The 288358-nt window shown below is 42.9% G+C and overlaps 4 protein-coding genes across 17 annotated transcripts; 2 read left to right on the forward strand and 2 right to left on the reverse strand.

The window, feature by feature from the left end:
- The first annotated feature begins 5129 nt into the window (after window positions 1-5129).
- LOC128346758 (2'-5'-oligoadenylate synthase 1-like) lies at window positions 5130-22260 on the forward strand. 3 transcript variants are annotated; one of them, XM_053300390.1, is made up of 9 exons: window positions 5130-5189; window positions 8541-8706; window positions 11891-12077; window positions 14852-15042; window positions 17674-17834; window positions 17981-18105; window positions 18311-18500; window positions 19830-20039; window positions 20748-22260. In XM_053300390.1, exons 2-9 carry the CDS (start codon window positions 8542-8544, stop codon window positions 20902-20904), a joined length of 1386 nt encoding a protein of 461 aa, XP_053156365.1. In that variant the 5' UTR covers window positions 5130-5189; window position 8541; the 3' UTR covers window positions 20905-22260. The 3 variants fall into 3 exon arrangements, with proteins under 3 accessions (XP_053156365.1, XP_053156364.1, XP_053156366.1); XM_053300389.1 differs by lacking the exon at window positions 5130-5189 and adding an exon at window positions 8207-8245; XM_053300391.1 differs by lacking the exons at window positions 5130-5189; window positions 8541-8706 and adding an exon at window positions 10839-10949.
- A 1403-nt stretch (window positions 22261-23663) lies between these two features.
- LIX1 (limb and CNS expressed 1) lies at window positions 23664-92993 on the reverse strand. Of its 3 annotated transcripts, XM_053293853.1 has the most exons (7): window positions 86354-92993; window positions 61407-61570; window positions 43034-43174; window positions 30987-31082; window positions 27605-27682; window positions 26063-26383; window positions 23664-23934 (listed from the first exon to the last, which is right to left on the reverse strand). In XM_053293853.1, exons 1-6 carry the CDS (start codon window positions 86460-86462, stop codon window positions 26099-26101), a joined length of 873 nt encoding a protein of 290 aa, XP_053149828.1. In that variant the 5' UTR covers window positions 86463-92993; the 3' UTR covers window positions 23664-23934; window positions 26063-26098. The 3 variants fall into 3 exon arrangements, with proteins under 3 accessions (XP_053149828.1, XP_053149827.1, XP_053149829.1); XM_053293852.1 differs by having other exon boundaries at window positions 23664-26383; XM_053293854.1 differs by lacking the exon at window positions 86354-92993 and adding an exon at window positions 70229-70287 and having other exon boundaries at window positions 23664-26383.
- Window positions 92994-97624: 4631 nt separating this feature from the next.
- Window positions 97625-121685, reverse strand: RIOK2 (RIO kinase 2). 2 transcript variants are annotated; one of them, XM_053293850.1, is made up of 10 exons: window positions 121485-121685; window positions 120254-120392; window positions 119674-119790; window positions 118715-118890; window positions 115511-115599; window positions 107171-107362; window positions 106642-106734; window positions 102539-103069; window positions 101237-101333; window positions 97625-98712 (listed from the first exon to the last, which is right to left on the reverse strand). In XM_053293850.1, the coding sequence occupies exons 1-10, from the start codon at window positions 121548-121550 to the stop codon at window positions 98551-98553; spliced, it is 1662 nt and encodes a 553-aa protein (XP_053149825.1). In that variant the 5' UTR covers window positions 121551-121685; the 3' UTR covers window positions 97625-98550. The 2 variants fall into 2 exon arrangements, with proteins under 2 accessions (XP_053149825.1, XP_053149826.1); XM_053293851.1 differs by lacking the exon at window positions 121485-121685 and adding an exon at window positions 121306-121478.
- A 37-nt stretch (window positions 121686-121722) lies between these two features.
- On the forward strand, window positions 121723-233491 carry LOC128344194 (uncharacterized). Of its 9 annotated transcripts, XM_053293847.1 has the most exons (13): window positions 145555-145763; window positions 149928-150065; window positions 150419-150481; window positions 150639-150688; window positions 151241-151340; window positions 157085-157173; window positions 159311-159413; window positions 171882-172001; window positions 181730-181960; window positions 211365-211523; window positions 219379-219526; window positions 219717-219860; window positions 231861-233491. In XM_053293847.1, exons 3-13 carry the CDS (start codon window positions 150473-150475, stop codon window positions 232322-232324), a joined length of 1617 nt encoding a protein of 538 aa, XP_053149822.1. In that variant the 5' UTR covers window positions 145555-145763; window positions 149928-150065; window positions 150419-150472; the 3' UTR covers window positions 232325-233491. The 9 variants fall into 9 exon arrangements, with proteins under 9 accessions (XP_053149816.1, XP_053149821.1, XP_053149820.1 ...); XM_053293841.1 differs by lacking the exons at window positions 145555-145763; window positions 150419-150481 and adding an exon at window positions 121723-122076; XM_053293846.1 differs by lacking the exons at window positions 145555-145763; window positions 150419-150481 and adding an exon at window positions 134507-134620.
- Window positions 233492-288358: the final 54867 nt, after the last annotated feature.

Below are 288358 nucleotides of genomic sequence, written 5' to 3' on the forward strand. Positions count from 1 at the left end.
CTTCCTTTTGTATCTCTGCTGTAGTGTGAATACAAGAAAATAGCAGTGGAGAACAATTGCAGTTCTGTGTGGCCCTCATGTGAACCACACAGGAAGAAAATACAGGTTTTATTGCCTGTCCACCTACCAAGATCTGATGGCTGGCTGCTTTAATTATCTGTATAAAATTCAAACCAAATCAGTGTTGGAGTGTGTGGGGGGTGTGGGTGTGGGGTTGAGTTTAACTAAAAGCCCCCTCCCCCCCAAAAAACCCCACTTTTTCTGCTCCCAAATGTTCCCACCTGGGTTGGGGGGAGGATAATGTTAGCTAACTTTCCTTCCATTTAGTGTATCAGCCTTCCAGAAACAGTTTATTGCTTTTGCATCTTAGCATCAGGAATAGATAATAATGTGTTCAAAACTGGATGACTGATTGGAAAACTTAAAACATGAAATGCTAACTCTGCAGCTATCCTAGTAAATCAGAGATGTAAACAGATCTGTTTTCTGGAGAGAGAACCTCCTTCAGCTGTCTTAAATCTCTAGACTTCTTATTCTCTTTCCTGTGAGTTTGTGGTTTTCAAATACTACTCAAATGTCTGATTAGTGTGCACTACAGTTAAGCTACTTGGCTTTCTCAAACCTGCACCATGATTTTCCCCCCAGAGCGTTTAAAGTTTGCACAAAACCATACATATATTAGCATAGCATAATGCAAGGGAGAAGCAATGGCAGAAAAAAAGGATTTTTTGTTAATCCACAGTGTTATTGAATGTGACTAGGAGATCAGCGACAAATTGTTAACATCTGAATTTCAGCGCACTAAGCTTAAAACAAAAATGCTCAGTAGCAACATCAAAGTCTAACATCTTTCTTCTCTCAGAGCCAGTTCTGCACTCAACCAACATGACTTGACAGAGTCTGGTGACACAATTTACTTCAGTTTTGAATCTAACACTCTCCCATTACACAAGAGAACTGGCATTGCCATCTCATTCAGTGTGTCCCTTAATTCTGCCACTTGCAAGAAAAGTATTAGAGGTTGTTTTACATGTTGTGGTAACCATTTAAGGACCACTGAATGCCTTTGATATGGTAGCTGTTGTCATTTTTAGTGTAGTTTGCTCATCAGGCAGACCGAGGGATTTTCCTTCTGTGCCATTGTCCATCTCTTAACCGCTGCTGAGTAAAGGAGAACCTTTTAAAGGGGCGATTCTCAAGCAAGGGAAGAACAGTCTCTCCAACTGCAGGACAGCATTTTTCCAGTAGCTGTTGCTGGTGTCTACCTTATTTTTGTTTTGTTTTTTGTTTTTAAGATTGTGAGCCTTTTGAGGAAAGGGAACCATTGTTATTTTTCTGTGTAAACCACTTTTGAGAACCTTTGTTGAAAAGCAGTATATAAATATATTTGTAGTAGGGCTAGTGTAGGTTTTTAATGTGCTCTCTTAGACACAAAGATAATTTTCCATACTGACCGGTCACACACAAATGACCGGCAAAGTAATGACAGTTTCAAAGCTGAGATGCAGTTCCGTATTTAAAGCAATTAGCTTCCTGCATGAGACATGTATCTTTTTTTAATTTCACAAGTAAAATAACATCTCCAGGATGTTCAAAGCAACATACACGAGGTTGTCCTATTTTTATCCTTATAACACTGTGAAGCAGGTTAGGTTAAATATATAATTTATTTATATATTTATTAAATATTTACTACTTTTCAACAAAAATAATTTCCTATAGCAGCATATAGCAAATAGTGAAAATAGTTCTCTCTGTTCCAAACAGACTCAAAATCTAAAAAAACTGGAACATAGGAAGCTGCCTTACACTGACTCAGACCATTGGTCCATCTAACTCAGTATTGTCTATCAGAGGCTTCTCCAGGGTTGTAGGCAGGAGTCTCTCTCAGCCCTATCTTCAAGATACCAGGGAGAAGACTTGAAACCTTCGGCAGCTCTCTTCTCTTATTGACTTAAGAGTACCCTACAAGGATTATGTAAGAGTGAAGAATTAAACTTGAGTGTCCCTACCCCATCTTTGACACTATTGAGAGCACCACTCATCTGTTAATGTGTTAAAGGTACAGATCTTTGACTTCTGACTAGGGCAAAACACCGAACAAGAGACTGAAAGCCAGGTCCATCACTCTGCTAAATATAAACTGGCAAGTAGATGGCTTTGTAAGAAATTAAGTTTTAAGATTTTAAAAGATTATTAATTCTCTCCTGGGTGTAGCCACAAGAAGAGCAGAGTATCCACAAACCATAGACAAGGTCCTCCAAAGCCATCTGTTCTACTTAAGCTACAGGAAAAATGGTCAGACACAATCTATTCAGTTAACAATATGAAAACAGTTTATTGTGCTTACCACAATCTCAGATACCAGAGATGGAGCAATTGCTTATTGTATTGTATTCTAGAACCAGTGTTGTGTAACGGTTAGAGCAGTGGACAAAGACTGGGGGGATTGGAGTTCAAACCCCAGTTCAGCCATGAACTCATTGGGTGACTTCGGGCCAGTCACTTATCTCTCAGCCTAACTCATCTCACAGAGTTCTTATGAGGATAAACATAATCATAATCATATACACACCGCTTTGGGCATCTTGGAGGAAGAGGGATATAGATGTAAAAATATATCCCCAACAATGCCATACTTCATCTGAAAGGCGTAACAGACCCATTTGGTCTACCTTCCAAAAAAGACCCAAAAGCCTAACTTATTTCAAAAACTACAGAGAAGAAAAATATACCAGCAGTTGTAATGTGGCATTTTCTGTGTTAATTTGAGTACGTACTGTCCAAATGAATCCTAGACTTATATTCTAGTAAATACAATAAATGTAATGCAGCTTTGACAGATTATGATCAACTGTGGAAGTGATGTTGCTCTGAACAACTTTTGTAGAGCTGGCAAGTACAAATTCAGCATGACTCTAGAGAAGATTGAATTGTGTATGCTTTTCTAAAATGCTGCACGAAATGTAATGGTAGCCAAAATAGTTTTCATGTATACGTCCTGCAGGAAGTTAGAAGGCTGACGTCCTACTTACATGATTTATACATCTTTCTGCTTGAGCCCATAAAATGGATTTCCCCCCTCTCTCTTTAGTCAGATTGGGGTTTTTATTGCTTTGCTGATATTATCTTTCATTGCACTCTGAAATACAAAACAATGCTGCTTCATCTAACCATATACTCTTGTATGCATTTATGTATCCGGATGTATATGTTAACTCTTGGAGTTCTATATCATGTTTCACGTAGTTATTTAATTCCACCACATGGTAAATGTTACTGTTTCACGTTTGGCAAGGTTGTGTATCTTTTAAAAAACCAAACCAAAACTGGACCAACTTTAAGCACACTAGCATCATTCTCAAGTTATTTAAATGCTGCTAAATTTGTAAAAGATTTGTTTTTTAAAAACTTAGCTAATGTTTTGTTGTTATCCTAACTAGATTACATTCTAGATGGATTATCATCTTTTACAATATTAATGACACTTCTGACTGTAGTTGAAATGCAATTATTGCATTTTTAAAATAAAAATACCTTTAGAACAATCTACACATGTTAATAATACCAAAAGGTTTGATTTAGAGCTAATACTTACAAACTCAGAGGTCAGGGAATTCTTTTTCTCCTTTTCCCTGCACTTGAAAAAGTGCAGTCCCCACCCCATATGTACTTAAAGAGCTGTTAGCATATGAAGGCTGTTTTTGTATATATTTTAAAAATTGTTTAATAGTAATTGTGTTATTTTTGCTACTGCTGAGCACCTTGGACATTTCTCAATCAACAGAAAGGTGGAGTTCTTTTTTAAACCAACATAGCTTTCAATGTGTTGCAAAGATCAAACAGAAGGAAAGAATATTTTGTCCAGAAATACTAGTAAGGCATTGTTGTGGGGTTTTTTTGGAAGCTTAAACTTGAACTTGACCAAGTAGTTCAAACTGCTGAATCAACTTTCCAGTGTTGAGCACCTGTCCTTTGTTCCAAATAGCTATGATGAGGTTGAATGCCTCCTAAAAGACCAAGGCTTGTATCCACAGCAACTGTGGAGAAGCAACTGCTTAAAATTTTTTCCCTCCATCACTTTATGAAGCCTCTAACACAGCGTACAATATACAATCAAACATTCCAATAATAAGATAGAAAAGGATTAATATGCAAACTGGAACCAATGAACCCAATCAAAGCATCCCAAGGTGCTTGGCATCCAAGGGGACCAAGAGGATGAGGTATACAAAACACTGATGATGTTGTAAAAGGAAAATCTAATGGGAAGCTCTTCCCTGCGTGGGTTGCAGGCTGGGAACAGGAGGTCAAGCAGAGAAACAGCAGTGTGCACAGCACTCTGCCTTAGCTAGCCCCGCACACCCACTGAACAGCTGATCGTCGGGTGGGTGAGGAGAAGCAGCAGCCTGGCTTTCCCCAAGCGCGGCAAAGTGGAGAGTAATGGCTCCTCTTGCTGGCATGCCAGGCGCAGGCAAGAGATTCCTGGCACTGGTTGGTGGGCTGTAGGAGTGCTGATGGGCCCCCTGTGAGGGCAGGGCCCATGGGCTTGGTTCCCAAAGTCTGGTGCCAGTGACACCTCTATATAAGCCAGTAGTTGTAGATTAACAGAAAGCTAGTCTTACAGAATAACTTATTTGTGCACTGCCTTTCAGCCCAAGGCCTCTCAAAGTGGCTTGTTTTGTGTGTGTGTGTGTGTGTGTGTGAGTGAGTGTGAGATAGAGAGAGAGAGAGAGAGTGCATTAGTTTTCTGGCTGGGACTTTTCTTTGTTGTATTGATAGTTTGCGGGTGAGGGTTGTGCTTCAAGTGAGATTTGCCCTCATTAAGGGATCAAGCAGGAGTATATAACAATTTCTTAGAGAAGTCAGCTTCAGCATCTGAGTACCTCCTTCTCCTACTCTCCATGCTGTAATAGCAAGCACTTCCTAGTAGATGTCCCCTCTTATCTGTATCTTCCCTCTGTGTTGTTGTTCCTGACTGTGCTCCACCTCTCTTAGTTCCCCAGACATTGATGCAGGTAGGGCAGGAGCTATATAGCCCTGCTTGGTTTCACATATCTTCACATCACAATTGGACCATTGTGATATTGAAAGAGATGGCAAGGATACAACTACCATCAACACTGGAGCCCCTTCAGATGGGGTGGTGGTGAAAAAGGATGGTGAGGAGAGCTTGTGGCATGGCCAGGGTAAGTTTGTATTCAATTAAATGAGGCCATTCACACACAATACGAGTTGCCTGGGTTACCTCAGGCAGCCTGTATTGTCTGGAGCATCAGGGGCACTCTGATCCTGGCTGCTCCAGACCATCGGAGTCCAACTTTGCTACTCAGCCTTTTAGGAGATTGTGTGAGTAATCACCCTGGGTAGCAGGGCTCCAAACTGGCCTGCCACCATTTTAGGCAGCAACCCGGGCAGAAGGAACAAGCTTGCTATACTAAGAGCAACCACTCCACTGTGTGGCATGCGTGGTGCCTTTTAGGTCATGGAGACGCGGTGCGCCTTTTTGCACTGCCTCCGGCACTCTGCCACTCACCGCCCAGCAGGTATGTGGGCATGTGAGCGGTGGAGGTTTCAGAAACCTCTGATCATGTGTGGGGTGTGTGGGGTCAGCCCTCCTTCCCCACTGCCCAGGTAAGAGGTTGTGAGAACAACCTTATTGATTACAAATTGTAGGACGTGGGTCATGGATTACTCAAAGAATGGTTTGCTTCAAGTTACAGGGAATAAATAAGACGGTGACAGAGAGAAAATTCCAACCCTAAAATGTGTCAAACAATTGTACTGCAAGCATGAAAACAAATCCGTTGATTATTTATTTATTTATTTATTTATTTGATTTATATATTTATTTGATTAGCTCTCCTTCTGAGAAATTTCTCTAACATTGTCCAGTTCTGTCTTTTCTTATTCCATCAGCAGTTTTGGCACTCTCTGGGGATACATCAGAGAGAAAATAAAATAATCTAGAAAACAGTACTGTTAAAGTATGTCAAAGTTATTGTTTCCTGTTAGAGGCAAGAGTTGGCGAGAATCACACTCTTCCCTCTTTCTTAATGTCTTAACTTCTCCTCCTCCTCCTCCAGGTGCTCTTACTAGAAAGAGAATTTTGTCCACAGGCTGGCCCAGGGAAGACAAATCTCCCCACCCCCCCTCAACATGTAATGTTTCAAAAAGCTACACTACACATTCTGAGAGGCATATGCCCAGTTTTGCTCATAGTATTTGTATTGGAGGGGATATAACTCTTGGATTGTGCTGGGCCGCATCCAGCCTAAGTCCTTAAATTAGTGGGACTCATTTGAGTCCTGACTAACTTGTCTAATATCTATGGTACAGAGTCATGGCTAACTAATCTGGATGCTGCTTGCTGTTCTCTTTCCTTCACAAACTGTTTATCTTTGCAGTTTGCTCCAGTTGATTGCAGCTGGAAAGCAACAGGCCTCTCCTCTCTTCTACCTTCTTCTTTCCTGATTTCCAGTGACAGCAAAATTCAGAAACCTCAACAAAACCCCAAATAAACCCAGAAAATGGGCTTATGTTCTATGGGTTAGTAACATTTAGATCAGTTTACTACATTTTTTGGATTGGTCAAATCTTTTTCTTGGATCAGTCACGGAGAAAAAAAGTATAACGGGGCTGTCTTTCAATTCAGGTTGAGTTTGAATCTCTGCCCACTTTGTAAAAGAGAAATAGCAGCATCCTGAAAATATGCTGATAGGATAGGATAGGCACCCAAATGGATATATTAACATCCCAGATTTTACCTTTGCTCTGGAAATAGGTTCTGGGTCCACAGGATACTTTGAAACAGGGCACAATAGGGCAGATAATGTACCTGTTGTCATTCCAATCTGATAGCATGTCATGAAGTAGTAACAAGTTGTTCTAGTAAGAACTAACCAGCCTACTTTCCTTTCACTGTCTCTACAACTGGACTACATTTGATTCAAATCGTAGTCCATAAGTTAGATCTCTTGCACCTCAAATGTTCATGCATCTGCCATCTTGGATTGGGGTGGATAACATCATTACATACTACACAATTGAGGTGTCCCTGTGTGTCACTCACTACAACTGTACCAAATTTGGTTCAAATCGGTTAGACAGTCCTCAAAAGTTCACATGTCCACCATCTTGGATTGGGGTGGATGACATCATCACAAACAACGCCATTAAGGTGTCTTTACAGCTGTAGCAAATTTGGTTCAAATCAGTTAAGCCGTTCACAAATTGGCCCATTTGAGCCTCAAAAGTGAACATGTCTGCCATCTTGAATCAGGGTGGGTTACATCATTGGGGTGTCCCTCACTACAATTGTTCCTAATTTGGTTCAGATCAGTTAGGAGGTTCACAAGTTAGCCCACTTGTTCCTCAAAAATTTATACGTCTGCCATCTTGGATTAAGGTGGATGACATCATCACAAACTATGCTGTTGAGTTGTCCCTACAATTGTACCCAATTTGGTTCATATTGGTTCAGGCATTTTGAAGTTGATGGGGGGCAGGGAGATACATGGACAGACGAACACACACAAAGAATGTTGGGTGATCTCATAAGCCTACTAGAAAGTAGGCTAATAAAACTGATTTTTAGTATGTGCAAGTGCTCTCCAGCCAGATGAGATTAGCAGAAAGAGCTATCAGAGGAAAGGCCATGACTTCCTTGGGGTTGGTCCCTTGTGAGCCTTGATTAACTTGGAAGAACAGCTCCTGTGCTTCAGCCCTTCATTCCTTCCCATTTATTGTGTATCTCTGCACACTAAGCATCCTAAAAAGAACAGAAATTTACATGTGCCTGTGCCAAGCAGCCAATTTCATCTGCATTTACGTTATGAAGCATTAAAAAATGGGGTTCTTTTTCTTTCAAATATTTGTAGATCAAGTGTTGTCCATGTGAAGGCAATCAACACTGATTACATGTCTTGTAAAGTGGCAGGGAACTGAACGACAAGAAATATGGTTTAATGTTCGATATGAAGCTCTTGTTTGATCAATGCAGAGAGAGCTTGCAAGAGCATCAAAAGATGCCTTCATTTCGGGTGTTCCTGGCTTGGAATCCAGGAGCCAAGATAATTTTCAGGTTTCAAAGAGAGCAAGTAGGTGTCCTATAGAGAGGTGGCATAAACTACAGTTCCCACAATTCTAAGCATCTGGGGATGGTGCTGTCCAAAGAGTGTAACTGGGAAACGAAGACATAAACATACTACTTGCCATGAAATACAAACACGATGGCTTTGCTAAGGTAAGATTCCTTTCTGGCAGAAAATTCCTTCCTTTAATTACTATTTTAAATTGTGTGTGTGAAAAACAAATGGAAAGGAGTTAGAGTTCCAGGAATAATTTAGTCAGTTGATTTAGGAGTGATCATCTTACTTGTTACCAGCTAAACAGGCTCTGATCAACAGATTTCAAAACAATGAAACGGTAACCTATATAACCAACGAGTGCATTGCATCTGGTACCTAATATATTATGAAGAGTTTGTTTGTATATTTGTGCAAATATATATATTTTAATCTTGTTCTGCACTTTTAAAGGATGTGGGGTCTAAAACCCAAATCTTACAACTGTGAAAAATGTGGGAATGACTTTGTCAGCCGTACAGCTCTGAGGTACCATTTTAGAGCTAAACATCTTGGGAAAGTTCACTGCCAAACTTGTGGCACAGAAGTTTTGAGAGCAAGTCCTCAGCACCATGAGAAGGTAAGATGGAGCGAATGTTTACTCCTCTTTTTCGTTCAAGCCTGAGCTCACCAGGGTGGTGGTGTTTGTTTTTTAATTTAGTGTTTATTTTGTGGAATGAAATACATAGCAAGCCACCTCACAATGAACATGGGAGCATAGGAAGCTGCCATATACTGAGTCAGACCATTGGTCTATCTAGCTCAGTATTGTCTTCACAGACTGGCAGCAGCTTCTCCAAGGTTGCAGGCAGGAATCTCTCTCAGCCCTATCTTGGAGAAGCCAGGGAGGGAACTTGGAACCTTCTGCTCTTCCCAGTGCGGCTCCATCCCCTGAGGGGAATATCTTGCAGTGCACACACTTCTAGTCTCCCATTCAAATGCAACCAGGGCAGACCCTGCTTAGCTAAGGGGACAAGTCATGCTTGCTACCACAAGACCAGCTCTCCTCCCTGTTAAAGTAGCCTGTTAAGTCTCTGAAAGTGTAAATAAGCAGCTAAACCCACGTCAAGCTCTTAATATATTAGAGCCACTTACATGGCTTTTGTCACCTTAAGAGGCACAGCGGGGAAATGCTTGACTAACAAGCAGAAGGTTGCCAGTTAGAATCTCCGCTGGTACTATATCGGACAGCAGCAATATAGGAAAATGCTGAAAGGCATACTGAGCAGGAGGAGGCAATGGTAAACCCCTCCTGTATTCTACCAAAGAAAACCACAGGGCTCTGTGGGCGCCAGGAGTCGAAATCAACCTGATGGCACACTTTACCTTTACCTTACACGGCTTTTAGCAGATATGCGTAGTGCAATGTACTAAAACAGTAGTACGTGAGAGAGAAATGGCATGGCCTTCTTTAAAAAGAAAAGATTCCCAGGGCTTCTCAAACTTGTGTCTCCAGATGATGTTGACTACAACCCCCATCATCCCCAGCCACAATGGCCTTGTGGCAGGCGATGGTGGGAGTTGTAGTCCAACAAGTTTGAGAATCCATTGTTGCAAAAAGTGTGCACTAGGGGCTGGTGACTGATCATGCCTCACTGCTGTGTGTATATCGTGTGTGTGTGTGTGTGTGTGTGTGTGTGTGTGTGTGTGTGTGTGTGTGTACACAGACACACATGTGCTGAAAAACCTGGCCAAAATGTTCCTTAAATGCTAGTGCAATCAGAACACTTTTATTACACTCCAGTAGGTGCTTGTTAGGGCTGATTGCAGGTGAACTTTCTTCCTCTTCTGTTTACCATGGCAGTAGTTAGCTGCAACTTTCGTTCATTCGTGGTGGACCAATAGCAGCGTTCCACTAGATGGTAGGCACCTGCCATGTCCCTCCCCTGTCCCCCCCCCCCCACATAGTCCCCACTTAGTATCATTGTGATGCTACATAGAGCACTGAGCGGGGGGCGGCAACGGGCATGACAAGAATGGAAGAAGAGGATAGCCAAGATGGCTCCCTGGTAACAGCTTGGGCAGAAAGCTCCGTGACTGTTTGATTTTTATTATCCTCCCATTTTTCTTTATTGTGTTTGCAACTGTTGGTATGAAAGAAAGCCAAGAAGGAAGGAAAGCTACACTCGTTACCATTGCAAGGGGAAGGGAGCCCTCCCATTTGGCGGCTTCTGGTTGCTAGCTGGGCTCAATCCTCCCCAAGGTCCAGGGCGTCATCAGCGGTGGGCCTCCTCAGGGCAGTGGGCCCTCACCAAGGCTCCCTTGTGCTTACACCAGCGCTCAGGGCAGCTCTTTAGTGAGTCTCCAGGTGTTTTTAAAAAAGGTTCCATAGGGGGAAGCCACTGCAAATTCCTCCCTCTGTATTTACTTGCACAAATACTCCACATTGTTTGATTGAATTGTTATGAGGGCGCTCTCAGCGATATTTGGTTTGCATTTATTCTTCAACTCACAGGGTTGTGCTGAAATTTTAAAATGCATCATATGAGGGTATTTTTATAAGTGACTCCAAAAAGACCTTTCCATCTGTTAGGTGTCACTTGTGAATGCTAATGCAGGAGAGAAGACAGACAGTTTTTAAATTTACACACACACATACTTAATATATATGTTCCCAACCTTGGGTCTCCAGGTGTTGTTGGGCTGCAACTTCCATCATCCCCAGCAGTGTTCTCTCTCATCTTTTTTCCATCTGTGTGCGGGGTGAGTTTTGTTCTGGGCAGCAATATCGAGGCAGTGTGCGCGCACTTGCATTCAGAGTGGGGCCTTCCTGATTCAACCGGTGTGGGATCTAAAACGAACTGAGTGGACATCAACAAATGTGTGAGTGTGCGCAAACATGCACGTCTTAGAGGGAACACTAATCCCCAGCCACAAAGGCCTTCAGGGGATGTTTAGAGTTGTATTCCTACCATTATGTTCGGCTGCTCTCTTGCTGCACTCTCCCTCGCTCTGAATGTTGGCCATTATTCAGAATGTTTCGATTTGTTTTCTGAGATCCTTTTAGGCTAACAGAGTTGTCAATAGCAGGGACTTTTGATCGGATTGACATATTTCCAGGTGGCACAGAGAGTTTCATGGGGAAGGGGAAAGCATCAAAAATGACCCCTTTCCCATTGTACTGGCCCACTAGTTGTGAAGTTCAGTTAGGCTGCTCTCTCACTCTGCTGGTGCACCTTTTTCTGTATGTGTCACCCAGTACACTCAACAAGTAGTGAGCCACCAAGCTCAACGCAGCACCACCTACAGGTAGGTGCCCTGGGCAACCACCTGGCTTGCCCACCCCTAAAGCTAGCCCTAGATATATCTTTTAAAAAAATAATTGGAAACTGTCTCTCCAGGGTGCTTTCCAGATTAGCCACTCAACAGTGGCAAAATGCTTCTGTTCAGGCAAATTGTATTCAAAATGTAAATCGCAAAGCGCCCAGCAGGGGGAGCAGTCTTGTGACAACTAACAACCCGAAAAAACCAGCAACTTTTTTACACCGGATATATGACGTTATAGCACTGTATTGCAGCGATTAAATTCAAAACAAGGCATTGGGAATACGAACAGCACCCTGCTGTCAGTGTAGGGACTGCTGTGTCGAAATACAGGAAGTGTGGAAGCACACTTTAGAGATACACTATGACCCCATTGCAGGGTCTAATCTGGAAGGTGCCCAGAACCCCTTCCTCCCACCTTTTTAGTCTATTTTGCCCTCCCCCAAAGGACAATATATCCAGTTCTTCTCCTCTCATCACTTGCTCTTCACTCATAACAGACTGACCATGAACAGACACAGACTAGCAATCAGGAAAGGTGCTGGAATATGACATTTCAAAGGGAAATAAAATTTGTGGCTATGGAAACATCTACATCCTGTAGAATGTGCTCCAAGCAATTTGGAACAGTCCATGGCAGGGAACACCATGAGAAACAAGAGCATCACTTCACTGCGAGCAAAAGAGGTATCATGTCTCTTTTGAACTTAATTCTGAAGTGTTCATATTATCCAGGATCTCCTGGATTGAAAGCTTGCTTCTTAGAGCTGCTGGTCATCTCTCATCATTCTGTCCCATCTGATGCCCAGGTCTCCCCATTTCCTCCCAATGGAACGTTGACTAATAGCTGCAGGAAACCACTGAGGGGAACCTCCTTAAAATCTCCTCAAAGAAAAAGGAATGGTCTGATACTCAGTATCTCTCCCCACCACCACCAACCCCATATAGACCCAACAAAGCAGTTGCATATGGGGAAATCACAATAAAAAACAAACAATGGCCGGTATTGGTCCCTCAGTGTTGTATTATGAAACTATCCATCACCACTGCTAACCTTTAGCTTTTACTCTTCAGAAAAATGCCTAACTCCCCCTACAGAATTCCAGACACCTCATGTGACCGTATATGTTTTGGGGAACTGATGATAATTGGCCAATGTAACTTTATTGGGCCTCTCCCTGCTCTAGAAACTGGGTGTCCAACATGTGAAGCTGCCTTATACAGGGTCAGGCCACTGGTCCATCTTGCCAGTATTGTCTGCTCTGATTAGCAGCAGTTCTCGAGTGTTTTGGGCAGAAGGTCATTCCTATTGCTGCCACATGAACCTTTTAACTGGAGATGCTAGTGACTGCGACTGGAATCTCCTGTATGCAAAGCATTTGCCCTGCCATTGAGCTGTGGTTCAGAATTCAGTGAATTCCCTTAGAGAGCTGGTTTTGTGGTAGCAGTCATGACTTGTCCCTTTTGCTAAGCAGGGTCTGCCCTGGTTGCATATGAATGGGAGACTTGATGTGTGAGCACTGTAACATATTCCCCTCAGGGGATGGAGCCGCTCTGGGAAGAGCAGAAGATTTCAAGTTCCCTCCCTGGCCTCTCCAAGATAGGGCTGAGAGAGACTCCTGCCTGCAACTTTGGAGAAGCTGCTGCCAGTTTGTGTAGACAATACTGAGCTAGATGGACCAATGGTCTGACTCAGTATATGGCAGCTTCCTATGTTTCTAGAATATATACTCCAACTCTTAAAAGTGTCTAGTTCTCTCCCACTTGGCTGCTCCTCTCAGCTAACCTGCCTCCCAACTCTTGGCCACCATCACAGTTATCCACACCTGGTTTGTGTGCTTCTGATTCTGTTATATTTTGCATTAAAGAAAATATCAGCTGAATGTAATTACAGCCTTTAATGTGTGGTTGCAACTTTAAACAGTGATAGCTTCTCTCACTTATGTTTGAGTCTTGCTTGTATCCTAATTGTATCATCAGCCTAAGATGAATGCTGGCAACCCAAAATTAATAGCATTGCAACTGAATGGCAACATTACAACTAGAAGGGTCTTAATTTCTATTTCCTCCACGCCTGTCCAACATGACTGACATAGCTTTATCTCAACATCTAAATCATAAGCCACACCAAGAACTAGAGGTGTTTTGAAGACGGGCAATAGGGAACCCTAAGCCCTTTGTACAAAATGGCCCAGTGGCTGTTGTGCAGTAACAGTTGTGCCAGTCTGGGTTTTAAGTGAAAGGGACCCAGCACAGGCGAATGAAGGTGAATCACTGCATTCAGGTTCTTTACTCTGCTACAAGTCGATGAGATGATAACAGCACTAACCGAGTGGCTGGTGGTGGTAGCCCTGGCCTGGGGGATGAATGATGGGGGTGGGGGGTACCTGTGCAAGCTCCTGGCCAATGGAAGGAGGATGGGCGGAGCTGGGTGAGCAGCTGATGGAGGTGGCTGGTGGTGGCAGAGGTGGGAGCCCCAGCCTGGGGGAGGAATGAGTGGGGGCAGGGGCGTAAATATAATAGGGCAAGGGGAGATAGTTGTCTGGGGTCCCCCTGCCTTGGGGGAGCCCCCAGAGGCAAGTCACATGACTGACTCCCCCAGCCACGCACCTGTCCGGGCTTCCTTCCGTTGTATTCATCCTCCAAAATTGATGTGTGTGTTAAGACCTGGAACTACCAGAATAGCATGTCTTCCTCTAGGACGATTAAATGACTTGCATCGTCCACAATTTACAAAACCTTTAAAAAAATAATTTAGGATGCTGTTCAATTGTGGCACATAGTGTGTGTGTGTGTGTGTGTGTGTGTGTGTGTGTGTGTGTGTGTGTGTGTGTGTGTAAAAAATAAATTTTACTGTGCTTTTGGTTACCACTATTCAGCCTCATTTAAGATTTCTTTACTTCATGAGCTGAGCTTCAGTGAGAGGGGTGCATTTTAAAATCTTGTATCTGGGCCCACTCCAACCTTGCTCTGCCCCTGAGTGGGGGGTGTACCCATGTGTGAGTGCGCATGTCACCATGGGGTGGCACCACCATAAGAGAGGCGGCTGCCCATGTTCACTATGTGAACATAGGCTCACTGTCCACTCTCTATGCGCCTGGCACTAACATTCTTACATTGGTTCTTTCATTGTGAACTCCTGAGTCTAGTGACTAGCAGGATGTGAACTTTGAACTCAGGCTGTTTATTATTCCTGAAATTGAGACTTGTACATGGATGGGTTGCTATATATATATATATATTGCAACTGCGTATGTTTGGGAGGAGTTTTTTCTTTGAATTCTTTTCTGAGAAGATGTCTTGAGTTCGAGATCTGCCAGACCGAATGATCTGCAGTGCATGCCTGTATAGGTTTGGAGATGACTTTGACACAATACGGAATAGCCATAAAACCTGAGAATTCTTTCCATGCTATCTTTTCAGGAAAACGTGTAATGTTGCCTTGATTTCTCTTTGCACAGCTCAAATGTCCACTGGATTCAAACCTGAAAACGTCTTGGAGTATAGAACACCAATAGAACTAGAGAGATTTTTGGAAGCAAAACTCCGACCCATCTCAGGCCCTACAAGGCTAGCCTGTGCATCAGAAATAGACAGAATGATTGCCTTGATCAAAGACAGCTTTCCCTTGTCAATAGCTTTTGTTATCAAGGTACTGATGATGTCACATCCCACTCAAGATTGATCATAATAGTATGTTCTTACTTGCTAACAGCAGAAGTTTGCATTGACTGTATCTGGTGTTCTGTGTCTTAACAACTCTTCTACGCAATGATTTGTTTGTACAATAAACATACACTAGTTTCCTATTTGTTACATACAGTTCGCATAACTCTCCTCAAGAGTAGTGCTTTGGTTGTGGGGCATCTCAGTTTCTATGCATTTGAAGTGCAATAGCTTGTACTCTGGAAAAATGGAAATCCTTCCTCAACCTAACAGAGATGGCCCAAGACATTTTGATGCCTAAGGCAGATGATCTAAATGGTGGCCTTTCACAGCAGTGGAGGTCCAAGAAAAGCAGTGGTGGTCCAAGACGTTAGTGCCCAAAGAAGGGATGCCAAATGCTTCCCCCTTTTTGTGCTTGCACACCCTGTTTCCTCTTCCTTCTCTCCACTACCACTACCACTAGACTGGTGGGCAGGCAGGCATATGGGCAGGTGCACGCACACATATATGCCTGCCTTCTCCTGCTTCACGTTGACACTAGCCACCACTACCACTTTACTTGTTAAGCTTGTTCCATTGCTAACTGAGCAAAGAGGCAGCTTTTTAAAAGTGGTGATTCTCTTTATTGTGTAGGGGGAGAGCAACTGGCCCTATCTAACTCCAGTTCAGCATCCCTCCAGTGGCTGCTGCTGGTGTCTGTCTTATGTTTCTCTTTTAGATTGTGAGCCATTTAGGGTGTCTTTCTTGTCTGTCTGTCTATCTATCTATCTATCTATCTATCTATCTATCTATCTATCTATCTATCTATCTATCTATCTATCTATCTATCTATCTATTTCTATGTAAACCGCTTTGAGAACTGTGGCTGAAGAGCAGTATATAAATATTTCTAGTAGTAAGCATGGCCTCCTCCATCTTCCTTGACTTCCTCATGTGCTGCTGGGCTGATAATGAAAAGGGGAAGGAGTAAAAAAGGAAATGTTGAAAGGGAAGTACTGGAGATGTCCCAGAGAGCATCTTTTGTATTCTTTCCCCCTTGTGGCATTTCTTCTTCCTCTTCCTTTTCCTAACCACCCAGTGGCATGCAAGAGATGTAGGGGATGTGGAGGACAGTGCCAATAATCTTTAGCTGATTGCTCTAGATAATCATGTCACAGAGAGACCTCCCCTGATTCATGGTGGAAAAAATTAGCAGTTTACAATTTGCCCTTGCATTGGTCCTCCAGTGCCTGCTGGCTGCTGTGGCATGCTGCCTCACATTGCCTAATAGACCCAGTCCTTTCTAGATCGTGCATTCCTTGTTGCTGCAGTTGATGTGAGGAAAGTAGCTGCACACCAATTGGATATGATTAGTCATGACATATTTAGTAATGAGCAAAATGACACCTGTCTCCTCTTCGGCATCACTTTTTGCAACTTTTGGGTTTTTGATGGATGTGCATGTGAGAGAGTGTATGGAGAGTCTGGCACCAGGCCTTTCTGCATGGAAATACTGATCTATCTTCCCATGCAAAAATTTCTTTATTTACAAAAATAGACAGAAAGAAGGCTGCACTCCATAGGAATATAGGAAGCTGCCATATTCTGAGTCAGACTATAGGTCCATCTAGCTCAGTATTGTCTTCACAGACTGGCAGCGGCTTCTCCAAGGTTGCAGGCAGGAATCTCTCTCAGCCCTGCCTTGGAGATGCCAGGCAGGGAACTTGAAACCTTCTACTCTTCCCAGAGCGGCTCCATCCCCTGTGAGGGAATATCTAAGGGGTGTTCATGAATGACCAGTAAGGTCAACAAGCCTCAACGTTGGTATAAAGCTCAGCAATAGTTTCCCTGGAACACACAGAGCAAAGATCTCCCCTAGCAATATGCAAACGCCTCCGCTGTGTGCCACAGGGGTCAGAATGATGAAGGGATTATTCCTCTAATGAAACCTGGGCTTTGCCCTCTTTTTAGGGTAAAGAGATCTAGATGTAGATCTCTAGATTTAGCAGTCTCTGGTGTCCTGAGTCAGGATATTAGATGGCTCAGGACTGCTTTACATGATGTTCTCAGTCATCCTAGAGTTAATATCTGTGTAAGGAGACACATGAGGTTTGCCTGAGTATTTGCTTTGCTTTGCTGGGAAAGTGAGAGATGCACCTTTGGCTTCACAGCACACACACTTAAGGCAAAATAAACACTGGCATTGTGCAAGATGGTGCAACTTTTTGTTGTACATGTAGGTATCTCTGGGTAGGGGAAAATGTAATTAGTGAAGCAGTTGATATTCTTGTGTCCCAGTATAATGTCCTTTAGGGACACTTGATGGATGAGTGTAGCTCATGCCCTGACTGAACACTATAGTTCAAGATATTAAAAGGAATCATTCTCCAAGCCTCCTTGGATAATGACCAATAAGCATGTAGCATGGCTCATTGGGCTTATGTCATCTAGAATCATTTGCTCTATAAACACCTCATTGTGATGCAAATACTCTCAGCTTGTGGCCTATAATGATGTGGAGTGTGTGGGTTAATCTGTTAGTGGCTGGCATACAGAAGCTCCTGTCTTGCAAGGGGGAGTTGGGACTACTTGGATTGAAGTCAAGTCCTAACTGTCTTCCTGACGATATCAATAACAGGGTGGTTCATATATAAAAGGAACTGATACACAAGATTGGTCTGATCTGGACATAGTTATTTTTAGCAACGCCTTTGAAGATTTAGAAGACTGCAAAAGGAGAATTCCAGAAGTCCTAGAAGAGCTGAGAGAGAGACTGATAAAATCTTCATTGGCAAACAGGTCTGAACTGAGATGTCTTTTATATATCTATTTTTTTTAGTACTAATGGCTTCTGCCTTCATTCCTTTGTTGTAAAGCTCTTGTAAAAAGAAGGATGGAAAATAAGGGGAAATGCCAGTGATTATGCCCTCCACTTTTTCTTTTAGGCTAGTCTTGCAGAAAAGGACACCATTTTCCTTGAGGTTCTATTTTAAATGTTATAAAGATCACCATGGCCATTCATTTGATGTCCTACCTTGTTATGATACGTTTGGGCCTGCATTATCAAGAGGTAAGAGGCAGCTTGTGTTTGGGGGGTCATTCTTCCCACCCCCCACCCCCAACAACACTTCTGGAGTTCAGTAATTGCTTGCAAATCAGAGAGCAACAGCTTTTTCAATCGCTCACAATCTGTTGGATTTGGTTTTAGTTAAGATACGAAGATAACCTAGGCCAAAGCAGTGTCATTAGTCTTATCTCTTACTTGGTGTTAACAGGTTTAAAAGAGAGCTTTTACCACAAGCTCTACCTCTGCAATGACAGTGATCTAATCCAGCTGTACACGATGGCCCTGTTGAAGTACCAAGTTGAATTTGTCAAGGCATCAACCGAGAGAGTGAAGGACCTCATGCGTTTAGTCAAGCACTGGTTCAAAACCTCATTTGCAAAACCAACCAAGGAAAATAAGTAGGTTGCTATTCCCAAATACAATCTTGCTCTTTTATTTTTCTAGCTTTGAATCCATCATGTTTTCCCCAAGTACAGTAGTAAATGACAAGGGCTCAATCTTTTTCATGGCTCTATAGCCTCATGTGCAGGGGTGTCGCTATAAATGATGGGGAGACAAATGTCCCTGGGACCCTAAGAGAGGGGCCTGTATGACAGCTCACTCTTTGCTCTTCACTGTTGATACTGTATGACTATATGAGATGATTGTCGTAGGTCTACATGTGAAACAAATTGTTTCTGAGCCAGGGCAATGCATGCACACAAATGTGTGTGGAAATGTGTGCATGTTGTTTTATTTGCATAGGACTGAGAGAAAGAGTGTGCTGAGAATGTTTTGTTTTTCACCATGTTCATCTAGTTCTTCTGCAGCAAAGACATGGAGGGGGTGAGGGAGAGGAGGAGGAGGAGGAGGAAGGGGGTCTCAAGGTCCATCTTCACTTCCTAACCCAGGTAGAGTTGCCATGCCCCCCTCAAATTCTAGGTTTCACCTGGATTTTAAGCATCTCACCCAGATTGCTTAGCCCACCCAGATTCATCTGGATTTCAGCTTTCTTTCTTTCTTTCTTTCTTTCTTTCTTTCTTTCTTTCTTTCTTTCTTTCTTTCTTTCTTTCTTTTTTAAAAGCTAAGTTCTAGCCCTTGTAGAAGCGGAGTTATGGAGCAAAACATGCAGTCACTATTCTGCTCAAGAATTATCTGCAAGCCAATTTACACAATATGTAAATTAGGCAGCCAGATTTGGAAAGCCAGAATATGGCAATCCTAGTCCCAGGATCCACTCCAAACCTGCTACTTTCCTGCACATATTTATTTATTTATTTATTTATTTATTTATTTATTTATTTTTACATTTTATATCCCGCTCTTCCTCCAAGGAGCCCAGAGCGGTGTACTACATACTTAAGTTTCTCCTCACAACACCCCTGTGAAGTAGGTTAGGCCTGAGAGAGAAGTGACTGGCCCAGAGTCACCCAGCTAGTCTCATGGCTGAATGGGGATTTGAACTCAGGTCTCCTCGGTCCTAGTCCAGCACTCTAACCACTACACCACGCTGGCTCTGCACATGTGATACATACATTTGTGAAAAGCTGGAAGCAGAAATAGCCTGGGGAAAATGAATATGTTGGTGTAGATACATTCCTATCTATTACTGAAAACACTTCCATATGAAGCATGGATAACCAATAGAAGGCGAAAATTAAGTTTTGCTACTGGTCTCCATTGTTTGATGGCTTTCGTATTTCCTATAGCATTTCATTCTCTGAAGCTAAGTCTGCTCTATGTTTTAGGTTTCGCAGGCTTCCCTCTTCCTATGCTATGGAACTTATCACTATCCATGTCTGGGAGCTGGCTGGGAAACCAATCTTTTTCAGCTTTGTCCAGGGGATGAGAGCTGTCCTAAAGCTTTTAGTTAGATATCAAGACATCTGCATCATATGGCACAAACATTACAGATCAAATTCTACAGTTTTCCAAAAGGTGATTTTGAAGCAAACCAGGTAAATAACCCAATTATGTGTTCAACTCCCATTCTCTTTAAACAGAGTAAATGCGTATGGCAGTTGCAGTGGGACCTATGAGCTTCTATTACTAGGAAAAGATACAGGACTTGAGAAACCAAGTTAGTTCCCAGTATGGTATGCCCAAAATTCTTCAGAGCTGCACCAGGCTTCCATAATATATCTAGAGAATATTTGCTTTGCTATATTTATATTTTTAATGGATTTATATACAGCCTCAACTTGTGTCTCTGAGTGGTTGATGAAGACTTGTGTGGAATCCTAACCACAATTATTTAAAGAGACACATCTTCTCTGGGTAAAAAAAATACTGGATAGATATGAAAAGCTTTCTTTCTGCTTGTCCCAGGGGCTCTATGATTAACTTTGTCATTCCAAAATAGTGTATTTTTCCAGTGGTGGAGATGGTGATCTTCCTTGATTTTGCTTCATTTTAGTTTTTTTAAGATTGTGGGCCATTTTGGATAGGGAAATTCCCCCCACCTGCATTTCTCGGCTTTGTAAACTACTTAACTTTTTGTTGAAAAACAGTACCAAGATAGGGTGGGTGAGAATAGGAGGGTGTGTACATTGTGTGGCAAGGGGAGGCCAAGACAAAGTCGTGTTATTTTTTAATGCACAGTGAGCAGAAGTCGACATCTCAGTATTTGTTTGTGTTCATATGAATAACTTTTCTTTTTCTCGTAGGCCACTTGTTTTGGATCCTGCTAATCCAAACTTGAACATATGTGAGAACAGCAATGCCTGGGATGAAGTAGCTCATGTGGCACAACAAAGCCTCCTGAAGCCACTCTTCAATGGGGTGCAAGCAAAAGAGCCCTGGCTATTTACAAATAACTGGTGAAACCAAGCAAGCCTTTGTCTATAGAAATTGGCTTCCAGCTTTGAAGCACTGCAATAGGGAAACCCCAGCGTGAAAACACAAATGGAAACTGAGAGGCAAATTACACACTGAAGCTATTCTCGCGTGCAGTGGCAACTGGGCTAAGGGAGCCCAGCCTGGTTCCCACTGTGTGTGAGAACTGCCGGGAGCTGCTCGGCTCCCAGCGGCACACAGCAGTAAACCCTCTGGGGTAGCCCACTGTTTAACCCGAGTTTCAGGTGCAGGAGCACCTGGAAAGCAAGTTCCTGGATTGTGTGTCACAGCAGCGCAGCTCCACGCCACAATGACTCACAAGTAGCTTTCCAACCGGGAGGCTACAACAAGCCTCCCGGCGTCGGGAGGTTCCCCAAAAGACACCACGCACTTGCGCAGTGCCTTATGGGACTCCCAGGGGCCAGGACCCCGCTACCCCAATTGGCTCCATGACAGAGCCAGTAATCGTCAGCCGCCCAGGGAGGGCTCCCTGATCGCCTGCAGGGAGAACCACTGGGGTCCAACCCTTCCGGCTCTACACACAGATCGTGTGTAGTGCCTTATTATGTGTCTGCTATGTGTAATGAAACCCCAGTGGCTTCTCATTTGTAAAGCATCTGTGGGAGGATAGGATTGGCCTGGAGTCTCCAGAAACTAGCATCCATCTCTGTTGGATTATTGAAAGCAGTCCTGGAGAATTTAATGGCTCAATATTGTGAAAAATATTGGAAAACAATATTGAGGGGGGGGGATCTCCAGGAATAGGTTCATTCAGAGCTAGCAACCTTAGGGAGGGAATAGTTTGAAGCAGAGAAGCAGCTGAGGTGAAGGGAGGGGTTGATCATTTTGCCAGTCTTATTTTCAGTGGAACCCTCCCCTATAATCTTTATAAGTCTGAGGGGTTCTAGCCCTACACTTGCAAGGCAAACATTGGCTTGGACCATTGGCAGAGAGAAAAGCAGTTTTGGAAGGTGGAGGAGAGTTTCAGAGGAAAGGGGAAAGCAGATAAAAGATTAAACACCCTTGAGCCTTCTCTGATGCAAATCTCTCCATCTCTTGAGGGCACTTTGGAAGAAAGAAGGGGCCACTGGGGCCTGATGATATGGGGGCTGCAGTGTGCAAGGTGACATTTTCTCCTGACATAGGACTTGCTTGTCTGTATTCATTATTTGTTGAATAACAACCCATTCAGCATCCTTTTTCAATAAAATGAACAAAGATCAGCACTGATCAGCTACTGAAAATTTCTGTAAGTGTGTTTTCTGCTCTGAAAGGAGAAACCAAAAGACAAGGCTTGCATTTAAGTTTTTGTGTTTTTAAAAAGTTGGAGCAAAGGTTGGAACATCTCAAGGAGTTTTTAGCTTCCAAAATGACATTCCCTTTGTTCTTTGCTTCTTCATTGTTTGACATTTTTTTTAACTGAAATGTTGAAACTGGACTCCAAATATCCTGAGAGAGAGAGAGAGAGAGTAAAGCCATTTGGAAACCCCACTGTTACCGAAGTTTTGTTGAAAAATGTATTGAAATTTCTGAATTCCATGTTTGTTATAGTAATATTGGCTGACATCCAGACTAATGTTGTACATGTTGAAAAACATTTTTTGTTTGCAATGGAAGGGGGTGATTTTCAGTGGTCTCTCCTACCCTTTGTGGCTCACTATGCCTCCTGAAAATATGTCCCTGAGGATTACAAGACTTTGAGGGACATATTTTCAGGAAGCACAATGAGTTGCAGAGGGAGGAGGGAATCACTGAAACTGTCCCTCTCCTATTGTGCCAAAATGTTTTTCAGCATATGCAACATTAATCTGTACATTAGCCATTGTAACCTGCTTTGGATGAAATGCACTACAGGTTGAAAACAAAGGTGTAGTTTGCAAAAATGTTTGTGTTTTAGAGCAGACTATGTGGCTTTCCTCAAAAGTTATATCATGAGTGCTTCAGTAAGAAAATCAGTAATTTCTGTTCCTGAAAGATACTTTGCCCATCATCAAATTGTCCCATGATGGGCACTTTCAGGGGAATACAGAGTGATCTCTAGGGCTCAGTCTCTGTTCATGCAGCAACAGAGTGAGGTCACACAAGCCTGCCGACATACTGCATAAACTAAGTGTGTACTCTTCAGTATTCCCCTTCCCCAGCACAGCATCTTTCCAGTGGCTGTTGCTGGTGTCAGTCTTATGTTTCTTTTTTTAGATTGCAAGCCCTTTGGAGACACTGAACCATTTTATTTATTGGGAACTTTTGTTGGAAAGCAGTATAAAAATATTTGTAGTAGTAAAATCCTCAGCAACATGCAAAGGTTGCATAGTTTACAAGCAGGGGTTCCTTGGCAAACAGCCTGATAAGGACAAGACTCCTTGGAACTAGAAAACTGGAGCTAGAAACCACAAGCAGCCTCCAGACCTTTAATGGAATGGTGCTCCATTAATGGAATGGTGCTCCATTCCAGTGGAAGGAAAGTTAAATTCGCACAAGAGTCCTTGTGTCAGTGGAGTTCTCCTTCGATTCACAGAAGGAGCTTTTGTTGACAGAATAGTACTGCTCTCCTAAAGATCTAGATGCTACCCCTGTGTCATAGGATGTTCAGACAAAGCCTTACTGTTATAAGTGCTGGCTGCGTCTCATATACAGTATACAGAATTTACCAAGAGATATGACTAATTTGACTTTACTGGGGTGGGGAGTTCATTTTTCTTTCTATAGATGTCCATCCCATTTATGAAAGCAAAGCAAGTTTCTAGGGAAAGTTACTTTATTACATTCATATTTCACTTCTTCCAGAGAGTTCAGTGATCTGTAGTTCCCAAGCATCAACACAGTTTCCAGACTCAACCTGCTCCACTTCAGCAGAGGAATTGCATTTTTTGTTATCAGAGGGTTCTGATAACGGAATGTTGGAAATAAAGCAACCCATTAAGTTTACCCAGCATAATTGTGGTGTTCACACCAATTCCAGTTGACGTGATGAATTGTCCTTTGATGGCATTTTGCTGTTCAAACATTAGGATATGGGAACTGGGAAAACAGGGTTATTAGGCTGTTAATACACACAATTAAGAGCACTCAGTACCCATTATGATTTACTTCACCATGCTAAAAAATGGAACACCATCGTTATAGTTACTTTGGAGATAAAGGTGATCCTCATTATCCACAGCCCTGGCACCTGCAGTTTCACATGAAACTGCGGTCGGGCCATGTACACCCGTCCTCGTTATCTAAAAAAGCTGAAAATCACCTATCCATGGTTCCTAGGTGGTTGGAAATGACCTCCAAGGTCATTTCTGGTCACCATTTTGCTGAACTGAGCCATTTTGTGGCTCTCTTTAAAAAAAAATTCCTTATGATTTTTCACAGAAAATCAGTGGAATTGGGGGTTTGTGGGGCGGGGGCATTGCTGGGCAGCTGGACACATGAAAAACATGGTATGTTGCTTTGTTGCTCTTATTTCTGCCTTTTAAAAATCCCTTTTCTGACCTCTAGGAACCTAAACCCCCTCCAGTTCCCATTCATTCATGGTCTCGTTATCTGCTATTTTGTTATGAGTGTTTGAAAGCTAGAATGGAAGCCCTGCAGATAATGAGAGCCACCTGTAGTTCAACAAGAAGTTCTTTCATGTACACCACACTGAAATATTGCTGCACAGCTTCCATTCATTTCAGAAGGTTTGGCTCCCACAGAAAAGCATCCTGGTGGATCATGGCCCTTTGCTTGCATTGAATACTTTGAGTAGCCCATATCAAGCTATCAGTTAGTGCTTTCCCACAAAAATGGGAGGGAAGTTTGCCTTGATGTGAAAGAGACTGTTTTGTTCAATCTTGCCCTAAAAATTCTAATAGAACAATACCAGGCAGGTTTCTTTCTTAGGTTTTCATGGCATTATTGGCACAATTCAAGTCAGCAACTTGAAAGTTAGCCTAGCACTTTACTAGGTTGAGATTAATACATGAACCAAATGAATTTCAGCTGTCACTTAAGGGCTTCTTGGTGTTCCTCAGAAATCCTAGATTTTCCTCAGAAATAAATTCAGAAACAATGTGAGAATTAACATCCTGATCCTAGTAATCCATACATTGTGTATTTGTTTGTGATACTTGAGTAGTAGTCCGACTCTACCAGGATGAGTTTGGGCATTGTGCTGGTAAATTTGTTGACATGTTTAATTTCAAACACTGATTTGCTTTTAGCATGTGCTTTTGTATTGGGTTATTGTGATTATTGGCACAGTCAGTTCTAGATGCTGATCGAAGTTTTTAGTTTCTTGATCTCATTTGATGTGGAAACAAACAAACAAAAGAACAAGATGAGCAAACCAAATGCGTGAACCTTGGAGCATAATTAAAATGGCAATTTGTTTCGCTTTGAAGAAGGGAAAGAAAAAACCCAGCCTTGGTATATAGCTTCCTATGCTAGGTAATTAGGTGGAGGTTTACCTAGCTTTACCTAACTCAGTAAATAATTTCTAGCTAATTTTCTTTTAAAGAAGAAAAAATATCTCTATATAGTTCTTGCTACAGATAGGTTTATGTTCTATTTGTCTGAAGTCAAGTGACTTTTTCTTCCAGAAGAAAGTGTCCATCTTAACTGTTTTTCAAGAATAACTAATCGCTATCTGGTTTCATATCACTGCTTTTACTGCACTTATGATTGAAAGAAAATTGGTTCCTCTTTGATCTATAGTTGGAATAATGATGAAAAATATCAACTGGCAGTTTTTGCTTATTGCAGAGATGCCTCCTTATTCACATACAACTTCCATACGAATGAATTCAGTTCAGTACACAATTCTGTTGACCTTAGTTAGGTTATATAAAGACGTTGTCTTAGCTATTAAATGAACATTGCTGTTATTAAAGGAGTTATAAACCTATGCTATAACTATTTTAAAAATATTTTAAATCCTCTCTTATTGGGATTGCATTTCACATTGTATAATGATAGATTTAGGCATTTTCCAAGCAGTGAAAAAGAAAGCATCATGTGCTTTCTGTGAACATGTGTATGAGATCCGTGGACTCCACATGTACCTGTGATTCGTGCTTCTCAACTTGAGAAAATTTGAGATTTCCTGCTTTGTACATTACACTGTTACTTCATTTTGAACTCAATTATCAAGACTTTGCATCCGGCAGCTCAGTCTCACCTGCCCATGTAATGGCCATAGAGGCTCTAGGTTGCCCTAGCGATAATCCCTTAGGGCTAGGCTTAGATGATCGTCATTTGAAGAGATGGTGGCATGATCGCAGTACAGCTGACTCAGCGCTAAACCCAGGATTTCTTTTTTTTCTTTGTAAAACCGCAGCTCTTGTCCAGCTTTCCTAGTTTCTTCCAGCTCTCTAAGTGCCACTTGTAGCTCTTGTGAAATAATACCTGGAGTTTCTTGCTCCTTCATAAGCCAGTCCAGTGCCATGTGACTTCTCATCCTTTCATCTAAACTGTATTGGGAATAGTAGGAAATCACTTCCTATTGCCCAAAGAAATTAAGCGTTAGTAACAAAGAACCAATAAGAATAACAAATAGTAAGACATAACAATATTTCAATATATTGAGATACTGTATATTATAACACTATTTCAAAACATTTGGTTTTTGAATGTTTGCCAGTTCACCTGGACAACTGAGTACCAATGTAAGCCACATATTCAACAATAAAGGATGCAAAGGAAACCTATCATAAACTGGAACTGACTGTAATTTAATGTAGCTGAATCATTTTGAGTTGCTCAAGAGCCCTGTGCAGCTTGCCCGTTCCCTCTCAGAAATGAGCTTAAACCACTCTCTTGGATCATGAAATGAGGAGACCTAGATCTTGAAAACCATAATAGATTGGGCTTCCTTATCTTGCAGTTCCTCCTATTACCATCACATGTGCTAATCTTTGAAACCATCCAGTCTAGATCATCATAATCTTCCTCTTCCTCAACTGAGCTCAGCTGGGCTCTTGTGAAGTGTGCCATGAGATGGTCTTGTGAGCTACACAATACCAATCACTGGGCAGAATCCAGACTATGTCCTCTGTTAAAACATAACTCCTTCTGTGAGCGGAAGAAGTGTTCTGCTTGTGCAAGGACCTTTTCTGAGAGCATAATGCTGCTCCTGTTCACAGGAGTTACACTGGTGGAGTGCTTAATCTGGATGCTGCCCACGGTGTCAGAGGAAATTGGCAACTAGTCATTATTCAGACAGAGTTAATAGAAAAGTGCTAACATCTTTCATGTTATACATTCTACATAATGTGTAATACATTATGTATAATACATTCTACATATACATCTTTCATGTTATACATTCTACATAATCTGCAACCTTAATTTGTGCACATGCTTTACTATGGGGATGTCGTAGACACACTGGGATTCCTAGAGTGTCTAAAATTAAGATATTTCTTAGTTTAACATCAGATACCACAATGTATGTATGTATTTGTTTATTTCAGCCCAAGGCCAGCATAGATACCACAATGAGATTTGTAAACCCCATTTATTTCAGAGGGAGAGAGTTAAGCTCACGTTTAACTAACGCTGATCATTGGGAATTTAAAATGCTTAACTTTTGTAAAAATGTGCCTATAGAAAGTGCAGCACATACTGTGCATTTAATGATCTGGTGAGTATCGCTTGTGTATTTTATGTGTGACTATTAGGCGCTGATGCTGTTTGTGTTGGGTTTTATGAGAATACGTACTTGCCGAGAGCACTTTGTTTCACGTAGGGCTTTGAGGCTTCCATTCCAGTGGAGCAGCTGAAAGACTATCATCAGTTCCTACAAAACAAAAACCAAACCATCAGTTTCATCTGAGTAAACGACCCTAAAGCAGAATCTATTTTTCACGATTAGGAAAATAGTGGGGATTTTGTAGGTAAGCAATGGGTTGGATATTTCCAAAGGTAAGTCGTGGGCTGGAATCCAGTGGGCTGGATTCATGCAGAAGGTATCATGGAAGGGCCATTTTACACCTCGGGCTAGAACTCTGAGTGAGAAAGTTGAATTAAATCCATAGATTATGTTCTACATGCACAAGACCTTGTACAACCACTTGTACAACAGTCTTTTACAGCTACGCTTCAAACATATGAAAACTTCCTGTTCTATGTCTGGAAAACCACTTACCTTTAGGGTTCATGCTGTTAATTTTTAAAACGGAGCACATCCCAAAGCACATAGGAAGAGGAAATTATTTTCAAATCTCTTTCTATCATCTGCAAGGGTGTTTTATGGACTACGATATTTGTACCAGTTAGAGGTTTGCAAAGTGCAACAGAATGAGGCAGCAGTTTGAAACTGCGAGCGCAGTGGTTCTCGGGCGGTTTTCTGTGTATCGTGACAGGGTTTGGGCCTTCCATATTGACCATCACGCTAGTGGATTTTCCAGGCAGGGGATGTCCATATTCCATTTGCATTGCATTCACTGGCCCCTCCTCCTCCTCCTCCATTTTTGGCCAATGGGGTCACAGATGCGACAAACTGTTTTTGTTTGTTTTTAATGATTTATTGATGTTCTTGTGCAAATCCACCAGCAGACTAGCCCGGCTAGTCGAGAGTGGCTGCCTGATTGGAGACAATATGAGGGAGCACAGAGGGAGGGAGGAGCCCAGGCTTCAGCAGCCTCCCCTTGCGCATGCGCAGACAAACAAGTCGTTTCACCCCGGCGCCAGAACCAGCAGATTATCTCAGTCCGGCACTCAGGGAGGCAGCCAAGCCTTGCCCTGACAGCCACACACACACACCCCTTTCCCACCCACCCACCAACTCAGGCAGGTGGGCAAGTGGGCAAGCATTCAAGTAAGCAGTGCGATGAGGCAGAGGGGCACACAGTGGGGTGACGCAGCCACCCCCCCTGGCTGGCCAGTAGAGCCTCCTCTGTGCCTCGCTGGCGACACGCTTTTGGTGGGGAAAGGGGGGAAGGGAGCCTCTCACCCTCCCCACCATAAGCAACACCATAAGCAATTAAGCCTTGTAGAACTCCTGCATCCTCTGGAGGATGACAGAGCTCTTTCTGATGCATTCAGTGGCTTGAGCTTCCATTTAGCTCTTTTCTGCTTAACTTTGGTGATTAGGTTCATGAATGATGCCTCCATGCCGCCTCCCCCACCCCCAGTCAAATAAAAATTATTTCATGAATGAAAATAACCATCCACAACACTCCATGCTGCAACGCATAAAATATGGGGCAAGCCTCCCTGCAATGGAAAAATACAGCTACTTCCCTGCAGCGCAATGTTGTAGGGGGGAAAGCATTAATAAAATTTGAAGCAAGGCATGGGAAATATGAGTGGCACCCTGCTGACAACGCAGCGACACCAATGCGGAAACACGGGCAATATGGAAGGGCACTTAGCGGAAGCGTTGCGGTCACGTCACACCACGTAATCTGGAAAACGCCAAGGTGCTTGCTTGGTTAAGGCTGCAATCCTATGGACACTTACCTAGGTTAGGGTGTTCTTGTGCAAATTGCATTGCACTGAATGCAATGGGATTTGCTTCTGAGAAAACATGCATAGATTTCATTGCAAGACTTAGGGCTAAACTGCATGTGATGTTAAACCCATTATTAAAGTTGGGTATAATCCTGAAATTTATCAGAAGGAGTCCTTTTATTTTAAAAATTGGCCACAGACTCCCCAGTCTAACTCAGGAGTATGATGTGTGGCACGGAGAGGGTTAATACTTTCATATTGTGAATGTTCATTCAGAAAATCTTCTCCCTGACAAAGTGGCAAATCTCCTTTCCTGGCAAAGTGGCAATTTGTCACTGAAGTGGAAATTTTCAGCAAATTGTCACTTTTGGAAAAAATTCAGGGGAGCAATTGGGTTGGGGGTATAAATGGTGCAAAAGGAAAGTGCTAATCCCCTTCTCCTCATGTGTCACCCTCCCAAGTCCATTCAGGGGCCCCGTGGCTAATTTCTAAAGATAAAAGGACAATTTCTGGTCAATTTCCACATTAAGCTCATCTTGCAAAGAAGGGTTTAATGGCATATGTAGTTTGGCCCTTACATAGGCCATTCCAATTAGATTATCACTGACTGTTTCCTATCATTGACTGAAATATTATCCATTTTAAAATATATACTTTACTGATCACAAAATTATATAGGTCCTGACATAAAAATAAAAATAAAAATCTTCTTTATAGTTTCCTATAGGTAGTGAAGCAATTTGTCATCTTGAGGTAGTAAAGCAAAAGAATGAAGCAATTTGGAAAAGCTCATCCCAACACAAAAAATTAGATAGCTCTTGCTTTCATAGCAATTGGGAAACGATGATGCTTGTATGACAGTCACGGTTTGTCTGAAATGGGTCTCAGATAAATTGGAATGGATTGTGTTCCACTTTGTGAGCATTCTGAGTTGCAAACATTCTGCCATTTATTCCAGAAATAAATGGGTATGCTCAGCTTGGATATTCCACTCTTATACCAATAGGCAAACCTTCTTGGTCTGCCTTTCATCAGACAGAAGAAAAACAACAATCAAAAGCAAAGTTGGTATAGTTATACTTCTAAAGGGCAGGTTTTAAAATACGACTTGGATAGTTTTTTTGGAACATCAAGACACGTCAGCTTGGACTGTTTAGTTAGTTTTCCAGTACACATTAAAATAGCTAGAGGGATGAATAAAAGGCAACTTCTCGCCAACTGGAATGTAATCTGGAAAATGCTGTAAAAGGGGGGAAATGATTAAATAATCTTTAACAAACTAAAGAAAAGGAATGTGTGCATACACAATCAGAACTGTTATTCTTGAAAGTTTGTTTTTCAATACTGAATAATGGAATAATTTAAGATGCTGCTTTCTGTCTTTATAAATGTATTTGTATAAAACAAATGTTCATGTGTGCCTGATGCCTGAATTTTCTTTGGCCAACTTGCTGGTTATGTTTGAGTTTGAAATGAATCACAAAGCTACTCTAACATTCAGTTTTAATGTGGTAAAATGGTCCTAGTCTGGGGCATCTGTCCAATTCAAAAAACATAAATGAGACCATACCTTTTTAGTTAAACAATTAATTCGTTAAAATATTTGCCAGTCTTTATGTAGGGACACTGAATAAACTACAGGCTGGTACCTGAAACTCCAGCATTGTTTTCCCCATGTTTGATTCCAGCATATAATGATAGGCTCCAATACTTGTGCTTGGGTCGTCCGCATCATTTAATGTACCCTTTGATGCAAAGAGAGAGAGGAAGATTTTTAAATTATAGGAACATGTTTCTAGGTAGAACATTAAAATCATATTCACATCCTCATACACAATGTTGTGCTACAGGATCAGTGGCTGGATCCAGGCTAATGAATTATTATTATTAATTATTATTATTATTATTATTTTGCATTTATATCCCGTTCTTCCTCCAAGGAGCCCAGAGCGGTGTACTACATACTTAAGTTTCTCCTCACAACAACCCTGTGAAGTAGGTTAGGGCTGAGAGAGAAGTGACTGGCCCAGAGTCACCCAGCTAGTATTATGGCTGAATGGGGATTTGGACTCGGGTCTCCCCCGGTCCTAGTCCAGCACTCTAACCACTACACCACGCTGGCTCCTAGAATTACTGGTGCTATAGGAAATGCACTGGTTCTTCTGATGAGTTTGCTTCCTCAGCTCTATTGCCCATGCAGAGCAGGGGCAAATTTTGACAACTTCCCCTTTCCCCTGAAAACAGTTTGTGCCACCAAAAAAATGTGTCTCTGAAGGGTACACAACACTCGGTGGCTTACAAACCATGCAGCACCTTGCTGATAGAAAAGCAGGATGTCTGTGCTGGCTGCATGTGAGTTCAATCAGAACCCCCCTCCCCCATGCCTCCTAAGAATTGTATTGCTACTGTAGCATAGGAACATAGGAAGCTGCCATATACTGAGTCAGATCATTGGTCCATCTAGCTCAGTGTCATCTGCACAGACTGGCAGCGGCTCCTCCAAGGTTTTAGACAGGAATCTCCCTCAGCCTTATCTGGAGATGCCAGGGAGGGAACTTGGAACTTGCTGCATGTAGATGCTCTTCCCAGCGGGGCTCCATCCCATAAGGGAACATCTTACAGTGGTCACAGGTAGTCTCCCATTCAAATGCAAATCAGGGTGGACCCTGACAATTCATGCTTGCTGCCACAAGACCAGCTCTCACTTATCCCATTGGGAATAGTGGTGGTGGCAGCGCGGCAGAGCAATTACACACACCATAGTGTGCCCGCAATGGCCCCCGCCACATCTCATAGCAAGGATGGCCTCTCAGCTGGGGCAGAAGCCCTGTGTATGTGTCCTTCCATGGGCAGTATGCTGAGCTGTATGTTAGCAAGGGGCACATTTTTAGGTAGTACAGGGTGCTTCTGGGTGGAGTCATTGAAATTTGCTCTCCCCACACACACAAGCACCAGTGCAGCATTGGTTTGGAACTCTTCAGATACACTGGTGCTTCTCCCATTGCACCAATGCTTCATTAGTCTGGGTGTCAGTCAGCCAGTGGTAAAATCCTAATCATTATCATTTGGAACTCCCAATTTTCATCATTTGTCTCAGAATTTGTACACAATTTTCCATGAAAACCATTTTGCTTTGGTTTTTGGCTAGGGAGCAGGGTATACAACTTAAAAATAAATACAGTAACAGTAAATTTAACTTCTAGCTGCATCTTCCTAACTAGGGATGTGCAGAACGTTTTGCCAGAAAAATGTTTCCATTTGAAATGGGCCGTGTTTTGAGCTCGAAACAAAACACTGGACCTGTTTCGAGCTCGGAGCAGAACAATCCCATATCAGTTGAAACATTTTGCCTATCCGAGTGCCATTTTGGATGCCTGTTTCCCCCTTGCTGATTGGTTTTCTGGCACTGGCTTCTGATTGGCTTGCTTCTTGGTTGGCATGTTATCATACAAATCGAGTGTTGTTATGGGCAACTGTGTCCCCATTGGCTGGGGGGGAGGGGGGAGCCCCAAAGGAGGGAGCTTCAAAATGTATTTAAGGAGCCTGGGAGGCAGGGAGAGCCCTTTAGTGTGTCTCTCTTGAAGAGGATACATCAGAGGAAGGATCAGAAAAAGACTGCAGCAGAGGAGAATGCAAACTGATGGTGGTGGCCTGGCCTGCCTGGCCCAGTAGAAAAAGAGACTCCTATCTCCACTAACTTATCCGTTTGCCCGCCCCCCCCAAGTCCCCCCCATTTTTTGCAGTGCTAACTAGAGATGAGCAAACCGGTTCAAATTCAAAACGGTTTGAATTCGAACTGGTTCCGTTCAATGGTTCGAATTTGAACCGAACCAGCCATCAGGTTCGAGCTGCAGGTTCGAATTTGAAACAAACTGGGGGTGGTTCATTTTGAACTGGTTTGAACCAGTTTGAACCTCTAAAAGTGGGTGGGGTGGTAGCTGGCAACCATGGGTACCTACCACCCAAACCCTTAAGCAATCGGTCACTCGTAAAATATTTTATGAATTTTTGAAATTTATTTTTATTTTTTCCTCATAGGGTATAATGGGACTTGAACTAGTCAATTATTCCCTATTGTGTAGCACCCATGGGTGCCAACAACCATTCAAACCCTGAAGCAATCAAACACTCCTATGATTTTTTTATGAATATTTGAAATAGTTTTAATTATTTTTCTCAAAGGGTATAATGGGATCCGAACCAGCCTATTATCCCCTATTGTGGAGCACCTGGAGGCACAAAACTAGGGTGGGTGGTAGGCATCCCAATAAAACCCCAAGGCAATCATACACTCCGATTACTGGAGAACTTTAAAGTATTTTTGAATTCCTCATAGGGAATAATGAGGATTGCAGCAAATGTATAGCTACACATCGGGGGTGGGGGAGGGTGGCCTAGAGCAGAGTGTGGTGGGTGGTAGTTCCCAAGGGGGGCAAGGAAACTATCAGAATTATTTGAAAGGAATTGGGCAAAGGGCTGATTTTTAAGTGATTTTTGAAGTTCAAAAACAATAGGGGATAATGGGCTGGTTCAGGTCCCATTATACTCTATGAGAAAAATAATTAAAAATAATTAAATAATTATTAAAATAAAAATAATTAAAAATTATTAAAATAAAAATAATTAAAAATATTTCAAATATTCATAAAAATCGTAGGAGTGTTCGATTGCTTCAGGGTTTGGATGGATGTTGGCACCCATGGGTGCTACACAATAGGGAATAATTGGCTGGTTCGAGTCCCATTATACCCTATGAGGGAAAAAAATCAAAATATTCATAAAAAATCATATGAGTGTCCGATTGCTTTGGGGTTTGGGTGGTAGGTACCCATGGGTACCAGTTACCACCCCACCCACTTTGGGAGATTTGAACCAGTTTGAAATGGTTCAAATTCGAACTGAACCAGGGGATTGAGCAAAACCAAAACCGAACCTCCCCCTCCTGGTTCGAACCCTTTTCGAATTCGAACCGAACCAGGCAAACTGGTTTTGTGCACATCCCTAGTGCTAACCAATTGCTCCCCCCGTTTTAAATTGTACTAGCAGCCCCTGTGGGTTGAACTGGGTGCTCTTGTGGGTTTCTTCTTTTTCTGTGGATTTCTTCTTTTTGTTGTAGCCAACCCCCAGTGGCTTTAATAATGGGTGCTGTGCTGACTGTTGTTGTTGTTATCATTTGCAGTCCCAAGCTGTACCTTTGCTTCTGCTGTGCCTGGACTGGATTTCATTTTTTAGTTGTGTAGGCTGGTGTGTTTTGTGAATTCTCTCTAGTGCCCAGCCTGTCCAGCTCTTTCTCTGTTTCCTAGGTGTTGTTTTATTTGTGTTCTCCCTGCCCCCAGCTGTTTCTTTTTTTTAATTTTTGGGGTGGATGAGTGCCTGCCTGGCACCCACCTGCCCAACCCCCAGCTGTTGAGTCCCAGTATCTGCTCGGCCCGAGTGCCTCAGAGAGCAGCACCTGGCCAAACTCCAGAAGAAGATGCTGGAACTTAAGGTAAGCCCCGCCCCCTAGCCCTGGTCAGGTTAGAGTTCTTTAAATAGGGCCTAGATTGGGGGAGGTATTAGGTACTAGGAAGAACAGGAATGGTGGGTGAGGAGAAGCCACAGTAATCCCTTTTCCCTCCCCTCCCTTTAGAATTCCCCCATTGTTGCTCACTCCCCTCCAACCCTCCCTTCCACAAAGCCTGCTTCTGTATTTGGAGGGATTTGATTTTTCTAGCTTCTGTGTCTGAACTACAGTGCTATAGATAGCACTGTGTGTGGCACACAAATCATAATTATACCACCTCTGACCCCACACTCCCTTTTTAAATACCCACCTTAAAGGTGCTTCTCCCACTCATCAGTGAGGGCTTGAATTTTTGTTTAACCTCAGGACACCCAGGAGGGTACAAGGCAGAGGCAAGAGCAGAGTGGCAGGCAGAGGAAGGGGTGATGCTGGTCAAGGAGCTTGCTCCGCGAGTCATCAGCACTGCTTTGCCTGTGCACAGGCTCACCTATGGGGAGGAGGATGGTCCTGGAGCACAGGATTGGGGTGGGAGGTCTTTCCCTGTCAGGAAAGAAGCTGTTTCTGTGGCAGCAGAGAATATTGGGGCTGTTAGCCCGGCCAGATCAGTCTCACCATCCTCTCCAATCCTCTTTGTCAGTGTGACCCCCAGGTCTGAGACTGAGGAGCAGGAGGAACTCATTCTACTTCCTGGACCTTCTCAACCCTGGACTGAGGGCAGTGGTGGTGCCCACAGAAGAAATCAGCAGCTGCAGTAACACCACCACTGAAATGGGGCCAGATTGGCTCGGATGGCAGCATAGTGTGGGACCACTATGAGCTCTGCTCTGGTGACTCAACCCATGCTGTCTGCACCCACTGCCAGGCACAGGCCAGCAGAGAGGAGGACCCTAAGCATTTTGGGATGTCAGGATGCTGAAGCTCCTGCAACAACATCACTCTGGGACTCCTGCTCCTGCTGGCGGCAATAGGCCTGGTGTGCCATCAATTAGCAGTGAGGCAACTGTTCCTGCTCCTAAGCAGGGGAATTTGCCTGTGCAGTGGGGGCAGTCAGTGGGAAAGTGATCTCATTATCCAAAGCCTCGTCTCATCACCCGGGCCATTGTCAAGATGATCAGCTTGGATGACCAGCCATTCCAGGTGGTGGAGAATGCTGGCTTCTGCGGGCTGCTTATACTGTTTGCCCCCCAACTATAAGATTCCCTTATGGACCAGCTTCAACAGGTGTGTGGTGCTCTCCATGCAGGGAGGTTATGTTGGGGCTGCTGGACACAGCACTGCACTGCTGATCTGTGGACCAGCGGCAGTGGGCTGCATGGTTCTTTCTTGTCTCTCATGACACGCTGGTGGGGGCAGGAGAGTGAGAGGACGTCTGCTACTGGTGGTGTGGCCAGCCCCTCCCATGCAGCAAAGCACAGGTGGGCTCTTCTGCATGTGGAGGTGCTGGGGAGCTGTTGGTGGCCATGGATCACCAGTTGGAGGGATGGCTGACCTTGCAGCCAAACCTTCACTGAGGGTTCATGATAACCGACAATGGTATTAACATAGTGAAGTCAACCAAGCAGTTTCATTTTATGGCTATCCATTGTGTGGCACACACTTTGAACCTGGTTGTGTGGTTTGCGCTTGGTCTTTCTGGTGTTGCAGCTAGGTGAGGCATCCCCGTTGAAAGCGCTGAGCACCAGTCTGCTGCCGCCATGGCTGTTCTTATGGACAGGTGCCACAGGATCACAGCCTCCACCGGAGTGAAAAAGGTAGGCAGATGAGCTGGGCCTTCCTGAACACCTGATTCCTTAGGCTGTTCCAACCCTGAACAGATACCCATTGGGAACAATGGGGTGTTCGTGTTTCCCTGTTGTTCCATATGGCCGAAAGACTCAGCCGTTTCTAGTTTGTGCCATCAAAACAACCAATCAGACCAGTTGTTTTGACAGAACGTTTCAGTCATTTGCATTTCATTTCAAGCTTGAAACAGAACACAAAATCAATTTGTGCACATCCCTATTGCTAATATAAAATGTGATTTTTTTGAAATGTTCACATCTTCCTTTGGTAATGCTGAAAGAAGATTTTCAGTAACTGTGTTATAAATAAGTAACCAGTGTGGTCTTGGCTGGTACATACCAGCTGTGGTAGGTCTGGTTTAATTTGTACTGGAGAGGAGCAGCTTGCAACAAAAGTTCCATCACATGAAGCACTCTGCCTGGAGTCCCAATTTTCCTAGGCCAATTCAGGGCCAAACCACACATTATGTTAAAGGCATTCTGCTTGTTGTTGTTCCCATCTTGGGTGAGGACTGGGGCATTGTTAGGTACTTAGAAGATCCAGGGCCCGGGCTCACAGCCCCCCTTTTGATAATTAAACTCAATCATGCCCCCACTTAAATAATTACATCTGACATCTCCCCAAAGAGAAACTGTAGGAGACAAGTGATGCATTGGGGGCTAGAGTGTTTGTTTTGTTCCCAGCACAGTATGTTTTAGGGAGGAGACAGAGACAAGAAGCAATTGCTGCTGCTGCAATGACCACCTGTCCCCCAATCGAGAATGAGGGGGCTGATGAGTGTCATGCCCTTGTCCTCGAATAGCGAGGACAAACAGGAGGCTGGCAGCCTTCCAGCAGCTGCAGAAGTACCTGGAGAAGAGAGCTTGGCTGTCAGGCCACAAGAATTGTCTGAGACAGGTCTGGACAAAGCTGCACAGGAGAAGAGGGGTGAAGAGCCAAACCCGGAGCCGGAAAGTGTACAAACAATAACCCCCCAACAGTGGAGATGGGAGCATCACCAGCAGCAGCTGGAAACACTCAGACAGCATAAATGGTTGCTTAATAGGGAAGATAAATGCTGAACTGTTGGCAGCTGATGGGAGGAGGAACCCAATTAGTCTAGCACCATAAATCAAAGCCAGCAGGCTGTGAACAGATTGCTGGAAACAACATGTCATTCCTGGAGTGTGCTTCAGCCCAAGCCTTTGACTCTGAGGGATTCCAGTTTCGTGTTGGCTTAGGAATTTCTGGCTGTTCCTGCTCAACCCTTGTTCCCTGCTCATGACCAGACTGCTGTGCCCAGTTCACTATCCTTCCATGGAGGAGGCCTTGCACCTTGTTGGGCTCTGGACCCGTGGAAATCTGGTGAGTGGCCCAGGTTGTGTGGGAGGCAGTTTGAACCTGATACTTCTAGTAAAGTGTTCTCTTGTGTTTTCTTTGCAGACTGGGGAGGACTCTGAAGAGCTGCCTGCGACCCTGCCCGAGACCTCAATGAAGACATCGGACAGACGGACTGGAGAGGGCTCCGGGGAACTTCCAGCAGCCCTGACAGGGACCTTGACTTGGACGCTGGATGGACAGGCTCCTGACTATGAGATTCAGGGCTCTGAGCCATACACTGGGGATCTGATACCTTTCGGGGAGTGGCATCAAAGACTGCCAGGCAAGGAGGAGGCTTTAATAGTCATGATTCAAATTGTTTACACACACACACACACACACACACACACACACACACACACGGCCCAATACTCACAAATTGGGATTTGAATTGGGATCCCTGTGGCTGCTATTTGCCTCTAGCTGTCATTGGTTCCAGTCAGGGACCTCCCTCAGGTCTGTTAAATCCCCTCCTCACACAGTAGTCCCGATTACTTTCCTCCGCTGCTATTTAAGTTATAAACAAAAAAACAAGGCCAAACTATGTGTTTGATATAATGGCCGCATTCGCACAAAATTGGAAATGAGCTAAATGGAGCAGAGGTTGGATTTTGTGTATGTCTGAATGCATGCCACCTTGGCTCTGTTCAAAAAGCGACCTGAGGTTTCCCTCCCCAAACTCTGATTTGAACCCCTCAGTCTATAGTGAGTTTCACTGTTCTTACCTGTAGTTTGCAGCCGGCTGTGGTACATCCAAATTCTGAATTGCAGGCTGCAGTCACTGCAGCCAGAGTTGAGGGAGGAAGGTCCTCCCTCTCTCCGGCTGTGATTGGCTGCTGGGGATGTCCTTCATGTCAGAAGGAAGCCTGCATAGCCAGTCCCCCCTGCTCTCTGTAGTCTTGCAGACTGCTGTTCAGATCCAGCCCATTATATCCAAAGGTGGACAGGTAAGCGGTAGGGGTGTGCACGGAACCGCCAACTACGGTCTGGCACTGGGGTGGGGGGTAGCTTTAAGAGCAGCGGGAGGGTTTACTTACCCCTCCTGCCACTTTCCTGCTCTGGCGCTATAATTGCAAGAGTAATTGGGGTGGCAGGATACCTCCCTGCCGCCCCTTCCCCGCTGTTACTCTAAAAAAACTCCCAGTAGTCCTTTGCGCGTGCACACATTGTGCACGCGCTTCACATCTCTGTGACATGCGCGCACGCAAAGGACTACTGGGAGGTTTTTTTACAGTAACAGGTATCCTGCTGCCCCAATTACTCTTGCAATTACAGTGCCAGAGCGGGAAAGTGGCGGGAGGGGGAAGTAAACCCTCCCGCTGCTCTTAAAGCTACCCCCCTCCACCCGAACCGAACCGCCCAGGTCCGGACCGGTCTGGATGATCCGGAGGCCTTTACAATGGCCTCCGGACCGGTCCAGGCCCATCCCTAGTAAGCGGGGGGTTGGTGGGGAACCATGAGTCCGATGGTTCCATGTTATGTGTGAATGCAGCCAGTGTGATGTTTGGTCTTCGCACAGCAATCTTTTGAGACTGAGATTCAACACAAAGTTACTTTTCCACTCAATTTTCATGAAGTAAACTGATCCTGGTTTGGGACATAGCATCTATCCAACTCAGTGCTCATACTGGGCTGGGGTCAAGAGTCAAAGAGAAACCTGCACCCTCTCAACTGCCTGCTCATCTTGTGACCCAACTTGTTGAAGGGAAGCCTTAGAGTATGCACTTAGAACTTAGAGTATGTACCTTAAGATATTGGGATACAATACTGCATCTTCTCCTTGTGTGGATCAATGTAACAGCCACTTACAGGTGGAAGTCTTGGTTTCTTGCCTCCGGCTTTTACATACAGGGTTCATTTTGGGAGAGAACCTTCAGGGAAATTCTTTGGCAAGTCCTTTTATTTTAGGGAAGCTATACAGAACTGAACCCCACTCTGTACTCAAGACAGTTTCTGTCAGCAGATTTATAGCTTTTCAAATGCAGTAACATTAACACTACTGCTGAAATATTTATGCTGGCTTTTAAATATCCCTGAGGACATCTGCCCAGAACTCTGCAATTCTAAGCTTTTACCTTAGAAAATTTCCATAAAAAATGATGAATTGCATTAAATGAACCTTCTTTTCAAAATCACATCTAAATAAATCATGGTCCATTTTCCTGAACTTATGTATATTAGCATTGTTACTCAAAAGGGAATGAGACTCGTAAAGCTTGAAAAGAAAAGCCTCCTTTCATCCACAGACCAGATATAGACCAGGCCTTTCTCTGCTGCCCTGCAAAAACACCTAAATCATGACTACTACTCCCCCACCTGCTTCCCCTTCAATCTCATAACTGACCTTCAGCTGAAGAGGAACAATTTCAGCTTATGCATCTAACGGCTGCTCTTAGCCCTCTTCCCAAGCCATGTCAAAAAAAAAACCCCTTTTCCTCCTTATCAGCCGTTCCTTCTGCAGAGATGGGAGGATTTCGTTAAGCCTTCTGGAGTCTGGGACATAAGTCTCTTGAATGAGCCAGCATTTTTCTTCTTCTAAGAGTGTTCCGATATTCTTTGGTGGATTAGTCATATGTTTCTACTGATCTAGAATTTTTTGCACTACCAATGACCACAAAACATTTAATCGGAGCAATTTGTAGCAGCTATATCATGCTTGCAATAAGATTACTTATTTTTTGACCATCCCTAATACACTTGGACACATTTTTACCATGGTGATGGGAATGGTGGGGGAAATCACTCCAAGCACTCACATGGGTGATATTTGCACCCACATGGGAGATATTTCTTATTTGTAATTCGGGTGTGTGGGGGGGGGAGGCTTGCTTTTAGCTAAGCGAATGATATAACCTAGGCCCACAAGCTATATGTCATTATGCATGAGGATTAACTGTACATAAGGGTTGTGCCTGGGAATTAATTGTACACAGAAAAGTACAATTTTGGTATCTCCCAAATCTTGGTTGTGTTTACACAATAATGGCCACCCTGGTTAAAGTGATAACTGGGATCACTGAGCCCTGCAGAGCTGATTGTGAGATGTCAGAATTTTCAGGCAATCCTGGTCAAACCACTCTGGATTAATAACCCGGATCTGATCCAATCTCAAAGCTGTGAATGTTTTAGCTTTTAATAAATCAATAATATGAGTAAGATTCTGAAGATCTTTTCCAGCATAATTGCTTAAATTTCCAAGGTACTTTTTTGTTATCTTACAAATAACAAAACCTATATACAGCCTGTTCAAGTCATATCTAGGAATCTATGCATTTGTAAATGCAGCCATTTGCATGATGGAGCACAGTAGCTGATGACAATGTACAATAGTACTATGCCAACATACAAAATCTGCAGTTAACCTCAAATGCAGATGTTAGCAGTCTGATTCGGTTTCGGTATATTTAGTGACAAAAATTCTCCACCAACTCATTTCCTTGCCAGAGGCAGTAACATAGTAAAGAATAAAGCACTGAAACGGAGATATAGGGAAGTGAATTGAAGGGCTAGGATACTTTACAGCATGTTTAGCCTTAGGGCCATTACTGGCTTTCCTTCCATGTTCTAATTCACTTCAAGAATGTATGTGTTCCTTGGGGGAAATGGCAGGATGTTACAAGACTTTTCTGATCATTCATCTTAATAACATTACTCTTAATTGATACACTGAGATATGTGTGAGAGAAGGTGCAGTGTGCATATTTTCCCCCCTTATACTGTACCAGTGTCCTGTTGATGGATGAAACAACTTTTCAAGTTTCAGGCTGGAAAAGACAAACTATATCCAAGTGATAGACAATGAGCTATTTCCTGTGATATACTGAGAACAGAATAGCTAAAGCTCAGGGATACACCAGATGTGCCCCCCTCCCCCGGCCTGCTGTCTGAGTTCCAATTCTGGTAAGCTCTCTACAGATCATGACTGGAGCACCAGGCCAGGGAAATGCATTGTGTACAACATGTTTCCCCATCCCAGGGCTGCACAACATTGGCCCTCCAGCTGCCACCATCTTCCAACTTCCACCATCTCCAGCCACAATGGTCAGTCATGAGGGATGATGGGAGTTGTAGCTCAGCTCCCATCATCCCTCATGACTGACCATTGTGGCTGGAGATGGTGGAAGTTGTAGTCCAGTAACAACTGGAAGGCCAAAGTTGTGCAGCCAAGCCATATTCTGTTTTTGTACCTTGGAGCTGCCACTACCATACTTCTTATCTTGAGCTTAGATAAGGGGTGGCATAGGTCACAGCTGGGCATGCTGTGCTACATGACTACTGAAATCTGCTTTATGGGTGGGCCATTGGTGCCTGCGACACATAAAATGGTTAAAATATTTCACATGTCATTATGGTACATACAGCCCTCTAATAAAGGTTTGGAAGGGTTAGAGAGCTTGGAGAGGAGATTTCTTTATCTACCCCAGCTGCAGCAGAAGTGCACAGGAGAGCACTGCAAATTAATATTGTCTGGAGACATGGAGTTAAAATTCTTTAAAGAGGAAATCCCTCAGGGAGCTCGAGAAGGCCTACATGCCCTGCTGCTCTCTACATACAGGAAGAGGGGAGGGAGAAGAAGGAAGTTTCTCCAGGTGAGAGAATGAAACCCAAGACTAACAAAAGGGGAAGTTGAATAGTGAAAGAGTAGACAGAGTGGGGATTCCCTTGCTCACTATCTCTGCCCTTGACCCATAGTGGTCAATAGGGTTTCTGGTGCTAAGAGTCTATGCCATCAGGAGCTGCATCCCTAACAGGAAGAAGGGTTGATGCCCTTGATGCTGGAATTGATACACGCCTCTTAATGTGGAGGGCAGTTCAGGTTAACCACTTCCCAGACTATGTCTCAAAGTTGAGTCTTGACCCCACCATTAGCACAGCAGACTTCACATGTTAAAGGGTTGAGGGTCAGAAGAGACACATTAATCATGATGGCAGAAGCCCGTCAATGGAGATACTGTTATACAGAATCTTACACTAATCATTCCCATACTGTTCTGTAGTACTTTACCATAAATGCAGCTGATGACAGCACACAAAGATATGTATGGTACTTACGCTGGTTGAAGAAACCGCTTCCTGGACACTCTCCATAATGAATTCCTTTGTGATCCTGCGACAAGGCAATTCATTGAAGAGAGAATTGATCAGTGCCACTTTGGCTGCATCTCGCCTCGCTTCTGCCCTGCTCAAGCAGCACTGAAGAAGAAATAAGGGATTGTAAAAAGAAATAAGGGATTGGAAAACAAGTTTCCCTCTTCACAGGATGAGCATCTCCCATTTGGTATAACATAGGTGTTCAAACACAAGAGAAGTTCTTATTTATCAGAATCAATTGCACTGGTTGTCTCTTAAATTAAATACAGCCTCTCAGAAATCTTGTTCATTACTGGTTATTGGCAGACTAGTCTTAGAGTAATTTATTTTTCCCTAGCAGTTTCCGAACAATTCCCTTCTGCCAGCAAAAATATAATTATAGAGAGGGTAATGGACACAGCTCAGACTCTTTTTTTTTTCTGCCATTGTCTCTGGATAGGGGATGCTTCCAAGGTGGTAAAGTGATTGATATCCCGATTAACCCAGCATGGCTGTGCCAGGAAGATATTTCTGTGCTGTCGAAAGGTTCCCCATTGTGTGTGCAGTGGCGGGGAGTGAATTTTGACAATCTACTCTGCCTCCGAGCCACCTGAATATATGTCCTTAAGGGCTGTGCAACCTTCAAGGACATATGTTTGGGTGGAGCAAGGCACTCTTGAAGATTTTCCAAATTTGCTTCCCCTGCTGCATACCCTGTGGTGTGCAAATAGGAAAGCTCTCTGCAATGTAGATACGCCTTCCTGTTGTGTTAGTTAGGATGTTTGCCAGTGATTGATCTAGTTCTGACAAAGCTCTCCCTAAGTAATCAGGGAGTTGAGTAATTAAGCTGAGTAATTATAGCAAGTTTCAAATTTGGCTTAAAAAAAAAAAAACCACTGGTGAGTGAGGCAAATCTAGGAATTTTTGGATGAAATTGATTGTTTTGGACCCATATCAGTTGGTTTTAGGATGGGATTTTGAAGAGAGACTGCATTAGTTACCTTGTCTGACATATAAAGCATTCCCCCCTGTAATAAGCCCTTTCCTCTTCTTTTCTGTAGATTTTACATGTAGGCCTAGCCATATCTCACTTTTCTCCATCAGGTTTCTGATATACCCACCACACTCATTTAGTTCTTATTTAGTCCTAAACATTTTCAGCTTCTCTGTCTCGTCTTGGAGGTTTCAATTTGCATATAAACACCTATACATTGTGTCATTCTTCCAAAGCCCTATTCACACATTATGTTCAACACAGGGATGTGTGTACTGTGTATGCATGTACAGAACGGTATGTACATACTGTTATTTCCATGTTATGTTCAGCGCACATACAGAAGCACAGTGGCACACTTCCTATCTATACCCTGCATTTGAGGAGGCCTGTGCCCAAGAGCTGGTTCAAATGAACAGCAGTCCCAATAGGCATGTTGGGGCTGCTGCGAGAATGCACCTGCTCTGATATCATTAAAGGATGTGCGGATGCATTCTCGGCATGTCTTTTACTCACATGTAAGGGGTGGTCATCCAAATTGGATGGTCATCCCAATCCTAAATAAGTAGAGTTTTGCAGCACAGGTAAAAGGGTGATTCAGATTATCACTCGTTACATGTAAATGAAGGACGTGCCGAGAATGTGCCAGCATGTGCTCTTATGACATCAGAGTGGGTGTGTTCTCGCAGCAGCCCCGACATCATTGTGTGTTGGGACTGCTGTTCATGAATCAGCTCCAAGTTAACTTTGGAAGTAAATACATGTAGAGTACTTCACGCAAAAGCATGTACGTGTATACAGACATCTGTATGCATGTACAACTTAATGTCTGAATGGGGATCACATGTCCCATGCATGTGCCTCCCTCCCCCCCCCCCCCGGTCCCTTTGTCTCTCTAAATGGCTGTATGTCTGCCTTTATATTCATTGCCATGTTTTACCTCACTTTCTTTTAGATCTTTTGGAATATTTACAGCATTATCCCTTAGGGATGCATTGTGTCATGTTGTTGTTGTTGTTGTTGTTGTTGTTGTCCTCCTCTAACTACTACTACTACTCGCTTTTCAACTAAAGTTTGCAAAGCGATTTACATTGAGAAATAAATAAATAATAAACAAGATGATTCCCTGTCCCAAAAGGCACACAATCTAAAAAGAAACATAAGGTAGACACCAACAATAGTCACTGAGGGATGCTCTGAAACTCCTGCTGGCTTTTGCCCGAGAAGCCAGTTTAAAAGCTGCTCTGCAATCATATTATGTGCCAGCAATCTGGTTCTACTGTGATTCAACAGAGTCTGGTTCCACTGTGGTTCAGTTATAATCTCCACTTGTTTCTAAATATTCTTGTCATCCCATCTCAAAAAGAAAAATGGGCCAATTCAAACACTACAATCTGACTGGTCCTCCCACCACTTGATTAGAAGTGGGGGCATGCATACCCCACTCACCAAGCAAGATGCTCTGCCCCACATTATCACGTGGCAGAGAATGTCTGAACTGCTTTTAATGGCATGGTTCCATTTCTATTGGAGGTATGCTTTGGGGGGCAGTTCTGATGTTCTGCCCCAGAGGCGTAACTATAGGGGGGGCAGGGGGGGCACGTGCCCCGGGCGCCATCTTTTCTGGTCACATGGGGGGCGCCGCCATGACCAAATTTTTAAATTTTTTGTTAATTTTTTGTTAATACAAATGTTTCCTGCTCAGTGCAGCAGTGCTGTAGCAGTCAAGGGAGCGCGTCGGTGCCCCCTTCCCCACGAGCGGTCCCTTCCGTGCTGCCTGCGCCCCCCCCATTGCTTTGCTGGCGCCTGGCGGCCAGTCAGTGGCCTGGCTTGGTGGCGGCGGTGGGTGCTTGTGAGGAAAAACCTAAGGGGGGGGCACCATTTCAGTGCTTGCCCCGGGCGCCGTTTTCCCTAGTTACGCCTCTGTTCTGCCCTCCCATGTGACTATACAGGGCAAAATGTTGTGCCAGGTAAGGGTGAGACATGTGCACTCTTGTTTCTAATGGTGTAATAGGTAGCCTCATTGTAACACTTCTAATGGTGTGGTGGGTAGCCTCATTGTAACGCTAGAAATGGTGCAGAAAATGCTATTCAAAATGATCAAAACCTTAGAGAACTTTCCCTACAAGGAATTTTTTTTAGCGTTTTAGGATGCTGGGGGCTTTTTAGTTTAGGAGGAAAGAAACAATAAGGGAGGACATGAGAAGACATGTTAAAAATTATCCATGGTTAGACAAATGAATAGAGACATGTCTCCGCCCCCCGCCCCCTAACATCTGAACTCATGGTCATTCAATGAAACTGGCACTGAATTAAAGATGTACAAAAGAAAGGACTCCTTCACATAACATATAACATTCCCTGGTAGTGGCTAGGGATGTGCATGGAATCGGGTGGGGGGAGTTTGAAGGTGGGAGGGGGTCACACTTTAAGGGAGGGGGAAGGTGCACTTACCCCCCCTCCAATCCCCCCCATACTCCGTTATCAAAGGCTCCTTTGGGGCGGCAGTATACTTCCCTGCTGCCCCGTCTCCTCTTTGACTGGAAATAGCCCGAAGTACCTGGCGTGTGTGTGCATGCACACACGCCAGGTACTTCCTGCTACTTCCGGGCAAAGAGGGGATGGGGTGGCAGGGAAGTATGCTGCCACCCCAAAGGAGCCTTTGATAACGGAGCACCAGCGGGGGGAAAGAGGAGGGCGGGGTAAATGCATCCTCCCCTGCCCTTAAAGTGCAACCCCCCACCTTCAAACTGGCTGAATAGCTGGTTGTTCGAACCAGTTCAGAGGGGCCTCCAAACAGGTTTGTGCACATAGTAGTAGCTTTCAGCTTAGATAGTTTTAACAGGGGATTAAACAAACCCATGCAGGTAGGACTACATCAATTGCCATTAACAATATGCCACTGAATACCAGTTGCTGGGAAGAAACATGAAGGAAGGGCTGTTGTCTTTATGATCTGCTTGTTAGCTTCCCAGAGAGGCATCTGATTGGCCCCTGTCAGAAACAGGAGGCTAGACTCAATACACCAGCAGATGCTGATGCAGCAAGGCTCTACTTATTTTCCAAGTCCTGTTAGGGGAATGAGTGGGACTTATTTCTGTGTAAAAACTTGCAGGCATCAGGATTTACAACTTTAAAAAAAATCTTACCACATTTGCTCGAAGAAAACATCTTAAAAGAATAAGAAAAACATTTATTTGGGGGGGAAATTGCGTTAAATGTATTTTGAAAAATCCTCTGTAACTAACTGTTCCATTATGTATGTCTGAAACACCTGAACGGGCTATGAGCAATTCCATATTCCTTTTATAATCTTTCTGAGCTGCCTATATCAACAAATCTGATCATGGTCTTTTATTAGTTTCAACCTCCTCTTGTAGGTTACATGAATGTTTACTTTCTTAAATTCTGAGGCAAAATTCAAACTTGTATGCTTTTAATAATAAACAAGATAATAGAAACCAATCCAAATAATTTGGATTTAAACCATCTTTGTGAAGACTAAGCCTGGTAAAAGTAAGAGATAAATGAAACTATTTATTTTAAGACCAGCAAAGCAACAGATCAAAGAGGCTGTATAAATTTAAAAGCAAATGGCAAATCTTTGCAGACTAAGAGCTTTACAAATCAAGAAATTTTAAAAAACCAAACAATTCTTACCACTTCCTGAAAGTATTTGGAGACACAAAGGCTTAACTCAATTGAGGATTATAATTTAAGTCCTTGACACATGATTTTTGCTTGCAACCTTTTAAAATTGTTTTTCCCTATATAAATAGTTTTCTTTAGTCCTGTGAGAAAAATATTGAGTAAAACTCATGTGAATTGGGTACCAAAATGTGTCAGGTTTTTGTTGTCGTTGAAAACTCACCTCTTTAATTTTTCTGAGGGCAAAGGTGTCAGCAGGACTGCTCAACACAAGTGTTAGAAAAAGTACCCCTCAGTGGAAATAACAAAGGAGTATTGAATGGGAACACAAAGGGATACCTCCCCTTTAATTAATGGTCATACTGGGTTATTAGGTTCCCTTGCAAGAGACAATAAACCAGAGCAAGGGAGAAAAGGTGGGAGGTCTGTATGATGTAATGCTTCATTGTGTGGTGAAGGCAGGCAGCACATTTTGTTGTGCTGCTCCAAACTGAAATTGTGTGAGTTAAACCTTTCAGCTCTTGGATCCACCGGTGTTCCCATGAGTACATGGAACTCACCCAGCTTCCTCATTCATTTTAATGGAGGGACAGCCTGAGCAAATCACAGTGAATGTAGGACTCTGAATCAAGGCAATGGGGCCACAACTGAACAGTTGGATATTTCAGCTGCTGACAAGGATTTCTCACTGACAGTAGGGATGTGAGAGCGGGGAGGGGATTGCTTTAAGGGACAGAGAAGGTTCCTCCTACCTTTCCCTCCCTGCCTCACTGCTTTCCCCCCTCCGGTGCTTAAACCACATGGGCATGGGACTGCAGCGTTCCCGCCTGCAGGAGCATTCAGTGTCTCCCAGTGTCCCACTCCCCACACACATCAGCCATGAGCATGGAGACACTGGGCAATGCTGAATGTGGTTGCAAGCGGAGTCACTGCAGTCTCGCGTCCACGTGGTTAAAGTGAGCGCTGGAGGGGGGAAAGCAGTGGGGCAGGGAGGGACAGGTAGGAGGAACCTTCCCCATCCCTTAAAGTGGCCCCCACATTCCAAACTGGCTCAAGCGCCGGCTGATCGTACCGGTTCAGCACTCCAGAAAAGGGGTGCCAAATTGGTTCTGTGCACATCCCTAACTGCCAGTTATGCAACAGCTTGCACTGCCAGGTCCTTGTTCTTCCATAGATGCCAACTAGACCCAGTGGTGTACTAAAGTGGCATCAGGCTGCTGGCTATTAACAGATGCTCATGGGAAATAATTTTGCATGGATAAGGTTTGTTTCTATGAACCAACATGATTTTCTAAAACTTCTCTCTGCAGAAATGAATGGAGAAGCTTTCACACCAGTGTTTCCAGATAAAGATCCAATCATTATGATTTCTGTGGTGATTAGTGTCTGTACCCTTCCTCTATCATTTATAATCTCAGTTTGTGAAAGGAGTATGCATTATTCAAGACAAACCAATAAAACAACAGTGGTCGCAGAAGCTATGATAATCAGCTGTTTGGCAATTTCACTGGCAGCAATTTGGCCAACGTTAAGTAATTTCCCATTGATTACAATAGGAGAGCTCAAATTAACGTTCTTCCTCCCTCTAAAAAAAATGTGGCAGAAGTAACTTTGACTGCCTCTTGACAGAAAGGTCATTCACACAAGCGAAAACTGTGTTCTACCCAGCTTTGATACACACAACTCTAGGTTTGGGAGCTGTGTGTGCTCTCAATTTTTCGTTGTGTGGGTGCAAGCAAAGAAGTAGGAGGTGGGAGAAATGTTTGTGTGGAAGCAAGGTAGGAGGAAAAACTGAGTAGCTTTTCCTCCTACCTTCCTTCCACACAATCATTTCTCCCTCCTCCTACCTAGTTGTTTCCACCCACATGACTGAAAATTGGGAGCACACACAGCTCCCAAACCGGGTTAGAACACAGTTTTGGTTTGTGTGAAAATGCCCTCAGAGGGTTAGTAAACAAAATTTTGCCATTGCTGTGTAGCATTTAGCACGAACCTTTACCACATAGATCAATGCAATAATTTTGTCAAACCATTTTCCAAATGATCCTGTTTGTTTGGAAATAAGTTCCGTTGGAGCTCAGTGGGACATGCTTCCAAGTATACTGTATGTGCATAGCATTACAACTAAGTTTTCTAAGTTCCTTAGACAGGGCAAAGACAATGCAAATTTGTATAACAATACCCCAACTTTTAAAATGAAAAACAGCCTTTGAAGTATCTGATTCTGGGGTGGTGGTGGTACGTGTCTTTCCTCACTTGCTATTTTTCCACTTATAATTGCCACCTCAAGTTACCTCTTATTGCTAAGGTTGGAGATAACTATGGTTGGTCCCTTGGTTCCATGGCGCTTTCCAGATTAGACCTTGCAATGGGGTCACAACGTATCTCCAAAATGTGCTTCCACACTTCCTGTGTTGTGAGGCCACAGTCCCTACACTGACAGCAGGGTGCCGTTCACATTTCCAATGGCTTGTTTTGGATTCAATTGCTGCAATGTATTGCTATAATGTTGTATGTCTGGTGTAAAAGGTTTGCTGTATTTCCCAGTTGTTTGTTTTCATGAGACTGCTCCCCCTGCTGGGCACTTTACTATTTATGCTTTGAATGTGATTTGGCCAAACTGAAGCATTTTGCCACTGTTGAGCGGGTAATCTGGAAAGCGCCCATGTGATGCACTTGATTACATTTTTTCTGATCCCCATGTCTCTTGCACTTTACTCCTCTCTCATCAAGAGTCAATTAGAACATCATTTCTACTTTTGGACAATTGAGGCTACATTTGCATTTCCCCCAATTTTGAATACTGTATTCTCTCTGGAATGGGACACACTCAAAGTATTATGTGATCGTGCTGAAATAAACTAACATGTCTCAAAATACTTATGTATACTATGATGCCCTTATCCAAATTTGCCATACTGCCTCTTCATAAGTAGAGCTTCCCTGCTTATCTGTTTTGGCACGACTCTGGCGAAAACAATCAAAGTAGATATGGGATCACTTCACAGCACTTTGTGCCATTAGGAAGAAATAGAGGGGAAAACCGAGGCTTATTATTTCTGCAGGAAGCAATGAAGTACAAAGACCACAGAAGTGAATATGTTAGTGCAGATGTAAGTGTGGGAACAGATGGCAGTATATATTTCTATATTATATACACTCCCATTGAGTAAACAAGCACTGTGAACATCAACTTTATGGTTTAGAATACCCATTTCTCCTCCTCTGAGAAAAAGCTTTTACTTCAAAATACATCCAAGTGGAAGAAAAGAGAATGATTGGGGTGGAAGAGGGAAGGGGACAAACAAAACAAAAATACAGAATCATTTATTTCTCTGTGGAGCCTGCCTATTTTTCTCTCCCACAAAGGTATCTATTGACTTTCCTGTGAGTTTTCAGCACAAGTTTCCTGTGAGTTTTATGTAAAAACCTCAAACTGCATTTTAAATTCTGAGGAGTTAAGAAACAATTCTTGGCATGTGATGAGAAGAACTATTGACTGATTGAAGTTTCATAGATCAGTCTTCACTAAATCCATAGAACACCCTTAGACTGGTGCTGCTGGGCAAAACAAAACATTGCTTACACAAAGGTAAAAGTGCCCACAACTCAAATCATACATTCAATTGATGTCTTCAGAGGCTGTTTAGGAAATGTAGTTCCTAGTCATTACTCTTTGTTTTTTAAAAAAACCCAACTATCTGGATACTTCTCTGTGGAATCTGCAGCATTTTGACTCCACAGAGTCACTTACACTATCTCCACTTGATCTGAGAATAGCGCTGACCTGAAAGTCCACTTTGGAAAACTTTATGTTTGAAATTGCGGAGTGCATCAAATTGGGATTCCACTGCAGTCCAATTTCTGCAATAGCTTCTGGGGCAACTTCTCGCTGGTTGGCTGTAGCTTTTTTGCCCTTTCCTTTCCCCCACTTCTTTGGTAGCGACAGTGGAAGCAACAGTAAATCTCTTCTTGGTGGCTAGTTCCCTGCCAGATTAATTAATTATTATTTTTATTTAGTGCATTTATATTCTGTCCTATACAAATTGCCCCTGGGCGGTTCAGTTGCCATTCTTTTCCTTAGAAGCTCCCTCAGAATGATGCTGCATTGCATCATGACATATGGCATAATTCCCAGGGCATTTGGGGGTGGGGGGGGATCATGGCAGCCAGTGGGAATGAGCTTCCAAGAACTGCTCTGCTGCTATCACTGCCTCGGCCACTGCTGCCAAATGGGCAGGGGACGACAACAGCAACAATTAAAGAGGAAAAGAATAGCTGCTGTCTTCTGATGGTAAGCTGCTCCAAACCTGTTGCAAAAATTCTCATGTCCATAAAAATTACTGAAATATTTCCCCATTCTTACCTGTGAGTGGGGAGAGGTCCTCTTTTGATCTCTGCTACCAGACCACACTGAGATAAATGGTATTATAAAAGGCCACTGGGATATTCCTCTGGATTTGTTTTAAATGCCCATGTTGATAAACACTAAACATGTTCTCAAAAGGTACACAATGTAGCAAGACACACTAATCAAGGTTTGAGATCCTCATTATAAGTAGATCAGTTTTTATGCAGTTTTACAGAAAGAAAAACTAGTTGCTCCCCAAGCAATTTCTCATTTTCTCTGATAATGCTCCCAGTCTCTGGACTTAAGCTGAATAAAGACTGCTGGCGAATGCCCTATGTTTCAAAGTGCTAGCATTCCTGGTATACAGGAGACGATTAAAGGAGATGCAGTTCTCTGTACCGAGTTATATTTAAGGGCAACACATATGTTAGTGTTGCCCTTAAATATTAGGGCAACATTGGTGTCAATTCAGGTAGTTCATTGTGGGTGTACTGGAGATGCTACCACACAGAGAGTCGTATTCACTTGCAGTTTTAAACTAGATTTACAGGGAAAGTCAACTTTTGCTAAATTTTTTAGAAAGGCCCAAAGTGCATCCTGGGAAATGGCTCTTAGACTCTGGCTGATGAGTCTCACTTTCACGGGCATTAGTATGCACTCTACCACTGTCATCTATTTCATTCTGTCCCAAATCTGCTGTATTCTTCAGCTCTGCTACTCACACCACTCACACCACACTAATATTCTTTGCGTACAACTTTTTGTATTGTTCTTGCACACAACTTGGGGAAGGTAGCCTAGCTCAGTTGTCTGGTGACAATCTTTAAATTGCAGGAAACAGAACTGGTATACGGGTAACATCCACATAATACCCTACCATGGTGTCATCTTTGCTTATTTCCCTGTGTACAGTCTTAGCAAATAGTTGATCTAAACCTAATGTTTGTAGACAATCTGAGCCTCTCAAAAAGGCATAAACATATGCAGTTGACTAACTGAGTACCAACCCTTCCCATTATTTCTTCTCTGAACAATGCTTCTTCAGGAAGACTAATAGAGAGAGTTATGCTACCTCTTTGTCCAGTGTTACTGTCTAAGGTCCAAGATTGCATCCAAGTACTATAGTCTGCTAAAGAGACCTGCTCTCTCTATACATATAGCTGCAGCTTTCTGGAAGTTATTTCCTTAATATTTTGCAGAAACTGCAGTCATATGAATCATTTTACAAAGCTGTGGCTATATCGGTAGACACCATACAACCCACATCATGGCCTCCACATGAATAGGACTCCAGTGGCAATCAAAGCACAACTCAAATAAAATACTTTGATGCTGAATTTACCCCTTTTGTAATTGGATTAATTGAAAGGAGGTTCCAAACTAAGGATGGGACACCCTGTGCAAATAATGTAGTCAAGCAATTTACGTGAATGAAATAAAATGGTATTTGAGTACTGTAATTCATAAAATACCTTCTTTATTTTAATCCTTGCAGTAGTTTAATTATGGAATTTAAAGATTAAAGAAGGGGCATGCAAAATATCTCTGGATGGAAACAGAAGGCAGAGAGACTTGGGGGACAACCGCAAGCTTTCAAATAGCCAAGGATGTGGTTTCAGGAAGTTACCCAAGGCTACAATGAAGGAGATGAAAACCATATGCTCATATACTTTAGGTGATGATTCTCCATGACCAGTGAATTAAAGATCTCTGTAAATCACAACAAACTTGGTTAATGAAATTAGGCTCTTGCCAATGTAGAAATAAAAAAGGGAGGGCTACATTAGAAGTCCTAATATATTTCAGAGATTTTTAGAACTACATTTTAAAGGAGTAAAGGGCTCTTCATTTATGTTTCTCCATAACTTCCACAATTGTGGATGACATCTTCAGAAGGCTGAAAGGTTTAGGTATCCCACACAATAGTTTTGAAATGTAGGGGGATGTATTGGGGGAGGGGAGGGCGCAAAATGACTTTTAACTCAGATAATGTTAATATTTATTACTTGTTAAGTATCCATAACACTTGCTAATTATACTATGTCTATAATACTCCCTGTTTAATTGTAAAAATGAAATATGGGTCCTGCTCCCCAGTCTTAAATCATTCTGGGAGATACACATGTAAACAAAAGGAAAAACCATTATGAGATCAGGGCTGTCCTTAGGGCATGGCAAGCAGGGCGACCGCCCCAGGCCCCATTAGAATTAACTGGAAGGGGGCCCCACACTGTATTTTTTTGCCCCGGGCCCTGTCCCCCACCAGGGCTCTCTAAGGACGACCCTGTATGAGATACTTAGGTCATGGAGGCAAGTTTCTGCCATTGCATACCTACCATATGCATTATAGGAATAGTGTAAGGTGCTTGGGACACCTCAGTTAATATTCTTACCTTTTTGTGTTTTTTAAAACATATAGTTCTTTTCCATGTGCAACAGGATTTGTGAGAGCTGTGTGTTTCCAGGACATATGTATTGGTTTCTGCCATAGTAATTGCACTGTTCTCTTAATTTCTGTGGTCAGCTAACACAATCCTATACATGTTTACTTGGAAGAAAGGCCTATCATGTTTAATGGAGCGTACTCCCTAACAAGCTTGTTTAGGATTCCAGCCCAAGTATGTTTCTTTTAAAACCGTGTGTGTGTGTGTGTATACATATATATACACAGAGAGAGAGAGAGAGAGAGAGAGAGAGAGAGAGATCCCATTTCTATTAACATGTGAATCTGCTAAGCTTACCACTTATGGGATCTCAAATATAGCACAGATTTCTGGATTGAATTTTCTAAAGGATAGAGTAGCCAATAATGCCAATTCTGATTTCGAAGCAAGACATTTATATCTTGATTCTTCAAAGGATAGTGTGTTTTCTTTATTTATAAAATCCTCTAGAACAGGCCTGCTTAATTTAGGCCCCGTTATCTGTTTTTGGACTACAACTTCCATAATCTCTAGCTACAGTGGCCAATTGTAGGTCAACATCTGCACTAGGGCTGAAGTTGAGCAGCCCTGCTTTAGAACACCAATTCTAGCACTGACTCTGTCCTTCAAAATACATTATTATCCCAGGCTGAGTTACTTCCACACAGGAGAAGCTAAATGTTCGCATGGATTAAAATTGAGAATCTCAGCACACACTTGCCATAAACCTTGAGAACTACTTCAGACAACCATGAAAGCAATGACTCCAATTAAGAGCTTAAATAGGAAAATTCACATTGTATTTACAGTGATGTATGAATTCCTACTGACATGGACCAAAGGTACAGAGCAATCCTGTTTTTATCCTCTGCGGGGTTTACTTCCTAATAAATTTAGGACTGCGGTCTTCACTAAAATGATATAACTGAATACATTTTCTGAACTATTTTTGTTAGGGATTTCTGTGACTGACAAAATAATTGGGGAAAAAAGTTTCTTGAATAGTAGTGGATGACACTTGAGCTTTTGGCTGAGCTTGCCTCCTAATGATAAGGTGAGATAAAAGGAAAGATCTGAGTCATAGTTCCTAGATGAATATTGAGACCTCAATGCAGTCTCCTTTGGGTCTTTTGTTCCATAACAGAGTGATGATTTTTGCTGGTATTACATTACATATACATATGTAGTAATGCATCTTGCTACATATTTTGTTGGTGGCATCTAAACTGCAGAACAGCTGCAGACAAACGAATGCCTGGCCTTTTCACTACTTACTTTTTGGCAAGCTGTTTATTTCAGCGGAAATTTTTATTGTTGTTGTTCTAGCTTTTAGGTCGGAATCCTATACACACTTACTTGGGAATAAGCCCCTATGAACAAGTCCTTCAATGACTCTTACTTCTAGATAAACATACCTAGGATTTTACTGGGTTACATCCAAAGGTTTATTTCACCGAGAACATGGAATCTTCCACTATGGCACATTTTTAATTTACTGCTTTTAAATAATTATTGTTGTAAAATAATGCTTGTGATTTGTTCTTATTTGGTTTTAAACATTCGAGAGCTGCCCTGGGTATATTGCAATAAAGAAAGGTAGTATATAAATCATATAAACAATAATTAATAATAATTAATTAGTTCTAGCTGGCCACTGTTCAAATAAATCCGATATACTAGGAAATGCTCCTCCACAAGCCTCACAACACAAGAATACAATGTCTGGATTGCACCAAAAATATACATGTCTTTGACATTGAATACAGGACATACAGCCTGCAAGCTCTGACAAAATATTGGAAGCTTAATATTTACAATAGTATTGGTTAAAGACATGCCTTTTCCTGCTTAATCCCCTAAATGTTAAAAACAATAATTCTTAAAAGTTATGTACATTCGTTTGTATTTAATTAAAGATGTATTAAACCTCCATCATTATATTTAAATAAATACTTGGTCAGTGACATTCCCATTGGTAAGGAAAGCAAAAACATCTGCTAGAATTATGAGGGGGTTGACATCAGAGTTCAACAAAAGGGGAGCCAGAAATTTATCAGATAGGCCTCAAGTTGCCCTCCTTTTCAGTAAGTGGAAAATAATGTACTGTTTTCATGGATGGCTGTAGTTGCTAAGTCCTTATATAAATGGTATTGACAAATACTTGAAGTATATGGATGTATAGATACACCAATCTGTACCTCACAGACATTTAATATTTAATTCACGCGAAAGGCTTCCAGCATTCCCAGAAGAAAACTCCAACTCCTGCTCATCTGCATATGGGGAATATTTTCATGTGTCTTACCTTTAATATTGAGACTGAGCACGAAAAAAGCTACTACTATGTATGTATGTAGGCATGTGTCGCATTTACATACCATATCACCCTATATAAAAAACTCCAAGCAGTTTACAATCTAACCAAACAGCAACTAAAACCTAAACAAGCATATAAAACATTAAAATTAGCATAAATAAAACTTTAAATTGATGGCCAAAACTACAGGTGATGTTAAGATTGTCATGAAGCGATGGGCTTTATACAGGAAGTGGTCTGAAGGAGCAGCTTCTTTGTCAAAAGCAGCTGCAGGGAATGATCTGATTTGGGATTGTGGCATACATGGAGATTGAAACATTTTCCTACCTATATAATTTTTCCATTTAAAATCACTCTCCACAAGTGGCTATTGCTGCAAATAGCCATTTCAAGGCAGTTTTTGATGGGAAATGGATGCATTAACAGCCTTCCCCTGCCACCCTATGCTGTGGTCCTAATTCAGGTTGAGGACTGCTTTTTGGACCTCCCCCCCCAACAAACAAACAAAAAACCAGATAATTCCACTTCCTGTTCTAAGATCATGTGTTGATGGGCTTAATGTCATAGGTAGTTTTGCTCAAGCTAAGTGACAAACTATATTTTATGTTTGTTTGTTTATTACATTTCTATATCACCCCAAACATCAGTCTGTAAGGAGTTTATAGCAATTAAAGCAGAAATTAAAGTAAAATTAGAACACTTAAAAATGCAACAATTTATTACAACCATCACATGCCTGAATAAAAAAAAGTCCCTTTTAAAAAGCTGACAAAGCCTCACATCTTGGCAGGGAGTGCATTCCAGAACTCAGAGGGAGCTACTGAAAAGGCCCAGCCTGGAATCACTGCTGACCAAAATGGCAGTTGCTATAAGTGGACCCCACCCAGCCACTGACTTTATTAATCAGTGGAGTTTATACAGAAGAAGTTGCTTTTTAAATAGTGTAGTTGCTAACATAATCTAACATACATTGCTAACATGATCTCACCCATCTTAAAACCAGATAAGGGTCCACTTGAATGTGTTAGTACTAGTAGCTAGTGCTAGTTAGGCTATTTAACTATCTTACAGGAACACTAAAAAGTAACAACAGTGACAAACCCATTTGAAGGTATTTTACTTCCTGTTTTATGTAACGGTCAGGTAGGGTTCATAATTGGTGGGCAGGGAGCAACCCAAATCTGGTTGCTGATCGGCATCATAATGGCAAATGGCTACTCTTTCACTTGAACTTCAGAATTATTTTGATAAAATTAATTGATCCTAACAAATTGGTGTCCACAGTGGACTCTACGTGGTTTTCAGAATAGTCAGGATGATAAAAGGACACACTCCAGTTCTTACTAATGGCCAGGCACCCAACTTAGCTTCAAAGAGGTATCAGTTAAGGATGGCTGTGCCATATAAAAGAAATGATGAGACATTTTGAAGTGGTACAAGAGCATGTATTCCTGAAATGTTATCCTGTTTTAGTTTCACTTCTGCTCTTTCCCTCCACATTAAATATTTTCCCTTTCCTTTCCCCCTTCCTTTCTCCATAATTATTTCTTTTCTTTCTTTTCTTTCTTTTTGCCTCACTTGCGTTATTGGTGTCCTCACCTCACTTGCATTGTTGGCTGGAGAGATCTGGTTATGGTTGCTGCCTGCTCATTTGGTGGCAACTTGGAACTGGGCCTTCTCTGTGGCTGCCCCAGAGCTTTGGAACATGCTCCCTGTTGAAATAAGAGAATCTTCTTCTCTCTTTGCTTTTAGGAAGACAAGACACACCTGTTTTTTCAGGCTTTTAACTGAAATTAATTTCAAATGATTTAATTTGTCTTTTATCTTATGAGATTGTTTTCAGTTATCTTGTGAAATTTTAACTGTTTAACTCTGTTTTACATTTGTTGTGTTTTAATTCTGTACACCACCTAGAGATGCACATATAAGGCAGTATTAAAATATGATAGATAGATAGATGGATAGTCCCCCTAGCATACATCATAAAAACTATGTAATGATGAAGGGTAGAATCCACTGGTAAGTTTTCCTGTACAGCTTCCACAACAACTGATTTTAATAGAACTTGTGCAGAAGAACCTTCGAGTGAATGTTCTCTGAATTCATGACATTTACCAGAATTTTGTAGCAGTGCGGCATGCCTGTCTGTCAGTTAATGCACTGGCAACCCATTCCCCTGGTATCCCTATTAAACCTTTCTAGTGCTATTTCCCCACACTTCACAAATTGCTCTTTGCAATTAGACCCATCTGCTCCCTCTTAATGTTCTTCCTGAAGGGATCAATCTACAGAAGCCTTCGAGGGGCCCTTCTAAAGAGGAGATAGGGTTTAGCCTTTGTAACTTGTCCAATATCCTCTCATACACCTACCACAACTAGAGCTAAGTTGGTGTTGAAGCACAAGTATTGATAACTGAGGGTACACATAATGGATGTTTCATGTACACTGACGGCATTCAAAGTGCATCATCAACTTCTTTTTAATGCACCAGGGAGACATTAGATTATGTGACGAGACTAATAGGAATGAGTATTGATGCATTTGCAAGTGTTGGCAAAATAGAGTGAAATATTATACAGTGATGATGGCCTATAAAGTAGTTCTAGAATTTTATAGAAAGCATACAGAAAATTTATCAGAGAGCATTTCTGCAATTCCTTTCTCAGGTCATATTTTAAGACATGAAGTACTAAGTTTGGCAACCCAGAGTCACTAAAACAATTTTGAACAAAATTCTACATAGTTTGAATCAACATGGTTAAAAACACTTCTTGAAGTTTTTAAATACCATATACAAAAGAACTAGAACTAACAGCTGAGAAAGAAACTCTAAAAACTTTAAAAAGAGAACTATTTTGCTGAAAGTGGCTGACATACAGAGCAAGGAGACTCCAGTGCAGCAAGAGAGCAGCCTAACAGAACTTCCCAACTAACTGCACTGGTGAAGTGGGGAAGCAGCAATTTTTTATGTCCTCCCCCGGTGCCACCCAAAAATATGTCCCTGGAAGCTGTGCAGCCCTCGGGGACATACGTTTGGGTGGCACAGAGGGTTCCTGGGCAAGGGGGGCATTAAAAATAGCTGCTTCCCCACTGCAGTTAGGAAGTTTGTTAGGCTGGCTTTTTGCTGCACCGGTGACTTTCTCTCTCTCAAGCACAGTACTGCTATTATAGCATGAAATTTATTATCATTTTAAGTTCAGTAGTAGACAGCATGATAATTTGTAATTATTGGGCAGAAAGTGATATCACAGGTTCTAGGAAAACAAATTATAGTGTGGCTGCGGTCCTTTTTGAAAGCGATCAACCAAGAGAGGCACAGACTATTTAAAATACCACTTAAATAACACTCTGATGGTAGTCAGCAGGGGTGCAGCAAGGTTTCTGGTGGCCCAGGGACAAGCCACCAAAGCTTCCAAGTATGCTTCTGTGTGCTGGCCATGCCCACCGCTGTGTCATGATGCTGATGTATGATAGCAAATGAGATTTACAATGAGACACCATGAATCCACTCTAATTTGCTATCATAGAATCCACACTCAGAATACCTCAGAAACAACAGAACCCTGGGTTAGAAACCCATGGAGGTGGTTGGCACCCTATGTGCACTACACCACCACTCGCTCTGGGCCACCCCATCACCCCCCAAGTGCACTTATGGGGCTGCTGAAAGCTCCATTATATTATAACTTATGAGGAAAAACCTTAAAGACGCATAAACTTCAACAATTAACCAAAAATCAGCCCTCTGCCCAAATCCTTTTGAAAAAATTCAGGTAGCTTCCTTGCCCCTACCCGGCACTACCACCAACCCCACACAACTCTAGGCCTCCCCTTTCCCCCCGACGTAAAGCGATACACCCTCCATTATACCTAATGGGGGAAAACCTTAAAGATGCGTAAACTTCAACAATTCACCAAAAATCAGCCCTCTGCCCAATCACTCTGCAATTGGGGTGGTAGCCTCCACCCATTAGGCACTACCACCCCACCTCACTCTTTTGGCCCAGATCCCACGTTATGCCCCCTATCTGCCCCAAAGACACTAAAACTTCAGAAATTCACCAAAAATCAGCCCTTTGCCCAATCCCTCTGCAATTGAGGTGGTAACCTCCACCCATGAGGCACTACCACCCCACCCCACTAATTTGCCCCTGGGACCCAAAATTCGAGCAGACGTCACATCAGACCTTTTTGCATTGAAGTCAATGGGAAGCAAAAGGCGGGAAATTCAAATAGATGTCATTGCTCAAAATGGAGGGGGATCTATTGGCCACAAAATGGAGGTCCAAAACATCCGAATATTTCGGATCCGAAACAGGGGTGATTCGTTTCAGATCCGAAATCATTCGGGGCTCTTCGTGGGTGATTCGGTTTGGATCTAAATCACACAAAATTCACTGTTTCGGGTACAGATCATTCTGTACCCGAAACGTTTCACACATCCCTAATAACAAAGCCTTCTAAACAGCAATCACAGCATAGTAAGGTAACAACTTCTGTAAGATAATTATGCATTGAATGAAAACAAGCTTCCTTTTGTCTGGTGAATAGTCAATGACAGCAATGCAGAGCTTATTGCAATAGACATCATTTTCATTAAATACTTCCGAGTATATTCTTACCTGAAAGTTACCAAAGCAGCTTCCTCCAGGTAGGGTGACATAACTCACAAAGGGAGGTCCAGGTGAGTTTAGTGACTCATACACAACTGTTCCTTCACTTGAAAATACACCTTTCTGTTTCTGTTTGCTCTCCCAGAATTCCTGAAGCATTGCCACAACATTCACTAAGAAAACATAGAGATGACAATATTAGACACAAACCATGGCAAACAAAAAATATATTTGTCATACTAATAGCAATATAAGTAAGCATGTGATTGAAAGAATATTAATCCTGCATGAAAACTCTCTCTCTCTCTCTCTCTCTCTCTCTCTCTCTCTCTCTCTCTCTCTCTCTCTCTCCAATCTGTATACCACCCCACTTACAAATCTCTGAGCGATTTACCGACTAAAAATCTTATAATGGCATTATAACTTTGTTTTGATGCTGATAGGTTCAAGATTTGAGTAAAGGTCTCTAAGGTGTGGTGAAATTATCTTGACTACTTAGGAAGATGATGCAAAGTGCCAAATTATGCTGGTTTGAAAAGGCTTGCCATGGGGTAGCTTAATCTTCTGTTTGAGCTTGGAATACCACTCACTAGCATGATGTTGGTAGGTGCCATACTTTTGATTCGCCGCCTTTCACATATTTATTTTCTCCATTCACAAAGAGAGCACTGTAGCCAGCTGGATTTCTATAGATATGGAGCAGTGCATTTTGAACCATTTTTTGTGATATGTTGTGGAGGAAAGATGTATGTACGTAACCCTTCATGGATTAACTTTATAGTAAAGATCAAATGATATTCAAGATTCACAGTATCAGATGCCTTGTTTTCCTATGGTTTATTGATCTCTCTTTTAAAGCAAAACCATGTTAACATTAGTTGGAATTTTCAAAGGATTGTATGGAGAAGTTCACACCATTTGTTTAAAATCCATTTAGTGATAGCAAATGGGAGAACTTGCCTATGGTAAACAACTGATGTGATGAGAGAGATGCTTTTGATAGTGGGTCCATAGGTTGATTAAAATGTATCATGTGAAACCACCGTTAGAGGAATAGCCTCCAAATCTTGGCTGAAAGTTATAAAAACCCAACTTCCTTAGTCTCTTTTTCAGAAGGCACACAATATGAGTATCTCTTGTCATCCATCCAAAACAGTGATTGGCACCCTAGAAATTCAGTTTTTAAAAGTTCAGCTATTCTGAAAAGCTGCTTTATATGAGAATCACAGCATGTTAATTTTGGACTTGACTCTCATTGTATGACTTGTATGGATGATCTAAGTGGAAAATATAAAGACACTGTAAAATAATATGAAAACTAAAACCCTGTTTGTCCTACCTTTCAGAAGGGCATGAAGCCCCCTTTCCCCAGTTAAACCAAAACTAAAATAGAAAACAGATGGTTATCTCAATGTGTGATGGTGGAATTAAGTTTTGACACAAACTGGACAAAGGTGAAAGTCTAAACCACAAAAAAAGAATTGTTTTTCTAAATTAAAGTTATATTCCTCTCTTGAGACCAGCAGAATTTATGAACTGCTTATTTAATGTGCTCTGCTACTTGCTGTTAATTGCCAAAAGTCATCAAAACAATCCAGCAGGATTATGTTTGGTGACCTGTTGCTTTTACATTCATCAAAAGTATACCCCTAATTTATGTTTTTTCAGCTTTGACATTTGTGGGTACTGGCTTCTCCCACTGTGTGACGAGCACCTTTTCTGGGGTCTCAGTTTGGGGAGATGATGATGATGATGATGATGACGATGATTATTTTACATTTATATCCCGCTCTTCCTCCAAGGAGCCCAGAACTGTGTACTACATACATGAGTTTCTCTTTCACAACAACTCTGTGAAGTAGGTTAGGCTGAGAGAGAAGTGACTGGCCCAGAGTCACCCAGCTAGTTTCATGGCTGAATGGGGATCTGAACTTGGGTCTCCCCGGTCCTAGTCCAGCACTCTAACCACTACACCACGCTGGCTCACTGTTGTAGGCAGAGCCAAGACATCTGTTGAGACAAGAATCTGGGGGGAACATGGACCTCAGACAGCTCCAAGGGAAGCATCACAGAAGAAGGGTCAATACCTTGGATAGCTCCAAACAAAAGAGCTGGGCGCAACAGCATAAGATAGATATTGTTCCAGTTGAGGTTTGGAGCGGACTGACACTTTTTAATAGCTGCAGAGAAACCTTTTTAAAATAGCCCCAGGGAAGTCTGCCCCTTCCCTGGGGAATGTTCTGTTGTTTAAAGGGGACTTGTCTGATTTTTGAAGTGCTGCATTTAGTAGTGCTAGGGGAACTCTACTTGGGCTGACAGCAGGGATTCCTCCAAGTCAGTAGGGACTCCTCCAAGTCAGAGGATGAAGGCAAAGCTATCCTTCTGATGTGAGGGGTCGTGGCAGCATGGGGTAGTGGTGTGCACGGAATGGAGGAGCTGCAGTTTGACACCAAGGGAGTGGTTCTTTAAGGGCAAGGGAGAATACACTCCCCCCCCCACCGCTGCTCTTCCCCCACAGGCGCTCCGTTTTTTGGAAAGCATATGGGGTGGCAGTGTACCTCCCTGCTGCCCCTTCCCCTGTTCTCGGCTGGAAGTGGCCAAAAGTAACATCTGTGCATGCACCCAGCCCCCACACATGCATGCGCAACATGCATGAGACGTGTGCGCGCCAGGCATGACGTGCAAGTGGGCGGGCCGGGTGCACATGCAGATGTTCCTTCCATCCACTTCTGGCTGAGAACGAGGTAAGGGGAGGCAGGGAGGTCCGCTGCCACTCCATATGTTTTCTAAAAAAATGAAGCACCGGTGGGGGGGAAGAGTGGCGGGTGGGAGTAGTGCCCTTAAAGAACCCCCCTCCCCTGCCCTTAAAGAACCCCCCTGGTGTCAAATCTTCAAATGGCGCTACATTCGAACCGGTTCGGAGGCCTCTACAATGGCCTCTGGACCAGTTCATGCACATCCCTAGCATGGGGTTGCCATGGATCTGGATTGTAGGGTATCGTATTCACCCAAATAGAAAATGACTCTGAATTTAAGATGGCCCCTTTAAAAAGTAGAGGTTAGATGCAGGTTATACCCATATTTACTCAAAAGGAACAGGATTCTGTATTTAAGACAACCTCCTAATGGCTAATATAAAAAGACTTGGGGAAAATCTAGTCTTGGATTCAGGTAAATACAGTATTCTCACCTTACCTCTTCCCCCAAACTGTCTACCTCATCTCCCAATTGGGGAGGGTCTCAGATTAGGGGCGGGGCAGGGAGGTGGTTAACTGGCAGCAGAGTCCTCCTCTGCCCCTTCAACTCTCCCTAGCCCTCCTCTCCCTGGAATCAAGCTGCCAATCACTTCTCCTCCTTAGCTTCTTCCCTCTCCCTGCCATACATAGTGCAGCAAGCTGTGCATCTATAAAAGCATTTCCCAAGCTCTGAGACTTCTCATGAGACTTGCCTTAGTTGCCTTAGCAATCAAGTCACTACTGGCTTGGCCTAGTCCCTCCCCTCACTTTTTCTCTCTCCTCTGTTGGTTCCAGCATGTTCAATGTTTTCCAGGGCATTTTCAGACAAAGTTATAATAATAAAACATGACTAAGACTGCAATCCCCTATTTGTGTAGACATGCCTCATGAATCAAAGAAACAAAATTGGGCTAGTTTCTGGTTTGGTAAACCATCACTCCACTGAAGATAGCAATATCTTTTTTGTTTTACATCCATTTCTCTAATATGGACACACTTGTCCACAAGTCTTACAACAATCTATTTAAAAGCTATTAAGGAAAGCTGGTCAAGTGGTGCAGTGGAGAAATGCTTGACTAACAAGCAGAAGGTTGCTGGTACTATATAGGGCAACAGTGATATAGGAAGATGCTGAAAGGCATCATCTCATACTGTGCGGGAGGAGGCAATGATAAAACCCTCCTGTATTCTACCAAAGAAAATCACAGGGCTCTGTGGTCACCAAGAGTCGAAATCGACTTGATGGCACACTTTACCATCAAGGAAAAGTTGATACTTAGTGGGGAAAAATTATTATACAGCACAGTGCCCCACCTATCCCAAGAGTGGGGCACACATACTCATTCCATGCCTCAACAAACCACATGCATGCTGCTAATGAGCTTAGTAACAATTGTGTCATCGCTGTAGTGATGAGCTTCTTATAATGGAAGGCTTGTCACTACAGCAATGATGCAATTGTTAGTAGTGATAGAGCCTCTGAAAGTTCATTAGCAGCGTGGACATAGTTTGGAGAGACACAAAACAAATGTGAGTGCCCTGCTTTGGAACAGTGGGGCACGGAGCTGTATGTTAACCAATAATCTGAAATCACAACTGTCTAACTTCTGAGTTCTGATGGAAATTGTGATGATGACAACAAGTCTTAACTGAAGAGGTTGTGCACTAGAAACTGAAGGAATAAATCCAAAGCAGAAAGAGGGAGAAAGATGGAAACTATGGGCAAAGGGGACACTGTTTTCTCTCTATGTTTCTAGATAACTGCAGTCTATAAGGCAGTAGGTGCAGTAGCAACTGAACAAAAAAGATGCAGAGAATAGTTGCTGAGGTGTAGTCTTTAAGCTGTATTGCACCCAGGCACGAACAAGTCAGGATCATTGCACAGAGCAGATGAGAAATAAAATATGACTTTCCAGCAACAGCAACCACTGAGGTCTTTTATTCTGTGCCAGTTTGGCAATCCTCCCTCCTCTGCCCTGACATCAGTGCATTAAAGGCTGACAATTGAGGCCTGAGTCATATCTTACTTAAGGAATGTGATCGCTGCCAAACATTTGCTTTCCCCGTGGAGGTGCAGCACTGGCATAGGGCCTGATCTGGGAAGTATGATTGGCTCTTGCAGATATTCCCACTGCAATGTGGAGTGGGGCACTGCTAGCACTGGGGGCAGGGGGAGAAGCCACCTGTCCTGCAATGATCTCTCCATGTCACAAATCATTTTGCTAACAAGCGTTGCATTGCCATGAACAGAATTTGCAATTCCTGATTCGTTGGAGATTTATGAATAAGGAATATGACCTGTCAGATTTCAGACTCCAAGTATTAAGACTATTAAAAGGCCTTGGGTTCCCAGTTTTCTAAATCAGTTTTTCAATTCCTACATGTTTGCCTGTCATTCATATCCTTTGTCAGTTTTACAGCAAGACTTTGAGCAGTCTGGGGTATATAATGTTTATTCCTTATCATTGAGCATGAATCATTTCAAAGCAAGGTCAACACTTTGAAAGCACAAAGAATCTTCTTGCTTGGCTAAATATTTCCACTGCAGCTTGAATTACAAACCGAAAATAAATAAATCATCACACAGATTATTGACTGCTGCCTTGGCCAAGATAAAAACCACAAATATGTAAGGGGAATTTATTCTTTTCCCATAATCTCCTTGAGGTGGAAAGGGAGCTCAAACCTCTTTAAAAAATTTGCAGCATCAATAATGTTTTGTGAATATAAAAGCCTAAGACACAGACCAGATTATTTGGAATACTTGGGTTGGATCCAGAGGTGCCTTGCACAAGTGAAAAGGTATTTTCACTCATGCGAAGTAGCCCCCAAATTCACCAGTTACCTGCTCCTGAGGAAGCCACCTCCATGCCCCATCCCATGCTATTCTGCGGTCCCTCAACCCACAAGAGTTAGTGAATCTTCTGTGGGCACAGAAGGGTGCAGCGAGGAGGATGGGGGAAAGCCCACATGCATGAATGAAACTCCACTCATATCTCTTTGGAGGGCGTCTTGTCTTGCCTTGCTTTTAAAGTGGTTTAAGCCCATGGCTTTAAAGCATTGGACTACATTCCACAAACTAGCTGAAGGGAACGCTGATTAAGGCTAAACCAATTTGGTGAAAACCAATATAAAAACAATTGATTTACAGAATCCAAATGCTCCAGCTTAACCGGTCTGTGGAATGTCCTCTCATAATCCCCTAACCCACAGACCCCAAAGGCACAGTCCTGTATCCCCTTATCCTGCCCTGTGTAGTCCACCAACTGCAGGGCTGTTATTTCAGTAAAGCTGCCATGGAGTCAGGCCCCTTCTCCTTGCCCAGAAACAAAGCAGTTAAGTGCAGGGCTAGCCAAAGATTGGCTGCTGCTTGAAGCAGAATATCAAATGGCATTCCCTCTCTCCCTCATCTTCCTCCCCGCCCCTTTCTTTTTCTTTTTAAAAAAACCACACCCTCTTTCAGAGCTCTCCCCTTTCCTTCATGTGCTATGAAACCATTCACCTTCCATTATTTTTGCTAAGAGGCACCAATGCAAATTAAGGATTTCCACTAGGATCCTCTCTCTGTACACACACAAAAATACGATGCCAATTCACATACAAGCTGGTAAGTAAGCACTTGTGGCAAATGCCTCCAAATCTTCAGTCTGAGGCAGTATGTTCCACTTCATGGCAGGGCTAGTGCTGATAAGGGCGACTTGGTCTACCCTCAACTTCTGTCTATATTTGCTAACCCTTGCTAACCTGGCAAAGAGGCACCTTTTAACATGGTGATTCTCTTTATTTAGCAGGGGGAGAGTAACTGGCCCTGTCCACCCCCAGCACAGTATCCCTCCAGTGACTGTTGCTGGTGTCTATCTCGTGTTTCTTTTAGATTGTGAGCCCTTTGGGGACAGGGTTCCATCTTATTTATTTATTACATCTCTGTGTAAACCGCCCGGAGCCATTTTTGGAAGGGCAGTATAGAAATCAAATAAATAATAAATAATAATAATAATATTTGCCATGCCTGGCTGCTGAGGCAGGGCAGGACCAGGAAGGGGGTGGGATGGCATCAGCACCATTGAGGTGGGCAGGGCATCCTGTTGCTGTTTACCTCAAGTGGGAAATAAATAAATAAATAAATAAATAAATAAATAAATGTTTAGAAACAACTGGTGTCAGCAAAAGCATTCAGATATTTATTTAAAAAGCTATGAGCATGTGGAGTACACAGTTAACAATCAATGGCGAGACACTTGGACAGGTTAGCATTAGAAGAGGCATTTTCCAAGGGGACTCACTATCCCCTCTGTTGTTTGTAATTGCCATGACTCCACTTTCACAAATACTAAACAAAACAGGCCTCGGATACCAAACATCTAAAACATCAAGTCAAATAAACCATCTGCTGTACATGGACGATCTGAAGTTGTATGGAAAGTCCCAGTCAGAAATCGAATCACTGCTAAACACTGTCCGTATATTCAGTAGCAATATAGCAATGGAGTTTGGACTAGACAAGTGTGCTGCATTAATTATGAACAGAGGAAAAATAAGAAAAACAGAAGGAATAGAACTGCCCAATGGAAGCAAGATCAAGAACCTGGAAGAGAAAGAACATTGCAAATACTTGGGCATTCTCCAGGCTGATAACATTGCACACACTGAAGTTAAAAGAAAAATGGGAAGTGAATACATCAGGAGAGTTAGAAAAATCCTGAAGTCCAAACTCAATGGCGGGAACACCATACAAGCCGTAAACACCTGGGCTATACCTGTTATCAGATACACTGCAGGAATAATAGACTGGACCCAGGCAGAGCTAGAGATGCTAGATCGTAAGACCAGGAAAATAATGACCATCAATCATGCTCTGCACCCCCGCAGTGATGTAGATAGGCTATACCTCCCTCGCAGCTCAAGTGGAAGAGGAATGCTGCAAGTCCATCAAACAGTAGAGGAGGAGAAAAGAAACCTTGAATATATTAAGGACAGTGAAGAAAATGAAGGTGCAAAAATATTATGGGACTTCCGACTACAAACAGACAAACATCTGCCACACAATACACCAGATATAACTGTAGTTGAGAAGAAAGAAAAACAAGTTAAAATAATTGACATAGCAATACCAGAGGATAGCAGAATAGAAGAAAAAGAAATAGAAAAATAACAAAATACAAAGATCTACAAATTGAAATTGAAAGGTTGTGGCAGAAAAAGACCAAAATAATCCCAGTGGTAATTAGTGCCCTGAGTGCAGTTCCAAAAGGCTTTGAAGAGCACCTCAACAGCATAGGGGCCACAGAAATCACCATCAGCCAATTACAAAAAGCAACTGTACTGGGAACAGCCTATATTCTGCGACGATATCTATAACAACAGCAACAACATTGACAATAAAATTCAGCCATCCCAGGTCGTTGGGAAGGACTCGATGTCTAGATAAAACAAACCAGTCAATAACACCTGTCTGACTGTGTAAATAAATAAATAAATAAATAAATAAACAATAATAAGGAATATTTATATACTGCTTTTCAACAGAGTTATCAAAGCGATTGATACAGAAAGAAAATATATGATGGTTCTCTCTACCCCAAGGGCTGCAAGCCAGTACTACAGCAGCATTCCTGAGCTCTTCTGCATTAATAATATATATACTGTGTATCATACTATTATATTACATTGAATTAGTGTCATTAAAACAGTTGGAAACATTGCAGGCCATATTAATTTCACCATTGACTTAGATTGATCTATGAATGCAATAAGCAGGACAACAGCATCAGCAGGCTGTGGAATGGCTGGCTACACTTAATGATTTCAAAACAAACTTGGCCACCCATCCTCTACAGAACGAGGCCATTGTTTAAGATTTACTGCCTTTTCCCACTAAGGTTTTGGGGCTTTGTGGTGGATTAAAGGCAAGTGCTGTCGCCCCCCCCCCTCGCTTGACTTCTATTATTCTCCTGAAGGCCATGTGAACACCTCACCGCCCTCGCAAAACAGATGTAAGTTTATGTAATTTTCATAAATATAACCTAATAGCTTAGTTTGATGGCTCTGAAGAAAGCTGAATAAACCTAATAAGCAGAAAGATAGAAACATTCATACCATGACATTTTGTTCCTTCCATGATACTTGGCATATCTGCAGCTGAAGAAAGAAAGAGGAAAAACCTTCTCTTTGCCTAATTCTTTAGTTTGTTGACATGAGAGATGCCGCCTACAGAGTACCCTAAATAGGAAATAATTTATTTTGTGGAATATTGTGGATGTGTTCTGTGGATTGTAGAAGAACATGGATTGAGTGGCTGCACCGGGGGGGGGGGAGAAAAACTGGAGGGGCCACAAAAGCAGCAAAGTACATTGGGTGGGTGGGTGAGCTTTATCTCACATGCTGATTTTTGAGAGATACAGTGGTATATTTTTCACATTAATGCTCCCATCTTAAGCATATTTTGTTTGAAATGAGTCCTATTGATTTTGATAAAATCAGCTTTCAAAAAGCATGATTATGATTGCAGTCTTCCACTTGATGATTCAGCCACAGGGGTGATAGGCTGCTTGTTCCCACCCCACCCAGCATCACCTAGATCCAGTTCAGATGAAATATGGAACTGCAGGTCCAGTGGACCCGTGGTTCTGCCCCACCCTTCTCCCAGCTTTCTTGTCCATATTCAGACCTACTGCAGTATTGCTGACCCGCAGTCAGCGATACTACAGCAAGGTGCGGGAGCTGGCTGTGCAGGCTTCCTTCTTTCCTGAAGGACAGCCCACATAGCCAATAGGAGCCAGTGCAAGGGAGGAGCTTCCTCCCTCAACTCCATTTTGAGGTGAAGGCTAATTGCACTCACTGGATCAGACATAACTTGGTTGCTGCCGAAACATAGTTTATGGCAGTGTAACTTAAGGCAAACCAACGGTAACAAATGGAATTAGGGGATGGAAACCATGGGTCCATTTTTTTCTTTTAACTCCAGTTCCCCAGGATTGGATGTTTGGCCAGAGAAACTGGGGGTGAATGCACCTCCAGTTTCATATTTTGTCTGAACCCGGACCTATTCATGGAACAGCATTGAGAGGGCTCGACTGAGCCAAAGTTCACCAGAACTTGACTGTCTCATCCCCTTTCCCCCCATTTAGCCCTGTCTCCACTCTAGGTTATGTGAAGCAATATCAAGAATGTGCTTCTGAGCATGTGCAATGTGCTTTTCCTTTACCACTGAGTAACCAAAGCTAGTTCTCATAAGGCTTCTATGAGAAGCAGTGATTCCAGGCTAGCTGGTGTGAGTTTCAGGCAGGCTTGTGACTCAATACCTCTTAAAAAACAAAAACAAAAAACAAACGCTGATTAACAGGTAAAGTGAAATTGACACCATAGTGAGTGTGGTGGTGCCTGAGTTTTTTGTGCTAATCTAAAATAGTCAGTGCCATTTGGTCTAAAGTTCATTTTAACATTTAGGATCTGAGAGGCTTCTGTTCAAAACCTATCATGGTTATAAGAGAAATAGTGTGGTGTGTTCTAAAGCAGTGTTTCCCAACCAGTATGCCAGGGCACACAAGTGCACCACAGGACACTGGCCAGTGTGCCACACTTACTTGCTCTGAGTTAGCTTCAAGAGTGGGGAATTTAAATTGCCCACATTTGGAGCTGAATTGCCCCATGATGCACTGGGAAGGATATGCTCCTCTCATAAGAACAACCCTGCTGCATCAGGCCCAAGGCCTATCTAGTCCAGCATCCTGCTTCACACAGTATCCCACCAGATGCCTCTGGGAAGCCCACAGGCAAGAGCTGAGGGCATAACCTCTCTCCTGCTGTTACTCCCCTGCAAATTGTGTTTAGGGGCATGCTGCCTCTGAAGCTGGAGGTGGCCTATAGCCCTCAGACTTGTAGCCATTGATAGACCTGTCCTCCATGTATCTCAACCCTTCTTAAAACCAGAACTCCAAAAAGTTAGTGAGGCAAAATTTACCTTTGCAGAAGCCATGCTGATTCTCCTTCAGCAGGTCTATTCTTCTATATGCTTAACAATTTTATCCTTGAGAATGCTTTCCATCAATTTGCTCAGAACATTAGTCTCTCTCTTGCCTTGAGAGAGACAGTGGGAGGAGCCCGCTAGGGCTGAGGTGAGTCACACCTTGAGGGAGGTGCTGCATTCCTTTTGAGCCTGTTTGCCTCAGTTTGAAGCCTACTCTGGGAAGAGGAGAAGCAGACCTGAGAAGGTAGCGAGCTTTTCTTAAAAAACCACAAAACATTTTTCTTCAAACAAACCTACAGGAGTGGGGGAGATTTTGAGGGGCTGGTATCTCATTAGGGGAGAAGTCCCCGTGTGTGTGTCTGTGTCTGGTTTTTGCCAGGGCTTGTTTTTGTGGCTTTCAGTTTTAGTTTCTGTCTTACCTGGAGAGAGACAGTGGGAGGAGCCAGCTAGGGCTGAGTAAGTCACACCTGGTAGGAGGGGCCACATTCCTGTTGAGCCTGTTTGCCTCAATGCACTACAACAGCTGATTCCTCCCCAGCACTGCCTAATAGCCTATCTAGATACAGCATGATGTCCGCAACCTTCGCACAAGGCAGGCAAGTCACTGTGCAGTCTACACTTGGGTCACAGGTCCATCACCCTATACCCCTAATGACTGAATCACCCACTACTAGGATGGCCCTACCCCCATAGGAGTATCCCCTGTGCAAGAGGATATGAGTTCATCATTCACGAAGGGGTCCCTTCTAAGGGAGAGCTTCCCTCTTCCTCAGAATCATGCCCTCCTTCCCCAAGTCCTTCATTCTTCCTGACAGCAGAGGAACCATCAGCCTTCGAGTGGGATGCCTCTATCACATCTGTAGAAGTCTCGTCCTTGTACCTCTCTGAGCTTCTCCAGATCAGCCATCTTGGCTTTGAGGGAACAAACATGTTCCCTAAGAACCAGGAACTCCTTGCACTGAGTACATACCCACAATTTCTGCCCATCAAGCAGATAGTCATACATGCAACACTGTGCAATACACTGGGGTGCACTCCTTTCCCTGCTGGCTTCCTATCTTCATTACTGATTTTATTGGCTGTTTAAAGTATTTGGAGATTGTTTATTTGAAAGTTGTCAGCTATTCAACAGTTCAAACTTCATTTCCCAAGAATATGAGCATCTCTTCCTGCTGGGCTCCTTGTGATCAAGGGGACTCCTTTCAAGCTCCCTCGCATACTTCCCTGCTAAAATCCATGCAAAGCTCCTGTATACTTGTTCACTAGTTCCTGTTCCTGTATTCCTGTTTGCTGATTCCTCTCGGTGCATAAGGGAGGTTGTTGGCTGCAAAAGCAAGGAGTTGAAACTCCCTGATTTTAGGGGCCTCTTGCTCTATTATGCAGTGGGAGAGATCCATCCTTCTCAGTGCATTATGGGGCAAACCAAGGGGTGGCAATGTTTGCACTTTGTCTCCAAGGCTAGAATAAATAAATAGTAATAGAAAAACGGTTGGTCGGTTGTGAGAGGGAGTGTGCCTCAATTTCTTTTAATATAAATCTGCCTCTGGATGAAGAATGTTGGAAACACTGTTCTAGAGTATTGGATTAGGACTGGGGAGACCCAGGTTCAAATCCCCACTCAGTCGTGAAGCTCGCTGGGTTGATTTTCGGCCTGTCACTCATTCTCTGCCTAACTTAACTCACATGGTTGTTTTGAGGATCAAGTGGTGGAAGGTGGGAAAGAACCACCCTGAGCTCCTTTGAAGAAGAGTGGGACAAATGTCATAAGTGAGACAAACTTAAAGCACTTCCAGTGACTGTTGCTGGTGCCTATCTTATGTTTCTTTTTAGACTGTGAGCTCTTTGGGGACAAGGATTCATCTTATTTATTTGTTATTTCTCTGTGTAATTTCCCTGAGCCATTTTTGGAAGGGCAGTATAGAAATCAAATGAATGAATGAATCTGCCCAAAGACGCCCTTGAATCCCTCAGCCTCAATTCTCAGTTTGAGAAGCTGAAGTTGAGTGAGTAAAAAAATTCATGGTGATAATAAATGTTGTTCAAGAAGAAACTCGCAAGAAAGACCAAAATCCAGACTGTAGCTTTTGATTTATACTGTTGCTAATGGCAACAGTAGCCCAGTCCACAGAGGCTAGCCTTGTTCAGGGGGAGAGCCGCCTACATTCAAACATATTTCTAGAGGGTTAGGTCTCGGGGGGGGGATTAAAAATGAGGTGGAGCTTTTCTAATATGAGGTATGTTAGAATAACATTGGTATGCTGCAAAGAAACTTACATAACGTAAGATCTTTATCTCCATAGCAAACCATGCACAACAGTAGCCTTGTTCAGACCTTATGTTATATGAGTGTATAGGGGTGTGCATGGAACCGCCACACTGCGGTCCGGCACTGGGGTGGGGGGTAGCTTTAAGAGCGGTGGGTTTACTTACCCCTCCCACCGCTTTCCCGCTCTGGCGCCGTAATCTTCAGAGTAATTGGGGCGGCAGGATACCTCCCTGCCGCCCCTTCCCCGCTGCTGCTCTGCAAACCTCCCCGGAGTGCTTTGCGCGTGCACGCGTGCATTACTCTGAAGATTATGGCGCCAGAGCGGGAAAGCGGCGGGAGGGGTAAGTAAACCCTCCCGCCGCTCTTAAGGCTACCCCCCACCCCCGAACCGAACCACCAAGGTCCGGACCGGTCCGGAGGCCTTTACAATGGCCTCCGGACCGGTCCGGTCCCATCCCTACACGTTTACAGATGTCTATACACTCACAGGGACATAGAAAGCTGCCTACTACTAAGTCAGACCACTGGTCCACCTAGCTCAGTATTGTCTGTTGGAGCTAGGACCCTGGCAGCATCAGCTCTCAGCTGCAATGTCTCATAGTGACCACTGGGAGGGTGGGGATAGGGTCATGGATAAAAGTGCTGGACTCCTCTCCTCTTTGTTCTTCCAGGGTTAGTCTCCATTTTGTCTCTTCAGAGATGGCTGTTTGTTTTGGTCTCTCTCTTCAGCCATGAGCTACAGCTGAAATTAAGCTGCAGGCTTATTCACATTTGTTTGTAACCTTTTCTTTAAAGAAATCCTTGTAGTTCTTCAGTACTAAAGAACTGTCTCAAGACCTCTTGCTTTGCTGCTTTCTCACCAAACTTGTTTCGCTCTGCTATTTGGTGGCTGAACTGCCATTCTTCCCCTACAGTGTTTACAAAGACTGACAGAATACATCATTTAAACTTATCCATATGTCCAGATTTGTTAAACTTGGCTTTTTGACATTGGATACCGTTACTCTAACCAACAAGAGCAGAAAGACAAGATCATCTCATGTTTAAACTGGCAATAGGTAGGACAGTGCACAGCACCCCATGAATTTGTGATGGCTGTTATGTGAAGAGTGAATTGTTAAGATTGATGGAGACTTTTCAAAGCAGAGGTTTTGCAATCTTACCAGCAGCATGGAATGCAGGGCGAGCCATAACCCTGAAAATATTTCATTGTCACAAAAGAGCCGTTTATAAAGAACACACACAGTAAGTATTTCCTGCTTAGTCAGTTTGAAACTTTTAAAAAGGGTTTGAAACTTTAAAGGGGTTTTTTAGAAGGGTTGTTTTAACTAACTTGTCAGAGTCTTATTAAAGAACCATTTGACAGTAGAGAAAAATATAGGACTTTGGAGTTTAATACAGTTCATATTTAATATACTTTTTAATCATGGAAGATTCTTTTGTGCAAGGCTACTAAAATTGTCTTCCACTTCCTCAGTCAATCTGTGGCACGTAATCAGTAGAGCCATATCATTTAAACAAATACCATAACTTATAAGTGCACCTTCTTGCAGCTGCCTCCCATTAGGGGCTATAATTTAACACACACCTCACACTAAAGTTGTAAAAGCTGGGCTCAGTTTAGTAAAACTAGATTGCTTAAATGTGTAGAAAGAGAAAAATGCCAGCATTGTGGACTGAAATTGCTACATTAACTATTATAGGATAAATAATTTTCTTTGTTTTTCTGAATGAAATTGCTCTTGATAAACCAATTACAAAAATATGGATGGGTCTACAATCCCATTTTGCCAATATGGATAATAAACTGGACTGTAGGCCATCTGGTGCATACAGGTTTCATATATTTGCCTCCATGTGCCTGATCTTCAGCTTTGAGTAACAACTGTGATGCTGAGGTTTCAGTCCTGCATATATTTCTTCAGGCCAAACATACAACACAATGTGTTGGCTTGTCAAATGGCATGAGCATATGGTTACACTGTCTTGGTTGCCTCATTTCCCTTAGTGCTGAAAAGTTCCAGAGGTTTTCAGCACACTTTGGTTTCTCTTAGATGGAGAATCACTGCAGACTGATGGTGTCTTTGCAATATTTGGTTTATTTACACATATACACAAGTTGAGGATTGGATGAAATTGGGAAGACTGCAGATCATTCCTAGAAGTCAGCAACAGATTGCATCTGTTTCCCATTTGACGGGCCCTTGCAACTTAAGAGGCTGCATCTCTTGCCTGGTCACTTCCATTCTAGCCTAAAAGTTCTCTTCACACTGGCTTCACACACACACACACACACACACACACACACACACGCACGCACGCACGCACGCACACACACACACACACACACACCGGGGAGGAAACAGAAAGCCCTTTCTCACGATCTTTTGAGAGCGGGTGGCGGGGAAGGCAGAAGCTCACCTTCCTACAGACGATCCTGGTCTGGGAGAGCCAGGGTGCATGGATTGTGTGCCTAGACAGTCCACTGCTGCCACAGGTAGTGCAAAGGTATGGGGGTCAGGATGTGTGATCCTGGCCCCCAGAAATCCCACAATGCACCATGCAAGTGTGCGGTACATTATGATGATCCCCCCCCCCGGTGATGGCCGGGAGCCCGCTCCTGTGCCAGCACTGCACATGAGCAGTTGGCCCCTTGACCTCAGCTAACCAGTTGGCTCTGTAGGCGGGTTTGCTGCTGCAGCGCCAGCATGAACCACATGGGCAGCCAAGCCTGGACTTAGCTGCCCTAGCCCGGTCTTGGCTGCTCGTGAGAACAGCCTCAAAGTGACCTGCAGCCCCTCCTTTCAGGTGTGTACTACATGCTTGTAGCCAGCACCCATCAACCATTGATTAACTCACAAAAAATGGCAGCCAGCTGATGCCCCACCATTTTGGAGAAATGGCTGGCACACAGCGCAGTGTTAAGTGGATGGTAGCATATCAGTTGTGCTGCCTCATGGGCCAAAATGATACTGACACATCACCTGAGACAAATGAACAAGTGCTGTTACTTATACAAAGCATCCATGTTCACCACAATCTAACATTTCACAACTATGTATCATTGCAAGAGTGGGACCTTCCACTTTGTGTGTGAACAGTTTCCAGTATTATTTTCCTCTTCCACTAACTGAAAGGGGAGTATTATAGAATCCCACACTTGATTCCTTTACTACTACTACTACTACTACTACTACTACTACTACTACAATATTTATATACTGCTTGTCAACCAAAGTTCTCAAAGCGGTTTACATAGAAAAATAAATAATACATCAAGAAGATGGTCCCTTGTCCCCAAAGGGCTCACAATCTAAAAAGAAACATAAGGCAGATACCAGCAATAGCCACTGGAGGGATGCTGTGCTGGGGTTGGATAGGGCCAGTTGCTCTCCCCCTGCTAAATATAAAGAGAATCACCATTTTGAAAGATGCCTCTTTGCTTAGTTAGCAGGGGTTACACCATTCTTTAGTTGCCCCATCCAAATCTGATGAAATACGAAGATACTAACTTTCTATACTTGGAAGGTGGAGTCCATTCATCATTGACAGGGACTAGAACTCTGTGGTTTATACTGGAAGCTGTACCTTGAGAACTGAGTTTTTGAAGCAATAATCACCAATAATTCCTATTGTGCTTTTCTAAGCATTCAGAGTGTTTCACCTATGTTATGTCAGCAATCCTACAACAGCCCTGCTAGGTAGATCATTATTATAGCATCTATAATGCAGATTAACAGAAGTATATTTTATTTTATTTATTTATTTAACATATTTTTATACAGCCCAAAACTTACGTCTCTGGGCAGTTTACAAGAAGTCGTTTCAGGTATGAGACAAGGGTTCTGTGAGATCAAAGCTCAGTGTAGAACACCTGGTTTGCCTGCAGAAGTCTTAGGTGCAATCACTGGCCTCTCCAGGTAGGGCTGGGAAAGATCCTGCTTAGAGAGCTGCTGCCAACTAGTGTAGACAATACTGAGTGGACAACTGGTCTGCCACAGTAGATGTTTATATATCTTTTTTAAAGCTTTCTTTGCTCTCAGAAGGAATTTTCTGTCTTAGAGTCACACTGGGAGAAAAATAATGGCTTACAGAAAACAGTTTAGACAGAACAGTGAAGGTGGGGGAAATAACTTGCACACACACACACACACACACACCCCAATTTGTTTTCTGTTCACACAACTGTCCCCTCTAAGGTGTGCACACATGCATGCACTCACAAGTTTTTTTTTAATGTCTGCTCAATTAATCTTAGATCCTGCTCAGGTTGGATCAGGAAGGCCCCACTCTGAATGCACATGCGCACACACTGCCTTGATACAGCCACCCAGAACAAAACTCATTCTGCACAGAGATGGAAAAAAATTACGAGGACCACTGGTTCACGCCACCTAATTTGTTCAGCAGCAGACCCACTTTATGACACACAAGTCTGATGCCCTGTCGTCGACTTTGGCCCTTCCAGACCACAGCTTCAATCACTGTAGCCTAAGAAAAAACTACAAATCCCAGGATCACCTGCACCAGTAAAGAAGTGTCCTCTTTAAAATCAAGCCATGGAATGTGGCTACTTGCTCCCTCTAGATGGGTTATGAAAATACATACTAGATATGATACAATGAATATTTGTAGACTGCTTTTCAACAAAAGTTCCCAAAGCAGTTTATATAGATATAAAAAAATAAAATGGCTTCCCGTCCCCAAAGGGCTCAGAATAGAAAAAGAGCCTTTTCTCCTTGCCCTGCCAGCCCTGGTAAGTAGTTTGAGGGGTGGGAGGCCAAAGCAAAGCTTTGAGGAGCTGGCAGGCTTGGTATGCTTTGCTTTGCTTCACTTCAACCCCACTTCTCTCCCCCAGATGGTGCTTCATTTTGGGCTGAAGTGGACAGAACCTGAATAGGCCTCAAAGTTTATCACAGTCCTGCTGACTATTTTATTTTTCAAGTTTGACATTCTTCTGCATGAAATGTGTCTAAACCAGTTCAAAGAGTCCAGGCTGGTTACTGAAGCACTTTTAAAATGTACTTTCTGAACGGGAGAGTTAAAGAATAATGATGAACCTGAATAAAACAGACGTCAAGGCTGAACACATTTCAAATACTGAAGTCAAATACTTAACACATTTGCACGTAATGTGGAACCGTGTGTTCTGCATGCCCCTCCCCCCACTCTCCCATCCGAACTCAGATGTACTGGAGAGCAGTGTTCTAATTTTCTCCATCTGAGTGTGGAATGAGTTTTGTTCTGGGTGGCAGTATCAAGGCAGTGTGTGGGCATGTAAATTCAGAGTGGGGCCTTCCTGATTCAACCTGAGTGAGATCTAAAATTAACTGAGCGGACATCAAAAAACTTGTGAGCGCGTGCATGTGTGCACGCCTTAGAGGGAACACTGATCCCATGTGTCCCAGCAATGGACACATCCCAGTGAGACTGCAGAGAGAAGGGGGAACTGGCTGCCGGGGCTTACTTCTTGAACTGGCAGCCCCAGCAGCCAATAGCAGCCAGCGCAAGGGAAGAGCTTCCTCCCTCAACTCTGGATGCAAAGTAAGCAACCAGATTGCAGTGTCGCATTCAGATGTAACACTAGCACCACAGAACTGGAGGTCCATGTGGCAAACCTCACTACAAGCCAGAGGTGCAAATCACTGTCCAGGGAGGGAAACCACGGGTCCATTTGCTGCCGTAAACGCAGTTGCCCGCATTCAGACATGCAGAAATTGAAAACGGAGGTCCTTTCACCTCTGGTTTCATGTTACATGCAAATGGGCCCCTGTGCAAGGGTACATCAGCCTAGTAATGCTGCATGCGTGCAGGTTGTGCAAGTGCAAATGATGATACATGAGAGCAAGCCCACTGGAAATAATGGACTTACTGTCATGTAATATCATTTATGCAACTTTTGCATTTGTGCAACTTGTAGAACCTGCACAACTGGTATGCATGTAATGTTACTGGCTGACGTACCCATGTGCAGTATGTTGGCCCAGATGTCTAATGCTCCCTGCTTAGGAGCACTGCAATGTCTTCCTGAACTTAAGAAAATTGTATGGTTGTATTAGAGAATGAGGATGGAGTATGGCTGAGAACAGCTTCAAGATCAACTGATATACAAACAACTAGCTACTGTACTAGTTTCTGATGAATCCAACTCTGCTACTGCTGTCCTTACTTCTCCTCTCTTGGCAAATTGTCATCAGATTCAAGCTTATCCTCACTCACAGGCTGCCTGCTGCCTTCCGAGATTGCAGTTACCAGTGATTTATTGCTGGTTAGTCCTTTGTGTAGTTGATGAGCATGAAATTTCCCTATTTCTTTGGGAGGTTTCCTGGTGGCTGTGTGGATCATGTTATTTCAAATGGGGATCTTGGCCCTTTGCCCCACTAGGCCTTTTGCCAAAGACAAATTCAAAAGCAGAGTTTGAACCCCTGGATGAGTGGTTTTATTTAAGAAAATTAAGCTTATGAGATCACTCGGCATTATCTGTGTGTGTGCCTGTGTCCCTCTATCAACTTTGCAATGCCTGGACCAACATGAACCCAATTTAGTACAGTTGTACAGACACATAGGGACACCTCAACGGTATAGTTTGAGGTGCAAGTCGGCTAACTTGTGAACTTCCTAACCAATTTTAACTAAATTTTCTACAGCTGTATGGGTACATAGGGACTCATCTCAATGGTGTAGTTTGTGATGATGTCATCCACCCCAATTCAAGATGGCAGACACATAAACATTCGAAGTGCAAGTGGGCTAATTTGTGGACCATCTAACCAATTTGAACCAAATTTGGTACAGTTGTAGTGAATGACACATAGGGACACCTCAATTGTGTAGTTTGTAATAATGTCATCCACCCCAATTCAAGATGTTGGATGTGGACTAAGTGATTTGAGCCAAATTTGGTACAGTTGTAGGGACACATAGGGACACCTCAACAGGATTGTTTGTGATGATGTTGTCCACCCCAATTCAAGATGGCAGCTGCATGAATGTTTGAGGCACAACTGGGAACAGATTTGGACCAAATTTGGTACAGTTGAAGGGATACCTCAAAGGCATAGTTTGTGATGATTTCATCCACCCCAACTCAAGATGCTGTATGCATGAACTTTTGTGGCACAGGTGTGTTAAACTGTGAACTGCCTAACCGATTTGGACCAAATGTAGTCCAGTTGTAGGGATAATAAAATTATCCCTACCGTAATGTAGTCCAGTTGTAGGCAGATTATTTCTTACCAGAACGCCTTGTATGTCCTGAAATTGGCCCAGGATGAGGCTTCCGTGCAGGTTTCAATCACTGATCTGAACTCAATGATTAATAAAAACAGTTAATATGAGGAATGTAGGTGAGTACATAGCTAGGCTTTGAGAGGGAAAAACCCACAGGGATTGTGGTCACCAGGCTGCCATCTGATCTGGCTGTTAAAATGTACTTGTGGCTTTAAGAAAAAATATTATGGAGTAGGTCTCCAAAGAAGACCAGAGTGTTTATTATCCTCTTTCGTAGTTCCTTTTTGGCCTGCTGAAAGCTAAACCACTGGAAAAATTGCAATAGCCATGGAATGGAGGTTTCAAAAACTTGTACTTTTCTAGCTTGGTTTTAATCCAGTTGCCTTTGACTGTTCTTGAAACAACCTGAATCAGTCATTACAAATACACATGAATAGGCTGACCTGCTGAAGGAGCACTCTTGTTTCTTTGCAGTCACCTCTGCTCCTATGACAAATGAATCTGGTCTTCTGTAGGTACAGGACTTTGAAAGGATCCTGTAAGTGGCTTTGGGGACTGACTGGTGATGCCAGAGGACTTTTTTCTTCCCCCCCTTTTTTCCTATGATACGAGTTGTTTCCCTATAGGCGCAAATTAGTGTTACACTGCCAAACACACACACACCCCACAGTTCTGGTTGCTATCTCACACAACACACACATACAGAGCCCAGTCCATGTTAGGTACTCCTTTTAAACAACCAGATAACTGCCCTGGGTCAATGTTATGATGCACTTCCCCTTAGGTCAGTTCAGAATATCAGGCTCTGGTCAACAAAAGTTTCCAAAGCAGTTTACATGGAGAAATAATAAATAAATAAGATGGATCCCTGTCCCCAAAGGGCTCACAATCTAAAAGAAATGTAAGATAGACACCAGCAACAGTCACTGGAGATATTGTGCTGGGGATGGATAGGGCCAGTTACTCTCCTCCTGCTAAATAAAGAGAATCACCACATTAAAAAGGTGACTCTTTGCCCAGTTAGCAGGGGAAATAAAAACTAACAACAACAAAGTGCTTTGGGACTTTGGAAAATCCATCCTTTAAGTTGTCTCTGGATGATCATTTTGTGCCTGAAAGAACCTTCAGAGGTGCTGTGAGAACACTGAAGTAATGAACTTGGTCTGAGGTGCTTGTTGCATGGTCACCTCATGTCATTGCTAGGTTTATTTTTCTTTCAAAGAGGCTATTCTCATGTGCGGCTAAAATCGGGCTAGGGAAGCACAGCCAGATTTTAGCCATGCGTGAGAACCAATGGGAGCTGCATGGTTCCCAGCAGCGGCTCAGAGGCAAACCCTCCTGTGTAGCCTGCCTCTTAACCCAGGTTTCAGGCGCAAGGTTGCCCAAAAAGTGGGTTGTTGCGGCACGGCTGTGTTGTTGCGGCACAACTGCAAGCCTCCAGGCATCGGGAGGCTCCCCAGAAGCACCTTGCATGATGCTTTCAGGGACGTTCAGGGCCAGGAGGCCTCCAAACCCTGCCACTTGCACCGGCACTGTGACAGAGCTGGTAATCATCTGGGCGGCTGATCTTGCTGCCCAGGGACGACTGAGCACATCTGTGGGGAGAGTGGGTCAAAACCGCTCTCCCAGCAACTCCCCTCTAGACTCTTCACACTGCTCATGTGAAGAGCCTAAAATAGGTACAGCAAGTCTTACCTCTTTTCAGTTAGCATAACAGCAGCCTACTTGTTTAAGACCATTGGTCCATATGGTCCAATAGCTCATCTCCAGAAGCAGTATTCAAAGGAGAGCACACATTCTGCCATTTTCCTCTGGGCTGTGGAGTTAGAGGATGTTATTGGCCAAGTGAAGTGGGGCTTCTAATTTGGTATTCTGTGTTTGTTTGCAAAATGCCATCTTCCTTGAAAACTGAGATATTAGAATGAAATTTGATACAGAAGTGTTTAGGGCACATTTATATTTTAATTTCAGTTATTAGCTCAATCCGTGCATATTTTGTAAACTGTCTTGAGACTGCCTTGAGATGTCTGTAATAGGCAGTATATAAATATATTAAATAAGTTAATATTTTCAAAGTGGGGAGGAAAAGTCAAAATACACTGCAATGGGGCTATCTGCCTTGAGGACCGAGATAGTTGAATGCAAGTTGATGTGCATGTTCAATTCTGCTCCTCAGGTTCAAATCCCTGCTTGACCCCCCCAGATCCATTTTCAAGGACAGTGAAAAGCCATAAACCCAGTGTAATGTAGTATATCTCCTTTAAGCATTGAGAAAGTGCAATGAAAATACACCTGGCATTTTTATTTATAGCATAAAATCACCACTGGAAGTTGAAATACCAACTTGGCCCCCATAATCATTTTCAGAACAGGGATGTTTCAGACTATATAGTAATGCAATATTTGAAATACTCAAACACTATGGATTAAAGGTAAAGTGTGCCGTCAAGACGGTGTCGACTCCTGGCAACCACAGAGCCCTGTGGTTGTCTTTGGTAGAATACAGGATGGGTTTACCATTGCCATCTCCCACGCAGTATAAGATGATGCTTTTCAACATCTTCCTATATCGCTGCTGTCCGATATAGGTGTTTCTCATAGTCTGGGAAAAATACCAGTGGGGATTCAAACTGGCAACCTCTGGCTTGCTAATCAAGTCATTTTCCTGCTGTGCCGTATGGTTTACTCGATTTTAATTCCCTTCTACATTAAGGGGCATGGATTGTACTCAACAGCTTATAAAAGGATGAAATCTAGAATGTATGATATATTCAATAGTGCTAATGCCTCTATTGGAAAAACTATTTTTAATGGTTAGTCACCTGCTAACTGAGCAAAAAGGTACCTTTTAAAAAGTAGTGATTCTCTTTGTTTAGCAGGTGGAGAGCAACTGTCCTAACCATCCCCAGCAAAGCATACCTCCAGTGGCTGTTTCTGGTGTCTATCTTATGTTTCTTTTTTAGATTGTGAGCCCTTTGGGGGCAGCGAGCCATTTTATTTATTTATTCTATCTATGTAAACCGCTTTGGGAACTTTTGTTGAAAAGCGGTATATAAATATTCATTGTATTTGTATGATTGGACCCAGACTGTCATAGGATTCCAGTGAAAATGATATTCTAACCCCATTGTATTTGCCATGTGCTTTTCTTCTATATAATAGCCATTCTTTCAGCCCACAGATCTGTGGGTGGTCACAATATCTTTGTCTGAGAGTCCAGTACATACACTTCCAATCAAAACTTTGTCAGATGATCTTGAGGAATCTGCCACAATGGAAGGAAAAAAATGCCTCCCTTTCCCACCTTTTCTAGATCAAATTCTTTCTGCTTATGAGACGCATCTGCTCTCACAGCTTCATAATAAAAAGTAGAGCTCAGTGTGGGTTTGCCATAAAAGCACAGGGTATTCCTTCTGGGTGGCCCAGGAAGCTCTATTTGTGTTTATCTGTCTAACTCTTGATTTCTGTCAAAAGCCTGTATGGAATAACAGTTCCATACACAGCTTTGCTCTCTCGCCAACTGCTTATTTAAAGTCATTCATTCCATACTCATTTTGAAAGAATGCAAAAGCCTGAAGTTTCTAACTCTTAACAAAGCTACTGACAAAAGAACTAAACAGACATTTCTTTAAAGTTTCAAGTTCCTCCCACATATTGCTGCAGAATGTAATATAGATTAAAATCAACTTGCTCTGTGTCATATTGCAAAAGTAACACAGTATGTATACAATATGTATACATCTTTGTGTAATATTTTGTACTGAACAATGTAGCCTGAAATTATAACAGTTTCTATAATGTACATATATATTTTTAAAAACCCAATGAGCTAAACCAAATAAGAACCTTAGAAGAAACAAAAAAGAACCTTAGAGAAGGCGAGACTACATTCTGAAGTGGTTACATTCATTGAGAGAAAATTTTGTGGAAAATTTTGTGTTCTGCTTCTGCATAATATTATTCAGGAATTTTGCTCTGCTGAGCTCAGATGCAAGTGATTATGGTCTAGATTCGGATGTCTTTCTCACATGAAGTAGCACTTTACTTTTTCAGAAGATACTACAGTGGGATCCATAAATGAAACTTCAGTTGCATTATCCACAGATATTGCAGGCTCAGTTTAATATTGAGCAAGCTAACTGTAACCATTTCAGACACCAACAGACAGCTCCTTGGAGCTAAATTTCAGCTACCTTTAGTAAAAAAATAAAAAAAGATTAGAGATGAACACATTGTTTTTAGATATAGCAGAGAGAGAGAGAGAGCATGAGTTTATGTCTGGTTATATTTATTTGTAGGATAATGCATGCTTTGATTACAGAATATATGTCAATCTAAGCAATATGGTAAATGCATTATGATAAACAGTCTAAAAAATTTGCATCAAGCTTTTAACTGTTCAAACTCTCCTAGAGGTAGAAGTGAGTATGGTAAATATGATTATATTCTGTGATTGCGATAAACTATATTAAACAATTCATCAGAAAATGAAACATATTTCTCTGGGTCTCAATTACCTTACAGGGAAAGAAGGCAGATTCATTTTTGTTTTTTAAAATAGTCACATTCTTGAAAAATATCACCCACCTCACAGAGACATACACACCAACCCGCAGGAGGTGGAAAGATGTACTGAAGTATGAAAAACAGTATCAGGTTATTTGATAGACTGTCCTCTGCAATGCCTCTGTTACAAATTTTAATGTGATGTGAATGCAAATATCACTTCAGAAGTTCAGAAACTTTGTTTGGTACTTACAGTCTTTAAATGCAAGTGCAGGGTCTCTGTGAGGCAGGACTTGGGAAATTATATGTTGTAGAGATTCCAAGGTTCTGTCCATCTTGGTCTGCTTTTCTCCAGACTGCATCCACAAAGTGTCCACATGCCTGAATACTTCCAGTCCTGTACTGAATGTATGCACTTCATTGATGAACTGGATTACCAAAGAATCTCTTTCAACATCTGCCAATCAGACATTGCCCAGATTCAAAAGACCCTTCAGGGGGTCCTCCTCCCTGGCTCGCTTATCTTTGTTGTAGGCTGAGCTAATTAGCCAGAGAGGCAGGCTGACAGGCTCCTTCCTCCTGCTTTCTTCTGTTCAACACACCCACCTACTGGCTAGCTAGCGAAGGTAATCATGTGAAAAGCATTCCATTTTTCGTCCTGACATTGACTGAAGCTGCTGAACCAGACAAAGTTTGGGTTTCTTCAGACGACTTAGGAATCCACCTCCACTATGTCTTTTTTTTTTTTAAAGCTAGGAAAAAATAAGATTAAGATAGGGTTCCATGGATCATACAAAAATCCTTTAAAAACACAGAAAGAAAAAGAAGTGTTTCAAAGGGATCTCAAACTTGTCATTTTAAAATAAACATTGCACACAAATAAAATAACTTTCTTGCTCTGTGACATCAATGGCTCTTTTGTGATGATAGGCATATTTGACCAAACAATTAAAGCATATTTAATAGGCTTTCTAGCATACTGTATGTGATTTTCCTGGGTTGGTGCTTTCCTATTCAAGCACTTTCCCCAATTTTAAACATTTACAGAATCAGTTCTAGTCTTCTAGTTCCAGTACAAAAGCATCATGTTGTTGTGGATAAAATGAAGAGTATAGTAAAAGGCTGATCCAATTTGCAAACTATGCTTGCAAACAAATGCTGAGAAATTCGCTTCCATGCATGACCATTTGGATTTGATTTCACTCAGAGGCACTCTTACCCCTAGACTTTGGGGCTGGAGTCCAGGGCCTCCATGCCCCCTGGGGCCCCACAAATCATCCGTAGTCTGTCCTGGGTGTTGTAGTTTGTGCCCTCAAGAACCTACATGTTAAAAAATGATGCTTAACTTGAAGGGGGGCGGGATCCAAAGGCCTTTAGGTCCAGGCTTCAAAATTACCTAGGGTGCACCTCTGGTTTAACCAACGTGTAGGGTTTTCCTAATCTAAGTTTGAAATCTTATGCACAGTTATGTGGGAGCCCTCTTGAACTCAGAGGCACTTGCTTCTCAGTAAGCATCTGCAGGCTCAGGCTGCACCTGGGTAATTCAAACACTACTTAATGACACCAACCCCCCACCTCAAGTCAGTTGACCTATGCTTATGATTTGGGTCTGTGGACATTACTTAGTGGATTCTTTAATTGCTTTCTAACCTTGATTTTTAAAAACATTATTATTTATATAGCAACCATCTACTTCTAGTATCTTCCATATAATTAATTCTCTTAGCCGGCATGCGTGTCCTGAATTTGGCGGCGGAACTCTTGCGACACATTGCAAGAGTTCCGGCCTTGGGCAAGAGTTGAGGGGAAAGAAAAAATGGCGGTGTCGGTGGGCTGCAAAACAGCCAGAGGAGGTGGCCTCAGCTGGCCGCTTGGAGGTGGAGGCAGTGGTGGCCTGACCTGGCGGGAGGCAGAGGTGGTGGCCCGACCTGGCGAGAGACAGCGGGATGGCCTGGACTGGTCAGGCCGTTCCAGGTATGGAAGAGGCCGTGGCAGCGGCCTGGCCAGGCCTGGCCACTGGGAGCAGGAGGCATGGCAGGATGGCCAGTCCCAGGCGAGGGGAGAGGAGGCACTGGCGAGAGGTAACGGGTGGCGGGGCACAGCCCCAGCACCCGTTGGAGGCTGGGGTGGGAGGGAAATGGGTGGCGGGACTTCCCAGTTCGCCGCCCAAGAGGAGGAATGGCTGCGGTGGGGCCCTTTTTGGCCTGCCACCGCCCCGGTAAGGAGGACCTGGCTGTGGCAGGAAGGAGGGGGAGGGGGGCAAGAGAGAGTGGGACAGGACGGAGTGTAGGGGGGCAAGAGAGTGGGGCAGGAGGGAGGGGGAGTGGGGCAAGAGAGTGGGGCAGAAGGGGAGGGGGAGGGGGTTAAGAGAGAGTGGGGCAGGAGGGGGGAACAGCAGGCCCCAAAGAGCGCGCAGATGCTCTGTGCAGGTCGGCTAGTTCTTAGAATTTCTTCATTCATGAAAGTTTATTTATTGATTTGATTTGATTTATATACCGCCCCTCCAAAATGGCTCAGTTCTGTTTGCACAAGATGTTTGCAGATCCCTTTGTAGTCCTTCTGTGCCCCCTAATCTACTTCTGAGGGTTGGGGGAACGTCAGGGGGACCTGATGGGGGGGGGTGCTAGGGGCTGCAGAGGGAAGGGGCAGCCTTCATTCTCCTCATAGGCAGACTCTCTTTCACAAAAGGAAATTTTTAGAATACAGCCCACTGTATATGAAGAATTCACAGCAAAGCAAGCAAAAGAGATAGATCCCTGTCCCAAGGAGCTTGCAATCTAAATTTCGACAGGGGGAAGGGAAGAAAGTGCCAGGGCTAATGGCAGAGAAGATAGAAGCAAAGGTAACAATAGGAGCAAATGCATGATTCTTGAAGGAAGAGAAGGAAGTAGCCCCATGCTGGCATCCAGTAATTCAAAGAACCAGCCTGGTATCATTTGACCTCTATGGACTTTCAATAGGCCCAATCAAATTGCTACGTAATGCATAAACTGTCAAGAAACCACCTCCCCTCTCCCTGCTCATCCATCCCTCATTGGATTTCATATGGGTCAGGGGCAGCGTTCCCTCTAAGATGTGCACATGTGTGGGTGCTCACAAGTTTTAAAATGTCCACTCAGTTAATTTTAGATCCTGCTCTGGTTGAATCAGGAAGGCCCTATTCTGAGTGCATGTGTGCAGACACTGCCTTGATACTGCCACCCAGAAGAAAACTCATTCTGCACAGAGATGAAAGAGTAGAGGGAACACTGGTCAGGTGTGTGCGTTCAGTTGCTACGTCCCTTGTGGATGGTCCCTTATCACTTCCAGCCACATGGTGTTTACTTCAAGTCTAGTTGACTTTCTGCTGGGGATGCAGGGGCAAGTGCTGAACACCACAGTAACCTCACACCCAGGCACATTTTTGGATTGAATGCTTTTTGGCACTGTACATTTATTGGGTGGGAGTGAATTTGCAGTGGCAGAAGGCTAGCTTAGATTATACTAAAGGTCCTTGTGAATTCCAGAATTCAAGAGGTTTAGTACCCTAATAATAATAAATAATAATATTTTTCTTTCCTTGTCTCCAGCTAGGCAGGGTGTGTGAGTTGCCCTTAACTTCTTCATGATTCCTCCTGGAACATGTACTTGAAGTAGTCTGTCTTTTAATATTGCTACAGTTAGCAGTTTGAAAGAGAGAAAGTGCATTCTGAATTGGATGAAGGCACTACAAAACCTCTATCTGAGCATCTGGTGTGGGGCAGCAGATAAGCTACCTTTCAGGAGCACCTCTTTGCTTCCACATATGCTCTGCTTGCATGTTTGTAAATAAAACGGTAATTATAAAAGGTACCTTAAGATTCTGCTGTAGTCTCATTCAAAAGGAAAACAAAACTTGGTAGCGCTGCCCTGGGCCTTTTCAATGCTTAGAAAAGTAGAAAGCATGCGATATAAATGGATTATATACATTTCCTACACTTCGTCATTGTAAGGATCAGGGGCCCTAAGACAGAACACAGTTGTTTGGCTTGACAAGTTTAATCTTGTCCAAGTTCAGAGCCAGACAATGCAATGGAAAAGTGAGGAAACGTGGCATACCGGGCCATAGCTCAGTGGCAGAGCACATGCTTTGCATGAAAAATTCAGTTCCCTGGCATCTTTAGGTTGGGCTGTGGAAGACACCTGACTAGAGAGGTCCTTCCAGTTAATGTAGACAATTCTGACCCAGGTGGACCAATAGTCTGACTCAGTATAAGCTAAGTAGCGCTGTACTGTACTAGGCTTCTGAGTAAAGAACCCAAACAGAAATACGATCTAAACAAACCCTAATGCAAAATTAATACTTCCTTCTCTCACACTAGTACAACTGATGGAAAGCAGGTCTCTACATGACTTCCTGATAGAGTGAGATCTTTGTATGCAACAGAGCAAGGAAAAAAAAACCTTTGTGTGTCCAGAAAGAGCTTCAGTCTCAGCTGTGTTCAGTTCTCTGTAGAGAAGCTTGGTAACTTATCTCTAGACAGCTTTGATGAAATACTAAAGACTAATAAGGTGGCTGGGCTCAGTTACTGATTTCCCTCTTAGTCTATAGTTACAAATAGTAATTATAATAAACAAACATAAGGATGTATCCTACCACAAGCTGAGATGCATACAAAAGATTCCATGGTAGATCCCCCTGCCTCCCAATTTTGAGACTCTTGATTGGTCACAAAGTTATAAAAACACTAATCATGCTCTAAAGTGCAGCTATTCTGAATGCATTTGAAGAACATTAATAAACAATCTTCTCATACCTGCTAAATACATTAATTTGTTAAGACTGCCAGGAACATTATTGACTTAACCTCCATGTTTCCTGAAGTTCCCAGTAAATAAAGTAAACTTTTGTTTGAATATCCACATATGAAACATAAATGGAGCACTGCAAAGTTCACCCCTTGTGTAAACTTCATGGTGACCTTTGATGACTTCAGATATTTCAGGAATTCTCCCGCTGCTCTCGATAAAAATATATCACACGACAAGGTTGAGGCTGAATTCCTCTCTCATCCATTTCCATCTCTAAAGAGAGATGTTGTAATCTAAATAAAACTGAAGGTTCAGAACAAATGGATACTTGCAATGATTAAAAAAATCTAAGTATGTGAAAACTGCATTTACTCACACAAATCTCTTGTCATTATCTATGCTGTTCCCCACTGGATGTCTATAAATTAAATTTAAGCTATGATCTTTCCTCCATCTGTGGATGCACGGTTCTGGAGACATAAAGGGGTATTCCTAATTTCTGCTGTGGCCTCTTCTGCCCCCCCTTTCTGGGTTCAATGTTAAGTGCTCAGCCCTGTGCGCTTGGCAAAATGCAATGCATGCCCCTCTCCAGCCCAACACACTGGCTACTACTTGCTGTATGCTATCTTGCAATCTTTTATGCTTTGTTAATTATAGGTTTATCCCTGTGGGGATCCTGTAGAGAGTGTGGGGGCTGGAGTCAGAAAGAAAAGGAGGGAATGGAGAAGAAAATAGAGTTCTGAATAAAATCCCAGTCGGGCATCAGTGATATAGGGCCCTATCACTGCTAACTGGGCCCCTGCTAACTGCCCAGTTGTATGAGCCCCTGCTAACTGGGCAAAGAGGCACCTTTCACTGTGGTGATTTTCTTTATTTAGCAGGGGGAGAGTAACTGGTCCTATCCACCCCCAGCACAGTACTTCCAGTGACTGTATCTGGGGTCTATCTTATGTTTCTTTTTAGAATGTGAGCCCTTTGGGGACAGGGATCCATCTTATTTATTTATTATTTCTCTGTGTAAACCACCCTGAGCCATTTTTGGAAGGGCAGTATAGAAATCGAATTATTAATAAATAATAAGAAGAAGATAGGAAGGTGCTGAAAGGCATCATCTCATACTGCGCGAGAGAAGGCAATGGTAAACCACTCCTGTATTCTACCAAGAAAACTGCTTGGCTCTGTGGTCGCCAGGAGTCGACACCGACTCAATGGCACAACCTTTCCATTTCGCTTTAAATCTACCTAAGATTACTTTGTTTTTATGATGGAAGCAATTATAAAATTACTTCTGCAAAGAAGTACAAATAGGTTGAGCACCAAGGGCATGGAAAGGGGTGGGCCACCGGATACAGAGCAAGGTCTACATTTTTTGGCACCCCAGCAAAGTTGGATTTGGCAACCCCCCCCCCCACACACATGCACAAGTGCAGATCCCCAGCTTTTACTTGAGTCACACATTCATGACATTGCTGAGAGGTGGCAGAGGGAGTGGAGGAAAGGCCTCAGTAGCCTAGAGGAATCCCCTTTGTTTGTGCAGAGCTTCATGTGCATGGGTTTTGCTTGTTTGGGAAGGTAAAAATTATGGTGTTAGCCTGAGGCTTCCTCATGGCAAGGCCATGGCTCTTGCTTAAATGATGGTGAAAACACAAAGAAGATGCTATATTATTATTAATAATGTTCTGAAAGGCAGAGAACAATCTGTCTTTATCTCTTGCCTTGGGGATCTGACCAGATTTTTAATTTTGGAGCAAACTAACATTAAATTTTGCACATGGTTACTAATCAGACTTCAGTGGAAAGTTTTCTTCATTTCACAACAAACAAAATGTCAGTTTTTCTTATATTTGCTACTAGTAAGAAAAATGTAAAAATATGGTTTATTTTATCTCCTAAACAGTGGTGTAGTGAGCTTACAGGCAGCCGGGGGACAAAGTGCAGCCAGGGCCCCGGCCATTTTTCCTTCATGTGCACATGCCCCAAGCCATGCCCACTGCACCTGATGTCAGATGCAAGGGGGTTTGGCAATTAGCTGCTATTGCAATATCCACCACCACTCCAGAGCTCCCCTCCTGGGCACTTCCTAGTTCCACTGCAACTCCCTTGCATTGCCCCTCCTTGCTACAGCCCACATGCCCTTTGAACTCACCAGATCTTCTGGAGATGCTGATGCAGGCAAAAGGGAAAAACCAAGTCTCCTTTCTGGTGGGGGGTAGGGGAATGGGACTCTATTAAACAGCCTTCAGGGCACTCTAGGACTCGCCTCTCACTCCCTTTAACCCTCTACTTGCCTTGTCCCTGCCAAAGCGACAGCTCAATGCAGACTTTGAAGCTTCTGCTGCAGGAGGAGGAGGAAGAGGAGGAGCCAGGCATGGGCAGAGCTCTCCCTATTTCTCTGCTGCACATGCTTTTCTTTTTGGGCACCCCTGCCCGCTGCCTTGGTTCCCAAGGGGCTGGCCTTTGGGGGGAGTTCAGCATCCCTAGCTAGGGAGAACCTTGTGGGGTCCCCTGACCCCCCGGGCCTGGGGACAGTTGTCCCCCTTGTCCAATGGATGCTATGCCCCTGCTCCTAAATTCATAACAATTTTAAAGTGTCACTAGCTTTATCATGTGTCTAATATGGAAGTTTGGTTTCACATGAAGTATCTGGCCACATTTTGTTATAAACAGAAGGGTACACCCCACAATGTTGAAACTCCAAACCTTCCCAACCGCAGTAGCAGATGAATAAATTTGGCTATATTATTGGAAATCTTGGTATACAAGTTAAAAACCCTACTAACTGTAAGTCCAACTCTTACAAACCCTCCACAAGCAGAATATACTACCCACATAATTCATATATATAATCCAACTGAAAAGAATTAAAACTTGACTTAATAGAACTACAACACAGATCGCAACCACCACAAAGCTTGCTCACAGAACATGGCAGGCTATTTTTGCCACTCCCAAAAAGCTTCTCCTGAAGGGCAGGGTTCTAGTGTGAACAGTGTTGGTTGGTTCAGGGTGTAGTGTTTTTGTTCGACACATTCATTGATCCAGGCCAGCTTTTGCAAAGTCCTTTAGTTACTTTTATTCCATTCCTGGAGTAGAGGAGGGGCTAACAAACAGCCAGCAGCAATTGCACTGAAGGCAGACTACACTTGCCTCTGTAAATAATATCTGCCTCATTAAACCATTAATATTCCTGATTCAACTCCACTGTCTTGTCCTTGCATACCATAACTCTTTCCTGTGGATTCTACACAGGGGGCTGCCACTAGAGGAGGAGTGGCAGTGGAACCTAAAGCCCTTCCCCACCCAAGAAGAAATGCATTTCATTCATACTAGAGTCTCTTAGAATTCTATGCACATTAATATCAAACAAGTTGTTCTAGTAAGAACTAATCTGTCTACTTTCCTTTCACTATTTCTACAACTGGATTAAGTTTGGTTCAAATTGAGGTCCACAAGTTAGATCTCTTGCGCTTCAAATGTTCATGTGTCCATCTTGGATTGGGGTGGATGCCATCATTACAAACTGCACCATTGAGGTATCCCTGTGTGTCACTCACTACAACTGTATCAAATTTAGTTCAAATCAAACAGTCCTCAACCCTCAAGTTAATGCACTTGTACCTCAAAAGTTCACACATATGCCATCTTGGATGGGGTGGAAGACATAATCAAACAACACTATTGGGGCATCCCTATGTGTCCATACAGCTGTAGCAAATTTGGTTCAAGTCAGTTAGGCGGTTCACAAGTTAACCCACTTGCGCCTCAAATGTTTACATCTTGAACTGGATGACATCATCACAAACTATGCCATTGAGGTGTCACTCACTACAACTGTACCTAATTTGGTTCAAATTGGTTAGACAGTGCACAAGTTAGCCTACTTGTGTCTCAAATGTTTATACGTCCACCATCTTGAATTGGGGTGAATGACATCACAAACTACACCATTGGGGCATCCTTATGTGCACCTACAGTTGTAGAAAATTTGGTTGAAATCAGGTAGTTCACAGATTAGTCCACTTGCACCTCAAGTGTGTGTCCACCATCTTGAATTGGGGTGGATGACATCATCACAAACTATGCCATTGAGGTATCCCTATGTGTTCCTACAATTGCACCCGATTTAGTTCATATTGGTCCAGGTGTTGCGAAGTTGATTAGGGGGACACACATGGAATGCCAGGTGATCTCATAAGCCTACTGGAAAGTAGGCTAAAAAGATTAAGTATACTGGTTGTTTGGACTGGAATTTGTGGAATCCAACCAACTCATCCCTTCTCCCTGCCCCCCAGACTACTAACTCTGACTATGCACCGTTGAAATCAATGAGGCAGGTTAATCACAGCTAATTTACATATGATTAATTTCAATGGGACTTTGGCATTCCTGTCTGGATGATGCTCACTGTATTCAAAAGTTATGTTGATATCACTTATTCCTTAGATATTGCCTTAGAGAAATACCATATTTACCTGAAGAAGATGACTCTAAATTTAAGACAATCCTGAAAGGAAGAGAACTCTTTAATTTAAGATGACCCCCATATTTCAAGCATCAAAGAACTTGGAAAACAAAACCTAGTCTTGGATTCTGACAGAGTAGGCACATACTGGATTGTGGCATCAGTAAAATAAGTTGAACGTCCCCCTGGTTTGTGGATCCTGGCCCCGTCTCAGGTGATATGAACTTCCTCTTCACAGTCACTTCTACACATGCAGTTCTCTACTTGTCTGCATAAGAGGGAATGACAACTTTTTATTGTTATATGGGAGATAATAAAGGGAAACACTCAGGGATACTATTGGAAGCGGAGGTTAAACCTGCTGGCACCATGACCTGTCCTTTTAATTTCAATGGGATTGCCTCAATTAAATTTAGTCAGTATGTCAGCCATTGACTGCAGCATTGAGACTCAAGTCTGCTAGTTGCATAGGTCCAGTCTGCATGAGCACGAAACCGTAGCTCTCTTCAGACATTGTGAACACTGCTGTATTCATGGTTACAGTTCCCAAACCAAGGAGGAAGTCCAGAGCTATCATTCACTCCCTCTAGTCAGTTAATCGCTCTTACAGCTCAGCCAATCCACATTGCTTCCTATGGAAGCACCGGCTATCACTGTTACAACACTTTCTCCTTCAGACAAATAACAAAATGTTGAAAACTAGCCTCTCATTCTCTACACAATCTAGAAGTGCTTGTGGACATTCTTCATCGTGCATTTCAATAATCTCGTCAAAACTGTTATTACTAAATTTTTGTTCTACCGTTCCTCCAAGAAGCTCAGAGTAGATGTCATGCCTGCCTGCCCGCCCTAAAAACAAAGCTGTGAATTAGGTTAGACTGAGATTTTAGTATAAAGGAACAAGTTCAACTCCCATATCAGGACTGCCTTGAATATAGTTTCTTTAACTACCCCCTGCACCCCAATATGGAAAGATTGCTATTGCGTGCACAGGATAAATGTTTTATCATCCAAAACTGTTGTATTGTACAAAATGCAAAACTTTGCCCTCTAGGTTTCCTTATGGTAGAAGGAAACCACAATGATTCCAGTTTGGTTATGTCCAGTATGTATCTATACAGTATGTTTGGTATTTTCCAGATGATAAATAAAACCATTAAAAGGTCCAGAAATATGAAGCTGGGAAGATAATTATCCTGTTATCAGCAACAACTAAACCGATTAGAACAATCCCAGAGGATGGAAGCCAGAGTGGTGCAGTGGTCAGAGCATCAGACTAAGATTTGGGAGATAAAGTGTGCTGTCAGTGTTGACTCCTGGCAGCCACAGAGCCCTGTGGTTTTTCTTTTGGTAGAATACAAGCGAGGTTTATCATTGCCATCTCCCGTACAGTATGAGATTATGACTTTCAGCATCTTCCTATATCGCTGCTGCCTGATATAGGTGTTTCCCATAGTCTGGGAAACATATGGGAGACCCAAGTTCAAATTCTCAGTCAGTCATGAAACTCAGTAGGAGACCCTGGTGGGTCAGTCACTCCCTCTGCGTCTAACCTACCTCACAGGACAGTTGTGAGAATAAAAGTGTAATAAATACAAGTACTATTAAATGTGGCTTTTGGCTATGAATACTTCTCTTCAGCAGCAACAAGAAAGAAACCATGCTACACTTGCTTTCTTCAAACAGGATGACACAACTTAGGCCCTCCTGCGGATGTTGAACTACAACTTCCATCATACCTGACTACTGGAAACTATGGCTAGGAATGATGGGAGCTGTAGTCTAAAAACCAGAGGGCCAAACTTCAGCTGCTAAAAAAGTGTAAAAAAAAGTGTCAGTGGGGGGAAAAAATCACTATAAACTGAAGCATGGTACTACTGTAAACTGAACAAAGGCATTTCCTGGTATATCCAAGGTGCGTGAGGGTATAATTTTAAACAAGAACAAGAATCACTGTAATCACTGGCTATATTGATTATCTTTGGATTCCTAATATGTAATTTTTCTTTTTACGGAAACAAGCAGCTTTGTTTTTTAAGGTTATGCCCCTATAGTATTCTTTGTAACTTATGCCCCTTAATTTTAGATATACTAAACTCAATTCAGCATAACAGCTGTGTGCCTCTATTCTTGTAAAAAAGAAATATGTTTTTGCACAAACCACAACACTTGAGCCAAGTGCTCCTAGCTAAAGAGTTTTCAAGATCCTCAGTAACAGGCTATCTGGTAAGTTGTTGAATGTAGGTGAGCAAAATTTATTAGCAGTTGCACAGACCTGCTCAGAGACGGAGCGCCTGCTAGGCCTGTGAAACATCATTTTTATTACTTGTCAGTTTGGGTAGGATTTATATATGGAACCAAGAGGGTGTGCAGAAAAATCAAATCAGAGCTTCTGGGTTCAAAGCTCTGCTAGTCATGCAAGATTTGCTAACCTTTGTTCCAGCTCAGAAATCAAAATATTGCTGAAGGTGTTACATTAACAGTTGCAAGGACTTTGATTTAAGGCAGTTTAGTCACAGTGCAGTGAAGATCTTCAGTTAGCATCAACTAGTAATTAATTTTAGTAAGCCTATAGATTTGCGCCAGTTAGATTGATCTCCTGAACACCTTTGCAGCCCAATCCTATACGGGATAATAATCACTTCATGCTTACTTTGAACTCAGTGGGATTTGTTTCTATGCAGTTTACTCCTTGGTAAGCATGTGCAAGATTGCAGCCTAGCAGTACAAGGCTATGACCACTGACCAGGAAGTAAGCTAGTGGGGCTTGCCTCTGAGTAAATATACAATGGATCAGACTGGAAAGCAAAGCTAAGTTCTCTGCCTCAAAGGTCCAAATACTGTAAGTTACTTGCCCAAGTTTCCTTTCTCTGGAAATTATTTCTATGAGCTTTAAGGCAGCTTTGGGCTTGTGTTTTTCAAAAACTGGCACAGCGAGTCACTGCTAAGACTCAGGGGAGTTTCAAATAGTTTGCCAACATGGCATGCGAGTCATTGCTCAAAGTAAAGAAATTTCACTGTGCATAGCCCAAGCAGGTCTGTGGAGACCAGTCTTTGTGCTCTCCCACTAATATATTTAAATTAATTTGTAATCACTGTGCCTAGCTTTGAACCATTCTCAGTTACAAGGTAAAGCACATGATTTGACATTTCAATTAAACAGAAAGTCATTGTATTCACTGATTTATGGAGCACAAAGAAAATATTTCTGTAGAACATCAGCCCCAGAAGCTGGCTGCATCCAAACTTGATTTGATATTGTCCATGTTTTCTCGGCGCTGTTTGGTATAAATATTAGCTTCTCCTTTCTGCAACCGTCTTCTGAGCGCAGCTTTTTGCTGTTTAGTCAGCTGACGTTTTATCTTCTGTTTTACCAGTTCCTGGAAGACATGTGCAAAATCCATACATTAGTCACCCTTGCGAGTCACATGGCACTTCCAGTGTGTTGTATATAGAGAGAGTCACCTCTCACAAAATGGATCTACAGCTTAGAAGGTTTTAGTCAACACCAGCATTCTCACAACTAATGAACAATTGTTCATTTCATCGGACATCTCAAAATAAACAAGCTGGAAAGAACCATTAAGCTCTCAACACGCCAGTGTACTTCCACAGCACACTGGAGACATGCAAAGCCAAGCAGATTGCCCCACAACATTTTAGCCATTTTAACAGAATGTGGAGATTGTCTAGATTGAAGAACACTGTTCCCCCCTTGTGGCGGAGATGAGTTAAGGATTCCTAAGAGAAATAGCCCAGAAGTTGTGCACTATGATTTTACATATACATACAAAAGAAAAATCACACAGCGAATACACTGTTACTTGGATATATCTGTAGGTTGTACAGTTGCCGGTTGTAGCCACCTAATGGCAAAGCGGGGAAATGCTTGACTAACAAGCAGAAGGTTGCCGGTTCAAATCCCTGCTGGTACTATATTGGGCAGCAGTGATATAAGAAGATACTGAAAGGCATCATCTCACACTGTGTGGGAGGAGGCAATGGTAAACCCCTCTTGTATTCTACCAAAGATAATCACAGGGCTCTGTGGTTGCCAGGAGTCAAAATCAACTTGATAGCACACTTTACTTTAGTTAACTATGCTTCAGGGTATAGAAGAGACAGTCTATCCCGGTGTATAAATCAGTTTCTATCACATATTGATGGAAAGGGTATATTGTGTGGTGGTGGGGGGATACAAGTGATCAAGTTGCAAGATGTACCCAGAAGAAAAGCTGGGCCCTTTGCTGGATGGGGCTGTCAACATCACTACAAACATTGTGATATACAGCTTGTCCTATATGCTGGGTTCACAGAGGAGGCAAGTACTCTCATAAGAACAGCTCTCTAGACACAATCCAGTTCACACACTTGAATCTCCACGTACTGAAGGAAAGCCAGAAGTGTGGGAGGGAAGAATTTGGCAGGGCACTAGATTATTACCCCATTTATTTGTTTGTTTGTTTGTTTGCCCCAAGGACAGAACTCTTTCAGTAGTAAAATGCTATTATTTTCAATGGGACTTGAGAATAGCACCTTTATGTATAAGTAGATTTATTTTTGATTAAAATTATTGTAACAATTTTTATTTTGCTTATTTTTCCTACACAATAGCAGCAATTGTTGATGCCACAATCTCAAGCTTCTTCAGAAAATGACCTATCCTCCTTCCCTCTTTTTGCTCACTCTAGGAGCAGTAGTTCAATAGGAATGCAAAGAATTTAGAAGACAAAACATTTATTGTTATCCGCCCATCCCTTTTGTCAGCAGATTCCCTGGGTTCCAGGAGTGGAATGTGTTTGCCTTTCAGACTGTATTCCTAAGGTCCTGTATACCAATCGAAGTTGGTAATAAAAGAAGAGAGCAGAGCTCCTTGTCAGATAAGAATGCTCTGAATTCAGCTCTCAGGGGAAGACCTTTATTGGGCATCCACCAAAATAAGGAAAGAGCGATTCCGCATCCTGCCCCTCACTACTAGCCAGCAAAGATGTTCTAATCTGATTGAGATGGAAGAATACTCTGTATCCTTCTGTTTGCGATGACAACTACACACATATAGAAAGCATTACATTGCACCTGCAGTTTTACACACACAAGTCATCCAACAAGCCTGCATTACACCCCCCCGCCCCGTTAAGAAAATGAATCCTGGAAAAACCTATGCTCTGCTTTCTAGCCTTTCTACATCCCCCACCCACAATGCTCTATAAGTTACATGGCCACTTGGAGGCACTCTAGTATAAATGAACCACACTTCAGAAAAGCCAGAGAAGGTGCATAAAAGAAACATGCAGAATTGCAACCCTTTGTAGCTTTGGGGAAAAGTATTTCCTAAAGCTACAAGTATATGAACTGTTGGGCAATAAGGAGACTTGGTCAAAAGCTGGGGCATTTCACAATGGTTAGAGCAGAAGCACATTGAAATTCTGTGATAAGTATTATTCTGGAGCAAAATAAAATAAATGACAATTTGAATATTATTTTATCTCTTGGTTTCAATTATTAATGACTTTCAGGAAGAAATATGATAGCTCATTCTCTCAAAAGCAAAGGTGCAGGCTTTCAGAAGAGATAACTGAACTGATTTCAATTAGAAGATAAATCAGATTTGCAAGCTTAAGAATATAATCATTAAGATTCAAAAATCAGTCCACATTATTTAGACTAAAGAATAAAAATATAGATTACTTTATGGCGTCCTCTCTGTGCTCCTATGATCTTACTTTTATTAATCATCTGGACTGACTCACAGCACAGCAGTTGAAAGAACTATTTCCAAGAGAGAACTAAAAAGCCTACCAAGACGTTTTCTTGTTTGTTCTAATGAAATGAACAGGAGCTGGGGAGGCTATGCAGGAAAGCATTTGTGGACTCTGTGCCCTAAGAGCCTTAGGTAAGACTTACTGGAGGAATTGTGGACTGACTTCCAGTGGTGCCAGCTGAAGTAACACTAGTAGTTCTTGTTCTGTGGTCATTGATGCGAAACCTGCTCTCTTCATCTCTGCAACATAGAAAGACTGCAATATTAAAGGCACTTTTAAACCGACATTTTACCAATCAACGCCAATACTGCTTGGCTTGTACATGGAATTCAGGCCACGAATAGCCTCCCAAAGGAGGTATGCCTCACCTCTTCCTATTCCATTTGTAGAGTGCTGTTTCAGTAGGCATTCTTCAGATAAAGTTTCTAACCACACCTTACCTTAGAAAAACTGATTTTTATTTTTATTTCTTTCTATTACTAAATTTGTAAGCTGCTTCGAAAACATGCTAAACAGATAAGGGGACTATACATTTCATAAATAGTGTAAGTTATGTATAAAAATGTATATACTTGTTTATGTTTGGAAACATCATAACAGATGTTGATGGGCAGTCTATGGAAATTCTCCTGTAGAAACTCTGCTGGAGTGAATGTGAATAGTTCAATAATCTTTCCACTCTCTCAAAGGCTATTTGGTCCAGGGGATATAGTTATCATTGAACCAAAAGGTGCTCTTGCAAACTAGCAGGAAGATGGACATATGCCGATTCCCTCACCGTGGAACAACATGGATGCCCAGTCTCTGCCTGAACCTGCTGGGCCTTGCCTAACTTCACCTCCCTGCAGGCAGCGTTAGGATTTGGCAATCCCCTTTTGCAATCCATTTCCTGTAGAGGAAGCAGAGAAATTGCTCGCTTCATTAAACAAAATGCTTACTGGATAGGGTGGCCACTAATCAGTTTAGATACTTTGTTAAGATAATGCTTTTGTTGGTGCACACTTGTTCCCCACACATAATACACAATTAAAAACTGATAAAGAACAAATAGTATTTGAAAGCAGCGATACAATGTGATCAACAAAACATGATGTATCTACCCGTGTTCCACAAGCAGCTCCACAAGCAGTTCTAATCAAGTCGCTACAAGTTACATTACAGCAACAGAATTCTATGCCAGAAAATTTTAATATTTCTCCATGAAGACAAAAGCATGCCAACTGTGGGTTAGTGTCACAATTAGCATAACACATGCTCATAGTGTTAGATCACAAGAAAAAGAAGCCTGTTACATGTGCTAACATTTGAAACCAATCTGTTGTTTTCAGTTAAGTAACGTTATCTGGGGGAAAAAAGTAAAATACTTCAAAGGGGTTCATCTTTTAGAATGGTGAGATAAAGAAGAAATATAGAAAGCCCCTCAACAATCAATATAAATCTATACCTGAAAGGCCTGAATTCTTTGTTCCACGTTGACAAGTCAACCAGATCAGGGCATTTATCTTCATATTCTTTGTCAGCAGGATCTTCTCCTTGACCTGCCTGATCCTCAATTTTGGTGGATTTTTCAATTTTCTTTTTATCCTCAGAAAAATCAATTACAGGGCTCTCTGCATTAGCCCTGTCTCCAGCAGCAATAATTTGCCCTTCAACTTCTTGTAAGGCACAGCTGAGCTCTTGCAAATCTAAACTTTGCTCACTTTCATCTCCACTGTCTTCTTCACTAGTTTGCACCAAATCTTCAGAGAATTTGTTTTGAGAGGCATCTGCTACTTCATCTGTAAAGTCTCTGTCAGTCTTTTGATCTGGGCCACTACATACAGCTACTTCACCTTCAGAATCTTGTACAGAGAGTGAAAACTTGGCTTTAAGACCCTCATAATCAGGGCCAGTGGGGTAAAGCAGTTCATCATCTTCCTGCATTTCTTTGGTGTAACCGCTAGCTTCAATTTCTACATCAAGGGAGCACTCTCTCCTGGCAATGTAGAAAAGAAAGTCAAGCATAAATTGTTTTTCCATCACATTTGTCATTTGCTGTTCTAGGACCAATCACTGTTTCGATTTGAGCCACTGTATCCGTATACCCAGGTACACCCCAATATGATAGATAATGCCAAAAATGTGTGTCTCAAAGAAATGAGTTGGAATTTTGATATGGGATCCTGATGCTTATCTATGGTGAATAGGTTCTAAGAAAAGGGGGGGGGGAGTGGGAGGGGGAATCCAATATTGAAAGAAAGGTGTTGGATAATGACTGAAAAGAGGAATAGTGGGAGATTTATAGATCAGTCAAGGGATGGTTTGTCATTCTTTAAGGTAAAATTTCCCATCATGAGAAATCTATCAAGCTGCTTTATACTGAGTTAGACCATTGACCTAGCTAGCTTAGTATTGTCTACACTGACAGTTAGTGACTCTCCAGTAGGGACGTGCACAGAACAGGATTGGGGTTCCATTTTGAGCTCAGAATGGAATGCAAATGCCTGGCACTTTCCAGCAGGACTGGTGATGCCGGTTGTTCAGATGGAACGAGATCAGAACATTTTGAGTGTTCCGAGCTGTGCTGAGTGCCATTTTAGAGGTGTTTCCCCACCTTGCTGACTGGTTTTGGCACTGGCTTCTGACCGGCTTGCTATCTTCTTGCTTGGCTTATCATACAGATCAGCTTGATTTGTATGATAACAAGCCAACCAGAAGCCAGTGCCAAAACCTGACAGCAAGGGAAAAAACACACCTCCAAAAGGGCATTTGGAACACTCAAAATGTTCTGACTCAGAACAGGGTTGTTCCGTTCTGAGCAAAACACACCCTTAATTTGAAGGGCATTCTATTTCAAGCGTGAAACGGCCCATTTTGAGTTGGAACATTTTGAGCTCGAAACGTTCTGCACATCCCTACTCTCCAGGGATTCAAACAGGGGTCCTAGCTGGAGATGACAGCGATTGAACCTGGGCTCTTCTGCATACAAAACATGTGCTCTACCATGAGTCCTGGATCCCTCTCCAGAAAACTTAGTGGTGGAGTAGAAAGCATAGGAACAAAGGGAGCTGCCATATACCAAGTCAGAACACTAGTCCATCTAGCTCAGTACACTAACTGGCAGTGGATCTCCTAGATTTCAGGCAGGCATCTCTCCAACCAACCTGGAGATGCCAGGAAATGAACCCAGGACTTTCTGCATATAAGTAGATGCTGTACCACTGAGCTACAGCTCCATCCCCAAGAGGAATATCTTACAGCAGACAGTGCTTACATGTAGTCACTCATCCAAATATAAACCAGGGCAGACCCTGCTGAGCAAAGGGGACAATTCATGCTTGCTACTGCAAGACTAGGTCTCCTCTCTACACATACAATATATACAGAGAGTGGATGAAAGAGGCAACACTTTTTCTCTTTCATAATTTTCAAGTGGCAGATCATACTAAAAATTGCTTCTCCTGATGCAATGCTTAGGTAAGAAGAAAGAATCCAACCCAACATAGTTACAGTCCTCATTATATATTTTTCATCAACAGATGGGTCAAAATGTGTCTTCAACTTAACACAAGTAAAGTTTAGAGTTAACTTTGATAGTATACCAAAATAATTAATTGGATATGAGGACTAAGGGCCTTTTCAGTTTAATAGAATAGCCTGCCCAGCAAGGTTCGCCTGGCTTCCTCACTTTGTTCTTTTAGACGCTAGGTAAAGACCTTTATGTTCACTCAGGCCTTTTAAATTTGGGTTTTCAGATTTGAACTGATTTTTAACTATTTTTAAAATGGGTTTTTAAGCTGCTTTGTATTGTATTTGTTTTCACCTGTTTTTGTCCATTATGATTTAACTAGTATTTTTAAGCCCGTTATAATAATGGGCTCTAGCCTTTTATTTTTGCTTTTAAGTGTTTCTTATTTATTGTTTGTTTTTGTTTGGTTGTTTTTTTTAACCTGTCTGTCTGTTTCTCTCTCTCTGTCTCTTTCTCTTTTGCTCTTTGTTTTTTTGTGTGCTTGTGCAACTGTGTATGTTCTGGCAGCCCACCCTCCCAGCTGGTTGAGTCCTCCTCTCCCCCCCCTCATGTTTAAGGGCCAAAACAGCCCATGAACATGCCCCCGCGGCTGTCGCCGCCGACCAACCGCCCGCCCTCCCAGCTGCCGAGACCTCTTCTGCCCAGGGCCACGTCCTTTAATCGATTGCATTAGCAACGTAGAGAAGGAGAAAGGAGCTCACATGCAGAGCTCCTCACTGCTTAAAGCCTCTTCCCGTACTGGCGCTTTGGCCGCAAAGGACGCCTATTGCATCCTTTGCGGCCAAAGCGCCAGTACGGGAAGAGGCTTTAAGGAGTGAGGAGCTCTGCATGCGAGCTCCTCTCTCCTTCTCTACGTTGCTAATGCAATCGATTAAAGGATGTGGCCTCGGGCAGAAGAGATCGGGTATGGGTAAGGAGGTCTCGGCAGCTGGGAGGGCGGGCAGGCGTTTGGTGGCGATAGCCGCGGAGGCATTTTCATGGGCCGTTTTGGCCCTTAAACGTGAGGATGGGGTTTTTTGGTGCAAATATCAGCTTGGAGGGTGGGCGGCCGGTCGGCAGTGGTGGCCGCGGGGCCATTTAAATGGGCCGTTTTGGTCTGTCCCTAAACACAACACGGTCTGTCCTTAAACTTTGGAAAAGATGGCCGCCCGTGTCCGCGCATGCTCAGAACTGCTGAAAAAGACACGGGTGCACGGGATCACACACAGGGCTTTTATTATATAGGATGTATTATGTGTTTTTAAAGTGTTTTAATCCTCTGTTATGAGCCGCCCAGAGAACAATTTGTTATGGGCCAATGCTGCATTGGTATGTGCATAAATTTCAACAATCTCCCTTTCCCCCAGAAGCCTTCTGCCACTCCCCCAGAAAGATGTCCCTAAGGGCTGCACAACCACCAGGAACATATTTTCAGGTGGTAGGGCACTTTGTGGGAAGAAGTGGTTGTTAAAATTTGCCCCCACTGCTGAGCCAATAGTGTAGCTGAGTTAGTTGACTTTTTCAGAAGCATTGGTGCTTTGCTTGTGAGGGTGTCAGCCACTGTTCCTAGGGATACACAGGCATGGTGAATGTAATGTGTGGATTCAGGTCCTTCACAGATATAGCCACATGTACCCAGAGCAATTAATGAATCGTGGCAGCTGAAAAAGATGCTGCAACAACTGTGGAAATCATGGCTAGGAAGTTGTGGCTGTATCAGTGGAACCCAGGTTTCCATAACTTATTTACTTTATTTAACGTATTTGTATACCACCCAAAACCTGTGTCTATGGCACATTTGTACAAGATGTCTCCCCTCAATCTTCAGGGATTCCCTCTTCCCCCTGAAACTCCATACTGCCCCTTCCTGAGCATCCCCCAGCTGTCAGGAGAGGCTTCTTGGGAGGCACAAGAGAAGAGGAAAGGGTGCAGAAGATTCTTTCCAAGAGCTTTGTTCTGCTTGCACAAGCTAGGAACCAACCCAACATACACAGATCTGAACGTGTGAAATAGCTCTTGGTTTCTAACCATGCCCTACAGCTTATCCAATATAACCTTACCTAATGTCCTTGAAAGTTGGATAGAGTTCACTTTCATAGCTGAAGCGCTTCATAAAAAAATCACGAACACATTTCACATCTCTGTCAAAATACCTAAACAAAAAAAGTAGTTTCATTGAACAACTGTTAATATATACAATCATGGAGGACAAGTCTATCAATATGTACTAGTCTTGATGGTGATAGGCTACCTCCAGGCTCAGAGACAGGATGCATTCAAATTCCAGTTGCAGGGGAATAAAAGCAAGAGAGAGAGGGCACACCATCTCCTGCTTGTGGGTTTCCCAGAGGCATCGAGTGAGCCACTGTGGAAAACAGGATGCTGGACTAGATGGGCCTTGGGCCTGCTCCTGCAAAACTGTTCTTATATATCAAATTATACTTAGCATCCCATTAGTACAGCTTCATGATCATGCACACATTAACCCTTTTATAAAGCATACTGGTGTTCTCTTCTACAAGCAACAATTTTAATTAAGAAATTAACAAATGGTCAAAGACTGATAAAACAAAGAAGCTATACACATACCATTCAGCATTTGGGTGTGAGGTTGACACCATCTGTGGGAAATCAATCATTGTGACCTGATCTTCATTATCTAACATGAGATTGAATTCATTGAAATCACCATGAATCAAACCATGGTTGGCTAGTTTTACAATTAATTCCATTAACTCGTTATATAGCGAGGCAGGGTCTTCAAGCTGATGCACTTGACACCTACCATAAGAAAATAGACAATTCAAGATATGATGATCAAACAGAATCTCCAATTAAACTGAACAATAATATTGCACCAGCACGATCCATTGGTAGCACCCTGAATTTGCATCTTGTGAAAGATCAGAGTTCAAAGACTTAGCTCAGTTGCAAGGCATACAGGTATACAGTATAGAGATATGGATAGTGGGGGCTATAAACCAAATGGGTTAGTTCTTGCACAAATGTTTACAGAACAGATTTTAGTCTAGTGGAGAGTATTTCTGGCTATGTGTTTAAAAAAGCAAAAGATAATCTTAAACATTATTTTATTTTTACATTTATATCTCGCTCTTCCTCCAAGGAGCCCAGAGTGGTGTACATGATTATATTTATCACCACAACAACCCTGTGAAGTAGGTTAGCCTGAGACATAGTGGCCTAGTCACCCAGCAAGTTTCATGGCTGAATGAAGATTTCAGCTTGAGTCTCCACAGTCTTAGTCCAATACTCTAACCACTAGATCATGCTGGCTCTCTTACATTACGAGTGTAACTAAGCTGATGATGCTCATCATTATTTCATCCCAGAATACATATGAACACATTTCATGCATACTTCAAGTCAGCCAAATAAAATTCTACATTCATTACATTTTACATCTAATTCAGTAGCTGACATGGTGCACAGTTCTGCCAGTGTTACCAATGTGCTGGGGCTGCTGTGCTAGCAGAAGATGGCTGCAATGGAATAGTGCTATGCCACTGCAGTAGCACTAATTTTAAAGAGTAACTGTGATGGAAGACTGTGCATCATGTCGGCCAGTATATCAAACCTAGTAACCAAAGAGCCAAGTCCTTGATTCTTTAAACATGCTTGCAGTTTGCTAACTGTAAAGCATCCTCATAGCTAGGAATTCTTGTCAAACTGCTTTAGTTTTCTAAACAAGCAAATTGGATAGATTAATTTGCTGAAGAGTAGTTAGGTTATTGAATGACTCAGAATATGAAACCCAAGTAAGTTTCTGAACTTGGGTCTTGCAGAAGGTAGCATAAAACAGAAAGTCTCCTCGCACCCCAATAAAGATTATTTTAAATTACCACTTTGAGTATAGTTCCTTATGTAAAGCAATAACATGAAACCAACATTTCAGTGTATTAATAATTCTGGACAATATGAAATTAAAAACAGAACACATTAAAAAACAACCAGATTTCAACTATGTAAGACTTATCTAGAAGATTAACTAGACAGATTCTCTTAATGATGCGATGTTATTGACTTAAGTCAATGATATACACACAACATGTATTTTACTATCAGCAGGACGATTAGCATGTACCACCAGTTCCCAGCAAATATTATGTGCTGCCTGAAGATGTTTCTGGAGTTCCCCGTGCCTACTTCTTTGCTGGAAATAGCTATGTCTGTACAACCTGGCTGCTGTGCAAGATTGCATACATCTGTGACTCCCTGACTCCTGTGAAAATAATACTGCCTTTCAATACTAACATCATTGCTGGCTTCTAAGAACAAAAATTAATAGTAATAATTTTTTCACCCAACAACACAGTTCCTTCAGATCAGGACTCAGGATGGTCATGGGTCATACTGTTGGCATCTATAGCCTGTTAAGTCATTCTTTTATCCATTTTGCAATATCTTTCATATGTGCTATATTTTAAGAGATTAGAAGTGCTGAATCCTTGAAAAGAGATTTTTATTTTTATCGCAGTTCAATTAATTCAAGTTTTGGAATTGATTCCTTTTTGATTAAGCAGCTCATTCCAGATGCCTACCTTATCACATTTCTAATGTGACCTTGTTTTTTCTCAGCTGCAACCGATTTGCTTCTTATCCAGGGATAACAGTGAAGGTCAGATTGTTGTGCTTTCAGCTGTGCAAACACATGCAGTCAGCACTTTGTGGGTGAACTTCAGTGGCTGACATCCAGACTAAATTGCATGAGTAGCCCCACGGAAATTAAGATTTCAATGGGACTACTCATGAGTAACTTAGTTTGGCTGTCAGCCAGGGACCATAGTTATTTTAAAAAGTTCCAAATGATAACAACCTCTCTCATAATAATAAAAATAATGTGTTTTTGAAAGAAAGCTTTGTGAAAAAGCAGTACAATTCTGAGATTTGCTGTGCCAATAAATAAGTATAGAAAAGGATCTTCCAAGAGCTACAGCCATGAAACATCACGAACACCAGTCATCCTGGTGTTATTGAAACTGTGCTGGCAAAGAGGCAAAAAAAATTCCACCAAGGGAAAGAAAATAAATGGATGTAATGAGAAGCAGAATTTGAGTGTATCTTTTGACATGGGGGAAGAGCTAACAGCTTATTTTTTAAAAAGAAGTCACTATCAACATGCGTTGCTTCATATAATGAGTGAGGAACACACCTTTCAAATATTAGTCCAGATGTGCATGCAACGTGATCAGGGTTTACTGATATAAGCAACTGCTCTCTTTAAGAAATTTCAATGATCACATACTTTAGTATGAAACATAATATACATGTGTAACTAACACTTACCACTAACCACTAGTTCTCAGTCTCAGTACTGCTGCAGTGATATTATATAGAAGCTTAATTATTCAAGTTACTTTATTGCATTTTACTGGTCACTGGTTCAATCAAACTATGGAGGAAAGTGACTATACAGCAGCATCTTGGAAACCTGTTCTCCTAGTTCTGATATATACAAAGAGCTGGCCTGTACAAAGTCAGGCCAATAGTCCATGTAGTCCTGTATTATCAACTCTGGCTATATATGATCTCTAGGCTCTCTCAGGCAGATGGTTTTCCTCAGCTCTGATATCTGAGAGCTTTTGAACTGGAAAGGATGCTTGTGAACTCACTGTGCTTTTTCATTGAACTCAGTGAATATCTCAGTGAAAAAAGCACATTCTGAGTTCATAAGGAGCCTTTCCAGTTTACAGAGTTCAAACTGGTCCAGTAAAACTCACTGGCTGGCATTCAGACTAGTGCTCTATCAGCAAAGTACCTTCCTTTCTCCGCCCATTTTCTTTGAGTCCCCACCTCCTTCTAAAGCTACCTGTGCCACATTTTATGTTGTTGTCGTGCTCAATTGATTCTCAGGAATGGCTTTTCTGGCAACTCTAGAGGCTGCAGCAATTAAGAGAGGGCAGGGGAAATGGATTCTGCTTCTGCAAAAGAACACTCCCGATGATAGCCACTGTTTGTGTAAAGGCTTGATCCTACTCACATTAGATAAAGGCAGCTCACACTTAACCAGAGGCCTATTCACATGTTATGATCCATGCACATAAATCTGTGTACTGTGAAGGCATATACAGATCTGCACGCGTGTACTGTTATTTACATGTTATGTTGAATGCAAGTACAGTAAAGCACTTTCTATCTGTATCCTCAGTTTCAGGGAGTCTGTACCCAGGTAATTTTTTAAATGAACGCATGCACAGTCATTCACACAAAAACACATGCATGTGTACAGGCACCAGAACATATGCACGTCTGGAATAGGGATGTGCACAGAACAGGATTTGCGTTTCGTTCCGAGCTTGGAACGTTTCAAGAGTTCCGAGCACCATTTTGGACTCCTGGCAATGGAAAGTGCTTTGTGGCATCTTGCGCTGAGGCTGCCCCACCTATGGTGCTCTTTGGACCTCTGTGCACGTGTGGCAACCATTTGCGTGGTGATGCTGACCACACAAATGGCTGCTGCATGCATGCAGAAGAGAAGCCTGCTGGTGGAAGGAAGAGGAAGACTCCATCTGGCCTTGGCAGACCCCAGAGTGAGAGGCTGGGGTCCCTGCCTGGCTGCCTCCTCTTCTGCTCCCCACTTTGTTTGCCATCTGCTCCAGCCAAGACTGACTGTGGTGGTGAGTCCTTGCAGGACTGGGGCCAGAGGTGACTGGGCACTCTGAGTTCCTGCATTCCACCTGTTGGAGCTGCGGCTGCCCAGGACTACATAGGCACGTTGCCAGTGGTGGCAGGCCCACCACTGGCGAAGTCGCCACCGAAGGGGTCCTTTTAATGTCGCCCCTTCGGGGGAGAACGAGGGCGAGGGCCAGATCCTCTGTTTAATTATTAGATTGGCGAGGAGCTACTCAACAGTAGAGCTTCTGTTTAGCTGTTTTTAGAACTGGCCTGAAATTGCTACAATGTGTTTGGGTTTATCTGGAGATGGGGAGATAGGGGGCGCTACTGAATGTGGGGCAGCTATCCCAGTGGTGGTGGGGAATAGAAAGAGCAATGTTGTCAGGTCAGCCGGCCGTTCCAGGGGAAGGGTGATCAGAAATTTAATTGCTGTCCCCCCTTCTGGCTGTCCTGCCAGCTCTCTGACCTCGGGGAGCACTGCCAGCAACCCACATAACCTTATCCTGCTCCTTCTGTTGGTGTACCAATCGCCCCGCTGCCCAACAGAGTCCCTTACTGAGCTCACGGACCTGGTTGCGGAACTTGCATTGGAGTCTCCAAGCTTTTGGTGCTGTGGGACTTCAATGTTCATTTTGGGACCAATTTATCTCGGGCAGCTCAGAGTTCACAGCGGCCATGACAACTACGGGCCTATCCCAAAGTGTTTCTGGAACAATGCACACTTCAGGTGATACGCTTGATTTGGTCTTTTTCTCCGATCAGGGTGGCATTCCGTGGGTGGGGACTCCTCTGATTTCCCCATTGTCATGGACGGACCACCATATGGTTAAGATTGGACTTACGACCACTTCCCACTTCTGCAGGGGCGAGAGGCCTATTAGAATGGTCCGCCCGAAAAGGTTATTGGATTCGGTAGGATTCCAAGAAGCCTTGGAGGGATTTAATGCTGGCTTTGCCGGTGATCCTGTTGATGCCCTGGTTGAAAACTGGAACAACTTGCTCACCAGGGCAGTAGACACGATTACTCCTAAGCATCCCTTCTGACCTGCTTCAAAATTGGCCCCTTGGTATATGGAAGATCTACGGGGGCTGAAGCGGCAAGGTAGGCAACTGGAGCGCAAGTGGAGAAAGACTCGACGCGAATCCGACAGATTGTGACATAGAGCACATATAAAGATCTATGCTCAGGCAATACGTGTGGCAAAGAAGCAGTTCTTTTCTGCCCGTATTGCCTTTGCGAGTTCACATCCAGCAGAGTTGTTCAGGGTTGTGAGGGGACTAGCATCTACCCCCCCATCCCTTGAACCAGAATTTGGAGTCATCAGTTACCCGCTGTGATGTGTTTAAAGAAATTTTCGCAGATAAAATCTTTTGGATTTGGGCCGACTTAGATGGAGACGCCACAATTAATTTGATGTCTGAACAGGAGGTGTCCGACAACTCCTCTTATGTGGCTCGACTGAAACGGTTTAACTCCTGAGGATGTGGACAAGCTGCTTGGAGCGGTGAGGCCTACCACTTGCTCTCTTGACCCTTGACCAACATGGCTTGTTCTATCTAGCAGAGAGGCTGTTGTAGGCGGCCTGGAGGAAATCATAAATGCTTCTGAGGGAGGGCAGGATGCCTCCTTGTCTCAAGGAGGCAATTATTAGACCTCTTTTTAAAAAGTCTGCATTAGATCCCTCAGAGTTGAACAATTATAAGCCTGTCTCCAACCTCTCATGGTTGGGCAAGGTAATTGAGAAGGTGGTGGCCTCTCAGCTCCAGGCGGTCTTGGAGGAAACCAATTATCTAGACCCATTTCAAACTGGTTTTTGGGTAGACGATGGGGTGGAGACTGCCTTGGTCGGCCTGATGGATGATCTCCAATTGGCAATTGACAGAGGAAGTGTGACTCTGTTGGTCCTTTTGGATCTCTCGGCGGCTTTCAATACTATGGACCATAGTATCCTTCTGGAACGTCTGAGGGTGTTGGGGGTGGGAGGCACTGTTCTACAGTGGTTCTGCTCCTACCTCTTGCACAGATTCCAGATGGTGTCGATTGGAGATTGTTGCTCTTCAAAATCTGAGCTTAAGTACGGTGTCCCTCAAGGCTCCGTACTTTCTCCAATACTTTTTAATATCTACATGAAACCGCTGGGAGAGATCATCAGGGGATTTGGAGCTGGGTGTTACCAGTATGCTGATGACACCCAGATCTATTTCTCCATGTCAACTTCTTCAGGAGCTAGCATATCCTCCTTAAATGCCTGCCTGGAAGCAGTAATGGGCTGGATGAGGGAGAATAAACTGAAGCTGAATCCAGATAAGACGGAGGTACTTATTGTGCGGGGTCAGAACTCCAGAGATGATTTTGATCTACCTGTTCTAGATGGGGTCACACTTCCCCAAAAGGAACAGGTTCATAGTCTGGGAGTACTTCTGGATTCACACCTCTCCCTGGTTTCTCAGGTTGAGGCAGTGGCCAGGGGTGCTTTCTGTCAGCTCCGGCTAATACGCCAGCTGCGCCCATTCCTCGAGATCAATGACCTCAAAACAGTGGTACATTTGTTGTAACCTCCAGACTTGAATTCTGTAATGCGCTCTACGTGGAGCTGCCTTTGTACGTAGTCCGGAAACTTCAGCTGGTTCAGAATGCGGCAGCCAGGTTGGTTTCTGGGTCATCTCAGAGGGACCACATTACACCTCTGTTGATGGAGTTACACTGGCAGCCTATAGGTTTCCGGACAAAATACAAAGTGCTAGTTATCCTCTCTAATAAAACGCTTGGTGTCCATGCCTTCCTCGGCGGTTCAGAACAGAGCCAGGGAGACACGACTGCCAGCACCCAGCGGCCGCCTGAAGAAGCCGGGTAAGCGGCGGCGGGGGACACTGGCCGAGGCGCGGCCAAGGCAGCCCTTGCCCGGCCGGGGAGACCGGCCGCAGCATAGAGGCTGGCGGCGGCGCCACAGCCGATAACCACCCTCCCAGCTGCCCGACTTCCCCCCACCCCCCCCAAAGGAATAAGGGCCGCCGCCGAAAACCGCCCTCCCACCCTCCCAGCTGCCCGAGCCCTACTCACCCGAGTCAGCCCACAAGAGCCAGGCGAAGTGCAAGCATGCTTTCAAAAGGTACAGAGAGGAGCTCGCGAACAGAGCTCCTCTCTGTTGTAAGCCTCTTCCCGAACTGGTGTGTCCGAGCACCAGTTCGGGAAGAGGCTTAGCACAGAGAGGAGCTCTGTTTGCGAGCTCCTCTCTGTACCTTTTGAAAACATGCTTTCACTTCGCCCGGCTCTTGCGGGCTGACTCGGGTGAGTAGGGCTCGGGCAGCTGGGAGGGCGGTTTTCGGCCCCTTCCCTTCCTAGCGCCTGTTATTCAACGGGCTAAAAATTACTTGTAACTTATAAAGCTCTAAATGGCTTAGGCCCTGGGTATTTGAGAGAACGTCTTCTTCATTATATGCCCCATCGTCCATTGCGGTCGTCTCTGGAGATCCGTCTCTAGTTGCCGCCTCTGGAGATCCGTCTCTAGTTCGTCTGATGGCCACTAAGAGACGGGCCTTCTTGGTTGCTGTCCTGGGACTATGGAATGCACTGCCTATTGAAATTCGATCCTCTCCATCTCTGACAATTTTTAAAAAATATTTAAAAACCCATTTTTTTACTCAGGCCTTTTCAGCTTCTTAATGTATAGGTTTTAATTCTGTGATTTGATTTTTAAATTGTTAGTTTTTAATTGCTTTTATGCGGTTTTATATGTGTTTTAACTGTTTTATCATTGTGAACTGCCCAGAGACACGTGTTTGGGGCGGTACAAAAGTGTAATGAATAATAATAAAGATGTCAGAAGAGCACTATAGGTAGGGCAGCCTTGGTACGAGATGCCAGGCAAAGCACAGGGGCTTGAAGGTGCAAGCAGCAATCAGATAATGATTTTTAAAAGGTACTTCCTGCCGCCCCTCACTGGGAGTCCAAAGTGGCACTCTGAGCACTCAAAACTTTGAGCTTGGAACGGGGTTGTTCCATTCTGAGCTTGAAACAGGCCGTTCCATTTGAGCTCGAAAAGGCCCATTTCAAATTGGAAAGTTTTGAGCTCGAAACATTCTGCACATCCCTAGTCTGGAGAGGGCTATATACTATTGTCAATCCTTTCTAAATCCAATGATAGCCACTCTTAACTTTGGTTGCTTTATCTTAATATCCATTTCTGGCACCCTATTAACCACCATGATCTATGCTACTGAAGTAGCACACTGCTAAGGAAATATGCTTTTTATTAACAATCAGTTTAGCTGTGCCATGAAGATACTAGTACTTACAGAGGATAGCCATCAACCAGTTCCATTACTACTGCATGCCTATTGTAGTCATATGGTTTTGGAACAGGAAATTCTCTGTCATGCAAAGCCTGGATTTTTAAAAGAAAGAAAAAGTTAACACATTTTTGTGTTAAGGGATAATCTGCTTAGGGATAATCTGTTAAGGGATAATCTGCTTAGAGAAAGGTTAACGTTCTAGTAGGTTATGTAGTATTAAATACTACTAGTTAATAGGATAAATACAAGACGCTTCACATAAATAAGAGAACTCTTAACAGGAAGCTTAAAAACCCATCATATTGTAAGAATACAACAAGGACACAGGAAGAGTAAGACTGCCAACAATTCATTGCCCAAATAAGGAACACGAGTGGGGGTGAGTATGAGGGAGTAATCAGGAGCATGAGTCGCAGTGCTGTATGTGTTTTAATCACAGGACTGTTGGCAACCCTCGCTGTAACCCACCAGAACCACAGGATACTGTGACAGGGAGGGAGAAGGGAAAGGAGTTGAAACATGTACAGTAGCAGCTGGCTCCTTTAAAGGCACAGAGGGAGAACTTGAAGTAATAGCTGTAGAAGTGGTTAGTGAATCAGCAGTATACACTGAATGATAACTTTATCTGCCATATTGAAAAAGATCAGTCCTTTGAATTATATTTTCCTTTGATGACTGATTGTGATCATCACCTTAATTTTGTTATGAATGAAAATAACTGGTTTGATCTAGGCTATAAGTTCTTCCCATTCACTGAAAAAAAGGGACAAATGGCATCCTGTAAGGGGCAGACTATCTGGGGCTGAAATAAGAGACGTCCCTGCTAACAAGGGACTGTTAGTAACCCTAAGGAAGAGCCCTGCTAGATTGGATCAAGTCTTCATCTAATCCAGAATCAAAATAACAAGGCATCCAACCAGATACTTCAGGAAAGCTTACAAACAGGCCATGATGCTGTTGTCCCCCAACAACTAATATTCCAAGGTACCATTATATCAGCCAGTCAGTCTTTATTATGGTCTTTGACCAGCATAAAGTAGAGTACATTAAAACAACATTGAAGCCGTACTGAAACAGACTATGCCTGGAACTGTGAAGACAGTAATTAATGAGTAGGTGGTAGTATAAAAGCTACACATGGCTATACAGCTACTGTTAAGCTGCGGTAAGTTATCTTAAAACTACCATTAAAGCGACTAAAATTAATGTAAAATGGATAAAGACTATATAAAAGCTTTAAGTGGTTAAAATCTACTCAGTCTGTGGAGGCTGTCAGGAAAAACTAAGACAATAAAATACTATGGGGTTGAAACTATGCTACAAAAAGAGAAACGGTGTTAACATGTGCTGTGTTAGGCCTGCTGTGTTCTTGCTGTCAGTCAGGACCCGACAAATTTTACATGCTGCCACACAAAACTTGGCAACGTTATGTTATGATGGGGTTAGAGTCAGAGAGCAGGAGAGATGTAAGATAGGCCTGAGCAACTTGGGGTCTCAAGTAATCATGGAGGAATGAGGGCAATATGAATGTCTCTGTAGAATGTGCAGTGGAGAAGGACATGCACTGTAGTTTCAACTTTCCCAGAATCACAGGGGCACAAGTGTTCCAAGAAGTGGTCTTCCTGTGTCTGCTTCCTAGCACAGCTGAAGGAAGGGTACCACAGTGGATCAGGGTAAAGGCCCTTCTATGTTTTGGGGCTTCCAGCTTCATAAGGTATACAGCAGAAGTTGCTATGTAATGCCACTATATGGAACCTCCACGTTCTCTGAATGCGGAGGTTCCATATAGCTTTCATAGCTAATAACCATTGATAGACCTACCCTCCATGGATGCATTTGATTTTAAACCCACCAAAACCAGTGGCAACCACCACATAATCCAGCCCCAAATTCCATGTGCCAGTTATCAACCCCTTTTCTAATCAACCCTAACACAGGATTTTCTTCTACACTGCCATTGCATGCGGATCTGAATTTTACCCTGAGCTAACCCAAAAAGCTCCAAAAGTTTTGTCCTAGTTTGTCACTGCTAGTTCAGTGACTTCCTGTTTCAATGTACACACTATTTACTTACTTGCATAGGCTTAGATCAGGGCTGCTCAACTTCAGCCCTCCCTACAGATGTTGGCCTACAATTTCCATAATCCCTAGCTATTGCCCTCTGTGACTCGGAATTATGGGAGCTGTAGTTCAAAAACAGCTGGGGGTGTGTGGCTAAGTTGAGCAGGCCTGGCTTAGATTCAAAATGGTCTAGTGCAGGGATTCTCAACGTTGGGTGCCCAGATGTTATTGGACTTCAACTCCCATAATCCCCAACCAAAGGCCACTGTGGCTGGGGATTATGGGAGTTGAAGTCCAATAACATCTGGAGACTCAACGTTGAGAATCCCTGGTCTAGTGCAAGCAGAAAGGCAAGGAGAGTAGGTTTTCCCATTTCCACTGACTCTCCTCTGTCTGCAGACCCCCTTGCCATACCCAACACGACTTCCACAGGTTCCCCCAACCCTCAGGATTTGCTTTTGAAAGCCAACCCTCAGTATTTGGCTTCAGGCTGCAACAAGGGTAAGAAAGCTCATACCACAAGTGGAACACTGCTTGTGGTTCTTAGGAAGATAGTGGAAAGCTGAAACTGCCAATCAATGTTGGTGCAGAAAGGAAGGTCTTTGGACTGCTTCTTAGATTAAACTGAGGCCTTGGATGATCTTAGAAAAAGGGCATAGGGAAGAGGTAATCTATTATCTAGTTCAGGGGTTAGCAACCTTGGCTCTCCAGCTGCTGAGCTACAACTCTCATCATCCCCAGTCACAATAAATGGTATAATAGGAGTTGTAGTTCAACAACAGCTGGAAAGGCAAGGTTGCCTATCCCTGATCTCGTTAATACCATCTGCCAGAAACCCTGTTTTGACACTAACATCTTGGTACTACACTTCCATGGCAGAGGGATTATTCATGTGGCCACTACAAGGTTAGCAAGACAACAGCAGCAACAAGAGAGCTGGGAAGAAGCCTCCTCCACCAAAAATATTAGATACACTCTGTCTGATGAAGCCTGCAAGACTCAAGGAATGTCTTGTTCTAAGAAAAGAGCAGAAGATCAAACTGAAGCAAAAATGTTAGAGTTAAAATGTTAATGTGTAGACCTTTTTTGCCCCTTTTAGTTTGTACCCTCACCATGTTTCCAGTTTCTAGAGTCAAACAGCAATACCTTCATATAGGCAAATTCCTTCATTGCAGCAAGACGTGACAGGTAAAGCCAAGACATCTTATTTCTGTGTCTGTGGTAGTCACGCTTGTTCTTTAAGTTCCGAAAGGATGTTCTCCCAAGCCTATGCAACTTCATTGCAAGTTGTTTCTCCTCTTCATTTGCAACTATATAAATATCTTGAAAACAAGATAACAGTTTCAATCAAACTAGGATCTGTATAAAGATATATTTTAACATACATTGCCCTCCTACATATGTGAACAGGTAAACAAGTCTATCCTATAAAAAAAAGTCCAACAGGGTTTACTCCTTGGTAAGTGTACAGGATTGTAGTCTTGAATTGGATTCTGGTACCACCCACTTTGGAATCAGAGTTATTTCAGAATGGTGTAGTCATAGATTGTTAACATGCAGACAAGGATAGTATGTAGACTAAGATAGTGTGCACAGATGAATATTTCATGTGTCTAACAGGGAACAAGCAATTTTTGGCGATTCCCCTTTCTTGTGCAGCTGCTTGTGAATCCCAAAAATATGTCACTAAGGGTTGTGGGACTATCAGGGACATATTCTCAGGAGTCACAGGCAGGTACAGAGGGAAGAGGAGAATCACTGAAAGTTGCTTCTCTGTTTTGCATGTGAAACATTCTTCTGCACATGTGACAGTCTTGATGTCAGCCAGCAGGCCTAAAACTATCAATATTGTGTGAATTCCAAGTTCATTCAGTTAAATTTTTCTATTAACTGGTAACAGTTTAATCACTATCCAGGCATACCATACTTAAGTAATTAGAACTTACAAACATTGGACAATCATGAGTGTGACAATCATGAGGCAACACTATTCATTCTGGAGGAGATGAGGGGACACTAAAACAGATGAAGTTTACCAATTACTCATCATTATACTTCAATGTTAACTGTTGGCATTTGTTATGAAAAAATCATGATGAAAATACCTGATTCTTTTCCGACACCCAGCTGGTTTCCAACAGAAGAGATAACTTGTCGAGAAGAGAGAGTATTCAAGGCAAGGTAATCATATCCTCCATTAGTTAAGCGATAACCCTGGACAGCTGGACAATCAACATAACATTACAAGACATGACAAATTGTAGTGTGTGCACATCACCATTATGTAGCGTCTCAGTTTAAACCACTGACAATTTTTTAAAAGTAGGCCACCCTTCAGATCAAAGTCTTAATCCTTTCCAAAAGGTGGTGATCCACAACGGCCCATGTAATCCACTCTGTGCAAACGATAAAGGTTTTGTGTTCTGTGCAGGAACACAGAATTAAATTAAAACAGACTGAGCTGCAAGTCAGGACTTCTCCATCTGAATTGTCCAATCTGAATCACTAGGTGACCTTAGGCAAGTCATTCCCTCTGAGCCTCAGCTCCCCAATACAACTGCTCTGATGGCAAATAAACACGCCATGTACTGATGGCAACCTCTAATATTCACTGGCTGTGTTCATAAACAAGTCACTGAACAATCTTAACCGCTTTGTGTGTGTGTGTACAGAATCTATACTCACTTTTAGTCCGTTCATAAGCCAATAGCTTGTGCTTTGCCAATTCTCTCAGGATTTTGTTACATCCCCCGTGTTTGAGACTGGCAATGGAAGCAATCAAGCTAGGAGGGACTATTTCATGATTCTTCATGCCCATCTCCACCTGAAATAACACAGCAAAAAATACTCTTTTATTCCACCTTAACAATCCTTTCTCTCTCTCTCTCTCTGGAAATAACCCCCCCCCCCCGCTTCCATTGCCTTCATTTAATATTTTCAAATACTGGTCCATCATCGTCCATGCCAGTCTCAAACACAGGGGATGTGGTCGAGACTGGCATGAGACCCCAGAAACCATAAGAGGAGTTTGGTGTTAAAGAGAATTTTCAATCCAAATGAATAAATTCAACACAGTATTTAAAAGTCTGACTCTAAAGTACAGCCAAACTTTTGCCTTTTTTCTCCAGCATTATGTCAACTACATTCCCAAAGTGCTGCCCAAGTGACCAAATGTTTACAAATATTGCACCATCATATAAACCCTGATCTTTCCCAAGTTGTTGAACGCAAGAGGAAGGCATGGAGAGACTTGACCTGATAGCCGATTTTCATATCATATCATATTCCTTTCACCCATCCTATCACTGAAGGGCAGACCTGTGTTGAATGTTGCCCATTCTTATGAGCATCATGCCATAATGTGCTAATTTTCTGGTTTTATATGTACACACGAAAAAAAGGAACGTGGGAGTGCAAAGGAGACTGGAAGAGGCCCCTGGGTGTAATCCGGGGAGACCCGAGTTCAAATCCCCATTCAGCCATAAAACTAGCTGGGTGACTCTGGGCCAGTCACTTCTCTCTTGGCCTAACCTACTTCACAGGGTTGTTGTGAAAGAGAAACTCAAGTATGTAGTACACCACTCTGGGCTCCTTGTAGGAAGAGCAGGATATAAATGTAAAATGATAATAAAAAATAATAATAAATAGACCACCAGGAGACTCTCTTCCAACCTCCTCCCCTCCCCTTTCCAAAGTTCCCCCTAATGTGAACACACAAACTCAACACGCATTTGTACCTAAAAGATACGTTATAAACGAGACTAGGGTGAGATTTGCTAGCCCTCCGCACAGCCGTTGTCTGAACCTGCGGGCTTTTCGCTAACAGCGGCGCTACACATGGTCGCTCAGCTGCCTGGTCTTTCCTGGTTCCAGGTCGCCCTTGGATGGCCGTAACCGACCACCAGTTGATCCTTACCGCAGTCAATACCCTGAAGTGGTCGCGCGAAAGGTATCGAAGCAAAACGACGTTCAGCTTGCCCATGGTCTCGTCCGGCTCCCCCCTCAAAACTGGAATGGAAAGCACCTCCAACAGCTTCTTAACGCCTATTCACAGTACCCAAAACTCTCTGTCGAGCCTTACTGCTCCAAATACGCATGCGCCCTATACTCACGCGGCGCACTGCGCTTGCGTAAATAGACGGTGCGCGAGTGCAACCCACCGGATGGAGTTGGATCTAGTATGGGGGTTGCTGGTGTGCGGTCGTAGCAGCCGTGTATACGCAAATACGGTTATTTCTCCCGGATTCAAATTTACGCTCCTTTCCCGAAGATTCATGATTCGAACTTTGAATTATATATTAAAAAATTCAACCTAGCGAGGGCAACTGTTATTCCCTTGAGTTTCCTGCCAGAGCGTTTGCTCTTATCTGGCAGGACCCGTTGCCTAGGAAACGCGTCTCGCGGGAGGAAGCGACTGCAGCCGGTTTCTCCAGCTGTGTCCTCCTACCTTGACAGCCATGAGCTCCCGTGGCGACCGCCCCGTACCTCTGCCTCGGACAGCTGCCAAGGTAACGTTCGTAGGAAAAGTCTGAGCTTTTTTTTTTAGGGGGGTGCAGTTGTTGCTGCACCTGCGCAAGGTCCTCAGTGGTGGGGTTGAGCTCCAAGGATGGGAAGGAACACGGTCGCGCTGGGAATTCAGCGCTGTGGCTGCTGCTGGGGGAGTTGTGAGCAGTGTTCCCTACAAGCGACCACATAGATAGATTCTCACCAGGATGATCAGTCTTCAACTTGGCCTTTAAGGTCTCTCAGTGGTGCATTCATTGCTGTCATAATCAAGTCCAACCACCTTGCTGCTAGCTGACCTCTTCTTCTCTTTCCTTCAACTTTCCCCGGCATTATGGACTTCTTGAGGGAGCTAGATCTTCGCATAATGTGTTTGAAGTATGATAGTTTGAGCCTGGTCATTTGTGCCTCGAGTGAAAATTCTGGATTGATTTGTTCTGTGATCCATTTGTTTGTTTTCCTGGCTGTCCATGGTATCCTCAAAAGTCTTCTCCAGCACCAAAGTTCAGAAGCGTCAATGCTTTTTCTATCTTGCGTCTTCAAAGTCCAGTTTTCACCTCCATAGAGTGTCATGGGGAAAAACATTGTCTGAATGATTCTAATCTTTGTAGGTATAGACAGGTCACGACATCAAAATATCCTTTCCAAGGCCTTCATTGTAACCCTACCAAGTGCTAGTCTGCGGCGTATTTCTTGACTGCTGGATCCTTTACTGTTGACGGTCGATCCTAAAAGGCAGAAGCTATCCACCACTTCAATGTCTTCATTATCAATTCTGAGGCTAGTTGCTGTACCCGTTTCATTAGTTTAGTCTTCTTTACATTTAATTGTAGTCCCATTTTTTTCTCTGTGCTCCTTGACTTTCACTACTAGGCCTTGCAGATCATCCGCATTCTCAGCTATCAGAGTGGTGTCATCAGCGTAGTGCAGATTATTGATATTTCTTCTTCCAACTTTAAAATTACACTCATCTTCTTCCAATCCAGCTTCTCTCAGTATATGTTCAGCATATAAGTTGAATAAATAAGGAGAAAGTATACAGTTTTGTCTTATTCCTTTGCCGATCGGAAACTATTCTGTTTCACCATGTTCTTTCTGGACTGGCTTTCTGTCCTGTTTATAGGTTTCTCATGAGAACAATGAGATGTTCTGAGATGCCCATTTTCCTAAGGATATTCCACAACTTGACATGGCTGACGCAATTGAAGGCCTTTCTGTAGTCAATAAAGCACATAATTGACTTATTTTTGGCATTCTTTGGCTTTCTCAATTATCCAGCGTGCATCAGCAATGATGCCTCTTGATCCTTGGCCTTTTCTGAAACCAGCTTTCAGTATACTTCAGGTATACGCTGATCAGATCTGAGCTGTCAGAGACTGACAAGGAGAGGGATCTTGGGGTCATGCTGGACAGCTCATTGAAAATGTCGACTCAATGTACGGCAGCTGTGAAAAAGGCCAATTCCATGCTAGGGATTATTAAGAAGGGGATTGAAAATAAAACTGCTAATATTATAATGCCCTTATACAAAGCTATGGTGTGGCCACACTTGGAGTACTGTGTACAATTCTGGTCACCACATCTAAAAAAGGACATGGTAGAACTGGAAAAGGTGGAGAAGAGGGCAACCAAGATGATCAGGGGCCTAGAGCACCTTCCTTATGAGGCAAGGCTACAACACCTGGGACTTTTTAGTTTAGAAAAAAGGTGACTGCGGGGAGACATGATAGAGGTGTATAAAATTAGTCAGTCTAGTATTAATTAGTATAAAATTAGGCAGAATAGAAGAAAAAGAAGTATAGAAAAAAATAACAAAATACAAAGATCTGCAAATTGAAATTGAAAGGCTGTGGCAGAAGAAGACCAAAATAATCCCAGTAGTAATTGGCACCCTAGCTGCAATTCCAAAACAACTTGAAGAGCACCTCAACACCATAGGGGCCACAGAAATCACCACCAGCCAATTACAAAAAGCAACTTTACTAGGAACAGCCTATATTCTGCTACGATATCCTCTCTAATAAAACGCTTGGTGTCCGTCCGTGGACGGACACCAAGCGTGTGTCCGTGCCTCCCTTCCCTGTTCTGCGCCTGCGCTTTGCGCAGGCGCAGAACAGGGCAAGGGAAACACGCTCGCCGGTACCCGGCAGCCATCTTGGGCGGCCAGAAGCGGCCGCCCCAAAGAAGCCGGAAAACCGGCGCCAGGGTAAACTGGGCGAGGCAGCGGCAGAGCCGCTGCCTTGGCCAAAAGAGACGGAGGCCGGGGGCGGAGGCCACTTAAATATTTTTAAAAAGGCACCCGCAGCCGACGCCGCCGACCCTCCCTCCCAGCTGACCCCCCCCATTAAGGGCCAAATCGGCCCAGCCACTTGCCCCCGCAGCTTCCGCCGCCGACCAACCGCCCGCCCACCCAGCTGCCGATACCTCCTTGCCCCCGGCACACGTCCTCCGCTTGATCCGCTGCTCAATTAACAGAAGGAGAGAGGTGCTCGCATGCAGAGCTCCACTCTCTTTAAAGTCTCTTCCCGAACTGGCGGTTTGGGCGGCAAGGACGCAAAGCGCCAGTTCGGGAAGAGACTTTAAAGAGAGTGGAGCTCTGCATGCAAGCACCTCTCTCCTTCTGTTAATTGAGCAGCGGATCAAGCGGAGGACGTGTGCCGGCAGTAAGGAGGTATCGGCAGCTGGGTGGGCGGGCGGTTGGTCGGCGGCGGAAGCTGCGGGGGCAAGGCGGCGGAAGCTGCGGCGGAAGCTGCGGGGGCGGCGGAAGCTGCGGGGGCAAGATTTGGCCCTTAATGGGGGGGAGGGGGAATGGCAGCGGGGGGACAGGAGAGCCGTTACTAGGGCCCGTTGTTCAACGGGCCAAAATTAACTAGTCTATAATAATAACTGCATCAACATTGATAATAAAATTCGGCCATCCCAGGTCCTTGGGAAGGATTCGATGTCTGGATAAAACAAACCAGTCAATAACACATGTCTGACTGTGTAAACAAAAATATATAATAATTATAATTATTTATTTGATTTCTATACTGCCCTTCCAAAAATGGCTCAGGGCGGTTTACACAGAGAAATAATACGTAAATAAGATGGATCCCTGTCCCCAAAGGGCTCACAATCTAAAAAGAAACATAAGATAGACACAGCAACAGTCACTGGAGGTACTGTGCTGGGGTGGATAGGGCCAGTTACTTTCCTTCTGCTAAATAAAGAGAATCACTACATTAAAAGGTGCCTCTTTGCCAAGTTAGCAGGGGTGGAGAAAGTGGATAGAGAAAAATCCTTCTCCCTCTCGCATAACACTAGAACCAGGGGTCATCCCATGAACTTGATTGCCACAAAATTTAGGACCAATGAATGGAAGTACTTTTTCACACAACACATAATAAACTTGTGGGATTCTCTGCCACAAGATGTGGTGACAGCCAACAACCTGGATGGCTTTAAGAGGGGTTTGGATAACTTCATAGAGGAGAGGTCTATCAACGGCTACTAGTCCGAGGGCTATAGGCCACCTCCAGCATCAGAGGCAGGATGCTTCTGAATACCAGTTGCAGGGGTGTAAGAGCAGGAGAGAGAGCATGCCCTCAACTCCTGCCTGTAGGCTACCAGTGGCATCTGGTGGGCCATTGTGTGAAACAGGATGCTGGACTAGATGGGCTTTGGGCCTGATCCAGCAGGGCTGTTCTTATGTTCGGCTTGAACGTCCGGCATTTCCCTTTTCTCATGGAGCTCTAATCTGCGTTGGATGATCCTGAGCATTATTTTGATAGCATGTGAAATTAAGTTTATTGTGCGATGGTTTGCCCAATCTTTTAAATCTCCTTTCTTTTTTATGGGTATGTAGACTGATCTCTTCCAATCTGTTGGCTACAGATCCCATAATCCCCAACCAAATGGCATTGTAACTGGGCATGATGGGAGATGTAGTCAACAGCATCTGGGAATCCCTGTTACAAGGAACACAGGTTGTGAGTAGGGCTTAACATGATGGACGGACAGCTAGTGGTTGTTACTAAGGGCATGGGGCCGAAGCTCAGTGGTAGGGCATCTGCTTTGCTTGCCCTTAATTATTGTTTATATAGTGCCATCCATGTGCATGGCACTTTACTCTATGTATAGAGTAAAAAGACTGATCCGTATCTTAAAGCCTCACAATATTATTATTTTAATAATAATAATAATAATAATAATAATAATAATAATTAATAAAGATTTATACCTCGCCCCTTCAGTACACTACTGCTCGGGGTGGCTCACAACTTTAATAAAATAGATACAATGTAAAATAAGACTAATAAAGTTAAACAAGTTAGAAGACCAGACTAGAAGCACATTTGAAATTACATTTTTTAAAAAAGTTTCAAATTAAAAGTTATTAATAAAGAGCTAAAAACTGAGAACTATAAAAACTAAAGAACTTACCAGATATGAGCAGCAGATAAAACATTTAAAAGCCTCTTTAAAATGTCTGTTTAATTGTCTTTTTTAAATACTGAGGAAAGAAGCATGGCGAAGCTCTTTGGGGAGGGCATTCCAAAGCTGAGGGGCCACCAGCAAAAAGGCCCTGTCTCTAGTCCATGCCAACTGGATCTCTGTTAGTGGTGAGGCCAAGATCAGGGCCTGAGATGCCAAGTGGAGGGATTTGGCAGGTTCATATGGGTGAATGCAGTCTGACAGCACCCTGGTCCCAAGCCACATAGACCTTCGAAGGTCAAGACCAGCACCTTGAATCTAGTTCAGATGTGAGCCCTGCCCGCCAGACCCAACTGGTAACCACTGAAGCTGCCTCAGGGTGGGTGTGACACTCACGAAACAGCTTGCAGGATTCCACAAGAATCCTTGCAGCCGCATCCTGATCCTTGCAGCCGCATTCTGGACCAGCTGAAGCTTCTGAATCATCTTCAAGGGAAACCCCATGTAGAGTGCATTGCAGTAGTACAATCTGGATGTTATAAAAGCCTGAGTGACTAAGGTCAGGTTCAACATCTCCAAGTAGGGTCACAGCTGGCATTCCAGCTGTAGGTGGTAAAAGGCACTTCTGCACACTGCCACCGCCTGTCCTTCCAAGGACAGCATGAGGTCCAGAAAGACCCCCAAGCTGTGGACTTTGTCTTTCAGAGACATTGGGATGGTCTCCCAATGAACCAGGGCAAGTCTACCTCCCCGCCCACCTTGCCTTGACTGATGCTGCACCCAGAAACCTGGTGGGCACAGCAGCTGGGAATGATTTATATCTCCCTTCTCATCTAACCAGGTCTTCATAATGCACTCCAGGTCAGCGTGCTCATCCAGGATAACCTCCTGGATGGCTGTGGTCTTTGAATTTATGGACCTGGCATTTAATAGCACCAGTTTCAGGCTAGATGGGCTGCTGAGAGAGTTACTGGGGTCTCCTTGGATGGGAGAAGAACCGGAGGGTGTGATGGCTTTGATATAGCCGACATGCCTTCCCCATACCTGACATGTCCTACTCCCACCGCCATATCGCTCTCTGTCAAGGAGCACCTCAATTGGAAGAGCATCCTCCAAAGTAACATGCCCCCTGACACATACTGTGAAGAGCAACCACCTTAATAATAACAAAACATAAAAAGACCCTCTCATTAAAACAGAAGCAGTATTCTAGATAATCCCCACCCCTTCTAGTTCTTTGGCCACTGGTCACAAACAGTATGAGGAGTTGTGTTCTAGGGGCAGGGCTCATCAGCTGATCTGGTAGGCTCTATGCAGCTGCTAAAACCCCAGGCAGGTATAGGGAGTGCTGTTCCCACCAGTGTTCTTGCTCTGGAATCCTCCAGGTCTCTGCTGCTCTTTGTCCTTAAGACTTCTCTGGTCCAATGGCTATTTCCCACATGTCTGAGAGCCACAAAGACAAGAGCCCTTGTGCTCTAGTTCATAGGCTTATGCCCCTAGTGCAAGCTGTCCTTTTGTGGAGGAACTAGAGCCAGTTAAGCTCTATCCATTTAATCCTTTTAAGTGGCAGGATTATCCACACAAAATTTATTTATTTATTTATTTATTTATTTATTTATTTATTTATTTATTTATTTATTTATTTATATACTGCCTTTCGTTAAAAAGATAACCCCAAGGCGGTTTACAAAAGTTAAAAACATGCAATAAAAAGACAATAAAAACATCATGTTAAAAGTATAAAAACATATAAAAACAGGCATAAAAACAATACAACAAATAAAAACACAGAGAAGCTGCAGTAGAAAACGATCATGTAAAAGCCAGGGTAAAAAGCCAAGTCTTTAAAAGCTTTCTAAAAGCCGTGATGGAGTCCAAGGAACGAATGGCCACTGGGAGAGCATTCCAGAGTCTGGGGGCAGCAACAGAGAAGGCCCTGTCCCGAGTGCACGACAGCTGGGTCTCCCTCATTGTAGGCACCCGGAGCAGGGCCCCCTCAGATGTCCTTGTCAAGCGGGCAGCAACCCTTGGGAGCAGGCGGTCCCTCAAATACCCCAGGCCCAAACCATTTAGGGCTTTAAAGGTCAAAACCAGCACCTTGAATCGGACCCGGAAACGAACCGGCAGCCAGTGCAGCTCTTTCAAAATGGGGGTGATATGTTCCCAACGGGCAGCTCCGGATAAAACCCTCGCTGCCGCGTTTTGCACTAGCTGCAGTTTCCGGATATTCTTCAAGGGCAGCCCCACGTAGAGCGCGTTACAGTAATCCAGCCGCGATGTGACTAAGGCGTGGGTAACCGTGGCCAGATCTGCCTTCTCAAGAAAGGGACGCAGCTGGCGCACCAGACGAAGCCGTGCAAAGGCACCCCTGGCCACCGCCTCCACCTGAGCTTCCTAAAGCAGAGCCGGGTCCAGTAGTACCCCCAAGCTGCGTACTTGCTCCTTCAAGGGGAGTGCAACCCCATCCAGAACCGGTAAAATCTCCTCATCCTGATTGGCTCTCCTACTGACCAACAGTACCTCCATCTTATCCGGATTCAATTTCAGTTTGTTAGCCCACATCCAACCCATCACGGCCTCCAGCCCCCGATTCAGGACATCCACCGCCTCCCTAGGATCAGATGACAAGGAGAGATAGAGCTGAATGTCATCCACATATTGCTGACAACTCAGTCCAAATCTCCGGATGACCTCTCCCAGTGGCTTCATGTAGATGTTAAACAGCATGGGGGACAAGACCGAACCCTGCGGGACCCCACAGGCCAATGGCCATGGGGCCGAGCAGTAGTCCCCCAGCACCACCTTCTGAACCCTCCCCTCAAGAAAGGACCGAAACCACTGCAACACAGTGCCTCCGATTCCCATACTCGAGAGGCGGCCCAGAAGGATACCATGGTCGATGGTATCGAACGCCGCCGAGAGATCCAGCAGAACCAACAGGGACGCACTCCCCCTGTCTAGTTCCCGGCGTAGGTCATCCACTAGAGCGACCAAGGCAGTCTCAGTCCCATACCTGGGGCGGAAGCCAGATTGAAAAGGGTCCAGATAATCCGTATCATCCAAGACCCTCTGCAGCTGGGACGCCACCACACGCTCCATCACCTTGCCCAAAAAGGGGAGGTTAGAAACAGGTCTATAGTTGTCCAGGTTGGAGGGATCAAGGGAGGGCTTTTTTAATAGAGGTCTTACCACCGCCTCCTTAAGGCACGATGGCATCCTGCCCTCCCTTAATGAAGCATTAACGATCACCTCCAACCATCTACCTGTCCCCTCCCTGGCAGCTTTTATTAGCCATGAAGGGCAAGGGTCAAGAGCGCACGAAGTCGCCCGCACACTGCCCAGGATCTTGTCCACATCCTCAGGTCGCACCAACCGAAAAGAATCCAACACAACGGGACCAGATGGTACCAAAGGCACGTCTGCCGGAACTGCCAAAACTCTGGAGTCCAGGTCAGCACGGATGCAAGCGACTTTATCTGCAAATGGCAGGCAAACCGATCACAAAGAGCTGTAGATGGCTCCTCCCCCATTGTCTGGGGGGATGTGTGGAGCAAGGTTTTCACCACACAAAACAGCTCTGTTTGTCTGCACTGAGCAGACGCAATGGAGGCGGAGAAAAAGCATTTCTTTGCTGCCCCCACCGCCATGGAGTAGTCCCTAAAATGGGCTCTAGCCCGTGTTCGGTCGGATTCGTGACAACTGTTCCTCCAGCATCGTTCTAGCCGTTGTCCAAGTTGCTTCATCGCCCTAAGCTCCAAGGAAAACCAAGGAGCAGAACGGGCTCCACCAAGCCGGAGAGGGCGCTTGGGGGCAACCGTGTCAACAGCCCGGGCCATCTCTCCATTCCAGAGATCAACCAAGGCCTCGACAGGGTCACCTGCTCTGGACACTGGAAACTCCCCGAGGGCCGTCTGAAATCCAAGCGGATCCATAAGCCTCCGGGGGCGGACCATCTTAATCAGCCCACCACCCCTGCAGAGGGCAAACGGAGCAGTCAAACTAAACCCCACCAGGTGATGATCTGTCCATGACAAGGGAGTCGTCTCAAATTCCCCCACCTCCAGATCATTTATTTCCCGGTCGGCAAAAACCAGATCCAGAGTGTGTCCCGCCACGTGGGTAGGTCCCGATACCAATTGAGACAGGCCCATGGTTGCCATGGAGGCCATGAAATCTTGAGCTGCACCCACTAGGGGGGCCTCAGCGTGGACATTGAAATCCCCCAAGACAATAAGCCTGGGGGAACCCAAGGCCACCTCCGAGACCACCCCCGCCAGTTCAGGTAGGGAGACTGAAGTGCAGCGGGGTGGTCGGTACACCAGCAGAATCCCCAGCCTATCTCGGAGGCCCACCCTCAAGGACAAACACTCAAAATTCTGAGATTGCCTGACCGGGCACCTGGAAACGGGGAGGGTCTCTCGAAAGATGACCGCAACGCCTCCTCCCCGACCCTTGAGGCAGGGCTGCTGCACGATCTGGAAACCTGGAGGACAAAGCTGAGAGAGACCAACCCCGCCCAGCGCATCCAACCAGGTCTCCGTCACGCATACCAGGTCAGCACGCTCATCCACAATCAAATTGTGGATGAGAGATGTTTTTGTGTTTACTGACCTGGCATTCAGCAGCAGCACCCTAATCCTTGAAGGAGTGTTCACAGAGCTCCCTAGGGTCAGAGGGTTGGGAGAAGGGCCGGAAAAAGGAACAGGCCTCAATTGCCTGGACTGTTTTCCCCTGTAACGGCCTGCCCAACTCCCACCGCCATATCTCCATATCTATCATTTAGTATCTGCAAGTCACTGGGAAGTATGTTGTTCAGAATTTTTTTGAAATACCTATCTATCTACCTTTCCCTGAGCATATTCTGGTGTAAAAAGTAGTACATTTAACTAATTTAAGTGGCTGGGCAAAGAAGAGGGGAGAGGAGAGCTGGTCTTATGATAGCAAGTATGACTTGTCCCCTTAACTAAGCTGGGTCTGCACTGGTTGCATTTGAATGGGAGCCTTGATGTGTGATCATTGTAAGATATTCCCCTTAGGGGATGGAGCTGCTCTGGGAAGAGTTCCCTCCCTGGCATCTCCAAGATAGGGCTGAGAGAGATTCCTGCCTACAACTTTGGAGAAGCCACTGCCAGTCTGTGTAGACAGTACTGAGCTAGATGAACCTATGGTCTGACTCAGTATATGGCAGCTTCCTATGTGCCTATGTAAAGGAACAGAGTGAGAGAAAGAGGAGGAGGAGGAAGATGGTGGGTGCAAGACAGGCACATGATGACAGAAGGTGGTGTGAGGCTATATGCGCCCCCCTTGGAGGTGAATTAGAATCAAATTTGTCCCACCAGCCGATTAAGCTTGATGCCTCTGCTTTAGCCTGTTACAAGGGTGTCAAATTCTGGCTCTCCAGCTATTGCTGGCCTGCAGCTCCTATCATCCTTGGTTACTAGCCACTGTGACTGGGGATGCTGGGAGTTGTAGGCCAGCAACAGCTGGACACCCAGTTTGATACCCCGGGCAGTCAACATGCAGTCAGGTTCCCTAAACTGTTTATGCAGCTTGGGCACAGTAGAGCCTGTTTGTTCTGTGCTTTCTCTTAATAGCTACTACTGCCTCCACACCCTCTTCAGGTCTGGTCCCTTTGTCCATTCTGAAACCTAAAGTTTCCCCACCTTTGGGATTTTGCAGAGGACAGAACCTTATAAAAGGTCTGTTTGCTCTATAACTGTGCTGAAGGTTCTTGGGAAGTGTCGCTGCTGCTGCTGCTGCTGTGGGAATGTGGTGGCTCAATCTGCCCACTACTGCCCCAAGAAACCCACCCATCTAAGTACCTGCATAGTTTGGATGAAATTTTGTGTCTCATTCCTCCAATCTGATTTTCCTTCCTGCTGGACAAAGGGTAAACACTCCAGCTGTGTGCAAACCTAATGCTCAGAATCAGAAATGAGTTAACTGTAACTGGGGAGACTTGAAACAATGCTTTTAAAAAATGGATGTGAAGGTGTTAAGTCACCATAGATTGGTACACATGAACAAAAATTAAACAATTTAGGTAACTCTACAATAGTTATTGAGGAATGTATCCCTGGACTCTTTACAGTACTCTTGAATGTATAGCTTCTAAACAGCTTCCTAGAAATCACAATATATTGGAACTTCACTCTGGTTGTATAATTTTTCTCTCTATAGAGAAATGAAGGAGTAGGTTTGTTTACTTCTCTTTGAAGCTGCTGCTCAGATTCCATTTCAAAGATAATCTGATTGAATACTAACATGTACTGGCCAGTTTAAATTGCCTTGTTGCAATAGCCAGTTGCACAATGGTGTTAAACAAATTAAATACATCTTTAGAGGATATGATGCCTTTGGCTACAACTCTTAATAGCCAAAAGTGCAACCTTGTGTTCTGAGATATTGGCCACAATCACATGTGTAGTAGATTAAATCCTTTGTCTCAGAGCAGGCCCATGTGAGGGGAAGAAAAATACTGAATCATCCCCTCTATGCTTTCTGAGCAAGGCCTTTCCTTTAACTTTCCTGTATCTCTGGTAGTTTCAAAAATGGCTGCCACTACCACCCCTCTTCATCACAGACCTGGGCTTGGGGTGGAAATCCCAGGGGAAAACTCCCTTTATGTTGCTTTAAGCTAAGTGCAAAAACCTTCCACTTGCAAGCCTACACGTGGTGAGAAAACTGGTAGGTTGCTGAATGACTGAGGCGTGTATGCATCAGAATGAGACCTCCTTCCCCTTTCCTGAGTTAAAACACACTCAGAGAGGTTTGCAAAATTCAAAGAACAAAAAGAAAAAAAATATTCAAAGGCTACAGATTGCTGCCGTCTGAGGCTCTCTCAGCTTTTAGTTACAGGTAGAAATACTCCAGGGTTACAAGAATACTTCAGAAAGCACCCCAGTTGCAGGGAACAGGGATGTAGGAAGATACAAAAGCACCTTTAAAAAGCTTACAGAGTTTTTTACAACACCCTGGTTGCATGGGCGAAGTCTAGTTCTTAGTTTAGTTACGTTACAGGTAAACCATCCCAGAACAGTTTCAGGGATATACAGAGCACCCAAAAGAAAACAAAAGTCTAACGCCAGGTCTGACTAAATGAACTTTCTCCTAGACTACTTCCTGAAGCCAAAAGCCCTGGCTTCCTTTTCTTCTTGAACTCACCAAACCTTGGTAGAGGATTCAAGTTTTTTCCCTCCTGGCTTCCGTGGACTTGCAGAAAGATTTTCCTGCAGCCAGACCTCATGGCAACATCTCCTCTGCTCCTCCAGCCAGCTCCTTTATCACAAAGGAATTCTCCTTCCTCCCAACGTCTCTCTCGGTCCCACTCACCTGATGTGCTGATTGGCTGAGCTCTGGAGTTCACCAGCCTGTCATTCAGGGCAGGCTTTACTTCCAGCTAACTCTTTAGGGGAGGGGTGGCTGATCACTACTGCATGTAACACATTGGACCTGTGGTTCTGCACCCCTCCCCCCGCTCTCCTGTCCGAATTTGGACGTACTGGAGAGCATCCTCTCTGCAGTCAGTGAGACTGCAGAGAGGTGGGGGAGCCAGTTGTGCAGGCTTCTTTTTTGTTTGAAGGACAGCCTGCACAGCCGGTCAAGGAGGGAGAGAGGGAGGAGCTTCCTCCCTCAACTCCATTCTGGCCAAATGCAACCACCAGTGCTGCATTTGGATGGAACAGAGGCTCCCTGGACCCTCAGTTTGGAGCAGCAAAATTCACGACAGAGGATTCAAACTGGAGTCTCCTAAGTGTAACCTTGGGTCGCGCTAAGGACAGGAATGGAGTTGCACACGTTTGGATGTAACAGTAAGGAAACCACATATTCCTGCAACTCCAGTCCCCCGTTACGTGACAATGTGGCCATAGAGTATAGCTTTAGCAGCAAATGCTGGGAATTTAACAGGATGTGATGAATTTTGCCTCAAATTCTTCCTTGTCAGTTTTTCCCCTTTCTAGTATTTGACTGGCCAATGCTGATAGACTGAATGCTAAGCTTGATGGGATGGCTATGCCTTGTCCGAAGTTTTGGGATCAGTCTTTAAGGAAACTGGATCAGGAAGGGCTAACTGATCTTTCAATGAAATACAGAGAACAACACCTTCATGCTTAGGAAATATTCTTTATTTTGGTATGCATTCAGAGCTCGAATAGAGTTCCTTGTACAATGATGAATAGCTTTATACAAATGTTTCTAACTGGTTTGGCAAGTATGCCTTTTTTAAAAAAAGTGGTATAATAGTAGATTTAATGTGGGTGGATATTCTTTTTTAAAAGAATATCTATATATTTTAAAAGACCCTTATGATGCACTTATTTTTTCAGGCTTTTAATTAATTTTAATTGATTTTGTATCAATTGTTTTAATCATTTTAACTTGTTTTTATATTTTACCTTATGTACAGTACACTGCCTAGGGATGCTCATGTCAGGTGGTATAGAAATTAAGGGAGTGCAGAACAGGTTCACTGGCAAACCAGTTCATCCCAAACCAACTGGGTTCAGCATCCTGACAATAAACCGGACTGGCCGAGATTGAAGCCAGCCCAGCCCTGGTCGGGTCAAACTGGTCTGCCAGTGAGAGTGGCCTGGTGGGGTGGGCAGAGGACCTTTAATGAGAGATAATTCACACTTCAGTTACTTACTTAAGACAGAAGAACTGAACTGAAGTGACTCCAGGCCTGGTGGTGGCACCTACCCGCTGCTCACCACTCACCTGGCCTCCATGCATGGTGAGTGTGAGCTGCAGGTGGCGCGGTACCTGCCATGTGGGATCCTAGGCAGAGTGCCGCTGCTTGCAAGTCGCAGTTTGCAGGTGCCACCTCACCCGGGCCTGGAATCATTTCAGTTTAATTCTTCTATCTTAAGCGGTAATTCGTACTTCAGTTACTTACTTGTTCTCTTGTTAAAGGTGTGGAGGCCAGGCGATTGGTGAGCTGTGGTGGTGTAGCGCCTGCTGTGCAAGATCCTGGGTGGGGCACAGCTGCTTGTGAGTAGCAGCTTGCTGCTGGACCTGGGGTCACTCCAGTTCAGTTCTTCTATATTAAGTGGTAATTTGCACTTCAATTAAAGGTAAAGTGTACCGTCGAGTTGGTGTTGACTCCTGGCGACCACAGAGCCCTGTGGTTGTCTTCGATAGAATACAGCAGGGGTTTACCATTTCCATCTCCCATGCAGTGTGAGATGATGCCTTTCAGCATCTTCCTATATCGCCGCTGCCTGACATAGATGGGAAACATAGCAGCAGGGATTCGAACCAGCAACCTCATGCTTGCTAGTCAAGTATTTCCTTGCTGCGCCATTAGATGGCTGTGCTTCAATTACTTGCTTGTTAAAGGTCCTCTCCCTGCCCCACCAGCGCCAGCTTCACTTCCGGACCGGTTCATGTCAGTTTGTAGAACTGACCAGCTAGTTCAGTCCGAAATTGGCTCGGTTTTGGACTGTACAAAACAGTCCATGCATACCCCTAATAGAAATATGTTAGATAAATATTCTCCCAGGCAGCTGCAACTACAATAAATATATTTGTGTGTGCTTTATTTTGTTTATATTTCCTTAGTCCCTTAGTGAAACTGGAATTTGGTTTCTTATTTTTTCAAGAATGTTAAATTGTTTGCTTTAACAATGGATGCGAGTGGAGAACACTGTACATGTAAATTCATAAGATATGATGTAGAACATAGGTGTGAGCATTTGTAGATTGTGATCTTTTCTTCAAACTATTTGTATTCATACCTTGACTTCAGTGGGTTTATATTTGAAGTAAAGGATTGAGGGTTGAAGCTTAAGGAAAACGTAGAGATATAAAGTATGAGGGAGGTACTGTGATGCGAAGACATAATAGATTAGCTGTTGCATAATCATACTTTTGTATACTTTTATAAAAGTTAGGATTTAAAAGTACATGAATAGTAGTATGTATAACCAGTTGCTAGACTCCAGTGGAACTCTGTCATTTTGTCTGAGCAAATAGATTCAGAATATGAAGGATTGTGGACCTAGACTTATATAAGCTGTGAAACTTGGCATGAACACCAAAGATGATTTTGAACCTTGCTATTAAACCTGACATCTATAATTAATATATTTCAGTTTCTATTTATCTTAAAATATTTATTCAGCTTAATAATTAATCCAGCTAAAACTGCAGAGTTTTGGCAATATGTGATTGAAACTGGCCCTGTGAACCTAGGCCCATCTTATTCAGGATATATTAACTAGGCCTGCAGTACTGAAGCTGAGTAAGCTGCACTTTGCAGGACAGCTGTTTCCACATTGTGCACTTCCAGTATATTGGGGGCGGGGCTCCTTTATAGAAAATTCACATGTTGCCTGGTAATGGCTGGGAAAACATGTGAGGCACCCACGCACACCTCTTTCTGTGCCTTGCATAGGGCTGTGCATGGACTGGTCCGACCACGAACCGGTCTGCCGCAAACGGGGCTGGGTTGAGTAGTTCGAACACAAACTGCTTTGAACCGGAAATGATATTGTCTTGTTTGTTCTTCTAGATTCCTTATCTATGTTGGCACATGGAAGAATATATCGGAATTTCATTTCATTTTTGCTTGTGTAATGTTTTTCTGTTAAGGTGGAATTAGCACTTCTGTGAGCCAAAGAGGCTTTCAGTTAGCAGAAGGGCAAATTTTGATCCAAATCATAGCAGTTTGGTTCATTTGAACCATTTGTGTTTAGTCTGTTTTTGTTTCAGAACTTTCTAGCATGAGAAAACATGGAATGTTGTATTTCATCTTAATCAATTAATCTTCGTTGCCGTCTTAGAACAACATAAAGTGAAAAAGACATGTAATTTGTATTATTAGAAGCAATTAAAAACAACAGAGTCTATGTCTAAAAGTATAAAGACCGAAGTTACTATAAAATTGCTATAGGATTAGGCTAAAATCTGAATGACTGTAGAAAGCAGTAAAAGAACTGTAAAATTGTTAAAACAGCATAAGGACTATAATCTGTAGCATGAGGACTATAGAGTCACAGTAGGGCTAAAATCTATAAGATACTGTTAAAAGTTAATTAATTAATTTAATGTTTAAATGTTTTAAATTGTAAACCTCCCAGAGGCACAGGTCGTGGGTGGTATAAAAATATGTTAAATAAATATAAATATATGAATAAATAAAAAGTTGCATGCTAAAGAATTGATATAGTGCTAAAATCTGTAAGACAATGTCTTTCTGGAAAGTTAACTGATAAACTGAGTCAGTACAAGCAATAGGGCTAAATCATTGGAGAATTAGTTCTTGTTGATGGCCAGAGCTTGGCAAATTCTGCACACTGCTGCACAGAACTTGACAACATTGTGTGTTAGAGGGATTACAATCTGAGAGTAATAGGGAGATGTAGGATTGGCCTGAGCATCCTGGCAACCTGTCAGGTAATGGGAGAATAAGAGCATATTGTACATCTTTATAAAATAGGCAGTGAAGGAGAACATGCTCAATAGTTTCAACTTGTCCTGAATTGCAGGGGCACAGACATTCTGGAAAGGGGATCTTCCTTCTAGGACAGCCAAGGGAAAGGTGTTGCAGCAAGCCAGGGTAAAGGCCATTCTGTAGTTAGGTACTTCTAGCGGTGTGAGGTATCCAGCAGGTGTTGTTATCTATCTTAGACTTTCAGACAGAAGAAAGTTTGGGGACCTAAGTCAGCTTGGTGTTCTGTGTTAGTTTTGTGCTGTTTTGAGTGTTCTGGCCCATTCGGAACCCAAGGAAGGGGAGAGTCCAAGTAAGGGTAGTTTCACTGATAAAGGTTGCTTCCATGTGGATTGGAAGCCATCCGCCAATGTTGAGGGGGCTAGGCCCATTGGGAAGAGGGATAGTCTCAGCCAGTAGTTGAGTATGGTCAGCCAGACTCTGGCCTCCACTTTCACCAGGCCTGCCTCTAGTTGTCTACTGGCATTAGAGACACAATGGGGGACTTGAATTACTGCTCTAGAGGGGCAAAGTTGGAAAAGGGGCCCCAGAAGCATGGAAGACCATGCCTAGGTATCTGAAGCATTAGGTCATTCATGTTTACAGACCAGGAGTGTGTTGTTAGTCTCTTAGCAAATACCATAATTTTGGTTTTATGATAAATGATTTCCAGTAGGTGTTCCTTACAGTATTGGGCAAGGGTTCTCAGTGCTCTTTTTTGAGTCCTATGGGGGTCCTTGAGAGGACTACCACATTTGCATAGAGCAGAGTAGAAATATGTTTCTCTGCCAACTTTGGAGGGTGGAAATCTGGGTTGTTTAAGTGGCCCATCATGTCATTTATATAGAAGTTGAACAGGAGAGGAGCAAGTATGCAACCTTTTTTTGATGCCCTCATGGGCTGGAACAGCATTAGATATGTGTCCTTGGGGGTTGCATCTGACTTTCAGGGATGTGTCATCATGCAGAGTACGAATGAGAAATATCAGGTGTCAGTCAATGAAGGAGGCTTCCAGTTTTCCCCATAGTTTGGTTCGTGAGATGGTGTCAAAAGCAGACTTGAGATCAGTGAAGGCTGCATACAGGCAGACTGAGTTGCAAGTGGAGTATTTTTTGTTTAGATGCTGGAGTATAAGTCACTAGTCAATTGTGGACTGTTCCTACCTAAATCTGGCCTGCTTCTCCGCCAGGATGTTTTATTGTTCCAGCCTGTCCCCTAGTTTCCAGTATAGCTGTCTAGCATAGAGTTTGATGACTGTGCTGAGCAGTATGATGGGTCTATAACTGTGGTCATCCTCAGCCCACCATGCTGAGTTGTTTTTGATAAGCTTGGGGGGAATTAGGTCATTGCCAGGAGCCTTCCCAGGTCTCAAGTGGGAGATGAGGTCCATGATCTCCGCTGGTGGTACTGGTGGCCACCACTGCATCTTACTGAGAACGTTCATGGTTAACTTCTTCACCTTTGTACAGTTCACTCAAGTGCCATTCCCAGGCCTCTGGTAAGATGAAGCTGTCCAGGTCTGTCAGGCTGTTGCTGGGATGATCCACTGTGATGCACCAGAAAAGGGCCAGGACCTTGGTTCTGACTGCCTGAAGAAGGTGTGACCAAGTGGCTTTCATGTAGTCTCTTTATTGCCTCTTCTGCTTGAGGAGGTCCTGCACCATCACTGGACTTTTGTTGGCTTTGTATCCACAGACCTAGCACTTAACGGTTACAGTTCACACTTACTGGGAGCAGGGGCAGACCTAAGGGTGGATTGGGAGTCTTAGTTTCTACCACCCTCTGTTTATCATCAACATGATTTCCCCCATTTAAGCAACATGCTAGGGCGGTTTCTATTGCTTCAGACACTGCATCTTACTAGTAAATCGGCTGATACGCCAGCTGCATCCATTTTTTGAGATAAATTACCTCAGAACAGTGGTACTTATGCTGGTAACCTCCAGACTGGATTACTGCAATACGCTCTATGTGGGGATGCCATTGTATGCAGTCAAGAAACTACAGCTGGTTCAGAATGCGGCAGCCAAGTTGGTCTCTGGGTCATCTAGGAGAGACTATATTACTTCTGTATTGAAAGAGCTACACTGGCTGCCAATCAATTTTTGGGCAAAATACAAGGTGCTGGTTATCCTCTATAATAAGATCCCTCGGTGTGCGCCCGTGTCCGTGTCTGTGCCCGTGTCTCCCTCGGCCATTCTGGGCATGCACGGAGCGCATGCCCAGAACGGCCGAGGGAGAAACGGCCGCAGGCACCAGGTGGCCATGTTGGCCGGGAGGGAGAGAAGCAGACAAGGGCTGACAGGGCCAGGAGGGGAAGTCACGGGGGGACAGAGGCAGCCCGGTCGGAGACTGGGGTGGGGAAACAGAGACGGCGGTGGGCCTGGCCGGGCCGCAGAGGCCACAGGAGAGTGGCGGGCCGAGAAGAAGCAGCGGCCGCCGAAGCCGCCCGGGGGAAGAAGCTGGCAGGGGAAGCCGGCCGAGGCCTCGGCCAGAGGACGTGGTGTGGCCGAGGTGGCGGCGGCAGAGCCGCGGCCTCGGCCAGAGGACAAGGTGCGGGACTGGGCCCGCTCGCGGCGGCGGGCAGGGCGGGGGGACAGGCCCCACTGGCAGCAGCAGGCAGGGCGGGGCGACTGTCCCCACTGGCGGTAGCAGCCGCGACTGGAGGACTGGCCCCGCTGGTGGCGGCAGGCGGGCGGGACTGGGCCCACTCGCGGTGGTGGGTGGGGTGGGGGGACTGGCCCCGCTGGCGGCAGCAGCCGTGCCGGGAGGACTGGCCCCGCTGGCAGCAGCGGCCGCGGCGAGAAGACTGAGCCTGCTGGCGGCGGTGGCCGCAGCGCGGAGACTGAGCCCACTGAGCCAACAAAAACAATAATAAAAGGAATAAAGGCACACACAAGAGCAGCACCCCCCCCACTAGAGCCCGTTATTTAAACGGGCTTAAAGATACTAGTAACATATAAAGCCTTAAATGGCTTGGGCCCTGGGAATGTAAGAGAACGTCTTCTTCTCCATGAACCCCACCACCCATTGAGATCATCAGGAAAAGTCCGTCTGCAGTTGCCACCAGTTTGTCTGGTGGCTACTCGGGGATGGGCCTTCTCCACTGCTTCCCTGAAGCTTTGGAATGCGTTTCCTACTGAAATAAGAGCCTCACTATCTCCGACACTTAAAAAAAAAAATCTGGGGACTAAAATACAGCTCTAAACAATGGCTTTGGCAGAGCCTGCTGGTTGCCAAAAGGTTGATATTGAGGCTGTGGAAATCTCCCAATTCCCCTCGGTGCGAGGATTGGGTACAGGACCTGCTTAAGCTTGCGGCACATGAAAAATGGGCCCTCTTAAAAGTAAATAAATTGGATAAATGGTCTGAAATTTGGGATAACTTTCTTAATCTTTTCTTAGAATAAGAATCTTTCTGACTTATCCACATCTTAGTGCAATGGTGATTCTCCCTTCTTCTCTCCCTTTTCCCCTCTTCTTTCTTTCTTTCTTTCTCTTTCTTTCTTTCTTTCTTTCTTTCTTTCTTTCTTTCTTTCTTTCTTTCTTTCCCCTTCCTCTTCTTTCTTGGGGGAGGGTATGGGGGGCAACTTGGACATGTTGCTGCAAAATATAAATTGTTATAAAATGTATAAAACATTAAATAATTTTTTTAAAAAATCTTTATAGACACATCTGTGCACCCAGGCTTTTAATTAAATACTGTTTTAATAGTTTTAACATTTTTGTTGTAATTTGTTTTAACCAATGATTTACTTTTTCTGTTGCCATTTTTTGTTGTAAACTGCCCAGAGACGTAAGTTTTGGGTGGTATAAAATTATGTTAAATAAATAAATAAAATAAAATAAATAAATCAACATCTATAAACAGAAATATTAGTTCAGGAAACTGCAGCATGAACTGGAACACTATGTGACCTTCTGTCCTCCATCACCAATGTGTACATTGTGGTAGGAGGTGACTTTAATGCCAGGCCGGGTCCTGGTGATGATATCGTATATGCATGACAACAGTGCTGCTCACCTAATCGCGAAGCAGACCTACTCCCCCTGGCATACCATTCAAACTACGCTGGTCTTTGTCTAGCTCAAATGGCTAGCAGACTTAATCTCCATATCTTTAATGGCTCCATTGAAAATGACCACCCTGTAGCATTTACCTTCTGGGCTGGGGCTAAAATGAGTGTTATTGACTATGTAATTGTCTCTGGTGTCATATACTGAGTCAGACCTTTGGTCCATCTAGCTCAGTATTGTCTAAACAGACTGGCAACAGCTTCTCCAAGGTTGCAGGCAGGAATCTCTCTCAGCCCTATCTTGGAGATGCCAGGGAGGGAACTTGGAACATAGTTTCTGCCCCCAGAGCAGCTACTTCACTTTGCAGATCGCTTCGAAGTCATACCTCAATTTGATAGTGACCGCTTTCCAGTCACCCTGTGCCTCAAACCTTTTGCCCGGCAGCTCTATACCAACCTCGCATTCTACCAACAGGAAGTCTATAGTATCAAATGGTCCACCCAATTGAACAAAGCAATAATGGAACAACTCTCCTCAGAACACTTTCAATCCATTCATCTCTCCTTGCTCTTTGAAGAATCCTCTAACTCAATCCTTGAAAGCTATAGCAACTGAGTGCAGGAACTACAAAAGCACCTAGTTCACAGAAACAACGGCTGCTCCAAGCCACACCTGCATTGCTCCAAACTATGGTTTGATTCTGAATGCGTTGAAGCAAAAATAAAAAAATAAAAATGCTCATCACTATTCCATTTTTAAATGCAGATCTGTCAAAATCAATATTCTAATATTGCTCCATCAAAAGATTGCTGAAAAAATAGCCTGTACTGAGTTGGCACAGGCTTGTCTGGAATAGCAAGAGTGTGAATGCTTACATGCAAAATTTAGATGCTTGGTATCATTGAATGTAGAGGAAAGAGCTGGTGTTTTGCTTTTGTACACCTGTTGGTCAGAAATTTTGTTGTAGGAAATTGGATTAAAGCACAACTACAAGAAAAGGAGAAAAACTGAGAAAGTTCTACAATTTTACCAGTGTTAATGAATGTTTTGCAAAATATTCCTCTAGAGGGCAACACTTCACTCTGGAAGATTCTGTTGAAAAGAGCAAAGGGTGATTTAAGAAATAAAATCTGATTCCTATTAGACTGAAGAGAGTATTGTATGCAGTTTCTTTTGTTTTTTTTTAAATGTGGCATTTATGGCTAAAAGGTATAAAATGTTGCAAAGCGTTTATTTATTTATTTTAAAAAATAAACCTGGAATGAGAGGTTACTATTTAAATAGCATGCAATAGCTGTTTCTCACAAAAAAAAGTCCTCATTTTTATTCAGCATGTTATCTGGTTGATTTGCACTGCTTTCTGTTCTTCTTCAGACATCTAGACCATGAATGGACAACCTTTGTGTATTCGGGGGCTACTGTGCTCTCCATATAGTGATCCATGGTCTGGAAGTGTGTCATACTATACCAAATAGTCTCCTTATGCTGAGCCAGCTTCCTATTAAATTTTGTCCCATTTAACACAAGCTCTCTAATTATGGAGTCTATAGCATTACATCAGATAAGGTCATTGACATGTTATGTACATATTAATACAATATCAAAGAAAGATGTGGTATTAAGTTTGGAATATCTCTATCTCTTGCAACCTGCAAGAGATAGATTGAGCCAGCGTGGTGTAGTGGTTAGAGTGCCGGACTAAGACCGGCGAGACCCGAGTTCAAATCCCTATTCAGCCATGATACTTGCTGGGTGACTCTGGGCCAGTCACTTCTCTCTCAACCTAACCTACTTCACAGGGTTGTTGTGAGGAGAAACTTAAGTATGTTATATACTGCTCTGGGCTCCTTGGAGGAAGAGCGGGATAAACAATGTAAAATAATAATAATGATAATAACCTAAAAACATTTTATTTCCTTCTCATTGATACTGTGGGAGTCTCTTCACCAAAATGGGAATAAAATTTGATGGGCTTCTCATCCTAGATCTGGCTTGCAGCCTGTTCTAGACAATGGTCTGCAGGCTGGCACGGTGCATGCATGTGTGTTTTTCAACTTGATCCTCACCCCTGCCGGGTGGTAAGGTTCTGTAACAGGAAGTGTGCCTCTTGTCAGCAAGGGCTTCACAGCTGAGGATTACAGGAGATGTGCATAGTCATAGATAATGGCAGTGCACACACAAATCTGAAACTAATGTAATATTAAAGCATAGAATAACTCTTGTAACTTCTGTGAATAATTTTGTTTTCACTAAAAAGTGAAACTTTTGCCCTTGGGACACATTTCCTTTCACCTTGATAGTGAAGATTGTGAGACACATTGTTGTCTGTGGAACCTCTTGTTTCAGTAGCTGTTCTGAAAAATGTTCCATCTTTGTCTCAATACTAGAATACTTCTAGCTCTCTGATACATGAATGCTTTCATATAAACTTGAAAACCAATACAGGTTGACATAGAGCAAGGAAACACTAGTATAGTGAGAGGTTGGGATGTGCACGGAACCAGTCTGTACACTCCCAGGAGGGTGGTGTGTGTGTGTGTTTGTTTGTTTTGCTTTAAGTGACAGGGAAGGTGCTACCTACCTGTCAGCCCCCGCCCTGCTGCTTCCCCTCCTATTCTGATTAACAAACACCGGGTACATTATTCTCAATGTTTTAAATAGAGTGGAAATGTGTTAGAGCATGTTGCAGTGAGCAGTGGTGGGGAGGGGATGTGTAAACCACTCTTACATAGTGATTAGTGAAAAATAAAAGTTGGATTTTATATCTCTGTTTTTCTTTATGGTGGAGAGGAGCATTAGGAAATGGTTTGTTTTCATTCTAGTCTCTTGGCCGTGTGAAATTAAAACATTTTGTTCTCATTAGTAGTTGTAATTCTGTTCTGGAAGTTAGTTATGCATGTTAAAAATGCCATTGCTGATTTAGCTGCTTCAAAGCTAAAAGCTGTTAGCTGTATGTCTTGCTTAACATGATCGTGTAATTTGAATTTGATGCTAATGCATACAGTTCATACAGATAAAGTTACATTTCAAAATTTTGTTTTGCTCTAAAGAGTTCCTGGAGACTAAAGAAACAGCATATGTATTTGGTGATTTATTTTATTTTAATTATTATCCGAGTTTCTTTTATTAGATTTCTAAAAACATATGCATAAGTTTGGGCATCTTTGTTCACTCTTAACTGAACATTTAGGATTGCCTCACACAGACAGATTGACTTTGGTCTCTTCTTGCCTACACTGCACGGGTACCTCAGCCATGGCAGAGCTTAATCCTTTCCCATTCTTATTACTTGGGTCTTGGTGGCAGCCGCCTGTTCTGTGGAGCAGTAGTAGAAAAGGGGTAAGCTCCAAACACAGGAGCAAAAGGAAAGGAGACCTCAGAGGTTCACCAATCTGAGATGGTGTTGAAGACAGTTCTGGTTTCTCTTTGAAAGAACAGAAGCAGTTGCTGCTGAGAAATTTTTTGTATTGGTCAAAATGCATTGGGCAGTAAATGGCCTTCTGTGAACTTTTTGAGGCATCCTTCCCTTTTTTCCCCCTGTGGGTGGAGCAAGCAATTGCTGCAGGCCAAGTTTAAAAGGAAAGGAGAAGACTCAGTGCCAAATGCACATCTGTCAGACACCTTAGTGGTGGGGAATTGCTTCCCTCTCCTGCAGGGTTTTGGCAGTCCATGGAACCTCCCACCAACTAGCCAAGGACCACCAGATGCTTGTGAATGAGCAGCTTCACACAGGAATTGTTCAGTTACAGTATATTGGAATCTTGCCAATGAGGTATGCTTGACTAGCAAAGAAAGATCAGAAGACCTGTGATTTATAGCTGCTTCACTCGTAAGCATGAAGAAATCTTATGTTGGTTTAGCTAAGACTTTATTCAGAAGCAACTCCAGTTTCTCCTTTCCCTCCCTTTTCTTTCTGACTCTACCCCCACCAACCCCACCCATACCCTCTACAGATCCCCCACTGGGACAAACCTCCAAACAACAAAACACAAAAGATGGTTAGATAGAATACAACAATCTGAAGCCTTCTAAGTTCTTGATATATTCTCAAGTTGATTTCAAAAGGTGGGGGTTTTTTTGCCCCCCTTGAGTTAAATTTTATTTTGAATTCATGCACATATGTGTTCAAGCACATTACAACTTAGAATGTGCATGCTAGATTTGGTCATTCAAAATTGAATGTTTAGTTATCAGTGTAGAAATGCAAGCTTTGTTTGCTCATATCAGTTTGTATATTTCCTTTTTAACTACTGTACAAAACTGTATGAAAGTGCAAATATCTCCTGAGACAAATCCAGCAGATCTATTTTGTTGATCCTTTTAGAAAGGCAACAAAAATATTTATTTTGCCAGACTTTTGGTTTGTTTGGGTTCCTGTTTTTGGTGTTATTGTTTAATGGTGTGTGTTAATGTTTATAATATGCACTGTGTTTTTAATTTTTGATAGCTATGTATATGTGGAAAAAGTGGGATAATTAAATTTAAAAATAAAAATATTCAATAGGTGGTCTCTGGATTGTTGGCCTGATATAGAAGTGGGTTTGTCAACAAATTTGCATTCAAGTTTTGTTAGTTAATATTTATTTATTTATTTATTTGATTTCTATACTGCCCTCCCAAAAATGGCTCAGGGCGGTTCACACAGAGAAATAACAAATAAATAAGATGGATCCCTGTCCCCAAAGGGCTCACAATCTAAAAAGAAACATAAGATAGACACCAGCACTAGTCACTGGAAGTACTGTGCTGGGAGTGGATAGGGCCAGTTACTCTCCCCCTGCTAAATAAAGAGAATCACCACATTAAAAGGTGCCTCTTTGCCAAGTTAGCAGGGGTAATATTGACTTCTTCATGGTTGTACAGAATTATAAGACTTGATCAGTAGAATGTCAGTTTTATTTTTAAATGCCTCTTTTTGTTCCTTTTAAATTTTGTTTAGCTCTTAATAATATGGAGACATTCTTGAGTGCTTTGATTTATTTGACTAATGACATGCAAGACAGTAAGAATAATCTTACTGTTTTTTGTAACAATTTTTGTTTTGTAACAATTTTAATAATCTCTCTTTTAAATAGCTTCTTGTGCTGCTCTACTATTAAAGCCTTGTTTTTGCTAATGAGCTTTTTATAACTGTTCTGTTAAGATTCAGTTTATTATGATGTTCAGGGAAGTTGCCACATGCTTTTTTATTATTAATACAGTTAACAAGACAAAGATTTCAGACAATATCAGTATTCCAGCAAATCTCCTGGCTTTGTTTTAAATAACTCTACCAAATAATGTGGCCTATCAGATTTAGTCCCGAGTTCAGATACTTGGGAGGAAACAAAGACCAGATGCCACCTCCCTGTAGCAGGCATTTTCCTGCTTGTTGCCAAGTGTACGGTTCACTGTTCGGTCACCAGTATCTGTCATTTTAGCACATTTAAGGCAATTCTCAGTGCCATTCTTGTTCTCAGAAGCTTACTTTGGTGCTTCAGACACTGCCTAGCTCATTATTCCTTGCAGAAGGTTAAGGCCTTTTCTGTCAGACCGGAACTATTCACTAATTAGAACCCTTCGTTTGGCACTGAATGTGTCATGCCTGCAAGCCTTCCTACTGGGATCAATGGCATTTGTGTTCACTCTCATAAATGTACAATAGATGCAAACCTCAGCGGAAAACTGCCTACTCAGCTTGTGCTAAGGGAAACCAATACAAACCTTTAGAAAATGTAGATGTTACCATAATGAGCAGAAAAATTGAATTGTTGGCCAAGATACTTGCCAGACCAATCACTAGAAAATGTGAATTCCCCTCCTGGTTCAAGTTCATCTTATGAAACTTAAGATTTTTTATAATTTACTAAAATTTGGCTACATTGGAGCAATATTTCATGTTCCCACCCTTGTTTACAAGGATAACTGCACCTATTCCTCAGACCATGTCTTTCAAAATATAGTAAACATACTTAGGGCAGGTTCACACAACCATTTGTAAGTACCTACAAATTAGGTACGAGCACAACTGGAGGTTGTGGGGAATGTGTGCTCCAGTTGGTTGTGACATCTGAATGTGCCCAAGTCTGGTTCCTGATCCTGGTTACGCAGTTCTGCATTAGATTTTGCTGATGTTGTCAAGCCAACTTCAAATCCTGGCTTCAGGTGGGCACAGAAAGTCACTAAAAATTAAGGCAGAATTGGGTCACTTGGATCAGGAACGACTTGGGTGGGTCAAGACATCCTGCCTGATGGGACTCCTTGTAACCTCTGGTTCTGTTTGCATTGTTTTGAGACTTCTAAGGCCTGTAGTGAACAAAAAACACTGCCTGACATTCTGACTAATGAAGTGTGTGCATAAGGAGGAACGGAGGGGATGTGATGGGAGCCTTTGTTTAACTGCTCTGTGTATGCACTGTTGTGCAAGAACCATAAGAATCCGGAGCACTTCTTGTGCTCTTGAAGGGCTCTGTGTGATCAGAATCATATTGCTGAGCGACATGTTTCCAATCTTGCAGAGCCCTTCCAGAGCACAGGGAACACTCTGGACTTTGATGGCTCCTGCTCAACAGTGTACATGCAGGGAGAATGGGGGAGTTGCATGAGGGATCCTGGCTTATCACTACAGTCCCTTCTTGCGTGCACCCTTTATTAGCCAGGATATCCACCACTGTTACTAAAACTGCTAAGCAGTAGATTTTAAAGGATGAACTAATTAAAAAGCTTATCATAACTTGGAAAACAATGGGCTACTTTTGAATCAGTTCAAGGGCTCTATACCAGTTCTGATGGACAGACATTCACAATTTGTGAACCAGTGTACCTAGGGGAGAAGGTAAATGCATGTCTGAGAATGGCATTCTGAACAAAGCTTTTTGCTTCAGTCCATGACTTATGTGACAAAGGGCAGCAAAAGTACTTGTGTTGGTGTGAAGCAGCTGCTAAGATAAAAAGCACCCTCTCCCCAAAAGTGTGTGTGTCTAGGGGAGAAGGAAGTAGTGGTAAGTGGACATGTTTACAGCACCACTGATGTTAGTGTTGGTTTGTGGCATTGGTATAAATGTTTCACCTGCAAAAACTATATTGTTAAGACATACAGAGTGATGTTAGCTTGATTCTATTAAAGACGTCCTATTCCATGGAAATTAAAGATGCTGCCAGGAAATGTAGTTCCATCCTCTGCATCCTCTGTAAGTGTTCCTGATGTAAACAATAATCATTGCTGTTTAAAGCATATATATGCTTACCAATATTTAAGCAAAATACAGTCCGGTTTTACCAACCACGGTTTTGAGTATATGCGAGTATCCGTGTTTGGCAAGGGTTTTTTTTAGTGATTTTGGAGGGGTTTCAGCAATTTTGGGGTGGTTCAGAGGTTCAATTTCCTCATTCCTCTTGGTGACCCTTGCTGTCCCTTGCCAATTTAAAATGCCTTTGACTGTTTTGGGGGGTTCAAAAAATGTCCAGAGGTTCGATATGCTCATTCTTCTTGGTGACTCTTTGTGACACTACAGGATTTTTTTGGTGATTTTTAGCATATCTTTTTGTATTTTCCCCCTTTACTGCTTAGGTCTTTTTGTAGTTGTGGTTCCCTTAACCCCTGTTTCCCATATACTTTAATGCCTCCCCAACTGCAGATTTGCCAACGCTGAGGTTTTGCCAGAACGGAACCCTAGCGGTTGGCGAGGGATAACTGTATTGTTTATACACATATGAATAACTGACATGCATGTTAGAATGGATGTGAAGTGACTTCTAGTAGAACTGAGTTTTGTATATTTTTCAAAGGACTTCTAACAAGAAATAGACAACCCCTGGAAAGATAAGACTTTTAAAGAAACCTTTAATGCAGTTTAATTTCACTGTTTGTAAATCTACAGAACCCGTATATTTAGTTTTTGACATTGTCAGTTTGTCTGCTCCCTACCAGGATTTGTCCAGTATTGGTAGTTTTCTTGATGTCTGCATGTTTTCAAAATCCTTCTTTTTACGGTTGTGACTGTTTGCTTTAAAGGGTGGAAGGCCCTTACTCAAGCACCCTGCAGGAGGCTACCTGTCTCAGGGTTCAGCATGTCAAGATAACTTGTTGTGTGGAGGGAATGACCAGGACAATGAACTTCACACTCCTTTTATGAACAGGAATGACCAAAAGGTAAAAAATATTTTGTGTATATTTGTATACAGTGCTTTAACAGACTCATTCCTAAAACCTGCTGTTTTTGCAAATCGGTTTTCTGGATGGGATGTATAGGCTTATATTCCATCTGCATACTTCAAAACAGGACATTGTTCTAGCTTGAAAGGGATTCTAGGCATGATTGGAAGGGAGAGTATATAGAGAGGTGATCTTGATCGATTTTGTTTGAAATAGCCCATGGCATTAAAATATCAAACACATAGATTTGCTAAAGACCTCTGTTTCTAGTGCTGTATTATGACATTTTTTTTCTTGTGTATGGCCATACTTCTTCACTTTATTGGTTTCTTTTATTTTCCTGAATTAAGTTGAAGCTTTCTTTCTACTGAAGTAAAGAAAATGTTTTCCTGAAATGGTTGCATATGATAGAGGTAAATAAGACACTGTCGTGATTAATTCATTTAAGTTTAGAATTTTAGTCTAAAATACTATGTGAGTTGCAATGTTTATATACTGTTTGCTTAACTTATCCGTCTGTGTGTGTATGTTTTAATAGCACATTCAATTGTACTGCTGTTTTGTTTTTAGAAGCTTCAGGAGGAAAATATAAAATTAAAGCATGAATTAGAAGATTTAAGGTACTGCCACAAATTGATTCGAGATAATAGAATAGAAAAAGAGACCACAATTCAGTTTTACCTTTGAAATGTTATATTTAAAATTGCAGATGATAACATTATGGCTGAAGACGCCGAGAAATGTAAAGAATGAAAATCAGTCCTTCAGTTCCTGTACAAGCCCATAACTGCAGAAATCTCTTTGAACCTTCAAATCTATGTTTTATATAGCAGCTTATTTCCTCACAAAATGCATAGGAGGAAGAAAGTAGTTTTGTACTTTAAGTTGCTTTCCACAAGGAGATGGTGAGAAAGTAGCAGGTTCTTAAGGAACCTTGAGACTGTGCAAGGCAGTAGGTTATTTGTAATAAATAGAAAAAAAACACCTGCGCCAATCACCAGAAAAATGACTGGGTTTTTGAATAATCAGCTAAAAGGAGAGAAAAAATTCTTTCTGCTTTAAAACATAGTTTCTAATTTTTCCGGTAAAATTTGTTTACTAGTTCAATATAGCATTATGTTAATGTTTTATAAATAATGCAACACAACAAAAATAGGTATTTTATTTCTTAGAAGCCAATATGGTCATCTGCTGGAAGAAGGGAAGAATGAATGTTTTGATGAAAGACGTGTCAATCTTCTGAAAGCTCAAGTCCTTCAACTGGAAAGGCAGGTAATATGGTACACACCTCTTCTGAAAACAGCAAAAACACCCTGAGCTGAACTTAATGTGAAAGCTCTTTGAACATTGTCAATGTGGAAATATGAAAAGAGAGCACTTTGTTGAAAATGTCTGTTTGGTTAGAGTCCCTGGAATATTTGAAACTTAAATTCCTATTCATGTTTGTGACTCACCTTAATGTACCCTCTTCCCTTTTTTCTTCCCAGGTGTGTATATGGATTGATAGGCTAGTTGAGGGTTTGGTGGGGGTGAAGAAATAGTTGAGTTTCTCTCTCTCTCTTTTGTAAAAATGTTCACATTTAAGTTAAAAAACAAAAACAAAAAACAAAGCTATAATTCAATCAATCAATCATCTTTATTACGGTCCAAGACCAGCATAAGATAGAAGAGTAGAGCATGATTCAGAATAATAAAAATAAATTACAGAACAATAAAACTATATTAATTCAAAATTACTACTCTGATAGTATAAAGCTACATTATAATACTATGAAGCTGCTACCCTTAGAAAAGAGGGTAGCTGTGTATTAAACAGCTGTATTTAAAATTTTTTTTGATCATATAAAATGTGATATATATAAAATGCAAAAAGTGGTGGCTAAAATGGGGTATATAAAATAAAGCATCTAAATTGGAACACTGAAAAAGATAAAATAGTCAGTGGTTTAGAACTATGCAATGCTGATGCAAGGGAATGGCCTGGCAGTCACGACCTGGCGGATACTACACATTGCCATGCAGAACTTGGCATTGTTATACGTGAAGGCCGATTCTTCATCAAAAGTAGCAACCAGGTATAGATGTGGTTTGTGTGGCCAGGATACTTGCAGAGTAGTGGAAATATAAGCTTGACCCGAATGTCTCTGTAAAAGGGGCAAAAGAGGAGTACCTGTCCTGTGGTTTCTAGCTCCCCAGTGTCACAGGGACAAAGTCTCCCTGCAATTGGGATCTTTCTCTATTTGCCTTCCAATACAGTGGAGCATGACAACGGGGCATGACAACGGGTGAGGTTATAAGCCCTTGGGATTTCTAGCTGTGACAGGTACACAGTGGGGGAGGCAGAGTATCTGAGCCTTTCCGAGGACAGGAAGGATGGAACCCTGCCTAGGTCAGCCTGGTGCTCAGTGTCCATTATCCTCTGTTAGATGACTGTTTTTGCCTGGTCATGGCACATAGCAAGTGGGGCAGGGAGAGGGGAGCACAGGAGTGACAATTTAGTCTACACGCCTCTTTTCCAGAAAGATTGAAAATTGTCCTGTAGGGTCAGAGAGACCAAGCCCCAAGGGTTGAGGGATAATTTAAGCCACAGGTTAAGAATGGACAACCACACCCTGGCCTCAACCTTTATCATGCCCGTTTCCAAGCATAGTGCGGCATTTGAGACACAGCAAGGAGGGCCACTCTTAGAAATTTGGATTGCACTCTCTCCAAGGGGGCAAGATCGGAGGGTCCCCCCAATTGGGCACAATAGAAGAATTGTGCCAACATCTTGGCCTCAAATAATTTGAGCGCTGCAGGTACGTATTGGCTCCCTCTAGTCCGTAGGAATTTTAGAATGGCGGTGGAGCTCCTCTGAGTGGTGGGAGCGACATGGTCGCAGTGGGCCTTCTTTGAGCCAGAGGCATATAGGACCATTCCCAGATATTTGAAACAAGCGACCTGTTCAGTTTTGTGGCCATTTATACTCCAGGGACGGGTCGTGGGTCTTCTGGTAAAAGCCATAACTAGTTTTTTGATAGTTGATTTCTAGTTAATCATTCTGGCAGTACTGAGCTAGAGCCATCAACTCTCTTCTGAGACTTATAGGGGTTCTAGAGAGGACTGCAGCATTGTCATCGTAGAGCAGGGAGGAAATGCTTCTATCTGCCAGCTTTGGAGGGTGAAAGTCTGGGCTACTAACATGTCTCACCATGTCATTGATGAAAAAGTTGAAAAAGAGCAGGGCCAGGATGCATCCTTGTTGGACTCGCTCCTGCGTCAGGACAGAGTTCGTGAGGTGCCCTTGTGGGTTGCACCTTACCTTGAGGGTTGTATCTGCATGACGAATGCAGATCAGATAGAGCAGACGTCAGTTGATCGAGAAGGCTTCCAACTTCTCCCATAGCTTGATTTTGGAGAATCAAAAGTGGCCTTAAGATCAATGAAGGCAGCGTAAAGGGAGGTTGAGTTGCTGGAACACTATTTTTCAATTAAGTGCTGAAGCACCAGGCATCGATCAGTTGTGGATCTACCTTCCCTAAAGCCGTCTTGCTCCTCTGCAAGCAGATTTTCTTGGTCTAACCAGTCCTTAAGTTTTCCATTTAGATGTCTAGCATAGAGCTTACTGATGGTGCAGAGCAAGCTGATGGGCTTATAGTTGGCGGGATCATCCTTTCTTCCATTTTTGAATATGGGAATGATAATCGCCAGCCCCCAGTTTTTATTTATTTTTTATTTATTTATTTATTGTTGAATTTATATACCACCTTTCATTAAAAACAATCTCAAGATGGTTTACAGAAGTAAAAAAACATACAATAAAATGACAATAAAAATATTAAGCTAAAAATAGAAAAACAAACCAAATTTAAAACCTATAAAATACAAGCATAAAAACTATACACGGGTAAAAACACATAGAAGCAGCAATAAAAACAATCATGTAAAAGCTTGGATAAAAAGCCAAGATTTAACCAAATCTTTAAAAACTGTGATGGACTCTGAGGAGCGAATGACCACTGGGAGAGCATTCCAAAGTCTGGGGGCAGCAACAGAGAAGGCCCTGTTCCGAGTACACGACAGCCAAGCCTCCCTCATTGTCGGCACCTGGAGCAGAGCCCCGTCAGATGACCTTGTTGAGCAGGCAGCAACCCTTGGGAGCAGGCGGTCCCTCAGGTACCCCAGGCCCAAACTGTTAAGGGCTTTAAAGGTCAAAACCAGCACCTTGAATTCAACCCAGAAACGAACTGGCAGCCAGTGCAACACTTTCAGAATGGGTGTGATGTGCTCCCATCGGGCAGCTCCGGATAAAACCCTAGCTGCCGTGTTTTGCTCTAGCTGCAGTTTCCGGATATTCTTCAAGGGCAGCCCCATGTAGAGCGTGTTACAGTAATCCAGCCGTGACGTGACTAAGGCATGGGTAACTGTGGCCAGATCTGCCTTCTCAAGAAAGGGACGCAGCTGGCGCACTAGCCGAAGCCGTGCAAAGGCACCCCTGGCCACCGCCTCCACCTGAGTTTCCTAAAGCAGAGCCGGGTTCAGTAGTACCCCCAAGCTGCATACTTGCTCCTTCAAGGGGAGTGCAACCCCATCCAGAACCGGTAAAATCTCCTTATCCCGATTGGCTCTCTTACTGACCAACACTACTTCCGTCTTTGTCCGGATTCAATTTCATTTTATTAGCCCATATCCAACCCATCATGGCTTCCAGCCCCCGATTCAGGATATCCACCGCCTGCCTAGGATCAGATGACAAGGAGAGATAGAGCTGAGTGTCATCCGCATATTGCTGACAACTCAGTCCAAGTCCCCAGATGACCTCTCCCAGCAGTTTCATGTAGATGTTAAACAGCATGGGGGAAAAGACCGAACCCTGCGGGACCCCACAGGCCAATGGCCATGGGGCCAAGCAGTAGTCCCCCAGCGCAACCTTCTGGACCCTCCCCCCAAGAAAGGACTGGAACCACTGCAACGCAGTACCTCTGATTCCCATACTTGAGAGGCGGCCCAGAAGGATACCATGGTCGATGGTATCGAATGCCGCCGAGAGGTCCAGCAGAACCAACAGGGATGCACTCCCCCTGTCTAGTTCCCAGCGTAGGTCATCCACTAGAGCGACCAAGGCAGTCTCAGTTCCATATCCGGGCGGAAGCCAGATTGAAAAGGGTCCAGATAATCCATATCATCCAAGACCCTCTGCAGCTGGGACACCACCACACGCTCTATCACCTTGCCCCAAAAGGGAATCTTAGATACAGGTCTATAGTTGTCCAGGTTGGAGGGATCAAGGGAGGGCTTTTTAAATTGTGGTCTTACCACCACCTCCTTGAGGCACGATGGCATCCTGCCCTCCCTTAATGAAGCATTAATGATCACCTCCAACCATCTACCTGTACCCTCCCTGGCAGCTTTTATTAGCCATGAAGGTATACAGTGAAAGTATACTGAAAGTATACAGAAAGTATACAGTGTACTGTGCTTGATTGGCCAGCAAACTCGCCTGACCTGACCCCATAAAGAATCTATGGGGCATTGCCAAGAGAAGGATGAGAGACATGAGACCAAACAATGCAGAATTGCTGAAGGCCGCTAATGAAGCATCCTGGTCTTCCATAATACCTCATCAGTGCCACAGGCTGATAGCATCCATGCCACGCCGCATTGAGGCAGTAATTGCTGCAAAAGGGGCCCAAACCAAGTACTGAATACATATGCATGCTTATACTTTTCAGAGTTCCGATATTGTTCTATTCTTCAATCCATGTCTTCTTGGTTCCATGTAATATTCTAATTTTCTGAGATTGTGGATTTGGGGTTTTCATGAGCTGTATGCCATGATCATCACAATTATAACAAATTAAGGCTTGGCTTATCTCGCTTTGCATGTAATGCATCTGTCTCATATATCAGTTTCACCTTTTAATTTGCATTACTGAAATTAATGGACTTTTGCATGATATTCTAATTTTCCGAGTTTCACCTGTATTTCCCGGTCAGCAAAAACCAGATCCAGAGTATGTCCTGCCATTTGGGTAGGGCCCGATACCAACTGAGACAGGCCCATGGTTGCCATGGGGGCCATGAAATCCTGAGCCGCACCCACTAGGGGGGCCTCAGTTCTTGGGAACATAGCAATGAGAGTCAATGTAGGTAAAGAGTGAGGCCAAGACTCACCACTCTATATTGTTTTTGCATAGGTTCTGGAAGGATAAGGTCTTCCCTGGGGGGCTTCCTTGCTCTGATTTGAGAAATGAGAGACTCAGCTATAGAGATTGGCAGCCACCTGGCCTAAGGCTGTAATTGATCGAAGTACACTTGCTTAAAATGGCAGTTGCTGGATCTGTTTCAGTAATTAATATATGTTCTTATTTCCTCCATTGTGAACATATTCTCACACAGATGAGTGCACGAGTTTAAAAGCAGGATATGCAAACAGGGCTTGTAGTAAAGGAAGGTCTGGTGCAGTTAAATTGAGATGGACTTGTCAGACAGCAGTACTGTCCCATTGTTGGCAGTGGTGGAGGAAAGTGCCTTTTGCATTTGAGCAACTCCATCTGCCACGCTCTAGTTACTAGATGTGACTGAGGAGAGCGGGGTTGGGGATATGGAATTGTGGCTTTTGGATGTCTGGCTATTGAATTGTGGCTTTTGGGCTGTGACATCTGGTTTAAGCCCAAGAGACTGATCACGAATAATGCTAGAGAAAGCTAAGGATGTAGAGTTAGATAGACTAGAGCACAAGTCCCATAGAGAGCTATGAGCATAAAAAGATGGCCACAGAGAAATTGGTGGTGGTGGGGAGAACATGCAAGATTACAAAAGGCAGTAGTTTGGGTAGCATGTACACACAAATGCATACTCACTTTCCCATTGAATATTTGTTGGAAAGTTCCATTTAAGTCTTACTTTCCTCTTCTTCCCTCAGATGCCTTGCTAGTGTATTACTTTAGTTGAAATAAAAAATAATATATGTGCACAAAGAGGAAAGAAAAACTGAGATGCTTTTAGGAATCCCTTTTAATATAATTTTTCCACAGGTGGTGCTGCTTACAGAAGGATTAAGTTCTCAAGCTGCTCTTATGTTGGAGTTAAACACTTCCTTAGAAGCTCTTATTGACAAGCTTAGGTAAGTATTGGAGAGACGCTTGAGCTTTGTACTACTTGAATGAAATTGATCCTAAAGCAGACATCCTGGATAAAATTGTGACTACCATATGTGTTGTGTTGTTGAGCAGTTAAGGATTATGTGTCAGCTTTTCTGAAAAGTAAACTTGGATATCAGTCTTAGTGGCTACAGATAAATATAGTGATACAATGGGCTGGCTCAAGCTATGAAACAAGTAATGGTTTGGTTGTGAACGTGGTGTGAACTGCTGCCAAGGCTACATGCTCGCTCTCTCTTCCTCAGTGCCAGGATGGAGCTGTGATGTTTCAATCCTGGTTTGTTTAAACCACAGCTCCTGGCTTCAGATGAGCGGCAGTTTAAAGAGATCACAATTATTTAGGCCTGCAAGCTGCAGAAGCAGGGGGCGGGGGAAAGAACATGAGCATGACAGGCTTCAGTTTGTGTTCACCACAGTTTGGTTGTTGGAACCAGTCCTCCATCTCTTATTGCACTGGTTCATATACAGTATCACACAAAAACATTTAACCAAAGTGATCAGCAGCACTGAGGCAAATGTATGGGCACTGATCCTTTAAGGTAGGGGTCTCCAACCTGTGGTACTCCAGATGTTGCTGATCTACAACTCCCATCAGCCCCAGCTGCAATTTATTGTGGTTGGGGATGATGGGAGTTGTAGTTCAGCAACAGCTGGAGTACCACAGGTTGGGAACTTGTAGGTTTTGATGGCAATCAGATGTATCCCCCCTTGCCCCCCCTTTTGTATTTTTCTTTTATCAGATTTTTCAGAGCAGCTTTCACTTACTGAGGTTGGTGTGCTAAATGTGTTTACTTCTGTGCAGAGATATTTTTGCCACAGTTATCCATTCCCTTACAGAATCCAGACTAGATTACTTCAGTGCATTATACATGGGGCTGCCTTTGAAAACTACATGGAAACTTTAATTGGTGCTGCAGCTTGTCTGATAGCAGCTATAGCCATGTGGAACATGCCTTGCAGCATTAAAACATCTCCACTGGCTTTTTTTTGTTTGTTTTTTGGGTACAATTCAAAGTGCTGTTTTTGATCTTTAAAGTCCTTTTCGGCATGGGACACAGATCTCTAAAGAACTGCCTGCTCTCATATGGACAGCCATTAAAATATTCTGCAGAAGTCCTTCAGGTGTCCCAGCCTGCATCTGGTGGTGTCTTTTAATGTTAGGTGCTGGATTAGGACTGTTTTTTTAATTTACACCCTCTTTACTTACCTTTTAATGAACTGTGATATTAATTTAATTGTTACTTCTGAGGTTTTGTTGCCTAGGTTTTGGTATATTTTTGGTGTTTTGTAATTTTTATTTGTATCTTACTGATTTGTTGAAAGCCATTATGTAAATTTCTTTGAAATTACAAGATGGAATAGAAATAATTTAAATAAATACTGCCTTTGAGCCTCCCTAAAACATGACAGAATAACACCTCTCCCTCCCCCCATTTGCTAATATTTAGTCCAGACTTCAGAATCTGTGTTGGTATTCCAAGGACTCTTCCAAACTGAAAGAAAACCTTCTCTTCACTTTTCCTGATGACAGGGTTCAGATATAAGACTCTTCTGTCCCCTTGCAAGCTCCTTTCTTTTTGCCCCATTGCTGGTACAAGGTGAATTTTGCTAGCATAACAGTGCATAATGATTCTCCTATGTCTAAACAGAAATGCTTTCCAGGCTCTTAGGATCTTAACCAAGGTTAATATTCTTCAAAACACTGGAGTAACTTGATTGTTGATGAGGACTATAGCTATGCCAAGGGTTGGAAAATAGTCTGATAAAGAAAATACTCTTATTTTCTTATATCATAGGCTCAAGAAGGTACTTAGCTAAGATGTAGTGTGCTTTCATAACTATGCTTTCATAACTATGTTGCTTGTCCACTCTGGCTATACAAATATAGAACTTTGCTTTTTTAATCACTTATCTCACTGTTTCAAAATCAGCATTATCACAGAAAAAGTACAGCTAGAAAATAATAAAAGCTCTTTTAAAAGTGGAGCTAGGATGCACAATAATATAAGACTCAGAAAATGTGATATAATTGAGCTAAACATTTGTAACAGTACTTTTGCATTACAGTTGTTTGTACACTATACTTCCCCCCCCCCTTAGTGTTGAAGGAACGGTTTCTGAAGTAACAATTTCACGTCTAGAGCTTCTACAAATAATTGAAATATGCCAGACAATGAGACTAAAACTGCAAAGAAACCAGCAAGTGAGTTATAACGGCATAATAAGTTTGTGTGTGTGTGTGTGTGTGTGTGAGTGAAATGTGGGATTTCTGTGCAAAACCTCTATTGAATAAGTTACACACCAACAGAATATTATCCCTGGCTTTCAAATGTGCCTGTGATTCTGCTTATAGTAAAGTTTGTAATCCAAGGTAAACTTTCAAAAGGGATATGAAAAACCATGTAATTAGAGAAGACACAGATCCTAACTGGGAATCGTTCTAATGGTCATTTTAGAGTAAATTATCTTGAGAAAGCGATTTGTATGTATTTATCAGACTGACCAAGGGAAGATAACATTAGATAATCCCATTGTTGCCAGAACACTGCTCCCCTCCCCCATACACACTGTTTGTTGGAATTTTACCTCCTTCTTGGCCCAGCAAACTGCTGCATGAACCATGCTGGCACTACAGCTTGTGTTTTGAGGATTGGCCTCCATTTTAGGAGAGAGAGACAATCATGTTGGTAAGGATATTGTGTTTTGAGCCTGGGGGAAAAGGTGGGAACAGTGCTTTTGCATTTCTGATGAAGCTAAGTTGCCAGCCTGGCAGGTAAAGAATCTGGGACACTGGAGAGAATCCAGAGGACCAGCCAGCTACACCTAATGCAACTGAAGCAACTCCTAGCCACTGATTGAACTGATATGCCTAGAGCTCAGCTGCCTTTGTGATCTGGATGGTGATCTGTTGGCATTCATAAGTAGTGGGTACTGCACCTGCACAGGGACTTCACAGATGGATTAGCTAGCTCCTTGTGGTGCCCATTCTGTCTTGCATGTACTCTGTAGATATTGGCAGTAGGGATGCCATTTTGTCAGTTCCTTTCTGACCGCCAAAGCATCAGCACCTTGTTGTGACTGCTCCTTGGCATCAGATCAGTACTCTATAGAAATTGAGAGATCGAAGTCATTCATTTTTCTGGGTTTGATAAGACTGTTCTTTGACTATTCCTTGCCTAATGGACTCTGTTCCTTGCCTAATACACTCAGGTAAACCTGACCTCTGGAAACGGCTTAGACTAATCTTCAGTTACGGATGTCAAATTTGTTCTGAACCGCTTCACGGTTAATTATCTCTATAATGCAGCCAAAGAAATCTTTTAAAAGATGTGTTGAGTGTAAGGTGAAATTACCATCCACTGATGACCATGATTCCTGCCTCATGTGCCTGGGAGAGCAGCACAATTCAGCAAACTGCAAAATTTGTTGCTCAAATTCTAAACAAACTCTTAAGAATTGGGCTCTTCGTTGCGTGCGTTGCTTTACGAAGAGGCACTCCGTCCACCAATGCCAAGACCAGACCTAATTTCCCATCGACATTGAGCTCCACACTGGACATTCAGTCAGGATCTGCACACACACAGTCTAAAACCTCAACTCCATGGACAACAGTTTCAACACTGGAGGCAGTTTTTAAGTCTCTAACAGAAATTCCAAAGAGCCTCTTCGACCCACCGGCACAAAGAGAAGAATGCAGAGCTCTTCAGAGGAGGAATGGAATTCTCCACCACTAAAAAAACACAAAAGTAAATCCAAAACAAAGGATGGGTCCCCTTCTCCATAGGATCTGTAGGTGCCGTGTCAGTCCTTACCGATATCCACTGAGGACTCGACACTGAAAGCCTCGAAGTCAAGGCTGATGTTGCAAGCAGTTACAACGAAACCACAGCCAGCACACCCAGAAGCTCCTAGTGTCCCATTAGGTACGGCTGTAGTGCCAACTGTACCACCTCCTGCCACAACTTGAAAGCCATGGAAGAAGGAGATGCCAGTAGCCCCACCTTCTGATTATGACAATTCTTCATCTGCATCTGATGGTGATTCAGTGAGTATGGAATGTCTATCAGATTCCCCATCTGATGTGCCTCCAAAACCTTCAACATCCTCTTCAGAAGACTTAAAGGTGCATCATGTCTATATTATAGAGATGGCTGAAGCTCTTGGACTGGATGTTAAACCTGCTGTCACTGATTTGAAAGATCCTGTATACAATATGATGGCTACTGCACAATCATCACAATCTGTGGCACTCCCTATGTTTCCAGTTCTATCCAGAGCTGCTCAGTCAGCATGGGAGGTATTATAGACATTCATACCTACTTTGAAACGATTAGAAGGCCTCTATAGAATCCAAGAGGAAAACAATACTTACCTTTTAAAACATCCTATTCTAGACTCTTTGGTGATTGATTGTGTGTCATCATCAAAGTCCAGATGTAGACATATGACACCACTGGATAAGGAAGGCTGAAAGATGGATATACTGGGTAGGAAGGTGTACACTTCTAGCCTAGCCATTCAGATTGCTAATTACGCTGCTTGTATGGCACAATATAACCATCATCTCTGGGACTCTTTGCTGCAGGATTCAACATCCATGTCACCTGAGGAATCCCAAAAGAGATTTAATGAAAGATATGGTAAATCCACTGCTATTATGAGGCAACAGTTGAGGACTTTTCAAACACCTGGTAGAGACTGAGTCATGTGCAATGGCTTCAGCAGTCTCTGTCTGAAGACATACCTGGCTGATATCCACCAACTTTCAGCAAGATATGAAAGAGTGCATTGAGAGCCTAGCATTTGATGGTAAAGGCCTATTCAGCAAGACCACAGAACAATTATGGAATCTTTGAAGAAGTCGAAGTATACAACATTCACTGCTTCTGCTACCTCATACTCAGCATCACGTTACCAGCCCTATGGGCAGCAACGTACTACATACAGATAACAAGATTGTAGAAACTACAGTGCACGCTTTACCAGAAGACCAAACGTTTTGGCCAGAAAACAAAGGGCCAGATTTCCCGACCACCCAAGGATGCTGCCAAGCAGTCTCAAAGCTCACCATCAGCTTTGTAGTTGCCAAGAACATCAAACTGGCAAGCCATGCCCCAGCATGGAACCACATAGCATCAGACTGGTGGTTCTCAGGATTATTGCCACTGGTTATACCATAGAGTTTACAGCTTTGCCACCTTTCTCAGGCATGAAGCTTACCTCAGCAACTCCTACTTTATTGGAAGTAGTAGAGTTTCTGTTGGGAAAAGGGGCTATTGTCGCCTTATGGTAGACACAGAGACTGGAAGGGTTTTACTCTTGCTATTTCTAAATTCCGAAGCAGGATGCAGGGATCCAAGCAATCATGGATCTCTGGGGGCTCAATCTCTTTATTAGATGTATGTAAATTCAAAATGACAATGTTGCAAGGTATCCTACCCTCCTCTGCAAGGAGGAGTGGCTTGCAACATTAGATTTGAAGGCTGTATATTTTCATATAGGATCCAGGAGAACCACTAGAAATATCTAAGGTTCATTGTAGGAAACCCATTGTTCCAATATGGGGTGCTCCCCTTAGGGTTATCCACCACTCAGAGGGTGTTCATGAAATGCATGGTAGTGATCATTGCTCATCTAAGAACACAAGGAATGGTAGTTTTTCCATTCTTGGACGCTTGGCTCCTTGCAGGCCAAGACAAAAAAGAGTTACTTTCACAAATCCACTGTGTTCTTCTGGAAGATCTTGGCATACAAGTCAACTGGAAGAAGTTACACCTGGAGCCAACAAAGAGGATAACTTTGGAGCTTTATAAGGGATCGATTCCTGCATATCAAGGAGTTGATAAATCAGTTTTACAACAAAGCCACTCAGAGGGTACATCAAATACAAATAATATTGGGTTTGATGACGTCCTGCAATACCACAGTTCATCATGCCCTCTTAAGGATGCACAGAATCCAGCTATGGTACCTCCAGGAATTCTGTCCCAATATAGACAGTCAGCATATGCTCCTGACTGTTCCGCCTGTGGTCCTACAATCCCTGAGGTGGTAGATGATGGAATACAACCTTCTAGTGGGTTTACCATTTCAACTGCTCACTCCTGTTCAATGGTTGACCACAGATGCCTTCCTTATGGGTTGGGAATCAATATTGGCGTCAATTGCACATCAGTTTTTAGCCTACTTTCCAGTAGGCTTATGAGATCACCCAGCATTGTGTGTGTGTGTCTCCATCCGTGTGTGTCCCTCTCCCCCATCAACTTCACAATGCCTGGACCAATATGAACCAAATCAGGTACAGTTGTAGGGACAGTTCAACAGTGTAGTTGTGATGATTTCATACACCCCGATCCAAGATGGCAGACGCATAAACTTTTGAGGCACAACTGGACTAACTTGTGAACCACCTAACCGATTTGAACCAAATTTGCTACAGTTGTAGGGACACATAGGGATGCCCAAATGGCATGATGTGTGATGATGTAATTCACTCTCATTCAAGTTGGTGGCCATGTGAACATCTAAGGCGCAAGTGGGCTAACTTGACTGTCTAACTAATTTGAACCAAATTAGGTACAGTTGTAGTTACATGGGGACACTTCAGTGGTGTAGTTTGTGATTGTCATCTACCCAGTTTCAAGGTGGCGGAACCATAAACTTTTGAGGCACAAGTTAGCTAACTTGTGAACTGCTTAATTGATTTGAACCAAATTTGCTGCAGCTGTAGGGACACATAGGGACACCTCAACAACAAAGATTGTGATGATGTCATCCACCCCAATTAAAGATGGCGGACATGTAAACTTTTGAGGTGCAAGTACACTAACTTGTGGACAGTCTAACTGATTTGAATCAAATTTGATACAGCTGAATGGACACATAGGGATGTCCCAATGGTGCAGTTTGTGATGATATCACCCACCCCGATCCAAGATGGTGGATGCATAAACCTTTGAGTCACAAGTGCACTAACTTGAGGATTGTCTAACTGATTTGAACCAAATTTGGAACAGCTGTAGTGAGTGACACACAGGTACATCTCAATGGTGCAGTTTGTAATGGTGATATCCACCCTGATCCAAGATGGCGGACACATGAAGATTTGAGGCACAAGAGATCTAACCTCGATTTGCACCAAATTTAGTCCAGATGTAGAGAAAGTGAACGGAAAGTAGGCTGATTCATTCTTACTAGAACAACTTATTTAGAACTTTTGGCTGTGTTCTTGGCCCTGAAAGCATTCGTGCCACTACTACAGGGCAGAGCGGTCCAGTTCGACACCACCACTATGATATCATATCTCAACAGGCAGGGTGGAACGGTGACCCGCTCTCTGTGTTGATTTGAGACAACACAAGAAGCATTCTAGTCATGCCATGGTAGCCCTGCCAGCCATAGTTTGTGTCATTACACAAAGTGTCCCAACGGATCTTTTTATCACTTTCCTCGACATCTATATCTTCTGACAAGGGACAAAGGAGCATTGCTCTACACAGATATGAGAACGCTCCAATTGACAGCATGAAAAATAGGTTTCTAAAGAAAATATTGCCTAACAATAGAAAACCTTCCACTAGAAGGAACTATGGAAGTAAAGGGAAGTGCTTCTGCACTTGTGCAATGAAACATGGGTTTGCACCCAAGAAAACCACTCTGCAACAGGTGCTACTGTATATGATCTCCTTGAGGACTAGTGACTGTGTCAATAAAAGTGCATCTTGCTATGATATCCTCTAGGCTCAGGGGCTGGGATGGGAAAATAGTTTTCTCTCATCTTGACTTTAAGATATTTTTGAGAGGTTTCAACAATCCTTATCCTCCTATTCATAGGTCTATTGAATAATGGAGCCTATAGCTGGTGTTATCCACTTTAACTGGGTGTGTGTGTGTGTGTCATTTGAGCCAATAGTGGAGCCATTTATGAAGCTTATGACCTTAAAGACAGCATTTCTGATAGCAATTGCTACTGCCCATAGAGTTAGCTAGCTCGCAGCTCTACGGGTGGATGTGCCTTACACCCAATTCTATCTGGACAAGCTTCTTATGTGCCTAGACCTGGACTTTCATCCAAAGATCGTATCAGACTTCCATTTCAACCAAACAATTACACTGCCTGCCTTCTTTCAGAATCTGGGCTCCCCACTAGAAAAATTGCTCCATTCATTGGATGTTTGGAAGTGTCTCTTATATTACCTAGAAAGAATCAAAAGGTTTAGAAAATCTAACCATCTAATTTGTTGCCTAAAGGGGTAGGGCAAAAGGCCAAGTCATATCACAACAAAGACTATTTCACTGGTTGGTTGACTTACTTCAGGAAACTGAGCCTCCACATAGGGTTCATTCTGCAAAAGTAGATGCTTCATCTGTGGCTTGTCTCTTGGGCATTAGAATCCAGAACATCTGTGCTATGGCCACCTGGTCCTCTCAAGAACCATTTATAAAGCATTATGCTATAGACCTTTGCACTGCTGTGCAGGTGGGTTCTGGGAGTAGTGTTTTAAAGAGGGTGCTACAATAATGGCTTCTGGGCCTACTGTTCCCACCACCTTTGAAGAAGTTCATTAATCACCCACTGCTTATGAATTCCAATGGATCATGATCCAGGTAAACAGGTTGTTTACCTGTAACTGATGATCTGGTAGTGATCCATTGTCATTCATAAGACCTTCGCAAACCTCCCCAGTGCCGTAGTTATAATTTTCTTAAAGAAAGAAAAAGGGCATGAAAAACACTTACCTTCAGCTATAATCAATGGATGATCGTCGACACATGGCAGTCTTCCAGGAACCGACAAAATGGTGCCCCAATTGCTGATACCAGTGGAAGCACTGAGTTTGTGCAAGGCAGAATGGGTGCCATGAGCTGTCTAATCCATCCTCAAGGTCCCCGCACAGGCACAGTACCCACTACCTATGAATGACAACGGATCACTACCAGATCATCAGTTACAGGTAAACAACCTGTTTTTTCTGCTGAATAGTGCTCACCCAACCACACAGATTCCCTGAATCTCAATAAAGAATGAGCTTACCTGTCTTATATCTTGAGAACTCCTGAAAGTTGGTAACCCCTTTAGAACTGAGGAGGCTTCATGTTCTTTTGTTCTCTTTGCTTTGGAAACCTCCTTCTCCGCCTAATTGAAGACCTTACTGTGGAACTCTGGATATTCCCCCCAGTAGTGGTGAGCCCTGACTGTTCCGGAGGCCATTCTACAGGCCTCCAGACCAGTCTGGACATGGGCGGTTCAGGGTTCGGGTGATTGGGGGGGTTCCTTTAAGAGCGGGGGGAGGATTTACTTACCCCTCCCGCCGCTTTCCTTCTGCGGCGCCCGTAGTTCTTTTAATAATTGGGGTGGCAGGATACTTCCCTGCCACCCCTTCTTATGTTTTGCTGCTGCTGCTGCCGGCTATGCTGCAAAAGGCTTCAATAAGCCTGTAGCGTGCGTGCTTCACGTCTCCAACGTGCAATTATTAAAAGAACTACAGGCTTACATTATTAAAAGAACTACAGGCGCTGGAGGGGGAAAGCGGCGGGAGGGGTAAGTAAACCCTCCCCCCGCTCTTAAAGGAACACCCCAGCCCAGTGCTGGATCGCAGTTCCGCGGTTCCATGCACACCCCTACCCCCCAGCCCTTCCTTTGCCTCAACTATAGCAGAGTAGGAGAACTATAAAACTGCTCTTGTTCTCTCTTCCTCCCTCCTCCTTGTTGCCTTCTCACTTTCATTTCTCCTGCAAGCAGCTTATGTCATTTCCTGCTTCCCCTTCCTTACTCTCAGAACAGCCTTCAGTCTCACTGGTTTGGCCAATACTAAGTGCTGCTTATTATCTTGTGATCTTTTAAATTTATTAATTCCTTTTGAAGAGTCCTTGTCTTCTGGTTGTTTGCCCATCTGGGGTACTCTAACTGATGTTTCACTATCCAGAAGTGATCTTGAAGTTACACTTGCTGGTTTGGCTCTGGAACACACTCCCAAATGACATCAGAATCTCCCCATCTCTGTTTTTAAATGACTTTTTTTGGGGCGGGAACCCTGTTTTATCAGGCTTTTAGTTTATGATGTTTTAAAGTTTTATTTATGGTAATTTTAATCTGTTTTATATGATTTTTAGGTTTTACTTGCTGTTTGTTTAAATTGTAAACTGCCCTGAGATTTTATATGGGGGCAGCTATAGAAATGTGACACATAAATCAATAAATAATAGTCAATCTGGGCTTATTCTGCCAATCAGATTGCTGTCTGTTTCCCCAGCTGATCAGAGTTGACCATAGTCGGGAAGGGATTCCCTTAGCACGAGAGCAATTCCCCTAGCTTCAAAGTATAAGTTTCCCCAGATGGTGTTCCCACCATGGACATGCAGTTAAGGTACATGTATGTATAGGAAATGGGTCATAGCAAGCATGGTAAAACCATATACTCTGCCCTGATGAAGGATAAGATGGAAATGTGGTTTTTAAAAATTGAATTAAAAGGGAGAAAAGGAAACCCAGTTAAATAGCCCAGTAAAATGGTTTTGAAGAGCTTTGTTTAGTTTGCCTATTTCAAACGCTTTACTGTTAAGTTCTTTGCAGTTTATTATAGTACAATACTCAAAAACTTCACCCTGTCTAGACTGTCAAATTTTAATTTCTTTGCTGTAGGTCAAGAAGCAGCTGTTCTTTTAAAAAATGTTTCTTCCATATCTTTTTCAGAAAACCCAGCTAAGTTTATTTTTGTCTTATCTCCTTGATATTGGAAATCACTTTTTCATAGTCTGTGTCAAAGTAATTGAATTCTACAAGAAGCAGCAGGAAATGCCTGGTGGTTCTTCTGCAGGTTAATTTGGCATAATATTACTCCTTACTCTATTAGTGGCATGTAACTTACATAACAAAAAATCTCTCATTTTGCAAATGTACATCAAACAGTTAGAAAAAGAGAGTGGAGATCTTAGAAGTAAGGAAATCTACAGGAAAGGATGAAGTATGGAATAAATGAATTCTATAAAATAAATGTTATGACATTATGCACAATTGGTTTTTCTCCAGAAAAACAAGTGAAATATAAGGCAGAAAATGATTCAAATAGTGCAGAATGCTGGTTAATATAGAATAGAAAGATAATGAGAAATTCCAGCCTAATTTAAGTTTACTATTAACAGAACTCCACACTGAATGATAAAATTTGGGTTTTTAATTTAACTGCACATGGAACGAACCTGTATTGTGGCCTGATGGATATATACTCCTGCTCAAGAGGTAGACATCATTCCATGTGCTGAGAACTGGGAAACATCTGTATCTTGGTTGACAATTCATACCAGAGTACAGAAGACTCTCTGGAACAGAAATGAACGCACAGTGTCAATGGCATGGAGCAGGAAAAGGATTTGTAAATAGAATGCAGTGATGTATGAGAGAACATAAGGTTGGTGGTGCTGGAAAGGGAGGTAACTTTCTCTTCCCTATCTTGACCAAGTTGTGAAAGGAAGAGATGTTGTGTCAAAGGCACAGGTTTGCCTGTTGCTTGAAACAGGCAGTCTTGACAGTCCTTTATGCTGGAATCTGAAATAGCTAATGAGTCCTGAGGACAGGAATGGGAATTTCAGCCACGATTCAAGGAACCATGGAACAAATTCTGTGAGCCCAAGAGAGCTCTACACTTGTTCTCAGAGAGTAGCCCTTATGTTGGGATGTAAGCACTGGCTGACATCTTGACTGAATTTTTTCAATGGTACGATGTAGGGAGTAGTCTAAAAGATGACTGTATTTCAATAGGACCAGGTGTGTAGCTATAATTGAGCAGATGGGTTCTAAGAACTTAGGGCCCCCAGCTCTTGAGCACCCTCCAGCTCCACCCCTCCCTATTTTCTTCATTATCTCCCTTACTCTGAGGGGCCTCCAGGGAGGGGTGAACACGGGCCCCCTCTCCCCTAGTCCAGAGTAGCGATTTTGGATTCTGGTCTTCCTTCTCTTCATTTTCCCACCCTGCTGCAGTTCCTGGTTGTAACCATGTGTTGTCATTGCACCTGCCTCTCTGGGGTGCAGAAATATGCTCCAGTTTTATTGGTTGTTGTTGCAGTGGACCTGGGAGCTTTCCCCAAGATGCAAACCAAACAAACTTAAAACAGTAGTTAAAACAAAATAAATGACATCGTTAAAGTTAAAACATTACAACAATTTAAAATTTTAAAACAACATTTTAAAATGATGTTAAAACTGTTTAAACAATATTTAATTAATTAGTTTCAGATCCCCAAAACAATGGCTGTAGGGGGCAATATAAGTCAAGGACAAGTCCATTTCAGCAAGCAAATTACTCTTGTGTTCTAAAGAATAGGATTGGCTTGTTTTTAAAAACTTGCTTTTCAAGGACCTCTGGAGATGAACAAGATGGCAGCTTATGTATCATGAAGCCTTTATTTTTTTCACTATTCATACTAATAGCATGACACACATGGGTGACTCATTAATTTGTACCTTATATGAGAAGATTGGTTTCTCATCAGGGAGTGCAGTTGCACCATGTGCCCTGCATTATATCTGTTCATTCAAAACTAATTTGCTGTATATGGATAAATGTTCAGTTGCATATGGTGCTCCTAATACAGGCAGTAGACAGCAGGTTAAATGAGGGGAGTCAGGTGCAAAAATTACAATGCTCAAATTGCCCTGGTGCCACCATCATTAGTAAATCTCTGTGCTTCATGGTCTTGGCATAATATTCATTACCATTGGCAGTCATCTTGGCAATAAAAGCTCTTATATCAATCATTTTCATACACTGGAACAGACATAAATCTTTTTGAACTGGAATACTGTCTGTTCAGAGTTTTTAAAAAAGATTTTTAAAAGATGATTTGAATTGCAGTACTTTGTCCACCCTAATCCAGTTTTAAATTCTAAATCATTGTTTTATTAAAAATAATCCTTGGATTTCACATTTTACAGGACAAAGTGATTTATACTTCCCATGCATCTTATGCCTGGGATATTCAGTTTGTTCTTTGGATTCTCTCTCTCTGGCATAATCACTGGTATCTTGTGCACCTCACCAGACAGCCTTATTAAGTCCTTGGCACATTGGGAAATTATTATTATACCACTTTTTAAAAAACAGTTCTCAAAAGCAGCTTACATAGGAAAAAGTTGCTTTAGCATCCTTGACCAACAGAAGGCAAACCATAACTGTACCTATGCTTTAGAAGTGATGGAAAAAAAGCTGTTTTCTCGCATATGAACTGTTTAATTTCCTATTAAATCTCTTGAGACAGCCTTCACTGTGGGTTGGTCTTATAGCATCCAAGCCACTGTTGGTTTACTGAGACACTTGTCGGTGCTCTTCCATAGGTGAACTGCTGTTGGTTGTGGCTCTTAAAGTCAGAGGCACATATCATATTGCAGTTGCTTCTGTGTTCTGGATTTAGACAACCCAATTTAGTGTGTTTAGTTGTGGTTTTCTAACTTGGGACGCATGATTAGTTCTATACTGAAACATGGGACCCATTTTTAATTTTTTACCTTTTTGTCTGGGTGTTCTTTCCTTCTCCTCATTTTCCTACTTATTGTAAAAAAGAAGTAGTCCTAAATGAAGAGAGAAAACTGTCACTGGTGTGATGCAATTTAGGGTGCAATTCATTTGTAGGTTCTAATTTACCAGTTGAAAGTCAACCCTCCTTGGGGAAATATTTTAACTGTTACAAATTAATATTTTTAATATTATCGTGACTGGGGAGTACACCCTTTGTGTGGCTTCTTCAGAACACCTGGTTCTATCTGATCCTCAGCAATTGTTTTAATTGCTGTGATGGAATCTAATTAGTTGATTTATCTTTTGCCAACTGAAAAATTCGAAGTATATGCTTTTTGTTTTTATATTTTGGATCTACATTTCTGTTGTGACTGTAGTCAGTAGTTATGAGTGGAAGTTCTGTTAACAGTCTGAAGACACACCCCTGATTGAGCTGGGATGCAAAGTAGCACCCCATTCATAACAATTCATGGTAGTAGAAATGGCTATATATATCTAGCATATGTTTACTTATTAATTTTATTCAGGTAAGAGAGAGAGAGAGAGAGAGAGAGAGAGAGAGTGTGTGTGTGTGTGTGTGTGTGTGTGTGTGTGTGTGTGTGCCCACTTTGTTTGCTTGGAACCCTTCTCAGATGTACTTAAAACTGTTTTGTAGATCGGTTTTGACTCTGTTCTGTTCCTTTCCTTTAATTTCTTTGGCCCCAAGTGTAAGGATAATATTAAATACTGTGAGATACCAAATATCTTGGCTTTGACCTTGTAGTTATACCTGATGGGACTCTAAACATATGTCAAGTTAAAGATTTCACCATCAGTAACTTCATTTTATGGACTTCATGTAGAACTGTTGTGACAACATAAAAGTGAGTTATTTTTAAAAGCGATATTAATTATTCCTGAAAAGTGCAAGATGCAGATTTCTCTCAGTAATTGAAATTAGTCAGTGAGAAGAGTTATGTTGTTTGGATGGTTGTTTTTTATATTTTAACTATTGAACTAGTTGAACCCATAAGCTTGAAGGTCTAGAAATCTGTATGTGTTTATAAATTGAGATGGTCTAGACTTTCATTCTATACTCTGTGGGTGGATTTAATTGTATGAACATAAACACAATTGATTTGACTGTTTCAAATTTATTTTCTGTTCTCTCTCTCTTTCAGACTGCTGATTTATCAAAACTTGCGTTGCCTTGGACTTTAGGAAGAAACCTTGTTATACAACCAGTGACACTTCTGGATCTTTGCTATGGCAAAATGGAAAATTTAAACCTTAGATATGTGGTAAGGACTTAATATCTAAAGTAAGAGACAGAAGTTTCAGTTGTTCCTTGACTTTTGCTTTTGGGGATCTAAATGTTTAACAGTTCTTACATTATTACTGTTAAATCCAAAATATAGGTTGTTACAGTAGAATGTATAAGGAATATCTCTTTCAAAGAATTCAATCTGAGCCTTGCTGTGCTTTTATGGTAGAGACTCCTCGTCTTGTGATAGCAAGCATGAATTGCCCCTTTGCTAATCAGGGTCACCCTTCGTTTTCATTTGGATGTGAGGCTACACGTGAGCACTGTAAGATATCCCCCTTATGGGATGGGGTTGTAGCTCAGTGATAGAGTGTCTGCTTGCATGCAGAAGATCCCAGGGTCACTCCCTGGTATCTCCAGGTAGGGGTGGGCAAGTCTCCTGTATGTAGCCTTGGAAAGCCACTGCCAGTAAGTGCAGACCAGGACTGGGCAAACCTGGTCCTCCAGTTGTTGCTGAACTACAACTCCTCAGCTGGAGATGATGGGAGTTGTTGTTCAGCAACATCTGGGGGTCCAGGTTTGCTCAGCCCTACTGTTGACGGTACTGAGCTAGATGGTCCAGTGGTCTGACTCAGTATAAGGCAGTTTCCTGTGTATGGTACCACCATGTTAATCCTTTGCTAAGTAACATTTGACACAGGGACTATAGAGTAGGTATCTCCTACATGACCATTTAGCTCTTGGTCCACAAGTATGTTCATGCTCAGTGGCTCAGCTGCCACTGAGTGAGCAAGACACATTGCCATCATTGCTAAGGAGAAAGACACAGCTGAAGAAGAGAGAGACCAATCAACAGATATTTCTCAGCAAGTCTAGATACATTGTGAACCTCTAATTGGCTATTGTTGTATCACCCTTCTCAACCCATGACTAAGACCTCTTCAGATATTGGGGCCATTCACACGACCTGCCAGGTGGGTGGTGGAAAGGCTTCACATACTTCGCCTTCTGCCCTGCTCACCCTATGCTTGGTGGGAGCACAGAGTGTGCTCCCACATGATCCGTGCGGCTCGCTCTGAGGCCAGGACTCATTATCCCAGCCTCCAGGTATCCCACAGTGCACTACGTGCTGAGCGTGGTGCACTGGGGGATTCCCCTAGGGAATGGGTGCTCCCTCTGTCAGTGGGAGCTGCAAGCAGTTTGCGCTGACACACGATCCCGGCAGTCATCCTTAACCTCAGCTAAGGGCCAGGCTTCGGCACTGGCTTTGGCACCATGGCACAACTGGTATCTGTGTGGATCCCAGCAGTTCTCACAGGTAGTCAAGCCCAGGTTTGGTTGCCTAAGCCTGGGTGTGGCTGCTTGCGAGAATAGCCTCACTATGTTGCATAAGTGTGCAGATGTCTGTATACTCTTATGTTATTTATTTATTTATTTATTTATTTATTTATTTAATTCAATTTTGTACTGCCTTCACAATGCATCTCTAGGTGGTTTACAAAAGTTAAAATACAATAAAATTCCATAAAAGTGACATTTAAAACCTTAAAATCAGTTAAACATTAAAAACCATAAAACACCAAAAACAATAAAAAATATAAACAGAAGCTTGCTTTTTTCAAGGAGCCCAGAGCGCTGTACATGGTTATTTTTATCCTCACAACAACCCTGTGAAGTAGTTAGGCTGAGAATTAAGTGAGTTTCATGGCAGAATAGGTATTTGAACTCAAGTCTCCTTAGTCCTAGTCCAACACTCTACACTGGCTCTATAATATGCATTATAGTGCCAGTGTAGACATAACATGTGAATAGAGCTTAAGATGATTAAGATTCTTGTGTGTTTATATTTTGTTAAATGGGGAATGTGTATCCCTGGTGTATAAGATATCTATCTATCTATCTATCTATCTATCTATCTATCTATCTATCTATCTATCTATCTATCTATCTAGCCTATTTAGCAAATTTTATACCACCACATATGTAAATCTCTGGATGATTCAATAATGTAATGTATAAAAACAACAAATGTGATTGTGAGGTCATGCCTTCTGTTTGAGGCATTGAGGGTGATTCACATGAGCAGCAGAAACCAGGCTAAGGGAGCCCAGCCCAGTTTCTGCTGCCCGTGTGCAGCAACGGGAGCTGTGTGGTTTCTGGCGTTAAGCCCACCTAAATGCGCCCCCCACAAGGTTAGCAGAGCAAGGGATCCACTAACCCAATTTTTTTGGTCATGTGTCTGTTGCGGCTGTTTGCAGCCACAGCGGACAAACTTGGGGAGGGGGGAGCCCAGGAATGCACCATGCACTCACGCGGTGCATTACTGGGGCTCCTGGGGCATGTCGCTGCATGGCAGCGCTGCCCTGCGGCTGACCCCCGGAGCTGCCGGACAAGCTGTGGCCAGGCGAAGGAGCGCCCGAGTGAAGCCACCACTCATCTGATTGGGTGTTATGCCCGCCAAAGGAGTTCCGTGTGCTTGTCTGCGGGGAGGTAAGCATAACAGGGTAGCCCTTCCCACTTGAGTGTGGGAAGAGCTTCATTATGTATGTATTGGATAAGGAATGGTTTTTTCCCCATTCAATTTATCTGTATGATTTAGGGCAGGGATACACATTCTTGATTGAGAGAATAAAAAGTATATTTAGTCCAATCTGACATGCAGCACTGTTTTCCAAAATCTTGTTTTCATGAACTGTCCAGAAAATACCAAACCTTCTTGGCTTCAGGGAATTCAGTCTGGAAATAAAAACAGACTATATGATAGCTGACATGTTAAAGAAGAAAAGGGCATTTCTAACCTTTGTAGCGTGTCAAGGGTGTGACCTTTCTGAATCGGAACAGAAACAAATTGGCAATGACAGCTCCTGATTTTCACTGATCTCACTTGAAAAACACTGCAAATTGTATCTCGGCAGAAGTGGCTTTCATGATGAATTATTCATGAAACCAACTTCATCACATGGAGCACCTGCTGAGAAAAGCTTGTATTGCATATTAACATATATGCAGTAAGCTTTGCAATTAAAGCTCCAATATCAAAACTCCATTTGCTGTGACAATGTTATAATGCTCTATGCTAAAGGCAATGACAAATATGGGTTTACATTCTTGGAGCATTTCATAATTTTAATTAGTTTGGGGGAAAGGTCACCTTCCAGCAACATAAAGTGAGCTACAGTCAGTCTGTTCCTAAGCAATCAATATTTCAAACATTTTGCTTTCATTTTAGTTGGTACTTTCCTAGAGTTTATTTGTGTAGTTTTATCTCCTACAAATCTGGATGGCACAGGTCTTTGCTAAGTGGAACTCTGCATAGAATATACAACAACATCAGACCAGTAGTTGCATCTTTGCATTGTTTAACATATTTACTTGAATTAAATAATTTAATATACATAACATAATTTAAATTGAACTTGTTTGTACATAATGTGTTCATTGAAATGTTAGACTGTTGAAATGCATGCTGGGTGTTGGGCATTCAGTTCTTCATTGTGATCTGTGCATATTTAAACATGTGGAAGCACAAATGTGAGGACACAGAACCTTCTAGAGATCTTAGCAAACAAGTTTGAACAGAGATTTGCAAATTCCTAACTCTGGTAACCCTGTTAAACTTAAACAATGTTTTCCATAGAGATTGCTTTCATATTTTTCATGTTAAATAATATTGTACACATATTTCTAACTATTTCTAACTGTGTGGGCTTTCTAACTCATATTTCTAACTGTGTGGGGAGCCACATGCACATAGGTGCTGATTGCACAGTTTCTCCCTCTGATTCAGTAGCTGAGGCTGCTTGTGCATAGCCCTTGAAAAATCTCAACTATTAATTGTTTGGTAAGAGGAATGGGGGATTCAATCTATCTTGGGCCAACTTAGACTCAAACTCCACAATAAACAGCCTGATGCCAAGGTGTCCAGCAGCTCCTCTTATGTGAGAACCCTGGATCAGTTTCAATTTGTGACTCCAGAGCAGGGATTCTCAGCGTTGGGTCCCCGGATGTTATTGGACTTCAACTCCCACAACCCCCAGCCCCAGTGGCCTTGGGTTGGGGATTATGGGAGTTGAAGTCCAAAAACATCTGGGGACCCAACGTTGAGAATCCCTGCTCCAGAGGATGTGGACAAGTTGCTCAGGATGGTACGGCCTACCACCTGTTCTCTTGATCCTTTGCCAAAATGGCTTATAGTATCTGGCAGGGAGGCTGTTGTATAGGGCCTGGTAGAGTTTATAAATGGTTCTCTGAGGGAAGACAGGATGCCTCCTTGTCTTAAGGAGGCAATCATTAGACCACTTCTGAAGAAGCCTGCCTTGGATCTCTCAGAGTTAAGCAACTACAGGCCTGTCTCCAACCTTCCATGGCTGGGCCAGGTGATTGAGGAGGTGGAGGCCTCCCAACACCAGGAGGTCTTGGAGGGAACTGATTATCTAGACCCATTTCAAACTGGCTTTCGGACGGGCTATGGGGTGGAAACTGCCTGATGGATAATCTCCAATTGGAAATTGACAGAAGAAGTGTGACTCTGTTGTTCCTTTTGGATCTCTCGGCAGCTTTCAATACGATTGACTGTAGTATCCTTCTGGAATCTCTGAGGGGATTAGGGGTAGGAAACACTGCATTGCAGTGGTTCCACTCCTAACTCACAGGTAGATTCCAGATGGTGTACCTTGGAGACTGTTGTACTTCAAAATCTGAATTTTCCTATGGTGTCCTTCAGGGCTCCATATTGTCTCCGATGTTGTTTAATATCTACATGAAATTGCTGGAAAAGATCATCAGGAGATTTGGTGCAGGTTGTTATCAATATGCTGATGACACCCAAATCTATTTCACCATGTCAACATCATCAGGAGAAGGCATAACCTCCCTAAATGCCTGCCTGGAGGCAGTAATGGGCTGGATGAGGAATAACAAACTGAGGCTGAATCCAGATAATATGGAGGTATTTATTTTGCAGGGTCAGAAATCACGAGACAATTTTGATATGCTGGTTCTGGATGGGGTCACGCTCCCCAGAAGGAACAGGTTTGCAGTCCTGTGGGGCTTCTGGATCTGAAACTCTCCCTGGTGTCCCAGGTTGAGGTGGTGGCCAGAGGTGCTTTTTATCAGCTTTGGCTGATACACCAGCTGCGTCCTGTTCTTGAGATGAAAGACCTCCAAAATGGTGGTACAGATGCTGGTAACCTCTAGGCTGGATTACTGCAATGCGCTCTATGTGGGGCTGCCTTTGTACATAGTTCGAAAACTACAGTTGGTTCAGAATGCAGCAGCCAGGTTGGTCTCTGGGTCATCTAGGAAAGACCATATTACTCCTGTGTTGAAAGCACTACACTGGCTGCCGATACGTTTCTGGGCAAAATACAAGGTGCTGGTTACCGCTCTGGGCTCCTTGGAGGAAGAGCGGGATATAAATGTAACAACAACAACAACAACCTATAAAGCCCTAAACAGCTTGGCCCTAGGTATTTACGAGAACGTCTTCTTCACCAAGAGCCTCACCACCTGTTAAGATGATCTGGAGAGATTATCCTGTGGTTGCCGCCAACTCATTTGGTGGCTACTCGGGGATGGGTCTTCTCTCTTGCTGTCCCTGGACTTTGGAATGTGCTCCCTGTTGAAATAAGAGTCTCCCCATCTCTGGCAACTTGTAAAAAGCTACTGAAGACACATTTATTCACCCAGACTTTTAATTAGATTTATGGTTTTAAATTTTTAATGTTGGTTTTAAATGATTTTAATTGTTTAATTTAGTTTTGCTTTTAATAGTTTTTGTATTGATGTAAACCACCCTAAGCCATCTTAGTTTTTTAAAATAATGGCTCTATGTGTGCTCCATCAGCTGCAGTTGCGCAGTGGGGAAGCAGCTTGCCTAGGGAGCAAGAGATTGTTACTTTGAATCCCTGCTGGTGTGCTTCCCAGACTGTGCCTAGTAAATATATATTTGTAGTCACTTATTTCAGGCAGCAGCGATATAGGAAGGTGCAGGAGGCGGATACTCACTTCAGTGACAGCAGCAAAGGCATCAACTTATACTGCGTGGGGAAAAGGCAATGGTAAACAACTCCTGTATTCTACCAAGAAAAACCACATGGCTCTGTGGTCACCAGGAGACAATACCGACTCGATGACACAATCTTTCCTTTTCCTACGTGTGCTCCACTGGGCCAACTGATGTCTTGAACTGTACTTAAGGTTGCTTATTTTCTTCAAATACAGATAAAAGCAACCTGTTACATTGGCCATCCTAATTCCTTTGAGAAATGAAAACCTTTTTGGAACAATTTGACTTTACTTCTCAGCACTTTCTCATTCTATATGATGTCTGCCAGTTCTTTTTGACACAAGATCTACTTTCCCTGGTTTTTTCAAGAAAACCTCTGAAGGTTTCTTTTGAGGAGGAGTTTTCTCTCCAATATGTTTTCCTGACTGAGCCTCTTCATGACGAGCAGTAGGTCATTCTAAAGACTATAAGGTCAACCTTTTGAGTCTGGAGATATTTCACTGTTTAGGGTGTGCATCTTAATCTCTTCTAACAAAATTGCACAATGAAAATCAGAGACATTTCAAGGGCACCTTAAAATTAGGATCACATCAAATATATACTTGATAATCAAAGACACTTGATAAGTATGGTGTCAGCAAATTGTCAGGGGTTAATGTTTTCATGTGCATACATTATTGATATTAGGCCTCATGTTGGGCTAAAGCTTTCTATAATGCTTTCAAAATGTCAATAGTTTCTCTTTAAACATAGAACTATAGCATCAACTACTCTTCTTCCATTATAACTTTTAGAACCTGTGATGTGTTTTTCCAGTGTTTGCCACTGGTGTTCTTTTCACTGAGATTACAAAATAATAGAGCAGTCTTAAATGAAGTTCAGGCCTGAAGAACATATTTCTCAAGTCAAAAAGCCTTTTTGGAGGAAGGAGAAACTAGTAAAAATTGCTTCCCTCCCTCTCTGTGCATTTCCTGCTCAGAAAGATGCTTCACAGAGCTGTGATGCTGAGTCTTCCACTGACACAGCTCCTGTTACGCAGGTCTCACACTGCACAGAATGTCAGCCATTTTATTTTGTTGGATTTAAAATACAGTTTTTGCCTTTTTCGTTAAGTAGTCAGTGAATATATGTTCAGAGGGCAGAAGAAGAATATTCCATTGTTTAACAGTGGTTTTCATATTATATTCTAGGAAACCGGACTCTCTGAAAGCTTATTGGGAGTTCCTCAGTGAGAAATTGCTAATTAAAGCTTTCCTGAAAGACAGCATGCTTACTACTACAGTCATTGGCTGAAATCCTGACTAACAAAGTGCTTGTATAATGAGCAAATTTGTCCTAGTGCAAGAAGATCACATCGACCATAGTATCCTTCTGGAACGTCGGGAGTTGGGGGTAGGAGGCACTGCTTTGCAATGGTTCCTCTCCTATCTGTCAGGCAGATTCCAGATGGTGTCGCTTGGAGACTGTTGCTCTTCAAAACCTGAGCTTCTATATGGTGTCCCTCAGGGCTTCATATTGTCTCCAATGCTTTTTAACATCTACATGAAACCACTGAGAGAGATCATCAGGGGATTGGGTGCTGGGTGTTATCAGTATGCTGATGACACCCAAATCTGTTTCTCCATGTCAGCATCATCAGGAGAAGACATATCTCCCTGAATGCCTGCCTGGAGGCGGTAATAGGCTAGATGAGGGATAATAAACTGAGACGGAATCCAGACAAGACGGAGGTACTTGTTGTGCAGGGTCATTACTCAGGAAACAATATTGAACTGCCTGTTCTAGATGGGGTCACACTTCCTCAGAAAGAACAGGTACGCAGTCTGGGAGTGCTTCTGGATTCATACCTCTCCCTGGTTTCTCAGGTTGAGGCAGTGGCCAGAAACGCTTTTTATCAGCTTCGGTTGATGGGCCAGCTGCGTCCGTTTTTTGAGATTCATGACCTCAGAACAGTAGTACATCTGCTGGTAACCTCCAGACTTGATTACTGCAATGTGCTCTATGTGGGGCTGCCTTTGTACGTAGTCCGGAAACTACAATTAGTACAGAACGCGGCAGCCAGGTTGGTTTCCGGGTCATCTGGAAGAGACCACATTACTCCTGTATTACAGGAGTTACACTGGCTGCCAATAGGTTTCCGGGCAAAATACAAAGTACTGGTTATAACCTATAAAGCCCTAAGCAGCTTAGGCCCATGGTACTTAAGAGAGCGTTGTCTTCTGCATGATCCTCATCGTCCACTGTGTTCATCAGGGGAGGCATGTCTGTGGCTACCTTCAAGTTGTTTGGTGGCCACTCAGAGACGGGCCTTCTCAGCTGTCGCTCCGAGACTTTGGAATGCATTTCCTGCTGATATAAGACTCTCCCCATCTCTAGCGGTTTTAAAAAGATCTTTGAAGACTCATTTTTTTAACCAGGCCTTTTAGCTTTTGTAATTTTTAAAATTTTGTAAATTGTTTTAGGGAGCTTTTTGGAATTTTAATTGCTTTTAATGTTTTATTTATTTGTATTGTTTTGTTATTGTGAACCGCCCCGAGACTTTGGTTTGGAGCGGTATATAAATGTATTAAATAAGTTGTGCTAAAAAACGCCACGGATTTGTGCAATTGTGCAAAAGTTTGCTTTAAAGCACATGAGGCATGCTGTGCTCACATTGCGTTGCATAAGTGCAAGGAAGCTTGCAATAACACAACACTAGTCTGGAATGCTTTAATCCAGACTTAATGCAAGTGGCTAGTGCAACAGTTTTGTGCAAGTGTGATGTTCTTCCAGAGTGCTTCATTAGTCAGGATGTCAGCTATTAACTTCCAACACTTCTCTGTGCATTGATGTGTTCTAGGGTGCACACACATTTCATTCCTGGTGACAGTTATGTTCATTAGGCCTGGTCAGTGTTAAACTTGAACTGATTGTGTACCCCAAAACATGATGTACTTTTGATACCTACAGCCAAATCTTTGCCTCTACTGTATATGTAAAAACCATCCTGGTAAAATCTTCATAAACGTTTACATCTACAAATTTTTGTCTTTGCAGGTTATTTATATATAGATATGTTTGGCCAAATCTTCTTCGCAGAATGCATGCTCGTATAGTTATGTGGTGTATTGTTGATTCCACAACTATATTCCCTTTCCCCTTACCATTTCTACATGTTGGTGTTTTTATGATGATTGTTTCAAAATGAGCTCTTGATCTTAGCAATGGTTTCTTGCTCTTTACTAAATGAAAACATGATGTTCAATAAATTGTGAATACAGCTGGCTAAAGATTTAAACAGGAAAAGGATACAGGATTCTGTGGTAGGTAAAAGATAAACATTCTCTTGTTTATGCTTTCTTAATACTCTGTTTAGAAGTCTGAATTGTTTAATTTTTTTTTTTTTTTTTACTATTCCATTTTCGAGCCTTTGGAAAAACAATCAGCCCTGTTTGGATGGTGCTTTGATCTCTGTTTTCCTATTTGTTTTAAGCTCAAAGTCTGGCAATTTGTTGTGTTTCATGCTTTGTCAGATCATGCCCCCTCAACACATGTTCTTCACAGATGGCTTGGAAGTGGAGAAAAAATAGGAGGCAAAGTGCCTAGAGTTTGACATCTCCACTAGAGTTCCCAAGAGATTGTTTTATAAATGTCAACCTATCCACTGTGGTGCCTGCAGGTGCTCGGTTAGGGCATGTGGCCTTTCACCTGGCATCATTAACTTGCTTTTATTTCTACAATGTTTACCATTTTTCATCGTAACCTTTTTGTTTCCGCAGAGTGCTCTTGAAGGAAAGCTTAGTAAGCTGCGAAGACACCTGCTTGCCATGAGGCAAAATCTGAGTTTCTTGCTTGCCCCAGGACAGGTGTCCTCAGAGACAGCTCGTCATATCTTACCAACTGCTGTTTATGCTCGACTGATAAATCATGCAGCTCAGTGTCATCAGTCTGTTGAGGAATGTTGCAGTGATTTGCTCACGTTGACGCTTCTGGTACCTTCGGCACCTTGGGTGAGAGTTTGCATTTGGCATGTGGGAAAATAGGTTGTTTCAGAAGCATGTTAAGTGCTTTTCAGAATATTACCTTCTTCTAACTATGCACAATCCAGTCCTATTCTGCCTCTGGCTTTCATGCATATGTCACTCCTGTGTATTCAACAGGGAAAGAAGGCATCAATTTTCTTTGTTTCTTTTTAATGAGAATAAATTAATCAGTTTGCTTGTAACGTGTCCTTCTCAATTTAAAATGCTGCACAGGTTTCTTTTCTTTTTTCTTTTTTGCAGATGTGGTCTATACAGAGTTATCTTTGATGATGCAGATGTTTCTAAATTTGTAGTCCCCCTCCTGCTGGCTTTGGGGCCACTGAGGCATGGTTCCTATACTGCTGGGATAACTCAAAAAGCCCTGGGTCCTGTGAGAAGAGTATATTCTCTGGCTCTTTCACACACCAAAGTTGTCCATCCCCAAACCTGGGACACACTGGGATGGAGAGGAATCACCACATATGCTACTTGCATTTTCCTTGCTGCTGCAGGAAGAAATTCTGCTGAAGCAAGTTCTATAACAGCATCATGTGAAAATGAGGTTTTAGTATTGAGGCGTTAAGGTGCTGCTGCCAAACAGAGAAACCAATACTGTGTTAGGAGCACCAGTGCTCTGTGTTTATAAAGACAATAAACTGTGACATCAGACAAAGTCAGCTGGTGCTACGTTTCCCTATAGCTGATATTGCTGCTTTAATCCATCCATGTTTTTAAATATGATTCTAGATGGAGAGTCTTTCTATTTCTGTTGATGAAAAATAGTGATTCCCATGGGTATATTGTAGGAATGAGCTGACAGAATTTGCAGGAAAGGTTTGTGTTTAGTTTAGTTTAGTTTGGGTTATTCTAAGGGAATGGCACCTTATCAACTGAGCATCTACTATTGAGCATCTGTTATATTTTTCCGAGCAATATGTTTCCGAGTGAAATACAAAGTGCTGGTCATCCTCTATAATAAAATGGTTAGGATTAATCCCGTGTCTGCCCGTGTTTTTCTCGGCCGTTCTGGGCATGCGCAGAGCGTATGCCCAGAACGTCCAAGAAAGATATGGCCGCAGAGACACGGCAGCCATGTTGAGGAGGGCAGAGGCGGCCGAAGAACGGCCTACGGGGAGGGCAGAGGCGGCAGCTGGGGGACTGGGAGGGCAGAGGGGGCAGCGGGGGGAACGGAGGAAGATACGGCCGCAGAGACACAGCGGCCATGTTGAGGAGGGCAGAGGCGGCCGAAGAACGGGCTATGGGGAGGACAGAGGCGGCTGCGAGGGGACCGGGAGGGCAGATGCGGCAGTGGCAGGAACGGAAAAAAAAACACGAGCCAGCAGTGGAGGAGAGATAAGAGAGGGGAGAAGAGACCTGCCGAAACGGGGACCGGGAGGGCGGATGCGGCAGCGGCGGGACTGGCCCTGCCGCTGAAGCGACCGTATGGAGCCTGGAGGCCATGAGGGAGAAAGGAGGAGGAGAAACGGGGACCGGGGAGGGCGGCAGCGGCAGGACCAGCCCTGCCACTGAAGCAACCGTATGGAGCCTGGAGGCCATGAGGGAGAAAGGAGGAGGAGAAACGGGGACTGGGGAGGGCGGAGGCGGCAGCGGCGGGACCGGCCCTGCCACTGAAGCGGCCGTATGGAGCCTGGCGGCCATGAGGGAGAAGGGAGGAGGAGAAAACTAGCACCCCCCCACACTAGAGCCCGTTATTTAAACGGGCTTAAAAATACTAGTTACCTATAAAGCCCTGAACGGCTCATGTCCAGGGTACTTAAGAAAGCACCTCCTTTGTCATGAACCCTGCCACCTATTAAGAACGTCTGGGGAGGTCCGGTTATGGTTGCTACCAGCTCATCTGGTGGCGATTCAGGGTGAGGCCTTCTCTGTGGCTGCCCCAGGGCTTTGGAATGCACTCCCTGTCAAAGTGCATTCCCTCGCGAGCGGCAGGGGAGCGAGCGAGCGGTGGGGGAGGGGAGCGAGCGAGCGGCGGGGAAGGGGGAGCGAGCGGCGGGGGAGGGGAGCTGCAGGGGATGTCACAAGTTCAGTACACAACTGCACAGATGCTCTGTGGGTGGTCAGCTAGTTCTGTTTATTCTGTGAAAGTGTTTTAATTGCTGTAACTTGGATTATGTACACAGCCTACATATCTATATCAGGCGGTATATAAATATGATAAATAAATATACAGGTTATAGCTTCTACTTTTGAAGAAGAAGCTTGAAAGTTTGGTCTCCAGGTAGGGCAGAGAGAGTCTTTTTGTCACCAGAACAACTGGATTTCAGCTCTGAGTTCACCCGCTATGTATTCTTGAACTTGTGAAGGCTTTCCATCCTATTCGATTGACAGTGTCATCTGCCTTAATGCTTTGAGTAGATTTCTTTAGGACTTGCCTTTTTCTGTTGGGATTCCAGACCTGTCATTATTGGGGTAAATATCCTGAGATGTTGCACTGATAGTGTCCATCATAGAAATCTACATAATGGAGCATGTGGCAACATCTTCAGAACCTTTTGTAGTCCAGAACCCTGAATTTATATCAGTGAGGATGTTCTGGGTGTTCTTCTCTTGATGCCTGCCTGCTGTGGCAATGACAAGATGTACAAATTTTTCCTAACTTTGTCAGTTATGTTCTTGAAAAAATGATATCACAAATGAGTTATAGAAAACAATTTTGAGAGAAAGAGAGAGAGACTGAGGGGGGGGGGGTAGAAATCTCTGGCCATAAATTCTGTGCTCCAGACAGACTATCAAATTGATTTTGACACACAAACTTGAATATACATCGGAACTGACAGAGTGTTTTCAACAACTGCTTTTCTGGAAGCAATGAACTTTCAGCAAGAGGAATAGCTTGAGTAAGAGCTTTTGCAGAAAAATATGAATGTTTATGGAGTTTTTTCTTAATAAACACAGAAGCACGGGTCATACATTACACGAAACCAGAGTTTGGCAAAGCTGCGTCTCCAATTTGCGTCACGGTGCAGACGTTTGTCAAACCGTGGCCTGCCAAACTCCAGTTCCAGGATAATAAAAATAATTATGTATCCTTATTTGTTGAATTTTATTGTATGCTGGGTTTTGTTTTAATCTCCCCCCTGCAGCTTTTCTTTTTTAATGTTGTGTTATGACCAGTGGTTAGGACAATAAACTTATTACTTACTTACTTAGGAGAGGATAGCCCTTCCCTTCTACTCGGCCACCAAGGAAGATCCCATCAAGCTCCACGGCCTGGCTGTGGGCAAAGCGTCACCACGTCTGCAGAGCAGCAGCCATTGGACACAATCTCAACCGGGGTGTGGGGAGGAGGGGATGTCCTTCATGTTTGGCTAGCTCCTGCTTCACTGGCTAGCTTCCTCAGGGCGATGACAGCTTAATCCTTTGCTCACTCTTTTCCAGCTATGTTCTTAATACATTTGCAGTGGCACAGTGGATTGTGGTGCTAATACTTGGCAGAATAGGGGCACATCCTCTGGGGGAAGGGGGGGGGGTTGTGGTCACAGGCAGAGGGCTCCATTTTATTTAAAGCTCTTTGTGTTGTGCTGCATGCCTTGAGGTGGGTTACCCTAGCTGGTGCCGCTTGACTTCCCTGCTACACGTCTGCAAATCAAATAATCTCCCCCTCCCTCCACACCCTCCATGCTGAGCACATGGGGACCCATAGGCCCACACTCTTCTACATTGGGAGGAAGCAAACTCTCAGTGCACCTTCCAACCCCCATCGCTGCCCATGCTGCACAGGCCCCCCAACCTGTCCACCTCCCTCCCTGCCACCCATGTTATCATGGGTGATCTGATACCATTTCCTGCCTCAGACACCACCCCGCCAACTGCTTGTTGCCCTCCCCACCTTGCAAGAGGGATCCCATTCCCTTCCCTATCCAGCCCCCCACAACCGCTCATGGCTCTCCCCACCACTGGCCAGGTCTGTGGGTGGGATCTCCTCACTCTCCAGTGGAAGAAACTCATCAGTTTGAGAAATAATGCTTTGATTTTATTGGGCAACACACTGGCAGCCCTTTCATTAGCAAAGCAGTGGCAGGTGCTTGAAATCTCCTATCCCCTGCTGCCACAGGTGTGGGCAATGGCCCTGTGCAACTATCAGTGGTTAAAAGGGCGGCGATCCCTTTCGTCACCATGCACCTGCCCGCCTTGGTTGTGGCCTGTAGGGAGATGCTCCCAGGCATGTCTTGTGAAGGCTGCTCTCACAGCCTGTGCCTCCCTTGGTCTGCCAGTGATCCTCAGGGGCTGCACTGCCAGGCCAGCTGACACAGCATCCCCATCTTCACTGGCTTCTCCAGCAGGATGTCTCCCCTTGTCTCACAGATATTGTGGAGGATGTAGCAGGCCACAAGCATGTTGGGCACAGGATCCTCATCCACGTCCAGCAAAGCTTTCATCTGTCAGCTGGTCTTCAGTCTTTTGAACACCTGCTCCACTATCATCCTGATGCTGTTTTGCCTGAGATTAAAGTTCCTCTCCAGTGCATTTCTGGGTGTGCAATAGGGGCTCACCATCCATTCCTACAGGCTGTATCCCTGGTCCCTGAAGATCACTGACTCCACCATTCCCGTGCCAAATCTCAACATGTGACCCATTTGTTCAGGCCAGGATGCCTGGGAACCCCTTCTCCTTGAAACCCACCATCACCTCCCTTGGGTCGCCCACACAGATCACGTTCTCCTTGAACATTTCCACCAGGAGGTCCACCGCTTTCCTGACTATTCCACAAATGGTGGATTTGCTGACAGCAAACAGGTTGCTCAGGGTCAGGGAGTTGGAGGCCAGCTTGTAAATGGTTATGGCAACCCTCCTGCTCAGAGATATTGCGATGCATGACCATGTCTTGCCAGCGGAGAACAGGCTCCATTTTGCTTGCCAGGTAGTTGAAGAAGAGAGACCTTGATGTGGATGCATCGGTACTCCTGTCCCCCACCTTCTATCTGCCCAGGACCACAGCAACATTGACCACTGTTGGTGCACACCTGTGCAGCTGGTAACATCTTTCCTATGCCACACTACTCTTATTGGCTGTTGGCAAGGAAACACCATGGGTTGTTTAGTTAGGGGCATAGCTGTATTAGTGTCATGGCTCAGACTTCTGACTCAGAAGAGTCAGAGCAGGAACAGGAGGATTCGCCTGCTAGTGAGGGCTCAGGAGCACAGCAACAGGATTTGGCAGGGAGATCAGACTCTGGAGCTGAGGATTCGGAACAGCTGCCAGACATGATTTCTGATGAGGAGGCGGCTGGGATTTCACCTGTCTTGAGAAGATGTCTCAAGAGGAAAGCTCAGTGGGAGTCACGCAGGCACAAGTGATCACAAGAGAGGAAGCAGAAGTGCTGACTCAGGGAAGCCTGATTGGCTGCTGGTTCTCTTGAGCCATATATATTTAGCAGCCTGTCAATTGCTCAGATGCTGTTAGCAGCTTTCGCTGACCACAGACCGTGTGCTATTTTGAATCCTTAACTTTTCCGAGTTCCAGTTTGCCCTTGTTTGTGCTTTCCTGCTTTGTTCAGTTAATTCCTTGTTCTGGTGTCCTTCATTCTTTTTTTATTCCTTGCTCTGTGTTTTCTTTTCAGTTATTGCTTAGTTATTGTTGGAGAGGGGTACCTAGTTCAGTTCAGGGGGACTTAATTCTTTACTATTTTCTTTGTGAGCCTTTTATTTTCCTTTGTGTAGCTTCGCTGTTACTTTCTGTTAACTCACAGGGGGAGTACTGAAGGGGGTTGTAAATCCTGTTGGGTTAGCCGAGCTAACAGATTTATGACAATTAGGCACAAAGCAACAGGCAGGTTTGTGAGGTGCCACTGTCTTTCTGAGGGGGCCCTTCTGGAGTGTGCAGCTGCAGCACTGCACTGTGTGCTGACCACTCACCCATTTTTCTGTACACGCAGCGACATGCTTGCCAGCGGTGGCGAGATATGCAGTTGCAGGTGGTACTTCCCTCCCAATGCCCACCGTCCCCACCTTTTATCCCCCCCCCAGTTTTTTGGGGGGGGGTCTAGTCCCCCTTGACAGTGGCTTGAAGCCAGGAATAGCAGGAGGGTTGTGTCCCTTTAAGGCTCCCCACACATGTCACTGATGCCAGGCAAAATGGGGAAGATGGGGAGAAATGGCGTGGGTGTGGCCCTCTGATTGAGAAGCAGCCACCGAAAGCCGCATTATGCATAGAGCAGTCACGTTCCTGGAAGGTCTGTGCCACCGCCTCTATGATTACGGTTTTAAAAGCATGAAACTGCGGTGATGGTGGTGTCCTAAGTCAGATGTAATGCTTCGGTGGCCAAACCAGAAGTCTTGGCAGCAAACCTTAGCAAACCTAACTGAAGGTTCAGATTGGAGTTTGGTGAGGCGAACTGGAGGTCGCTTTTGCCACAAAACCACGGTTTCAAGCATTTGGGTGTACTGGAGTTGCAACATCTGCCCTGTTTAACTCTGGTTTGGTGTTATGTGTGAACTGGACCAGAGAGTATAGAGGGAAAGTCAAGAGGTTGATAGTGGGGGGAGGCCTATGATAGCTCAGGAAAAAAGAGGATACAAGAGTCCTTCTCAGGCATTATGTAACTATGTATGCTCTACATGGTTACAACACCAACATGAGTGTATTGGCAAGCTCTGTCCCTGCACTGACACACTCTGCAGCCGCCGCCGCCACCCCACAAGTGTCCACAAGTACAGCATCTGTCTGCAAAGATAAACACTGTTTCTGGGGAGTGACTCTCCTCATAATCAGGAAGCACTGGGGCACCCCATCATTTGTCTCTGCAGACAAATGCTGTACTCAGAATGGGGGCATGGTTAAGGAGTGTATTGGCTTGTGGAGCAGTACTTACCAATGTGCTCCTGTTGGTTGTGCAGGAGTTATATGGTCACATAATGCCTGATATGAGGAGAACTATTATTTGTGTGTTAAGAGGTCCCTCCACACTGTGGAGGTAGTAGAATGTAACAATTGCATGTAGATTATAGTCTTTGGGGGGTGGTTTTTTTTGCATACATTCTAAAGGTCAAGTGTGCTACCGAGTCGGTGTCAACTCCTGGAGACCATGGAGCCCTATGGTTGTCTGTTAGCCATATGATAATTGGGTGCTTTACAAATGAATAAAGCTCAAGGAAATGGTAATAAACACACATTTGAAATTGACCTTTTCCCTCACTGATCCTCACTTTGGCATATTCTTATAGCCTTTTAGCAGCTCCATAATTAAGCTTTCCTTGAGATTTGTACTTAAACTTGGAATTCCTATTTCTTTTTTTCATTGGTTTTGTTTGTCATATTATGGATGCACATGTACCTTTAGAGTAAGTCCATTGAGCAAAAACTCACTGAATGTCTGTGCTTCTCATATGGCTAAGTGTAAGTTGTGCTCCTATCCTGGCAGCTTGGGGACCTCCAGGGACAATTCAGAGGTCAAATCCTCCACAGCCAAATCTTTTAAGTAGTTGTGCTAATTCAGAGCATGTACTCAGGCTGTAAGAGATATTACGGTAGGATTTGCTCTTCTTGATATTTAAAATCACAGTTTGCTAACTGTACTAAGAGTTCAGTGCCAGCCCTGAAAACTAGCATTCCCCCTGCCAAGGAAATTGGACATCTCTTCCTGTGTATAAGCACAAATGAACATGTTGTTTCTTTTTCTGCTTCCATTATAATATGGAAAGTGGCACATGGGAAGTGTTATTGCCTACAATAAAATTGGCGATGGTGAGCCATAGAGAGGTTCTAAAACTTAGGAATCTCATCAAAGAACTCTCAGGAATCTCTTCCGTTATCCACATTTTATCAGAAACATTAAAAAACTGTGCCTGCTTTTGTCTGACAATATAAAATGGCTCAGGGGACACATTCTTTATTATGCACAAATGTCTATAACACAGTCTTGATGGCTATTTCTTAGAGATGTGCAAATCATTTCGATCTCAAATTCGGGTGATTCGAGTGATTCAACCTCAAATAAAATTGCCCTAAGAATAAAGAGCCTGATTCAAGTTCAATTTGAATTGATGCTGATTTGAGTGATTAGAGTGCTGTTTTGTCTCTGTATTTTCCCTTTGCTGATTGGTTTTCTGGCACTTTCTTCCGATTGGCTTGATCTCCTTTCTTCTTGGTTGGCTTGTTGTCATTCAAATTAAGTGTTGTTATGGGCAATTGTGCCCCCATTGGCTGGGTGGTGGCAGGAGGGAAGGGGAGGCAAAAGGAAGGATTTTCAAAAAGTATTTAAGGGACTGCTTGGAGGCAGAGAAACAGAGAGCCATTTGGTGCCTCGAGAGGAGAAGGATCAGAAAGAGATACTGCAGCAGCACTGAGAGCAGAGATTGCTGATGGTGATCTGGACTTAGCTCCCTGTCTGCCTGGCCCAGTGAGTTGAGAGAGAGACAGAGGGCCTGCAAGCTTAAGAACATCCCTGCAGGATCAGGCCCAAGGCCCATCCAGTCCAGCATCCTGTTTCACACAGTGGCCCACCAGATGCTGCTGGAAACCCACAGGCAGGAGTTAAGGGCATGCCCTCTCTCCTGCTGCTACTTCTCTGCAACTGGTACTCAGAGGCATCTTATCTGACTGTCTCTCTTTTTGAACCCCCCCCCCCTTTTTTTGCGGGGCCAACAAACTGCTTTTCTTTCTTTCTAATTCTTGTTAATTGTACCAGCTTGATACAATGAGCCTGGTCCCTCAGCACAGCCATTTGTGGCACTAAGGTAGAATGGTGGGGGGATTCCCTTTTGGGGAAGAAGCTCTTCCTGTGGCAATGGAGGTGTCGTCGGCTGCTAGCCTAGCCAGATCGCTCTCTCCACTCTTCTTCCCAATCCCCATTGGCAGTATCCCCACTTTAGTGTCCTAGAAACTACTCATGGGGAACAATGGGGTCTTTTGAGTTTCCCCCATTGTTCCCTATGGCCAAATCACTCAAATCAATTTGAGTTGATTTGTCAAAACAGCCAGCAATGGCTGGTGTTTTGATGAATCGGTTTGAGTATTTTGCTATTCGAATCACAAAAGCTTGAATCAAATCACAAAAACCGATCCGTGCACATCTCTACTATTTCTATCTTAGAAAGAAAGAAAGAAAGAAAGAAAGAAAGAAAGAAAGAAAGAAAGAAAGAAAGAAAGAAAGAAAGAAAGAAAGAAAACCACTTTAGAAGGATTTATTTAGAGCAGAGCCAAGACTCATGGGAAATGAGACATTTAACCTTTTCACCACAGGCTACTTTTCTGCTTTAACTCCCCCCTCCCACTCCAGTTGCTTTTTTCTGTAGGTTTACAAATACAGGAAAATATGCACTTGGAACACCATGGGAAAGCAACAGCAGGGGATACAGCTATTTGGAATAGAACAATACCCAGTGGGGAAATACCTCTCCACTGCTGTTCATGTGTTTCTGCGGATGAATTCCTCCCCAAACTGCTTTTCTGCAACAAAAATCATGAGCATTGTCAATTTTTGGAACAGTGTGATGGAAGCTATGAACTGTGAATAATATTGATGAATATAGACATGAAGAGATTAATATACAGATTGGTTCTCCTTTCTGCACATATTAAAAAGAAGGAATGATAATTGGAAGTGCATCCAAATAACAATTTTGTTTTAAAGAATTGATGTGTAGCATCCATAACGTTAGGCTGAAAGCTGTTACTTGAAGATTTTCTTGTTGCTGTGGTGGATAGTAAATGAGGATATGCTTCAATAAATTAACATATTACAGTATAATTCAAGATCAAGTCTATATTATGGCTTTCATTTATTTATTTTTATATTTATATCCTGCTCTTCCTCCAAGGAGCCAAGAATGTTATAAATGGTTATGTTTATCCTCACAACAACCCTGTGAGGTAGGTTAGGCTGAGAGATAAGCGACTAGCTCAGAGTTACTCAGTGAGTTTTGTGGCTGAATGCATATTTGAACTCGGGTCTTCCTGGTCCTAGTCCAACGCTCTAACCATGACACCACACTCACTCTATAAACAATTGTGTAAAAAGACTTCCTACAGAAATCTGAATAAACAGACCATTTATCAATAATGTCTGTTTTGCTTTTCGGTCCAGATGTGAAGGTCAGGATACAACTTAAACCAAGATACACCAAAGCAGCAAGGTTTACCACTCTTCCAAATTCACAAACAACTTGTGTGTGATATTTGTAGGTTTGTTAAAGGGAGACTTCTTTTCTCTCTTGGTTGGGATCTGCTATAGCCCACCACCTGTTCTTCCTTTATAAATGAAGGACAAGGTAGAAAGATATTGAACAGCTTGAGAAAGCAAATTCTTTTTCAGTATGATGTACCTCATCAGATTTGTATGTGAATAAGTTGAAAGAAGCTATTGTACGCCTCTGAGCTGTTTAGAGGAAAGGCTGGATCAAATGTAACAAATTGCCAGCTGATTACAGCCTCTTCCCTGTAGATGATTAGTGCAGTCAAAGTTGATTATACCAACCATCTCTGTGATGGGAAGATTATTATTTATTGAAACATACATGCATCCTAATGCTGTAAATGAACATCTCTGAATTGGGGCCAGCAGGTGTAAGCTTATGTTAAAACATTTATCTGCCTGAAGTTTGAATAGCACAGAATATATTTGAGTTTAGGGTTCTAATTTAATGAGAAATTCATGTAGTCCAAATGGAGAAAATACAAAGTGCTGTTGGTGAGAATTGTCAAATAACATCCACAATCAATTTTATGAGAACACATTATGTGGTGGCTGCATTTTTCTTCACGGAAGTTAGTCCAAGGGAGTTGGTTACTTAGCTTGCTATCCTTAATTCAGTTAAATCTTTGTAGTAATAGTAGGAGTAATTACTACTTTGTAGTCACTTGCATGGTTGTCATGTACCGTGTAAGATACTTTATATTTCTTTGTTGAGTAATTTAAAGTGCTTTTGAAGAAGATATTTTCAGACACAAGAAATTCTCTCATAGTGGAAGATCTATACTTTATTGAAAGCTTATTAATTGTACATAATTACAATTAATAATCTTACATTATTACATTATGCAAAATGCTTATTATTTCGCTAGCAGCAAGTCAGTTTGAAGCTGTACTTTTAAAATAGCCTTGTGTGCCTGAATCAGCTGACCTGGCAAAAATGTATTAATAAATAATTAACACTGATGCAGGCCTAATTATCTCTAATTTGTTTTTTTTAATGTAATATCCGCCTTATATAAGAACACAGGCACCTAACCTTCTCTAGAGAGTTGTGAACAGTTATTTATGGTGTTAGTAGGCAAGGGCATTTAGTGCCTTGGGTTAGAGAAATCCTGGTAAGTGGGTGGCAATGATGAATTATTTAATAGTCCCTTTATGGCTTCTTCCATGGAGGTGGAGGGAAAGGGGGTTTCCTGAAGTCTCATGAATAAGCATGTACTCTGGGGAGTGCAAGAACTAAGGAAAAGAAATAGGAAACTGACAGTTGATGCTTTCTGTCACTATTTTGATATGATTTAGCAGGACTCCAGTAGATTCTGCAGCAAATTTACCACTTTGACTAAATTGCACTGTAAAGGAGTCTTCCATTGAGGCTGTTCACACGTGCAGCCTAGCCCAGGCTATGGCAGCGCAGCCTTGGTTAGGCTGCATGAGTGAAGCATCAGGATCGAGCTTGATCCGGCCATGGCCCCCGCACCAAGCCCGAGTTTTTAACCCGGCATTTAGCCAAGGTTAAGCGGACCTATGGTTCATGTAAGCTTGGCCAAGGATCATCAGGGCGATCACCGCTGGGTTAAACCACTTCTCCTCACAGCCCAAGGCCACTTCCTGCAGAAAGCCTGGGGAAGGAGTAGAGAGCAGCTACCACAATCATGCCCCTGGGCACCTTGGGATGCGGGAGGGTGTAGACCTTCCGCTCCTGTGGTGCTCCCAGCTCCTGCAGTTGCTGCGCCGCCGCTCATGTTGGCAAGCGACACTGCAAAGGGGACGGTAGCCACTGCTCATCTGCCATGGAAGGCAAGCAAGTTCCTGCCATCCTCGCAGTGCACCCAGCAGTTATTATTATTTTTATTATTATTTTTACATTTGTAACCCGCTCTTCCTCCAAGGAGCCCAGAGCGGTGTACTACATACTGGAGTTTCTTTTTCGCAACAACCCTGTGAAGCAGGTTAGGCTGAGAGAAAAATGACTGGCCCAGAGTCACCCAGCTAGTTTCATGGCTGAATGGGGATTTGAACTCGGGTCTCCCCGGTCCTAGTCCAGCACTCTAACCATTACACCACGCTGGCTCTCTCAGCAATGGCCTCGAGGTCGTGTGAAAGACCTCATTGTGTCACTAGTGTACAGAATCAAACAGAGGGAAACTTAGGAAAACTGTACATACATTTATTAGATAAGCTTATGTTTGTACACAGTAGAAGTATCTACTGTGCCCTGATGAACTGGATCCTTGAGTGTTATTCCCTAGTTGACTAGGCATGTGGTGGCAGTGGCTGCAACTGCCACCACGCCCTCTCAGCAGCACCCACAAAATCTTTTCGGCCACCACCTCATCCTCTTCGGTGCTGCCACCGCCAGCTCGGACAAAGAATAAAGAAACAGTCCAGCAGTGCACCTGGTGGGCAGTTCAAAAGCTGACTGGAAATGGTGGCATACACACCCAGTGCCATTTCCAGCCAGTTTTTTAATTGCTCATTGGCATGCTGTGAATTTTTTCTTTACTCTCTGTTAGAGCTGGGGGCAGGGGCAGGGGAGGAGGCAGTGGTAGCAGGCGGCAGTGGGGAAGGGCAATAGCTTTATTATTATTATTGTTTACACAGTCAAACAGGTATTATTGACTGGTTTGTTTTATCCAGACATCGAGTTCTTCCCAAGGACCTGGGATGGCTGAATTTTATTATCAATATTGTTGCTGTTATTATTATAGATATCGTCGCAGAATATAAGTTGTTCCCAGTAAAGTGGCTTTTTGTAATTGGCTGATGGTGATTTCTGTGGCCCCTATGGTTCTGAGGTGCTCTTCAAGGTCTTTTGGAATTGCACCTAGGGCACCAATTACTACTGGGATTATTTTGGTCTTCTGCCACAGCCTTTCATTTTCAATTTGTAGATCTTTGTATTTTGCGATTTTTTCTATTTCTTTTTCTTCTATTCTGCTATCCCCTGGTATTGCTATGTCGGCTATTTTAACTTGGTTGGGTCCTTGGTGGCCCCTGGGGGAAGGGGGCTTGTGTTCTTTTAACATGTTAGAACACCGGAAGTTACACCCTTGCTTCCATCATTGAGGAATCATTTGTATTGCATTGCAGTACCACCACTGGGGAGATCACTTAGAAACAAATGTCTTCTCAGTGTTTTTTAAAAAGCAGATATTTAAATGTGTAAGAGGGAGTAAACTTGTTCTCTGTTGCTCCAGAAGACAGGACTAGAACCAATGGGTTGAAATGACAAGGAAACAGATTTAGGTTAGACATTAGGAAGAACCTCTTAACAGGAAGACAAGTAAACAATCTGCCTTGTGCAGTGGTAGGCTGTCATTCACTGGAGGTTTTTAAACAGAGACTGGACAGCCATCTGTCATGGATGTTGCAATAGTTTTCCTGCACTGAACAGGGTGTTGGTCTAGAAGGCCTTCACAGTCCTTTCCAGCTCTAGCATACTGTGTATTTTTCTGTTACTCTGTTATTGCATCATTCCCAGATTGTAAACTCTGCTAACATGTGTTGTCTCTTTATGACACTAGTCTCAGTTAAGTTGTGTTGTAAGGGAGCAACCAGCCAGAAAAAAGGAGGTCCTCAAAAGACCAAAGGTAAACAACAAACTAGAACCTCAATTAAAAACCATGATACAAACATACATGTGAAAAATGGACCTTTATTAATGACTGTGAATACAAAGAATAGCCAATATATACATACACATAATACATACAAAATATACATATGACAAGTTTTCTAAATAACAACTTGTTTCAATAATTTATCAAAGATTTTTTGATGTGAATACAAATACATTTTTAAAAAGACCAAATGAAAAATCCAGACATATAGAATTGCTAAAGTGAAATGTTACCCAGTAAAATTCCAAAATGGAAAATATATGTAGCTGGATTCTTCAGCTTAATAATAAAACTGTATTTTTAAAAAATGTGCACAGATTTCACAACTATAAAGCCATAGCCTTCACAGTTGATACAAGATCTGTGTCAAGCTATCTTCATTTGTAATTTATAGCACACAAGGAATATACTTAGGAGAGGAGAGCTGGTCTTGTGGGTAGCAAGCATGATTTGTCCCCATAGCTAAGCAGGGTCTGCCCTGGTTGCATCTGAATGAGAGACTTGATGTGTGAGCACTGCAAGATATTCCCCTCAGGGGATGAAGCTGCTCTGGGAAGACCAGAAGGTTTCAAGTTCCCTCCCTGGCTTCTCCAAGATAGGGCTGACAGAGATTCCTGCCTGCAACCTTGGAGAAGCCGCTGCCAGTCTGAGAGGACAATACTGAGCTAGATAGACCAATGGTCTGACTCAGTATGGCAGTTTCCTATGTTCCTATGTTCCTACTCCCTTGAAGCTTCAGGGTTACTTGAGACTAGTACTTGCTTCCTCTCTTGCTTTACTGTAAGATTCTTCTTGTCTGTGTGTTTGAGAGTAATTCCCAAAGCAAAAACACCTTGTTCATTGTAGAATTATGAGCTTCCATACACAGGATTAGACCAAACCTTGTTCATATCACAGTTACTCCCCTATGATTCCTTCTAAGCCATGGTTTGATGGTGATTGCTTAAATGCGAAGAGGGATTTGGTTAGGGCTTTTAAAAGGCATGTTGCTGACCCCTCGGTTATTTCTAAACTTGAGATTTCAAAGAAAAAGTCCGTATAAACAGTTAATAAGAAACAAGAATTTTAAAGTAGTCAAAGAAAAGTGGGCTGAACTCATTAAGGCGGCCAGATCCAGGAACCAAGTTGGTTTCTGGAGGCTGGTCTCTCCTGCAATGGGTAAAGCTATGTCTTCTCACTCTTATTGTATTTCAGCGGAAGTTTGGGAAGCACACTTTTGCTCGTTGTACAAAATGGCACCTGGGTTGGAGCATAACACCAGTGTTATTAGGGCACAACATAGCTCCGAGATTCCTACCTGGGAGCCCGTAACATGCTCCAAAGTAGAAAGGCTTACTAATTATTTTCCTCATGGTAAGGCCCCAGGTCTTGATTTTGTCACCATTGATGTCTTGCGGGCTAACCTTAGTTGGTGGGTGCCCTTACTGGCTTCCCTTTCTACATACATCAATTCCACGGCCAAAATTCCCCATGATTGGGGCATAGCTGTCATAATTCCAATCTACAAAACTGGTAATAGGGACAACCCTAATAATTATCGCCCTATTAGCTTATTAAGTGTTGTCAGTAAGATCTATGCCAAACATTTACTTTTAAAACTTATGGATTGGATTGATGAGAATAATATTTTGGCCCCAGAGCAGGCTGGTTTCTGGGCAGGTCTTGGAACATGCCCTTATCCTGCAATTTTTATCTGAAATTTTTTAATCTCTTTTATCTACCAAGCCATCTTCTGGTCTATTTGTTGCTTTTATTAACCTCAAGTCTGCTTTTGACTTAATATCTCGAGAGAGGCTCTGGCAAAAATTGTGGGATCTCGCCATAGACAGAAGGTTGTTATTATTGATAATTGCCCTGTATGATGGTGCCCAGCTGAAAGTTCGATGCAACGCTCTGGGGGCTTTGTCATCTGAGATTCCCACTTGCAGGGGTGTACGACAGGGCTGCATATTAGCCCCCACGCTATTGAATCTCTACATCAATTCTGTAGTTGCGCATGTCTCCATCCCTTCTATCCATCCCCTTAAAATTGCGAATAGGCATATTTCGGTTTTGTTATATGCTGATAATATGGCAATTTTATCTCAAACACCAATTGGCTTGAAATGTGCTCTCGGTATTTTATCAAAATTTTGTACTCAAGAGGCTATTGAGATCAGTTATCAAAAAACCAAAATGATGGTTTTTGCAAAACGGCCCAGATAACTGCTCTATTAATGGTCATAGGATAGCCCAAGTAAACTCTTTTAAATATCTAGGAGTGATATTTCACTCTTCAGGTTCACATAGCCCCCACCTTAAGTCCACTCTGATGATGGCTCAGCATACTACTAATCTTATTACCTCTTTTTATTACTTGAGGGGAACTTCTTATATCCCTGCAGCAATTAAATTATTTGTCACCAAAGTTCATCCTTAATTGTTGTATGGTGCCCAGTTAGGACCGGCTAGAAATTTCTCGTCTTTAGATGCTTTGCAATCTAAATTTCTGAGATTGATATTATCGGTCTCCTGCTGTGTTCCTACTGTTGTGTTGAGAAGAGAGGTGGGCTTAATTAGAATGGTAACCTGTTACTGGAGAACCATCATCCTATTTTGGTTAAAATTTGTGTTCTCTTGTGTGGGCCTGGCCTTTCTTATAAAAACTGATTCGTTCAGGTTTCAGTGGTCCACCCTGATCAGTGGCAAACTAGCACATTATGGGTTCTCTACAGAGGAAATCCTTAAAATGGGTTATGACCGGGCCAGGAAGGAAATCAAGTAACATATTATAGATATAGATCTTCAGGAGGAAGTTACTCTTTTGCCCAAGAACATCCATTTGGGTGAGCAAACAATTAGCTCTAACCCCGCAAGTTATCTGCGTCTTGTTATTGTTCCCAAATTTAGACGCGCTTTGACCTTAGTGCGTTTGGACGTCCTCCCCTCCGCTGTTTTGGAGGGTAGATTTAAAAGCACTCCTTTTCCCGCCCACCTATGTCCCTGCGGTACAGGCCAAGTGGAGACCAGCGCGTACTATTTTATATTGTGATTTTTATAGGGATGCCCGTTTAGAATTAATTTCCCCTTTGCTGACTGATTTTATAGGGCATCCCAATGATTTTTATCTGAAGTTTTTATTAGCCAGTCCTGATGAGAATGTTATTAATAGAGTGGCCAGGTACTGTTACATAATTTGTAAAATCTGTTTAGGTTTTTAAATATTTGATCTTGATATATTTGTTCTTATGTTTTCTGTTTTTCTATGTCTGTTCTTTTTTGTGTTTTCGTACTCTGGTCTATGACCGTAATGATTGGATTGGATTGGATACACAGGATTGTATCAACAACCCTCAATGACCAAGCTTTTGCTCCTTTCCTGCTTTATCCTTTGTAAACCTTTGAGCCCTTTCTCACAAGGACAGAAAGGGCTTCGATGGGGCAAGGGGAGGAAAACTCGAAAAGCTTACTTCCCCCATAAACAAGCAGATCCTTGCCTCTGGGTGAGTGATCACCTGATCGCCTGCCCAGATGATCACTGGCTGCTGCCAGTTGCTTCAAGGATGAAGGTGTTGGGACGCATTGCCCCCCCCCGAGCTCCAATAATGCACCACATGAGTGCTCTGTGCATTATGGGGATCCCCCTCCCCTCCCCAAATCTGCTAGCCATGGCTGACAATGATTTTAAAAAAATGTAATTAGGAGAAGGCTTGCTCTCCTAACCTTGTTTTGGAGGGAGGCTCCACAAGCGGGTTAGCTGCTGCAGTGCTGCCAAGATCAGACCCGATCCCAGTGGTTCTCATGCACGTGCAAAACCAGGCTGGGCTCCCTTAGCCCGGTTTTGCACGCATGTGTGAACAGCCTCTTTGTAGTGTTTTGTCCAGGACTGTTTTTTTCACTTTTGTTGCTGCAGTTCCTCATCCTCCTTAATAATAGCCATTGAAACTGCAAATTCATGAAGTAAGTCTGGTAGAAGATGAGACCTGCAGAGGTGTCTGAGTCTGTGGAACAAGGAATTTATTACTGTATTTAAGAATATGTATGTCCGTTCTTTCTAGTTCAGAACTGAACCATTCAAGGCAGCCAGATATTTAAAATTTAAATGTAAACAAAAAGTTAAAACCACAATTCTGAGATCTGAGACTCCATTAATAAACAGACTCCCCCACCCTTTTAAAAAACAACAACATAGGCTTTGGCACAGTAAGGAAATAATGCACTGGATGTGTTTTGAATAAGCTTAGCATATAGCAGTATGCAAATGAATAAGTGTTATTACTTCAGCCAGTTGAATATGGATGTCCAGTTACTCTTTTGTTAATGCTATCTCAAGAATTGTAGCTTCAATATAAGGAATGGAAATTCAGTGTGCAGGTACCTTGGATACCTCCAGAGGCAATTTCTCCTTAGATGATACGTGAAAAGATTGTGTTTTCACATTCAGGCAAGTAATATATCATATATAACTATCAAAACCAGCATGAGTATTTCAACATAAGTACTGTTCTGTAAAGTAATGTTTTTATCAGCCTCCCTCCCTTTTGGAAGTTATTACTGAGCTTGGCATGGACATGGTGCCCATGCAGTTCCTTTCATATTGTTGGCCTCCAGGAGACAATATTGGTTTTGCTTTTTAAGCTAGCCCAGATTCTTTCAAATCTACAAAAATATAAATCAGTTTCTATTTTACAAAGAGAGCTTTGAAAGTTTTAAACAGATTAGAATAGATAATTTACTGTTGGAAGGAACAAGAAGAACCATGTGTTTTTACTGGATGTTTTAATACTGTGCTGTGAGCCTTGCAGAGAACAATTTGTTATGGGGCGGCTAACAAAAGTTGTTGTTGTTCATAGAAGTCCAAAACAAGGAAGGTTAAGATTTTTCTTAATGTACACATTTAAATCCAGAAAAGCCCCAAGCTTACAATTAGCAAATGCATATATATATTTGATTGATGAATCCATTCAGAATATATATTCATGAACCTTAAATCCATTGGTTGGTTGTTGAGGTTACATAACATAAGCTAATCAGTCCTTGTTCAAATACTCACTGATAAAGATTGTATTTGTATGCTCACCATACTTATATTTGACTTATAGATAATTGTATTGCACACATCAATTTGATTGTTGCTGTATATTATCGAATTAGTGTTTCTATCAATTTTACCTTCTAATTTGTAGTTTAAGCAGTGTTAAAGAAGACAGAGTATCCCAATAACATTAGGGGAAAAAAACAGAATAGGTATTGCTTCTCTTTCATCATGGATGCATGTGGAGGGGGTCAAATAATTAGCCAAATAATCTCTTTTTCAATTATTCATTATTTTATTCTAAAATATATTATTTCCCTTTTCTGCCAAAAATAAAATAATATCAAATAAAATAGCCAAGTTGATATACAATCCCAGAACAAAACACATTTTAGAGTAGCTAAAATATGCAACCGCCAATTGGATGAAAATATAGTACCAAAGGCAGCAACATATCACTCACCCAATGGGATTAAAATGCCCCCCCAAAAGAGACATTGCCAGAATTCAATTGGTGAGGTGACCTTGTAGACCAGTCTGAGTAGCTCCATAATTTCTGCCTTAACAGAGTACCAGCTGGCACCTTTTATGGCATCATTTAAATTGTGTAGTAATATAGCATAATATTAGGTGAAAATTAAAATAAGTTATTATAATCAAAGGTTAGCAACATCTACCTGGATTCATAGTGGAAGCAGATCTCCAAATGAATGTTCAGTTTATAAGTAAACAAATGTATATTAAGATAAATTAAAAGATAGAACATGCAGATTGCTGCCACCTACAGATCAAAAAATGAAGATGTGTGCTTTCCATGATCTAGATGCTACTTACTTTGGTCTGTAGATGGCAGCAACTTGCCACAGTAATAACTTGTAGAGACTTCCCTATTTAACTGCTAACTGGGCAAAGAGGCATCTTTTCAAGTGTGGCTGTCTTATATTTAGCGGGGGGATAGCTACTGCCCCTATTCAATCCCAGCCCAGTGTCTCTCCAGTTGTCTACCTTGTATTTTTTTTTTGGTAGATTGTGAGCCCCTTTAGGACAGGGACCCATCTTCTCGTGGCTTTTGCTGTACGAACCACTGATTTTTGTTGTTGTTGAAAAGGGGTATATAAATATTTTTTAATAACTGTTGATTTTAGTTATTTGCTAAAGCACACAAATGAAATTAACTAAAACTTGTTCATATGGCCAAAATTTCTGTGACCCCTTATAACCCAATAGGCTGTGTGTTGGGCTTGGATATGGACACTCTGGGTTTATTCTTGTTCATAGGAACATAGGCAGCTGCCATATATGGAGCCAGACCATTGGTCAATCTAGCTCAGTATTGTCTACCCAGACTGGAAGTGGCTTCTCCAAGGTTGCAGGCAGGCATCTCTCTCAGTCCTATCTTGGAGATGCCAGGAAGGGACCTCTTTCCAGAGTGGCTCCATCCCCTAAGGGGAATATCTTACAGTGGTCACACATCAAGTCTCCCATTCATATGCAACCAGGGTGCACACTACTTAGCTAAGGGGACAAGTCATGCTTGCTACCACAAGACCAGCTCTCCTCTCACTATGGCAGACCCTTAGATCTGTTCAGTTATGCTTGGTGGCTAGTAAAATTACAGTGCCACTGGCTTTTTTAAGAGGGTTGGTGTAAGATAAGTACTATAAAGTGCTTTGAATTTAGAGTGTTATTGATGAGGAGCTGTTCTCGAAGAAAGATGGAGCACCAGTCCACAGAGCCTCCCTCCCACTAGATCACCACTCTTAGAATGCAGTTGCATTCTAAAGATCTCTCAGCACTTTAGACTAGTTACATTTCAAGTTAAACAAGAACCTTTTACTATTTTCTGTGCTGTGCTAAAGAAGTAAATTCTTTCCTATGAAAGGTGGAGTTGCATAATTTTCACTTTAGTTGTTCTCTGCTCTTTGCAGAATGTTTTTCACCATGCAGAGGAGCATGTAAAAGCATAGTATCATGTAGTCTCGCACTGCTAACAAGCATTTTTATCAAAATGCTTAAACACTTTGCAGGAGCAATACTCTACAAGAGAAGCAGGACCACACAGGGAGAACATATATATGTGAAGTTGCTCAAACTCTTCATGATTTGTACCATTGTTATTCCTATTCCATCCTTGTAGAAATATTGGCTGCCTGTCTACCTAAAATAAAATAAAAAAATCTGTAAGGCTACATTTCTGCGAACAGCAATATGGTAAACTGTGGTGCTCATGGCCCTTCAGTTTTTATTGAAAGCCTTTATATGTAAAGTGAAAATATAGCAAACATACATCAAGTAATTCAAACATTGTACTATAGATTGTACAGAGGAAATGTCAAATGGATTCTTGGAAATTCACATGGCTCATGATTGCCCACTAGTGACATGTCTGTCACGATGGGTGAGGGTCATGATGGGTTTGAGTATTTTCTTCCTGTTAAAGGAGTTGCAAGCTTCAGTTTGGTTTTCCCAAGGAAGAACTAGGATTTTCTCCTTTCTTGCACATGGTATACAGAGGGATCCATAACCTCTTCCTCATCATAGTAATTGGCTCAATGCACAGAGATATTGCTTCCTCTTTCTCTCCTCCCACATGGAATTCTTTGTTTTTTGGTCAAAATTTCATTAATAAGGGCCATAACATACTAAATTAGCTGTGTTTTGAATTTTTAACATATGAAAACAATTTTTTGCATCAAGTTGTTGTTGGATGTCATAACACAATTTAATAAAAAGGCATCCCATTTTTTAATAATTAGTAAAATTTTCCATAGTGCAATACTCCTATACTTTATCCTTTCCTTAACTGTTGTTTTTCTCCAATATCTGGCACAGACTATTCTGAGTCATCAGCATATTGGTAGGCTTTTTCTGTCTAAAAAACACTCTATTGGTTAGTACATGTTGAAAGCAAGGTTACAAATTTAGGCGCATCCAATAGATGCTTCAGGTCTAATAATAGAGATGGAGTTCAAATCTCCATAATAGAGATGGAGAAGCTGTGGTCGCATCAGGACCAAAAAGTCATGAAAATAGACTTTTCTACTTAACAAACTGCCAGTTAGCAGTTAAGGATCAATCAAACTCAGCTCTCAAGATTTCAAAAAGATTTGAAAACAGCTTTAGAAGAAACCAACTGATCTAATGTGATATTATGGGAGTCCATTAATGGTGTGAGTTGGGGAGGAGATTTATGAGCAATCTTTAAACAGGGAATCTCCCACAATGTAAGCTTTTCATGTAAAAAAAAGAATCAAAACCATGTCTGGAACCCAAAATTCTCCATATATGCCTTGCGGCTTTAAACACAAGTAATGACCTAGATCCACAAATGAATGATGAACCCAGCACCTGCCAATATTTCAGTGAGGGTCAGATAACCTTCAAGCTGTGCCCAAGGCGTAGTCAAAACCTGAGACTCATTGTTCCACCCTAGGACTGAAGATAGAATAAATGCCCAGTGATAAGGCTGAAAATGGGGAAAGTTAAACCCACCTTCTTCAATGGGTAGTTGAAGTTTACAAATTGAAAATCTAAGCGGGTGTCTGCCTAGAAGAAGTCATTAACTAATTTATACACTTGCTTAAAATATGGTGAAGGTAGAAGAATGGGAAGACCTCTTACTATATATATATGAGCCTTGCGGTTAGATTCATCTTAATTACATTTCTTTTATCCCAAATACTCAACACAATTGTAGCCCACTGATCTAAGTCATTTTTCATTTGAACAAAAAAATTGGAAAAGTTCATATTAACTAATTTTATTATGTATTTGTGTTTTTTACTTGTGTTTTGGGCGGTTTACAATTAAAATCATTTAAAACATTTAAAACTTAGCTGGTCAATGACCAAATAAACTTATATCTATCTTTAAAACCTAATATTAGAAATATTAAAACTTTAAATCTAATTAAAAGCCTGAGTGAATAAATGTGTCTTCAGTGCCTTTTTAAAAGTTGCGAGAGATGGGGAGGCTCTTATTTCAACAGGGAGTGCATTCCAAAGTCCAGAGGCAGCAACGGAGAAGGCCTGTTCATGAGTAGCCACCAGATGAGTTGGAGGCAACTGCACACAAAGCTTTCCAGGGTGCTTTCCAGATTAGCTGCTGGAACAGCATCAAAATGCCTCCGTTCAGGCAAGTTGCATTGAAAACGTAAATAACAGGGGGAGCAGTCTCTCAACAACCTGAAAACACCGGATATATGATGTCCTAGCTCTATATCGCAGTTATTAAATTTGAGACAAGGCATTGGCAATGTGAACGGCACACTGCTGTCATACCACACTTCCGAGATCTGACGTGACCCCATTGCAGGGTATAATCTGGAAAGCATCCAGATGATCTTAACAGGTGGTGGGGGTCATGGTGAAGAAGACGTTCTCTTAAATACCGAGGGCCTACGCTGTTTAGGGCTTTATAGGTAATAACCAGCACCTTGTATTTTCCCCAGAAAGTATCAGCAGCCAGTGTAGTGCTTTCAAAACAGGAGTAATATGGTCTGCTAGATGACCAAGAGACCAACCTTGCCGCCACATTCTGGACCAACTGCAGTTTCCAGATTATATACAAAGGCAGCCCCACAAAGAGTGCATTGCAGTAATCCAGCCTAGAGGTTACCAGCATATGTACCACCATTTTGAGGACGTTCATCTCAAGAAACAGACGCTGCTGGCGTTATCAGCCGAAGCTGATAAAAAGCACCTCTGGCCACCGCCTCCACCTGGGACACCAGGGAGATGTTTGGATCCAAAAGCACCCCCAGACTGCATACCTGTTCCTTCTGCTGGAGTGTGACCCCATCAAGAACAGACAGATCAAAAATGTCTCCTGAGTTCTGACCCCGCACAATGAGTACCTCCGTCTTATCTGGATTCAGCCTCAGTTTGTTATCCCTCATCCAGCACATTACTGCCTCTAGTCAGGCATTTAGGGAGGTTATGTCTTCTCCTGATGATGTTGACCTGAAGAAATAGATTTGGGTGTCATCAGCATATTGATAACTCCCTGCATCCAATCTCCTGATGATCTCTCCTAGCAGTTTCATGTAGATGTTAAACAACATCGGAGACAATATGGAGCCCTGAGGGACACTGTGCACAAGTTCAGATTTTGAAGAACAACAGTCTCCAAGAGAAACCATCTGGAATCTGCCCGTGAGGTAGGAGTGGAGCCACTGTAAAGCAGTGCCTCCCACCACCAATCCCCTCAGAGGTTCCAGAAGGATACTATAGTCAATAGTATCGAAAGCTGCCGAGAGATCCAAAAGGAACAACAGAGGCACACTCCCTCTGTCAGTTCAAAGTTGGAGATTATCCATCAGTCCAACCAAGGCAGTCTCTATCCCATAGCCAGCCCAAAATCCAGTTTGAAATGGGTCTAGATAATCAGTTCCTTCCGAGACTGCTTGGAGCTGGGAGGCCGCCACCTTCTCAAGCACCTTGCCCAGCCATGGAATGTTGGAGACAGACTTGTAATTGCTTAACTCTGAGGGATCCAAGGTAGGCTTCCTCAGAAGCGGTCTAATGATTGCCTCCTTAAGACTAGGAGGCATCCTACCTTCCCTCAGAGACACATTTATAATCTCTACCAGGCCTTCTACAACAACTTCCCTGTCAGATAGTATAAGCCATGTCGGGCAAGGGTTAAGAGGACAGGTGGTAGGCCGCACCATTCCAATCAGCTTGTCCACATCCTCAGGAGTCACAAACTGGAACTGATCCAACCTAATCACATAAGAGGAGTCACTGGACACCTCCACATCAGACACTGAAGTAATTGTCGAGACGGAATTTAAGGTGGCCCGAATACGAGAGATTTTCCCCACAAAGAATTCATTAAACACATCACAGCGGGTAATCGATGGTTCCAGATTCCGATTCAAGGGAGGGGGGCACATACTAGCCCTCTCACAACCCTGAACAACTCTGCCAGACGTGAACTTGCAGATGCAATACGGGCAGAAAAGAATCACTTCTTTGCTGCACATATTGCCTGAGCATAGATCTTCAAATGAGCTCTATGTTGCAATCTGTCGGATTCAAGCTGAGTCTTTCTCCACCTGCACTCCAGTCATCTACCTTGCCGCTTCGGCCCCTTTAGTTCTTCTGTACACCAAGAGGCCAGTTTTGAAGTGGGTTGGAGAGGACACTTAGGAGCGATCATGTCAACTGCCCCGGTGAGTTTGCTGTTCCAATTCTCCACAAGGGCATCAACAGGATCACTAGCAGAGCCAACAGTAAATCCCTCCAAGGGTTCTTGATCCAATAACCTCCTCGGGCAGACCATCCTGATAGATCCCTCACCCCTGTGAAGGTGGGGTGTGACTGTGAGTCCAACCTTAACCAGATGGTGGTCCGTCCATGACAATGGGGAAATCACAGGAGTCCCCACCCATGGAACGGCACCCTGATCACAGTGAAAGACCAAATCAAGTATGTGACCCGCAACGTGCGTCGGTTCCTTTTCGGCTAAGGAAATCATCATTATAGACCTCCAATAATATTGCAGCCAGGAAACTACTATATGTTTTGTAAAACCCCACGGAAAATCTATTGGGCCCTGGGGCCTTTTTAGATTTTATGTATTTGATTTATTTATTAATTGCTATAGAGAAAGAGGTGCAGCTATATGGTTAGATGTGGAAGATGTACCCACTGCAGGAAACAATATATATCTGCCTCAATATTGCCTGTACTACTGCTATACAACTTGGAATAAAACTAAAAAACCTGCTGATTTAATACACTCCATGTATTAACACATCCAGCAATTTCCATATTCTGTTATAACCTTTAAACCTTTTTTAAGCTGATCAGAGATAGTTAATTCAATGCCATCCACAATCAGGTTAATTTTATTCATGCATTTTAATAATATTTTTATTCTAGTATTATCTTTATAAATGTTAATTAGAGACATTAATTACCACAAATAATAGAGTCAACATAGGTTACAATGAATAATAGAGTGAGCTGGATTTGGTGATTTGTTAATTTGTAATTTATTAATTATCCCTAGAACTTTATCTTAGGTTACCTCTTATTTGATTTTGTTCTTCAGATACCGTTTTTGTGTGTGGAGGGTGGGACTTGATATCTACCCATTTTCAGCAATGAATGCCAACACAAAACATTTTTTTAACTTCTCTGCAAGCTCCATGACCTCCTTCAGTAATCCATTCACATTTTTGCCTTGTTGACTAGCTCCCTCCCTAATTGGCTTCCTGCTTCTGCTTTATTTATTTACTCATCAGCCGAGAACAAAATTTCATGCACTTAATGAAGTGGACTCTAGTCCACAAAGGCTTGTGCAGAAATAAAATTGTTTAAGGTGCTAGAAGACTGTTGGTTTTTACTTTACTTAAAGGGATTTTTTTGTTTTGTTTACCAGTTTTTTATTTCCCCCCTTGACTTGTCCTTGCATTTGTTTTTCCAGCATTTGTACTAATTTTTTATTTTTTCATTTGAACTTTCATTACAGGCATAGATACTTTTGGACACACTAAGCTTCCAATATTCGTATTCCCCTTAGAGGACAGGAGATATATTGCATTGGATGCCCAGTAGATCTTAAACTGGATAGATATTTTGAAATCTATCTATCTATCTATCTATCTATCTATCTATCTATCTACATTTTTATACTGCCCCATCCAAAGACTCTAGGTGGTGTTTTTACTTTATTAGGAGAGGAGGAGCCAGTAATAGTGGTCCACACAAACATTTTACATCTTAAACCAGAAAAGGAAACTATGCTAATGATTACAGTTTTACCAATAATAGTTTTTAGCATAGTGTCTATCATTGCCAGATGAATGCTACCATACTGTATGCTAATGGTGGAAAATTTAGATAGACTGTTCAGAAAGCAGCCAACAACATATGAGTAAGTTTCACTTGGACTTGATGGACATCCGTCATAAGTGTTTTGTATCAGGCTTTCAGTCCTAATGATGCAGGCCAATCAGGTTGCAATGAGTATATTAAATTAGTCTGTTCATAGAGTTCTAACCTTTGATTCATGGCACCCAAATCCCTTGTTGAAAATATTTTCTCCACAAGTTGCTCTAGGACTTCTGTTATTAATTGTGCATTTGCAAAAGGGTTTGCAACACGTAGTGTAGCCATAAACCTCAGATGGAGCATATAAGCAACCTAATTATCACCTGGCAGATAATTATACCTTTGTAGTAGAACATATTTCAGCCTTGCTTGAATAGTTTTCAGCATAGAAAACATTCATAGCAAGTTTTATAAATACATATTGTTTTCCTTAAGTGATAATAGACAGAAGGATGATTAGACAGAAATACTGTGAATATGTTTAGTTTTTGATGGTGTATAATTGTGAAGTTAATTACTACTTGATTTGTCTAAAGTGACAGCTATAAATCTTTAAAACATGTATTATTCAAGGATATCACATTTTTGGACATTGCTTATCATGTGATGCCATAACTTAGTCCAAGTATTTTGCCCTCAGAGAATACCAATAGTAATAGTTGAATAGTGACATGCAGATTAAAGCATTATAGCCATTAAAGAGATTGTGATAAGGAAGGTGGGGCGGGGGGAAGATTAATACAATCATTCCTACTCTTATTATTTGACAACCAAAAAAAAAAAGTATTGTTGGTTGGAACCCATTTTCTTTGACTTACAGAACTCAGTGGGAGCCATTAAGCACCAGTCCAGCCTTTATCTGCATAATCCTTATCTTTTAGCACCATAGGCTGGGTTTGGGTCACATTGGAGTAAGGACAACCCAGGTTCTGCTGCGTGTTGGTGCTTCATTCATTTTCATGTTCTGAGCTGAAGAATCTGCAGCATTGAGGTGTTTGAAATATTGATCTTTCTGTGTGAAGAGATCAGCAATTATGAATTTGTTACATCTTTTATTTATGATAGAGATAATCATGGGAGATGATCCAGATTAAATTAGTCCTGACCTAGCACCATTTAAATAAATGAGTCATGATGAATTTCAATGGGGCTTTATTATGACTAACTTACTCTGGACCCTGCCTGTGATTTCTTTGTGAATAAAGAACACAGTTTAACCTCTTTGAAGTACTTCAAGTTTATTCATAGTTACAGCAATTCAACAGGACAAATTGCATGCTTGTAATTTTAAGAATGATTTGGGTTAATGATTAAGAGTGCAATCCTATTTTCAGGTTATATTAGCCAGACAGGGATAGGTTTGCTACTAGGGTTCCTATGCTGGTGTAGCTCCATATTATGCTATCTTAATGAAGCTATGATGCTGTAGTTGAAGAAGTTACACTGTTGTGACAGCATAAGGGGGTGGGGGAGAATGAGAAAAGATGGGGTTTGGTGGGAGACCAGTAGCTAGATAAGTTAGAATCCTTTGCTGCCCCAGGGCTAGGTCCAACCGTGGGATCTCTTGCTGTTTCACCAAGCTACATGGGCCACCTTCAATACTGGACTGTATTACTGGAAACTCTGGATCCCATGCATCTGACAGACTATAGAAGGTGGCATGGCCTAGGCTAAGTCCCAGAGAGATCAGAAAGGTCCCATCACGAGCCCTTTTGTCCCTGTAGTTGTGTGATTAGGATGTTCTCTGCTGTCTTTCTCTTCTTTGACCTATAATTATTGTTGTCAGGGCACTCAAAAAGTAGACTTCACATTGTGGAGGTTACCTGCTTCCCTTTGCATTCCTGTTTCCCACCAAACTATCAGCCATCTTATAGTATCATCTCCTGTGAAGTTGCTTGCTGAGTGTCCACTATTCCTTATCTATGTGGCTCCTTGCAACTGCTAGCCCTTACCCACACTGGCACCACATCAGGATTTGAATACTTCTTCTAGCAGGGATGGACTGTCATTTAAATATTCAGCGTGCAGGCCTCATAACCACTTGGCCATGATGTTGGCTTTTGTGGTTGGAATGATAATCCTTCCTCCTCTGTCTGCTGCTGGAATTTACCACCTCAAAGGTTTTTGTTAGTAGTTGTACTTGGGCTTTCAGGAGGTTGAACCCCTGTCTTGAAGGGAGCCCATCTGTTATTTGTGGTGATTGAGGCCTGTGGTGGAAGCAGCACAATGGCTTTTACTTGGTAGCATGCTTGAGCATTCTCTTCATGAAAAGGTTTGAGAGGGTCTTCATAAAGGTATCTCAATGTTCCCATCATTGTCATGTGTTTATTGAGCCTGACCATGCATGGCTAATGTGGGACCATCAGCAAGCATCATTCTAACTGGTGGCTGGTGATGACGTTGCTTGGAATACTATGGGAGTGGCTCTCGCTGCCATGCTGCCTTTTTTCCTCTACTATTCTTAATGTGCTTTCCATGTTTTCTCCTGTGAGATTGCAACTAGTTACCCTGATGGTAAACCCTGGCATACTGACAGCCATATTTAACCATAGGACTCTGTGTAAATTGGTTATGGTCCTCGAACTAAAGCACAATTATAAATGCCATCTCACTACACATTTTGCTCATATCATAATATTGCCTGCTAGTTCACTTTACACTTAAAGGGTTTTCTGTTTTCCATTTGTGTTCCAAGAAAGGAATCAATTTATCTTTTAAAACGTGTAAAGTGGTCATTTTTGTACTGTGTTTAATGTTTCTCAGGAAATTCTGGAGAACTCTTTGAGCCAGGAGTTAAGTGTGGAGAATGTACTTGCAGCACTTCCAGCCTTCCCCAAGGGTGCCCCTCAGCAACGTGCTAAAAGAGCAGCAGAAGCCCTGGTAAAGGCTCAAAATTATTCCAGGCAAATGGCAATGCAACAGGTGAGGAAATTGGGGTTTATTGAAACTTACAATTCTTCTGATCTACTTTGCAATGTCTGGTTTGCTTTTTCCTTCTACTAAACTTATCAAATAGCTGGCATATAAAGGTTAAAATTCCTTTGTCCCGTTGTTGTCTAGTGCCTATGCAGGCATTATTCCCACTCCCTGCTGGCTAGGCCAATTCTTTTTGTGTGTGCGGAGTTTCATACAAGTCCGTACAATGGCTTGTGAATACTGCCATTCATGGCCAGCTCTTAGGGTGCACATGAAAATGATCAACCATCTCCTTAAAATAGAAACTCAAACGTGACTTGGAGATTTTTCTTCCCTATTAAGGAACCAAAAAGGTTTGCAAATTAAAAATTCAATTAACTGAGGAGGAATTGGGGGGGAAATTAACACGAGCATATCTTTCTGTTTTCCAACATGAATGTTAATTCACATTCTGCTAATCTATTAGCAAAAAAGTATGAGTGTGTCAAATTGCTGATAATAGGTGAATAATGGTTTCATTCTAAAGAACTTACAAACAGTTTATATAAATGTCTTTTTAGGAAGAGCAAACTTTGCAGGGTGTGTGTGTGCGGACATTATCAAACTTCATTCACCTTTCCTAGATAATGAATTTTGGTCATGATCTTTCATTTTGATATCTTCTTGTTCATCCAGTTGTGAAATGTTGCATCAGCTAGAAGTTGGAGGCTGCCTAAAGAATGAACCCCTTCTAGACAAGCAGTCTGTTACTGGGACTTTTTTGAACTGGTTTGAGACTATTTCAGATCTTCTGTGGAAATGTCCCCAAGATATAGGCTGTGATTCAAAGGACTAATGTTCACATAGTGAAGGAAAGCCATGTTGAAGCAGCTCCTGCTGCTGAGGAGAGAGACAGGTTTTGTAACTGAGTAGTGGGCCTGTCTAGTGGGTATTTATGCAAAAATGCAATAGCAGAAACATTTCAACATGCAATATAACATATTCTCATCCCACATTTTTATTTTCTTGCTCCCCCTTAGTCATGCTCGGCCACCCAGTGAAGGTCACAGTCAAGCTTGGCCACACGGTGCAGTGTGGGCCAGTGGGGCGGCAGGGCAACCACACCACCCAGGACAATTAAAGAGGATTTGGGGGCACCCAGAGGGTGTGGAGGCTCTGGATTTCGGCCTGGAAATCCAGGGCTAAGAGCATGCTCCCTCCTTTATATAGACAACGGAAGTTAAGCTTCTGCTTCTGGTTTGTAGCAAACAAACTGTGGTTTGCACAACCCACATTTGAACAGAATAGTTAATTGTGGTTTGCTGAAAACTAGAAAGGGAACCTTCTCTAATTTTTCTTCCATAACATATGAAAAAGGGGAGAAGGGAAAGAGAGAGCACGTGAGCCCAAGGTTTGCCACATTGCGTTCTGATAGTAACCAACCTTGGTTTGCAATAACTTTTTTTTGTTTCCAACAACTAACTAACTAACTAACTAACTTTCTTTCTTTCTTTCTTTCTTTCTTTCTTTCTTTCTTTCTTTCTTTCTTTCTTTCTTTCTTTCTTTCTTTCTTTCTTAACAAACAGAGTTTGATAACCTAAGTTGGAGTTTGACATAACTAGATAAAATATTTTTGCCACTCTGTTAGGAATTAATTTTAATACAAGTGTGCATTATATCTACTCTTTATAGAGGGAGCCAGGGAGAGACTATAACATAGATTAGAGCCACCTAGGATCCTAAATCTTGGGGAGGATTACTCTTCTCATTCAGCACTCTCCTCTGCAGGAAAAACACCGAATGTGGGGATGTCCAGGTGGTGTAGCTAGGGAGCACCGGGGGTATGGCTAGCCAGTATACTTTCTATTTTGTTGCAAGTGAAGCCTGTACAAAAGGGATGGACTCCACTTGAACCAAGATGGAGCTTTGCGCTTAAAATCAAAAAGGTTTCAGAGCAGCTTTTAAAATAACACCTGGGGGATTGCAGACAGGGACTGGGTGGTATCAGGTTTGGCAAGCAAAATCACCTAAGGTGCAAACGATTCAGATAGACCAGAAGCAGACAGAGTAGAACCAGAAGTAGAGCAGACGGAAGCATATGATAGCTGGTCAAATGACAGTAAGGGAGATAACGCATGCCAACACCAGGTAAGAGACTCGGTGAATAGGTGTTTATATACCAATGCCAGAAGCCACCAAGCCAAGATTGGTGAGCTGGAGTGCTTAGTTGCTAATGAAAACATAGGTAAAGTGGGCATAACAGGAACCTGGTGGAACGGTGAGAACCAGTGTGACACTGTTATTCCTGGATAAAAACTCTACATAAAGGACAGGGAGGGGCAGATAGTGGGTGGAGTAGCACTGTATGTTAAAGAAGGGATAGAATCCAACAAGCTAGAAAACCTAGGAGGATTGGAGTCCTCCACAGAAACATGATGGGTGATAATATGAGGAATGGGAGGAAATGTGTTACTAGGGACGTACTATCACCCTCCAGATCTAAACACTGAGAGTGACCTGGAGTTGGAGAAGCAAATCAGAGTGGTGTCAAAGAGAGACAGAGCTGTAATAATGGGTGACTTCAATTACCCTCACATAGACTGAGCAAATTCACATGTGGGCATTGACAGAGAGACCAAATTTCTAGACATGCTAAATGACTGTCTTAGAACAGTTGGTTGCAGAACCAACTGGAAAGAAAGGGACCTTGAATTTAATCCTGAGTGGTGCCCAGGACCTGGTGCAGGATGTCAGAATTGTCAAACCATTGGGGGAAAATGACCTTAGGGTGATCCAGTTGAGCATATATGCAAATGGAGCATAGCTAAGAAAGTCCAACACAGATGCACTTCAGAATAAGAAACTTCTAAAAAATGAGGGGTTAGGTAAAAAGGAAACTGAAAGTGACAGTCAGGAGGATCAAATCACTCCAGAAAGCATAGAACTTTTTAAAAACCACAATAATACAAGCTCGGTTGGAATGTATACCGAGGGGGGTACCATCAAGTTCAGGAGGATGCCAGCGTGACTAAAAAGTAGAGTAAGGGAAGAAGACTTCCTTCAGAAAACAGAAGTCCTGTCCAAATGAAGAAAAAAGGAAGAAACATAAACTCTGGCAAAAGAAATGCAAGGAGACAATAAGGGATGTAAAAAGGGAGCTTAAGCATATAGCTAGAAGTGTCAAGGAGAATAACAAAAACTTATTGAAGTATATAAGAAGCAGAAAACTTCCCAAGGAGGCGATTGGACCCTCAGATGATGAGGGTGTGAAAGGAATTATTAGGAAGGATAAGGAGACTACAGAGAAACTGATTGAATTCTTTGCATCTGTCTTCATGGTGGAGGATACTGACCATATACCTGCTCCCTGAGCTTCTCAGGCTTGGAGGCTGAAGAACTGGGTCAATTTGAGGTGATGAGAAAGGATGTTCTAAAGTGTCTTGAAAAACTAAAAATTAAGAAATTACCAGTAGTTCTGAAGGAACTCAAATGTGAAATTGCTGTTCTCCTAGGAAAAATATGTAACTTGTCCTTACAATCAGGCTCTGTACAGAGGACTGGAAAGTAACTAATGTAACTCCAATTTTCAAAAAGGGATCGGGGGGGCAGGGACCACGAAACTATTGGCCGGTTAGCTTAACTCTGTGTCGGGTAAATTGATGGAAAGCATACTTAAGGACAAAATTGTTAAACATATAGAAGAACACACCTTGCTGAAGGAGAACCAGCATGGTTTCTGCAAGGCTAGGTCTTGCCTCACTAACCTTTTGGAGTTCTTTGAGAGTGTCAACAGGCATGTGGATAAAAGCGATCTGATTGACATAGTATACTTGGACTTCCAGAAAGCTTTTGACAGAGTTCTTCACCAAAGGCTCTTGAGTAAACTTAGCAGTCATTGAATAAGGGGACAAGTACATTTGTGGAATGGTAACTGGTTGAAGGACAGGAAACAGAGAGTAGGAATAAACTGACAGTTTTCGCAATGGAAGTAAGTAAGAAGTGGGGTCCCCAGGGATCTGTACTGGGACCAGTGCTCTTTAGCTTGTTCATAAATGATCTAGAAGTTGGTGTAAGCAGTAAAGTGGCCAGATTTGCAGATGACACTAAACTATGTAGTGAAATCCAAAAGAGATTGTGAGGAGCTCCAAAAGTATCTTTCCAAACTCAGTGAGTGGGAGACAAAAAGACAAATGTGGTTTAATGTAAAGAAGGGGGAAATGATACATATTGGAGCAAAAAACCCCAACTTCACATATACATTGATGGGGTCTGAGCTGTCAGTGACTGACGGAGTGATCTTGGGGTCATGGTTGACAGCTCATTGAAAGTATTGACTCAGTGTGTGGCAGCTGTGAAAAAAGCAATTCCATGCTGGGCATCATTTGGAAGGGAATTGAAAATCAAAATGCTAGTATTATAATGCCCTTATACAAATCTATGGTGTGACCACATTTGGAGTACTGTGTACAGTTCTAGTTCCAGTATCTTAAGAAGGACATTGTAGAACTGGAAAAAGTACAGAAGAGAGCAACCGAGATGATCAGGGGCCTGGAGCACCTTCCTTATGAGGCAGGTCTGCAGCATCTGGAGCTTTTTAGTTTTGGAAAAGAGGCGACTACAGGGAGACATGATTGAGGTATATAAAATTACGCATTGAATACAGATGGTGGACAGAAATTTTTCTTCCTCTCTCACAACATTAGAACCACTGGTCATCCTTTGAAACTGATGGCCGGGAAATCTGGGACCAACAAAAGGAAGGACTTTTTCACACAGCGTGTAAAAATAAATCTGTGGAATTCTCTGCCACGGAATGTGGTGATGGTCACTGGCTTGGATGGTTTTAAAAGGGGCTTAGACAAATTCATGGAGGACAGGTCTAATCTGGCTGGCTATAGGTCAGCCTCATAGGCTAGATGCCTCTAAATACCAGTTGCAGGAGAGCAACAGCAGGAGAGAGGGCATGCCCTCACCTCTTGCCTGTGGGCTTCTCAGAGGCATCTGGTGGGCCACTATGTGAAACAGGATGCTGGACTAGATAGGTCTTGGGCCTGATCCAGCAGGGCTGTAGACATTTACTGTTCATGGATGGCAAACATCAGCATAGAGCTAATATATCATCTCTCTAAACCACAAAGGAATGGGAAAGGAAATGTGGATTGTGAAATTATTCAAGGAACTAGAATAGGTGACTGGGGACTGTTTTTGCAAATAGAGGACCTGCAAGGTGATAGGACTGCACAGTTAAGCACAAGATAAAATGCAAGCCATGCGCCATCTCTTTTATGGACCTCCAAGCCCCCACCCCCACCCCGGCCCTTGCCACTGTGATTGGGGTTTCTCTGCTGTAGTGAGAGCTATCAGAATGCTCAATTCTTAAGTGAAACTGTGTTGAAGATTGTACAGTTTCCATTTAATCCTCTCCCCTGCCCCACTTTGCCTTCTTTTTTTTACCTGTTGGAGAAATAGAAACCAAAAGAGCAAAGAAACAAATGAAGGCAATGAAGCACTCCACGTCATTTGGACTCAATTGTGGCTAATGGAATTTGTTTACGTACTAGAAATGAATAAAGCAAATAAGCCAATCCAGACCCACTTATGATTTGTTGCAAAACAAACGCACACCCAGAGTCTGTAGCAGAGGCAGGCTTTTGAATAGAGGAGCCACATATTAATATCCAGCTCTCTAGCCAGTGGAATACCTTAGATTTATAATTACTGTAATTTATTGCATTGTCTGAGAACTGGGGAAAAAATTAATGCAGGTGGTTTGGACCTAAAGAACATGAGTAGCAAGCAAACAGCCACTAATGGTCTTTCACAAACTCTTGTGTACATGTCCATGCTCGCTTATACTGTAGAAGGTAATTTGGGCAGCAGTTCTAATATTCCTAGTTGCACAAAAGGTTGCACAAGCAGAACAGCAGCAGCTTTGGATGATGCTCCAGAGCAGGCCTGCTCAACTTAGGCCTCCCAGCTCTTTTTGGACTACAACTCCCATAAGCCCCAGCCACAGGGGCCAATAGCCAGGGATTATGGGAGTTGTAGGCCAACATCTGCAGGAGGGCCGAAGTTGAGCAGGCCTGCTTTAGAGTGAGCATGATGCTCTAGTGTGAAGTGTAGAAGAGTCCTTACATGAGCAGAAGACACTTTATGTCACTGGAAGGACTCTTAGGTTTTATATTAGAACCACCACTTTGTTCCTTTTTGTTTACAATTGGCTCATCTTCGAATGATTTGATCTTATGTCTGGGAAAGTACATTAGGTCACTAAAATTATCTGGCAGCTGGCTCAATTCTGCTTGCTACAGATGGCCAAAAATCTTGAAGTCAACATTTTCTAGGGCCCATTTCATAATATTTATTTTTCTGTGGGCTGTTGAATTCCCTCAGGAGACAAGGAAGTGAGCATTTAATGATTTTTTTCTGTAGTGAACATGCCTGAATTTTTCTTTGTATATCTGCTGCTGCTAGAAATCACAGTAATAGTGTAAAGTTACCACATTGCTTTAATTTTTCCACTTGTATATCTCTAAGTGCATTAATAATCTTTTAGTGCTCGCTCCTTATATAGGACCAAGAACTTTGTTAATCTTGTGTTGTATGCAGCACCAAGAACAAATCGGAACGAATATGGCTAAAGATGAATTATGAGAAATGCCATACAGTAACCTGTACTTCAGAAAGTATAACTGTATTTTTTATTGTAGCTCTTGGCTGTCTTTCCTTTCAGCTGTACAAACTGCAAGAAGGAACAGGAGAGTGAGCAGCTGCAAAGATTCTTTCTTAGAATAGGAACAGATCCTTGCCACATAAGTCTGTTTTGCAAACCTGTGAAGCAATCTATAAAGGACACCATTTAAGTTCTTCCTATAAACATTGTGTTTGTCTGGTCACTGGAAAAAGCATCAAATATCCAGATCTGCTTCTAGATTTAACTGTGTTCATAGATTTTCTTGGCAATATTATCATGCCTGAGGATCAGAATATTTGGCAGATAAAGACAAGATTTGCTTGCTAACCCTTTTGGCATTTGATTGCTGGCAGTGTTTACTGGTTCATGAGGTATTCACCCCAGACGGATATTTCTGGGAAGTGGTTGCAGGGAACGAGAGAAGGTGGACCATTGGTGTCTCCAAAACATATCTGGAAATTCAGAGAGGCATTCTCCTCAGTTTTAAGAGGGGTTATCTGTTGATAAGAAGGGGCTGGAAGCAGAGGCAGTTGATACTGAGTTGTTCTCTTACTCAGTGATCTGACTCTCTCTCTTTAGGGAATTCTAAAGGATATAGGAGCTGATATGACATTTTTTCTTGTCACTTTCACAATATCCGTGAGTGTTTGCTCTTTCCTTTTGCTGGGAGAATAATTCCCATCAGCATCATTCATAGTGTATTCTTTTTCATATGTGGAAACTTCATGCAATAGAAAATGTTACATCACTGTGTATGTTTACAAGTAGGAACTAGGGATGTGCATAGAACTAGGGTGCACGCGCCCGTGCCGGCATGTGCAGGCGCGTTGGCGACTTCCGGCCATATCCGGAAGATGAGGGCAATGGAGCGGCAGGGAGGTACGCTGCCACCCCGATGGGCTTTGAAACACATGGATGCCAGTGGGGGGAAAGTGGTGGGAGGGGTAAGTGTACCCTCCCCCACTTTTAAAGATAGACGCCCACTGCCTTCGAGCCTCCCCGCCTCAGTTCCATGCACATCCCTAGTAGGAACCACAGCTTTTGGCCTCTCCCTCAGTTCCTCCTAATTGGTCGAAACTGAACTTAGAACAGCCAAAATTCTATTTTTACCACTGTCCTTACACTTCCAAATGGAAGAGCCACTACTGATGCGAATCATTATGACATACAGTCACTTTTCTTTCCCAGATACTTGCTTTGCAAGCTGAACTTAATTTCCATAGAAATGTATATAACCTTCAAGTTAAGTACACAGAAGCTGTCTTTGATGGGATAAAGCAAGCATACCACAAGTTTCAAGACAATGTCGTGATGGTTTTGTGTTCTCCACTACAGGGTAAGTATATATTTGGAGATAGCAGCATAAACAAAATCCAGTTTCTAAGTATGAATAGGTACTAAATACAAATGTTTAAAACACCAAGGAATTCAAGTGCAACAATGCCTCATACCTTGCTGCTTTATATTTTTGCATATTAGCTACAGATCTCCAGGGATAGTTGATCATTTCCCACTTTTTCTTGCAGATGTTTTTTCTTCTTACATAAAACTAAAAACAGAAGCTTCAGAGGCTGCTTTGAGAGATTTTCTCTCGGCATTTAGAAACAATGCTGAACAGATCCAATATGCAGTTGAAACTTTGAGTCCACCAATGAATCAGCAGCAAGAAGGTAAGAGTGCTATTTGGGATGAAGAATAATACAAATAATAATAGTTTTGTCTTAGTGTCTTGTATCTTTTAAAAAAATATGAAAAGAATGCAGTTTTTAGGCATACTAACTGGCGTCCAGTTGTGCAACAAGAGAAGTTGCATGCACTTAAGGAGTTAGCAAAACTGCATGCCACTGTTGGCAATGTGTTGTGCAATGCACTGTGCATCTTGTCAACATCTTCTGCTAGTGCAAGAACTAGTCTAGAACAGGTGTTCCTTTCTTTGCGTAGCATCTTGCTCTTTGTCCTTCTGCTAGCACACTAAGATTATATCGTTGGGTTGATCTGGATCATGATCCGTTGCATTAATAAAGAATGGGTTCTGTGCCTGCGCAGGGAACTTGCGGACCAATTGACTAGCTCCTTGTGCTGCCCTCAACTGCCCTGCACGTGATCGTGCTTCTGTTAAACAAGGCAGTTGGGGTGTTTTTCTCTCAGTTTCTTTTAGACCGCCATTGCGTCTAAACGTCGGATCAGTTTGCTCCTTGAAATATATACTTAAAATTAATCTCTTCGGTAAAGACTTGGAACGGATTAGGAAAACGTACTGGTAATAGACTTCGGACTGTATTTAAGGACACGGATTTGGATATTCCCTAATAAACGCGGAGATCAGTGAGTCCTCCTGAAGTGCAGGAGTTGCTACCTTGCTGTTAGCCTTTGGGCTGATCGGGGACTATGGAGTCAAAGCCGGCAACGAAGACAACATTTAAAAGGTGTACAAACTGCCGTGCTAAATTACCATCTACCGATACACTGAGCCCCTGGTGGCGCAGTGGTAAAACTGCCGCCCTGTAACCAGAAGGTTACAAGTTCGATCCTGACCAGGGGCTCAAGGTTGACTCAGCCTTCCATCCTTCCGAGGTCGGTAAAATGAGTACCCAGAATGTTGGGGGCAATATGCTAAATCATTGTAAACCGCTTAGAGAGCTTCGGCTATAGAGCGGTATATAAATGTAAGTGCTATTTCTATTGCTATTGCTATTGCTACACAGGACGCCTGTTTGCTTTGCCTGGTAAAACAACACAACCCAGCTAATTGCAGGATCTGCTGCTCTTTCTCTAAGCAGACTCTAAAGAATCAGGCACTGAGATTGCGGGTGGCGCTTTATGAAGACGCACTCAGACCCCCGACACCGAGACCTTCAACATTGAGGTTGGTGTCGAGTGAGACAATTTCTTGTGAAGCAGTACCTTTGTTAGTGGACTCTGCAAGTACGCAGTCGAAAGCCACTATGGAGCAAGAGTTCAAGCAGCCGGAAGCTGTCAGGAAGAAATGGCGCAAGTACAAGAAGGCTCGTTACTCCTCCACAGATGAGGAGAGCGGTTCGTCACCACCAAGAAAGAAGATAAAAAAGACTCGAATATATAGTAGAACTCCTTCGCCTACTAATTTGCAAAAAGAGGCTGAAGATTGGGATACCACCTTGAAGGTGGGTGCACCCTAGGTGCCGCAGAGCTCCCCGTCCGAGGGTTCGCCCTCGGCGTTGAGGTCGGCATTGAGGTCGGTATCGGCATTGATGGCGGTACCAAGACCGACATCAACAGAGACACCGGTATTGACATCGGCACCAGGATCGGCATCGGCAGGGGCTTCGGTACCGATTTTGCCGCTGGAGCTGAGTACGGCTACGATATCGTGTTCGACTTTAAAGGCACCATATGCATCAGTATCGACAGCTACCACATCAAAAGGGGTGCAACCTTCGATGCAACATCATACAGTGATGAACTTGACTCCTGCACGGATCCCCATTCAATCTCCAGCAGCAACGCCTCTGAGTACTTATCAGCCAGAAGAGTTTATGGACTTTGGAGAGGGGACATTGGATGAGGAGGTAGCATTACCTAAGGCCAGAACTTCACTGATGGCACTACTAGAATCTAGTGAAGGCACACCATCAGGTTCAAGGCTTCACAGGTCCAGAGGCGGTGGAGCAGTTGGCCACTATTGAGGTACCAAAGACTCCTTCTCTGTCGCCTGTGAAGGCAGAGACGCGGGAGCAGGAATCGAGCAGCTTAGTGTCCGCTTCGACGAGCCCAATTAGACTTTTGATGGCCCTGACAGCAGAACAACATGGTCTTACAAGGCCACTGCCTATTTTTACACGCCCTAATGTGGGCTACCCAACTTATTCAGCCAAAGCTGTGGCGATGGGCAGTGGTCACATCACACACACTTGTGGGTTCCAACATAGTCCTGAAGTGGTTTACCCACCGGATTATGCAGAATATAAAGTTTGGAAAGCGCAGCAAGAACTACGGCGTCACCAACCAGTTCAGCCGCTGCAGGAGCCAAGAGACAAGCAGCTACCATCAGAACCTTTGCTGACCACTGTCCCGGCACCAAGGGCTGTTTTACAAGAAAAGGCAAGGGCCTTGTCCGCAGTTCCAAGCGATCTGGCCCCTAGAGATACTATTGCCCCTGGGAGCACTGTTTCCACTCGGAAAACCTTGCCAGAGGGTAGTGACATGGACACTTCTTATCGATCTGACACTGAGGGGGACAGCGTACCTGAACCTAGGGAGCCTGACCCCCCTGCAGAAGTGGCACATAAGACCTCCATTTCTCCCACAGAGGAGTTGAAAGCGTATCATGCTCAGATATGTGAAATGGCGGAGGCTTTGGGCCTTGAAATCAAGCTGCCTGAATTGGATCTTAAGGATCCATTTTATAATATGATGGTGAAAGCAAAGCTTACCCACCCTGTATCTCTCCCAATGTTACCGGCAGTTTCAAAGGCAGCACAATCTGCATGGGAGGTGCTACAGACGTCAACGACTACCTCGAGAAAATTGGAAGGTTTATATCGGATACAGGAGGAGGAGAGCACCTATCTCACGAGGCACCCAGTCCCAAACCCGATAGTGGTGGAGTGCGCATCTTCGAAAGGTGGCCAGCGACACACAACCCCCGTTGACAAGGAGGGTAGAAAGCTTGATATTCTGGGGCGAAGAGTGTATGCCACTTCTAGTCTCGCTGTCAAGATAGCAAATTACTCTGCCTGTATGACACGTTATGCGCACCACCTCTGGGATGTATTCTTCCAGGACTCACCGTCAATGTCCTCTGATGATTTCCAGAAGGCACTGGCGCAAACCTATGAGAAAGCAACGGTTGTCACTAGGCACTTGCTTAGTACTTTTAAACACCTGGCAGAAACTGAATCGTGGGCCATGGCCACAGCTGTATCTTTACGTCGCCACGCATAGCTCAGATCAACAAACCTACAACCTGAAATGAACGATAAAATAGAACACCTACCTTTTGATGGGAAAGGATTGTTTGCGGAATCTACGGATGACACGGTGGAATTGTGGAAAAAGATGAAGTTCACGGCCAAGTCCTTCATGGCGGCTACAACTTCGACAGGACAGCAATCCCATAGTCGCAACTATGGAAGACAGCAGAACCATTATTCTTATCGACAGGATAGAAGGGAGTCTGGAAAGCAGAACAGACCTTACCAAAAAAATAAGCCCTATTACCAGAAATCAAAGGGCCAGAAACCATCCAGAGAGCAGACAAAGCAGTCTCTTTGAAGTTCAAGTCCATCCACAGCACGAGCACATAGTAACACCAAGTTCAGTACCTGAGGCTCCCAACACCAGCCTCGTGATGGCCAATGTGTCCATCAAATTGGCAAGCCATGCCCAAGCATGGCACCACATAACATCAGACAAATGGGTACTGAAAATTATAAACTCTGGATAAGCAATAGAGTTCAAAGCTTTGCCACCTTCTCAGGGTGTGAAATACACCAAATCAACTCAGGTGTTACTGGAGGAAGTGGAAGTGCTACTCAAAAAGCGTGCAATTGTGCAGGTTCAGTGGATGGACAGAATGAAGGGGTTTTACTCCAGATATTTCCAAATCCCCAAGAAGGATGGGGGGATTTGGGCGATAATGGACTTGAGAGATCTAAATGGTTATATAGACACAAGGAAGTTCAGGATGATTACTCTGCAAGGACTATTACAATTCCTGATGAAAGAAGAGTGGGCTGTCACTCTAGATCTGAAGGATGCTTATTTCCACATGGGGATTCGCGAGAAGCATTGAAAGTACCTTTGGTTTACGGTGGGTGATACAGCGTACCAATATGTGGGTTTGCCATTCGGCCTCTCTATGGCCCCGCGTGTATTTACAAAGGTGATGGCAGTTTTTGTGGCATTCTTAAGAACAAAGAGCGTTGTGATATATCCGTATTTGGACGACTGGCTCATTGTGAACAACGACAGAGAAAAGTTACTATCGCAGATACACCTTGTCCTACAGCTCCTGACCACCTTAGGAATCAATGTAAATTGGAAGAAATCAAACTTGGTCCCTCAAAGAAGGGTGGATTACATAGGGGCAGTACTGGATATGGAAGAAAAGAAAACTTATTTGTCAGAGTCCAGATACCAACAGGTCAGAGACCTGGTACTCTTGTTCAAAAGAGTCCCACAACAATCAGCGGAGTTCATTCAGAGGATGCTAGGGTTAATGGCATCCTGCAGCACTACTGTGGCCTATACCCATCTCCATATGCGCGACCTCCAGTTGTGGTACCTACGGAATTTTCGCCCGAACCTAGACAACCAAAGGAAGTTGTTGCTCATTCCAGATCGGGTGTTAGAATCACTCCAGTGGTGGACCCAACACAACAATCTACGTGCGGGGATAGCGTTCCAACCCAGGGCACCAACACGATGGATTACGACGGATGCCTCCCTTTGGGGTTGGGGGGCACATTGTCCCCGTCATCAAGTACAGGGTCAGTGGACCCAGGAGCAGAAATGCAAGCATATAAATTACCTGGAGCTGCTCGCAGTGTTTTTGGCATTGAAAGCCTTCAGACCCCAACTAAAAGGGGAGATGGTGCAAATAAATCTGGACAATACAACCGCCATTGCTTATTTAAACAAGCAGGGAGGGACAGATATACCCAGATATAACTGAGCCAATGGATATGGAACTGGTGTGTTGCTCAAGGGGTAACACCCACAGCACTATATATCAAGGGGGAGGACAATATTCAGGCAGACGACCTAAGGCGGAGGTTGCATCAAAACCAACATCACAAGTGGGAGATAAACAAGATTTACCTACAGCCAGTTTTTCAAAAATGGGGCTGGCCAGAGATGGACTTGTTTGCGACTGCTGCAAACAAAAAATGTTGGAGGTTTTGTTCGCATGCAGGACATGGCAAGGGCTCTCTAGGTGATGCATTCCAGCATCTTTGGCCCACAGGCCACTTCTATATGTTTCCTCTGCAACTGCTGATAGCCAAGTGCTGTCTCAAGTACTCAGGGATGGAACGAGAGGGCTCCTGCTGACACCATGGTGGCCCAGGCAACCATGTTTTGCACTCCTACTAAAGCTATCCCACGGGCAATACCACCAGTTTCCAAGTTACCCGGACTTGTTGAGCCAAGCCCAAGGAATAATACTGCACCTGCAGCTAGACACGCTAAAGTTGACAGCATGACGGATAGGTTACTGAACAAAATATTACTTAATAACAGGAAACTGTCGACCAGACAAAATTATACAAGTAAGTGGCAGAGGTACAAAATCTTTGCAAAACTCCGGGGGTTCTTCCCTAGAAGGCCTTTGATTAAACAGGTCCTACTCTATATGACCACACTAAAGATGTCTGGTCTTGCGAATGCCTCTCTCTGAGGGCATTTAGCAGCAATCTCATCAGATCATAGAGGTCGGGATGGAATGACAGTTTTTTTGCATCCCACGTGTAAAAAGTTCCTGGAAGGGCTAAATAACTTATTCCCACCGTGCCGTAACTTATTTCCACCCTTGCAACAGTGGGACCTGACATTGGTTTTAAATACTCTGACAGACCAACCGTTTGAGCCTCTGGCTAAGGCCACGTTGAGGATAACTACATTAAAGACAGTATTATTGATTGCACTTATGTCGGCGCGAAGGGTAAGTGAATTGGCAGCAATGGGCGCTGATCGGCCTTACACCCAGATATACCCACAGAAAGTCATAATGCGCCTATACCCGGCTTTTAAACCAAAGATAGTGACTGACTTTCATATAAATGAGGATATTGTGCTACCTGCGTTCTTCCAGAGTCCACAATCACAATTAGAAAAGTGCATGCACTCCTTGGATTTGCGACAAACGTTGCTGCACTATCTACAGGCTACCAAGCCAATAGGGAAGACGAACAAGCTGTTTGTACTTTATAGAGGGAAGACTAGGGGCGCTTCGGTTACTCGGCAATGTCTTTCCCAGTGGATAACATGAACCATAAGGATGGCGTATAACTCTCAGGGGGTTGAACCCCCGAGTTCCATCAAGGCCCATTCTACGAGAGCATATGCGGCCTCGGCTGCGAATCTGGCTGGGGTGCCAATGCCAGATATCTGTAAGGCAGCTACTTGGACAACATGTCATCCATTTGTGAAATACTATGCACTGGACATTCGGCAAATGAAAGATGCAGAGTTTGGCTGGAGTGTTCTTAAGAGAGTCCTGCCTTGATGACCCACCGCCAAAGGGGATAGCTGGCTAGTCACCCATTCTTTATGAATGCAACGGATCACGATCCAGATAAACAGGTTGCTCAACTGTAACAAATGATCTGGAGCTGATCCGTTGTATTCATAATACCCGCCCAGCCTCCCCGCAAAATCAAGGCCGGAAATGCAACGAAAGAATACAGAACAGATCGTCAATAAGGAAGCTAACACTGGGAGTCTGCCCTGCAGAAACTAAGAGAAAAACACCCCAACTGCCTTGTTTAACGGAAGCATGATCACGTGCAGGGCAGTTGAGAGTGGCACGAGGAGCTAGTCAATCGGTCCACGAGGTCCCTGCGCAGGCGCAGAACCCATTCTTTATGAATACAATGGATCACCTCCAGATAATCTGTTACAGGTGAGCAACCTGTTTTTTAAAATCATTTTAGCCTTTTTCAAATATAGGGTAACATAAATTATGCTGTATTCAACATATTACAAGCCAAGAACTGCATTTCAATTTTGATTTTCTCTTTAAAAATCTGAGCAGGAAGCAATAAATGATCCAATAGTTCTCTAAAGTTAATATGTGATTTTTCTGATTAATATTAGTAGTAATTAAAATGTTACATGTATTTGACATTATGACGTCATTATGTCAAAAAACCTTTGATAGACCCAGATGGATTGATTCCAGGTGCAATACTACAAGTTGTACAATTGTTTCACTGTGGGGAAACTTGAGCATTTTAGCAGCAAAGTGCCTCTCTTTAGAACTGGAGTATAAGTTGCTTTCTGACATCACTCAGTTGACTGAGATTGTGGTTATCAGAAACACTGATAAACTATATACTTAAAAGAGCAGTTGATCTGGGGAAATATTATTTTTCTAGCAGATAAATGGAAATGTCAACATTTTGGCAGCAAGAAGTGAGAATGGATTGCAAAATTTTATTATATAATATTTCTGAGAGCATAACATACTGTTTTACACCTATCAGCCCAGGGCCATTTATAGGACTTTGACTTATTTGTACAAGCCCCAGAGACAAAAACATAGTAATATTTTAATTTTTGTCATTTTGATCGAGCAACCCTTCACTATATCTTGACCTTCCTTGAATTAGAAATATTAAAAAATGGATAGCAGCATTAGTCTGTTACAAATATCTGGTGCTGGTTTTGAGGATCTGAATTTTAAGAAATGCAGTATTGTCCAATATATAGTAGTGCAAAACTGTTTTCGCTATGTCCCATTCTGTAACTGAATGGGATAGGGATTTTCGTATTATCTTCCCAGACACCTTTTTCCCCATGGAAAAAGTGAATTAAATTAGTTATTCAGATAAAATGTTTTTTAAAAATCTCAGCATTTGGGTATATACCTTGAGAAAGTAATAGTACCATACTATACGGCATATTGCATTTAAGTTAGTCTCTGAACTGAAAGTTGTTGAGAACTATGATCCCAAGGCTGTAAAATACATAGAGTCAATAGTTATCTGCAGAATACCTTATTAGTTTTTATTTCCTTTTAAAAATAACAGCATGTGTATAAAATGAACATTATGTGATACATTTTTATCAAACCTGTGGCCTACTGTAGAACTCTTAAACATTTAAAAAATTATTTTAAGAAATCCTTCATGCCCAATTGAATTGTCTTTGATACTTTGGTAGTTTTTGTGGTGGAGAAAGATAATCTGTTAAGACAATACATCTTAATTGATATTCTAGGCAAGAATATAACTGGCAATAATTTAGCTGAAGTCCTAATTAGAGATCGATCGGCTTGGCTAAGGTACTTGACCAGAGCCTGGCTTAAGGCTTGCCATGGAAAGTGCTTAAAATGGGGAGGCTGGAAAGAGTGAGGGGGCTTGAAAGAGAGGGGTGGGGGTGTCCCATTCAGTCATCGCTATTCTGACCTTGGGGCATGTTGCCCCATGCTTTGCTCATGCTGAGCGACCAGCTGTGGGCCCTGCTAAACCCAGACAAGTGAAAAGTGCATGAGCCCATGCATCTAAAATGGAGACTGTGATCCCGCGGTCCCATAAAGTTAGCACTATCACATTGAGGGTTGCTTTCTTCGCTACTCCAGAAGTCAGGCAGTCTGACAACACTTACCATGCATTTCCCACAAGGTTCCTAAATCATACTGGTAGGTTCATGTTTTGAAATCATACATAATTATTTTAGTCGAGTTTTGTTTCCTTGAAAGCTCTTATGCCTGGATAATTGCAGAGTAGCTACTTTTAACCTTTGGCAGTTGCTCTTCACTCTTCTTTGCTTTTAATGTATTGAATGAGATCACCAGCATTCTTGTTTTAGTTTTCAGACCAACTGAATATTTTCTTTATTTAAATATGAACAAGGGCTTTGTTGTTGTTTATTACAAGACCGTTCCCCTATGGGGCTATGAGTGGTATACATGGTTCCCTCCCTATTTTCATCCCCAAACAAACCTGTGAAGTGGTTAAGCTGAGAAACTGTGACTGACCTGAGTCAGCCAGTACTGTTCAGGGCAGATAAAGGATTTGATCCCAAGTCTCTCTGGCATAAGTTCAGTATGTTAGTCTTCATACCACATTGGCTTATTAGTCTGATTTACTGTTCTCTATACTGCTATTGGTATGTTTCTACATCAAGGAATAAAACTGAACTTTGTATAGTTGGTGGTGTAGAGCAGGGTTTCTCAACGTGTGGGTCCCCAGATGTAATTGGATTTCAACTCAACTTTGACCCCTGCTAACTTGGCAAAGAGGCACCTTTTAATGTGGTGATTCTCTTTATTTAGCAGGGGGAGAGTAACTGGCCCTATCCACCCACAGCACAGTACCTCCAGTGACTGTTGCTGGTGTCTATCTTATGTTTCTTTTTAGATTGTGAGCCCTTTGGGGACAGGGTTCCATCTTATTTGTTTGTTATTTCTCTGTGTAAACCGCCCTGAGCCATTTTTGGAAGGGCGGTATAGAAATCGAATTAATAACAACAACAACAACAACAACTCCCATAATTCCCAACCAAAGGCCACTGGGGCTAGGGATTATGGGAGTTGAAGTCCAATAACATCTGGGGGCCCACTCATTGCGAAACCCTGGTGTAGAGAACAGTGCTACCATGTATAAAGTTAATATGTTTGGGGAAAATATAATAAACTGTATCGCTAAACAATGCCTACATTAGTACTTCCCCCCCCAACCCTTACAAAATACATTGAAAACAGGATTGACCTGTATTCAGTAGTCAGAATAACTTTAGGATATTGATCTTCTTCTTGACATGCTGAAAAGTACAATGACTAACATTCAGACTAACCCTGTACCAATATTCCAGGGGTTACCATTGCATGAGATGATGTGATTTTTGGTTATTCTACGTTCCCTCTGTAGCTGCCTCTTTTTCCTGAAACTCTATCCTGAGGATCCCCCAACTCTCAGGAGATATTTTCAGGAGACACAGGAAGTTGTAGAGGGAAGGGAGAATTGCCAAAACTCATGTCTTCCTCTTCTCCCATCGTGTGACAGAAAAGCCTGGCACGCTGGCACAGGTTTAGTCCAGATGTTGGCCCATGTATATCTGTACATTTCAAATCTTTGCTGGTTCTTTCCATTGGGTATTAATTTTTGCAGATTAGAACATGTCATATTCTCCCACTCAAGAATTGAATGTACTAATATAAAATAGAAGAAAAGCAAATAAAAATTCAATCCATACCCCTGTTCAGTTGCAGGGTCATAATTTGCTACATGCTCATGAAGAGGTGCAGGCTTATTAAATCCTTCAATACCCCTATGACCAAGTTGAGTACGCACCCATTAAATTTTGATTAATTTCAGTTGAGTCTGAGATTGTTCAATTGGAAGATAGAAACTACAATAAGTGTTTTCTGTGTAAATCAGTTAAATTGAAGTAATCACATGTTATTCTGGAGAGACATCTTATCTTTTCAGTTTTAAATTTATTAGAGATGGGTTTTTACGCCTGAGCAAATAGAGGGGGGGGGGAGTCAAGTTAAGTGCTCCAGTGAGAGAAGAGAAGTGCACATCTAATAGTGGATGTTTTAGGTTCCTAGAGACATTATCACATTCTTCAAGCAACAGCATATTTTGGTTTGAGTCTTGGGTAAATGCAATATTCCTGCAACAGAACTGCTGTCTAGAGCAGGGATTCTCAATGTTGGGCCCCCAGATGTTATTGGACTTCAACTCCCATAATCCCTAACCAAAGGCCACTGGGGCTGGGGATTATGGGAGTTAAAGTCCAAAAACATCTGGGGACCCAACGTTGAGAATCCCTGGTCTAGAGGACGTCTAGGTGCATCACAATTGTATCACCTGTTTGGCTCAATTTTGCCAGTTCCAAAGAAGGATGTTGTCACTAGAATGCAACAGGACACTTGGGAATCAAGAGCCAACACATAGAACAACTTGAAGCTAAGAAGCAGGGCAGAATGGAAGGATCATAAGATATCTCAGATCCTTCAGATGACTGTTCCTGCATGGAAGCTTTAAAGCAGGAGTGCTTGCCCTCCACATTTAGTTTGTTCATAAAATTGTGGGCAGCTAGAGGAAAACTGAGTTACTTATCAGTCACATCACAGGTACTATCCAATAGGTGCCTGGGGCACTCATAACATTCCAAAAGGTACCTGATAGAAGAACATTTTCTCAACAGCAAAAAAAATATTTTTTTTTATTTGAGTCCTTGGTGAATGTAATATTCCTGCAACAGATCTGTCTCTAGAAAGTGTCTGGATGCCTCAACAAATGAAGAATTATAAATTGTATTTGTACCTACAATCATTATGCACATGCCATTAATCCTTTTGCTTGGTTTATTTGCGAGCAAATGATTTTGTTAACAAGTCACCCAGATAGTATTTTGCAATATAAGGTAGAGTGCTCTGTCCTTGGAATCAGAGTCTGTAGTTTTACAGATGATCAAATGCAGCATGAAAAACTGAGTTGTGCTTGGTAAACTTATTATATTTTCAAATAATAGATTCTCTCAGACAGTAAAGTCCACTGGTTTCTTCATTTAGATGTACATATTTCAGTTTGCATTGCAGCTTTTCTATATATAAGTTTATTATTTTAAAAGTAAAAATAAATTTGCTGTGAGCCAGTATCCTCAAAAGTGAAAGATCAGGTCACAGTTTAGTTATTGTGGGGAATATCCAACACCGCTAGTGGCAGATCAAAATTGGGCAGTTGTGGAGTACATCTCTGCCTTGTATTTTGATCATGAAAGACAACTATCATGACTTGAATTTCTAATAGCTGAAAAGGTTCTCTAGCACTGTGATATCATTTCCAGTTTAACAATAAATAGCACTTGTGAGGAACTAAATGATCACTAAAACACAACATTCAAAACTAGTAGTCTGTTTCAAACACCCGCAAAGCAACTGTTGATATATGCCTTGTTGTTTGTTTGGAATTTATGTGCAGTTTAGTGCCTTGTTTTCTTTTTAATTTGCTTCTAAGGTGATGAGGCCCTGTCAAGCTTTGGAAGAGAATTCTTTCTGTCTTTGGAACGGTCACTCAAAGACTGTGGAGAACAACGGGATAAAGCTGCCAGTGCAATAGAATTCTTACAAACCGAAGTGGATCAGGCCTTAGAAACCCTTCAGAATTTAAGGGAACCAAAGGTGAAGAGGTCTAGTCAGCATATTCCAAAGCATGAAGAGGGTAGGACACAAAAAACAGAAGCAAGTGCCTTGGATATACTTCCCCCCAAAAAATCTGAACCTGATTCAGCAGCCAGATTTTCTCTGCAAAGAGAGAAACTCTTGTCAAAACCTACTTCCATTATAGATAAAGAAACCCTCAATCCATCGTCTAAGCAGAAACTGGAAAGTTATGATGGTGTAACTGTTCAGCGGAAGGGGAAATTCCTTCATAGGAGTAAGAGTATGAAGGCTACTGAAAGGCCACCTTGGCAAGATTAGGCTTAGTGCTTTAATGTTTTATGTAAGGATAGCCTTAGCCTTGTTAGCTTTTTACTACAGTACTTTACCAGAGCAATCCAGTGAAGCTTTGAGCAGCTGGCACATCAGTGAGAGATAAATGTATGGCCTTTTGGGAATCTATTTTGCACATGAAGTGGCTTCTCAGAGCCACTTCAAAATATGTCACATTTCATTTCATAAACTGGTTTCTGTTTAGGAACTAAAACGTTTGTTATATTGAACCAACTCCCACATTGCCTTGAAAAGACATGGGAGAATGCTTAAGCATTGTGCCCTTTTTTGAAGAAAGAGAGAAGCATAATGTCACAGTTGTCATATTTGTATTAATCTCAAACAGAATATGCACAAACACCACGGACCCTTCTTAAGTCTTGCCTTATGTAAGGCTACTCTCCATGTTTATTATAAATCCCAAAATTAGTTTTGCATATCTTCAGGTATTTGCATCAGCGCCTTTTAAAAGTGACATAAGAAGCAACCAATGAAGTACTCTGATAATTAGGTCAGGCCTTTTTGTAAGAGAGTGCAGACCACATAGTGGTCTAGAAGGGAGTTTAAGGTATACCCGCCTTCCTTTCTATAGTCCAGATTCATAGAAATGTCAGTGTGTGCTGGTTCTCCATCCCATACACCAAATGGAAGATGGCATTTTGGAACCCAGACAGGCTGTATAATCCAGCCATTTGGCTTTCAGGTATCAACAAAAGGAGTGTCATGAGGAGAACATGTACTTACCATATTTTAAAATGTTTGTCATTTAATTCTGAATCGAGAGCACAGGAGTCACTCATGTGGATGTCCCCAAAAACAGATACCGCAGTTACGCAAACACTGTACCATTACTGTCCTCCAAAATGTGTGCTCCTTTCCTAGCTGGATGTTTTTGCTTGAAACCAATTCATGCTGTATGTTTGGCATTTGTAGCATTGCCCAAATAATGGTTCTCCTTAAATGAGCTCAGCTATCTGAAAAATACATAATTATTTCTATCCCTTCTAAAAGCCATACTTGGCATCTCTTACGCATAAGACCAATAAAACACTGAACTGTTCAGAATGACAAAGAGCAAAGTTTAAAATGTTGTAAGTGCTTTTGGAGAACCCTTGTTTTTTCTTGAGAATAAAAACCAACTGTCTAAAAGATGAATGGTTTTTCTGTGTTCTAGTTAATAATTGATTGAAGCAGAATATGATCTTTATGTTGTATATTCATTATTATGTTCCCTCCTCAGGTCCTCAGTGGAAGGATGTTTCTATTTTCTTATTGTCCACGATTCTTTGTTACAGATGTCTTCAAATATACAGGTGAACCCACATATCTGTGGAGATTCTGTTCTCTGCTACAACCATAGATAACAGACCCGTGGATACAGAGTCATTAAGGCAATCAGACTTAGGGATAGGTTCCTGAAGGCTGCAAAAAAAGCCCCTAAAACTGAGGGTGGGTGTGGGGAGTGCCATTGGAGACTCCATGGGTCTCCAAGTGTTCAGCAGTCCCCCCCACAAAGTTCCAAATTGTGTGGAGGAGTTGTTTGTTTTTAAAACAAACATAAAATGGCTCTTTTCAAAATGATGGCTAGATATGACCTCGGAGGTCATTTTTTGCCACCCTGAACCTATGGATACACGGAATTATCCCCTTGTGAACTGTCTTTCCACATATGCCAAGACTGGTTGTCAATTACCCGACCACGGATGTGCAAAACCATGGATGTTGGATCTGCAAATGGTGAGATTCGCCTGTACAAGGACTGAAACTTGTTTATATGAACTTCCATAGTCCTACCAAAAGTAAGCGCCTCTGATTGTTCCAGCAGCCACTTTCAAGAAAGTAAACGGAAACTCATATGACTGGTTGTATGGAGTTAATAATGATTCCAAAATCCTTTAGTCTTTAAATTATATTTATTATAATAGTTATTTTAAATATTTCTATGCTGCTTTTCTAAAACTGTAAAATTACTGTAAAGCTGCAGAAAACAGGCAGGAACAAAAACTTGAATGTAAAGGGGTTTTTTTTCCATAAAAACAGCAATAATATAAGTTTTGGTTCCTCCCTCACCTCTCTGGGGAGACTTTCATAATGATGATAATGTTTCTTCATTGGAAAGGCCCTCTACCAGTTAGACACCTACCTCCTCTTGCTGGTGTAGACACCTAGAGACTGATGCGGATCTGAAATTTCAGGCAAGTTCATATAGGAGAAAGCTATGCCTCAGGTATCCTGATCCTAAGCCATTAGGATGTAAAAAGTCAAAAACCCATACAATATCTAGAATTATGACTGGTTGTGCCATTTCCTGATGAAGTTGATATGGAGAAATAGATTTGGGTGTCCTCAGCATATTGATAACACCTTGCACCAAACCTCCTGATGATCTCTCCCAGCAGTTTTGTGTAGAAGTTAAAAAGCATTGGAGACAGTATGGAACCTTGTAGAACTCCACACTTTAGCTCTCACTTTGCAGAACAACAGTCTCCAAGTGACATCTTCTGGAATCTGCCAGAGAGGTAGGAACGGAACCACTATAAAACAGTGCCACCCAATCCCACCTCCCTCAAGTGACCCAGAAGGATTTTATTTATTTATTTATTTTTACATTTATATACCGCCTTTCGTTAAAAGAAAACCCCAAGGCGATGGTATCAAAAGTGGCCAAGAGATCCAAAAGGATCAGCAGAGTCACAATCCCTCTGTCGAATTGGAGATCATCCTTCAGGCTGACCAAGGCAGTCTCAACCCCATAGCCCACTCGAAAGGCAGTTTGAAATGGGTCTAGGTAATCTGTGTCATCTAAAAATGCCTGGAGCTGAGAGGCCACCACCCACTCAATCATTTTGCCCAACCATGTGGCAATAAGAAATAATCTCTTTTAAATAGAGTGACCCACATTCTCCACAGCCTTATGAGGATGAGCAACAGCTCCACTCTCTCAGAGAGCCAGTAGACTTGCTGAGCTGCCATTTGAATAATTTCAGATCACTTTTGCTCCCTGCTCAAAGTGTAATGTGCTGGGCTCAAGACCATACTTCAAATTCTGCTTATATTAGTGCATCCTTGTTCGAACTGCTCTGCACTGAGTGAGGGATGGGGTGGGAGGATGAGTGCAGATGGATGGAGAGAGATGGGTGAAAGTCACAGTTCAAGAAAAATTCATAGTTAATCTCCCATCCCAACTGATTTATAAATAAAGAAAATCAGAACCGATCTGGAATGTAGCTTTTGCAGTTAATCAAATTAATCTTGTTGCAAGAAATAAAAGGCAAAATGCAAGTGAGACACAAAAGAGCCCACCCCCACTGCCGGTTATTCTTTCAGAGGCTTGATCTTTCACTTCATCCATTTGTGATGTTTGCCTCTGAAGGCACCAGATGTAACAGTCGGATCAGCAGGATGGCTAGCAGCAGTAGAAATGACAGCATGATTGGTTGCCTATTCCTTTTTAAGGTGATCTTGGCCTTGCTCATAAGCAGCTATACAACTGAAATTCATTAGAATTTTAGAAGGAGATGCTTCTGTCAACTTGCTAGGGGAAAAGTGGAGTCCCACTGCCAGCAGCTTGTGCATTTCAAAAAAGATTTGATCCCCTAAATTCTGTTGGTTATCTGTGAATAATTCATGGGACTCATTTATTCTGCACTTTCACATGTAAATAGCTATCCACCCAGTGTTTCCTTTGAATTTCATTTTAATTATTATACTTTTTCTGATTTTAAAACTAGCATGTAATATTTATATGAAAAATATTGGTTGTAACTACTTTTGATTAAAACCATAACTGCTGTAATTTCATTAAGTATTTTAATCAGGGGTTGGGGTGGAGAGTGATTTTTAAAAGAAAGAAAATTGAAGTTAGTTCCCTAATCACTGGAGTAGTTATGTAAGATTACAAATCATTGGGATTTAATTAATCTATATATTGAAAGGACGTGTTTGGACACCAACACTTAGTTTATAACAACCTTAACATAATTAATTTTCAAAGCATCCAAACTGCTTTCTTTGAAAATAGTCTGTAGCATCCATTTTAATAATAAAACAAACCGTGCTTTACTTTTGAATTCCACATTTCCTTTGAAGCCAGTCCAAAAGAATGATATGCAGTCCTCAGTCATGTTCATTCTCTTATACAAGGCATATGGAAATTTAGTGCAATTAGTTGCATGCTAATGACCACCTTGCTGCAGTACCCAAAATACTTAATGAAGGACCACTCTCCTTTGATAAAAGAAGAGAGCATTTCATAGGGATGTTGGCCCTGTTTTATAAACCAGGTAGTTGCACTGTAGCGTTTGTAGACTACAACCATTCTCATTCCAATTGGGTGGTTTGACTGGCCAGGATGAATAGTTCTAAAGCACATAATGTGACTGTGGTTGTTTTCTTTGCTTCAAACATGCATATGAACTTAACTGTAGCTATAGCTACCATCCTGCACCCTGCTGAGAGATACGTTTCCACTCCTCTACCATGCTGCCTCTGCATTGGGCTCATCTCTGCAACCATCGTTGCAACTCAGCAGGTTATTCACTTGAAGTTAAGCACCTCTCAGATCACGTCATAGTATCCAACAGTCTGTCTTGGCCCAGCCCTGTACAAAGCTTCACCTCCATTCCTATGATTTTCTGGGGCCTGCCCTGGATGAATGCTGGCTATTCCAAAGTAAGGCACAGGAGATCCTTAACCCCAACAAAAATGGCCGGCCAGCTGGCCCACTTCTCCCCATGTGCTTTCTGGTGCACTTCTTCGCCCCCTGCCCACTTCTCTGGCTGGCGGGCGGGTAGGCCGATTTCTTCTCCGCCCTCCCCCGGCCAGCTGGAAAGCCCGTCCCACCACCTCCTCCCACCCGCCAACTCCCAGCAGCGACCACCTCTTCCTTGCAGTGGGACGACAGTGGGCCGGCCCACCGCCACTGCTGCCTCCTCCCCCCAGCGGCAGGCTCACCGTCGCCTCCTGCTCCTCCCGGTGGCCAAGCCAGCTACCGTCACCTCCGACTGCTGGCTGGCACCGCTATTTTCTTCCCCATCCCCGTCAGTATCCTATCCGGCAGCTGCTCATGAACTCTCACAAAAACTGCCACAAATAGGATTAGTGACGGGTACGTTTAAGAGAAATATATAGATATACAGAAATGCAAGTGCAGACTGCTATTCAGTGCTCTTGTTGCTGGCTGTTTGTTAGCCCCACCTCTGCTCCAAGACTGGAATACAAGTAACTAAAGCCCCATTCAAAAGCTGGCCTGGATCAAGGAATGGATTAACCAGAAACACCACACTGGGCAAAGTTTGGATTATACTACAGATTTATGAAGCCACTCTGTATCCTGCTCTTTATGTTCAAGAGACACGTGATCATATGATAGTATCCTAAGGCTGCTGAAATTTCAGCACTTGTGAATACAGTATTCTGTGCAAGCTTAGGAGGATATCTTAATAGTACTATTAAAACTGAGGTTGAGAGTCTTTATGAACATCCTCCAATAAACAATGAGATAAAGGTGTCCAGCAGCACCAGCAGGTTCAAAAATTTATAACAGAATTTGATGACCAGCATAAAGAAGATACAAAAGAAAATAGTTGCTGTCAGTTTGTGGGAAATACCTCACAGCTAAGACTCAAATTTCAACTAAAAATTATGTCCCCATTAAATAAAAGGTAATGACAGCCGCATAACAAACTGATAAAGTAATTAATGTGTGATGGTGATATGTGTTAGATCAAAATATGAACCCTATGTGGTACATACTGACAAGGTTTGATGAGACCAAAATGTCATCAAATCCAGTCTCCTCTCCTGTCCCAAGACAATGCATTTCACATATTAATCTGCCCTCTGCAGATGAACACATAATCCAGATCGCCAGCAGAGATGAGGGGATGGAAAGAGAAGTGAATCATGTCAATGTATCTCTAAGTAAGCTAGTTGCTACAGAGCAAAGCAGAGGAGAGGAGAGCTGGTCTTGTGGTGGCAAGCATGACTTGCCCCTTTAGCTAAGCAGGGTCTTCCCTGATTGCATATGAATGGAAGACTAGAAGTGTGAGCACTGTAAGATATTTCCCTCAGGATGGAGCCACTCTGGGAAGAGCAAAAGATTTCAAGTTCCCTCCCCGGCTTCTCCAAGATAGGGCTGAGAGAGATTCCTGCCTGCAACCTTGAAGAAGCCGCTGCCAGTCTGTGAAGACAATACTGAGCGAGATGGACCTATGGTCCAACTTGGTATATGGCAGCTTCGTATGTTCCTATGTTCCAAATACAAAATAGAAAACAGACAGGGAGAAGAATGAATCTCTTATCCACAAGGTGTAAAAGCTTTCCAGAAGTTCCTATCAGGAAATTGGGTGTCACTTGGGAGAGTCACTGTAGGACTGGGTCCTTGGTGGCAAGAAGCTATTTTGACTTTTTAATTATATCAGCAAATAGAGGAAGCCATATCAAACACAACATGGATAACTTTCTGGATAAAGACTGCAGTTTTTTCTTCTTTCAAAGCCAGTGTCTGAATCAACAATAAGTGATCATGAGATGCAGACACTAGGTGGGTCCCTAAAGTCATTAATGAGCAATAGTAGGTTTTGCAGCATTTTAATTAAGTATAGTTTAAAAAAAAGAAATCTGGTCATTGATTTACACATCCTATTTATGAGTGGTGACATGTCTGCGTCTGTTGAGATTTCTTCACTATGTTGACAGTTTTCAGGCACTCCCCACTGACTGTCCTCTGTGATTAGCTTTTTAAACTGACTTCATGAATATCTTCCTATTATGTGAAGCAAAGAAACAGCCTCTTATGGGATAGTCCTCAAACTCATGCAACAATGGAGAGGCATCACACTTTATTGTATAGTCAAAATAAATATAGTATGGCATTACCTTGATGCAACTTATTCAATTACCTTCAGAGAAATTGAACGAGACATCATTTGTTGACGGGCAGTTCTTGCCTTAACCATGGACCCAAAGATGAAATGTTAAAAGTATGTATAAGCCATTTTCCCCTCTGGCTAGATAACATATAGAGGCTGTTCTCATGACTAGCCTAATCCAGCCTGGGCTGCCTTGGCAGGGTTAGGCTGGTTACAACGGCGACTGGTGTGGGTGCCGGGGTGGTGGGGTGGTTATAGGAGGTCTCCAGGGACTTGCGGGGAGCAGAGGCCAATCAGCCCCCGGAAGCTCCAGCATGCCCTGCACAAGCATGCAGGGCATACAGGTGAAACTCGGAAAATTAGAATATCGTGCAAAAGTCCTTTAATTTCAGTAATGCAAATTAAAAGGTGAAACTGATATATGAGACAGACGCATTACATGCAAAGCGAGATAAGTCAAGCCTTAATTTGTTATAATTGTGATGATCATGGCGTACAGCTCATGAAAACCCCAAATCCACAATCTCAGAAAATTAGAATATTACATGGAACCAAGAAGACAAGGATTGAAGAATAGAACAATATCGGACCTCTGAAAAGTATAAGCATGCATATGTATTCAGTACTTGGTTTGGGCCCCTTTTGCAGCAATTACTGCCTCAATGTGGCGTGGCATGGATGCTATCAGCCTGTGGCACTGATGAGGTGTTATGGAAGACCAGGATGCTTCATTAGCGGCCTTCAGCAATTCTGCATTGTTTGGTCTCATGTCTCTCATCCTTCTCTTGGCAATGCCCCATAGATTCTCTATGGGGTCAGGTCAGGTGAGTTTGCTGGCCAATCAAGCACAGTACACTGTATACTTTTCAGAGGTCCGATATTGTTCTATTCTTCAATCCTTGTCTTCTTGGTTCCATGTAATATTCTAATTTTCTGAGATTGTGGATTTGGGGTTTTCATGAGCTGTACGCCATGATCATCACAATTATGACAAATTAAGGCTTGACTTATCTCGCTTTGCATGTAATGCGTCTGTCTCATATATCAGTTTCACCTTTTAATTTGCATTACTGAAATTAATGGGCTTTTGCACGATATTCTAATTTTCCGAGTTTCACCTGTACATGCGAGACCCCTGGAGCCAGGAGGTGGCTTTTCGCCTCCCCTCCGGGTGTCTCCTTGTGAGTAGCTATGGCGCGGAGCCATGCGCCAGCTACTCGTGATCTTGAAAACCGGGTTTGTGGAGCACTCGCTCCGCAAACCCAGTTTTAGGGGAGGTGTACTTGAGCGGGTTACCTGCTCTAGAACCACCAGGCTTGCAGCCAAGTCCGGTGGTCCACACAATTGCAGAAAATTGGGCTAGCGGAGGCTAGCCCGATTTTCTGCAGTCGTGTGAATAGCCTAACACTATTTTTAACATGTGGGTTCTTGACACAACCAGCAACTTAACTCAGAAGAATGTAAGAATATAAAATGTATATTTATGCAAATATGCATTAACAGAAATATTTCAACTTAACATATTCCCATCCCAAATATTTCTTTGTCCACTACCCACTCTGTCTCTAAAGCAGAAGTCATGCTCGGCCACCCGGTGCAGATCACAGTCACGCTCTGCTGCTGACCACACCATCTAAAGAAGATTGGGGGTGGTGAGGGTGTGGAGGCCCTGAAATTCTGCCTGGAAGTCCAGGGGTAAGAGCACCTCTGGCCTAACCCCCTAACGAACCCAGCTTTTAGCCAAGCTTAAGGGTGCTCTCATACCCTTAACCCAGCCACCAGGTATCATGTGACTTCTCAGGCTGCATGCACTGAATGGTCACTGGAACGGGCGCATAGAGCTCCCATCTGAGGAGGGGATCCCCAATGCAGCCTGCATGCTGCGTGTTGATTGAGGGATGCCCAGAGGCTTGGACAAGAAGTTCCAGCCCCAGATCCCACCACAGGGAGCAGGGCTGCCCGTGTGGGCACATGGGAGGTGCACCAAAGAAGACCTGCTTGGTTGTCTGGAGGAAAAGGTAAGGTGAAAGCAGCCTTCTCCCCATGCCCTCCCCATCCACCTGGGGCAATTGTGTCAATCATCCCATAGTGTAGTTCACATTGCCAAAATGCATTAACCGCACACAACTGGCACCTGGAAATCCTGCCTGCATGGTGGGGCAGCAGGTATGTACATCAATTATCATTTTAATTTTGTCTGGATCCAGGTATTTTTTGGTAATCTTCATCCACCATGTTATGGTTGCCAGATAGACACTGGTTCAGGAGAAGGACCAGAGAACTCTAAAAGATCTAAAGTTTTTATATGCACCGTGTTTCTATTAGCCAATATCCAGTGTTAATATATAAACATGTTATTAAAATATGCATATATAAAAATCCTAATAAATAGTTCACAAGACTTTCATCCACATAAAAAAATTCTATAAAAGTTTTTGTACATAAAATGCCAACAAATATTCTATTCTTGATTATCTAAAAGCTTTCACAGACTTGTAAACAACAAGCACTCTTGTTACTGTCCTCAGTATTGAAAAGTCCTCACACAGGTCTTGACTGTCCTTAATATCCTTAACGCTTCCAGTTTCTAGTACAGTCCATCAGACACATTTCAAACAATCATCTTCCTCAGTGACTTTTCCATAACATTCATATAGAGTGCAATGCAATTCTAATCTCTCTAAATAAAATAGCCCAATAGTGTTAAAGTTACTCATATCCCCTACTTTATAATTAAACAGAAATCCTTGCATAAAGAGACACACACTTGCTCTTCTAACACGGAAAGGCTTTAATAGTTTGTTAAAAATGAATATCTAGTGTTCCTTCTTTCAAAAAATAATAATAAACTACTATTATAAGAGTTAAATAGATAATGGAACTATTCCTCAATATGTAGTGGACTTACCCATTAAGAGCTAGAGTTCAGCAACATTTCAAATAGTCTGCAGGTCTATTAATTGGACCAGCCACTAGGGATGTGTGAATTGATTTGGTTACAAAACTATTTGTACCTGAATCTGGCTGATTTGGGTGATTTGTAGACAAAACAAATCACCCCTGTACTCAATTGCCCAGATTTGGGTACAAAACAAATCACCCCAGATTCGGATAAAAAAAATTCAGAGATCTGGAACTCCATTTTTCAGGCAAAGTGGATTTGGTGGTAATGCCCAATGGGTGGAAGCTACCATCAAATTTCAAAGAAATTGCACAGAAGGGTGATTTTTAAAGAATTCTTGAAGTTGGCGTGTCTTTAAGCCTTTTCCCATAGGGAATAATGGGGATTTCAGCAGCCCTATAGCTTCATGGGGGGGGAGGCACCAAGGTGGCCCAGAGCAGGTTGTGGTGGGTGGTAGTGCCCAATGGGTGCAAGGAAGCTACCACCCATATTCAAAGAAATTGGACAAAGGGGTGATTTTGAAAAGATTTTTGAAGCTGGCGTGTCTTTAAGCTTTTTCTCATAAGGAATAATGGGGATTTCATCAGCCTTAGTTATAACTCCGGGTGGGGGGGCACCAGGGTGTCCCCGAGTGGATTGTGGTGGGTGGTAGTGCCCAATGGGTGCAAGGAAGCTAGCACCCATATTTCAAAGAAAATTGGGCAAAGGGGTGTTTACAATTTCTGTCTTACTTTCTTTTTTGAAGTTGGCATGTCTTTGTGGCAGATTCAGGGCAGAAAAGGGGTTTCGGGGGCAGAAGAGTGGGTCAGGTGGTAGTGCCCCAATGCGTGCCTGCTACCACCCAGATTTCAAAGAAATTAGTGAAAGGGGTGATTTTTAATTTTTTTCTGAAGTTTGCATGTCTTTAAGCTTCCCCCCCCCATAGGGAATAATGGGGAATTTCAGCAGCCCCATAACTCCACTTGGGGGGGCACCAGGGTGTCCCAGAGAGGGTTGTGGTGTAGTGCACATAGGGTGCCAACCACCCTCAGAACAAGCCCATGGGGCACTGGGTTTTATTCTTTTCAATGTCTGAGGTGTTCTGAGAGTTAATTTTCTGGTAGGAAATGAGAGTGAATTCTCTTGAGGTCGAGCCGAACTGGGCCAGGTCCAGCTTGAGAGCGAACTGGCTCATCCCGACCTACATCTCAGCAAGGGTGCCTTTGTCTCTGTGGAAACTTGGGTCTGGCTAGCGGTATGTAATTTATGGTCAAAGCATATTTTTCTCCCTGAGGGACTGGCACCTTTTGATACTGAAGGATGGCATTCAGTCACGGTTGAAATTACTAATAGCAATGAAATTCTATTTACTTGGATTCTCTCCTGAGCTATTGATAGCATGGGACCATAAACGCACCAAGTTAGCCCTCAAACAAAGGCTCCTAGATATCACACGCCAAAGCAATCTATGTTATGTTATAAATAGGTTTTACCTGGGGAACCAAATATATAAGTCCAAATCAGCTAGGTACCTTAGCACATTAACGGTGCCTAAGTAAAGAAGCATGTTCTCATTGGCACATTTCAGTGTTCTCCCATAAGCGATTCTTCAGGGTAGGTTTAAGTGGATTGCTTATGAGGAATGGGTATGCCTGTGTGGAGCTGGAGCAGGTGTATAGCCCATGTTCTATTATACTGCAATTTTTAATCAAGATTCTTCTATTTCTCTTATAGCTCCTATACTAGAAAATTTTCAGACCATTCAGATGGGGTTTTTTGTTTGTGTGTTTTTGTATTTCTTCTTGCTGACCATGACTCTGATGTTACATATAATGTAGCCACATTTTATGTGGTGGCCAATAGAATCAGACAGACTCTAATATGTAATCCAGTTGTTATACTTGTTGATAGATCTGCTCTGGAGTTCTGCTTAGCTAGGGCACTCCAACTATACTTTTGGGAGTACCATGGGGAATCAACTTAACTGTGGGGGAGCAGTCTATTACAGTATTAATCTTGAGCAAAGCTCTGGTCTGAAAATGATGAGGAAGCATATATGCAGTCTAAAGATTTATTTAGGGGGAAAGGGGTACAGAAAATGAAGAGTTGGTTAGGCAAAGGAATAAAATCTTAATTAACCTAATGAAGAGGAATTTTAGCTTAAGGTCCAAATTGTAGATAAATCAGCTTAAGGCTTGCTGTAGAAAGGGCTAAAATGCAGAAATGGAGAAGTAAGAGAAGGGGGAGAGGGGATATAGAGGGGCAGGAGGTTAGTATTACCAATCCTGGGCTGTTGGCACATCAGGTGTGCTTCTAGATGAGCAGCCGAGCAGGTCTGCTCGCAGAGGAAAGGCAGCTCAAAATCAAGAAGAAGAAAGGGCAAGTGGCGTCAAGCTACCACTCACATGCTTGAGAACCAGTATGGTAAAGGCGAGTATACAGGAGTGTATTAACACATAGGCAACATAGGCATTTGCCTACAACAGCAAATTTTCTTTTTCTACCTTTTAAAACTGCCGCTGCATGGCTGGATGGGGGTGGTGTGGCAGGGATGGTGGCAAAGGCTCCTCCCATCCAAATGACAGGTTGGGCTGTTTTCAGCCCATTTGGGGCCTCTGTGCATGTACATGCAGAGATCCCCCAAATGGGTCAAAAATGACCCAAACTGTCATTTGGGAGGCAGCTGGGCCCATGGGAGGAGCTCTCGCCACCGTCTCAGCCGTCATCGCCATTTTTAAAGGTAGAAAAAGAAGATGTAGCTTATCCCCGCTGCTCCTAAACTCTTTCTTGGGACAGAGAAGGGTGGCAAATCTTTGGATGCCTAAGATTTAAGCAAAAAGCTTAATCTGTTCCTGTCCTTATAGGTTTGGATTCCAATTCTGATCCTGAGGCCATGTGGCTTGGTCAGGAGTACTTGTACTCCAAAACATGCCTGGAGGCAATGCATAAGACATGCTCTCTCCCTGGAGGATCTGAAATTCAGGTAGAACCATGAGGTTCATGGTTGCTGAGTTGGTCAGCTTGGGTGTAAACAAAAAGCTGGAAATGGTTTGAGTGAAGTTGTAACAGATTTAACCCAGCCTTTGTCTCAAAGCAAGCCCACGTGAGGGGAAGAAAAATGCTGAATCATCCTCTCTCTTGCTTTCACCCCTAAAGTCTGTTCCTTTAGTAGCTCAATTGCCCACTTTTTAACAGTTTAATCTCCCCCCCCCGCCCGTTGTGAGCAAAATTCCAGGGAACTCTCCTTCTCTTTACCTATTGAAAGGTACCAAAAAGCAAAACAAAACACCCTTCCATGTGTGACCTACACTTGATCAGAAAACCTGGTAGAATTGCTGAGTAAACAAACTTGAGACAAGTTTTGCACCAAAGCAAGTCCTTCTCCCAGCCCTCCTTCCCTGAGTCAAAAATCAACTCAAAGAGGCTGGTTAAGATTTGCAAAGAACAAAAGGGGAAAAAAAAAACTTTATTCAAAATACTACTGCTTCAGTCTGAGAATCTCTCAGCTTTTAGTTACAGGTAAAAGAAACACTCAGTAGTTGCAAGAATACTTCAAAAAGCCCCTTCAGATTATACTGGGGCAGTACATTTTAAAAATCGTGGTTGCCAAGTTGCAAAGAACATAAATGTAAGAAAATACAAAAAGCACCTTTGAGAGTTTACAGAGGCTTTTTCAGCATCCTAGCTGCATTACTGATAGACAAACTTAGAACAATATCAGGGAAATGCAGAGCACACAAAAGAAAGCTAACTAGAATACTGTTCCCTAAAATAAATCTTTCTCCAAAGCCAAAGCCCTGGCTTCCTTTCTGAACTCACCAAATCCATGGTAGAGACGTCAAGCTCCTGCAGTCCTAACTTCCCAGGATTGCAGTCCTCCTTGTTGCAGCCATTTGCCTGGCCAATGTTCTGTTGCAAGCACAGCCTGGCTCCAACTGAGAACAAAGAAACCCTTCTCTTCCTTCTGCAAGGCCCTCTAGGTCCCACTCACCATATGCTGAGTGGCTGATACCCAGAGGTCACTGCCTGTCAATCAGGACAGGGTTCACTTCCAGTTAACTCTTTAGGGGAAGAGTTAACTACACTTCTGTTCACTACAGAAGTGTATGTGCAGGGTTGAATGGGTGAACTTAAACTTATCTGAGAACTGAGATGTTTCTTCCAAGTGGAGAGATAAGGTTTTCTTAACTCTTAATGACTTAACTCCTTTGTCCTTGCCAGCTCATTAGGTTGTTGGTAGTGGGGTGAGGATGCGCTGTGCTTATCTGAGTTACTGAGAAGGAGAGTTATATCTCAGAGGAGGGAGTTAGCTATTCCCTCTAAGAGTATGTTTTTAACCTGAGGTCTACTTTGCCAGCTTTTTCTTCTCCTTGAAAGTTAGAGCTTTTGGGGATGACTCCATTTCAGTCTTCGTTGTTATGACTTTGGGATAGTGTTGCCTCATGTCTTGCTTTTGCTAAGCAACCATTTGCAATTCTTGCCACATATGGGAATGTACAGAGTTCATGATCCCAAGAGCTAAGGTATTCTAAGATGGAAGCTGTGGTCCTACAGTTCCAAATCATTTAGAGGGGTGCTGTTTGCAGCCCCAAGATAAGCTGTTTTGACAACACACCTTAGGATGAATTTTTATTAATATTTAAAGTTTTTTATTGGTCTACTTTGTATTGCTGGTTAGAGACAAAAATAAAACTGAACTGAACTAAGCCTTTGTCTCTGTCCTGGTTTTAGAACACTGGAATGCATTTTTTTTCCAGGTCTTGTTCTGAATGTCTTCCTAATGATTTATCTAATATTTTCTGAAAGTTTCTCTTTATGAAATACGTAAGGTTTGTAATGTAGGACCACAGCAGAACTTACTAGCTTAAATGGATGTTATAAAATAACACTCTTCAGGCAACTGAAACGAAAGACGTCAGAGACTTGAAAGCCAAAGTAAGCCCACCCCCCTTTTTTTGACAGACAGAAAACAAGAAACAGTAATTGTCAGTGTGACCCATAAAGGCAGTTTTCTTTGATCTATGTAATTTGCAGTCATGGACAAGCTTGCAGGCTCTAGCTTTTTAAAAAAGGAAGAAAGAAAAAGACCTTATAAATATGGACCCTTGGCTATTAAAAATATAAAAATATTCAAATATATTCTCAGCCTTCAATGGAGCACAGAACACTACCTCACTTAAAGCCTGATCCTAGACACGTGGACAAAAGACAGAAGAACAGCTTTGATTTCATTTTACTTTTATAAGACACAATTGGTGCCATTGCTTTTGTTATTGGAATCAGCTACACACATGGCTATCACGAGTATCCAATGCCTGTTTCTGAAGGAAACACAATGATTTTTTTAAAAAATTGATTAAAACAGTGTTTAATGTGTTTTAATATATTTCTGCTGTGACACTTTTAATGAGTTCTTTGCAGATAAAATCTCCTGTAATAGTGGGCCGACTTGGACTCCACTATTTCTGCAGGGTCTATGTCCAGCGATCCCTCTTGCAGTGTTAGGTTGGATTAGTTTTAATCTGTGACTCCTGAGGATGTGGACAAGCTGCTTGGGGTGGTGCAGACTACCACTTGTTCTATGGATCCTTGCCTGACTTCGCTGCTTCTATCTAGCAGGGAGATTGTTAGAGTTGGCCTAATTAATATCATAAATGCATCGCTGAGGGAGGGTAGGATGCCTCCCTTTTTGATGGAGGCAATGGTTAGATCTCTTCTTAAGAGGCCTTCCCTGGACCCCTTAGTGATGGATAGTTATAGGACAATCTCCAATCTTCCTTGGTTGGGCAAGGTGATTGAGAGGGTGGTGGCCAACCAGCTCCAGGTGGTTTTGGAGGAAACTGATTATCTAGATCCATTTCAAACTGGCTTTAGAGCTAGCTATAGGGCTGAGACAGCCTTGCTTGGCTCTACCGGGGAATCAACGGAGGGAGTGTGACTGCTGGTTTTCTTGGATCACTCGGCAGCATTCAATACCATTAACTATGGTATCCTTCTGGATCACCTGGGGGAGTTGGGGATAGGGGGCATTGCTTTTCAGTGGTTTCACTCTTATCTCTCAGGTAGATTCCAGATCGTGGAGCTTGATGACAGTTGCACCTCAAAACGGGATATGATATATGGAGTCCCTCGGGGCTTCATTCTGTCACCAATGCTTTTTATATCTATATGAAACCGCTGGGTGAGGTCATCAGGAGGTTTGGTGCTGGGTGTTATCAGTATGTTGATGACACCCAAATCTACTTCTCCTTTTCATCTTTGTCATCAGGAAATGGAGTTCATTCTCTAAATGCCTGCCTACAGGCAGTAATGGGCTGGATGAGGGATAACAAATTGAAACTGAATCTAAGCAAGATGGAGGTGCCCATTGTAGGGGCTCAGAATCTGAGGGATGAGTTAGATCTCCCTGTGCTGGATGGGGTTACACTCCCCCAGAAGGAGCACGTGCGGAGCTTGGGAGTACTCCTGGACCCAGGCCTCACCCTGGTATCTCAGGTGGAGGCTATGGCCAGGAATGCTTTCTGTAAGCTTTGGCTGATTCAACAACTGTGCCCATTCCTTGAAGAGGATGACCTCAAAACAGTGGTGCACTGGCTGGTAACCTCAAGGCTTGACTACTGCAATGCACTCTACGTGGGGCTGCCTTTGTATGCAGTTCAGAAACTTCAGTTAGTTCAAAATGCGGCAGCCAGATTGGTCTCTGGAGCAAACCGGGGAGACTATACTATGCCTATTTTGAAACAGCTGCACTGGATGACGATATGTTTCCAGGCGAAATACAAATTCCTGGTTATTACCTTTAAAGCCCTAAACGTCTTAGGTCCAGGTTACCTTAGAGAGCACCTTCTTCTGCATGATCCCCACCGCACGTTAAGGTCATCTGAAGAGGTCCGTCTCCAGTTACTACCTGTATGTCTGGTGGTGACTCAGAGGCAGGCCTTCTCTGTAGCCGCTCCTGGGCTGTGGAATGTTCTCCCTGCAGAAATCCGTAATTTGAATTGTGTATTGGCTTTTAGGAGAGCCCTCAAAACCTGTCTGTTAGACCTGGCCTTCCAGGGTTTTTAAATTGTTGTAAACGGTTTTAGTGTTGTAACCTGGTTTTTCAGGGGTTTTAAACTTTTTGATTGTTTAATTGTTTTATGGTGTTTTATAATCTCTGTTTTAACTGTTAATTGATTCTAATGGTTTTGTTTTCATTGTAAACCACCCTGAGCCATTTTGGAAGGGCAGTATAACAATGAAAAAAAACACACACATTTCTCTGATTTTAATGTTCTGAGTTCTGCGGATGATAGATTATTTGTTGTTCTTTCTAGACTGGGCTATATCTACTTTGGCAAAAATAAGGGAGATGCACAATATCAATATAGGTGGCCCTCATTATTTGCAGGAGTTCCATTTTCACCTATAAGTGCAAATATGGAAACCATGAATACAGAAAATGTGAATAATATGGAAACTGTGAATATTCTGTGAATACAGAATACAGAAAAGCAACTTTAACTTTCCCCTATGGGAATCTAGGGGTTAGGTTCTTACACACACACACACACACACATACACACACACACTCATATGGCTAAAATTGGGGGTTGGGCATAAATAAGAGAAATAAAGCACTCTACCTTGCTCTCCAGCTCTCCACTCCAGCTCTCCAGCAATGACCCCCCAAATGCCCCAATTCCTCTAAATTTAGCACACACACAAAAAAAATCATGGCCATTTTTTAAAAAAAAGAGCCACAAAATGCTTCGGCACTGCCTCGAGACTGGAAATTATTTTGGAGGTATTTCTGGTGGCCCTGAAATGGCAGATGGGTGGAAATCGCCTATAATGTACCCACGGATATGGAAACCATATTTCTAGGACCTCACTGTGGATACGTGAAACTTCTGTTGCTGCAACTGTGGATAATGAAGGCCACCTGTATCATCAATGGTAAGCAACAGAGATACCATTGGCATTTTCATGTGGCATTAAGGGTCAAACTGGGCATGAAGGCAGGAAATATCTCAGTTATTTATCTGTTTTAAAACATCTAAATATGGACACTGGGTCCCCCTCAATCTAGATTGGGACCACAGTACTGGAGAAGGGGAATTAACCCTCCCCCTGCATCTTTCCCCTCATTCTAAATCACTCAGTGCTCCAGGCTCTCATTGAAGAAACATCATCATCAGTCATCATCATCATCTTATTTATTGTATTTCTACATGGTCTAACAAAATTATCACTAGCAGGTTTACAGAAAACAATTAAAATACCTAAATTAAATATTAAAAACAAAACAATCATCTAGCTAAACAATCATCTAGCTTTTGAGCCTAGCTAAAAACTGGCCCTATCCACACACCCCCCCCAGCACAGTACCTCCAGTGCTGGTTGCTGGTGTCTAGCTTATGTTTCTTTTAGATTGTGAGCCCTTTGGGGACAGGGATCCATTTTATTTATTTATTATTTCTCTGTGTAAACCATCCTGAGCCATTTTTGGAAGGGCGGTATAGAAATCGAATAAATAAATAAATAATAAATAAAATAATAAAATATATAAATAAAATTAAAAGATGCATGTTTAATGCTCTCTTAAGTGGCCAGCAGAGAGGGCAAACTTCATATACTGGCTGGGAGCAGGTTCCAGAGCTTAGGGCAGCCATGCAAAGTCCCAATTTGTTGCCATTTGGACTGAAGGTAACTGCAAGCTGACTACTCTAAAAGCCCTTTAACAGGTATTGGGAATCATGTAGAAGGAAGTGCTTTCTTAAATAGCCTGGACTCAAGCTGTTTAGGGCTTTATGGGTAATTACCTACATTTATGTTTCACTTGCAAGCATACTAGAAGCCGGAATAATGCTTTCAGGACAGGAGTAACATGGTCACCACAATTTCTTCCAGAAACGAACCTGGAATAACTTGCATGCAGCCATCTGTAAGGTATCTGTCAGTTTTGTACCAAAAAGCCAATAATAGCTCCTGGGAAGATGTTTGGACTGGAATAATAATGATGGGAGAAAGTGAGTCTCCTCTCCTAGTGCTATCACAGACCTGATGCAAATGGGGTGGGGAGATGGTCTCAGAAGTGTTAGGATTTGCTATAGCATTGTCTCTGTTCTTTGTATGGGATGTGCTTGTATATATTTGAATGTGTTTGTGTACTGGCTTGGAGATGGAGTCACTGTGTTTGTTTGTTTCCTCTTCTCTTGTTCAGAATTCAGACTGAAAAGTCCTCCCTCCCTCCCTCTCTCTCTCTGTGCATAAGAGTCTGTTTATTGCCTTCTTAGCCTATATTTTAGTTAGCAAATATCAAACTCTTGTTTCTTAGTTAAAGTTGCTTTCTGTACAATTACTTATAGAGGATAAGTAATTTCTCTGCAACAAGCAGCTGCATATGTCCTTTAAAAAACAGCCCTGGGATACCGATAATCTCTTGTTGACGTGTTGCTCTCCTATCTAGTTTCACCCTTTAAAGGCAGCAAAAACAGTTTATAGAAAAACCTGTACAATAATTAACAAGAAGGCATGAATTGCAGAAATCAAAATAGATACATGAGAGGAAAACACAAGAGATAAGAGATAAATTTTAAATAATTTCTTAAAGAATTATTTAAATTCTTTAAGAAGGATATTTAAATTGTTTCTTAAAGAAAGGCGATGATAACACATCTCGGGTGTGGCTAGCCAGTGTGCTCCTGATCCCTTGTACCTTGGTACACTGTACCCAGTTTGCATAATGACTGAGGACTGGTTCAGACAAACACGCCCCCCACCACGTGTGATTAAGGTGGGACTGTGTCAAGAACGTGCCCACTGTGACATCATTAAAGGACGTGCCTTACTGGCACATCCTTTAATGACATGTGAGGGGTAATCATGCAAATCGCCTCTCTATGCTTCCTAGAAAACCTTATAATGAAAGTCAAGGAGCACAGTGAAAAAATGGGATTATAACTAAATTCAAAGAAGACTGAACTAAAGACAACAGGTACACAACCAGCTTCAGAATTGATAATGAAGACATTGAAGTGGTGGATAGCTTCTGCCTTTTAGGATCGACTGTCAACAGTAAAGGATGCAGCAGTCAAGAAATATGCTGCAGACTAGCACTTGATAGGTTGCAATGAAGGCCTTGGAAAAGATATTTAGATGCTGTGACATGTCTGTACCTACAAAGATTAGAATTGTTTTGACAATGTTTTCCCCCATGACACTATGGATGTGAAAGCTGGACTTTGAAGAAGCAAGATAGAAAATGTATTGACGCTTTTGAACTTTCGTGCTGAAGAAGACTTTTGAGGATACCATGGACAGCCAGGAAAACAACTAAATGGATCATAGAACAAATCAATCCAGAATTTTCACTTGAGGCACAAACAACCAGGCTCAAACGATCATACTTTGGACACATTATGCGAAGACCCAGCTCCCTTGAGAAGTCCCTAATGCTGGGAATAGTTGAAGGAAAGAGCAGATGAGGATGACCAGCAGCAAGGTGGGTGGATTTGATTACAACAGCAATGAATACACCACTGAGAGACCTTAAAGGCCAAGCTGAAGACTGATCATCCAGGAGAGAATCTATCTATGTGGTCGCTAAGAGTCGACACCAACTTGATGGCACTTAATCAATAAGTCGGTCAATCAGTCAGTCAATCAATCAGTGAGGTCCATGTTTGACTGAACTGGCCCTGAACGGAGCTCAAGCAATGCCACAGTATCATCAAACCCCAGTATTAAAGGAAACTGAAAGCACAGTGTGGTTAACTGTATCAAAAAAGTGAAAATATAAAGGAAACCAAATATAGAAAACAACCATTATGACTTTATATAGAAGACCATTTTGGATATGGTGCTGTTCTACTCTCTATGTTGAAGGAACATTCCCACAATAGTTAAAGTGGCTGCTTAATAACTGTAGTGGTGCTTGGTCACCTATGCATCCCCTCAGCCATTAACAATGTAATGGTGTTGTAAATGCTAACTGCCATATATGGGAGACCTGAGATGGTAAGAAGTGACTTTCTGATTCACCAAGTAGTGAATCACACATTTAAATCCACACATTTGCGGTTGCCACTATCCAGTTAAGTGATGTCGCTGCTCAACAGGTTGGAAGCTTGGGGTAGAAAATAATGGTTTGGGTTTAACAAATTACAGTTCTCAGGCCACAGAAGCATTGATGGAAGCTGCAGTCCCTTATTTAACATTGCCCCCTCTCTGGCACAAAGGCACTGAGGTAATTTTCTATTTTTCATCATCATTCACACAGCTCTGATATTTCATTTTTATATGTTTGAAATTCCAAAGGTTACTTCAAGTCCAGCAACGAAATCTAAATGAGTGAACACGAGGCAGCAGAAAAAATGAATCCAGTTCTTGAATTGAATTTGGTAAACAAATAAATCCACAAGCATTTATTCACACTTAAGAACACAGGTAACTAAAGTTCACTGGAGCTGATCTCTAAAGGTGGCTTGACCACTTCGTAAGGAAAATGTCATTTAATTTTTTCTGTTCAGAGTCTTAATGCCATCAGGCACAATGAAAGCTCCTAACAATATAATCCTTCCCTCCCCCATCACAATCTGCCTGTTTCTAGAAATAATAATTTAAAAATCGCCTCAGTTTATTTATTTATTTATTTGTAATTTTTATCCTCATCCCCTCCAGTACACTACTGCTTGGGGCGGCTCACAACATCAACAAAACACATACAATGTAAAATAAAAGATTAATAAAGTTAAACAAGTTAAAAGACCAGGCTAAAACCACATTTTTAAATTACAATTTTAAAAAAGGTTTCAAATTTAAAATTATTAATACAAAACTAAAAACTGAGAACAAAAAACTAAAACACCTACCAGATATAAGCAACAGACAAAACATTAAAAAGCCTCTTTAAAAAGATATTTTTTAAAAATTGTTTTTAAAAAACACAGAGGGAGAGAATTTTTTTGATAGGAAATGATACCAGAAATTATATCTTGTCCTCTTGCATAGAGACTTGTGAGTCTTGAGTGCTGTTTTATTATCTGCTAGAATAAGAAACAGTGGGAAAACAAACAATTTTCAAACAATACTCTCACAAACCTTGCCATGTCCTTAGTATGTTCTTTGATTTCTTTTCATTTTAATGCTGACACTGGTTTAATTACTTCTAACAACGTTATCACACTTTTTAATTCGTTCTTTCCCGTTGAATTTACAGCTTAATTAATTCCAATGACTTTCCCCCTCTATTGTGTGCATTAGATGTGTTTTGAAGGGTTAGACCTTGTCATGTCTATAAAAAGCTTTTGTGGCAATGGGATATCAGCTAATTGCAGGGCACAACACCCAGCAACAGATAATAAATGGAGCAATGCAGGTTCTAAATTACCTTTGGTGAATGGAATTAGAGTTTCATTTTATGTGAGGATGAATATTTTATGCTTAAAGGGACCTGTATTATGAATTATTCTATTAATGTGACTAAGAAGACACAATCTGCTTTGTGATATTTCTGTCCTCTACATTCAGTGTTTTCCACATAGTGCCTTCATTTCTACCTAGTCTGGATGAAATTGGTATTCCCCACCCACCATTTTTAAAGTCATGTATAGCATAACTTACACCAAAATCTCAGAACTGGTAATCCCAACTAAACCCAATACAGACAAAGCACAACTGTTGTTGTTTTGGTCAGGTCTATTCTAATGGTGAAAGGGTTATACACGTTTACAGGGAGCTCTACAGGGCCCTTTCAAACATAGCATGAAACTATGAGTTGACTCAACTGAGGCTAATTCTTGAACCTGGGAACTCTTTTAAATGGCATTTAAACCTCCCCCCTCACAACACTTGTGCCGTCACCCTCGCAAGAGTTCCGTAGACAAGCAGTATAGCACATGCAGGGAGAGTGTAACCCCATCCAGAACAGGCAGATCTAAACCTTCTCTTGGGTGCCGACCCCTCACAGTCAGTACCTCCATCTTATCTGAATTCTACTTCAGTTTATTATGCCTCATCCAGCCCATTACTGCTTTCAGGAAGACATTTAGGGAAGCTCTGCCATTTCCTGATGAGGTCAACATGCAGAAATAGATCTGGGTGTCATCAGCATATTGATAGTATCTTGCAACAAACCTCCTGATGATCTCTCCCAGTTGTTTTATGTAGATGTTAAAAAGCATTGGAGACAGTATGGAACCTTGTGGTTCAGCAGAGTCACACTCCCTCTGTCGATAGCCAATTGGAGATCATCCATCAAGCCAACCAAGGCAGCATCAACCCCATAGCCCACTCAAAAGGTGGTTTGGAATGGGTCTAGATATTCTATATATTCCAATATTGCCTGGAGCTGAAAGGCCACTACTCATTCAGTCACCTTGCCCAAACATGGAAGATTAGAAATGGGTCTGTAATTAGCTAACTCTGAGGGATCCAATGCAGTTTGCTTCAAATAAGGTCTAAAATAGCCTCCTTAAGACAAGGCATCCTGCCCTCCCTCAGAGAAGCATTTATAATATTTACCAGACCCTCTCTGATAATATGATTACTAGATGAGATAAGCCAAATTGGGCAAGGGTCAAGAGAACGGTTTGCAGGACTCACAGCCCAAAGTAGTTTGCCCACATCCTCAGGAGCCACAGACTGAAAGCGATCTAATTGAAGCATATAAGAGGAGTTGTTGGACACCTCCACAATAGACTCTGCAGTAACTGTGGAATCCAGCTCAGCCCGAATATGAGATATTTTATCCGCAAAAAGTTATTAAATATGTTGCCACGACTGATGGTTCCAAGTTCAGACTCAAGGGGGAGGGGGTACATAGTAGCCCCCTCACTACCCTAGTCAACTCTGCAGGACATGAATTTGTGGACGTAATGTGGGCAGAAAAGATCCACTCTTTGTTGCCCACACTGCCAGAACAGAGAACTTCAAATGTTCTCTGTGTTGCGACCTGTCAGATTAATGCCAAGTCTTCCCCCACTTGTGCTCTAATCATCTACCTTGCCACTTCAGCTCCCATAGTTCTTCTGAATACCATGGGCTGACTTTGAAGTAGGTTGGAGAGGACGCTTAGGAACAATTGTGTCTTGTGCTCTAGTGAGTTCATTATTCCATGTTTCCATTGACAGAATCATTAGCAGAGCCGACTCTAAACCCTTCCAAGGTTTTTTGGAATCCTATTGGATCCAATAACCTCCTCAGGTGGATCAATCTAATAGGGCCTTCACCCCACAGAGGTGGGTTGTGGTTGCAAGTCCTACCTTAACCAGATGATGATCTGTCCATGATGATGGGGAGATGACAGGAGTCCCCAAACACAGAATGCCACTCTTATCAGAGCAAAAGACCAAATCGAGAGTGTGACCAGCATCATGTGTTGGTCCAGAAACCAATTGGGTAGAACCATAACCATCATGGCCTTAGCCGCTCCTGACAACCTGGTCCTGAAATAAACGTTGAATCCACCTCCCACCCCCCCACACACACAACCTGGGACACTCCAATGCGAATTCTGCAACCATGTCCATCAGCTCAGTTAGGGATTTTGTTGGGCAGCAGGGTGATTGGTACACCAACAGAAGTCCCAGTCTATCCCTGGTCCCTAGACTTAGGTACACACTTTCAATATAGGCCAATTCCCTGACCGGAATCTTGGTAAAGGAGATGGTATACTTATAGACTACAGCCACTCTACCAACCTGCCCACACCCTTTCACCTGCTCCACCATGGAGTAACCCTCTGGGAGAGACTGGGCCCAAACTGGACCACTAGCCTCTCCCGACCAGGTCTCCATGATGCACATCAGGTTGTGTACACCAGGGCATGAGAGAGCAGTCCTTGGGAGAAGCATCATCATCACACATTATTATAGATCCAAACTCTGAAACGCGCCCCCAACTGTTCTTCTTATGAGTAAAGCCAGAGAATGCATGCTTGCACCCAAGGGGAAGGGGCTGGGCCCCCCTTACCCTACTAATTAGTATGAAAAACAGAGCAGAGCCACTCAAGAATTCTGTGACTGCCTTTCTACCCAGACTCCAGGTATCACTCCCCTGGTATGCTGATCTTTGTTGGGAGACAATTGGATTGCCTGGTTTAACGTGCCACCGGGACTCCATGTGCTTGTGCAAATACTTCTTCATCACTTGATTTGTGGAGACAAAGTGCCCGTCTTGTCATCCCATCCCCTTTTTCTGCAGATTGCCAAAATGGGGAACATGAGTGTGGAAAGAGGGCACCCCCAATGTAGCTTTTCCCTTTGACATGCTGTGAAGCTTGGGACATGGCAACACGGCCTCCCTGTTGCTGGTCAATGGCTAGAGGAGTGTGGGGATAGGGCAAGTGCTTCAAGAGGTGGTCAGCAAGAAGTGCAGCAGGCATAGAACTGCTGCATTTCTGGTCTGGTCTGGGCCGCCCTCTCTATGGTTTTGGCAGCACAAAAGCCACAACCACAGTACAAAAACCAGGTTAGAGCTGCAGCAGAATTAAGGTGACACAATGTTGCCTTCAAATCTCAGGTTGGAGCAGCAAAACTCACTACAAACCGAAGGTTCCGATTACAGTTTCGGTTCGAAAATATCGTGTGGCTTTTTTGATGAAATTGTGGTTTCGTGCATGTGTATGACCATGAAATAGAACCTCTGGCTCATTCACCTCAGTTTTGGCATTATGTGCCAAGGTGTCCACTGACAGTCTTGAAAGAGGATCAAGTTTTAAAAGCTCAAAATATGGCTTGAGTCCGTTTGGACTAAGAATGTCTAGCCAAATTTAACCAAATTAAAAAAATGCAGAGGCTGACATCCTGCCTAGTGTCACAGAGGCAGGAAAGTAGGAGAAAATAGCCCGTTCCTAGCAAGCAGACACTCCTGCCTCTTCCGTATTGTGTGAAGCTGCCAATGTTGTGTGGAAAATGTTGTGTTCCTGTTGCTGCCTGACATTCTTCACCCAACTTCAAATTTTGGTTACTAATGTCAGGTGAGGGTGGGGACCCAACATTCTCCAGTCAACTCGACAGCTTCACACAACATGGAAAAGACAGAAGCACCAGGAGTATACGCTGGCCAGGAACCAGCAATTTCCCCCTACTTACTTGCCCCCAGCCCCTGGTGGTGCAGTGGTAAAACTGCCGCCCTGTAACCAGAAGGTTACAAGTTCAATCCTGACCAGGGGCTCAAGGTTGACTCAGCCTTCCATCCTTCCAAGGTCGGTAAAATGAGTACCCAGAATGTTGGGGGCAATATGCTAAAATCATTGTAAACCGCTTTAGAGAGCTCCAGCTATAGAGCGGTATATAAATGTAAGTGCTATTGCTATTGCTATATGTGAAGCCCCCTGCCTCTATAAATAACTACACGTTTTGTGAGTGTGCTTGTATGTGGGTAGAACCAACCTAATCTTTTTCATAGGAGTCCTAGTGTTTTCATAGTCCTTGTGCTCTCCTTCTATACTTAGGTGAATTTGACCTTTTGCATTATACTAACCGATGACACAAATACTACACTAATATTTGAATCCTTATTTTATTCTGGAGTAAGTACTGTGAACATAGCAAGCTAAGATGTGAACGTTTTAAAACTGTCCCGTTCCCCCCGCCCCGCACTTTGACATTTTAAGGACAATGGTTTGAAAAATAGCCTTTCAACTCTTCATTGCAGTGTTCTATACAGAGAAACTGCTGTTTTCCATCTTATGAGTCAATGCCCTGCTCTTCCTCAAAAGAGCAGATGTTGGGAAGTAGTTTAGGTCTGGCTAAGGACCCCATAGCCAGCTGTTTCATTGCCTATAATTACAGCCTTAATAAATGAATCATTTCCTTTGGAAGGGGCTGATCACACCATTATGAGCATTAGCAGTTCTGGAAACCTTCCAGTGGTGTCTGCACTTGGAAATGGGACTGACAGTGTTGAAAAGAAATAGCCAGGAGTGTGGTCAGGAAGAAAAGTCGTAGTTTGAAGACAAGAGTGATCAAATTCTGTACAAATTAATTGATTGGACTCATGTGGCCGCCATTCATCGAATGGAAACCCAAATATAAAGCAGTCTCCTGAACAAGAGCACAATATAGCCTAGATGTCACTGGGCCATAAACTCCCTAGTCTGTCTGCCTCCTGACCTGACCAAGAGGGCTACACCAGAACGAAGTGATTAAATGTTAATTGCAGGCTTCATTATGTTTTAGCAGCCACTAAGCAAACCTGAAGCTACCTCTACCTTGAAATGATTGAATAACAGAATTGTAGACACTGGCTGACATCCAGAGCTGCCTTCTGGTAGCACACCAAGAAGACACAATGACACAACCAAGAACTTCCCCTGCTGTTGCTGCACAGTTTCAGGTGCACAGCAGTGTGGAGTGGATTTTGATTATTTGCTCTGTTGCATGGCCCTAAGGGATATATTTTCATGTATTTTCAGAATCAATCATCAAGGACTCCAGCCTGAAACCTTGGTGAGCTGCTGCCAGTCAGCATAGACAATACCAAGCTAGATGGACCAGTGGCCTGATTCTGTAGATTTCAAGTTCCTATGAAAGAGAAGATTTACAAATGAGAAACACTTGATTATGAGTACTAGGAAATCAATGGACAAAAACTAAATCAAATGAAAGATAACAGGATTGTTGGTGAGGATGTGCCCTACAAGATTTATTTATTTAGTTAGTTTATGTACTGCCTGACTCTGAAGGCTCCAGGCGGTTCACAAACCATGCTTTTTAGATTTGGATAGATTTGGATCTGGGAGATCTGGGTTCAAGTTCCACATCAGCAATGGACTCACAATGCCACATTCAGAAAGTCACACACTCCAAAATATATAACAGAAATTATAGCTAACTTACTGAGTTATTATCAGAGCAAGTATAATAAAGATTGTAAAGCACAGTGTATATTGATCATTAAAGAAGCTGACCCATAATCCTTAAAAGAACAGCTCCCACAAACCAAACTGTAAATAACAAGTTTCATTTAAAACTTCAACAATGTTTTATATGCATTTCCTTGCTAAAGGATTACTCCCATCTAATCAGTTTTATTTATAATTCTGAAGCTGGCATTTCTTTCATTTTTCAGACACTTCCCACAGTCACAGTCTAGTAAGAAATCTCCTATGTTAACACCTCTGTTAATCATCTCTGCGGTGTTCTGTAAAGTCTAATCTATTTGGCTTTTCTAATTCCTTTGTTACCCTGGGATGGTATTGATCAAGGGCTTATTTGTGTGTGTGTTTTCTTTTGCTTGAATAATGTGGGTAATTTGATTTTCAGTTCTGACAGAGGATTTTTCGATTGATGGATTTTATATCAAGTGATGCTAACTCCAATATTCAAAACAATGAATACTGCATCCCCTCAAACAGACTTTAAATGGATTTGGGGTTCTTTGTGTTTGAACCAAGGTTTTACCTTCTAGATTTATGGAAATAGATTCTTGGACAGAAGAAAAATATTTTACACTACTGCTATAAAATTTACAACCAATATAATATCTTATAGTCCAAACCTATATATTTTAATCACCTGATAAATGTGCTGGTTCCTTCATCCAGTGCTGGGTAATTATTGTACTACACATCTACTGTCATTATATAAATTCCACATGGCTGAGTTTAATTCTCATGGAATTGGCTTGCTTTGGCAGGCAGATGTACTAGACTATATGTACATACTTGGCTGCTAGTCTGCCACTGAGGTTTTGTTTTCCCTGAACTGGTAAAACCAGAGCTTTGCACAGTTCATAGAGGCATGCCTTTCTTTTGATGGGATTCAAAACAGACTTGGTTCTCCTCACAACTGCACTGTTGTGTGGTCCAAGAAGGAAATGCAGCTTCTCTGACAGGTTGCCTGCATCCAAGGCTTCCAAATGTTGCAAAATATGGAGCCTATTCACACTTATTAGCTGTGGTGTGGGAGCTACTTGTCTGTACATAGGAACATAGGAACCTGCCTTATACAGAGTCAAACCACTGGTCCATCTAGCTCACTATGGTCTATACTGTCTAACAGCGGCTCTCCAAGGACTGGATGGGGGCAAACAAGCTGAAACTTAATCCAGATAAGACGGAAGTGCTCTGGGTTGGTAAAACTGATCATCTGAGCAGTGAGGTAAACCTGTTCTTGGATGGGGTCACACTCCCTCTGAAAGACAAAGTCCGCTGCTTGGGGGTGGTTCTGGACCTGACACTGTCCTTGGAGGCTCAGGTGGTGGTGATGTGCAGAAGTGCCCTCTGCCAGTTACGGCTGGTACACCAGTTGCAATCCTACTTGGAGAAGTCAGACCTGACCTCATGCCTTGGAAACATCCAGCTTGGACTACTGCAATGCGCTTTACATAGGGCTGCCCTTGAAGACAGTTCTGAAGCTTCATCTGTTGCAGAATGCTGCCACAAGGATGCTCTTGGGTGCAAGTCACTTCACAAGTATCACACCCATCCTGTGGCAGCTTCATTGTTTACTGGTCCACTTCTGGGCTAGATTCAAGGTGCTGGACTTGACCTTTAAAGCTCTACACGGGTTGGGGTTGGGGTATGTGTCAGATGGCATTCACCCATATGAACCTGCCAGGCCCCTCTGCTCATCAGCTCAGGCACTGCTCATGGCTCCACCACTGACAGAGGTCTGATTGGTGGGGACTAGAGACAGGGCCTTTTTGGTTGTGGCCCCTTGGTTCTGAAACTCCCTGTAGCATTTCACCAGCTCCCTCCCTTTAAAAAACACACAACTAAAAACACATCTTTTTAAAGAGGCGTTTTAATGTTTCACCTGTTGCTTGTATCAGGTAGGTTATTTAGTTTCTTTCTTAGTTGAAAACGATCCTTAGTTTTCAGTTTTTAAAAATAACTTTTAATTTGAAATTTTAAAATCTCTAATTCTGATTGTGGTTTTAGCTTGGATTTTTGTTTAGCTGAATTTGGTTGACTTTATTAGTCTGATTTCACAATGTAACTATTTTATAAATCTTGTGAGCCTCTACAAGCAATACATAGGAACACAGGAAGCTGCTGTCTACCGAGTCAGACCATTGGTCTATCTAGCTCAGTATTGTCTTCACAGACTGGCAGCAGTTTCTCCAAGGTTGCAGGCAGGAATCTCTCTCAGTCCTATCTTGGAGAAGCCAGAGAGTGAACTTGGAACCTAGATGCTCTTCCCAGAGTGGCTCCATCCCCTAAGGGGAATATCTTACAGTGCTCACACTTCTAGTCTCCCATTCATATGCAACCAGGGCAGACCCTGCTTAGCTAAGGGGACAAGCCATTCTTGCTGCCACAAGACCACAAGGGATGAGGTATAAATATTTTAAAGCTATAAATAAATTTAAGGCAGAAGTATCTTTCAGGCCTATCTAGAGATGCCAGGGAGTGAACCTAGGACCTTCTGCATGAAGATTATTTATTTATTTTTTATTTGTCATATTATTATACCACCTGATATGTATATCTCTAGGCAGTGTACAAAATTTAAAATATTTAAAAGTCAACACAGATTAAAATACAACACAATAAAATAAAACACAACACAATGAGCCAGTGTGGTGTAGTGGTTAGAGTGCTGGACTAGGACCAGGGAGACCCGAGTTCAAATCCCCATTCAACCATGGTACTAGCTGGGTGATTCTGGGCCAGTCACTTCTCTCTCAGCCTAACCTACTTCACAGGGTTGTTGTGAGGATAAACTCAAGTATGTAGTACACCACTCTGGGCTCCTTGGAGGAAGAGCGGGATATAAAATGTAATAATAATAATAGTAGTAGTAGTAGTAGTAATAATAATAATATTTTATAAAAGATAAAAGACAAAAGACAACACAATAAAAACAATAGCATAAAACAGTTATTAAAACAAATTATTAAAATTAAAGCCTTCAAGAACCAGAGAGTCTTGAGGGTCTTCCTGAAAACAAACAGAGAAGGAGATGCTCTTATTTTGGCAGGGAACATTTTCCAAAGCCCTGGGGCAGCCACAGAGAAAGCCTAGTCTTGGGTCACCATCTAACGAGCTGGTGGCAACTGTAATGGACCAGATGCTCTTCCACTGAGCTATAGCCCATCCTCTAAGGGGAATATCTTACAGCTCTCACATGTAATCATCTATCAAAATGCTTGCTACCATAATTCACGCTCCCTACCACACCACTTGTTGCCTTGGAGAAGCCATCCTCAATATGGCTATGTGACATGAGGAGGGATTTCAGCTCAGTACTTAAGCACAATGCTTTGGAACATAGGAAGCTGCCATATACTGAGTCAGACCATTGGTCTATCTAGCTCAGTATTGTCTTCACAGACTGGCAGCGGCTTCTCCAAGGTTGCAGGCAGGAATCTCTCTCAGCCCTATCTTGGAGAAGCCAGGGAGGGAACTTGAAACCTTCTGCTCTTCTCAGAGTAGCTCCATCCCCCGAGGGGAATATTTTACAGTGCTCACACTTATAGTCTCCGTTTCATATGCACCCAGGGCAGACCCTGCTTAGCTATGGGGACAAGTCATGCTTGCTACCACAAGACCAGCTCTCCTCTCTTTGCATGCAGAAGGCCCCAGATTCAAGCCCTGGTATCTCCAGGTAGGGATGAGAAAGATCCCTCTTTGAAATACAGGACTGCTGAGGCCAGATGGACCAATGTTCTGACTCAGTATAAACCAGCTTCTTGTGTTTGGAAGACATTTGTGTGGGAAGAAGCCACAGAACGGTCCTCATGCATGTAGAAAGGTGGAATCTGCAAAAATTTGGAGAGGGTCCTTGTACAAGCAGTAGCACCTTCGGCAAGGACAACTTTGAATGTATATTTTTTAATGATCCAAACTCTTCTGTGATAGAAGGTCTCAATCTTCTTTACAGTGGGGGCGGGGGGAGCCCTTGCTCTCTGTACAGATTTATCCTTTTCCTAGTAGTTCATGCTATTAAGCAATTCCTCCCATTTCCCCTGTTCAGCTTTCCTGAGCTGTAAATCATAAGAACACAAATGGCCTTTGCCCATACACTCAACAATGATGATATTGATCATTCAGAGTTTTCCACTCCTAAACAATTATCACTGGAATTAGAAGATCTCTAAAAATTCCTCCAGCACATAAATCAATGTTCAGCTGGCGAAAAGGCCAACCAGTTCTGCACATGGAGATGTCCTCTGTGCTCCGTTATTCACTTCTAAGCCTTGGGGGTGGGTGGGAGGGAAGGAATGACTTGAATGCTCTAAGTGCTTAAATACATAGGAGGTCCAGCTGCCGTTTGACATTCACTTTCTCTGTGTGTCAAATGATTTGTGGATTAGGCAAAGACTAATCCACCGAAGGGTGAGAGCTCTGTGTGTGTGTGTGTGTGTGTGTGTGTGTGTGTGTGCGCGCATACATATATAGTACTAAATATGCCCTAATGAAAGATTTAAAATGTTTGTATAAGGTTTCATCAAGGTGTGGATATGAGCAATGCATGTTGGTTAATTCAGCAGATAGCGATACCAGTCTAAAATTAGGGAGTGTCTGTACGGTTCCCCTTTTATTTGTTACAAAACAAGAGGCAGACAGCACTGAATGAACTGAATGGCACAGGACCCATTCAGTTTATTGGGATCCCCCATTCATTTTGTAGCACAGCAGACTGGTGGACCTTTCCTCTTCATTGCCTAAGATGGACCATCTCATGATTTGGTCACTGAGGAGCAGCTTCGAACACTGGCTGAAATCTTCTAGACTAATGTTGTGTACCCTGAATAACACTGGAAGTGTGCAATGGAGAAGGGACAATTTTTGCAAACCCTCCCTTCCCTCTGTTCCTCCCAAAAATATATATCTCAGAGGATTCTATAGCCCTAAGGGACATATTTTCAGGAGGCACAGAGGTCTGTGGAGCAAACAGGATCAGTTAAAATTGTCCTTCCCTTGTTGTTCATGCAAAACGTTATTTTGCACATACAACTTTAATCTGGATTCCAGTCTCTAGCACCGTTCACTAAAAGAAGGTATTGTAATTTGACAGAAACGAGTATTGAGTATTATGAGTATTGCTGTGTAACAATCAGGGCCGGATTAAGCTAGTGCGAGGCCTGTAGCATATGTTATGAAATTTAAAAAATGCACATAAATATTGAAACATAAATTATGGTTGCATGGTGTATGGTTGAAAGTATATCATTTTTAGACACTTCCTCATCATTGAATACAATTGTTAGCATTATTTATGCCTTGACATTGCAAGCAAACAAAACAAACAAAACCACGTTGTATCAACCCTGAGGGCAATGCTTTTTGTGCCATGAAACGATCCTGGCAAAGATAAAGACAGTGGCAGGGGGAGAACAGGTGAAACAGTGGGTGAGGCATCCTGGTTTGACCCATGGTAAGCAGAGCACTAATCTAATGGGCAGAAAAAAGTCTGCAACTAATAATAATCCCAAATTGACCTTTGCTTTGTAAACAACTTTGCAAAACGTCCCCCACCCCTCTTTTGTGTTCAATAATCCGCACACAGACAGGAGTCAACACAGCAGGAGCCGGAGGGCTGAGCCCACTTCTCAGCAGTGCACGCTCTTTAAGTTTCCCCATGCATACCTGGTGCGCCAGCAGCAGCCCTGGCTCTTCAGATTTGTTTTTTTGGGGGTGGTTAGTGGGTTCAGTTCAGCACAAGGCAGCAGCACGCCCTGCAGGAAATGGAGGCGGCGGGGGTGGCGGCGGGTAGACAGTAAGTGACGTGCTCTCTTCATGAGCATACATAGAAGCGTGGCATCGCACGTGCAAGAGTGAAGGCCTGCGAAGCAGTATGGGTGACAAGCAAGCGTGTGTCGGTCGTCATCACTGAATAATATAGGAGGTTGCGCCGGCCCTGCAGGCATGAGGAGGGAGGGAGCGTGCGTGGGGCGGGTTGCCTGCACCTATCAGCCCCACAAGAAGAAGCACGTGGGCGACGGGCAGGCAGGCAGCCAATTGGGATCAGGTGGCGGCCAACTCGGGACTCTGAAGAGAATGGGCGGCAGCACCAGGCAGCAAGGAGAGAGGCTGCACAAGTAGTAGAGAGCAGAAAGAAGAGGGGCAGTTCAAGCTGGGCATGTGGGGCCCTCAAAAATGTGGGGCCCTTAGCAAATGCAATATTTGCTACTACGTTAATCCGGTATCAGTAACAATAAAAAGATGGGTATATGGGCAATCATAGCATCAAATTATAGCAAATCAACAGACATTTTCCTTCTGTCTCCACCCATTCCCCAGCACCCTAATGTGGCAGGCTCAGGCTGGAGGATGAGAGGTACATACGCCTCTGTACATACGCCTCCCTTTCCCCCATCCAATCTTTTCTCCCCTGCTCAATCAAGGTTCTTTGAGTGCACATAGAAGGCAGACTGCATGGATCTATGAAAGGTATGCACAGGTCTTCCAATCACTGTAACATCCTGGTGTGGTGCCTATATGTGGGCCTCAGGGGCATATCTAGGGTAGGGCAGACAGGGCACATGACACACCATTTTTTAAATTTAAAATTTTTTAAAAATGGCCACCAAAAACAAAATGGCGACCACGCATGCTCAAATGGCCTCTGTGAGGCCCTAGGCCATGCCAGGCCTCGCAGAGGCCATTTGAGCATGAACAGTGGCCATTTTGTTTTCAGCGGCCATTTTTAAAAAACAAAATTTATTTTAAAAAATGGCCACCGCACATGCTCACATGGTCCCTGCGAGGCCCTAGAGGCCAGCGGGGGAAGGGGAACCTTTGCAGACCACCCCCCCCATGGCCTTTAGGAAGCCCCCGAAGGGGCTACAGGTAAAAAAAATTGAAAATTTAATATAAGTCACTGTACACATATTCAGTTTGGCACTATGTACAGAGAATCAGGGCTTGTGAATACTGAGCTGAAGCTTATGAGCTAGGATTGTATTCATTTGCTCTTACTTTGCTTCTTGTGATAAGTGAGTTAAATGTGATGTCTTAATAATATGGCTATTAACGGTGAGTTTGTCTTTGAATCAGTGTGAAATCCTTAGTATTAAAGCCCACTGGGAGTTTCTTGCTCTCTTTCTCTCATTTTAACTGTCTTTCTGAAATACTAGAATATATTCCAAGCAGTGACACAGTTTACTCTGCATATCCTTTAATTATTTTCAGAGTATCTGGGGAAAGTCAAATTCTCCATTTATTTTTAAAACTTATATAATAGTGATGCTACAATGCATAGTAGAGAATTAGACAGGCACTTCTGTTTAATTTTCCAAGTACACCTCCATATAGTATTTGGGTATTTCATGAGCCCCAGCATACTGAAATTTGTTGTTTTCCAGCATTTTCTGGTCTGGTTATGTCCACTTCTAACTAGTTTTTGAAATATTAAAAGCTTGATTTGGATTTTTCAGCTGATATTATGGTAAAGTTAGATGTCAGATGTTTCGACAGGGGATGCAATTTCAGTGCTTGACCTAGGCGCTATTTTCCCTAGATACCCCTCTAGTGGGCCTACAGAGAAGCAGGGATACAGGCTACAGTGTGTATCCCTCTACACACATGTGCACATTTTGTCCATTATGTTTTGGAGCACATCTTGCCAACATTTTGCTCTTTGAAAACAATGGGCCAAATGCCATTGCTTTGGACAGTCGGAAACTGAACTGTTTTGTCTAGACAAACTTTGTTGCTTACATCAAAGAGGAGAAAAATACAGGGGGAAACCACTCAGGGAAACCCAGGTTCTCTCACATGGCTCAGTACCAGGCTTTACTTGATACTGGGAGGATGATCAAATTTGCTGCCCTGTTTGCCTTTACAGGGGATTTTGTCTTTCTTTACTCTCAGGCAGATTTGAAACACTCTATTCTAAAAGGCTTTTAAAGCTAGGCTCTATATTAGGTCCAAACGTTTTGAGTTAAATGTTTAGGGTCCATCTATCTCTGGTATTACTTTTCTGCACAGCTGAAGCTTGAAGAATGTAAGCACATGAGAAACCAATATTATACAAGCAGAAGGAAAATTCTGCTCAGTTCTATTGATGATCCTTTAAATTTTTTTAAAGACAGAAAAATGTGTTTTTTTAGAAAAAGGATTTGGAGGGCATGTCTGCAGGGAACTAACTTCTGCTGCTCCCACTTTTGTACTTAGATGCCAGACTGTGTGAATAATTCAGTCATCAAAAACCTTAGTTTAAGATGAGAGTTTAGATGCCTTACATTTCCACTCATGCTCTAAAAAACATGGACATTCTAACTGAAGGTGCTCATCTTAACTTCCATGCCATATAAGCTGTAAAGACTTTGTACAGTTTTGTATATTATGCTGGCTTTAGAAATGAGGGTCTGTGAACCCACACTTTGTCTTTCAGTATGACTTTGGGCTGGGGAGTGATGCATTCAGGCAGAAATCCAACAGGTGCAGCATCCAAAATAACTTCCTAGAGATGCCCCCGATGAATTTCTGCCTAATGCATCTTTACCAGGAACAGTACTTCTCCCAAATGCCATCTATCCAGCTGTAGTCCTCACCTAACCTTCACTGGATTCAATAGACAGTTTCAGTCTTAGAAAGTTGTCCTGGAAGCATATTGCATATTGGCGCAGTATAATGTCCATTATGTAATCTGGGATGGACACGTTACATGACAGACACTGTATACTAGCATGGTATAATGCCCATCATGGCTACAGATCTTGAGCATTGGTTAGTGTGGATAGTGTCTGCTGGGCGAGTTTAAACCTTTAAAGCCTCCAAAGGCTTCATATCCCAACTTCTGTTTTAAGAACTCACTGGCCAACATGCTGTGCAATGCAACATCATTTTTTTTACTGTTGGGGCTGCTGCAGCCCCAGTGGTGTTGCACAACAGCGCACCTGTGGAACTACCTAAACCAGTGCAAATGCAGTTGAGCGCGACTTCCCTTGGAAACAATGTTTCCCTGCAAGCTGGAAATGCTGACATTGTGCAGCGTCAGCCAATATTTTGCGGCATGGCTCTCATCCTGTAAAGAAAGCTCCGATCATAAAAGGCACCCAGAATTCATAACCGGTCATGTAGATCTATTTGTCTTTGGTAAAATGTCTACACCCTACTACATTTTAAAAACTTTTTATTTTTGAAATTTCAGTTAAAACAAAAATTACAGCAACCAAGGAAAGGCTATGCAAATACCACATAAAGTACAATTCAGCTCAAAGTCCATCAGAGAGGGATTAAACAAAAACAATATATGTATGCATATATAGTATTACCAAACCTAATTTGATATCATTGCATTATAAGACAAAATCATTTGTAATCGTCTGGTCTTGTATAAGATGATTTATATCTGTATAGAAAAATGAGAAAAGGAAGCCATCTATCTAATAAAAAACACATTTATATTTTAAAATGCTTTAATTTGTCAAGAAAACTTGTCTTGAATTAGAATTTCCATATCTTTTTGAAAACAATATTTTATACGTGATAGTTTACTTTCCCCCAAGTTAGTGGCAATAATAAACTTTGTTGATGTTAAAAGGGTAATTAGTTCTTTTATCCAACATTTAACTTATTTAATAGAACTTGTTTGGTTTTCATAGTATCACACTCCCTGTTATATCTTTTATGTAGTGAACTGTAGTACATAATTCCTACTATTGACACAGAAATCAATACTGAATTTGAAAAATGCAGGCTTTTGAACTTTTATATAAAACTAGTAAGCTGTTTAACATGCCAAAGCAATTTGGTCGTGGTTTATTTAACTGTATTGCTGTATTATGAGTTCATTATTCAGATGCCATTCAAGATTTCACTCCATCCCTATCACTCCATAGGGTGTCTGTTTGTGTATCTTAATTTCCATGTAGCTTGAATTGTTTTGTATCTTCTCATCTCTGGAAGGAATTGTGGAGCAAATCTTGATGCCTGTCAAATAACTGGATTGTTCTGACATCTTGCATATTTTATCAGTATATTTAATACAAAGGAGTAATTGCATGGCTTAGGCAAGGATATAGTTGTTGGTGAACTATGAACCGTATCCTTCATTTCCTGAAAACATTCCGTATTCTTTATGCATAATTAAATGATACAAAAGATTGAATCCCCTCCCTCCTGCCTGCACAAATAATCCTGTTATTCTACTTAGAAATGTATACTGTATGCCAAATCACCATGCAAAAAGATTGAATCTGTAATTCGCATAGAAATTGAGCGATAGATACATGTTATATAAATTAAACATTTAGGTGCCTGTCATTCCAGTAAGTCAAAGATATAGCTTTCCGTATCGTGCTTTTCTATGGCACATGTAAAGTAAATGGAAGGTAAAATCATATACATCTAGAAGGCATTTATTTTTATTTATTTCTGTTCTATGTGACATTTACTTGTCTTAACTTTCAAATGGAGACTAGGAGAGTAAAATTAAATGTTCTTGGCAACGGGTGGCTTCACACAACCACTGCTTGGTGGAAACCACCGATGTCTGGCAAGCATGCTACTTCCTCTCATTCTGTGTCACCTGAACCCGTCAAGCTCCAGTTCCTGAGTCATATTTCCTTCTGGGAACTTGTCATTCATTTGAAGTTGGGTGATGAATGTCAGGTGGTGGAGGGAAGTGCGGCTCAGAAATCAGAGGTTGATAGGTTTGAATGACACAGATATGGGTCCCGGCTGGGAAGGCTCAGTACTGTGGACCAGTGGTTCCCACCAACTTACTTTCTTGAGGTCATGTGAAGCTGCCCAATGTGTGCTCTCAACCCTACATTTACCAAGATAATGAGGATTCAGGGATGGATGCAACACTCTACAGGGGAGGATCAACAAGTGAGAGGAAAAGGGTACTTAATTTCTTCCACACTAACCAATTCTCTCTTTCAAATGCCCCCAGGCTGTTATTTCAGTAGGACTGGTTTCAGGGCCTGTGGCAAACATTACCGTATTTACCCGAATCGAAGACGATTCCAGATGTAAGATGGCGCCCTTCAAAAGTAGAGGTGAAATACAGGTGGAACCTGCATTTACTCAAAAGATACAGAACCTGAATTTAAGATGACCTCCTGATTTCTAATATTAAAAAACTTAGAAAGAACCTAGTCTTGGATTCAGGAAGATACAGTAAAAGATGTGCAGTGGGGAGGGCATTTGCAAGGAAGAACTGGTGAGTGGGGAGGGTTAATCACCCTCTCTTTCTGCTAGTTCTTCCCCAGCTCCATATTAGCATTATGAGATGAAAACAGGACTGGGAATCCCAGATTTTGCTTGTAAAAGTTCAACTCTGAAGCATCTTTACTAATCAGAAGTGCTTACTACAAGATACTCATGAATTTGATATTTTCTTTATATCTTCTTCTCATGCAATTTTAATAAGCAAATTCTGGAAGCATATTTTTATTAGAAATATTCCAGTGGAGCTGTTATCCTCCAAACAGCTTGCAATTTAAAGGTCAATATATTCAAAATTCATGCAGAAATTGGGTTCGGTACACATATTCTATGATGAAACCTTGAATATATTGGTAGTTGGTATGAAGGCTGCAACTCCAATTAGAGGAACACTTTTGGAGGAATGAGTTGTCCACCTATTTCATCATCACTACCAATTCCTGGCTTGCCCTCACAAAGACCTTATTCACACATAACGCCAAACTGGAGTTGAATGGGGCAGAGGTTGGAATCCATGCATGTCCGAATGTGTGAAACTGCAGTTTTGTGGCAAAAATGACCTACGGTTTCCCTCACCAAACTCCAATTTGAACCTCCAGTTTATAGTGAGTTTCACTACCCCAACCTGCAGTTTGAAGGCAGCAGTGTTATGTCCTAATACAGATGCCACCCAAACTCCAGTTTTGTGCTGTCTCTGGAACTGAAATCATAGAGAGGGCAGCCCAAATCCACCCAGGAATGTGCCCACTCCATGCCTGCCATGCTTCTCAATGGCCACCCCTATACGAGTAAAGGGGCAGTGGGATTCCTAGATCCAGAGGGTATGGGAAGGGAGTCAGGGCTATTTACTTCAGTTATCAGCATTGGGGCAGAGTAGGAGCAGGATCCCCACCACACACACACACACACTCACCAGCCTCCTCAAGAGTATCCTGGACCAGCTGCGTCCCAGTTCAGGCCTCCAAGCATGTATGGAGGCCCAAACTGGGCTGAAGGCGGCTGGGGTTATTCTGGAGGAGGCTGGCAGGGGTGAGGGGAGCCACTGCCACCCCCAATACTGCCACCAATGATTAAAGTAAGTAGCCCTGACCCCCCTCCTGCACTCTCTAGCTTTAGGAACCCCACTGCCCATTTACCCATATAGGGGCTTCCTCACCAGATTCCACTTTATGAGTAGACCCCTGAACTGGTCCAAGCTGCCCTGGTTCAAACTTGGACTGACACCCCCTTTTGGGGGGCCGGGCCAGTTCAAACCCAGACTACCTGAACTGCCCTGGTTCAAGTAGTACCTGGGTTCAGACCAAACCAATTCACACACCCCTAGCCATGGAGAGAACAAGGCACTACTCATTGGAGGGAATATCCTGGGGTACACTGGGATGGGGGCTGAAAAATTAATAATGTGTCACAATGCCCCTTCTCCCAAGGACCACTCTCTTGTGAGATTGAAAGGCCATGGAGACACACATGTGGGCCAGACAGCAGCTGCCACCTGGCCTGATTGCTTGCCACAAGCAAGCCACAGGGACACATACCCCAGCAACCTCTTTCCCTGTCTTGGCGACTGTTGCAAAGAAGCAGTCCTGGCAGTCCCTCTGCCAGTCCATTGGCACATATTCATGTTTGGTTTTGCCCAGTACTTTCTTGGGATCACTGATAATCACAGCTCCCCTCTCACGCAGTGGCTGATCAGCATGTGCCACAATGCCGGTCCAATTCCGGGAGATTTGAACAAGAGTAAAGATCTATCCCTGGTCCTGGTGTTTCCCTCGTCTGCCCACCAAGTACTGCCTGGACACATGAAGCTCCCCCTACTCCTTGGGAATATGAAAAGGTTGCCATGAGAGGAGGCGGACATGGTGTACAATTTCTATTATTTACCAGGGAGAATGGGGGCCCCTCACAAGCGGGGCCTCCTTGATTAGGATGGCCTATCTCATGAGAGTGCAGTCCAACAGAGAACCAAAGCTTACTGAGCCTCTGGTCCTCCCCACTGGACTGGGCCTCTGATGAGAGGGCTAATCCCTGGGTGGCCACCCAAAACAGGGGCAGGAGTGTGTTTGGATGTTTCTGGACTGCTTTGCTGGGGTGTGCCATAACAAGAACATCCTTGGTCACAGTGGACCAGACCCCAGGATCCTTTGCCTGCCCTCATATAGAGAGCCAGTGTGGAGTAGTGGTTAGAGTGCTGGACTAGGACAGGGGAGACCTGAGTTCAAATCCCCATTCAGCCATGAGACTTGCTGTGTGACTCTGGGCCAGTTACTTCTCTCTCAGCCTAACATACTTCACAGGGTTGTTGTGAAAGAGAAACTTACGTATGTAGTACACCGCTCTGGGCTTGGAGGAAGAGCGGGATATAAATGTAAAATAATAATAATAATATAATATAATATAACCATGCAGTTTGGACTAGACAAGTGTGCTGAATTAATAATGAGCAGAGAAAAAATAAGAAAAACAGAAGGAATAGAACTGCCCAATGGAAGCAACATCAAGAACCTGGAAGAGAAAGAACATTACAAATACTTGGGCATTCTCCAGGCTGATAACATTGCACACACTGAAGTTAAAAGAAAAATTGGAAGTGAATACATCAGGAGAGTTAGAAAAATCCTCAAGTCCAAACTCAATGGCGGGAACACCATACAAGCCATAAACATCTGGGCTATACCTGTTATCAGATACACTGCAGGAATAATAGATTGGACCCAGGCAGAGCTAGAGATACTAGATTGTAAGACCAGGAAAATCATGACCATCAATCATGCTCTACACCCCCGCAGTGATGTAAATAGGCTATACCTCCCTCGCAGCTCAGGTGGAAGAGGAATGCTGCAAGTCCATCAAACAGTAGAGGAGGAGAAAAGAGGCCTTGAAGAATATATCTAGGACAGTGAAGAAGATGCACTTCAAATGGTCAATAACGAGAAACTATTCAACACCAATGAAACCAAGCAGGCCTACAAGAAAGAACACGTCAAGAACCGAGCAGAAAAATGGAAAAAGGAGCCACTGCATGGTCAATATTTGCACAATATAAGTGGAAAATCAGACATCACCAAGACCTGGCAATGGCTTAAGAATGGCAACTTGAAGAAAGAAACTGAGGGTTTAATACTGGCTGCACAAGAACAGGCACTAAGAATAAATGCAATAAGAGCAAAAGTCGAAAAATCCACCACAAACAGCAAGTGCCGCCTTTATAAAGAAGCAGATGAAACCGTGGACCATCTAATCAGCTGTTGTAAAAAGATCGCACAGACTGACTACAAACAAAGGCATGACAAGGTAGCAGGGATGATACACTGGAACATCTGCAAAAAATACAAGCTACCTGTAGCCAAAGATTGGTGGGACCATAAAATTAAAAAAGTTGTAGAAAATGAAGATGTAAAAATATTATGGGACTTCCGACTACAAACAGACAAACATCTGCCACACAATACACCAGATATAACTGTAGTGGAGAAGAAAGAAAAACAAGTTAAAATAATCGACATAGCAATACCAGGGGATAGCAGAATAGATGAAAAAGAAATAGAACAAATCACAAAATACAAAGATCTACAAACTGAAATTGAAAGGCTGTGGCAGAAGAAGACCAAAATAATCCCAGTGGTAATTGGCGCCCTGGGTGCAGTTCCAAAAGACCTTGAAGAGCACCTCAACACCATAGGGGCCACAGAAATCACCATCAGCCAATTACAGAAAGCAACTTTACTGGGAACAGCCTATATTCTGCGACAATATCTCTAATAACAACAACAACATTGATAATAAAATTCAGTCATCCCAAATCCTTGAGAAGGACTCGGTCTGGATAAAACAAACCAGTCAATAACACCTGTCTGACTGTGTAAACAACAACATAATAATATACATATTCCCTCCAAGAAATAATCATGGTCTCTTCCCAGAGTAACAGAAAAATAGTTCCCCACTGCACCCCCCTATTGTCAGTAATTGTGCTTGTGTAAGACTCTTCTGCTGCCAGGCTCTTACCAGAGCAGTAAGCACTTGCTGTCAGGAGAAGGGCTTAAATGCCACTTAAAGGGATTTAAATGCCTTTTCCTTGCTGCAGGCGGTCCATTCTGAAAAGTCAACATGGCACTCAGCATGCACCCTTGAAAACTGTGGCCAATGGCTGCCACCCTGCAGGCGTTCTGACGCCTTGCCCACAGTCTGGTGACATGAGTGCTATGGAGCTTGTTGGGATGTGGCCTTGGCAGAGCAGAAGTGGGAATGGCTCCCCTACTCTCAAACTGGAGGTTGCCGGGCTGCGGTTGGATGAACGTCTGCAATATGATTCATGGTGACAAAGATTAATCTCAGGCTTGACTACCCGGGATTTGCCATTATGTGAGAATGGGGCCAGAGTGTCCTTATATGCACATTTTGTTAGCCAGGATGTCAGCCTCTAATCTGAGATGGAACTGCAGTGTTTTACAATCTCAAAATCCTAAAATAGCTGATCAGCTATTTTGTGATGTTCTGCAATGCTTCATATCTGTTTCACATAAATATAAAAAAGATACAGGTCAGTGTCAGATAAAATTTTTGATAGCTGTAATTCAAAATATGTTTGTTAGAAATCAATGGGATGCTGAAACTCTAAAATCAAATAGAATTGACTCCAGTCTCTGAAGCTGGGATATCTATGGAGCAGAATTACAGAAAAGGATCCATCAATATTTAGGACATTGGGGTGTTTGTGTGTGTGTGTGTGTGTGTGTGAGAGAGAGAGAGAGAGACATGGGAGGTGAGAGACAGTTATGGCAGCAAAGTAAGGTCAAAGTTTTAAATGTAATTTTTAAATGGTTGATAATTAGCTAAAATTGGGATAACGGTGTAAATGAGCTGAAACTTTTATCAGTCTTCAGAATGGTATTATTCACAGACTTGTGAATACATGCAGGTTTGTGAATATTTCTTTTTACAGTGCTAGAAATAATCTGTTGTAGTTAATTTTGGTCATTCTGAAACACATTTTGCAGATGTGATGTGCTCTGTCCTCAAAAAGCTACCATGCAAAGGCATCTTCTCAGATCCTTCTTAATTTAAATATTTGAAAATGGGTCTACAGTAGAAAAGAGGTCACCTTAGCTGAGTATACAAATGGTGATTTCAGAGTTCAATATACAACAGCATAGAAAAATAAGAACATAAAAATTAACGTTTTATGTTTTTCAAATTAGAGGACTTGCTGTGTATAACAAGGAAGTTTGATAGTGTCAATTTAGCCTCACATTGCCTATTGAAACCAGATGTGGACCAAGAGTATGTAGAATTTGATTGCCATGACAAGCCCTATTTATTTAATTGGTACTATTCTCAGGGGAGGGTGGTGAAAGATGTAACTGCTCTTTTGCCTTAACTATATGGCAGCCCAAAACTGTACACTATACTAATAGTAATATTGAGCCACATGGAGACACAGCCTTTTCAAGCCAACTGAAAAGCATCCTAGTGCCCATTCTAAATGAGACTGGTTGTGTGCTGTACAAAGTGTAATCTGAATACAAAATGTATTTGGATTTGCATGGAAGAGAATGAAGAACCTCTGTAATGTTCCTGCACTTGATGACCAGTTTCTGCAATGCAACATGCAGTGCAATTAATTGCTTTTGAAAGATATGCATAGGATTGAAAGACTGAAAGATAATTCTAAACATGCTTACATAATGCTAGGTTGTTCTGAATATTACACCTTTTGCTAAGCTATCTAACAGTGCAGTCCTATGCAGGTCTTCTCAAGAGCAAATTCATGTGTATTCCATGTATATCAGCCTATTTCAAATGATATAACAGAACTGGAATGGAGCAAAGTAACAAAAATGCTCAGAGGAAACTTCTTGCATACAAGGACAGAGTCCTGTTTGGGCAAGAAGAGATACAAGGATATAACATTCAGAGTAGGACTACCAGCTGCTTAGGAGGTGAGGTAGGGCTAGGCCTTTGGTAGAGCGAGTGCTGTGCCTGGAATAGCAGCAGGGCAGCAGTGGTGCAGGTAAGGACCTGCTTACTTGGTTCTTAAGGGAACCACTCCCCAGGGAACTGCTCCAGCTGTGGGTGCCCAAGCTGGTTTGGTGCTTCCCTAAGGAGGCGCCAAACCGTTGTGTGTGCATCCCTAATCAATGATCACCCCTGAGGGAACATTGACAGCATTAATTTTTTTGCTCACCCACCAGTCTTGGATTGGAGGGAGCAGCTTTGCCCTGCTCCTCCATTTTGTATGACATGAGAAAAGCCATTGCTTTTCTGGCTTGATGAGATGACACTGAGTAGCGGGCAGCGTTTCTCCACCCCACATCTCATTTGCTTGCTGAGCAGCACCTTTCACCCTCCCTTGAGAACAGAACAGGCTCTGTGTGTCACCGTTGTAGAACTAATTAGGAGTTCTTTGCTTTCTGGTGTTTTTGGAGGGGCTTCATCAGGGTTTTCTTTTGTTTGGTTGTCTTTGTTTTTGCCTACTCAATGCCATTCTCCTGTAGTTAGACAATTCCATAGGAGCATAGGAAGCTGCCTTATACCAAGTCAGACCATTGCTCCATCTAGCTCAGTGTTCTCTATGCTGACTGGCAATGGCTCTTCAAGGTTTCATGCAGGAGTACTTCCTATTCCTACCTGGAGATGTCAGGGATTGAACCTGGGACCTTCTGCATGCAAAGCAGATGCTCCACCACTTTGTTATGACCCCATCACAACTGGTAGACACAGTTCAGTTAGGGATTGAAGTAGTAAGCATGTACTGGTGGCCACAATAAGGCACTCTTCAGTTTTAGGCAATGCACACCCATCATTCCCCAAGGGCCTAATGGCTCTGGGGTACTGGTTGGTGGCTTCTCCTTGACACCATTATGACTGCTGTGCCAACCTCAAAGGCTGAACAGCTTGGGTGAAGCAAGTCTGCTTGTAGATACCTTGAGGTCATTACACAAGTGAAAACTGTGTCCTACTCAGGTTTGGGAGCTGTGTGTGCTCCCAATTTTTGGTTATGTGGGTGCAAACAACTAGTAGGTAGGAGGAGGGAAAAGTGATTGTATGGAAGCAAGGTAGGAGGAGAACCTGGGTAGCTTTTCCTCCTACTTTACTGCCACACAGTCACTCCTACCCTCCTACCTAGTTTGCACCCACACAACCAAAAATTGGGAACACACAGCTCCCAAACCTGGGTAGGACACAGTTTTTGCTTGTGTGAATGACCTCATTGTATCTTTTAGGTGGGTGATGAGGAACAAGGATCAGCCTTGGCCTGAACGACTCCTTTGAGCCAGGAAGGCTGTTCTCACGAGTAGCCTAACACAGGCTAGGGCAGCCAGGCCTGGATTCAGCGGCTAGTGTGCAGCGCCAGGATCTTCATGGATCTCAGCGCTGCTCACCCAACTGACCCCATGTTTAAGCCCAGGCTTTAGCTGCAGTTAAGGGTGTGAGCATGCCCTTAACCCCTGCCCTGGGGTTGTGTGTATGCTCGGGCTGTATCCCCCAATGCACTGCACTCATAGTGTGGTGCATTGTGGTATATCCAGAGGCCAGTACATATCATCCTGGCCTCCATCTGGGAACATGAGTTGAACTCCTAGCAGCATTTCTTTGAACATCTGAGGGGAAGGTAAGCTGGACTCTGCCTTCCCACCCACCTGATCGGTCATGTGATTGAGCTTAGGTTGTGATCATCCAATTTGGGTTTGGGGAAAGAATGTTCTATCCTGGCTCTTGGTCTCTGGTTGCCTTTTTTGAGAATTTGTGACCCTTTAACCCAAGTTAGACCTCACATCTTTCCTGGTGTTGAGCCAATATATTGTATCATTCTCAGTTACATCCATTTTATACTAGTGAGTATGAGTAGGTATTTAGAATAATTACATATTCATAGGTATGTTGCTCTGGGTTTGCTCATTCTGTTAAACACATCGCTGAAATTCACAGTTCATCACATTTAGCAACCCACATTTTTGTAAGGTGTCCTGATAAAATCTCCCTGCACTGATATATAAAGCCAGAATCCTTGTATCAAAGGAATAACACAGAAAAGTCAGTGGCAATTATTAAAATTTCATGCCTACAAATTAGTTCTTAGATGACAGCTGAAAAAGCTTACATCTGTTTGTGTTTACACTGGGATCCATTCCTACATATGATTTTCTTGCAGATGGTTAGGCCTATAAACACCATTTGAAAAGGCACATCATGCAACAATTTGCATTTTTATTTTAAGGAAGCTTGAAAAAGAAACCAAGTGTTTCTAAGCACGATATAAAATTATGTTCTCATTATCTGTGAGTAATTTGCCATTGTTGTTTTCCCCCTAAAAAAAATCGGCAGCAAATTCTAATTAGTATATGCCAAAATTCAAATTTCTTTTCAAGTGATATAAGCAAAGCATCAGTATCAAATTGGTATGAAATCAGAATTAGCCCTAGAGTAGATAATTTGTTTTCTTTATGTGCTGTTTTCTTTTGTGGTGAGGGGGATTCAAATTTAAGAGCAACATTTAAGCTGTAACACATCAAGACTCCATCCAGTGACTAGGGACTCAACAGTACTACAATAAAATCAAATCTTTTTGAGAAACTGGGGCAGAGATAGGCCTCGTTTGGACATAGCATGAAACCGTGGGTAGATGAAGTTGTGATTAATCTGTGAAGTCAGGAATCATGCTACAGAAGATTGACCAACTGGTTTGGCAACCTCCTGCTTCTGGGTAGAGGAGCCCCTTTCTCTTCCTACTCTGCCCAGGCTTCATCCCAGCAATCTCCATTCTGCTCATGTAGCCAGACTGTGGGCAAGGCGTCAGCACGCTGGTTAAGCTGCAGCCATTGGTCATGATGTTAGATGCTCAGTGAAATTGTGCTTTTCAGCATTGTTTGCCTACCTTCAGCAGGGCAAATAAATTTGAACCTTTTCCTCCCACCACTTGCACCTCTGTCTTCTGCAGTTGGGGAGAAAGGATCTTGTAGGCCCCCTCTTCCCTTCCCTGGGAAGAGAGGATTGGGCCCCTTTCTTGACACTTGTACTGTGTAAAGATAGACTGCACAAGCATTCCCTCTACTTTTTTCCACATGTGCACAGAATAAGCTAGTTACAGGCAATGATCCGTTTTGACACCACTGCTGTAATGACCTGCATTGGACAACTACCCAACAGCTGCAAAATCACTCTTTTCAGAGGGGAAGGGAGAGCCAACAGACAGGAACAGAGACAAAGCATAGTCACCAAATATTGCAAGAAATCAGTACTAGGGATTCCACAGTCATCAGGATCAGGTGTGAACACAAATCATCATCAGTCAAAACAAACAGATCCAGATTTCCAGGTCAAGGTTGCCCACAGTAAGAGCTGGTCACCACAGATGTTGTTTCCAGCACAGACCCAGCTTTCAGGCTGCTCTAAATAGGCAGTGTGCGGAGAGTCCCGTCCATCACTGCAGCTGGGCCTTGTCAAGGAGATGCAGCCTGGTCACAGCTGGAACACTTGTTCCTTCTGGCCAGCCTCTCCAACCTATGGTGTTCCTCCCTCTGAGCCTGTACTCCGGCCAAACGTCACTGTTGGGGATCTGAAACAGGCACCTCAACTTCAGCGACCTTGGAGGCTTCATCAGGAGGAAGGAGGGAAGGAGGCAGCAGAGGGGCCTGCAGGACTGTCAGCTCTGACTCTGATGAGTCAACTGGAGTTTCAACCTGCTTCCCCTGCTCTGGGTCTTCATCTGAGGAATCCTTCTCCTCCCATGGTAGTCATCACGACCACCACCACAAGTCCATTCTTCTGCAGATATGTCAGGAGATGCATCGTTTCCCCCCCTCCACATGTCTCTGGATTTCTGTCATTATCTTTCCCCCCAGACCCTCCATCCCTATCTTGAGTATGCGTGCTCATGTATGGATGAATAGGTTGAGTCTGCTAGGAATAGGTTAAGATTACTTAGGATCTGCCCCTTTGGTTTTTGTAAACCCCGCCCCCCTTTCTAAAATTTGTACCATTTGATAGGGGAAGGGAAGCCCAGCCCCTTCCCCTGGGTGGAAGCATGCTTGGTCTTGGCCAAACCTCATAAGAAGAACCGTCTGTCTAGAGCAGGATTAAATCGTATAAGTGACTCTTGTGCAATGATGACAGATCATGCTCTGGAGTGGACCACTCTCATGAGTGTGCCTGGCCATAGAGACACACATGCAGGCTAGAGGGCTTTTATTGTATTGTATTGTATTGTATTGTATTGTATTGTTTGTTTGTTTGTTTATTTATTTATTTGATTTCTATACCACCCTTCCAAAAATGGTTCGGGGTGGTTTACACAGAGAAATAATAAATAAATAAGATAAGATGGATCCCTGTCCCCAAAGGGCTCACAATCTTAAAAAAAAACCACCATAAGATAGACAGCAGCAACAGTCACTGGAGGTACTGAGCTGGGGATGGATAGGGCCAGTTACTCTCCCCCTGCTAAATAAAAGAGAACCACCACGTTAAAAGGTGCCTCTTTGCCAAGTTGGCAGGGGTTACCACCCAGCCCGCTTGACAGTTCCACCAAAGCCCTGGGAATAGTCCCTCAGCAACATCTCTTATGGTCCCAGTGACTGCCAAGATAGGGGGAAATAAAAGTGCCTCTTCAAAGAGTCTGGTCTCCCCACAACACATCTCCATGCTCACTTTTGCAGCTCACTGTCACCTGACTAGCCAGGTACCATTCTAGTCCATGGGTGCTTTGTCCCAGAGTGCCCCACGGCAACTGGTTTGCATTTGCAACAGCATCGGGCAAAGCCACTCCTATCTATTTATTGAAGCCTTGCTGGGAGGAAGACACCTGAACATCTGCTTCCCAGAGATGGCTGCTGCCCAGTAGTGAGAGCCTGTGCTGCTGCTGTCAGCCTCCCAATCTGTGTGTCCCCTAACTTGTGGGGCTGTGGCTGCTGCCCTGCGGGTGAGTCTATGTGGGATTGGGGCCAGGGGGATTGAGTCAGCAGTTCCTAAGGACCATCTGCCCAGACTAGCCATATTTCTGGGCTTATAAAGGACTGCTGCTCTGTGCCTCAGTTGCCAGAAGCCTTGCAGGGAGGAAGACACCTTAACATCTGCTTCCCAGAGCCAGCTGCTGCGCAGTGGTGAGAGCCTGTGTTGCTGCCGCCATTTGCTGTTGTCAGCCTGCCAGCCTGTGTGCCCCCTGATTAAGGGGCTGCTGCCCTGTGGGTACGTCTGTGGGATTGGGGCCAGGGGGAGTGAGTCATCAGTTCCTGAGGACCATCTGCCCAGACTAACCATCTATGGGGAAAATCAGAAATCTGTTAGCTGTTTCCCCTTCTGGCTGTCCTGCCCGCTCTTTAACCTTGGGGAGCAGTGCCAGCCTCCCACAGACCCCGACCTTGCTCCACTGTAATGCCAGGTCTGTCCAGAATAAGTCAGAAACCATCCATGACTTGATTCTGGATGACGGGGCAGATGTGGTATGTATTACAGAGACTTGGTTGGGGGAGGCTGATGGCCCAGTCTGGTCCCAGCTTCTTCCTCCAGGATACTCTGTTGAAGAGCAGGACATTTGTGGGGGTGGGTGGGGGGTGAAGTGACTGTGGTCTATAAAAAATAACATCTCCCTGACCAGGATCCAAGTGTCTGACCATATTGAATGTGTGTACCTAAGACTGGGGACCAGGGACAGACTGGGACTTCTGCTGGCGTACCGATTCCCCTGCTGCCCAATGGAGTCCCTAACTGAGCTGAGGAACTTGGTCTCAGGTTTGGTGTTGGAGTCTCCCAGGCTTGTGGTGCTGGGGGACTTCAGTGTCCACTTTGGGAACAATCAGTCTGGGGTGACTCAGGAGTTCATAGCGGCCATGACAACTCTGGGCCTATCCCAAGGGGTCTCGGGACTGACACATGTTGCTGGTCACACGTTTAATTTGGTCTTTTACTCTGATCAGGGTGGTGTTTTGTGGGTGGGGACTCCTGTGATTTCCCCATTGTCATGGATGGACCACCATCTGGTTAAGTTTGGACTCACAGTCACACTCCACCTTCACAGGGAAGAGGGGCCCATTAGAATGGTTTACCCAAGAAGGTTGTTGGATCCAATAGGGTTCCAAGAAGCCTTGGAGGGATTTAGTGTTGGCTCTACCAGTGATCCTGTTGATGCCCTGGTGGAGAATTGGAACAGCAAACTCACCAGGGCAGTAGACATGATAGCTCCTAAGCATCCTCTCTGACCTGCTTCAAAACTGACCCCTTGGTATACTGCTATGAATATTTATATACAATCCTTCAACCAAAGTTCTCAAAGTGGTTTACACAGAAAGAAAGAAAAATAATACATAAATAAGATGGATCCCTGTCCCCAAAGGGCTCACAATCTAAAAAGAAACATAAGATATACACCAGCAACAGCCACTGGAGGGATGCTGTGCTGGGGTTGGATAGGGCCAGTTGCTCTCCCCCTACTAAATAAAGAGAATAACCACTTTAAAAAGATGCCTCTTTGCTCAGTTAGCAGGGCTTTCAGCAGCAATACCCACTACAAATTGGGAGTTCAAATTCAGGTTTGTGGTAGAAAACAGAGCTGCGGTTGGGTGGCAAAACTGCAGTTTCATGCATTCAGACAATCACAAACTCAAACATCTGGCACATTTGCCTCCAGTTTGGCATTATGTCCAAACATGGCCATAGTGATGTTTTGAGCCTCTGAACTATAGACACTTTTTTTGGAAGGTGAGAATAGCAGCATACAACAGACCTTTTCAGCTAGCTCAACTATTTATTGTTAACAACTCACTGGAAAAGCCCCTTGCATGAATTTAGATCAGTCCAACCCCCCCGCCCTGCCCCCCCCCCAAAAAAACAAAAAAAAAAACACCCCACCACTCACCTATGGGTTGTCTCTAATTTTTAATCCATTTAGGCATGAGACTGCTCAGGCTCACACAAGCTCCTGCTGCAAAACAGAAACTGTTTTGTTTTTTCACATGCTTTTCTTAGCCAAAGACTTTCAGGGTTTGTTTCTTAGAGGAAGTACACAAAACTTTTACCTCTAGGATGCCAGCAGGTTACACTGCTGAAACCAGTGGCGTAGAAAGGTTGGAGTGGGTTCCAGGAGAAAAAAGTGAAGATGGGCACCTGTCCCTCTGTTGTCATCTTCATCACTCAGCTGGCAGGCCTCCTCTTCCTCAGGTGCCATGGGGGGCATTTCTTTCCTTCTTGTTCAGTTATAACTGCCCTCCTGCTGACAACCTCATCTTGCAGCGTCTGCTAGATGGAAGTAGTTTCTGAAGTTTGTACAAAAAACTCGGTTGGTAGCAGAACAGACTTTCTGCTACCTCAGTGTGAGTGAGCATGTGAATACACACATATAGGGGTAGTGTTTCAAAGACTAAACTCTTACTATAAAACTAAGAGCCAGTTTTGATATTACTGCTCCCATGTGGAAGGCCACTAGAAACAAATTTGCACAGCAGCAATTCCACACAAAGGCTCTGTCATGCAAGAAGAACCTTTCACCATACGGACTGGCAAATGTCTCCACACCAGCCGTGCTAGTTCCTGGTGGCAGCTTCCATTGGTGTGGAGACTTTCTGCTTGATGGGGTGATCCATCTTGTACACAGTTCTTGCAAGTTACAGACACCACCAATGAAGAGCGTTTCTAGCAATATCCTGGCTGAGATGGCTAAGAGGTAAAAGAGTTGGCCCCAGAACTCCTCAGAACCAAGGATTTGAAAGTCCATTGGATTATCAAGGTATCTTAGGTAAACAACATCATTAGTTGCTGTTTGTTTGATTGTATTATTACAATCAGGGAGGAGGAGGAGATCTGGTCTTGTGGTAGCAAGCATGAATTGTACCCTTTGTTAAGCAGAGTCCATCCTGGTTGCATTTGAATGGGATACTACATGTATAAACACTGGATCTGTAGGGGTTGGGGCTGTTCTGGGAAGAGCACCAGCTCACTTGCATGCAGAAGGTTCCAAGTTCCCACCCTGGCATCTCCAAGGTAGGACTGAGAGAGACTCCTGCCTGCAACCTTGGAAAAGCCACTGCCAATCTGTGTAGACAATACTGAGTTTGATGGACCAATGATCTGACTGTATATGGCAGCTTCCTCTGTTCCTATTATTATTATGGTTATGTTGTTAGTTCAAATCGCAAATCTTTCTTATGGTCAACGACCAGCTTCATATCGTGAATAAACACCATAAAACAACAGCAATAGCAGCCTTGGGGATGTTTTACTTTGATGTGTAAATACAGAAAAGAAAAAGTAAAAAGTAAACTTAGAAAAGAAATTAAAAAACAAAATGTTATGAATCTGCTTTTCCTTAAGAGACCATTGGTCCATCTAGGTCAATATTGTCCACACCAACTGGTATCAGTTATCCAGAGTTTTAGATGGGGGTCTTTCTGCCTAGAGATGCCCAAGGGTGCGCATGAAACCTGTATGCCCAGTTCAGTCTGAGTCCAAACCACACTTGAATGGAACCAGACATGTTTGGCTTTGGCACCCCAAACTTAACCCTTGGTTCGGCTGGATTTTAAGCTAATCTGGGGGTTCTAACACACACACACACACACACACACACACACACACACACACACACACTTTGTTGTTTTTTTAAACTCATCACCTCTGGGGGGGCACTGCTGCGGCCATGGGTGGAAGGTCTCTGGTGGTTGCCCCTCCCCGTCTCCAGTCAGCCTGGTTTGGGCCATTTTAGTCTGTTTCTGAGACATTCTGGGTCTCTTTGAGCTGGCAGCATCTATTTTGGAGGTTGCCGCACATGCGCACTGGCCTTGCGGATGGCCAGGTCATGATCCAGGCCATGCAGATGGCCAGTGGACATATATGGCAGCCTCCAAAATGGCCACTGCCAGCACAGAGAGGCCTAGAGCAAGCCTGAACTGGGCTGACTGGAGACTGGGTGGGGATGGTGGGATGGTGGGATGATGGGGAACCACTGGAGTCCTCCCCGCGGCCACGGCAGCATGCCCTGGAGGCAAGGAATTTTAAAAAGTGTGTGTGTGTTAGAACCCCGGACTGTTCAGGTTCAAGCCAAACCAGGTCTGGTTTGGCTCAAGGGTGAGCCAAGGGTGAGCCCATGAGCCGGCCAAGTTCAATGTTGGACTGGCTCGAAATCCAGCTGGCTTGCACATCCCTAGAGAAGCCAGGGATTGAACCTGGGACCTTCTACTTGCAGAACGTCTGCTCTACCACTGAGTTATAGCTCCATCCCCAGTAAATGTAAACATATGTATTCCTTTTTAATGAGTCTCAGGTTTCAGAAATAGGTTACAAAAATATTTGAAAAAACCCCCTCAGTATATTGGTGTGTGTGTGTGTGAAGCAGAGGCTCTCTCTCTCTCTCTCTTTCTATTGGCAGTTTTGATTTACTGCATAATGTTATACAGAGTAAAATGGGATTTTATTTCCCAGTAACGCTGTGGGATTTTAGCCTTGGAAATGCTTTTCCAGAATATGGAGACATTTTTTAATTGTCCAATATATTAAAAAAGAAGGCAACTGTTTTCATATGTTTACATTCTATGTTCCTCATATTCTTTGTCAAGTATGCCTTTGTGTTGACTCTGAGGCTTATTTTGTGATCCGTGATATTTATTACCCTAACAGTTCATTCGGGAGATACACACACCCAGGCTGGCAATGGCATAGCACACAGCTCAAAGGGCTTTGGAGCCCGAAGGATTCAGATATGTCAAAAGCTTTGTCATTCTCCGGGTAATATATACTGAAAATAAAAGAAGCTGCTCGAGGCATCAAGGAAATGCCCAGCATGCTAGGGAAGAACTCCTTTTAAGTGAGGGCATGTCATCTGTTCTGTCTTTAAAAATGAATCAGAAAGATGAGTGCTTTGGCCCTCTGTGCCACTTAAGATGACTTGACACCGGCTGGTTTTGTAGTGTAAAATCACCTTCAGCCAACTTGAAAGCATGCAGAGAAGCATTAGAAATTAGCAAGCAACTTGGAAAAATGCTTTAAGGCCAATATCTATAGCTTCCATTTTCCCTTCTAAAGAAACCCACTTTGAGTGACTGCCCAAGGCATGGATCAAATATTAGGATGGGAGCAAATGGCTCATTTGGCTACTTTCAGCCAACATTTCTATATAAAAATATGTGTGACGGTAGACAATAGCAAGCATCCCCTTGCAAATCATTCTGATAATACTTCGCCATGTTTTAATATTCACCAAGCAGACTTATTTTGGTAGCTATTGCTGGATATATTTAAATGTGTTCTTCACAAACAGGCATGTAGTATCTTCAGAGATGCACCTAGGTAATTTTGGAGCTTGGACCTAAAGGCATTTGGAGGCCCCACCGCTGCATTAAGCATCATTTTTTAACACGTAGGTTCTTGAGGGCACAAACCACACCACTCAGGACAGACTAAAGAGGATTTGGGAGCCCTCAGGGGGTTTGGAGGCCCTGGACTTTGATCTTGAAGTCCAGGAGTAAGATCGCCTCTGAGTAGGGATGTGCAGACCAGTCTGGCGGTCCAGCAGTCCGGCGGTCCGGTCCAGGGGTCCGGGGTTGAACCAAACCACCCCTCCGGTTCCGTCGGACCGGAACTGGACGGAACCGGAGGGGTGGTTTGGTTCAACCCCGGACCCCCGGACCGGTCTGGTCCGGCCGGTCCGCAAATTTTCTTTATTTTTTTTTAAAAAGTAAGTATATTTAAAATACCTTTAGCCCCTTCGGGGGGCTTGCTGAGGCCGCGGGGGTGTGTGTGTCTGCACGGGTTCCCTCTCTCCCCACCGGCCATCCTTATCACCGCTGTGGCCCGCCACGACCCGCCGTGGCTGGGTAATTGACCATTTTCACTCCTTTCGGGCCTCCGTATGAGCACGCGGCCGCCATTTTGTGTGGTGGCCTTGGAGAAGGCATTGGCACATGCGCGGCAGACACCAAAATGGCGGCTGCACACTCATACGGAGGCCTGAAAGGGCTGAAAATGGTCAATTACCCGACCACGGTGGGCCGCGGTGATAAGGACGGCTGCCGGGGGGAGAGGGAACCCGCACGGACACCCCCACGGCCTCAGCAAGCCCCCCAAAGGGCCTAAAGGTATTTTAAATATACTTTATTTTTTAAAAGAAAAAGTAAAGAAAATTCACGGACCGGTCCGGGATCGGACTGGACCGGGGGGGGGGGGCGTTCAAAGGTGGGCCAAACCGGGCCACACAGTTCCATGCACACCCCTACCTCTAAGTATCTTAC

The sequence above is a fragment of the Hemicordylus capensis genome, chromosome 2 (assembly GCF_027244095.1).
Source record: "Hemicordylus capensis ecotype Gifberg chromosome 2, rHemCap1.1.pri, whole genome shotgun sequence".
Classification (NCBI taxonomy): Eukaryota; Metazoa; Chordata; class Lepidosauria; order Squamata; family Cordylidae; genus Hemicordylus; species Hemicordylus capensis.

Bases quoted from the DNA above. Each gene is read 5' to 3' on its own strand.
- LIX1 (XM_053293853.1), bottom strand. From the start codon at position 86,462: ATGCAGTCTGGAGAAAAGCAGACCAAGATGGACAGAACCTTGGAATCT. The intron at 61,571-86,353 runs GTAAGTACCAAA...ATGTTTTCTTAG, and splicing joins TGCACTTGCATTTAAAGACT to TGAATGTTGTGGCAATGCTT. The intron at 31,083-43,033 runs GTAAGTACCATA...TTTGCATCAAAG, and splicing joins AAGCGGTTTCTTCAACCAGC to GGTACATTAAATGATGCGGA.
- LOC128344194 (XM_053293841.1), top strand. From the start codon at position 122,026: ATGAGCTCCCGTGGCGACCGCCCCGTACCTCTGCCTCGGACAGCTGCC. The intron at 157,174-159,310 runs GTAAGTATTGGA...CCCCCCCCTTAG, and splicing joins GCTCTTATTGACAAGCTTAG to TGTTGAAGGAACGGTTTCTG. The intron at 159,414-171,881 runs GTGAGTTATAAC...TCTCTCTTTCAG, and splicing joins AACTGCAAAGAAACCAGCAA to ACTGCTGATTTATCAAAACT.
- LOC128346758 (XM_053300389.1), top strand. The intron at 8,707-11,890 runs GTAAGATGGAGC...CACTCATAACAG, and splicing joins GTCCTCAGCACCATGAGAAG to ACTGACCATGAACAGACACA. The intron at 15,043-17,673 runs GTACTGATGATG...TATCAATAACAG, and splicing joins CAATAGCTTTTGTTATCAAG to GGTGGTTCATATATAAAAGG.
- RIOK2 (XM_053293850.1), bottom strand. From the start codon at position 121,550: ATGGGCAAGCTGAACGTCGTTTTGCTTCGATACCTTTCGCGCGACCAC. The intron at 115,600-118,714 runs GTATTGCTGTTT...TTAAAAATCCAG, and splicing joins AGGAATTTGCCTATATGAAG to GCTTTGCATGACAGAGAATT. The intron at 107,363-115,510 runs GTAAGTACTAGT...TTCTTATGGTAG, and splicing joins CTGGTTGATGGCTATCCTCT to GTGTCAAGTGCATCAGCTTG.